Consider the following 231,042-nt stretch of genomic DNA (forward strand, 5'->3'; position numbering starts at 1 on the left):
TCGCAAGGTAGGCCACGGTCCACTAGGGGGGGAAGGAGGATGTCGGACACCGAGGGAAGCTCCACTGCCACAGCCACTGCCAGCGCAACCGCTGCAGCAGTCATGCCATTCACCATGCCCTATATCCCGGGGTCAACCTGGCTACCCCAGTACTCAGGAGAGTCACATACCCTGAGTGACTTTGGGGAAAGACTTGATAGCCTCTTCCAGGTATACCCCCTCACAGAAGAGCAAAAAGTGAGCATCCTGGTGGCCCAGTTAATCGGGGCAGCCAAAAGGGAGGTAAAGTCCTGGTCACCTGGGAAGAAGAGGACTGTCAGAGAGATACTAGCCCAGCTGAAAGACACGTTTGACACCCGCACCTCAGCCGAGATAAAACTAAGATTTTATGGGTGCAAACAACGGGCACATGAAAGTATAAGAGACTATGCTCTAAACCTACAAGAGGCCCTGAGAGCCATTAAGCAGGCAGACCCTGACAGCGTGGGAAATGAAGACAAGCTGTTGACTGAACAATTTATAGAGGGTCTACTATGCAATGCCCACCGAACCCAGTTGCGGGCAATGGCCTTACAGGACCCTGACCTGGACTTTGCACAGTTCAAGGACAGAGCCATCCGGGCGCTCCGAGAACCGGCACCAGGTGGCGCTGTGACCCACAGGCGCCCTGCTATCACTTACCACCAGGAGACGGCGTCCTTGTCTGCAGGGCTTGTGGGAGCTGATGCGCAGGCTTTAAACAGTGACCCGGCTACAGACCTGCACTATCAGGTCCAAGAGCTGACTAAGAGAGTTGCCGCGCTAACCAGAACTGTGCAGTCTTTACAGGTCTCTTCTCCAGGAAAGATCCAGCTGGCATCTGGACCGGAGGACGTCCCGTGGCGCTGACTGAGGAGGACCCCACCGGCCAGAGGAAGACCCAGCGACAGATACAACGAGGACGGACGACCCATCTGCCGCCGCTGCAATCAACCCGGACATGTGGCAAGGTACTGTCATTTAAACGGGCACAACCTGGGGTAGAGGGCCAACCCCCAGGCACAAGACCATCAGGCCCATCAAACTGGCGTGATAAATACGTAGGGGGACGTCCAATCTTGCCTGTGGTACTGGATGGCATTCCTATGAGTGCCCTACTAGAGACTGGGTCACAGGTGACCACCATCCCGTACGTGCTCTTTAAGCAGTACTGGAATGACTCGGACATAACCCGCTACCCAGATGACGACCTGAGTATCATCGCCAGCAATGGTCAGCCCGTGCCGCAGGTGGGATTCAAAGAGGTGACCATTAAGATGGGTAAAGTCGAACTGGCGGCACAAGGACTGATTATAGTGGACATAGACCGTCATGAGAGTCACCCTAGAATAACCTTGGGAACTAATGTGATTGAAAATTGTCTTGCAGAGGTGATTCTCATTTTACAGCAGGTTGCCAAGAACGCCAGTTCCGGCCAGCAGCGTGTGCTCCAAAAAGAGATCCGGGCACTGATGAAGCGGCAACAGGTGGAACTATCTGGTGGTGAGATAGGTAGCGTGAGAATGTGTGACCCGTTCCCTATTGCCATGCCCCCAAAAAGTGAGATGATGATTTGGTGCCGGGCAGCTATTGGTCTAAGAAGTAGAGACTACCAAGCAATGGTAGAACCCGTCTACTCAGACAGTAGGCCCACCATTCTGACAGCACGGGGGGTGGTCGATGTACGCCATGGGAGGGTGCCCATTCGCATCATAAATATCGGGGAGAGAGAAGTATACCTGCCCCGGTATGCCACGCTAGCCAAATTGTTCACCATAAACCAGAATTCTGTACAGGCCGTGGAACCCTTGCCTCCATCTCAACCAGAGGAAGGTAACGGCTCTAAGAAACCAATGGAGGACTGGTGTCAGCAACTGCATTTGGGTACTGACTCCACTCCCTCACACCAGAAACAGGGAGTCTATCGGGTGGTTAGAGAGTACGAGAGATTGTTTAGTAAACACCCGCTAGACTTCGGGCGAGTAAAGGGGGTAGAACACCACATCCCCACGGGAGACCATCCTCCCATAAAGGAGAGATACCGACCCGTACCCCCTGCACACTATCAACACGCCAAGGGGATGCTAAAAGACATGAAGGAGGCTGGGGTAATTAGGGACAGCTGTAGCCCTGGGCAGCTCCACTAGTCTTAGTGAAAAAGAAAGACAACACCATGAGGATGTGTGCAGACTACAGGAAGGTCAACCATATCACACACAAAGATGCGTACCCGTTACCAAGGATAGAAGCGTCCTTAGCTGCATTAAAATCTGCTAACTTCTTCTCTACTTTGGATCTCACTAGCGGGTACTGGCAGGTTCCTGTAGCAGAGGAGGACCGGGAGAAGACCGCATTCACCACCCCGATGGGTTTCAGCGAATTTAACTGTATGCCGTTCGGGCTCTGCAACGCACCAGGAACCTTCCAACGGTTGATGGAATGCTGTCTGGGACACCGGAACTTCGAGACGGTCCTGTTGTACCTGGACGATGTCATTGTCTATTCCAAGACCTACGAGGACCACCTGAAACACCTGGCAGAAGTGTTTGAAGCTCTGGCAAACTACGGCCTAAAAGTGAAACCCTCCAAGTGTCACCTCCTGAAACCAAAGGTGCAGTACCTGGGACACGTGGTGAGTGCTGACGGAGTGGCTCCCGACCCTGATAAGATCACCGTGATTAAGGACTGGCCAAGACCCTCCAGCATAAAGGAAGTGCGGCAGTTCCTCGGGTTGGTAGGCTACTACCGAAGATTCATTCCTGGTTTCACCAAAATGGCAGCCCCTATGCAGGACCTCCTGATAGGTCAATCTCGGAAAGCCAAAAACCAGAAGCCGCCCTTCAGGTGGGAAAAGCTGGAAGAGGAGTCCTTTTGCCAGCTGAAGATGGCCCTCACGGGGGATGAAATCCTGGCATATACAGACTACATCCAGCCCTTTATCCTCCACACGGACGCAAGTAACATTGGGCTAGGAGCCGTACTCTCCCAGATCCAGCAAGGGAAATAACGGGTAATCGCTTACGCCAGCCGAAAGCTACGGCCCACGGAGAGGAACCCTGAGAATTATAGCTCATTCAAGCTGGAGTTCCTGGCAGTAGTGTGGGCAGTGACCGAACGTTTCAAGCATTACCTTGCCTCCTCCAAATTCACCGTGTACACGGATAACAACCCATTGACACACCTGGACACTGCAAGGCTGGGTGCCCTGGAACAGAGATGGATGGCCCGCCTGTCCAACTTTGAATTCACCATCAAATACCGGGCAGGACGCTCAAATGCCAACGCGGATGCCCTGTCTAGAATGCCGAACTTACCGGACGTAGGGGAAGATCCAGAAGATCTGGAAGAAGTTGAGCTCCCTGCGTTCCACCGTCATGGGATTACCCTGTATTCCCACCGTGTGAAGGACAGGTGCTCCGTGACGTTCAATCCCTTGCCCCACTACAACTGAGCGGAGACGCAAGACAGTGATCCCGCAGTCTATTTGGTGAAGGAAATGCTGACCCAGGCCGATGCTAGTCTTGACCCAGACGCTCCGGAGGAGACCAAGCAACTGTGGAAGGAGAAAAGTAAGCTGTTCCTCTACAGGGAGAAGCTGTGCCGGAGAATGGTTAACTCTCGAACACATGAGTTGACCTGGCAGGTAGTGGTCCCAAGACGAGACGCGGCTATGGTTCTGGAGGCATACCACAACGGAGCAGGGCATTTCGGATGGAAGAAGCTGGAGTTCTTGTTGCGTGAACGGTTCTACTGGGTTGGCATGAGAGGAGCCATCGAGAGGTGGTGCAGAGACTGTGGCCCGTGCAACCTAAGAAGAAAGGACCGTGCCAGCCAGAAGACTCCCCTGCAGCCCATCATCACCAGACAGCCACTGGAACTGGTAGCCCTGGACCATGTGAAACTGGCTCCAAGCAGATCTGGGTATGTCTACGCCCTCACAATCGTAGATCATTACTCCCGGTTCCTGGTGGTGGTCCCGGTCAAGGACTTAACGGCTCAAACAGCAGCTAAAGCCTTCCTGCAGCACTTCTGCCATCCACACGGGTACCCGGACCAAGTGTTGACAGACCAAGGACCAGCCTTCGAATCGGAGGTCTTCCAGGAGTTCTGCAACCTGTATGGCTGCAAGAAGATAAGAACAACGCCCTATCACCCTCAAACCAATGGACTCTGCGAGAAGATGAACCAGGTGGTGATAGATCTGCTAAAAACATTGCCCCTGGAAGAACGCAGTCTGTGGCCTGAGAAACTGCCCGATCTGGTGGACCTGTATAACCACATCCCTGTAGGTTCCACCAACTGTACCCCGGCTTACCTAATGAGAGCAAGACCTGGTAAGCTGCCTATTGACCTGGATATGGGAGTCCTGACGCCTGAGGACACCTCGCCAGAGGCAGACTGGGATACAGAACGGCAGCAGCAGTATCGGAAAGTACAGGAGAGCGTCGAGTGAAGTCTGTCTCAAGCTAGAGAGAGGCAAGAGAAGGCATATAACCAGTATTATCCCGCTGTTCCCCTGGTACCTGGAGAGCAGGTCTTGAAGAGGAAGAGGCGGCTCCACAAGTTGGACGACCAGTGGGAAAAGGACCCGTACACCGTACTGCCATCAAGCCATGAGAACCCAAAAATCTGCGTAATCAGTAAGGATGGAGGAGAAACCACAGCCATTGTCTCCAGAGACCACCTGAAGAAGTGTCCCGAGCAGCTGCAAAGCCCTGAAGAAGATCAAGAAAACCCTCAACCCGTAGAGGAAAGGGAAGAAATGATCAGTACCGTACTCGGAGACTTCCCCCGGTCTTGGACACAAGTAAACAGCGCTGTCGTGGTACCCGTCCTCACCTTTCTCCAGCCAGCCCCGCAAGTGCCTACAGAGGAACCGGTAGAGCTGGAAGAGCAGCCGGCCCAAGAGGCAGAAGAGTCCATACCAGCAGTACAGGAGGATCAACGCTCTGCTAGTAGTGAGCCTGCCGTGCCCCTAGTGAGCCAAAGAGTGTGCAGACAGCTGCCCAGCTTACCTACAACCTCCCCTACACCCTGTAGTGCAGGACCAGTTAGTGAGCTCCGTAGGTCCACTGGGGTTACTAGAGGTCAGATGCCCGCTCGCTGGAGAATCTAAACTAATGCACTGTGAATTTATCTGTTAACTGTTTATGGTTTATGTTTGTTGCCTGTTACTAATTATGTTTCTCAGTTACCCTGCAGATTTATTTGGACTAACAGGTTATGGACACTGGATAACCGGAACAGTTTTGTAGATAGTTGCACCTTGGTGCCTCTTGCGAAGACGGCCACGGAAGAGAAAACCTGTCTGGCGTGGCCTCCTTGCGGCCCAAAGTAGTTAGTCTACCCTTGCAGCCACGCCCAAGGCCAACGCAAGGGGTTTGCTTTGGACAGGTCCCCTACTTCACTTAAAATTTCACCTTGGGTGACATGGACACCCCCTTGTTTTACAAACTTCACCTTGGGTGATATGGACACCCGGTTACGGACACGCCGTGACCTCTACAGACTAAAGTTTCTTGTAAATATGTTGTCTTGTTATTGTTATACCTTGCATTTATGTTTCTTTAAAAATTGTGTTTAGTCCCGGAGTACTAAAATTTACTAGGGGGGAATGTGGCACCCCAGGGGTCTGGTTGCCACAGTAATAGAGATATTATGTCTGAGAGCAAGTGGGAGGTTTCTCTGGTCAGTAGCCCTAAACATGCAACACGGCCCACCCAGACCTGGGAGGGGAGGAATCTGCCCTTATAAACTGGGTCTGGGGCGGGATTAGGTCAGTCAGAGCCTGGAGTGAAGTTCCAGACACAGGGCAAGATACATCAGGAGCTCTGTAGGAGCAGCAGCTGAAGACCAGGGGCTGGAGCTGAGCAGAGATATAGCTCGCCCTGGCTGAAGTTACTAAAACCGGACACAGGAGTCCGAGGCTGTGGGGACTGATATATACCCAGCAGCAGAAACCAGCCGGCAGGGGATTCCAGGTCCTCTGGCCATAGAAGCCCGAAGGCTCAGTCACAAAGAAGGGACCAGCGCCGCCATCCAGGAGCGGAGGCTAACAGAAGGCCCCAAGTCACCAGCCATACGGGTGAGCACCACACGGTATACTCAGGGACGTGGGCTACTTGTAACCGCTGACAGCAAGGTAGCCAGGAAGAGTGCAGATAAACGGGGAGGCCTACAACTCCACCTGGCCAGGGGAACTCCTGCTTGCTCGCAGACTGACCAGGCCCCTTATACTAGCCAGTACTCCCGGGAGGGTCTGCCTTGTACCATCAGTAAAGACCCTGAACTGCACCTCACGTCTCTGTGATTCCTTGCCGCACCAGCACCATTAGCACTGGGACCCTCACACCATCACTCCCATCATCTCTCACATTAGCTGCCCTGAGGCAATACTTCTCCCGTGGGGAGTTATCCCATACTCGGCTGCGCAAACAACATCAGCCTCAGCGGTCGGCAGCGCAGCGGCTGTCCCCACTGACCGCAATCCACGGGTGGCGTAGTCGGACATTTGCTATACGTTAAGACTGCCACTGGTTTGACCACCCTGGGCACGGACCGGGTCACCACCACACGGAGACTACAACCCCCAGCATCCTACAACAGGCCCAGTTCCGGGTTCCCAGCACAGGCCCAGGGGGCGAGTCAGCATCAACGTCTTCAGCAGCATATGATATTACAAACTTTCCTGACAATTCATCTTACAGTTCAGCTGATAATATTAAGAGTTCACAAGAGCAGTTGTCAACTTTGGCAGAGAGCTCACAATCTAAGACTCTTGCAAGAGGTAGGAAAGATTTTGTTACTCTGAAATTAGTAGCAGCTTTAGATAGGTGTCAGTTAAGTAAAAGACACTCTGTTTTCATTCTTCAAGCTACAGTCGATGCACTTGGACATAATGTTGAAGATTTTTCCAGTTAGCAAGTCATCCATCCAACGAATCCGGACAGAAAAACAAAAGGAACACGCAGAAGCCATAAATATTGATTTTCCGAAATTTCCAAGATCTCAGGGTGTCGATGGGGTTAAAGAGGGAGTCCTCACATTCTGTTACCATCTAGATGCTGTAGTCACTATTGGCAGCAGCATTTAAGGGGTTAAATGGCCATGGTGGGTGCCAACACTGACCGTGGCTGATGCAGCTGGGTGTCAGCTTTAGTGTACAACTGATGGCTGCTGGATTTTCACCTGTCAGAGGATGCTAGTACCTTACATCGCAGGTCAGTTTTAAGTCAAGTTGGCGGTCATTAAGATGATCAAGATAATACTAGCGGTTTCAGAGGACCATATAAATGGACTGAAATAAGTATACAGTGCTAGATAATATGTACTGTACATACCAAAAGTTTGGACATACCTTCTCATTTAAAGATTTTTCTGTATTTTCATGACTATGAAAATTGTACATTCACTCTGAAGGCATCAAAACTATGAATTAACACATGTGGAATTATATACTTAACAAAAAAGTGTGAAACAACTGAAAATATGTCTTATATTCTAGGTTCTTCAAAGTAGCCACCTTTTGCTTTGATGACTGCTTTGCACACTCTTTGCATTCTCTTGATGAGCTTCAACAGGTAGTCACCCGAAATGGTCTTCCAACAATCTTGAAGGAGTTTCCAGAGATACTTTGCACTTGTTGGCCCTTTTGCCTTCACTCTGCAGTCCAGCTCACCCCAAACCATCTCGATTGGGTTCAGGTCTGGTGACTGTGGAGGCCAGGTCATCTGGAGTAGCACCCCATCACTCTCCTTCTTGGTCAAATAGCCCTTACACGGTCTGGAGGTGTGTTTGGGGTCATTGTCCTGTTGAAAAATAAATGATGGTCCAACTAAACGCAAACCGGATGGAATAGCATGCCTTTGCAAGATGCTATGGTAGCCATGCTGGTTCAGTATGCCTTCAATTTGAATAAATCCCCAACAGTGTCACCAGCAAAGCACCTCCACACCATCACACCTCCTCCTCCATACTTCACGGTGGGAACCAGGCATGTAGAGTCCATCCGTTCAACTTTTCTGCGTCGCACAAAGACACGGTGGTTGGAACCAAAGATCTCAAATTTGGACTCATCAGACCAAAGCACAGATTTCCTCTGGTCTTTAATATTCATTCCTTGTGTTCTTTATCCCAAACAAGTCTCTTCTGCTTGTTGCCTGTCCTTAGCAGTGGTTTCCTAGCAGCTATTTTACTATGAAGGCCTGCTGCACAAAGTCTCATCTTAACAGTTGTCGTAGAGATGTGTCTGCTGCTAGAACTCTGTGTGGCATTGCCCTGGTCTCTAATCTGAGCTTCTGTTAACCTGCGATTTCTGAGGCTGGTGACTCAGATAAACTTATCCTCAGAAGCAGAGGTGACTCTTGGTCTTCCTTTCCTGGGGCGGTCCTCATGTGAGCCAGTTTCTTTGTAGCGCTTGATGGTTTTTGCAACTGCACTTGGGGACACTTTCAAAGTTTGCCCAATTTTTCGGACTGACTGCCCTTCATTTCTTAAAGTAATGATGGCCACTCGTTTTTCTTTACTTAGTTGCTTTTTTCATGCCATAATACAAATTCTAACAGTCTATTCAGTAGGACTATCAGCTGTGTATCCACCAGACTTCTGCACAGCACAACTGATGGTCCCAACCCCATTTATAAGGCAAGAAATCCCACTTATTAAACCTGACAGGGCACACCTGTGAAGTGAAAACCATTTCCGGTGACTACCTCTTGAAGCTCATCAAGAGAATGCCAAGAGTGTGCAAAGCAGTCATCAAATCAAAAGGTGGCTACTTTGAAGAACCTAGAATATAAGACATAGTTTCAGTTGTTTCACACTTTTTTGTTAATTATATAATTCCACATGTGTTAATTCATAGTTTTGATGCCTTCAGTGTGAATGTACAATTTTCAAAATCATGAAAATACAGAAAAATCTTTAAATGAGAAGGTGTGTCCAAACTTTTGGTCTGTACTGTATGTATAATTGTTCAAATGGATATGGAGATAACTTAGAATAATAAAGTTCCTGTGCTAAATAAATCTTTCATATATAGAAGAAAGACAATTATATCATATACTGTATATGACATGTCCACAAACCACATTTAAATTGCAGCCATAAGCGTCTATACACATGTCAATACATATAAATGTATATATGATGACCATACAATCATACCATAAGATTATAAACCAGTTGTCACCCACCATCTTTTCTATGTATTTCTTCTTACTCCCAAATATGCAAATTATGGAAAAAAAGTTCTTCTGGTACTATCCTGGTTGAGTGTCTGTAGTGGTGCATCCCTCTATTCTTTACCATGCACGGCTCTGTATATTTGGTTGTAGCTGCGCCTGATGCTGCAACTCAAATCCAAATCTGAATAGTCCATTATCTGCATATTAACATTCATTCAATGTGAGAGACACTATAAACCACAATGCTCAAAATAATTGGTTTATTGTGTAATGGTGTTATCACATGGTAAGATTTCTCTGCAATTTGTATTGATATTTATTATTTTTTATTAATCAATGGTACACAAACAAATTTGAACCTTTGCAATGTATCTTACTACATAATTCTGCTTCTTTCTCCCCCTGACCTGAACTTTCATTCTCAAAATTTTCAATTCACAGGTAAAATCCATATTCAGTGATTACAGATTTTTCCAATTACTGAAATAGATGATGACAGTTGGTGCTCATAAGGTTTATGGAGAACTGTAACTGTCATTTCAGGGGAACTTGCAGCAGAATATTAGTATCTGCTTCTAGCTTCTTCTTCCTCCTCCCCTCTCAGTAGAATTTTAAAAGCCCCAACTGTCATCTGATCTCCTATTGACGCACCCCTGGGCCTGTGTCGCGCAGCGTTGCGCACGCGGGAGCTTACCCGGAGCCGGATCTGTTGAGGGTTGTAGTCTCGTGGCGGTGACCCGTCCGTGCCCAGGGAGTCAGACTAAGTGGCGCTGTATTAGCGGTAGATGTTGTACGACTACGCCACCCGTTGAATGCAGCGAAGGAGCTGCCGCTGCAGGGCAGACCGCTGAGGCCGGTGGTAGGATTGTGCAGCGTGATAGTATCACCCCCAACGGGAGGGGTATGGCCTCAGGGCAGCCGACGTGGATGATGGGGGTAGCAGGAACCACTCGGAGACGGTACGGTGTAGTTCAGGGTCTTTACTGGTGACAAAGATAGACCCTCCCGGAGTACTGGCTAGCAATTGGGGCCTGGTCAGTCCTTGAGCAAATGGGATCTCCCCTGGCCAGGCGGAGTTGTAGGCCTCCCAAACTAACTGTACTCTTCTGGCTACCTTGCTAGAGGCGGATATAAGTAGCCCACGTCCCTGAGTGTACCGTGTGGTGCTCACCCGTATGGCCGGTGACTCGGGGCCTTCTAGTAGCTTCCGCTCCACGACAGCGGTGCTGGTCCCACGCGTGTGACCGTGCCTTCGGGTTTCTTGGCCAGAGGACCTGAAATCCCCTGCCGGTCGGTTTCTGCTGCTGGATAGGAGTTAGTCCCCACAGCCTCGGACTCCGGGTCCGGTGATAGCTTCTCAGTCAGGGCGAGCTCTGCAGCTGCCAGCCCCTGACTCCTTGTAGTACTGCTCCCACAGAGCTCCTGTTGTTTCTTCCTATGCTGCTTCTCTTCTCTGTCTCTACTTCTTCTCTACTCACTAACCCTGCCTCAGCCCTAGGTTTATATAGGGGAAGTTCTTCCCCTCCCAGGACTGGGCAGGAGGTGTGGCATGCATAGGATCCCTGACCAAGAGACCTCCCACCTGCTCTCAGACATAACATTGCTGTTACTGTGGAAACCAGACCCCTGGGGTGCCACATTACCCCCTAGTGAAATTTAGTACTCCGGGACTAAACATATTTTTAGAAAAATATAACAAGGTATAAACAATAATAATACAATAAGAAAAACACATAAGGATGGTCACGGCATGTCCGCAACCGGGTGCAGTTTTTGAAGAAAAGCAAGGTGTCCATTTCACCAAAACAGGGAGACGTAACCAGGTAGGGGTCTGTCCTGCCCCGAGTCCTTAACAGTCTTTAGTCCATTCCTAGGTTACGCTCCAACCATGTACAAGGATTCCCGGTAAATCCACCAAGGACTCCTATAAATAACTAGAAACACATAATTATACACAAGCAACAAGAAAAACAGGTAACCACAAATAAAACAGTTTATACACTTCAAATCCTCCAACGTGCGGGTAACTGGCCTCTAGTGGCCCTAGTGGACCTACGGAGCTGACTGTCTAGCCCTGAACTACAGGGTGTAGGAGCTGTCAAGGGTAAACTGGGCAGCTGTCTACCGGCTCTTTGGCTCACTAGGGGTACGGCAGGCTCACTATAAGCAGAGGGTTGATCCTCCTGTTCTGCTTGTGTGGAGTCTTCTGCCTCCTGGACCGGCTGCTCTTCCAGCTCTACCTGTTGCTCCGTAGGCACTTGGGATGCTGGTTGGAGGAACGTGAGGACGGGTACCACAACTGCACCATTGACTTGAGTCCAGGACCGAGGGAAGTCTCCGAGCACAGTACTAACCATATCTTCCCTTTCCTCTACGGGTCGATGGTCTTCTTGTTCCTCTTCAGGGTTCCGTAGCTGTTCAGGACACTTCTTCAGGTGATCCCGGGATACAATGGCTATGGTCTCCCCTCCGTCTTTACTGATGGTACAGACTTTCGGGTTCTCATGGCTTGAGGGCAGTATGGTGTACGGGTCCTTCTCCCACTGGTCGTCCAACTTGTGGAGCCGTCTTTTCCGCTTCAAGACCTGCTCTCCGGGTACCAGGGGAACAGCGGGAGCATACTGGTTGTAAGTTTTCTCTTGTCTTTCCCTAGCCTGACAGAGACTTCGCTCCACGCTCTCCTGTACTTTCCGGTACTGCTGCTGCCTCTCTGTGTCCCAGTCTGCTTCTGGTGAAGTGTCCTCGGGTGTCAGGACTCCCATTTCCAGGTCAACAGGTAACTTACCAGGTCTCGCCCTCATTAGGTAAGCCGGGGTACAGTTGGTGGAACCTACCGGGATGTGGTTGTATAGGTCCACCAGATCGGGCAGCTTCTCAGGCCACAGACTGCGTTCTTCCAGGGGCAACGTTTTCAGGAGATCCATTACCACCTGGTTCATTTTCTCACAAAGTCCATTAGTTTGCAGATGATAGGGTGTCGTCCTTATCTTCCGGCAGCCATACAGATTGCAGAATTCCTGGAAGACCTCCGCTTCAAAGGCAGGTCCTTGGTCCGTCAGCACTTGGTCCGGGTACCCGTGTGGGCGGCAGAAGTGCTGCTGGAAGGCTCTAGCTGCTGTTTGAGCCATTAAGTCCTTAACGGGGACGACAACCAAGAACCAGGAGTAATGATCCACAATGGTTAACGCGTAGACGTAGCCACTTCTGCTTGGGGTCAGTTTTACATGATCCAAGGCTACCAGTTCCAACGGCTGCCGGGTGACGATGGACTGCAGGGGAGTCTTCTGGCTGGCACGGTCCTTCCTTCTTAGGTTGCACGGGCCACAGTCTCTGCACCACCTCTCGATGGTTCCCCTCATGCCTACCCAGTGGAACCGCCCACGCAGCAGGAACTCCAGCTTCTTCCATCCGAAGTGTCCAGCCCCGTCGTGGTATGCTTCCATCACCATGGCTGCGTCTCTCCGTGGCACCACTACTTGCCAGATTAGTTCATGCGTCCGGGAGTTAACCATTCTGCGGCACAACTTCCCCTTGTAAAGGAACAGTCGACTCTTCTCAGCCCACAGTTGCTTGGCTTCCTCCGGAGCGTCTGGGTCAAGGCGAGCCTCTGGCCGAGTCAGCATCTCCTTCACCAGCCGGACGGCAGGGTCACTGTCTTGCGTTTCCTCCCAGTTGTAGTGAGGCAAGGGGTTAAACGTAGCGGCTTGCTTACTCCTTACCCGATGGGAATACTGGATAGTCCCATGACGGTGGAACGCGGGGAGTTCGACTTCTTCCAGTCCCTCTGGATCTTCTCCTACGTCCGGTAGGTTTGGCATCCTGGACAGGGCGTCCGCGTTGGTATTGGAGCGTCCTGCCCGGTATTTGATTGTGAACTCGTAGTTGGACAGACGGGCCATCCATCTCTGCTCTAGGGCACCGAGTCTTGCCGTGTCCAGGTGTGTCAACGGGTTGTTATCCGTGTACATGGTGAACCGGGAAGAAGCGAGGTAGTGCTTAAAGCGTTCGGTGACTGCCCACACCACTGCCAGGAACTCTAGCTTAAATGAGCTGTAATTCTCAGGGTTTCTTTCAGTGGGTCGCAGTTTTCGGCTAGCGTAACCGATTACTCGTTCTTTCCCCTGCTGGATCTGGGACAGTACGGCTCCTAGCCCGATGTTACTTGCGTCGGTGTAGAGGATAAAGGGCTGGCTGTAATCAGGGTACGCCAGGATTTCATCCCCCGTGAGGGCCATCTTCAGCTGGCGGAAGGACTCTTCTTCTAACTTCTCCCATTTGAAGGGCGGCTTCTGGTTCTTGGCCTTCCGGGACTGGCCTATCAGGAGGTCCTGCATAGGAACTGCCTTTTTGGTGAAACCGGGGATGAATCTGCGGTAATAGCCTACCAACCCGAGGAACTGCCGCACTTCCTTTACACTGGAGGGACTTGGCCATTCCTTAATTGCGGTGATCTTATCAGGGTCGGGAGCCACTCCGTCAGCGCTCACCACGTGTCCCAGGTACTGCACCTTTGGTTTCAAGAGGTGACACTTGGAGGGTTTTACCTTTAAGCCGTAGCTTGCCAGAGCTTCGAACACTTCCGCCAGGTGTTTCAGGTGGTCCTCATAAGTCTTGGAATATACGATGACATCGTCCAGGTACAACAGGACCGTCTCGAAGTTTCTGTGGCCCAGACAGCACTCCATTAATCGTTGGAAGGTTCCCGGTGCGTTGCAGAGTCCGAACGGCATACAGGTAAACTCGCTAAGTCCCATCGGGGTGGTGAATGCGGTCTTCTCCCGGTCCGCCTCTGCTACAGGAACCTGCCAGTACCCGCTAGTGAGATCCAAGGTAGAGAAGAAGTTAGCAGATCTTAAAGCAGCCAAAGACTCCTCTATCCTTGGTAAGGGGTACGCATCCTTGTGTGTGATATGGTTAATTTTTCGGTAATCTACACACATCCTCATGGTGTTGTCTTTCTTTTTGACTAAGACTAGTGGAGCTGCCCAGGGGCTACAGCTATCCCTGATCACCCCAGACTCCTTCATGTCCCTAAGCATCCCCTTGGCGTATTGGTAGTGTGCAGGGGGTACGGGTCGATACCTCTCTTTTATGGGAAGATGGTCTCCCGTGGGGATGTGGTGTTCTACCCCCTTGACTCGCCCGAAGTCTAACGGGTGTTTACTAAACACTCTCTCGTACTCTTGAACCACCCGATAGACTCCCTGTTTCTGGTGTGAGGGAGTGGAGTCAGTACCCAAATGTAGTTGCTGACACCAGTCCTCCATTGTTTCTTTAGAGCCGTTACCTTCCTCCGGGGAAGATGGAGGCAAGGGTTCTACGGACTGTATGGAATTTTGATTGATGGTATACAATTTGGCTAGCGTGGCATACCGGGGCAGGTACACTTCCCTCTTCCCGATATTTATTATGCGAACGGGCACCCTCCCATGGCGTACATTGACCACCCCCCGTGCTGTCAAAATGGTGGGCCTACTGTCTGAGTAAACTGGTTCTACCATTGCCTGGTAATCTCTACCTCTCAGACCAATAGCTGCCCGGCACCAAATCATCATTTCACTTTTTGGGGGCATGGCAATAGGGAAAGGGTCACACATTCTTACGCTACCAATCTCACCACCGGAGAGTTCTATCTGTTGCCGTCGCATCAGTGCCCGGATCTCTTTCTGGAGCACTCGCTGCTGGCCGGAACTGGCGTTCTTGGCAACCTGTTGTAAAAGGAAAATCACCTCTGCAAGACAATTTTCAATTACATTAGTTCCTAGAGTTATCTTTGGGTGACTCTCGTGTTTGTCAATGTCTACAATGATCAGTCCCTGTGCTGCCAGTTCGACTCTACCGATTTTAATGGTCACCTCTTTAAATCCAATCTGTGGCACGGGCTGACCATTGCTGGCGATGATACTCAAGTCATCGTCAGGGTAGCGGGTGATATCTGAGTCATTCCAGTACTGCTTGAAGAGCACGTACGGGATAGTGGTGACCTGTGACCCGGTGTCCAATAGGGCACTCATAGGGATGCCATCCAGTACCACAGGCAAGACTGGACATCCTCCCACATATCTGTCGCGCCAGTTCGATGGGCCTGATGATCTTTTTCCTGGGGTTTGGCCCTCTACCCCAGGTTGTGCCAGTTTAAAGGACAGTACCTTGCCATATGTCCGGGTTGATTGCAGCGGCGGCAGATGGGTTGTCCGTCCTCGTTGTATCGGTCGCTGGGTCTTCCTCTGGCCGGTGGGGTCCTCCTTGGTCGACGCCACGGGATGTCCTCCGGTCCGGATGCCAGCTGGATCTTCCCTGGAGTGGAAACCTGTAAAGACTGCACAGTTCGGGTTAGCGTGGCAACGCTTTTAGCTAGCTCTTGGACCTGATGGTGCAGGTCTGGAGCCGGGTCATTGTTCAAAGCCTGCGCATCAGCTCCCACAGGCCCTGCCGACAAGGGTGCCGTCTCCTGGTGGTAAGTGGTAGTGGGGCGTCTGTGGGTCACAACGCCACCTGGTGCCGGTTCTCGGAGCACCCGGATGGCTCTGTCCTTGAACTGTGCAAATCCCAGATGAGGGTCCTGTAAGGCCATTGCCCGCAACTGGGTTCGGTGGGCATTGCAATATAAACCCTCTATAAATTGTTCAGTCAACAGCCTGTCCTCGTCTCCCACACCGTCAGGGTCGGTCTGCTTAATGGCTCTCAGGGCCTCTTGTAGGTTCAGGGCATAGTCCCTTATACTCTCATGTGCCCGCTGTTTGCACCCGTAGAATCTAAGCTTGATCTCGGCTGAGGTGCGGGTATCAAAGGTGTCCCTCAGCCGGGTTAGTATCTCTGCGACAGTCCTCCTACCAGGTGGCCAGGACTTTACCTCCCTTTGGGCTGCCCCGGTTAATTGGGCCACCAGGATGCTCACTTTTTGCTCCTCTGTGAGGGGATACACCTGGAAGAGGCTATCCAGCTTTTCTCTAAAGTCATGCAGGGTATGTGACTCCCCTGAGTACTGGGGTAGCCAGGCTGCCCCCGGGATATAGGGCATGGTGAAAGGCATGACCGCAACGGCGGTGGCGCTGGCGGGGGTTGAAGCGGTGAAGCTCTCCTCCGTATCCGACATCCTTCTCCCCCCTAGTGGACCGTGGCCTACCTTGCGATGATCCTCTTCCGTAGGCCGCGGCTCCGCAGTGGATCGTCAGGGTTGAGGACCTTCCGTCGCGCTCCTGTGACGTCAGCGTCTGCTGGGCTCCTTCCAGGACCTTACGCGACGTCTGGACGTGAGGCGGGGCTTCAGTTCTCGCGCGCTTTTGGAGTCCACGCCCCTCTTCTTCCCGCGCGGCGTCTTCAAGATGGCGTCCAACGGCGGGAAAACTCCACGGAAGGCGGGAAGAAGGCTGAAAATGGCGCCGGATGGCGGGAATCTTCACCGATGGCGGGAAGAAGGCTGAAGATGGCGCCGGATGGCGGGAATCTTCACCACTGGTAAGTTTGAACAGTCTTTTTCAGGCACGCAGTACCCGGTGGTTGCGGGCATGAAATCCTGCCGACTACGCCAAAAGTTGACGCACCCCTGGGCCTGTGTCGCGCAGCGTTGCGCACGCGGGAGCTTACCCGGAGCCGGATCTGTTGAGGGTTGTAGTCTCGTGGCGGTGACCCGGTCCGTGCCCAGGGAGTCAGACTAAGTGGCGCTGTATTAGCGGTAGATGTTGTACGACTACGCCACCCGTTGAATGCAGCGAAGGAGCTGCCGCTGCAGGGCAGACCGCTGAGGCCGGTGGTAGGATTGTGCAGCGTGATAGTATCACCCCCAACGGGAGGGGTATGGCCTCAGGGCAGCCGACGTGGATGATGGGGGTAGCAGGAACCACTCGGAGACGGTACGGTGTAGTTCAGGGTCTTTACTGGTGACAAAGATAGACCCTCCCGGAGTACTGGCTAGCAATTGGGGCCTGGTCAGTCCTTGAGCAAATGGGATCTCCCCTGGCCAGGCGGAGTTGTAGGCCTCCCAAACTAACTGTACTCTTCTGGCTACCTTGCTAGAGGCGGGTATAAGTAGCCCACGTCCCTGAGTGTACCGTGTGGTGCTCACCCGTATGGCCGGTGACTCGGGGCCTTCTAGTAGCTTCCGCTCCACGACAGCGGTGCTGGTCCCACGCGTGTGACCGTGCCTTCGGGTTTCTTGGCCAGAGGACCTGAAATCCCCTGCTGGTCGGTTTCTGCTGCTGGATAGGAGTTAGTCCCCACAGCCTCGGACTCCGGGTCCGGTGATAGCTTCTCAGTCAGGGCGAGCTCTGCAGCTGCCAGCCCCTGACTCCTTGTAGTACTGCTCCCACAGAGCTCCTGTTGTTTCTTCCTATGCTGCTTCTCTTCTATGTCTCTACTTCTTCTCTACTCACTAACCCTGCCTCAGCCCTAGGTTTATATAGGGGAAGTTCTTCCCCTCCCAGGACTGGGCAGGAGGTGTGGCATGCATAGGATCCCTGACCAAGAGACCTCCCACCTGCTCTCAGACATAACATTGCTGTTACTGTGGAAACCAGACCCCTGGGGTGCCACACTATCACAGTAATGGGATCATCTGTGTTCACTGAATACAGATTGTACAGATTTTACCCATGACTTGAGAGTGAAATATCAAGCCAGGAGGAGAAAGAAGCGGATTTCTCTGATAAAATATATTACAAATTTGCTTATTTTCAAGTGTACTATTGATTTGGGAAATGGATTACTCTGGGGTGGTGCGGTGTCTTCTGAATGGAGTATATTTCTTAATACAAGCATTTAAGTTACTGTGAATATTTATTTTTTAAAAACACGCTTAAAGATTTCTTTCCAAGTTAATAACCCCTTTAATTTGATGTATATTATTGCTGTGACCAGATCCTCTCCCATGTTGTCTTGCAGCGTGCATAACTTGTCACAATTAAAGGGGGCACCACTGACCCCAACAGCCTTGGAAACCAAAGCTTGCACCCTAATCGTATACTTTGTTTTTTTAAGAAATACAACTTCATTCTTTAACTTGTTACTTTTGCACTTTAACCATATATATTTTTTTGGATACTATGTATTACAACATAATGGACTAAGAGCATCAAAAAAAGACACATGACATCATCCACCCTAAAGCCAGCCTTAGCTGTGACTGATCGCAACAGCCAACGTTGAGAATCTTAGGTCCCATTTTTTTATTTTTACCATAATCAAAGATAATATCCAATAAGGCACTCTGCCTTTTATCCAGTTAAAGGGGTTTTCCAGTTTCGGAAATTTCTGTTCCCCAAGTGCAGTTTGTTTTAAAATGTACATTTTTCTTTACTCACCGTTCACGGGTCCAGCGCTGAGTCTTTGCTGCTGTTCCCATTGTCTATTATTGTCTGCAGCGCTGATGTCACAAAACTGAAAAACTTTTTTAAGTTTCTTTTCTAAAGAGGAGAAAAAGGGGTGGCGATGGGCAACACGATGCAATCTATCCTGTCCTTGGTTTGTTGGATCTGAAAATAGGGGAGTCCAATTCAGACTAGACTTACTCCTCACGGCTCAACTGAAGTTACACAGGGTGCCCCACTCCAAAATCCCACCTGTGTTAGCCTGATTTTTGCTAGAAAGTTCTATCTGTTCCCCCTTAAAATATATATATATATATATATATATATATATATATATATATATAAAACAACTACTGGATTGCAGCATAGATAATTACTTAAATGATAACAAATGCTTATTCTATCTCGCCTATAGCAATTTCAGGGTTGTAAATGCTGCAAGATATGGAAGCTGTAGCTTCTGTGACTAAGCTATCCTGTTTCCTCTAAAATCACATTTTTCCTGTTCTTTAAGTATATCATTTCCTTATTACAATTGCAAACTGCTGACTTTCATTAATAAGTTACAAATCACTGTATCACCTACACTAATAGGAAAGGTGAGATAATCTACAGTAACAAGGTCCATAAAGAGTCGCTGATAAAGAAAAAGGAGTATAAAAAGGTTTCTTAAGGCAACTTGGCCTAAGGATTGAGTGTAAAAGAAGGAAGATGGAAAGCAGCATCATTTTATATTTATCTTTACTATTCCGCGTGTTTTCCGTAGGCAGCAGTTCTCTAGTGCAGCTAAACAATGGAGGTTACCAGGATATTGTCCTTGCGATCCATCCAGGAATACCTGAAAATCCCAAAATTATTGAAAATTTACAGGTAAGAATCTAAGACATCTGTCAATCTAAGGGCTCATGCAGATGACCGTATTTTCGGTCGATTTGTCAAACATTGGATCGGATTCTGACCAATGTTAATCGATGGGGCTGTGCACATGAATCGCACTTGACCATGCTAGTCAATGAGTCTGTTGGAAAAACAGACGGACACAATGGAGAAGATGGAGAAATTTTTGTTCTCCTCATCTGAGAAAATCGGACCACACTCTGATCAAACTCTGATCAAACTCTGATCAGAGTGTGATTAGTAAAATCGGACCAATTCTCTATGTTGAGAAAATATACAGTCATGTGACCATAGCCTAGGAAACAGTAGTTAATCTCCTGCTGATTTCATCTTTACTTTCCAATTATAAGTGAACCTTCACGCCAATTTTTTGTCTGCCGCTTTAATGCAAAATAGCATTTTTTGATGTTGTTTTTTTATAAAAAAAAATGTTTTAATACATTTTCTAACCTACCTAATACTTGTGTATTTTTGTGGTTTGTTTCAAAATGATGCATTTTTGTTGCATTTTTAGAAGTCACGTGAATTTTTAATCACGTGATTTCATTTCTATTTTTCAAAGAATGACATGAGTTGTAATTTGTAATGTCAAAATTGTAACGTAAAAGTTCAAGAAAATTGAATTTACATTAACACTTGCATTTAAAAAAAAGCAAACAATGGCTGTCTATGGGAGCGAAACGGACAGAAAAATATATTTGGGGGAATTTTCAAGCAGAATTCAGAAGAAAAAAAAATAAAGTAAAAAACAAATATCAATGTGTGTAGTGAGCCTCATATTTTCCTAATAACTCTAATGGCTAACATTGCTATGGTCTGATGTTACATGAAAGTCTATAGCAAAATAATAAATGCAGTACAATCAATGCAGCTCTGTTTCAGCCACTTTCTCAGTGTTTAGCTTCCTTTTTTGGAGGATTAATGGTATTTCTTTTCAGAATGTAGCACACTCTAGATTTGACATTTTTTTCTTCCATAAGTGTTTCAATAGGGCTTGAAAAATACCAAAAAAAGACACAAGTTATAAATGTATCAAAAGAAAAAACTAACAACGCCAAAAACAATTTCAAAGAAAAACTCTAATAAAAGCACTTGGAATTCATGGCATTTTTAGGAGCCAGAAAGCAAAAAACACTGAAAAATGTGTGTAAAAGAAGCCTACCACTTTTTCTTTTGGTGATTTACATATATTTTTATTTTTTTGCTGATTTTTCACGAACAAAATATCCATACACTAAGTGACAGATCAGATGTACATACATTTCTTATTGTAGATGAAGACTGGAAATGGTGTGACTCTGCAGTCACCATAACACAACTCATGAAAAAAATATTAAGGAAAAAACACACAATGTCTGACTTCTGAAAAAAAAGGTTAAAAAAACTCTGTAAAAATCTTTGAAAATCTCAAGGGCAAATTTGTTAAAATATTCTGATACGAAGGTGAATATCCTAAGGGATAAGATGGGATGATTAACTTATTCTAGTCTTCAAAGTCAATAATTGGTTAAAGATTTTGTATTGGGCGATATAATTTTATGATTTGTTTCGGGCTTGACTGTGAAATGATACCTAATCTTATTTTATATAGATTCCATGCTATAACTGATTACAGAAACTTAGCAATTTCCAAGTTCTTCCCACTAAAGCAATCTGGCCTTATTTGACTTAACATTTTACTGCCACTACAAGAAAAGACTTTGGAACAAAATAACATAGTAATAAAAACAGACAAACAGATAATTAAGCCAATATAACCAAAAGGTAGTTTATGACACAATCTGTATACCTGGAAGTTTTTTGTTGTTTTAGTAAGTAAAAAAAAAGAATTTGAAAGATTCTTCCTAATGAAAAATATTCCACTTGCAAAAATATAACTGATAGATTACTGAAAAAAGTAAAAGTAACTTCAGAAGACATAATATTTTGTAGGTAGAGTTGAACTAAATGATATGCATGACCCAGGTTCAGCCGCCACGCCAGTATTCCATGGCAGCAGGACCGGCGCCCTATGAACTTCTTCATGCCTGTTATCATCCCTGGGGCATCTTGTAATTAGTAGACCTCATGTGATGTCATGCTTGTGTTACGCTGCACTTATGACGATGCGCCGGACTTTCTAATCAGAAGATGCCTCAGGTGATCATTTGGTGCAGATTCTTTTGGTTGTAGCCAAGCAGCCACCAAGTACCAACATTTTTTTCTCTACTTGTATCTTTTTGCTCACATTGTATAATTTTTTGGTTGTATGAATTGTAACTCTTCTTCTTACAATTTGTCCTAACAAGAACATGATAAAAGAGGCCACAAATTATATGTTCTCTGCCACGAGAAACAGGCTTTTCATACAAAGTGCCAAAATTTTAATCCCACTTACTTGGAGAAAAAACGATGCATATCTCAAAACAAGAACTGAAACATATGATAAGGTAGGAAACTTAAAATTGTTTAATTAACATTATAAATATATATTTTTACTAAATATGAATACATGTAATGGGGTAACTGAACTTTTACAATTTCTGTGAGACATTTCAATGTTTTATTTGGTGGCTTCCTAGTGCTGAAACCCCCACCGATCATGGAAAGGAAGGGGCAGAAGTGAAATGAACTTAAAGGCATTTAGTAGAGCATTGCTTGGCTTAACACTTCTGCATTTTCATTTTAACAACTGATGAGGGTCTCCGCACCCAAATCCCACCAATCAAAACTTCTGACATGTCTCTATGTCATGTTGAAAGTTTTGTTAAAGTGCAAATAACTCTTTAAAAGTTTTTGAAGACCAAAAGTCTTTTTTAGCTTTTATTTGAAGAATAAAACTTTCAACGTTTGGAATAAAATATTCTCAATTATACATTTTTATAAATTCCTTCTTAGTTTATTATTTTTTATATTTTACTATTGGTATGATCTTGGAGGGGTTTTCCAAAGCAAACAACAATGTTAACAGAAAGATATTATTTTTACCCACTGTTTTGTGTTAAAAAAAACTTAATTATGGAATAATATGTACATTTAAGTTTTCACTTATTTTTATATTTTGCAAAATTAGGCAGACATCATTGTTGCCACACCACATTTGAAAAATGGAGACGACCCATACACTTTACAGTATGGCCAATGTGGGGAAAAAGGCATATATATTCATGTTACCCCAGATTTTCTGGTAGATGATAAACTACTTTCAGTATATGGACCCAGAGGTAAAAAGAAAACTTTTCAAACATATTTCTAGAAAGTAGGACTAATGAGATTCATAAACTCATTGCAATTATAGTAAAAAAAAAATTATGGTAGACAATACTGTAATGTCAGATGTGTGATCCTTTTTGAGTAGTGTGCCTTTTACTCGCACTATTCCCACACCAGCAAGTGAATCAAAAAGTTGTTCAACAGTTGCAGTTAATCTCGAAGTTGTATGTCCCATTATTGTGCAACAAAAAAATATATCACAAAACTGGTCTACATTAAAAATTACCATATTTATTCATAAATATCCAGGAGTAATAACAGAGGAACAGCACAGAGGAGCATTCTAACAAATGTTTCTCCAATATAAGTAATTTATAAGGAATAAAGGTATTAACTAACATATAGACATCAAGAAAGCTTACAAGTCCTCTTTAAAGTGGATCTGTCACCAATTTAAAAGCAGCAAGGTCTTGCTCTTATTTTATTCCTGCTGCTCTCTTGAGTATTCTGTATCTTGTTTCTTGTAAATCCACCATACAGTTCCAGAGATATGTGTCGCAGAGTGCATCTTCTTAAAGTCACCACTGTACTTACGAGAGCTTCAATCAGCAAGATATCTTGAGTAAACAGTATTTACTTCATACTGGTTAAACATGAGATACAATTCAGTGTCACACAGTCCGTGTGCTGCTGACATAACACATTCAGGAAAGAAAGAAAAACACAGGAAGCAAGAACAACCAACAATTGAGAGCTTTCCTCCCCCACATTACAGCAAGCATATAACTTTACACACTATCGCCATCTGCTGTCTGGTTAGTATAAAGTCCTCCTTTCACTTATAATAAGTTCTATTCTGTTGCATATGCCAACACCCTTTCTCAACAGTAAGGACTTATTCAATCAAACCCAACTTTTTTATTAGTCTCTGGTGTTTATCAGCATTCAATGCCTTCGTGAAGATCTCTGCTGTCATTTCTTCAGTAGGACAATACTCTAACTTCAAGACTCCTTGTTCCTGATGATCTCTCAAGAAATTATATTTCACATCAATATGCTTGGTTCTTGGATTGACTCTTTCCATCTGAGCAAGAACAAGACATCCTTGATTGTCCTTTTTCAGTTTTGTTGGTTCCAACTGTGGTTGTCCTAATTCTGTCAACAATTGTCTTAACCACAGTACTTCTTGACTCGCATGTGCTGTGGCAACATATTTTGCTTCTGTTGAAGACAGTGTCACAATTGACTGTTTCTTACTTGTCCAACTTTTTGGTCCACCTGAGAGAAAAAAAATATGTCCACTGGTAGATCTTCTGTCAGTTGGATCTGCATCAACATATCCTGTTAAAATGCAATTATCACTTGTGGGTAATTTCAGCTTAACATTGCTAGTTCCTTTCAAATAACGCATTACTCTCTTCACGGCATTCCAATCAGCTTTATTTGGTTTTGATACCTTTCTACTCAGGATTCCTACTGCTGCTGCGATGTCTGGTCTTGTAATGGTCGCTAGATACAGTAGTTTTCCTATTGCTGTTCTGTATTCTTCATTATTTGGTAGCATATTTTTTTCACTGTTCATCTCTTTGAGATAATTAGGTTCCATTGGAGACTTTACTGTTTTTGCATCCTTTAATCCAAATTTTTCTGTTATGTCTTGAATCATGTGATTTTGATTCAGTAGGAAACTTCCGTCTTCTTCTCTTTCTACCTGTATTCCTAGGTACTGTTTAACATTTCCAAAGTCTTTGATTTCGAAATGTTGCTTTAGGATTTTTAGAATGTTTTCTTTATCCCTTTCTTGCTTAAAACAAATCAAAATGTCGTCTACATATATGAGTACATAAATCCATCTATTAATCAGCCTTTTTGTGTACATGGATCAGCTTTGCTTCTTTGAAATTTTTCATTTGTAAGTACTTCCGTGATTTTGTCATTCCATGCTTTAGCTGCTTGCTTTAAACCATATATGCTTTTCTGTAGTTTGCAAACTTTGTTTGGATTTCTTTCATCTTTGAATCCTGGAGGTTGTTCCATGTAAATGTCTTCTGTTAAATCTCCATTCAGAAAAGCTGATTTTACATCCAGATGTCTCAGTTCCATCTGTTTCACTGCTGCAACTGTAAGTAAAGTTCTTATTGTAGTCTGTTTGACAACTGGAGCAAATGTCTCATCATAGTCTTCTCCATATTTTTGAGAATACCCTTTAGCTACGAGTCTTGCTCAGTATCTTTCAGCTGTGCCATCTGTTTGGTATTTTACTTTAAAAATCCATTTACATCCTATGACTTTTCTTCCTTCTGGCAAATCTGTTAGTGTCCATGTATTTGAATCATGCATGGATTTAATTTCTGTTTCTGTTGCTTCTATCCATTTATTAGCTTCTTCTTCAGGAAGTTTAGACATGTCTTCCCAAGAGGTAGGCTCATAGAGTTTTCTTATGCTTGTCTTGTATGAGAGATGTTTTGGTGGTTTTCCTTTGCTCTCTCTCATTGAAAGTCTTGGTTCTGTGTCTGTTTGTAGTTGTGATTCTTCACTTTCAGTATTTTGCTCTTCATTGATTTCTACTTCTTTCTCATCCGATATTTCTTCAGTTATGTCACTATTGTTTTTCTCATTTTTTGTTTCAACTGAAATCATAATGTCTTCATTTAAATCTTCAATGAATGTCACACTGTTACTCACCGTAACTCTGTCTGTTTTGGGATCTAGGATTCTATATCCTTTGCAATTTTCACCATATCCAACGAAAATATTCCTTCCATGGATCTGTTTTGAAGTTTGGAACGTTTTTCTGTTGGAATGAATATAAAAACTTTACATCCAAAAACTTTTAAATGATTGACACTTGGCTTCATACCTTGCCACAGTTCATATGGAGTTTTTGTCAGTTTTCTGGAAAAAAGTCAGTTCTGTAGATATGTAGCTGTCATTGCTGCCTCACCCCAATATTTCTCTGGTAGTTTGGAATCCGTCAGCATACATCTTATCATTTCTGTTAGAGTTCTGTTTTTCCTTTGTGCTGCTCCATTTTGTTCAGGTGTGTATGGAACAGTTTTCTGGTGTTCTATTCCAATTTGTCCTAAGTAGTCTTCTATTCTGTGACCTGTAAATTCACCTCTATTATCACTTCTGATGACAATTGGCTTCCTTTGAAATTTGTTACTTGATCTTGTTACATAGTCTACAAGTTTATCAAAAACTTCACTTTTGTTCTTAATTAAGTATGTGACTGTGTATCTTGAGTAGTCGTCTATAAAAGTCAACATGTATCTATTGCCTCCTGATGTAGTCACTTTCATTGGTCCACATACGTCAGTATGTACCAAATCAAGTGGTCTTTCGCTTTTCATCTCACTTTCTTTTGGAATAGATATCCTTGTGGCTTTGGATTTTATACAACATTCACATCTTATGGTAATTGAGAAATCTGATATCTTTAAATCTTTTGTCAATTCTTTTCTATGTAGTTCCCTTATACTGTCAGGGTGTCTATGTCCTAGACGTCTATGCCAAATGTGAATACAGTTTTTGTGATCATGTGTACATACCTTCATCTGTTCCTTTGGTGTGTCAAAATGATATAATTGTTCATCTGCCTTGACTTTGGTTATCACCTTGTTTCCTGCAATAATTGCACACTCATTGTCTTTGAATTTTACTGTAAGTCCTTTTGCTGTTAAACGTTTCACAGATAATAATCCACCTTCCAATTTTGGAACATACAACACATCCTGTACAAGTATCTTTGAATCTTGTCCGAACTTGTTTGAACAATTTAGCATACCTTGTCCGAAACCTTCTGCAGTTATTTTGCTTCCATCTGCAAGATAAATGGCTTCTTTCTTATCTAAATCAAGATCAGTAAAGAAATTTTTGTCACTTGTCATATGACTCGTTGCTCCTGAATCAATAAACCAACCAAGTGATGATTTTTTGTCTGTTACTTTAAATGTGCCATTCCAATTTTTCTCACATGAATCGGAAATTGTGTTTTTTACTTTCTGTGTATGCTTTTTATGTTGTAATTTTTGTTGTTCTCCCTTCCATATGGTACAGTCTTTCTTTAAATGACCTTTTTTCTTACATCTGAAGCATTCTCTTGTCTCTTTATTATAGGATTTTTTAAATTCTGTAGCTTTAAGAGCGTTTTCACTGCCCTTTTCAGTAGAAGAATAATTTCTTTGTTCTTTTCTTCTCTGATATTCATCTATTAGTCTTGTTTTCACAAAATCTAATGTAATATCATTTTCTGGTCTCGTCTCAAGCTTTAGTGTCTGGGTTCCGGCTTGGGCCCATAACCTGTCGCAGAGTGCATCTTCTTACAGTCACCACTGTACTTACGAGAGTTTCAATAAGCAAGATATCTTGAGTAAACAGTATTTACTTCATACTGGTTAAACATGAGATACAATTCAGTGTCACACAGTCCGTGTGCTGCTGACATAACACATTCAGGAAAGAAAGAAAAACACAGGAAGTAAGAACAGCCAACAATTGAGAGCTTTCCTCCCCCACATTACAGCAAGCATATAACTTTACACACTATCGCCATCTGCTGTCTGGTTAGTATAAAGTCCTCCTTTCACTTATAATAAGTTCTAATCTGTTGTATATGCCAACAATATGGGCTTTTTATTTTGTGCTAATTTTTATGGTCTCTACCAAGAGGGGGTGTTGCTCACAGGGTAATTATGCAGAACAGCCTAAAGACACACCCACAGAGGATCTTGGGATCAATGCCCCCTTAGTAGACCAGGAAATCAGCACTAATAAAAAGGCCCTTATCTCTGGAACCATGTGACAGATTTACAAAAAATAAACAATGGAATACTCAAGGGAACAAGCAGGAATAAAATGAAAGCATAACCGTGCCACTTTTGACTTGATGACAGTTCCTCTTTAAACGTACTTAGTGCAGCATAATATATAGCATTGTACAATCACTTTATTTCTGAATAGATTTATGATTTGTTAATGTTTGCTAATCATGTTGGCATAAACATTTTCAGATCGGTATATAATATTCACAAGTTGAAATATCATTTTTCTACATGTGTTCAGCTTTTATGAATCTTGCTTCTGTTATAGGACGAGTCTTTGTGCATGAATGGGCTCACCTCAAATGGGGGGTCTTTGACGAATACAATTCACTATCCCCATTCTACATTTCTAATAGTGGTCAGATAGAAGCTACAAGGTATGGAAAAAAATGTAATTTATTAATTACTAGTCAGTTTAATATTGAAAATGAGCAACAGATAATCCAATTTCACATTATCATTTTCAGATTTATGTTTCTAATATATTTAGAAATCCATATATAATTTCCCTTACACTTTACAACTACTGGCTACTTTGTCTTTGTATATCACATAAAGTCCAAATAAAAAACATTTAAGTTTGTGGATGTATCATAAAAAAATGTGGAAAAGTTCACGGGGTAGGAATACTTTTTCAGGGCACTGTATATGGCATGGATAAATATTTATAGATAGATTATGTGTGATACAATTTTGTATCTTTTATTTTTCAGGTGTCCTGTGGGACTTAAAGGTCTTTATATTAAAGAACATTGTACAGGAAACACTTGTGAGTGCAAAAGAGACCAAGACACAGGACTGTATGAAGACGGGTGTGTGTTTGTTCCTGACAAAAATGTTGCTACCAAACAATCGATAATGTATCTGCAGGCTGTACCTACAGTAAGTTACAACTCCTTTTTGGTGACAGGTTTTGGAAGAGTTTCTCTGTTCCTGAAATGATTTTGAAGAGATTTGGAAACGTTTTTTTTTCTCCTCCTTAAGCTTTTTTTTTTGCTGCCTTTTAGTTTGACAGCACCTAGATCCACTTCAAAGAGATTACATACTTTTATTCCACCAGGAAATTTTCAAAACCCATTCAGAAAAAAGTTGTCAAAAATCTTCTCATATAAACGTCAAAGTGGATTTCCCATAGAAGTGTTTTCCATACATTTTTTAAGCTCTGTTTGAGCAAAATTTTGAAGAGGATTATTTCCAAAACCTCCTAAAAAATGTTAGACAGCAATAGTAAGTTTTCCCCAATAAATATAACATTTGCAATCACATTCTGCATGTGGAACAGTTAAAACAGCTAGGGTAAAGTAATCAATGACAATTGATAGGCAAGCAATGGGCATCTGGAATTGTCCTTGCCTCCATGCAGCCATGCATCACTATGGATTTTAGAGGTTAGTGGATCGATCCATGGAGGATCAAGTTTGAGTCAAATTTTCTGAAATTTGTAGTTTCATGTAAACTTGAATATTTTGAGACTCGATTGGCAGTTTGCAAAAAACAAACTTGCCCAGCTCCGTTTTCCACACGCTTGAGGCGTTGGAGAGTGGCTAACATCATTTTGCATTGCCGCTCAATACATTTCATAATGCCCTACAGCTATGACATTTACGTAGCAGATTACATAACTTGTACAGTGGTGGTCAGTACCGAAGCCATCACAGATCAGCGGTTCCCAGCGGAGCACAATTTGTACGCCAGAGTCTTTTTCCTTCTTCAAAGTCAATGGGAAGACTCTCTTATGTAGAGTGTAAGCTCTAATAGTCGGCAAGGTTCTCTCTCTCTCTTCTATAAACTGTAAGCTCTTAGGCTACGTGCCCACGATGCAGAAATTATGCAGAAATTTTCCTGAGCGTTTCTGCATCTGCTTGGCAGAAAAAACGCATGTGGATTTCACATGCCAGGGAGAAGCGTTTTTCAAGTGTTTTTGCATGCATTTCCACATGCGTTTTTTCAAGTGCTTTTCCAAGTGATTTTGAGCATCACTTGGAAAAGTGATTGACAAGTTGGTCACACAATATAAATCCATGTAACTGGCATTGATTTATATTGTATGACCAACTTATGCTTCTTTAAATGCAACATCAATGGTAAAAAAAAACTATTAAAACATAACAAATGAATAAAAACATTATACTTACCTCTCCGGTGGCCTCCGGTCTCCTTCTCCGGTTGCGTCCTTGGTAATCGGCGTCCCGCGGTGTTCTGAAAGGACCAGCGCTGACATCATTTAGTCAGCTGACAGGTCACGTGACCGATGACATCAGCAGTCGCGTGACCATCACATGACTAAATGACGTCAGCACAGGTCCATTCAGAACACCGCGGGACGCCGAGGACAGAGGACGCAAGCGGAGAAAAGACTGGGGGGCACCGGAGAGGTAAGTATAATTTATTTTTTCTTTACGTTTTCATTTTTTTTTTACTAATGGTACCCGGGTCTGGAGGAGAATCTCCTCTTCTCCAGACCCGCGTACCATCCGCGCATTGAATCGCATAACATCCGCATGCATACATGTATGCATGCGGATGTTATGCGGTACAATGCAAGTCAATGGCGGCGATTTTGCCGCGATTCCACAAAATTAATGGTAGTGCTGCGGATTTTTCCGCAATGATAATCCACAGTGGAAATTTCCGCAGCATGTGCACAGCACATGCGGATTATCATTGGGAAACATGGCAGACAACTTACCATGCATTTTTAATGCGTTTTCATAGCAGAAATGCACCTGCGGAAACGCATTAAATCCACATCATGGGCACACAGCCTTATAGTCAGCAGGGTCCTCTCTCTCTCATCTGTAAAATGTAAGCTCTTATGGTCAGCAGGGTACTTTCTCTTTCTCTCTCTCCTGTAGAGTGTAATCTGTTATGGTCAGCAGGTTCATCTCTCTCATCTGTAAAATGTAGGCTCATTTGGTCAGCAATGTTCTTTCTCTTTCTCTCCTGTAAAGTGGAAGCTCTTATGGTCAGCAGGATCCTCTCTCCCACCTGTAAAGAGTAAGTTCTTATGGTCAGCAGGGACTTCTCTCCCACCTGTAAAGAGTAATCTTTTATGGTCAGCAGGGTCCTCTCTCCCACCTGTAAAGAGTAAGCTTTTATGGTCATCAGGGTCCTCTCTCCCACCTGTAAAGAGTAAGCTTTTATGGTCAGCAGGGCCCTCTCTCTCTCGACTGTAAAGTGTAAGCTCTTATGGTAATCAGGGTCCTCTCACTCTTTGTCTCTCCTCTCCCCCACTTGTATTTTCTGGACAAGCTTATCAGTATTGAGATTCAGGCAAATTTATTTGTCGCAAATTGAATTTTTGGGGAAAATTTGGCAACGTTGACAAATTTCACTTTCAAAACAATCACATAATTGCAATACCCTAGCATATGAATCTCAGATACAGCAAATTTTAACCTGAACAAATGTCATTGATTACAGGTATCGGAATTTTGTGATGCTGAGAATCACAACACAGAAGCTCCAAATTTACAAAACAGAATGTGCAACTATCGTAGTACATGGGAAGTCATCATGAACTCAACTGATATTCAGACTACTCCTGAAGCATCTAATACAGATATTCCTGAACCCACCATCACTCTTCATCGGGTATCAGACAGAGTGGTCACCTTAGTGTCTGATGTGTCCGGAAGTATGAGTGCAGTAAGTGTTTAGATCATCCATGATTTCTTTTATATATTTCCATGCTATATATGAACCTTCCTGCTCTTCTTTGTTCCTGCTCTTCTTGCCATGATCAGTGTATGTTCAGACTTGTGTTGAGCGAAGTGACGTGGCCGCCTAGTGGGTGTGGCCTCTCTCAGTACAAGTGTATGGAGAGAGGTCACGCGCACTAGATAGCTACTGCCCGGAGTATGTACAGTTATATGAAAAAGTTTGGGCACCCCTATTAATCTTAAGCTTCATGTTTTATAAAAATTGGTGTTTTTGCAACAGCTATTTCATTTTGATATATGTAATAACTGTTGGACACAGTAATGTTTCTGCCTTGAAATTAGGTTTATTGTACTAACAGAAAATGTGCAATCTGCATTCAAACAAAATTTGACAGGTGCATAAGTATGGGCACCCTTATCATTTTCTTGTTTTAAATACTCCTACCTACTTTTTACTGACTTACTAAAGCACTTTTTTGGGTTTTGTAACCTCATTGAGCTTTGAACTTCATAGCCAGGTGTATGCAATCATGAGAAAAGCTACTTAAAGTGGCCACTTGCAAGTTGTTCTCCTGTTTGAATCTCCTCTGAAGAGTGGCATCATGGGGTCCTCAAAACAATTGTCAAATGATCTGAAAACCAAGATTATTCAACATAGTTGTTCAGGGGAAGGATACAAAAACCGGTCTCAGAGATTTAACCTGTCAGTTTCCATTGTGAGGAACATAGTAAGGAAATGGAAGAACACAGGGACAGTTCTTGTTAAGGCCAGAAGTGGCAGGCCAAGAAAAACATCAGAAAGGCAGAGAAGAAGAATGGTGAGATCAGTCAAGGACAATCCTCAGACCACCTCCAGAGAGCTGCAGCATCAACTTGCTGCAGATGGTGTCACTGTGCATTGGTCAACTATACAACGCACTTTGCACAAGGAGAAGCTGTATGGGAAAGTGATGCGAAAGAAGCCGTTTCTGCAAGCACGCCACAAACAGAGTCGGCTGAGGTATGCAAAAGCACATTTGGAGAAGCCAATTTCTTTTTGGAAGAAGGTCCTGTGGACTGATGAAACCAAGATTGAGTTGTTTGGTCATACAAAAAGGCGTTATGCATGGCGGCAAAAAAACACAGCATTCCAAGAAAAACACTTGCTACCCACAGTAAAATTTGGTGGAGGTTCCATCGTGCTTTGGGGCTGTGTGGCCAATGCCGGCACCAGGAATCTTGTTAAAGTTGAGGGACGCATGGATTCCACTCAGTATCAGCAAATTCTTGACAATAATGTTCAAGAATCAGTGATAAAGTTGAAGTTACGCAGGGGATGGATCTTTCAGCAAGACAATGATCCAAAACACCGCTCCAAATCTACTCAGGCATTCATGCAGAGGAACAATTACAATGTTCTGGAATGGCCATCCCAGTCCCCAGACCTGAATATCATTGAACATCTATGGGATCATTTGAAGAGGGCTGTCCATGCTCGGCGACCATCAAACTTAACTGAACTGGAATTGTTTTGTAAAGAGGAATGGTCAAAAATACCTTCATCCAGGATCCAGGAACTCATTACAAGCTACAGGAAGCGACTAGAGGCTGTTATTTTTGCAAAAGGAGGATCTACTAAATATTAATGTCACTTTTCTGGTGAGGTGCCCATACTTATGCACCTGTCAAATTTTGTTGGAATGGAGATTGCACATTTTCTGTTAGTACAATAAACCTCATTTCAAGGCAGAAACATTACTGTGTCCAACAGTTATTACATATATCAAACAGAAATAGCTGTTGCAAAAACACCAATTTTTATAAAACATTAAGCTTAAGATTAATAGGGGTGCCCAAACTTTTTCATATAACTGTATAATGTATACATCACCGCCGTTCCCTGCTAAGAATCTGGCGAATCCTCGTGACGCATAGTGCGTGCACTGCAAGGACTCAGAAGTCTGCAGTCACACAGAGTGACTGCAGACTTATCATTTTAGACCGGACAACCCCTTTAACATATCTTTAGATCTCTAACACCATGGTGCAAGTTCATTAAAGTCACCTAATTTCAATATAAAGTTGCCAACGCTCGACATGTAGTGAGAATATGTATTATTTTATCTTCAAAAATGGCTATTGAAAAGATACATTATATTAATGCATAATAAAGCCTATAACATTTATCTAGTCTAAAGAAAAAATATAAAAAATAATAAGTTTCAAAAAGTAAAAACATATAAAAAAAAATATGACTAAAGCAGGGTCCTCGCAAAAAATCCAAAAATGTGTATGCACACCAGTAAACTAGATATATAAATTGTTGTGAGTACTACATAGCATGAATAAAAGATGATGAATGTATCCTCCGTATGGCTGGCTCACAGGTCGTGATATAGTTGAAAAACATTGGTGTTTCAGAGCAGTAAAATGTCGCATCTCCGTAGTGAACGATTTCTGGAGTCAATGGCTTTGATTATGACTCGCCGCAGGCTATAAGGCTGCTTTGGTTTAAACCATCTCAATATATGGACTCCATTCAAAGTTGTCACTAAATGTGGTGTATCCAGAAGCATTAACATACATCTTTCCACGATGTTATATAAAATAGTTGGATACGATGGTAGCCCACTCAAAAGTACTGCCACTTGTAGTGCTCCTAATGAAAGAGTTGGCGGGGTACAATATTCAGCAGACACATTTCGGAGTAGTGTCTCACTCCTTCTTGAATTGTAAATCTAGAAGTGGGAAACAGAGCGCACATTAGGGTGACACCCTATGGAGGAAGAGTAGGAGAGTTAACGCTCACCTGGTAGAGATGTGGCTGGCACAACTCCCTTATAGTCAAAAACAGCTGCTGTTGCCCCATGACTGGTGGATAAATCCTCCAGGAGATATTGGATCCAGTTGGATGAACACATAAGAAGGACTGCGCTGCTGGAGTAAATCAATGCTTCAGAAATGATGATGAGAAAAAGTTTTTTTATTCACAACGCGTTTCCGGCATCTTTATCAAGTGAAAAAAAAAACAAATGTCACCACACTTGTTTTTTTCTGAGCTATTGTAACCTTTCCAGTATTGAGATCCGTGCAAATTTATATACCGCAAATCACATTTTGGGGGAAAATTTAGAGAAGTTGGCAAATTTGAATTTGAAAAGACCGCTCAATTCTACTCCTTATATATCCCGAAATTGCATTGGACTGGATCTGAAAACACACCTTGGACTGGATTTAGGTTATAATATGGACACACTGTTCGAGATTGTACCCGCTATATAGTGCAATACTCATAAGATATGATATGTGCTAAAAGCATAATTACAGCATACTTATTATTTCATTTTTTTACAATATTGATCCTCCTCAATTGCAAACTATATGTTAATATGCATTTATGAAATTATATAATATATATTAATAGTGTTAATTCATGTGAGGAACTACATGCTATTAGATCGCACACCTTACAACACCAGGAGATACCAAGGGAGAAATACTAATTGAATTAAAGTCGCAATATAAACCCAGGTTTAGTAATTCTCAATCATAAACCATCTCAGAATACTTATCTAGCATTCCTATATTAATTCATAGAGTACTATTAAACAGCTTGTGAATCATATTAATTCATGTAGAAAAGTTAAAAATACTATTGTACTAAATACATTTAAAAAGCATTGATTAATAGGGAAATAACTCATAAAATACAAAATATGAACCGCACTGTAAACACAATAAAAAGTAAAATTTTTACTTACTCGGATTGTATAACCAGCATTATATGTAATTACGGGGAACTAACCTGATGACATATAGGTTACCTGAACATATGTCGCAATGTTGGAAAATTCCCACAAATGTGACTAGCTGTGATTCATGTCTCCCACTTTAGGTCATCTTTGGTATTTTGCTTGCAATTGTGTATTTGCTTTCTTTGCCATCGAGCCCTCAGCGTTCTTGAGATATTACATTGTTCATTGCAGGAGTGCTCATTATTCCTAGTTATGCCTAATTTCAATATAACTTTTGTTAAAACTTTCCAACAATTGATGCATTTACAGAGTGAACGAGATTTAAGACTGGTCCAGGCTGCAGAAGTATTTATCATGCAGATAGTAGAACAAGGGTCATTTGTGGGACTTGTGGAGTTTCATAGTTTTGCTACGATCATTTCAAACCTGGAACAAATAACCAGTGATGCTAAACGTGAACAACTAAAAAGTCTCCTGAAAAGGAAAGCAAGTGGAGGAACAAACATATGTGATGGCATTCGGAAAGGTTTTGAGGTAATTAAACACATGCTTAAAGTCTATTTCCACTTTTTTAGGTATTTTTCAATGAAGTTTAATATTGTGTACTGCTATTAGAATATTTGCCAACAAAATATTAGAAGTAGTGATGAGCGAGCATGCTCGAGCATTACTCGAGATTTACGAGCATGCTCAGGTGTTTTCCGAGTATCTTCGGCAGTGCTCAAATGTTATGTTTGAGTCACTCCATTTACATGATTTGCAACTGTTTGACAGCTTTAATACATGTGAGGGATGCCTGTTTGTTTGTACAGGTGCTTACTAAGAGTAGCCATCTCCATGTAAAACTAACAAATAAAGTAGCACTCTGTAGCGGTAAGTATGCAAACATGAAATATATGAAATTTGAATAGCATTACTGCCCAGTAAAATATAAATAATTGAGAAATTTTAGCGCATTAATTGGCCAATTCATGTGTATTTGGTAGCCATTGTAAGGCGTTTCTCGATACCAGAACCTACAGTCGAAAGTAGTTCAGTCGACAGTGCTGCAGTCAATCATGGAGCTCAGCAACTCTAAGCAGCTGGTACCATACTGTATATTCGGACAGAGTAACTGCGCTCAGTGACTTGTTGCAGTGCTGTCAATGTGAAATCAGTGCTACGGACAATAACAGACAATGGGAGCTGTGGAGGAGACTCAATTCTGGACTCAGGGAGGGTGAGTAAAGAGTTTTTAAAAACAAACTGCAGCTGCAGTACAGGGGTTTTTAAGTCTGTCAGTAAATTAACACATCTTACATTTAGATGATTGTACAGGACAACTAGTTTATTTTTGATAAGACCAGACTTAAGTTAGATGGCACCCGGATGCATGTATGGATGGATGGATGGATGGATGGATGGATGGATGGATGGATGGAGTGAATGGATGGGGTTGATTGATGGATGAATGGGATGGATGAATGGCATGGGTGGATGGGTGAATTCATGGGATGGATAGATTAATGAGATGGATGGGTGGATAGGATGGATGAATAGGATGGACGTGATGGGTGGATGAATGGTATGGATGGATGGATGGATGGATGGATGGATGGATGGATGGATGGATGGATGGATGGATGGATGGATGGGTGAATAGATGGGATGGATGAATGGGATAGATGAATGGGATGGATGGATGGGATTGAGGGATAGATGAAAAGAGAAATATTAATGTATTCATATTATACAGGGAATACAGTAGGGTGTATGTTAATTACACAGGTTATATAGCAGTATATGTCCATATATACTGTATATAAATATATATATACACTGCTCAAAAAAATAAAGGGAACACTCAAATAACACATCCTAGATGTGAATGAATGAAATATTCCCATTGAATACTTTGTTCTGTATAAAGTTGAATGTGCTGACAACAAAATCACACAAAAATCATCAATGGAAATCAAATTTATCAACCAATGGAGGCCTGGATTTTTAGTCACTCCCAAAATTAAACGGGAAAAACACACTACAGGCTCATCCAACTTTGATGTAATGTCCTTAAAACAAGTCAAAATGAGGCTCAGTATTGTGTGTGGCCTCCACGTGCCTGTATGACCTCCCTACAATGCCTGGGCATGCTCCTGATGACGTTGCGGATGGTCTCCTGTGGGATATCCTCCCAGACCTGGACTAAAGCATCCGCTAACTCCTGGACAGTCTGTGGTGCAACGTGACGTTGGTGGATGGAGCGAGACATGATGTCCCAGATGTGCTCAATCAGATTCAGGTCTGGGGAAAGGCCGGGCCAGTCCATAGCTTCAATGCCTTCATCTTGCAGGAACAGCTGACACACTCCAGCCACATGACCAGATGAGGTCTGGCATTGTCCTGCATTAGGAGGAACCAAGGGCCAACCGCACAAGCATTTGGTCTCACAAAGGGTCGGAGGATCTCATCTCGGTACCTAATGGCAGTCAGGCTACCTCTGGCGAGCACATGGAGGGCTGTGCGGACCTCCAAAGAAATGCCACCCCACATCATTACTGACCCACTGCCAAACCGGTCATGCTGAAAGATGTTGCAGGCAGCAGATCACTCTCCGTGGCGTCTCCAGACTCTGTCACGTCTGTCACATGTGCTCAGTGTGAACCTGCTTTCATCTGTGAAGAGCACAGGGCGCCAGTGGCGACTTTGCCAATCCTGGTGTTCTGTGGCAAATGCCAAGCGTCCTGCACGGTGTTGGGCTATGAGCACAACCCCCATCTGTGGACGTCGGGCCCTCATACCACCCTCATGGAGTTGGTTTCTAACCGTTTGTGCAGACACATGCACATTTGTGGCCTGCTGGAGGTCATTTTGCAGGGCTCTGGCAGTGCTCCTCCTGTTCCTCCTTGCCCAAAGGCGGAGGTAGCGGTCCTGCTGCTGGGTTGTTGCCCTCCTACGGCCTCCTCCACGTCTCCTGGTGTACTGGCCTGTCTCCTGGTAGCGCCTCCAGCCTCTGGACAGTACGCTGACAGACACAGCAAACCTTCTTGCCACAGCTCGCATTGATGTGCCATCCTGGATGAGCTGCACTACCTGAGCAACTTCTGTGGGTTGTAGAGTCCATCTCATGCTACCACGAGTGTGAAAACACAGCCAACATTCAAAAGTGACCAAAACATCAGCCAGAAAGCATTGGTACTGAGATGTGGTCTGTGGTCCCCACCTGCAGAACCACTCCTTTATTGAGGGTGTCTTGATAATTGCCAATAATTTCCATCTATTGTCTATTCCATTTGCACAACAGCATGTGAAATTGATTGTCAATCCGTGTTGCTTCCTAAGTGGACAGTTTGATTTCACAGAAGTTTAATTTACTTGGAGTTATATTCTGTTGTTTAAGTGTTCCTTTTATTTTTTTGAGCAGTGTATATATATGCACCATGCTGTATACATACAAAGGAGAGCTGTGTATGGGTGAATCCCTGCCCCGCCTACCCAAGTGACAAGCCATGCCCATCCATCAGTTTCCAGACCCCTGACGCGACATCTCAGGAAGCCTGGGAATATTCAGCCAGAAATCATGTGACCAATGTATTTAGTTGCGTATTTACGTGCTTATCTATGGCAGTGAGTTCACATGAGTGGCCAACCCCTTTAAATATGTAACATTGCCTTACACTGTGTCCAAAATATGTTAGCGTCATGTGAGTAAAATCCTTGACACATTGTAATTTACATCACAAATAAATACTTATATAATAAGCAAATTGTAGTAGCATATCACAATATCATGTTTTAGATTTTTTTTTTTCAAAACTGTGTCATCTTATCTCAGGATATAATAAGCAGAGTTGTCAAACATCTATAGTATGGTGGCTCTGTGGTTAGCCATGTTGTTTTGCAACGCTGGGGTCCTGAGTTCAAAGGTCAGCATCTCCAAGGATATTTAATTTTTTTTCCTGTGTTTGGGTGCGTTTTCCTCCAAGTACTCCAGTTTCCTCCCACACTCTAAAAACATACGGCTATGGAATTTAAATTGCCAATGGGGACAGTGGTCATGATATCTGTAAAACACTTTGGAATTTATTGTTCTATATACTGTAAGTTAGTACACATACTCCTAGACTGAAGTATATGCAGTACTACATGAGCATGCATCTAAAACTTCATCTAGTGAAGCCAATGCCAACCTGTCTATTAATACTGCCCTCTACATATGGAACTAAACTGGGCCTCTTAGAGTCCTTCTGCCTCCTGTTCATGTTTGCAGATTGAAGAATCTAGTGACTAAGGCCAGCTACATACTGTGTTTTAGCCTACTGTCAGTGGCTCCTTCAGGGCTTTCTTCTGATGCCCTGGAAAATGGTATTCAGACATTTCCGCTGACGAGGCCATTGATGCAAATGTAGTCACCATGTGTCCTGTCAGTCATCATTTTTTAAAGTATTTACCTAATTGAAATGGCATTGAAGACGAAGTTGATTATCTGTTGCCTAGATATGTGGGAACAGGAGCGGGCAACCTACTGTGGGTTAAAGAACTGTGGCCCAACAGGAATCTGCCCAGTGAGGCAGATGGTCAGTCCGAGTCTGGCTACATACAATGTGTAGCGGTAAACACTATTTTATTGAATAAGAACTGTTAAGAAGTAGCCTGCTTATTGCAGCTCTATTCAATGTGTTTACATGTTTAACTTATAACAGATAATCGATGGGGGCAACGGGTCTCAGACCCACATCAATCTCATATCAATGACAACCTTTTTAGCCCCTTAACGAAGAGCACCATACATACATCAGCTGAGTGTGTATGGAGCGGTCTCAGGATCCATCATCTGCCCCTAACAGCAGCGGGTAGAGCCAAGCTCCATGATGACGTGGTGCTCATAGGACGTCATGATGGTCAAAGGCTGAGACACCACACCTATTTCGCAATGGCAGTCTGTGGCTGTCATTCATATGACACCATAATTTGTACTATGTACAACAGTACTGAATTATTGTTGCATATAATCCAAGCAACTGGACGATCGCAGGCTCCGGTCCCCTAAGGAAAATAAAAATTTTAAAAAAAGTTTTTAAAAATATTTATTTTAAAAAAAAAGCATAAAAATTGGAATTACATCCTTTCTTTCCCATTAAAAATAAATATCTAAGTTTATTGAGCACTTTCTCAGATGGATTCTGGGCAGAATCTGCCTGAAAAAGAGACCGTGCACACACCCTGAGATGCTATATTCCAATAAGTATTGATTACTTTCACAGGTTGTTCTCCCAATAAGATCATGTTCTCACATGGCATCTCCCAGGTGGACATCCCAAAGTGGAGATGCCGCAGCGCTATCCACATTGACATTTACCACTGTAGACATAGTGAAGAAGGTGCAAGGGAGACGGAACATTTTATCCTTTGCATTTTCATTCATATTAACATCCACTGTATAAATTTATATGCTCGGATCTCAAACCCGAAGTTCTAGTCAACTTAGGATGCAGATATTTTTGCAACATGTGTGTGAGAGTTGTTAAAATCTCAAGCACTTAGCTGACACGGTAAAACGCTGAAAAATGCTGGAATTTCACTATGTGGGAACATAGCCTTTTATTTTCATTATTTGTATCCAGCATGCTTCAAATCTGGGCATTCAGCGATGGATACCCAAGACTAGCTTTCTAAGGATCAAATGGCTCAAAATCATGGCAGTTGCATTAATAACTCTGTTCTCTGTAATCGCCCACATCGCAGATGGGTGCAGGAGCTGCCTTCTATTGCATGTACTATTCTGGTCTGTAAAATGGGCCAAAATAGTGCATGGTACAGTTGATGTGCACTAACACTTTGGCTACAATTGGTTCGGGTGTGATCCATCCATGTATTTTTCTTTCTGTAGTTTTTTATTTAGTTGTACTGGTATGTCAGAGCATATTTTCATTGAGAAATTCTGCACCAAAAAATTCACAATTCAACCTAATGCCTAAGGCTATGTGCCCACGATGCAGAAATGCTCTGGATTTTTACTGAGCGTTTCTGCATCTCCCTGGCAGAAAAAACGCATGTGGATTTTACATGTGTTTTTCAGCCAGGGACAAGCGTTTGTCACGCGTTTTTCACATGCGATTTCCCATGCGGGTTGTCAAGCGCTTTCCAAGCGATTTTAGCATCACTTGGAAAGTGCTTGACAACTTGGTCGCACTATATAAATCCATGCAACCGGCATGGATTTTATATAATGTGACCAAGTTAGTTAAAAAAAAGAATAAAAATAGTAAAAAATAAAAAAAAACATTATACTCACCTTCTGATGGCCCCCGGTCTCCTTCTCCGATGTGTCCGTTCTCCCCGGTGTCTCGAGGTGATGTAAAAGTACCTTCCATGACGTGATTTAGTCATGTGACAGGTCACGCGACCGCCGACGTCAGCGGTCGCGTGACCCGTCACATGACTAAATGACGTCATGGAAGGTCCTTTTAGACCATCGCGAGCCGCCGGGCAGCCAGGACGCATCATACAGGAGACCGGGGGCCATCAGAAGGTGAGTATAAGGTTTTTTTTTTTTTATTTTAAATTTTTTTTTTTTTACAGGTACTTTGTTACCCGCGTCTGGAGGAGAGTCTTCTCTTCTCCAGACCCGGGTACCATCCGCACATTTAATCGCTTAATATCCACATGTGCACATGCAGTCATGCGGATAGTAAGCGATTCAATGCAAGTCAGTGGCGGGAAAAACGCCACACTTACGCAAAATAATTGGTAGTTCTGCGGATTTTTCCGCAATGATAATCCGCAGCGGAAATTTCCGCAGCATGTGCACAGCACATGCGGATTATCATTGGGGAGCATGGCAGACCTTATACCAAGCGTTTTTTAAGCATTTCTGCGGCGGAATTTCCGATATGGAAACGCTTAAAAAATGCATAGTGAGCACACCGCCTTAGAAGTCTGTACTTACACATTGACCATAAAATGTTAATTTAAATGATCTATTCTAGGTAAATATGGGATCAAAGGATAAATCCACATATGGTACTGAAATAGTCGTACTATCAGATGGGGAAGATAACAATTTTCCAAGAGCTTGCCAAAAAGAAATACTAGACAGTGGAGCAATAATTCATGTGATCGCTCTTGGACCCGATGCTGCAGCATCCCTTGAGGGAATTGCAACAGAAACAGGTAAGTCCCATTAGGAAGGAAAGTTTTGCATTTGTCTAATTTCTTTATATATTTTATACATCATCTAATATATGTCAGTAATTTTGCTTTTGCAGAACTCACATGATGTGTCTTAAATTGTACCTTCAATGCCACAAATCATTCCAATATCATTCCACTTTTAGATCCAAACTCCATGCTAATTAATTATAAAGTATCTGTATACCATACTTGCATTGTCAATCAGCTTCAGTGCACTGTTTCGCCCCTTGTCGAACATCTCTCCTTGTGGAGAATGACATGCCTGACATGCCAGTGTAAGGAGACTTATAGGCCATGCAATGCTCCTCTGAGAAATTAAATATGCAATTGTCTCGTGGACTTGAACTCTTGTGCCACCTATTGGAAGTACCAATCCTAAAAGTGAATATCAACTTTTGACTTTTAGGATTACTACATCAAAGTTGCATACCAAATAATAAGACACACTTGTAAAAAATATTATGTGAACAGTGGGATGGACCTCTTGAAAATTTTTTGTTTGGGTTCTGAAGCTTCAAGTTACTACTGATATAGATAGATTATAGACAGATCAGAATGAATATCAGTTCTGGAAACATCAGTCTAAGGGCGCATTCAGACGTCCGTACAAATCGGTCCAAGATCGGACCATAATGCACGGACTGGCTGCGAGTCTCCCCACCTGAGCGTGACAGCTGCATATATTTATATTTTAAATCTCAGACTGATTTGTACGGATGTCTGAATGTTGCCCTAACAGTTTAAAAGATCACTTTTTTCATTGCAATATTATGGACAGGCTTTAAAAAATTAAACTTTTTTTTCAGGTGGCTTAAAGTTTTTTGCTACAGACAGTTTTAATGCAAATGGCTTGATTGATGCTTTTGCTTCAATCGCATCCGGAAGTGGGGACATGAGTAAACAGACTATTCAGGTATTGTATGTTGTTTCTTTGATATGGTATGCATTAATTGGATGCTGCAAATGACTGAAGCTTTTCCATTTGCTATTCATGTATTATGTATATATTGGCTTAAGAGAGGCTTTAGGCGACCCTATTTCGGTGTGGGTGGGCTTTGATGATGACTAGTGTTGATCGAGCACTAAAATGCTTGGGTGCTCGAAGCTCGGGCCGAGCTCGCCGTGATACTCGGGTGCTCGACCCGAGCAATGAGCCCAATGTTAGTCTATGGGAGACCCGAGCATTTTTGCGGTGGCACCCCCGGAAGTCTTTTAAAAGCCTAACAAGTGCCCAAAACGATAGTGACAGTGCTCAAATGACATGGGGGCAGCATGGGGATCGCCCCAGGAAGCATTTCTGACCCCCAGGTCACTGCTGTCAACAACGTGGTCAGAGGTATTAAGCCACTTTTACGGGCTCACAATAAAACGTTCAAAAACAAAACTGAAACTTTTTTCCTGTGAAATATGTTAAGGAATTTCTTTTCCAGGGTAAAGACTTGTGTATAAGGTAAAATAAATAACCAAAAACAAAAATACTCCTCCACACCTTGGGCTATGTTCACAAGTAGCATTTTTTATGCGTTTTTGCACTTTTATATTGCTTTCAACTGTGACAAATGCATTCACCGGGAAATGTCATTTTAACATTTTACAACCTTATCTGGCCATGTGCTGTGTGACACATGCATAAAGTGCTGAAAAGACATGGGAACAGCATGGGGAAGACCCCTGGAAGCATCTCTGACACCCAGGTCACTGTCTAAAAGTGTGCCCATCATAAGTGATCCTTGCCGCATCAGAAGATGCAGACTTGCAACTATCCCCGTGCAAGTTCTAGTCCCATGGCAGTGTTCAATTGTACCTCCCCCATTCCTTGCAATACAAGCGCAAGTATGCAGCCTGCCACCCACCCACCCCCAGGCTGCAATACCATACTGCTTGCTTGCTTGCACTTGAAATTGGGCCTTTTAGGCATGTGGAGGCGGAATCTGGCCACCACGTCATGGTTGCGTTGGCGGCCTGAAATCCATACTCAGTCTCCAGCCGCCCGGCGGCCGGGTGTCCATAAACGGTCCCCAGCCGCCCCTATTTCTCCTTGGAACATTCCCCCACACACTTTTATTAGCCCGGCCTGCTTTAGGCAGCATTGGACGAGCCCACCAGAGAACCAGACTCCTCCGGTGGGCCCTGGCTTCTCCATCAGGGAAGTTGAGAGTGCTAAGGTGAGGAGCATGATGATGATGACAGAAGTTATCATCTGAGTTGTTTTCTTTTAATGCAAGTGTAAGTGTGCAGACTGCCACCCACCCACCCCCAGACTGCAATGCCATACTGCTAGCTTGCACTTGAAATGGGGCTTTTTAGTTTGGAGGAGGCCGAAGCTGGCCACTACCTCATGGCTGCTTCGGCAGCGAGGTATCCATACTCAGTCCCCAGCCGCCCCTATTTGTCCTGGTGTGCCTTATACATAAGATTAAGCGCGTATACCAAAACATTACCTATGCCCTCCCCAGTGCGCTTAGTGGGAAGGAGAGCCTATTCCGCTGTAGTGTGTGCATGCCAAACCCCTGTTCATGGTACATACGAAGATGCCTCCCACCCAGCACCTGTCGTTGCAGACTTGCAACTATCCCCGTTCAAGTCCTTGTCCCAGGGCAGTGTTCAATTGTACCTCTCCCATTCCTTGCAATGCAAGCGCAAGTATGCAGCCTGCCACCCACCCACCCCCAGGCTGCAATACCATACTGCTTGCTTGCTTGCACTTTAAATTGGGCCTTTTAGGCATGTGAAGGCGGAATCTGGCCACCACGCCATGGCTGCGTCGGCGGCCTGGTATCCATACTCAGTCCCCAGCCGCCCGGTGGCCGGATGTCCCCGCTTGCTCCCCAGCCTCCAGGGGGCGGCCGGGTGTCCATACTCGGTCCCCAGCCACCCCTATTTGACCCGGTAACCTTTCCCACACTTTTCTTAGCCTGGCCTGCTTTAGGGCAGCATTGGCCGAGCCCACCAGACAACCAGACTCCTCCGGTGGGCCCTGGCTTCTCCATCAGGGGAGTTGAGAGTGCCAAGGTGAGGAGCATGATGAGGATGATAGAAGTTAGCATCTGCTTTGTTTTGTTGGAATGCAAGAGCATGTATGTAGTAGCGGCTAGGCCTGAGGTGGTCAGCGTTTTAGCTCATATCCTACCTCCTCCAAGGATTGCTGGATGTTTTCCTGCTACTATCCAAGTTCTATGACTCCAGTTAAAACAAAGCTTCAGGTGATAAATGATGGATGAGGTAGTGGCAAAGGAGAAAGAGCAGGAGGAACAGGGACCATTCACATCAATATCAGGCCAGTCAACCAGATATGTCTTGTAGGATATGTTTCTGTAACAAAAGGAGCGGTTCGGCTACACAGTTATATGGCATACAGTGAGTGCAATGCCTACCAAAAATTTCGAGGCACTCCAATGCCCCTTGAAAATGACATGGAGGTCAGAGGGCGTTAACTAAACCTTTTTTTCCATTTATAGCAACTGGGTCTCCTGTGCACTGTTGGCCTAAGCAGTGAATGGAAGGCTTTCCAAAAATTATGAGGAACTGCAATGCCCCTTACAAGAGCCATGCAGTACAGCATATTACAAACATAAGTCCCATTATTGGGGAGTGGGTCTCCCATAGGATTTGCTTATGCCTTCCAAGCAAAAGCTTCCCAAAATTAGGACAGAGCAACTTGCAATGCCCCTTACAACAGCCATGCAGTACAGCATATTACAAACATAAGTCCCATTATTGGGGAGTGGGTCTCCCATAGGATTTACTTATGCCTTCCACGCAAAAGCTTCCAAAAATTGGGACGGAGCAACTTGCAATGCCCCTTACAAGAGCCATGCAGTACAGCATATTATAAACATAAGTCCCATTATTGGGGAGTGGGTCTCCCATAGGATTTGCTTATGCCTTCCAAGCAAAAGCTTCCAAAAATTAGGACGGAGCAACTTGCAATGCCCCTTACAAGAGCCATGCAGTACAGCATATTACAAACATAAGTCCCATTATTGGGGAGTGGGTCTCCCATAGTATTTGTAAAAGCCTTCCAAGCAAAAGCTTCCAAAAATTAGGATGGAGCAACTTGCAATGCCCCTAACAAGAACCATGCAGTACAACATATTACTAACATAAGTCCGATTATTGGGGAGTGGGTCTCCCATAGGATTTGCTTATGCCTTCCAAGCAAAAGCTTCCGAAAATTAGGACGGAGCAACTTGCAATGCCCTTTACAAGAGCCATGCAGTACAGCATTTTACAAACATAAGTCCCATTATTGGGGAGTGGGTCTCCCATAGGATTTGCTTATGCCTGCCAAGCAAAAGCTTCCAAAAATTAGGACGGAGCAACTTGCAATGCCCCTTACAAGAGCCATGCAGTACAGAATATTACAAACATAAGTCCCATTATTGGCGAGTGGGTCTCCCATAGGATTTGCTTATGCCTTCCAAGCAAAAGCTTCCAAAAATTAGGACGGAGCAACTTGCAATTCCCCTTACAAGAGCCATGCAGTACGGCATATTACAAACATAAGTCCCATTATTGGGGAGTGGGTCTCCCATAGTATTTGCTTATGCCTTCCAAGCAAAAGCTTCCGAAAATTAGGACAGAGGAACTTGCAATGCCCCTTACAAGAGCCATGCAGTACAGCATATTACAAACATAAGTCCCAATATTGGGGAGTAGGTCTCCCATAGGATTTGCTTATGCCTTCCAAGCAAAAGCTTCCAAAAATTGGGACGGAGCAACTTGCAATGCCCCTTACAAGAGCCATGCAGTAGAGAATATTACAAACATAAGTCCCATTATTGGGGAGTGGGTCTCCCATAGTATTTTCTTATGCCTTCCAAGGAAAAGCTTCCAAAAATTAGGACGGAGCAACTTGCAATGCCCCTTACAAGACCCATGCAGTACAGCACATTACAAACATAAGTCCAATTATTGAGGAGTGGGTCTCCCATAATATTTGCTTATGCCTTTCAAGCAAAAGCTTCCGAAAATTAGGACGGAGCAACTTCCAATGCCCATTACAAGAATCATGCAGTACAGCATATTACAAACATAAGTCCCATTATTGGGGAGTGGGTCTCCCATCGGATTTGCTTATGCCTTCCAAGCAAAAGCTTCCAAAAATTAGGTCGGAGCAACTTGCAATGCCCCTTACAAGAGCCATTCAGTACAGCATATTACAAACATAAGTCCCATTATTGGGGAGTGGGTCTCCCATAGGATTTGCTTATGCCTTCCAAGCAAAAGCTTCCGAAAATTAGGACGGAGCAACTTGCAATGCCCCTTACAAGAGCCATGCAGTACAGCATATTACAAACATAAGTCCTATTATTGGGGAGTGGGTCTCCCATAGTATTTGCTTATGCCTTCCAAGCAAAAGCTTAAAAAAATTAGGATGGAGCAACTTGCAATGCCCCTTACAAGAACCATGCAGCACAGCATATTACTAACATAAGTCCCATTATTTGGGAGTGGGTCTCCCATAGGATTTGCTTATGCCATCCAAGCAAAAGCTTCCGAAAATTAGGATGGAGCAACTTGCAATGCCCCTTATAAGAGCCATGCAGTACAGCATATTACAAACATAAGTCCCATTATTGGGGAGTGGGTCTCCCATAGTATTTGCTTATACCTTCCAAGCAAACGCTTCCAAAAATTAGGATGGAGCAACTTGCAATGCCCCTTACAAGAACCATGCAGTACAGCATATTACAAACATAAGTCCCATTATTGGGGAGTGGGTCTCCCATAGGATTTGCTTATGCCTTCCAAGCAAAAGCTTCCAAAAATTAGGACGGAGCAACTTGCAATGCCCCTTACAAGAACCATGAAGTACAGCATATTACAAACATAAGTCCCATAATTGGGGAGTGGGTGTCCCATAGGATTTGCTTATGCCTGCCAAGCAAAAGCTTCCAAAAATTAGGACGGAGCAACTTGCAATGCCCCTTACAAGAGCCATGCAGTACAGAATATTACAAACATAAGTCCTATTATTGGGGAGAGGGTCTCCCATAGTATTTGCTTATGCCTTCCAAGCAAAAGCTTCCAAAAATTAGGATGGAGCAACTTGCAATGCCCCTTACAAGAACCATGCAGCACAGCATATTACTAACATAAGTCCCATTATTGGGGAGTGAGTCTCCCATAGTATTTGCTTATGCCTTCCAAGCAAAAGCTTCCAAAAATTAGGACGGAGCAACTTGCAATGCCCCTTACAAGAGCCATGCAGTACAGCATATTACAGACATAAGTCCCATTATTGGGGAGTGGGTCTCTCATAGGATTTGCTTATGCCTTCCAAGCAAAAGCTTCCAAAAATTAGGACGGAGCAACTTGCAATGCCCCTTACAAGAGCCATGCAGTACAGCATATTACAAACATAAGTCCCATTATTGGGGAGTGGGTCTCCCCTAGGATTTGCTTATGCCTTCCAAGCAAAAGCTTCCAAAAATTAGGACAGAGCGACTTGCAATGCCCCTTACAAGAGCCATGCAGTACAGCATATTACAAACATAAGTCCCATTATTGGGGAGTGGGTCTCCCATAGTATTTGCTTATGCCTTCTAAGCAAAACCTTCCAAAAATTAGGACGGAGCAACTTGCAATGCCCCTTACAAGAACCATGCAGTACAGCATATTACAAATATAAGTCCCATTATTGGGGAGTGGGTCTCCCATAGTATTTGCTTATGCCTTCCAAGCAAAAGCTTCCAAAAATTAGGACGGAGCAACTTGCAATGCCCCTTACAAGAACCATGCAGTACAGCATATTACAAACATAAGACCCATTATTGGGGAGTGGGTCTCCCATAGAATTTTCTTATGCCTTCCAAGCAAAACCTTCCAAAAATTAGGACGGAGCAACTTGCAATGCCCCTTACAAGAACCATGCAGTACAGCATATTACAAATATAAGTCCCATTATTGGGGAGTGGGTCTCCCATAGGATTTGCTTATGCCTTCCAAGCAAAAGCTTCCGAAAATTAGGACGGAGCAACTTGCAGTGCCCTTTACAAGAGCCATGCAGTACAGCATATTACAAACATAAGTCCCATTATTGGGGAGTGGGTCTCCCATAGGATTTGCTTTTGCCTTCCAAGCAAAAGCTTCCGATAATTAGGACGGAGCAACTTGCAATGCCCCTTACAAGAGCCATGCAGTACAGCATATTACAAGCATAAGTCCCATTATTGGGGAGTGGGTCTCCCGTAGGATTTGCTTATGCCTTCCAAGTAAAAGCTTCCAAAAATTAGGACGGAGCAACTTGAAATGCCCCTTACAAGAGCCATGCAGTACAGCATATTACAAACATAAGTCCCATTATTGGGGAGTGGGTCTCCCATAGGATTTGCTTATGCCTTCCAAGCAAAAGCTTCCAAAAATTAGGACGGAGCAACTTGCAATGCCCCTTACAAGAGTCATGCAGTACAGCATATTACAAACATAAGTCCCATTATTGGCGAGTGGGTCTCCCATAGGATTTGCTTATGCCTTCCAAGCAAAAGCTTCCAAAAATTAGGACGGAGCAACTTGCAATGCCCCTTACAAGAACCATGCAGTACAGCATATTACAAACATAAGTCCCATTATTGGGGAGTGGGTCTCCCCTAGGATTTACTTATGCCTTCCAATCAAAAGCTTCCGATAATTAGGACGGAGCAACTTGCAATGCCCCTTACAAGAGCCATGCAGTACAGCATATTACAAACATAAGTCCCATTATTGGGGAGTGTGTCTCCCGTGGGATTTGCTTATGCCTTCCAAGTAAAAGCTTCCAAAAATTAGGACGGAGCAACTTGAAATGCCCCTTACAAGAGCCATGCAGTACAGCATATTACAAACATAAGTCCCATTATTGGGGAGTGGGTCTCCCATAGGATTTGCTTATGTCTTCCAAGCAAAAGCTTTCAAAAATTAGGACGGAGCAACTTGCAATGCCCCTTACAAGAGTCATGCAGTACAGCATATTACAAACATAAGTCCCATTATTGGCGAGAGGGTCTCCCATAGGATTTGCTTATGCCTTCCAAGCAAAAGCTTCCCAAAATTAGGACGGAGCAACTTGCAATGCCCCTTACAAAACCATGCAGTACAGCATATTACAAACATAAGTCCCATTATTGGGGAGTGGGTCTCCCATAGTATTTGCTTATGCCTTCCAAGCTAAAGCTTCCAAAAATTAGGACGGAGCAACTTGCAATGCCCCTTACAAGAGCCATGCAGTACAGCATATTACAAACATAAGTCCCATTATTGGGGAGTGGGTCTCCCATAGGATTTGCTTATGCCTTCCAAGCAAAAGCTTCCAAAAATTAGGACAGAGCGACTTGCAATGCTCCTTACAAGAGCCATGCAGTACAGCATATTACAAACATAAGTCCCATTATTGGGGAGTGGGTCTCCCATAGTATTTGCTTATGCCTTCCAAGCAAAAGCTTCCAAAAATTAGGATGGAGCAACTTGCAATGCCCCTTACAAGAACCATGCAGTACAGCATATTACAAACATAAGTCCCATTATTGGGGAGTGGGTCTCCCATAGGATTTGCTTATGCCTTCCAAGCAAAAGCTTCCGAAAATTAGGACGGAGCAACTTGCAATGCCCCTTACAAGAGCCATGCAGTACAGCATATTACAAACATAAGTCCCATTATTGGGGAGTGGGTCTCCCATAGGATTTGCTTATGCCTTCTAAGCAAAAGCTGCCAAAAATTAGGACAGAGCAACTTGCAATGCCCCTTACAAGAGCCATGCAGTACAGCATATTACAAACATAAGTCCCATTATTGGGGAGTGGGTCTCCCATAGGATTTGCTTATGCCTTCCAAGCAAAAGCTTCCAAAAATAGGATGGAGCAACTTGCAATGCCCCTTACAAGAGCCATGCAGTACAGCATATTACAAACATAAGTCCCATTATTGGGGAGTGGGTCTCCCATAGTATTTCCTTATGCCTTCCAAGCAAAACTTCCAAAAATTAGGACAGAGCAACTTGCAATGCCCCTTACAAGAACCATGCAGTACAGCATATTACAAACATAAGTCCCATTATTGGGGAGTGGGTCTCCCCTAGGATTTGCTTATGCCTTCCAAGCAAAAGCTTCCGATAATTAGGACGGAGCAACTTGCAATGCCCCTTACAAGAGCCATGCAGTACAGCATATTACAAACATAAGTCCCATTATTGGGGAGTGGGTCTCCCGTAGGATTTGCTTATGCCTTCCAAGTAAAAGCTTCCAAAAATTAGGACGGAGCAACTTGAAATGCCCCTTACAAAAGCCATGCAGTACAGCATATTACAAACATAAGTCCCATTATTGGGGAGTGGGTCTCCCATAGGATTTGCTTATGTCTTCCAAGCAAAAGCTTCCAAAAATTAGGACGGAGCAGCTTGCAATGCCCCTTACAAGAGTCATGCAGTACAGCATATTACAAACATAAGTCCCATTATTGGCGAGTGGGTCTCCCATAGGATTTGCTTATGCCTTCCAAGCAAAAGCTCCCAAAAATTAGGACGGAGCAACTTGCAATGCCCCTTACAAGAACCATGCAGTACAGCATATTACAAACATAAGTCCCATTATTGGGGAGTGGGTCTCCCATAGTATTTGCTTATGCCTTCCAAGCAAAAGCTTCCGAAAATTAGGACAGAGCAACTTTCAACGCCCCTTACAAGAACCATGCAGTACAGCATATTACAAACATAAGTCCCATTATCGGGAAGTGGGTCTCCCATAGGATTTGCTTATGCCTTCCAAGCAAAAGCTTCCGAAAATTAGGACGGAGCAACTTGCAATGCCCCTTACAAGAGCCATGCAGTACAGCATATTACAAACATAAGTCCCATTATTGTGGAGTGGGTCTCCCACAGTCTTTGCTAATGCCTTCCAAGCAAAAGCTGGCAAAAATAAGGACAGAGGAACTTGCAATGCTGGCACCCTGGTGGTATAGTGGTGGTGGAGGCTGAGGATAAGGAGAAGAACATAAAACAGCCGAAATGAGGAAGCGTATACCCATGTGTGGGTGTGAAGCGGTGCATGTGAATACACCTCCCGAAATAACACAGTGGATTTGACTTTATGTTACTCTGCTGTCATTGGGTGGTGATGAGAAGTCTGGCCCAATCCAGCCCTTGTTCATTTTCATAAGGGTCAGCTTGTCAGCATTGTCAGCTAACAGGCGAGTGCGCTTATCAGTTATAATTCCCCCAGCGGCACTAAAAACACGCTCTGATAACACGCTAGTGGCAGGGCAGGCCAGGACCTCCAAGGCGTACAGAGCGAGTTCATTCCAAGTGTGCAGCTTGGATACCCAATAATTAAAAGGCACAGAGGAATCACGGAGGACGCTAGTACGGTCGCCAAGGTACTCCCTCACCATCATTTGAAACTTTCCACTCCTTGTGAGAGTACCCCGCACCTCAGGACCTGTAAGCTGGGCGGGTGTCAGAAATCTGTCCAAGAACGTTGACAGTGTTCCCCTGCCTCTGCTGGATTGGAGTTGCATTTCTCTCGCCTGTACGCCTTGGTTGGGCAATGAACTGTGACCTCTGCCGCTTGCGTGTTCAGATGGAAAATTTTTTAAGAGTTCTGCAGCAAGGGCCTTCTGGTACTGCCCCATTTTTGTAGACCTCTCCACCTCAGGAAAAAGAGAGTGAAAGTTCTCCTTGTAGCGGGGGCCTAAAAGTGTCACCAACCAGCAATGACTGTCACCCAACATTTTGACAAAGCGAGGGTCACAGTTAAGGCAGCGTAACATAAAGTCAGCCAAGCGTGCCAGACTGGTAACGGGCAAGATTTCCGTGTCCTCACCAAGATGACGACTGACCATGCTCTCCTCCTCCTCCTCCTCCCCCCTGTCCTCAGGCCACCCACGCTGAACCGACGGTATGACACTTGTACAGGTACTACCGTCTACAGCGCATGATAGCAGCTCCTGTTCTTCCTCCTCCTCCTCTCCCTCATTGTCCCCCAATGCACGTTGGGATGAGATGAGGCTGGGCTGTGTGTAATCGCCCACTACGGTTTCTTGATCCATCTCATCATACTCTGGCTGCAATGCCTCCTCTTTAATTCTCTGCAGAGAGCGTTGCAAAAGACAGACAAGTGGGATGCTGACACTAATGATGGCGTCATCGCCACTCACCATCTTGATGGCCTCCTCAAAGTTTGTCAGGATGGTACATGTGTCAGACATCCAGGTCCACTCCTGAGGTCTTATGTGTGGAGTCTGACCTGAATATCGACGGCCTTGTTGCATCTGGTGCTCCACAACTGCTCTCTTCTGCTCACAAATCCTTTGCAATATATGGAGGGTAGAGTTCCAACGTGTGGGGACATCACACACCAGTCGGTGTGCTGGAAGCTGCAAACGCTGCTGCAACACAGCAAGGGCTGCGGAAGCTGTAGCCGACTTGCGAAAATGAGCTGACAGGCGGCATACTTTCACGAGCAGATCTGGGAACTCGGGGTACGATTTAAGAAAGAGCTGAACCACGAGGTTAAGCACATGAGCCAGGCATGGTACGTGTGTGATCTCACCTCGTCTCAGTGCCGCCACCAGGTTACGGCCATTGTCACACACGACCATGCTGGGATGTAGGTTCAGCGGTCTCAGCCACAGATCTGCCTGCTCTTTCACAGATGTCCACAACTCACAAGCAGTGTGAGGTTTATCACCTAAGCTTATGAGTTTCAGCACAGCCTGTTGCCGCTTGGCGGAGGCAGTACTGCAGTGCTTCAAGCTTGTAACTGATGTGGTGATATCTGAGATGGAGGCTGAACATGAGGAGGAGGAGGAGGATGGTTTGCAGGAGCTATACACTGTGGGGGCAACTATGACTGACATAGGGCCCGTAATCCTCGGTGTGGGGAGGACGTGTTCCGTCCCAAGGTCCGACTGGGTCCCGGCTTCCACTATGTTTACCCAGTGTGCCGTCAGAGAGATGTACCGTCCCTGGCCACAAGCACTTGTCCGTTGTCAGGTGGACTCTCCCAGTAACTGCATTGTTGAGGGCACGGCAGATGCTTTGGGACACGTGCTTGTGTAGTGCGGGGATTGCAAACCGGGCAAAATAGTGTCGGCTGGGGACCGAGTACCGAGGGACAGCCACGCCATAAGATTGCGGAAGGATTCCGTCACCACCAGCCTAAAAGGCAGCATTTCCAACGCAAGCAGTCATGAAATGTGCGAATTTAGGACTGTGGCCTTTGGGGCGTTAGCTGTGAATTTCCACTTTCGTTCAAAGGTCTGGGATATGGACAATTGAACGCTGCGGTGGGACGTGGACGTGGACGTTGATGCTGTTTCTTGAGAAACTGCCATAACAAGTGAAGACTGAGAGGAGGGGGCATCTTTGCATGCAGTATGGACAGGGGATTGCCTTGCACACACAACATGGGTTTCTGTTGCACGCACAACAGTGGAAGAAGCAGTAGTGACACCCGCTGACACTGGTCGTGGACCCTGGGTTTCGCCCCACAAAGTCGGGTGCTTTGCTGCCATGTGCCTGATCATGCTGGTGGTGGTCAGGCTGGTAGTTTTGTCACCCCTGCTGATGCTGGCATGGCAAGTGGAACATATGGCCTTTTTGGGGTTATCAGCAGTCTTTAAAAAAATTCCAGACTCTGGAAGACCTACCGCTTGTATTGGCAACGTCCCTCGTGTTGGTGTTACGGGGAATGGTTGGCGCTCCTTCTGCGGCCACCACACTGCTTCTTCCTGCCTGTTGGGGTACTCTGCCTCCCTCCCCCTGTGTGCTGCTGGCCTCACTCTGCATGTCCTCCTGCCACGTTGGGTCAGTTACTAAATCATCCACCACCTCCTCCTCTTCCACTTGCGCACCACGATGCTCCTCCTTACTTCCTGGCAATTGTGTCTCGTCATCATCCACTTCTTGTGACAAATTGCCAGCGTCGACTTCCTGTGGCCATGGCTGTTCAAATATTTGGGCATCGCTACATGGGATCTCCTCTTCCACCACTTCAAGCGTATCAGGCGAGGGGCACAAATATGGAAATGCACCAGTGAACAGCTCTTCAGAGTGTCCAAGTGTGGGATCAATTGCTGTCTGATGACACTCGGCATGGTGGGAGGAAGGAGCATCAGGGTGAGAAGGAGTATGCGGTCGATACTCACGGCTACTAAGAGTTGACCGTGTGGAAGACAGATGGGAGGTGGTGGTGCCCAGGTAACTGGAAGTATTATCTGCTATCCAATTAATAACCTGTTCACACTGATCAGTTCTCAATACTGGTGTTGTTCTGTGCTTCCCTAGTAATTCGGTCAAGAAGTGGGAGTGAGAAGATGTGGCTGTCGGTTGTGGCACATTTTCACCTTGGCCACGGCCCCGTCCTCTGCACGAACCATCACCAGAACGTCCAACATCACCAACGTCTTGCCACGCACCTTGCCCATTGTAAAGGAAGTAAAATAGCTTACACTTGCACTATCAATGGAAAAAGGGTAACAAAAAGTAGATTAGAACCGTGGAAGAGGAAAACCACAGTTCTATTTCTCTGGCCTACACCCGACCCTTTTAAACAATCTGAACAATCAGGGAGAAACTATTACTGTTTTTCTTTACGGAAAATATACCAAAACCTGAATAATAGAGATTTTTTACCGTGGGATGGCAAAACCACAGTTATTGTTTACTGGGGTATACCAGACTTTTTTAAATATATAGATTTGCGGCTGAACAGTGAGCGACACACTCAAACTGTGTTTTTTTAGATACCAAAGGCCCAAAACTGGATAGTACAGAGATTTGACCCGTGGAACTTCAAAACCACACTGGGATTTGTCGAGCCTACACCAGACTATTATCAACAGATATATTTTTGTGTCACAACAGTCAGGAGACACTACTGTTTTTCTTTACGGAAAATATACCAAAACCTGAATAATAGAGATTTTTTACCGTGGGATGGCAAAACCACAGTTATTGTTTACTGGGGTATACCACACTTTTTTAAATAGATATATTTGCGGCTGAACAGTGAGCGACACACTCAAACTGTTTTTTTTTAGATACAAATGGCCCAAAAGTGGATAATACAGAGGTTTGAATCGTGGAAGTGCAAAACAACACTTCTGCTTCTCTAGCCTACACCTGACTATTTTCAACAGATATATTTGTGTCTGAAAAATCAGAGACACGCTTTTTTTTGTGGGGGGAGGGACACCAAAAGGTTAATAAGACGGGTATTTGTACAGTGTGAAGGAGGAAAAAAAGAAGAGGATTTAGATGAAAAAAAAAGGATTTTTCCTGTCCCCTGAGACCTGGAGCTAAGTCCAGCAATTTCAGCAACAGGAGCAGCGCACAGGACTGTAATGCAGCGTTTGCTGGTATAACCACTGCGTCTCCTATACAGCCTGCCTGCCTGATATCTGGGATGGATATTAGTCCTGAGAAAGACTGTTTGTTTGATCTGGCAGCCTTTACAGACCCTACACTAACTATTTTGCAGTTTATATCTCTCCCTAAATCAGCAGCGCTGTCCCTACACTGTCTGATCCGGAGCGACTGTGTCCAAGATGGCGGCACCCGGTTTTAAATACTCGAGGTGACGCTGTGCGGCCAGCCAATCACTGTAATGCCCACAACCAACATGGCTGCGTCATTACAGTGACTGGCTGGCAATCCCTGCATGTTCATTGGCTCTGTAAAGAGGGCCAAACATGCAGGGCGGAGACCCGAGCTCCCGCCCGAGTAACCCGGAAATGCTCGGTGCTCGCCGAACATCCCGAGTAGCGTGATGCTCGGGCGAGTACTGAGCAGTGTCGAGCATGTTCGCTCAACACTAATGATGACCTGATCACAGGATTCCCATGTTGGACCTAAAGAGGACCTTTCATAAAATTTTTCATGTTGAACTGGATTTTCTATGTAAATAGTGACTACAGAGCAGAATAAAACTTTGTCTTTCAAAGTATTTGGCACCTGATGAGTAAAGTCCAAGTGGGTGTTATCAGATACAAACTCATACAGGGAGAAGAAGTGCACACCCCCAGTGAATACACCAATTTGGACATAGTTAAGGTTAACTCAATAGGTGTCAAATATTTTGATTGCAAATATCTCAGCAACAGAGAGGCAACATTTTTAAAAAATGCTTTTTATTCCACTCTTCAGCTCAAGATGAAAAATATGGTTAAAACCCAATAAATAATGTACCATGCTTCAAAAAGGTAAAGTGTCTATCATTTTTATTAGGAACATTAAAAAACATATCATATCACATTTAAATATATGTATATCGGGAAAATATAGAACACATAGGCGGATATAAATGAGTAAAGTTATAGTAAAATATCAAATCAAGAATTAATGCTTAATAACTCATGCAGATTTGTACTAACATTTTGTATATAATAAAAGTGTTTGTATCCATCTATTTGTAATACATGTGCAATAATGTACAGCTATGCATGATAGTATGACAGACAGAACATGATCATAGATATAATTAATAGTTATTAGTTACCCATAGACCGTAGAGATTGGCCGCACCTCGATGCACGTTTCGCACACGGATTTCTCAAGGGGATCAAAAATGAAACATTTGGTGAAAGGTCCTCTATAAACAAACAACTGCAATATGTGCCCAATGAAATTAGCACACTATCAAATGTTCTGGGTCTACCAATGACAGAGACTTCAGAGCTGTAGCTGCTGCTCCTCTTATCCAATACATGGACAGGATAACTATTATGAATGTAAAATCTTATTTATTAAGTTTGATATTAGGCACCATTGTGATGTATTTGTGCAAATAAAGCCAATGCAATAACTTTTTCATTAATGTTTTAATATACATTTATAATTGTTTTCATACAGCTGGAGAGCACAGCATCAACACTTACGAGTAAGAATTGCCTAAATGGCACAGTTTTCATTGATAAAACTGTGGGGAATGAAACATTCTTCCTCATCACTTGGCAATCGCAAGTGCCTCTCATTAACTTACAGGATCCAAAAGGGAAACTCTACACATCAGCAGATTTTGTTAGCGACACAACTACCAAATCTTCCAGACTTCAAATTCCAGGAACAGCTGAGGTAAGCCATTTCAGACTGCCACAGAATTATCTGCAACGTGGTGCAGGGCAGTAGCTGTGGGTGAGCTACTCGTCTCTTACACCCTGGCACGTTACATGAAAGTGGGGGTCCTGGCTGGATGTGTGGACTTGGGCTGGGAGGGAGCCACCATTTAAAAATAAACTTTTTACTGAACAGGAACTTGGCAGGGAATATATAAGAGAAAGTGGGTACACAGGGAACATTTCCTTTACAACTCGAAGCATTTTCCAAACAGTTTCCTTCCTTTGTTTTTCTATTGTTCTCCTTTCCTTTTTATTCTCTCTACGTATCCTCTGTTTCCACTGTTTCTCACTACTTCACCGCAACCAAGCTCAACTTTACATTCCTGCTTAGCAAGAGTCCTTTACTCGCTCCGTGGTTCCGGGTCTTCTCTCCCCATTAGGGTGCCAGTATAGCCGGTACTTATCTTCTTTAGTGCTGATGCTCTGGAACTACCGCACTAATTAATATATTTGTCTCATGTACTCAGTCCTGTCAAGGCCCATTACCTCTTAGTGTTATAAACTCTGGGGCTTACTGCTAGGCATCCTCTTCCAGGACCCATGTCCGATTGATCACGCTGTCTCTCAGTCACTTCTGCTCCGGATCTCGCTATCTCATTCTTTCAGTCTCCTCTCACTTGAGGGCAACCCAAAATGTGGCACACTGTTCACAATGGACCTTAGGTCCTCTTTCTATGCACTCCAGACCCTATATTACTTTCAAACAGGAAATTGTTACTTTGCCTTCAACTTATCCCCTCCCACCCTGGGCAAGTCCCAAATATTAACTCTCACTATCCCTACTTTCAAACTACACACACTATCAATATTACTAACACCTTTAACGCACATCACAATTCACATTATACATCACATTTCACATTACACCACATAACATTACACGTGTTTCTTCAAGGGGGAACGTGGGCAACATCTCCATCTCCTTACATATCCAAATTATATATATTTTTTAAACTATTAATACTGCATTACCAAAAAGAAAGCAAATATGGCTGGTCATGAATGGGTAAGAGTGGTCTAGCCTTGAAATGATTAAAGTAAGTCAATTTAAAAGCCGTTTATTATTGTCCCAATGTAACTAAAATGAGACTTCATGGAACATTGAAATAGCTCTTGACAAAAACATCCTAATATTTTATTTGCGGCTCCAATGCAGTCCAATATGTTCTATGGTAAGATACAAACAATAAACTCTGTGTTGTCTGATCCTAAACTCCTTTCAACTATCCGCTAATTACCTGCAGGTAAATACATTGTGACAATAAAAAAATATGTGGTTAGGAATCTGGACATAACCTAGAAATTATATAACCTAGAATTACTCATTATATAATTATATAGCCTAGAATTATAGAAATTATATGGTTATCGGGATCAAGGTGTAGAGACATAAATATATTTTATGAGAAATTCAGAACTGTTGTCTTCTATGAGGATGACTTATTTTGGCAACATCAACTTCGACTGAGGTCACGTTCCCACGATGAGTATTAGGGCTCATTCAGACATCGCTGTTTTTCACGTACGATAAAAATGAACCAAGTTTCATCAGTGATTTTCATCAGAGTTTGGTCTGAGCTTCATCAGTTTTTTTCACTGATGAGACAAAAAAAAGTTTCTCCACCTTCTCCTAACAATCAGTCAGTCAGTTTTTTAGTGCATGTGACGCGCCCCCTGGGCCTGTGCTGCTGCTGTGCAGGGGGAATACCCGGAGCCGGATCTGATAGGGGTAGTAGTCCTCGTGGCGGTGACCCGGTCCGTGCCCAGGGTGTCAAACCAAGTGGCAGAATTTAGAATAAGATGTTATAGAGTTCGACTACGCCACCCGTTGAATGCGGTTATGAAACCGCCGCTGCAGGGCAGACCGCTGAGGCCGGTGGTACGGTTGTGCAGCGTGGATAGTATAACCCCCAACGGGAGGGGTATGGCCTCAGGGCAGCGGACGTGGATGATGGGGATAGCAGAATTGCACGCAGGCACTAGGAAGCACTCAGAGACGGTGCGGTGTAGTTCAGGGTCTTTACTGGTGGCAAAGGTAGACCCTCCCGGGAGTACTGGCTAGCGATCGGGGCCTGGTCAGTCTGTGAGCAGATAGGATCTCCCCTGGCCAGGCGGAGTTGTAGGCCTCCCCAACTATTGTACTCTTCCTGGCTACCTTGCTAGAAGCGGGTAGAAGTAGCCCACGTCCCTGAGTGTACCGTGTGGTGCTCACCCGTATGGCCGGTGACTCGGGGCCTTCTGGTAGCCTCCGCTCCACGCCGGCGGTGCTGGTCCCTTGCGTGTGACCGTGCCTTCGGGTTTCTTGGCCAGAGGACCTGAAATCCCCTGCCGGTCGGTTTCTGCTGCTGGGTATGGATCAGTCCCCACAGCCTCGGACTCCGTGTCCGGTGAGATCTCTTCAGTCAGGACGAGCTCTACAGCTTCCAGTCTCTGACCCCTTCTATCACTGCTCCCACAGAGCTCCTGATCTTGCTCTCCCTGTATCTGCTCCACTCCAGACCAGACTGTGTCTCTGTCTGGGACTCCTCTTCTTTCTTCTCTAACCCTGCCTCAGCCCCCAGTTTTTATAGGGGAAGTTCTTCCCCTCCCAGGACTGGGCAGGAGGTGTGGCATGCTTAGGGCACCTGACCAGGAGACCTCCCACCTGCTCTCAGACGTAATATTGCTATTACTGTGGTAACCAGACCCCTGGGGTTCCACATTCCCCCCTAGTAAAATTTAGTACTCCGGGACTAAACATATTTTTGAAAACATAACAGGGTATCAACAGGAACAATACAATAAGGAAAAACACGTTAGGGTGGTCACGGCGTGTCCGCAACCGGGTGCAGTTTTTGAAGCAATAAGGGTGTTCATTTCACCAAAGAACAGGGAGCCGTAACCAGGTGGGGGTCTGTCCTACCCCGAGTCTTTAGCAGTCTTAGTCCATTCCTGGGTTACGCTCCAAACATATATACAAAGAATTCCGGTTAATCCACAAAAGATACCTATAAAATAACTGGAAAAACATAATTATTTACAAGCAACAGTAAACAGGTAAATACCAATAAAACAGTCTGAACACTTTAGATCCTCCAACGTACTGGCAACTGGCCTCTAGTGGCCCTAGTAGACCTACGGAGCTTACTGACCGGTCCTAAGCTACAGGGTGTAGGAGCTGTCAAAGGTAAGCTGGGCAGCTGTCTACGGGTTCTTTGGCTCACTAGGGGCACGGCAGGCTCACTATAAGCAGAGGGTCGATTCTCCTGGTCTGCTTGTGTGGGGTCTTCTGCCTCCTGGACCGGCTGCTCTTCCAGCTCTACCTGTATTTCCGTAGGCACTTGGGATGCTGGCTGGAGGAAGGTGAGGACGGGTACCACAACAGCGCCATTTACTTGTGTCCAAGACCGAGGGAAGTCTCCGAGTACAGTACTGACCATTTCTTCCCTTCCCTCTGCGGGTCGAGGGTTTTCTTGATCTTCTTTAGGGTTTCGTAGCTGCTCGGGACACTTCTTCAGGTGATCTCGGGAGACAATGGCTGTGGTTTCTCCTCCATCCTTACTGATTGTGCAGATTTTTGGGTTTTCATGGCTTGATGGCAGTACGGTGTACGGGTCCTTCTCCCACTGGTCGTCCAACTTGTGGAGCCGTCTCTTCCTTTTCAAGACCTGCTCTCCAGGTACCAGGGGAACAGCGGGAGCATACTGGTTGTAAGTCTTCTCCTGTCTTTCTCTTGCTTGACAGAGACTTCGCTCAACGCTCTCCTGTACTTTCCGGTACTGCTGCTGCCTCTCTGTGTCCCAGTCTGCTTCTGGTGAAGTGTCCTCGGGTGTCAGGACTCCCATATCCAGATCAACAGGCAGCTTACCAGGTCTTGCTCTCATTAGGTAAGCCGGGGTACAGTTGGTAGAACCTACAGGGATGTGGTTGTATAGGTCCACCAGATCAGGCAGTTTCTCAGGCCACAGACTGCGTTCTTCCAGGGGCAATGTTTTCAGAAGGTCTATCACCACCTGGTTCATCTTCTCGCAGAGTCCATTGGTTTGCGGATGATATGGTGTTGTTCTTATCTTCCGGCAGCCATACAGAGTGCAGAACTCCTGGAAGACTTCCGCTTCAAAGGCAGGTCCCTGGTCCGTCAGCACCTGCTCTGGGTATCCGTGTGGACGGCAGAAGTGCTGCTGAAAGGCTCTAGCTGCTGTTTGAGCCGTTAAGTCCTTGACGGGGACTACAACCAAGAACCGGGAGTAGTGATCCACGATGGTTAACGCATAGACGTAGCCACTTCTGCTGGGGGTCAGTTTTACATGATCCAAGGCTACCAGTTCCAACGGCTGCCTGGTGACGATGGACTGCAGGGGAGTCTTCTGACTGGCACGGTCCTTCCTTCTTAGGTTGCATGGGCCACAGTCTCTGCACCACCTCTCGATGGTTCCTCTCATGCCTACCCAGTGGAACCGCCCGCGCAGCAGGAACTCCAGCTTCTTCCATCCGAAGTGCCCAGCTCCGTTGTGGTATGCCTCCAGTACCATAGCCGCGTCTCTTCTTGGCACCACTACTTGCCAGATCAGTTCATGCGTCCGGGAGTTAACCATTCTACGGCACAACTTCCCCTTGTAAAGGAACAGTCGACTCTTCTCAGCCCACAGTTGCTTGGTTTCCTCCGGAGCGTCTGGGTCAAGGCGAGCATCTGGCTGAGTCAGCATCTCCTTCACCAGTCGGACGGCGGGGTCACTGTCTTGCATTTCCGCCCAGTTGTAATGAGGTAAGGGGTTGAACGTAGCGGATTGCTTACCCCTTACACGGTGGGAATACTGGGTAGTCCCATGACGGTGGAACGCGGGGAGTTCAACTTCTTCCAGTTCCTCTGGATCTTCCCCTACGTCCGGTAGGTTTGGCATTCTGGACAAGGCATCCGCGTTGGTATTGGAGCGTCCTGCCCGGTATTTGATCGTGAATTCATAGTTGGACAGGCGGGCCATCCATCTCTGCTCCAGGGCACCGAGTCTTGCAGTGTCCAGGTGTGTCAACGGGTTGTAATCCGTGTACACGGTGAACCGGGAAGAGGCGAGGTAGTGCTTAAAGCGTTCGGTGACTGCCCACACCACTGCCAGGAACTCTAGCTTGAATGAGCTGTAATTCTCAGGGTTTCTTTCGGTGGGTCGCAGTTTTCGGCTGGCGTAAGCAATTACCCGTTCTCTCCCCTGCTGGATCTGGGACAGTACGGCTCCTAGCCCGATGTTACTTGCGTCGGTGTAGAGGATAAAGGGCTGGCTGTAATCAGAGTATGCCAGGATTTCATCCCCCGTGAGGGCCATCTTCAGCTGGCGGAAGGACTCTTCTTCCAGCTTCTCCCATCTGAAGGGCGGCTTCTGGTTCTTGGCCTTCCCGGACTGGCCTATCAGGAGGTCCTGCATAGGAGCTGCCTTTTTGGTGAAACCGGGAATGAATCTTCGGTAGTAGCCTACCAACCCGAGGAACTGCCGCACTTCCTTTACGCTGGAGGGTCTTGGCCATTCCTTAATCGCGGTGATCTTATCAGGGTCGGGAGCCACTCCGTCAGCACTCACCACGTGTCCCAGGTACTGCACTTTTGGTTTTAGCAGGTGACACTTCGACGGTTTCACCTTCAGACCGTAGTTTGCCAGGGCTTCAAACACTTCCGCCAGGTGTTTCAGGTGGTCCTCGTAGGTTTTGGAATAAACTATAACATCATCCAGGTACAGCAGGACCGTCTCAAAGTTCCGGTGTCCCAGACAGCATTCCATCAATCGTTGGAAGGTTCCTGGTGCGTTGCAGAGTCCGAACGGCATGCAGGTAAACTCACTAAGTCCCATCGGGGTGGTGAATGCGGTCTTCTCCCGGTCCGCCTCTGCTACAGGAACCTGCCAGTACCCGCTAGTGAGATCCAAAGTGGAGAAGATGTTAGCAGATTTTAAAGCAGCCAAAGACTCCTCTATCCTTGGTAAGGGGTACGCATCTTTGTGTGTGATACATTTGATTTTCCGGTAGTCTACACACATTCTCATGGTGTTGTGTTTTTTTTTTAACCAAGACTAGTGGAGCTGCCCAGGGACTACAGCTATCCCTGATTACCCCAGCCTCCTTCATGTCTCTAAGCATCCCCTTAGCGTGCTGGTAGTGTGCAGGGGGTACGGGACGATACCTCTCCTTTATGGGAGGATGGTCTCCCGTGGGGATGTGGTGTTCTACCCCCTTTACTCGCCCGAAGTCTAACGGGTGTTTACTAAACACTCTCTCGTACTCTTGAACCACCCGATAGACTCCCTGTTTCTGGTGTGAGGGAGTGGAGTCAGTACCCAAATGTAGTTGCTGACACCAGTCCTCCATTTGTTGCTTAGAGCCGTTACCTTCCTCTGGTTGAGATGGAGGAAAGGGTTCCACGGCCTGTACAGAATTCTGGTTTATGGTGAACAATTTGGCTAGCGTGGCATACCGGGGCAGGTGTACTTCTCTCTCCCCGATATTTATGATGCGAACGGGCACCCTCCCATGGCGTACATCGACCACCCCCCGTGCTGTCAAAATGGTGGGCCTACTGTCTGAGTAGACTGGTTCTACCATTGCCTGGTAATCTCTACCTCTCAGACCAATAGCTGCCCGGCACCAAATCATCATTTCACTTTTCGGGGGCATGGCAATAGGGAAACGGTCACACATTCTCACGCTACCAATCTCACCACCGGAGAGTTCCACCTGTTGCCGTCGCATCAGTGCCCGGATCTCTTTTTGGAGCACTCGCTGCTGACCGGAGCTGGCGTTCTTGGCAACCTGCTGTAAAATGAGAATCACCTCTGCAAGACAATTTTCAATTACATTAGTTCCTAGAGTTATCTTTGGGTGACTCTCGCGCTTGTCAATGTCCACAATGATCAGTCCCTGTGCTGCCAGTTCGACTTTACCGATCTTAATGGTCACCTCTTTAAATCCGATCTGTGGCACGGGCTGACCATTGCTGGCGATGATACTCAAGTCGTCGTCAGGGTAGCGAGTTATATCCGAGTCATTCCAGTACTGCTTGAAGAGCACGTACGGGATGGTGGTGACCTGTGACCCGGTGTCCAGTAGGGCACTCATAGGAATGCCATCCAGTACCACAGGCAAGACTGGACGTCCTCCCACATATTTGTCACGCCAGTTCGATGGGCCTGGTGATCTTATTCCTAGGGGTTGGCCCTCTACCCCAGGTTGTGCCAGTTTAAAGGACAGTACCTTGCCATATGTCCGGGTTGATTGCAGCGGCGGCAGATGGGTTGTCCGTCCTCGTTGTATCGGTCGCTGGGTTTTCCTCTGGCCGGTGGGGTCCTCCTTGGTCGGCGCCACGGGATGTCCTCCGGTCCGAATGCCAGCTGGATCTTCCCTGGAGTAGAAACCTGTAAAGACTGCACAGTTCGGGTTAGCGCAGCAACGCTTTTAGTTAGCTCTTGGACCTGATGGTGCAGGTCTGTAGCCGGGTCATTGTTTAAAGCCTGCGCATCAGCTCCCACAGGTCCTGCCGACAAGGGCGCCGTCTCCTGGTGGTAAGTGGTAGTAGGGCGTCTGTGGGTCACAGCGCCACCTGGTGCCGGTTCTCGGAGCACCCGGATGGCTCTGTCCTTGAACTGTGCAAAGTCCAGATGAGGGTCCTGTAAGGCCATTGCCCGCAACTGGGTTCGGTGGGCATTGCAATGTAGACCCTCTATAAATTGTTCAGTCAACAGCTTGTCTTCGTTTCCCACGCCGTCAGGGTCGGCCTGCTTAATGGCTCTCAGGGCCTCTTGTAGGTTTAGTGCATAGTCGCTTATATTCTCATGTGCTCGCTGCTTGCACCCGTAGAATCTAAGCTTGATCTCGGCTGAGGTACGGGTATCAAAGGTGTCCTTCAGCCGGGCTAGTATCTCTGCGACCGTCCTCCTCCTCCCGAGTGGCCAGGACTTTACCTCCCTTTGGGCTGCCCCTGTTAATTGAGCCACCAGGATGCTCACTTTTTGCTCTTCTGTGAGGGGGTACACCTGGAAGAGGCTATCCAGCTTTTCTCTGAAGTCAGTTAGGGTATGTGACTCCCCTGAGTACTGGGGTAGCCAGGCTGCCCCCGGGATATAGGGCATAGTGAAAGGCATGACCGCAGCAGCGGTGGCGCTGGCGGTGGCTGTGGCAGTGAAGCTCTCCTCTGTATCCGACATCCTCCTCCCCCCTAGTGGACCGTGGCCTACCTTGCGATGATCCTCTTCCGTAGGCCGCGGCTCCGCAGTGGATCGTCAGGGTTGAGGACCTTCCGTCGCGCTCCTGTGACGTCGGCGTCTGCTGGGCTCCTTCCAGGACCTTACGCAACGTCCGGACGTGAGGCGGAGCTTCAGTTCTCGCGCGCTTTCGGAGTCCACGCCCCTCTTCTTCCCGCGCAGCGTCCTCAAGATGGCGCCCAATGGCGGGAAAACTCCACGGATGGCGGGAAGAAGGCAGAAAATGGCGTCGGATGGCGGGAAAACTCCACGGATGGCGGGAATCCGCTCCGGACGGCGGGAAACTTCACCACAGGTAAGTATAAAAGTCTCTTTTTCAGGCACGCAGTACCCGGTGGTTGCGGGCACGAGATCCTGCCGACTACGCCAAAGTTGACGCGCCCCCTGGGCCTGTGCTGCTGCTGCTGTGCAGGGGGAATACCCGGAGCCGGATCTGATAGGGGTAGTAGTCCTCGTGGCGGTGACCCGGTCCGTGCCTAGGGTGTCAAACCAAGTGGCAGAATTTAGAATAAGATGTTATAGAGTTCGACTACGCCACCCGTTGAATGCGGTTATGAAACCGCCGCTGCAGGGCAGACCACTGAGGCCGGTGGTACGGTTGTGCAGCGTGGATAGTATAACCCCCAACGGGAGGGGTATGGCCTCAGGGCAGCGGACGTGGATGATGGGGATAGCAGAATTGCACGCAGGCACTAGGAACCACTCAGAGACGGTGCGGTGTAGTTCAGGGTCTTTACTGGTGACAAAGGTAGACCCTCCCGGGAGTACTGGCTAGCGATCGGGGCCTGGTCAGTCTGTGAGCAGATAGGATCTCCCCTGGCCAGGCGGAGTTGTAGGCCTCGTCAACTATTGTACTCTTCCTGGCTACCTTGCTAGAAGCGGGTAGAAGTAGCCCACGTCCCTGAGTGTACCGTGTGGTGCTCACCCGTATGGCCGGTGACTCGGGGCCTTCTGGTAGCCTCCGCTCCACGCCGGCGGTGCTGGTCCCTTGCGTGTGACCGTGCCTTCGGGTTTCTTGGCCAGAGGACCTGAAATCCCCTGCCGGTCGGTTTCTGCTGCTGGGTATGGATCAGTCCCCACAGCCTCGGACTCCGTGTCCGGTGAGATCTCTTCAGTCAGGACGAGCTCTACAGCTTCCAGTCTCTGACCCCTTCTATCACTGCTCCCACAGAGCTCCTGATCTTGCTCTCCCTGTATCTGCTCCACTCCAGACCAGACTGTGTCTCTGTCTGGGACTCCTCTTCTTTCTTCTCTAACCCTGCCTCAGCCCCCAGTTTTTATAGGGGAAGTTCTTCCCCTCCCAGGACTGGGCAGGAGGTGTGGCATGCTTAGGGCACCTGACCAGGAGACCTCCCACCTGCTCTCAGACGTAATATTGCTATTACTGTGGTAACCAGACCCCTGGGGTTCCACACATGCTTTTACATGTTTTTTTGCGTTTTTTGATGCAACATTTTTTGTCTCTTTTTGGTATGTCATGTTTTAAATTAAGCTGCTTTGTTTTTGATACTTCCTGATTTTTGGCTTTGACAAAACTTTATTGATAGTCATGTGGCTGAAATGTATTTTAGTGCATTTCCACAGTGAAAATGCACTAAAATGCATTTTTTACCTGTTGATTTTCTACATTTTATGCAATTCTATGGGGAGACATATTGACATGTTGCTGATTTCAAAAACACATCACAGGTCAGTTTATGCAGCATTAAAAAAAGCTCAGTGGGCAGGAGATTTCTATAAATCCCATTCACTTTGCTGGAACTGTAAGACACTGCATTTTTTTGCACAGCAAAAGTATGCGGAATCATAAACTAACCAAAAACTCATAGTGGAAGCTTAATTCAAAGGTATTTTATGGTGTTAACATCTGCTTATTTTTACTTTTTAGATGGGAGCCTGGCATTACAGTCTTTGCAATGGTTTTTCATCATCACAAGCTATTGGAATAACTGTAACCTCCAAAGCTGTGGATGCAAATGTTCCTCCTGTTGTTGTAAATGCCCATATGAATCAAGACACCATTAATTTTCCTAATCCAATAGTTATCTATGCCTCTGTCAGTCAAGGTCTACTGCCTGTGATTAATGTAAAAGTTACCGCCATCATTGAAGAAAATAATGGAAATTCACAAACCTTAGAACTTCTGGATAATGGAGCAGGTAATATTACATTTATAAAAAGTGTTTAGAAGAAATCTATTAAATGTCAATGTGAAAGCAGATCCCCACAAAATGATCTGTATCAGGATCTGCTTTCCTAACCAAAGCAGGACAGCATGTATTTTTATGCAGCTGTCACGCTCAGGTCAGGAGAGCTGACGGCCAGTCCGAGGATTGCAATGTGATCCTCGCTCGACTAATACGGACATCTTTCTGTGCTCAAAACCTGTGCCTTTTTTTAGTGTCCATAAAACTGTTGTATACCCCTTTCAGCTCCATGACATACAGTTAGATCCATACATATTTGGACAGAGACAACATTTTTCTAATTTTGGTTCTAGACATTACCACAATGAATTTTAAACAAAACAATTCAGATGCAGTTGAAGTTCTGACTTTCAGCTTTCATTTGAGGGTATCCACATTAAAATTGAATAAAGGGTTTAGGAGTTTCAGCTCCTTAACATGTGCCACCCTGTTTTTAAAGGGACCAAAAGTAATTGGACAATTGACTCCAAGGCTATTTCATGGACAGGTGTGGGCAATATCATCGTTATGTCATCCTCAATTAAGCAGATAAAAGGCCTGGAGTTGATTTGAGGTGTGGTGCTTGCATTTGGAAGGTTTTGCTGTGAAGCAAACATGCGGTCAAAGGAGCTCTCCATGCAGGTGAAACAAGCCATCCTTAAGCTGCAAAAACAGAAAAAAAAAATCTGAGAAATTGCTACAATATTAGGAGTGGCAAAATCTACAGTTTGGTACATCCTGAGAAAGAAAGAAAGCACTGGTGAACTCATCAATGCAAAAAGACCTGTGTGCCCACGGAAGACAACAGTGGTGGATGATCGGAGAATAATCTCCATGGTGAAGAGAAACCCCTTCACAACAGCCAACCAAGTGAACAACACTCTCCAGGAGGTAGGCGTATCAATATCCAAATCTACCATAAAGAGAAGACTGCATGAAAGTAAATACAAAGGGTTCACTGCACGGTGCAAGCTAGTCATAAGCATCAAGAATAAAAAGGCTAGACTGGACTTTGCTAAAAAAACATCTAAAAAAGCCAGCACAGTTCTGGAAGAACAATCTTTGGACAGATGAAACCAAGATAAACCTCTACCAGAATGATGGAAAGAGAAAAGTATGGTGAAGGCATGGTACAGCTCATGATCCAAAGCATACCACATCATCTGTAAAACACGGCGGAGACAGTGTGATGGCTTGGGCATGCATGGCTGCCAGTGGCACTGGGTCACTAGTGTTTATTGATGATGTGACACAGTACAGAAGCAGCCGAATGAATTCTGATGTTTTCAGAGCCATACTGTGTGCTCAGATCCAGCCAAATGCAGCCAAACTGATTGGTCATCGTTTCATACTACAGATGGACAATGACCCAAAACATAAAGCCAAAGCAACCCAGGAGTTTATTAAAGCAAAGAAGTGGAATATTCTTGAATGGCAAAGTCAGTCACCTGATCTCAACCCAACTGAGCATGCATTTCACTTGTTAAAGACTAAACTTCAGACAGAAAGGCCCACAAACAAACAGCAACTGAAAACCACCACAGTGAAGGCCTGGCAGAGCATCAAAAAGGAGGAAACACAGCGTCTGGTGATGTCCATGAGTTCAAGACTTCAGGCAGTCATTGCCAACAAAGGGTTTTCAACCAAGTACTAGAAGTGAACATTTTATTTACAATTATTTAATCTGTCCAATTACTTTTGGTCCCTTTAAAAACAGGGTGGCACATGTTAAGGAGTGAAACTCCTAAACCCTTCATCCAATTTTAATGTGGATACCCGCAAATGAAAGCTGAAAGTCTGAACTTCAACTGCATCTGAATTGTTTTGTTTAAAATTCATTGTGGTAATGTCTAGAACCAAAATTAGAAAAATGTTGTCTCTGTCCAAATATATATGGACCTAACTGTATATATTCAACATGGAGCGGGTACCAGTGTATAGATCAGACTCAAAGGGACAGGACTGGCTGTGTAAAACAATCGACACCTTCCTCCAGTAGCAGCGATTGGAGCTAGCTCCGACCTCTGCTGTTTAAATACTTTATTGTCACTGTCAATCTTTAACAGCAGACTTTTGAGTGGCGCAATCCTGGTGGGGATTCAGTTTGGGCAATCAGGAGGTGCCGATGGATTGCCAAGCCTTTACGGAAATGGAGATTTTTACTATATACTGCAGTGCTGAAGTATTGGAGCATATTTTGAAAGTGATCAAACAATCGCAGGTTGAAAGTTTAAAAAAAAATCTGAAATTTTAAAAAATGCTTTCTACAATATAAAAAATATATAAAAGTTTGAATCACCCCTTTTCCCTATCCAAAAATAATAATAAAAAAAAAAATTGGCATATTTAATATCTTTAAGTAAGTTTGACTTATGAAAAGGTAAAATTATTTAAACCATAAAGGGTTTTTTTTAGTCGGGTAGATGCACCTTCACCCAAATATACAATAAAAAGCTATCAAAATGTTTGTATTCTCATATGGTATCAATACAAACTACAGCTGCAAAAAAAGAAGCCCTTATAAAGGTTCATGGACAGAAGAGTAAAAAAGTTATAGGTATCAGGAAATGGCAACACAAACAAAATATTTTAAGTCACTAACAAAATATAAGTTTGATATTGACATAATCGTACCGACCTGAGAATCACATTGCTAGGTCATTTTTACTACGCAATGAATACCATAAAACTCAAACAAAATAAAATATCTCACCTTAATTAAAACTTTTTTTCCAATTTATTCGTACATTATACGAGGGGCGTTCATTAAAGTTTTCTCCTGACCCACTTCCTGTGGACTGAGAGCAATGAAACTTGTCACAATTATTTGTCCTTCTCTACATAGGTGCCACCTAGGGACACTCACTTTTCCCATCTCTTTAAGCAACTGTAAATACCTTGCTTGTAGAAGTCGACAGGTTACTCCAAAAGTCATGTTGTGACTTCGGAAATCAGAGTTTCATCATCTGGAAAATGCCTGCCCATCAAAAATAAGTTCATTGTTGGAAAGAGGTGGAAGTCCGATGGTGCGAGGTCAGGTGAAAAAGGGGGATGCGGTAGAATTTCAAAGCCACAGGAGCATGCTTCCATTTGGGCAACATGTGAGTTGTGAACTGGTGTATTGTCTTGCTGAAGGCGGACACCTTTGGTGAACATGCCACGTCTCTTGGTTTTGATGGCCTCCCGCAATTTCTGCAGCAGTGAAGCATAGTATTCCCCAGTGATCATGGTACCCTTTGCTAGGAAATCCATAAATACTATTCTGTGCTGGTCCCAAAATACTGTGAGCATGACCTTGCCTGCCGAGGGTTGGGCACATGCCTTCTTTGGAGGCGGTGAGTCATGATGCTTCCATTGCATCGACCGGACTTTAGTCTCAGGATCATAGTTGTTAGGGGGACGGTTGCAAACACTTTATTAAATAGGAACGCAACCGACCCCGGGGTCCACGATGCAGCCTGGTGGACTGCTGCCGAACTCTTCCCGGGTGAGAAGGGAAGACAACCAACTAAAAGATATCCCTTCCGTGTTAACTTCACACCGGACAGGGTATAGTGGTACGCTCTATCTCCGATAGGTGCTCGGGAGAAGAGCGTCCGCCAACGCATCTAAAACCTGCCTAACCTCTCCGTGTTACAGCACACGGGAGGAGACTAACGGTTCACACAATCTCCAAGAACCGCAGGGAGACATGTGACCGGGGAGAAGCAGTAGCCCTGCCTTTGATACAGGTGCTACGCTATGGGGAATGGCGCTAAAGTGATTCACACAATCTCCATGAACCGCAGGGAGACGTGTGACCGAACTAGGAGCGGTAGCCCTGTCTTCGATACAGGCGCTACGCTAAAGAGAAGGCGCTAGTGTGCGGGAGTGATTTCCGCCAGGTACTCGTGCACTCAGCCGGCGTGCTACCGGACAGAGCTGACCCGCTCAATATGGCTCTTAGAGGAGCTCTGGAGATATGCGTGCACAACCAAACAACTAGCTCAAATGATCTGAGTGCGCCCCCATGTTTGTGGGCGGGACTTTTAAAAACTAAGCCCTGCCCCACTGTCGCACCATTGGTGACGTCACCTGTGACCAATCAGGCGGTGCCAGGTCACCGGGTCAGCTGGTTCCTGAACCACCAATCACGGTGCGCCATGTCACGGGCATGCTCAGTGCGATGCATTCTAGACTTAGGCTGCAGTGGCCTAGTCTCTCTCCGCAACCTGTGCTTCATGTTGCTAGGCACAAATACACGAGATACCACTTGTACCTCTCGTGCATTGGCTAGGCATTGGGACCGACGGCAATGCTGTGCAGCATCAGCCCTGGCTGAACCAGAATGGGAGACCACAGCATCCACTGATGACTCAGAACCCATTTCTGATCCAGCAAGCGCCTGGCGCCTAACATTATCCCCCCTTCTAACCTCCCCCTCCACTTGACGCTCATATTCCTCAATGAGCAGGGGGGCATGAATTTGGTCCACAGGCTCCCAAGAGCGATCCTCAGATCCATGACCTCTCCAGTGAACAAGGTAAAAAAATTTCCTCTGAACCATCTTAGACCCCACAATCGCCTGTACCTTGAAATCATCACCCCTGGTGTCTGGAGCAGATTGGGGTTCCAAAAACTTGGTCATACGAACCGGCTTGAGAAGCGAAACATGAAAGGTGTCGTGAATCCTCATGTGTTGAGGTAATTGTAACTGGTACACTACGGGGTTTATTTGGGCCAGGATTCTGAAAGGACCAATAAAGCGGGGAGCAAACTTAGTGGATTCCCCGCGTACTCTGATGTTGCGAGCCACACTCTGTCGCCCGGGGAGAATAAGGGGGCAGGACGACAATGAGCGTCAGCCGACTCTTTCATCCGATTTTTGGAATCCAAAATAGCCTCCTTGGTATTATCCCAAACCTTCCGCGCCTCCTGAGCCCAATCTCTGACCCCAGGTTCCACAGAGGAAACCGGCATAGGAACTGAGACTCGCGGATGTTGACCATAGTTTAGGAGAAACGGAGTCTGACCCATGGAATCCGCCACTGCATTGTTTAAGGCAAACTCTGCCCAGGGAAGCAATATCGGCCAGTCATTCTGGTTGGCCGAAACGATATGGCGCAAGTATGTCACCAGCGTTGATTAGTGCGTTCCACCAGACCATTGGTCTCTGGGTGATCAGCAGTGGAAAGATTCAGTTCAATGTCGAGCAAATTACACAATTCTCTCCAAAACCGGGAGGAAAACTGTGGTCCCCGATCACAGACAATCATATCAGGCATCCCGTGGAGACAGAAAATGTGACGAATGAACAATGATGCCAGAACCCGGAAGGAAGGGACCCTAGGCAGATGGACCAGGTGAACCATCTTAGAGAAATGGTCAGACACCACCCATATAGTCGTGCTTCCCCGGGACTTAGGCAACTCCACAATAAAATCCATCCCAACCAGCTCCCAAGGTCTATCCGCCACGGGTAACGGATGAAGAAGACCAGCCGGCCTCTGACGGGACGGTTTATTTCTCGCACAGGAGACACATGCTTGGACATACTCCTTAACGTCCTGGGATAACTGAGGCCACCAAAACGAGCGTTGTAGAAGCTCTGTGGTACGCTTGACCCCAAAATGACCTCTGATCTTAGAGGCATGTGCCCAGGACAGTACCTCGTTCTGTAAATTTGGAGGAACAAACGTCCTCCCGGGAGGAACCTGGTTTAGAGACACTGGAGCCAGTGTCTGCATACACTCTGGCGGAACAATGAGCCTTGGCTCGTCCTCATCATCAGCCATATCCATGGACCGGGACAAAGCATCCACCCGAGGGTTCTTTTCTCCTTTTAAGAAATGAATGGAGAAATTGAACCGAGAAAAGAAAAGAGACCACCTGGCCTGCCTCGGGTTAAGACGCTGCACCGTCTGTAGGTATAAGAGGTTTTTGTGATCGGAATATACCACGAACGAATGCTTAGCTCCCTCCAAAAGGTACCTCCATTCTGAAAAAGCCATTTTAATGGCCAGCAATTCTTTGTCACCAATAGTATAATTCCTCTCTGCTGGAGAGAAGGTCTTGGAGAAGAAAAAACATGGTCTTGTCCGACCCTGTTAATTCTTTTGGGAGAGAACCGCTCCTGCTCCGACAGAAGAGGCATCAACCTCCAGGAAGAATGGCTTGTCCACATCCGGGCGATGGAGAATGGGAGCTCTAGCAAAGTAGGATTTAATCTCCCGGAACGCCTCGGATGTCTCCTGAGGCAAGTCCTTCGTATTGGCACCTTTTCGGGTTAAAGGGGCTAAGGGAGCCACCAGGGTGGAAAAATGTGGTATGAACTGCCGGTAGTAGTTAATAAAGCCCATGAAACGTTGTACCGCTTTAAGAGAATGGGGCTCCTGCCAGTTCTGTACCGCCACCAACTTTTGTGGATCCATAGCCAATCCCTTACTGGATATGATGTAGCCCAGGAACGGTAGCGACTCTCGTTCAAATTGACACTTCTCCAGCTTACAGTACAAAGAATTTGCTCGCAATCGCTTGAAAACCCTGCGAACATCCTCTCGGTGTGTGGAGAGTAGTGTTGAGCCACCTCCGTAGTGTTCGAGTTCGGTTCGGTTCGTCGAACACTCGTGTGTTCGCCGAACTGTTCGTCGAACTGTTCGTCGAACACCTTCGAACACCGTTAAAACCAATGGCAGGCAAACAAAACACATAGAAACACATAGAAAACACCTTCAAAGGTGTCCAAAAGCTGACAAACTGCTCAGAAGACACAACTAACACTTGGAAAAGTGACAAGTACATATAGTCATGCGAAAAGAAAAGAGGTGGAGGAGTAAAAGGAGGGGGAGACACAGATATAGGCATGTCATGCCCTTCTAAAATCCAAAAAGTGGGAAACCGACACGTTCAGTCCGCTCCTGCCCGTGCCACCTCCGTGTCGCCGGGTTTGTGCCAGAGCCGCGGTGAACCCTGACGGCCAGCCCCCCTCTCCCAATACTGGTGCCTGTCCGCTGGTGGGTCGAGCAAGCCCCCCTGTGGTGGAGGCAGCTCTAAGCTTTTTAATTTAAATTGTCTCTCTAATTTGAATGAATACACTTTAAATCCATTTACAAGGATCTATTGGAGGGCAAGTCTCATGCCAGCAGCCACGTAATTCCAGATCCAGTAGCGTCCACTAAAGCTGCTGCAGTTAAAAAGCTTTTATAAGGATCGAGCTCGGCTGTCCACCGCAAGGCATCCTCCTGCCAGTCCCAGCCCCTATGCCTTGGGGTGCCTCCTGATGCTCTTCACTGAGTATCCCGTGGTCCCGAAGCATTTCCTTTGAAAAAATTAAGTGTCCAAACTACAGGTGGTGTAGCTTGCTTAACAGCCGGGATAATCCGCTGACTAGCAAACACTGCTACTAGGCACAAAGTATTTCCTGGGCTAGATGCAGTTAAAAATTTGTAATTAGATACTCTCGTTGGATGCTGAGAAAGCATTCCATAGAGTCTCCTGGCACGCCATATATGATTCTCTTAAAAAGCTTGGGGTAGGGGTCTAGGGGACCCTTTTATAGCCAAAATCACGGCCCTGTATCGCAATACGTCACCTAGGCTGAAGATAAATGGAAATGTAGCACCCTGAGGGCTCGGTTGCTACAGAGGTATTGCACCTCACCCAGAGGTGTGATATCTCACTCTCAGGTAAGGATGGAGTGTGGATCAGGACCCGACACCTGCATGTATTACACCACATTGCCGTGGGGCAGGGCGACCAATATGCCCCTGAGATGGGCACGACAGTCCCTGTCCCTAGCTGGAGTGGGGGGAGGGAACACTGACGAAGGGGAACCCTGTAGTGCAGGAGCAGGGAGGAAGCAGTTCCTGGGTGCATTGAGAAGGGAGTATAAAAGGTGGGCACCATCTTAGTTTAGTGCAGAGAAGTCTGAGCAGAAGTGGCAGGGAGCAGGGGCTCTGCATGAGCTCTGCTCCGGAGGCTGGTCTAGTAACAGAGGCCCAGGCCTGGAAGAAGGAGAAGGAAGGAAGAGGAGCGGAGAAGGCTCCAGGAACGAGGAACGAAGGGATCCCAGGGGTGCGGACGGGCGAGTCGCCACCGCACGCCAGAATCCACCTGCGTGGAGGGGTCAGGCCAAAGGGGGAGACCGGTCCCCGGAACTAGTGGAGGCAGGAAACGACCCTCAGCTAGAAACCGGAGGCTGTGACATTTTATGTGGCGCAGCCCCTCGCTACACCCGCTAGGAAGGCACCACATAGGGTCAGGGAAACTGGCGCCAAGTTTACCAAGAGGAGGCCCGAGGCAGCCGGACAGAAGGGTTGGTAAGAAAGGCCAGACAAAGGACACACAAAGGGGGTCCTGTGAAGCACTCCAAAGTTATCTGGGAGTTGTCTGAGCCCCTCACCTGGTGAGCACAGTACGACGTGGGCAGCCGTTACCTGCAGACGTGGTCTGGATAATAAGAACTGTGAGTAAAGGCCCTGGACTGCATCACTGACTCCGTGTCGTTACTGCTGCTGCCCTGCACCATCACCCCCATCCTCCGCTTACACTGCCCTGAGGCTACACTCCTCCCGTGGGGAGTTATGCTACGCTCTGCTGCACCCACAACACCAGCCTCAGCGGTCTGCCCTGCAGCGGCGGTTCACTCTGACCGCAATCCACGGATGGTGTAGTCGGACATTTAAACATCAAAACCACATAAATAGTTCCGCCACTGGTTTGACCGCCCTGAGCCACGGAACCGGGTCGCCGCCACGGAGACTACAACCACCAGCATCCACCAAAAAGGGTCCGGCTCCGGGTGTCCCAAGGCCCAGGGGGTGCATCAGAACATTTTCATCACCTTTCACAATCACCAATGGGACAAGGCAGGGATGTCCTCTGTCCCCTCTTTTATACATCCTAGTGACGGAGCACCTGCTCTCATCAATTCGCCATAACCCCAATATTAGGTGGATTGAGGTGGGAGGCACCGAGTACAAGTGCTCTCTATTTACTGATGATGTCCTAGTATATATCACTCAATCACATATATCCATCCATGCTGTTATGGCTGAAATAGATCACTTTGTTACATGATCAAATTTGAAAATCAATGCAGCGAAGTCTGAGGCCCTCGATGTCTCCCTCCCCAAATCCATACAGGATTCCATCCAGTCCAACTTTCCCTTTGCCTGGCCCTCACAGGGTATCAAATACTTAGAAATTCCTATTCATAGAGACCTCTCCCATCTATGTTATCTTAATTTTGGGCCCTTTATTGAACAACTCCATACAGACCACGGTTGGCAAGTTAGAACTGTAAGATTCACTACGTGAACCACTGGTGTTTTGTGGAAAAGCACATGTACACTGTGTTCCAAATTATTATGCAAAAAGTGTTTAGGAGTGATAAGGGAAGAATTTGTTTGTTTGTCAGTTAAACTCATTGATGGTGATGTGTGTCAGGGCTCTTTATATCACTGTAAGCAATTGCAGACACCTGTGCTAATTAGTTTGGCAGGTGTGTCCAATGAAAGGCAAGACTACTTAAGAAGGCTGTCTCACATTATTAAGCAGCCTACATTTTCTGCCAAAATGGGAAAGAAAAAGGATGTGTCGGCTGCTGAGAAGCAACAAATTGTGGAGTGTTTAGGTCAAGGCATGACTAGAATCAACATTGTGCGATGATCAGGATGAAGTGTCTTGGCAATCAAGAAGTATGTAGCTGATTCACAGTACACACGTGTGCAAATTGAGGACTCTTTCCTACAGGTAATTACGTCAGGTTAAAAGAGCAGCGGCAAAAAAGCCTTGTCATAGCAGCAGACAAGTTTTTGAAGCTGCTGGTGCCTCCAACGTCCCCCGAACAACAAGATGCAGGGTCCTTCAGAGCTTTGCAGCTGTGCATACGCCATCCTGTCGACCTCCTCTATCCACTTCACACAAGCAGAAACAGCTCCAGTGGGCCAAACATTACATGAAGACTGATTTCAAAACTGTTTTATTCACGGATGAGTGCCGTGCACCACTCGATGGTCCAGATGGATGGAGTGGAGGATGGCTGGTTGATGGATGGACACCCCACGCAAACACGGCTACAGCGCCAACAAGGAGGAGGTGGAGTAATGTTTTGGGCTGGAATCATGGGGAGAGAGATTGTCGGCCCCTTTAGGATCCCTGAAGGGGTAAAGATGAACTCCATAATGTATGTGGATTTTCTCAAACAGCACTTCCTGCCATGGTTCAAGAAGAAGAACCGTGTATTCCACAGCAAGATCATTTTTATGCATGATAATGCACCATCTCATGCTTCACATAAAACATCTGCATCTCTGGCTGATATGGGCATAAAAGGGAACAAACTTATGGTGTGACCCCCATGCTCCCCTGACCTCTACCCCATTCAGAACCTCTGGAGCATCATCAAAAGGAGTGTCTATGATGGCGGGAGGCAGTTCACATCTAAGCAACAGCTCTGGGAGGGTATTCTGTCCTCATGCAAAACAAGTGTAGCAGAAAGCATCCAAAACCTGACAAATTCAATGGACGAGAGAGCTCAGAAGCTCCTTTCGAACAAGGGGTCCTATGTGAAAATGTAACATCACCTAGAATAAAGTTTTGAGTTGAAAACTGTTTGATTTCAGTTTCTAATAACCTGCTAATGCTTATAATTTCAAAAATGACCATTTTTTTGGTCTTTATTAAAATGAAAAGGTTGATCGAAAAGTTTGGGGGATCTAAGAGTGTGGCAACCCAGTAGTCATGATTACTTCGAATTCTGACAATCTGAGGGTCATGTTGCAGGTAGTGCAGCAAGAAGGCACTTATGTGTCTTGCGCATCTCGGAGCCCCAAAATTATTTTCCGGGCTAGATGCACCTAAAAATTATTATTAATTTGAAATCTGGTGGAGCTTAGTATAGATGGCCTAATAGGATCAGTGCTGCACACTGCTACAAAGCCCAAATTATTTTCCAGCCAAGATACAGATAAACATGATTAGTAATTTTAAATCTGGTGGAGCTTATTATAGATGGCCTAATAGAATCAGTGCTGCACACTGCTACAAAGCCCAAATTATTTTCCAGCCAAGATACAGATAAACATGATTAGTAATTTGAAAGCTTAAAACCGTTGGTGAGGTGATTTTAACCAATCATCAAGCTTTTACTCTCCCCAGGATGACACAGGGGTAGAAAAGTCGTTTATCAGCACACCACCAGCAGCGCTGAACACACGTTTAGACAGAACGCTGGCTGCGGGGCATGACAAGATCTCCAAGGCGTAAGTGGCTAGCTCCGGCCATTTATCCAGATTGGAAGCCCATAAAGAGCAAGGGTCCAGTGACACAGTCATGGCTTCAATGCTTACTTGGAGATACTCCTGTACCATCGTCTCTAGGCGTTGACTATGTGTCAGACTTCTTGTCTCCTGTGCCCTTGCAAAGGATGGGCTAAAAAAGTGGTGAAATGATTCCGCAAAATTGATGTTACCAGCAGATACTGTGGTTCTGTTACGGTTTGAGTGCTGAACATTCGACGGTCCCACGGTTGGCAAGTTGGAACTGTGAGATTCACCACGTGCACCACTGGTGTTTTGTGGAAAAGCACATGTAAGATTCTGCAACAGTCTCTGCTGATACTCCTGCATGCGTGCATCCCTTTCTATGGCAGGAATAATTTCTGCAAATTTACTTTTGTACCGGGGATCTAACAGTGTGGCAACCCAGTAGTCAGGATTATTTCTAATTCTCACAATTCGAGGGTCATGTTGCAGGTAGTGCAGCAAGAAGGCACTCATGTGTGTTGCGCATCCAGGAGCACCAAGTCCCTTTTGTGTTGGTGGCGAGGTAACAATCATGCTTCCTTCCTCTGTCCTCTCCCCCCAACCTCGCACAACAGAAATGTGATCAAGGTCTCCCTCATCTGATGAGTCTTCCATCAGTTCGTCCTCCACTTCTTCCTGGGCTCCTGCACCTTCCTCACTAGTTTGGCTGCTACCATGCGCCCTGATAAAACCATCTCCCCCACCCTCACATGCCTGCTGCCTTGGTGCTGCCGACCGTCTGGACCTTGCAGATGTTAGCCCTTCCGCATACAACTCCTCCTCCTCTACTTCCTCCACCGCCTCTTGTGCCACCACCTGACTCCGAATTCTGTTTAACATGTGCTCCAGCATGTAAATCACCAGAATAGTCATGCTGATAATGGCATCGTCAGCACTAAACATCTTCGTCGCCATTTCAAAACTGTGCAGAAGGGTGCATAGGTCCCTGATCTGAGACCACCACTCCAGCGTGATTTGCCCCACCTCTGGATCTCGCTGGCCCAGGCTATATGTCAGAACATATTGCACCAGGGCTTGTCGGTGCTGCCACAGTCGCTGCAACATGTGCAGAGTTGAATTCCACCGGGTAGGCACATCGCATTTTAGCCGGTGAAGTGGCAGGCCCGACGACTTCTGTAGAGATGTAAGTCGCTGAGCTGCGGGATGCGAACGGCGGAAGTGAGCACACAGCGACCGTGCCCTCTGCAGAAGGCCATCTAGTCCGGGATAGTGGGCTAAAAATTGCTGGACAACCAGGTTCAACACGTGAGCCATACAAGGCACGTGTGTGACATTGCCCCGGCGAAGGGCTGCACCCAGGTTTGCAGCATTGTCGCACACGGCCTTCCCTGGTTTCAGGTCCAGTGGAGACAATCATTCATGAAATTGGTTCTCCAGAGCTGACCACAACTCCTCAGCTGTGTGACTCACATTTCCCAGACATTTCAAAGTAAAAACCGCTTGATGACGTTGAGCCCTACTGCCAACATAGTAAGGAGGTGTGCAGGATCCCTTCTGCGCAGTTAGAAAGCTTGTGGCATCAGGCTTTGGGTGCAGGTGGAGGACCGAGAGGAGGTTGAGGAGGCAGAAGCAGTGGAGGAACTTTGACATAAAGAGAATTGACGCACAACGCTTGGGGATGGCAAGACTTGGACAGCACCCCCTTGTCCTGCTGTCACCATAGTTACCCAGTGCCCAGTCAGCAACATGTAACGCCCCTGTCCATGCCTACTCGTTCAAGTGTCTGTGGAGAAATGCACCCTGTCACACACAGAGTTTCTCAAAGAAGCGGTGATGTTGTGTGCGACATGCTGGTGGAGCGCAGGCACACCTTTCTTTGAGAAGTAGTGCCAACTGGGCATCTGGTACTGGGGCACTGCGACGGACATAAGGTCTCGAAAATCCTCTGTGTCCACCAGGCGGAAAGGCAGCATTTCTGTAGCCAAGAGCTTGCAGATGGTGAAATTCAACCTCTTGGCTTTCTCATGGCTAGGAGGAAATGGTCTTTTACTTGTCCACATCTGAGGGCCCGAGGGCTGGCTATTGTGCTTAGACGGGGTTGATAAGGGTGTCCCCGGCAAACTGCCGGTCTGTGAGGAAGATGCAGGCGGACATGTTAGGTTGCCTTGATCCAAAGGTGGTGCTATCGATGTCGGACAGCGCTCAACACCAGCTGGTGTTACCACCTCCAAAGAAAATGATGACCTGCCAATCACGCTGGCTATTGCGGGTAAAGAGGTGGCAGGTCTGCGCCCCAAAACAGGTGTGACTGCTGTCCCCACAGTCACAGAGGATGAAGAGGCCGCGGATGCACAAGATATGGCAGACGGTGGTTGGCCCGGCCGGCTAGGCCGCATTGTAGCACACTGAGCTTCCGACTGCAACTTATGCTTCATGTCCATGTGCCGGTTCATGCATGAAGTACTCAAACTATGTATTTTTTGGCCTCTACTTAGCTTTTGCTGACAAATGTTACAGATAACACGAGTTGGGTCATCTTTATCGATCTGAAAAAATGCCCAGGCTATGCAAGGCTTAGCACCCATGCGACCTGAAGAGCCACCACGACTTGTGGTGAGAGGCAGAGTTGTGTTTGAGGATGCAGTTGTTGACGTGCTTCCAGTACTACGTCTCTGTCCAGGAAGGCGCAACCTGACCTCGTCGTCACTAGCATCTTCCTCCACCTCCTCTGCTGACCTCATCTCTTGGCTGACTGTGGGTTGACAGTAAGTGGGATCTCCAACCTCATCATCATCACCCTGTGCGTTATCACACCCGTCGTCCTCAGAGCCAACCTGTTCCTGCCCTGACAAAAAACTAAAGTTGTCGCTCCAATCAGGTATTTGAGTCTCATCATCGTCTTCCTCATTGTCTCCACCAACAGGAGTTACAGTTTGGGAATGAGGGTCTACATTATGGTCAGAACCTTCTGCGTCTGGTCCTGGATCCGACTCATAAAGATTCTGGGCATCAGTGCAGATCATTTCCTCGTCTGGATTCACAGAAGCGCTGGAGTCGACCTCTGATTCCCAGGCTATAGTATGAGTAAACAGCTCTGCAGACTCAACCATCTGTTCTACCTCATACTCAGACGGGCAGCTGGAGATTTGGGAGCTGTGAGGAAGCAAGTGCGATTGGGGTGACACCTTTGAGGACTGGAGTATTTGTGATGTTGAAGTTGATGTGGAGGAGAGCCCACTTAAAGGAGCACTTGATATCCGTTGAAGCACCTGCTGTTTTTGTGCCTCATCTGGAATTTGTAGCGATTGGCGTGGCAGTAAGAAAGGGATCTTATCAAATTGTCCTCTAAAAGAAGTAGACATTTCAGTTTGGCTGGAAGATGGTCTTTCTTCTGCAGATGTTACTGTTGCTTTAACACCTACCCCACGGACACAACCTTTTCTCCCCTTCCCAACATGCCTATTCCCCTTTCCACCAGCAGCAGGCCTTTTTCCACTCATTTTGGTGGTTAACTAATTCACAACTCTGGAGTTGTTTGCACAAAAAAACAATGGATGGGAACCGAGCAGAGCTGAGTGGCCAAACTGTGGTATTAGGCCAAAACTATTGGCTGGGTTAGATGCAGAAAAAAATTATATTCAATTTGCAACCTGATGGAGGTCAGTATAGATGGACTAATAGAACAAGTCCCACACACAGCTAGAAGCCCAAATATTTTTTCAGAGGTAGATGCAAAAAAAAATTGTATTCAGTTTGCCACCTGATGGAGGTCAGTATAGATGGACTAATAGAACAAGTTCCACACACAGCTAGAAGCCCAAATATTTTTTCAGAGGTAGATGCAGAAAAAATATATATTCAGTTTGCAACCTGATGGAGGTCAGTATAGATGGACTAATAGAGAAAGTCCCACACACTGCTAGAAGGCCAAATATTTTTTCAGAGCTAGATGCAGACAAAAAATTATTTTGAATTTGCAACCTGAGGGAGGTCAGTATAGGTGGACTAATAGAACAAGTCCCACACACTGCTAGAAGGCCAAATATTTTTTCAGAGCTAGATGCAGAAAAAAATTATATTCAGTTTGCAACCTGATGGAGGTCAGTATAGATGGTCTAATAGAACAAGTCCCACACACAGCTAGAAGCCCAAATATATTTTCAGAGGTAGATGCAGAAAAAAATTATATTCAGTTTACAACCTGATGGAGGTCTGTATAGATGGACTAATAGAACAAGTCCCACACACAGCTAGAAGCCCAATATTTTTTCAGAGGTAGATGCAGAAAAAAAATATATTCAGTTTGCAACCTGATGGAGGTCAGTATAGATGGACTAATAGAGAAAGTCCCACACACTGCTAGAAGGCCAAATATTTTTTCAGAGCTAGATGCAGACAAAAAAATATTTTTAATTTGCAACCTGACGGAGGTCAGTATAGATGGACTAATAGAGAAAGTCCCACACACTGCTAGAAGGCCAAATATTTTTTCAGAGCTAGATGCAGATATAAATTATTTTAAATTTGCAATCTGATGGAGGTCAGTATAGATGGACTAATAGAGAAAGTCCCACACACTGCTAGAAGGCCAAATATTTTTTCAGAGCTAGATGCAGAAAAAAATTATATTCAGTTTGCAACCTGATGGAGGTCAGTATAGATGGACTAATAGAACAAGTCCCACACACAGCTAGAAGGCCAAATATTTTTTCAGAGGTAGATGCAGATAAAAATTATTTTTAATTTGCAACCTGATGGAGGTCAGTATAGATGGACTAATAGAGAAAGTCCCACACACTGCTAGAAGGCCAAATATTTTTTCAGAGCTAGATGTGTGGCACCCAGGGGATGGGGACTACTCGGCGCCCGGGCCTTAATGCCTGGCCTTGGGGGATGTCGCGGTGGTCGGCTCCCGGGCCCGTACCCTGGGGTCTCTCTTAAAAAAGGGGAAGATAAAATGTCAAAGTTCGTGATGCCACCTGTGGTGTCTGGTGAGGATCGCCAGCGCTGCGGCAGTCCACTGAGGCCGGTGTTACGGCAGCTTTGATGGTTTAGCTCCCCACAGGTGGAGCTAGGCCTTAGGGCAGCGATGCTTGACGAGGTGCACTATATGGCGGTGACCCAGCCAAGTCCAAGGAAGAACAGGGGGCACACACACACGGTTTGCTTCTGTACCTTTTACTGGTGGAAATGCAGGTACCCTCCGGAGCACTGTAGGGTGAGGGGTGCACTGCAGGACTCTCCCCAGTGAGCAGGTGTAGGGCCTCCTGTTTCTTCACCGCTTAGTGTTAGTCTCTGGCCTGCCTGGAGCTAGGTATAACTTAGTCGCTATTCTGCACCAGCTGATCCTGTGGTAGGGCCTTCTGTTGGAGTACACACTCCCTGGTATATGGGGCCTCGGTAACTCCTGACCCTGGTATAACAGTCAGCGTTTGGTATTCCTGGGACCTGTAGTTCGCCAGGGGTTCTGGTTGTCTTCTGCTGGGTATAAAGAATCCCTGCAGACTCGGACACAGTGTCCGGGATATGGTTTCTGGGGTGAGCTGGTAAGGCTCATCTGCCCCCAATGCTACTCACTCCTCTAGCCTTCGGCCTACTAGGGCCCTCACTAGGCTATACACACTGGTAGTTAGGTGGCTGCCTCTTCTGCTGCTCTCTGAGCGTCAGCAACGCTCCTAGCTCACTAACCTGAGCTGCTTGAGTCTGACTAAGCTCCACTGCAGACTGACCTGTTCCTCTGTGTCTCAGTCTGCAGGAACTGGCTGTGGGCTCCAGACTGTTCTGTCTCCACTCTCTTCCTGAGGAGAACTCACTCCCAGACTCTCTCCTTCTGTGTCTGAGCAGAAACACTAAACTGCTGAATCACTCCACCTTCCTTATTTATATCACTATCAGGCTCCCTCTGGTGGTCTGAGGTGGAAGGTGGAGGTGTGTGTATGCTCTGAGGGCCTCTTGTGGAGAAAACTTGAAATGCACCCCCCTTTGGTCTGTGACTCCATGCACAGCAGGGCGTCACAGATGCAGACAAAAAATTAATTTTAATTTGCAACCTGATGGAGGTCAGTATAGATGGACTAATAGAGAAAGTCCCACACACTGCTAGAAGGCCAAATATTTTTTCAGAGCTAGATGAAGATAAAAATTATTTTTAATTTGCAACCTGATGCAGGTCAGTATAGATGGACTAATAGAACAAGTCCCACACACTGCTAGAAGGCCAAATATTTTTTCAGAGGCAGATGCAGAAAAAAATTATATTCAGTTTGCAACCTGATGGAGGTCAGTATAGATGGACGAATAGAACAAGTCCCACACACAGCTAGAAGCCCAAATATTTTTTCAGAGGTAGATGCAGACAAAAAAATATTTTTAATTTGCAACCTGATGGAGGTCAGTATAGATGGACTAATAGAGAAAGTCCCACACACTGCTAGAAGGCCAAATATTTTTTCAGAGCTAGATGCAGATAAAAATTATTTTTAATTTGCAACCTGATGGAGGTCAGTATAGATGGACTAATAGAGAAAGTCCCACACACTGCTAGAAGGCCAAATATTTTTTCAGACCTAAATGCAGATAAAAATTATTTTTAATTTGCAACCTGATGGAGGTCAGTATAGATGGACTAATAGAGAAAGTCCAACACACAGCTAGAAGGCCAAATATTTTTTCAGAGGTAGATGCAGAAAAAAATTATATTCAGTTTGCAACCTGATGGAGGTCAGTATAGATGGACTAATAGAACAAGTCCCACACACAGCTAGAAGCCCAAATATTTTTTCAGAGGTAGATGCAGAAAAAAAATATATTCAGTTTGCAACCTGATGGAGGTCAGTATAGATGGACTAATAGAGAAAGTCCCACACACTGCTAGAAGGCCAAATATTTTTTCAGAGCTAGATGCAGATAAAAATAATTTTTAATTTGCAACCTGATGCAGGTCAGTATAGATCGACTAATAGAGAAAGTCCCACACACAGCTAGAAGGCCAAATATTTTTTCAGAGGTAGATGCAGATAAAAATTATTTTTAATTTGCAACCTGATGGAGGTCAGTATAGATGGACTAATAGAGAAAGTCCCACACACTGCTAGAAGGCCAAATATTTTTTCAGAGCTAGATGCAGATATAAATTATTTTTAATTTGCAACCTGATGCAGGTCAGTATAGATGGACTAATAGAACAAGTCCCACACACTGCTAGAAGGCCAAATATTTTTTCAGAGGTAGATGCAGAAAAAAATTATATTCAGTTTGCAACCTGATGGAGGTCAGTATAGATGGACTAATAGAACAAGTCCCACACACAGCTAGAAGCCCAAATATTTTTTCAGAGGTAGATGCAGAAAAAAAATATATTCAGTTTGCAACCTGATGGAGGTCAGTATAGATGGACTAATAGAGAAAGTCCCACACACTGCTAGAAGGCCAAATATTTTTTCAGAGCTAGATGCAGATAAAAATTATTTTTAATTTGCAACCTGATGGAGGTCAGTATAGATGGACTAATAGAGAAAGACCCACACACTGCTAGAAGGCCAAATATTTTTTCAGAGGTAGATGCAGAAAAAAATTATATTCAGTTTGCAACCTGATGGAGGTCAGTATAGATGGACTAATAGAACAAGTCCCACACACAGCTAGAAGCCCAAATATTTTTTCAGAGGTAGATGCAGATAAAAATTATTTTTAATTTGCAACCTGATGGAGGTCAGTATAGATGGACTAATAGAGAAAGTCCCACACACAGCTAGAAGGCCAAATATTTTTTCAGAGGTAGATGCAGATAAAAATTATTTTTAATTTGCAACCTGATGGAGGTCAGTATAGATGGACTAATAGAGAAAGTCCCACACACTGCTAGAAGGCCAAATAATTTTTCAGTGCTAAATGCAGACAAAAAAATTTTTTTAATTTGCAACCTGATGGAGGTCAGTATAGATGGACTAATAGAGAAAGTCCCACACACAGCTAGAAGACCAAATATTTTTTCAGAGCTAGATGCAGATATAAATTATTTTTAATTTGCAACCTGAAGGAGGTCAGTATAGATGGACTAATAGAGAAAGTCCCACACACTGCTAGAAGGCCAAATATTTTTTCAGAGCTAGATGCAGATAAAAATTATTTTTAATTTGCAACCTGATGGAGGTCAGTATAGATGGACTAATAGAGAAAGTCCCACACACTGCTAGAAGGCCAAATATTTTTTCAGAGGTAGATGCAGAAAAAAATTATATTCAGTTTGCAACCTGATGGAGGTCAGTATAGATGGACTAATAGAACAAGTCCCACACAGAGCTAGAAGCACAAATATTTTTTCAGAGGTAGATGCAGATAAAAATTATTTTTAATTTGCAACCTGATGGAGGTCAGTATAGATGGACTAATAGAGAAAGTCCCACACACAGCTAGAAGGCCAAATATTTTTTCAGAGGTAGATGCAGATAAAAATTATTTTTAATTTGCAACCTGATGGAGGTCAGTATAGATGGACTAATAGAGAAAGTCCCACACACTGCTAGAAGGCCAAATAATTTTTCAGTGCTAGATGCAGACAAAAAAATTTTTTTAATTTGCAACCTGATGGAGGTCAGTATAGATGGACTAATAGAGAAAGTCCCACACACTGCTAGAAGGCCAAATATTTTTTCAGAGGTAGATGCAGAAAAAAATTATATTCAGTTTGCAACCTGATGGAGGTCAGTATAGATGGACTAATAGAACAAGTCCCACACACAGCTAGAAGCCCAAATATTTTTTCAGAGGTAGATGCAGATAAAAATTATTTTTAATTTGCAACTTGATGGAGGTCAGTATAGATGGACTAATAGAGAAAGTCCCACACACTGCTAGAAGGCCAAATATTTTTTCAGAGCTAGATGCAGGCAAAAAATTATTTTTAATTTGCAACCTGATGCAGGTCAGTATAGATGGACTAATAGAACAAGTCCCACACACTGCTAGAAGGCCAAATATTTTTTCAGAGGTAGATGCAGAAAAAAATTATATTCAGTTTGCAACCTGATGGAGGTCAGTATAGATGGACTAATAGAACAAGTCCCACACACAGCTAGAAGCCCAAATGTTTTTTTAGAGGTAGATGCAGAAAAAAATATATTCAGTTTGCAACCTGATGGAGGTCAGTATAGATGGACTAATGGAGAAAGTCCCACACACTGTTAGAAGGCCAAATATTTTTTCAGAGCTAGATGCAGATAAAAATTATTTTTAATTTGCAACCTGATGGAGGTCAGTATAGATGGACTAATAGAGAAAGTTCCACACACAGCTAGAAGGCCAAATATTTTTTCAGAGGTAGATGCAGATAAAAATTATTTTTAATTTGCAACCTGATGGAGGTCAGTATAGATGGACTAATAGAGAAAGTCTCACACACTGCTAGAAGGCCAAATATTTTTTCAGAGCTGGATGCAGACAAAAAATTATTTTTAATTTGCAACCTGATGGAGGTCAGTATAGATGGACTAATAGAGAAAGTCCCACACACTGCTAGAAGGCCAAATATTTTTTCAGAGCTAGATGCAGATATAAATTATTTTTAATTTGCAACCTGATGCAGGTCAGTATAGATGGACTAATAGAACAAGTCCCACACACTGCTAGAAGGCCAAATATTTTTTCAGAGGTAGATGCAGAAAAAAATTATATTCAGTTTGCAACCTGATGGAGGTCAGTATAGATGGACTAATAGAACAAGTCCCACACACAGCTAGAAGTCCAAATATTTTTTCAGAGGTAAATGCAGAAAAAAAATATATTCAGTTTGCAACCTGATGGAGGTCAGTATAGATGGACTAATAGAACAAGTCCCACACACAGCTAGAAGGCCAAATATTTTTTCAGAGGTAGATGCAGATAAAAATTATTTTTAATTTGCAACCTGATGGAGGTCAGTATAGATGGACTAATAGAGAAAGTCCCACACACTGCTAGAAGGCCAAATATTTTTTCAGAGCTAGATGCAGACAAAAAAATATTTTTAATTTGCAACCTGATGGAGGTCAGTATAGATGGACTAATAGAGAAAGTCCCACACACTGCTAGAAGGCCAAATATTTTTTCAGAGCTAGATGCAGATAAAAATTATTTTTAATTTGCAACCTGATGGAAGTCAGTATAGATGGACTAATAGAGAAAGTCCCACACACTGCTAGAAGGCCAAATATTTTTTCAGAGCTAGATGCAGATAAAATTATTTTTAATTTGCAACCTGATGGAGGTCAGTATAGATGGACTAATAGAGAAAGTCCCACACACTGCTAGAAGGCCAAATATTTTTTCAGAGCTAGATGCAGAAAAAAATTAGATTCAGTTTGCAACCTGATGGAGGTCAGTATAGATGGACTAATAGAACAAGTCCCACACACAGCTAGAAGCCCAAATATTTTTTCAGAGGTAGATGCAGATAAAAATTATTTTTAATTTGCAACCTGATGGAGGTCAGTATAGATGGACTAATAGAGAAAGTCCCACACACTGCTAGAAGGCCAAATATTTTTTCAGAGCTAGATGCAGATAAAAATTATTTTTAATTTGCAACCTGATGGAGGTCAGTATAGATGGGCTGATAGAGAAAGTCCCACACACTGCTAGAAGGCCAAATATTTTTTCAGAGCTAGATGCAGAAAAAAATTAGATTCAGTTTGCAACCTGATGGAGGTCAGTATAGATGGACTAATAGAACAAGTCCCACACACAGCTAGAAGCCCAAATATTTTTTCAGAGGTAGATGCAGATAAAAATTATTTTTAATTTGCAACCTGATGGAGGTCAGTATAGATGGACTAATAGAGAAAGTCCCACACACTGCTAGAAGGCCAAATATTTTTTCAGAGCTAGATGCAGAAAAAAATTATTTTGAATTTGCAACGTGATGGAGGTCAGTATAGATGGACTAATAGAACAAGTCCCACACACTGCTAGAAGGCCAAATATTTTTTCAGAACTAGATGCAGAAAAAAATTATATTCAATTTGCAACCTGATGGAGGTCAGTAGAGATGGACTAATAGAATGATGCTATACCCAAAAGATTTTACTTCACTAGGTGCAGTAAAAAAATTGGTATTCTATACACAGGTGGTATATCTTGCAACACAGATAGGCTACTCCACTGACTAACACACTCTGCAATAGGCCAAAAAGGATTAGCTTTGCTAGATTCAGCCAAATGCTGTGAAAAAAACTTGCACAGCACTGGCACAGACCTGCCTGGCAAAAACTGATAGGAACTGATGTAACCTAGTCCTGAAAAGGACTGCAATTACATTTAGTCTTTACTCCCACAATCTATCTATTTAAGAGCACAGACCTGCCTGATAAAAGTCGTAGGAAATGCTGTAACCTAGTCCTTAAAAGGACTGCAATCACAACTATTCCCTACTCCCAAGCTATCTGTAGATTTGTGCGAAAATTGGCTTGAAATTAACAAGGTATAGCGCACACAGCAACAGCGGTGCCATCTAACACGCAGCTGCAGCAGTGAGAAAATGGTGGCGACGGGGAAAATGGCTGGGTCTTATAGGGCAAGGACATGTGACATACACTGCCAATGACACATGCCCTTGCTTGTGTGAAAAAAAGCACTTCGCTCCGTGTGTGCGCTGCTGATAGGCTGACAGATTGCACCTCCCCACTGTAAATGCGGGTAAGAGAAAAAAAATGGAGATCTTCATTATTCCTGCAGAGATCCATCCCCTGCCCCTCCCCCCACCCCGCTGTACACTCAAACTGCATATTAACATTAATTTTCATCATTACTGAGAAAAAATCCAGTTATGATTTTGGTGCACGAACAGTTATCGAACATAACCTCGAACAGCCGAATTTTTCTCAAATCGTTCGTGTTCGCCGAACGGCTCGAACACCGCCCAAAACAGCTCGAATTTGTGATTGGCGAACAGTTCGAGTCGAACAACGCTCATCTCTAGTGGAGAGGTCCGGGGGAAAAATAAGAATATCATCAAGATAGACTACTACGGAAGATAGCAGCAAATCCCGAAAGATATCGTTGACAAAATCTTGAAAAACCGCAGGGGCATTGCATAATCCGAAAGGCATGATGAGATACTCGTAATGGCCATCACGAGTGTTAAAGGCTTTTTTCCACTCGTCGCCCTCACGGATTCGCACCAGATTATATGCCCCTCGCAGGTCGAGTTTAGTGAACATACGAGCCCCTCGCAACCTGTCAAATAGCTCAGAAATAAGGGGCAGAGTGTAGCGTTGGCGTCCCTGCCTCCTGCAAGGCAGGGACGCTGTTCCCCTCAACTCTCCGCTCCATGCCCGGTGTCTTCCTCCCACTCTGCTGGCAGCGCGCGCTGCATCCTGGCCACGGTGCTTAGGGCGCGCGCGCGCTCCCCCTCTCTTAAAGGGGACGCGCGCGACGTCCTAAGGAGTCCCCGGCCAATGGCCGGAGGACTTCACCATATATAAGGCACCTCCTCCAAAATGGAGGTGCCCGAGCAATGTTGTTGCAAAGCCTTCACTCTGCTTCAGCCCTCAGGTCCCGTTACCAGTTACCTGCCAGTCACCTGCCAGATTCCTGCTTGTTACCTGCCAGTCACCTGCCAAATTCCTGCCTGTTACCTGCCAGTCACCTGCCAGATTCCTGCTTGATACCTGCCTGATATCCGCTTACCTGCTTGCAAGCCTAAGGTCCGACAGTCTGCCTTCCGACACCTGTCAGTCTGTCTATGGACCTGCTTGCCCGCTCACCTGGGAGCGCTCACCTGCTACCTGCCTGCTAGCCTACCTGGAGGCTCTGCCGTCACTTGCCGTGACCACCTGCCTGTCCAGAGACTCTTGCCCGCTCACCTGGGAGAGCTCACCTGCTACCTGCCTGCTAGCCTACCTGGAGGCTCCGCCGTCACTTGCCGTGACCACCTGCCTGTCCAGAGACTCTTGCCCGCTCACCTGGGAGCGCTCACCTGCTACCTGCCTGCTAGCCTACCTGGAGGCTCCGCCGTCACTTGCCGTGACCACCTGCCTGTCCAGAGACTCTTGCCCGCTCACCTGGGAGCGCTCACCTGCTACCTGCCTGCTAGCCTACCTGGAGGCTCTGCCGTCACTTGCCGTGACCACCTGCCTGTCCAGAGACTCTTGCCCGCTCACCTGGGAGCGCTCACCTGCTACCTGCCTGCTAGCCTACCTGGAGACTCTGCCGTCACTTGCCGTGACCACCTGCCTGTCCAGAGACTCTCGCCCGCTCACCTGGGAGCGCTCACCAGCCACCTGCCTGCTATCCTTCTACCCAGAGACTGTCCCTGTCACTTGCCGTGACTACCTGCCCTTCTACCCAGAGACTGTCCCTGTCACTTGCCGTGACTACCTGCCCGTCTTCCCTGGGCGCCACCCGCTTCCTTACAAGGACCGCCCCCTTGTATAGTTGCTCAGAGGTTCCACCTCCCAGACCCTTTACAGTTTGCTCGGGCCATGGAACCCGGTGGCACCCAAGCTCCCTCGCTCTCGGACCTATGTCATGAACTGTCCCGTCAGAGGTCCCAACAGGAGTCCATCCTGAGTCATCAGCGGAATGTCAACTCTCGCCTGGACACTCTGACTGCTCCACCAGCTACCACCGCTAGTGTCATGACTCGTAACCCGGCAGCGCCTCTGTCCACCAATACCATGGTATCCTGCCCTGGACCCCGGCTTTCTGCACCTCCTCGCTTTGGAGGTGACTCCGCTCAAGCTCGGGGCTTCATAAACCAGTGCACCCTGCACTTTGAACTCTTGTCCCACCAGTTTATCTCCGACCGGTCCAAAGTAGCCTTTATCATGTCCCACCTCACGGGGGAGGCTCTGGCTTGGCTAAATCCTCTATGGGAGAGAGGAGACCCCCTGGTGTCCGACCTGCCAGCCTTTCTCACGGCTTTCCGGAAAGTCTTCTACGAACCCGGACGGAAGACCTCATCCGCATCATCTCTGCTACACCTCCATCAAAGAAATCTCACCGTGGGCCAATATGCCATACGGTTCCGTACCCTTGCTTCGGAGCTGGCCTGGGATAACGACGCCCTGGTGTCTGTCTTCTGGGAGGGACTCTCCGGCCGTATTAAAGATGAACTCGCCGGTCGGGACATTCCTACCACTCTCGACGACTTAATAACACTTGCCACCCGGATTGACATCCGGTTCCAGGAGCGCGCCAAAGAGGTCACCCGTGAGAGGAGGTTTCCACGTCTAGCCCCTACCTTTCAGAAACCCGTCAATCCCTCCGTTACTCCACAGGCACACTCACCTGAGCCTATGCAGGTCGACCAGACCAAGATGGTCAAAACCCGTCAAGACTTACGCCGTGCCGAGGGGAGCTGCTTCTACTGTGGCAGTAAGGAGCACCGGATCCGTTCCTGCCCAGAGAGGTCGGGAGACGCCTGTGTCAAGGATCGCTCAGAGAGGTCGCCCTAGACAAAAGTAAACCCTCTCCATCCCTGATGCTGTCAGTCTCTATCATCTGCGGAGAGAACCGCTATTTCGAACTGGCTCAACTTGACTCAGGAGCTGCTGGAAATCTCATCTCTCAATCCCTGGTAGAGAAATACCGCATTCCCACCAAACCTCTGGCCGTACCTTTATCTGTCGCCGCCGTGGATGGGGGCCTCTTACCACATCCCATCCAACTCATCTCCGAATCTCTAACTCTACAGGTGGGAATGCTGCATTCTGAGAGCATCTCCTTTCATGTTCTGCCTGGACTCTCTCACGCACTCTTGCTAGGCCTACCTTGGCTCCAGAAACATGCACCCGTGCTTGACTGGCAGACCGGAGAAGTCCTTCACTGGGGACAGGACTGCCATAAGACTTGTCTAGTTCCCGTTCATCCTGCTCGTCCTTCTCCTACCCCAGTCAATCTACCCAGTCTACCGGTTCCCTATTGGTCTTATGCGGATGTCTTCAATAAAAAAGAAGCAGAGACATTACCCCCTCATAGACCATACGACTGCCCAATCGACCTGATACCCGGCTCTACTCCTCCCCGTGGGCGTATCTACCCTTTGTCCGCTGCAGAGACCCGGTCCATGTCAGAATATATTGAGGAGAATCTGGCCCGGGGATTTATCCGGAAATCTACCTCCCCGGCGGGAGCAGGCTTCTTCTTCGTCAAAAAGAAGGACGGCTCACTCCGTCCATGTATAGATTATAGAGGCCTTAACCAGATTACAGTGAAGAATAAATACCCCCTCCCACTCATTCCTGAATTATTTGACCGTCTGAGGGGGGCTAGAATCTTCACCAAACTGGATCTCCGTGGGGCGTATAACCTGGTCCGTATCCGTCAGGGGGATGAGTGGAAGACGGCATTCAACACCCGGGACAGCCACTATGAATACCTTGTAATGCCCTTCGGTCTCTGTAACGCTCCTGCCGTCTTTCAAGAGTTGGTCAATGACATCTTCCATGACCTTCTCTACTCCTGCGTGGTGGTGTACCTGGACGACATCTTGGTCTTCTCTCCGGACCTTCCTACTCACCGGAGGGATGTTCGTCAGGTCCTGCTCAGGCTCAGGCAGAACCACCTCTACGCTAAATATGAGAAGTGCATCTTTGAGCAGACCTCTCTTCCATTTCTGGGCTACATAATCTCTCAGACCGGCCTACAAATGGATCCTGAGAAACTGTCTGCCATCCAGAAGTGGCCCCGACCAGAGGGGTTGAAGGCTATTCAGCGGTTCCTGGGCTTCGCCAACTATTACCGCCTCTTCATACCGCACTTCCCTTCCCGGACTGCCCCTATCTCTGCGCTCACCCGTAAGGGCACTAATCCCAGAAGATGGCCGCCCGAAGCTGAGGAGGCCTTTCTTTCCTTAAAACAGGCTTTCTCCTCCGCCCCGGTGCTGCATCGTCTGGACGGCAACAAACAATTCTTCCTAGAAGTTGACGCTTCCTCCTCCGGAGCCGGGGCGGTACTTACCCAAAAGTCATCTTCCGGAAGAATGGTAACCTGCGTTTTTTTCTCCAAACTCTTCTCCTCTTCTGAGCGCAATTATTCTATTGGAGACCGAGAATTGTTAGCCATTAAGCTGGCACTGGAGGAGTGGCGTTACCTGCTTGAGGGGGCTCTTCACCCGGTAATAATTTACACGGACCACAAGAACTTGGCTTACCTTCAGAGCGCCCAGAGACTTAACCCGTGCGAAGCCCGGTGGTCCTTGTTTTTTGCCCGCTTTGATTTTGTTCTTCATTTTCGCTCGGCAGACAAAAACATCAAAGCTGACGCCTTGTCCCGATCCTTCCTGGTATCTGATCTAGAGGAGGAACCTAAGCATATCATTGATCCCGCCAGAGTAATGCAAGTGGCCCCCGTGAATCTAAATCGTCTCCCTCCCGGTAAGACGTTTGTAACAGTACCTGATCGGAAGAAGGTCCTACACTGGGGTCACTCATCTAAGCTAGCTGGCCACGCCGGTCAGAAAAAGACCTTCCAGCTCATTACCCGGCATTACTGGTGGCCTACCCTGCACAAGGATGTAATAGACTTTGTTTCAGCCTGTGTGTCCTGCACCCGCAACAAAGTTCCTAGACACCTGCCAGCCGGTTGCCTCCTTCCTTTTCCAGTACCTGCTGCCCCGTGGCAGCATATAACTATGGACTTTATAACGGATCTCCCTGTCTCTGCCGGTTGTACGGTCATTTGGGTGGTCGCTGATCGCTTTTCCAAGATGGTGCACTTCATTCCCCTGCCGGGCCTCCCGTCTGCATCCGAACTGGCTAAAGACTTTATCCGCCACATCTTCCGTCTCCATGGCCTGTCCCTCCACATCGTGTCAGATCGTGGGGTTCAGTTCACCTCACGCTTCTGGAGAGCCACATGTAAGTTGCTTGACGTCACTCTGGACTTCTCCACTTACCATCCACAGTCCAATGGTCAAGTGGAGCGGATCAATCAGAACCTGACCAGTTACCTCCGGCACTGCGTTAATGCCCACCATTTGGACTGGGTGGATCTCCTACCATGGGCCGAGTTCTCTTACAATAATCACGAGAGCGAATCTTCCTCCAAATCCCCGTTTTTTGTAGTCTTCGGTCAGCATCCTCGGATCCCATTTCCCGTCTCCACCTCGGTGGACAATCCGGCTGCGGAATCTCTCGTTAGCGAATTCTCCTCCATTTGGGAGAGTACCCGATCCGCACTCCTTCAGTCGTCCGAGCGGATGAAAAAACACGCTGACAAAAAACGCCTGGATCCTCCACAATTCCGTCCTGGAGATAAAGTCTGGCTCTCGTCCAAGTATGTCCGGCTCAAGATTCCCTCCTACAAGTTAGGGCCTCGGTTCATCGGCCCACTGGAAGTTATCAAACAAATCAATCCGGTGGCCTATAAATTGAAACTCCTGGCCAACTTACGGATCCCTAACTCCTTCCATGTATCTCTCCTCAAACCCGTGGTACTTAACTCTTTTTCGAAGTCTACAGGTACGTCCCCTGCTCTGGTTTCCGCTGAGAACGAGTTTGAGGTAGAGAACATTCTGGCCACCAAAATGGTAAGAGGAAAAACCTTTTTTCTGGTAGATTGGAAGGGGTTTGGTCCTGAGGAGAGAACGTGGGAGCCTCGGGAGAACATCCATGCCCCTCTCATCCTTGATAAATTTCTCTCTGGCCTAAAAAAGGGGGGGCCTAAAGGGGGGGGTACTGTAGCGTCGGCGTCCCTGCCTCCTGCTAGGCAGGGACGCTGTTCCCCTCACCTCTCCGCTCTGTGCCCGGCGTCTTCCTCCCGCTCTTCACCATATATAAGGCACCTCCTCCAAAATGGAGGTGCCCGAGCAATGTTGTTGCAAAGCCTTCACTCTGCTTCAGCCCTCAGGTCCCGTTACCAGTTACCTGCCAGTCACCTGCCAGATTCCTGCTTGTTACCTGCCAGTCACCTGCCAGATTCCTGCCTGTTACCTGCCAGTCACCTGCCAGATTCCTGCTTGATACCTGCCTGATATCCGCTTACCTGCTTGCAAGCCTGCGGTCCGACGGTCTGCCTTCCGACACCTGTCAGTCTGTCTATGGACCTGCTTGCCCGCTCACCTGGGAGCGCTCACCTGCTACCTGCCTGTTAGCCTACCTGGAGGCTCCGCCGTCACTTGCCGTGACCACCTGCCTGTCCAGAGACTCTAGCCCGCTCACCTGGGAGCGCTCACCTGCTACCTGCCTGTTAGCCTACCTGGAGGCTCTGCCGTCACTTGCCGTGACCACCTGCCTGTCCAGAGACTCTTGCCCGCTCACCTGGGAGCGCTCACCTGCTACCTGCCTGCTAGCCTACCTGGAGGCTCTGCCGTCACTTGCCGTGACCACCTGCCTGTCCAGAGACTCTTGCCCGCTCACCTGGGAGCGCTCACCTGCTACCTGCCTGCTAGCCTACCTGGAGACTCTGCCGTCACTTGCCATGACCACCTGCCTGTCCAGAGACTCTTGCCCGCTCACCTGGGAGCGCTCACCAGCAACCTGCCTGCTGTCCTTCTACCCAGAGACTGTCCCTGTCACTTGCCGTGACTACCTGCCCTTCTACCCAGAAACTGTCCCTGTCACTTGCCGTGACTACCTGCCCGTCTTCCCTGGGCGCCACCCGCTTCCTTACAAGGACCGCCCCCTTGTATAGTTGCTCAGAGGTTCCGCCTCCCAGACCCGTTACACAGAGGATATTTATTCTTGATGGTGATGGCATTTAATCCTCTGTAGTCAATGCAGGGACGCAAATCACCCCCTTTTTTCTGAAAGAAAAAAAACCCCGCTCCCGCAGGAGAGACCGATTTCCTGATAAACCCCCGAGTCAGATTCTCTTTGATATAATCAGACATGACCTGGGTTTCGGGTACAGACAGAGGGTAGACCCTACTGCGAGGAGGCTCAGTACCGGGAACCAGGTCAATAGGACAGTCATACGGTCAGTGGGGAGGTAAAGTCTCAGCAGCCTTTTTAGAAAAGACATCCGCAAAGCTCCGGTATTGCACAGGCAGAGCGGACAAGTCAGGAGAAGGCTCAGAGACTGCTCCTCGGGCAGCTGTAACCATACACTGGGGCACACAATCTTTACCCCAGGAAGAAATTCTCCCTGTACTCCAGTCAATGTGTGGAGAGTGACGGCGTAGCCAAGGAAGACCCAATAACACCTGATCTAATCCCCCGGGGATAATAAGGACGGAGATAACCTCCCGGTGACCCTGAGGAAACGACATGGTGGGGGGAACAGACTGGTGGGTAATTTGTGTATCCAGCAGAGAACCATTGACCACCCTGATGTTCATTGACCTAGGCAGTAAGTCCATAGGAATGGCATGCTTCTGGGCAAATGCTGCAGACAAAAAGTTGCCATCAGCGCCAGAATCCACCCACGCCTTGGCTGTGACCACGGTTGTTCTGAAGGACAACGTCACCTCATAAAGTAATTTGGAGGACGAGACCCCAGAATCTAACACACACCCTCCAACGGTGGTTAGACACTCTCGTTTCCGGACTTCTTGGAGACCTTATTAACGGGGTACTCCAGAGAATGTGTGAGTCGGGAACGAGGGGGCTTAGACTTAGTCCAGGATATGTCCATAGCCTCAGGCTCCGGGTTGGGAACCGCGGGTTTGGAGATAGGCCTAGAGAAAGCGGGTGCCAACCGAAACCGAGGTCTGGAAACCTCCATCTCTAACTTGCATTCTGCATGACACAGATCAATTCGGTTAGCAAGTGTAATTAACTCTTCCAGAGAGGTTGGAATCTCCCTGGTGGCTAGAGCATCTTTAATATGCCCAGCCAGCCCCCTCCAAAACACCGGGATCAGTGACCGCTCCGGCCAATCCAGTTCAGCAGCGAAGGTTCTGAACTGAATGGCATAGTGGCTGGTGGTGACCGAACCCTGGGTCAACGCAAGCAGCTTAAGAGCCGTATCATGCGTGACCTGAGGCCCCAGAAAGACGCTTTTTAAGGTCCTAAGAAAGAGACCTGCATTAGCCACAACCGGGTCATTCCGCTCCCACAGTGGAGTGGCCCACTCCAGAGCCCTGTGGGAGAGCAACGAGATAACATAACCCACTTTGGCTCTCTCGGAGGGAAATCGTGCCTCCATCATCTCCAAGTGAATGGAGCATAAATTTATAAAACCCCTGCAAAATTTACTGTCCCCAGAAAATTTCTCCAGGAGAGCAAAGCGGGGTAATGGAGCACTTGCAGCGGTGGCAGCCGAGTTTATCATGTTGGCTGCTAGAGAAGCCGCCTGGGTAGCTACTGCAGTGGTATCAGCAACAGGTATCATTTGTTCCAGAGACCTGAGTCTGGTCTCCAGTTGCTGTATATAACGCTGCAGCTGCTGGTTGTCGGCCATGTTCGGCAAGACCCTGGCGCTCAGATACTGTTAGGGGGACGGTTGCAAACACTTTATTAAATAGGAACGCAACCGACCCCAGGGTCCGCGATGCAGCCTGGTGGTCTGCTGCCGAACTCTTCCCGAGTGAGAAGGGAAGAAAACCAACTAAAAGATAACCCTTCCATGTTAACTTCACACCGGACATGGTATAGCGGTACGCTCTATCTCCGATAGGTGCTCGGGAGAAGAGCGTCCGCCGCCGCACCTAAAACCTGCCTAACCTCTCCGTGTTACAGCACACGGGAGGAGACTAACGGTTCACACAATCTCCAAGAACCGCAGGGAGACGTGTGACTGGGGAGACGCAGTAGCCCTGTCTTCGATACAGGCGCTACGCTATGGGGAATGGCACTAAAGCGGTTCACACAATCTCCAAGAACCGCGGGGAGACGTGTGACCGAACTAGGAGCAGTAGCCCTGTCTTCGATACAGGCACTACGCTAAAGAGAAGGCGCTAGTGTGCGGGAGTGATTTCCGCCAGGTACTCGTGCACTCAGCCGGCGTGCTATCGGACAGAGCCGACCCGCTCAATATGGCTCTTAGAGGAGCTCTGAAGATATGCGTGCACAACCAAACAACTAGCTCAAATGATCTGAGTGCGCCCCCATGTTTGTGGGCGGGCCTTTTAAAAACTAAGCCCTGCCCCACTGTCGCACCATTGGTGACGTCACCTGTGACCAATCAGGCGGTGCCAGGTCACCGGGTCAGCTGGTTCCTGAACCACCAATCACGGTGTGCCATGTCATGGGCATGCTCAGTGCGATGCATTCTAGACTTAGGCTGCAGTGGCCTAGTCTCTCTCCGCAACCTGTGCTTCATGTTGCTAGGCACAAATACACAAGATAACACTTGTACCTCTTGTGCATTGGCTAGGTGTTGGGACTGACAGTGATGTTGTGCAGCATCAGCCCTGGCTGAACCAGAATGGGAGACCACAGAATCCACTGATGACTCAGAACCCATTTCTGATTCAGCAAGCACCCAGCGCCTAACAATAGTGATGGACCCAGCTTTCATCCTGTGTGATCAGTCTGTTGAAAAAGTCCTCCTGGTTTTCATGGCACATTGTCAATAGAGCCTGAGAGCATTTGACTCTTTCTGGCTTCTGGAAAGGTGTGAGCAGCTGGGGAACCCAACAAGTGGATACCTTATGCATGTGAAGATGGTCTTCGATGATTTTTTCCACGGACCCCACACTAATCTTGACATTTTGGGCGAGATCGCAAAAGGTTACGCGGCAATTTTCCAAAATAGCGACCTCCACTCATCAATAGCAGAGTAGAGTCGTCCTGGAATTGGAGCTGTTTGCACCGAAGACCAACCACATTTCAATTGACAAGGCCAGTTATTAACTACATCATATGATGGGCAATCATCACCATAAACCTCTTTCATCTCATTGAACGTCTCTTTTGGTGTGCGGCCTTTCAAGTAAAGGAACTTGATGACTGCTCTGTATTCCACTGGGTCCATTATCAAACCTCACACCACTTCAGCACCTGCAAAATCAAGATGTTTATCAGTTCTGAGTTGCAAATTGGCACGTAACCTATAGAGACTTATATCATTACACTTGTGAAGTTTCAATGTCCTGTGATAAATAGAAGTGGTTCAGGGGAAATATTTAATGAGCGTCCCTCGTATGTGTAAAATGAGTGTCATTCAAAACTACAAATCGTCCCCAAAAGCACAAGATAACATGTGGCTGTGTCAGTGGAAATATAGAAAAGTTATACCTCTTAAAAGAAGAGGAGGAAAAAAGAAAAGAGCAAAAGTTAATATTGGAGTCTATATTAGATCCTGTGCCAGAGTAGAAATACATTATTGTAATCCTTATTATAAATTCTGGTTTTCCAATATGTCCATAAAATGTTGACTTAATTTCTTGATACATTCACAAAAAAAAAAAAAAAAAGAAAAATCAGGTTGGCAACATTTATGTTGTTCAAGAATAGGTATTTTAGAAGCAAATGTCATTTAGTACAGATAGGTCTCTATTAGCTTTGCTGATGTAGACAGGCATTCCACTTCTTGACAAAGCATGAACAGCTCAGCAAAGCATAAGACTGGAGATAGTGAGTGAACAGATACTAAAAGTCTATCTAAAAATTCTTCTTTCGATTAAGGTCTGGACTGACTTGGCAGCCTCAGACAAAACCATATTTTTCACTAGTCACAAGAGGCTAAAAAGATAAAAAAAAATGGCAGGTATTTCTCAAGACCAATGGTGTATTATAGATGCAGTAAAAGTTGGTTTAATAGTCTGTATTAAATTTATGTTATATACTGCTGACAATTCTTGCTTAGCTCTGAGTCAATAATATAAATATATCTACAATTTAATTTGCTATTATGCAATATGACTCATTTTATTGGGAGTTTACGATGAAGATGGTAGGCAGTAAGATGGCAGGCTAAGTCTACACAGGGTTTGTCTGTATAGTAGTCTATTATATAGGTCTAAATGACAGCTGTATACCCTAAATATTAGGATATTATAATTAAAGAAGAACTCCTCCTCCTATCAACGTTTTTATCCTCTTAATACATTGTAATCATCATACTATATAGCACTGTGTACTTACAATTGCTCATTTTGCCTTTCTACCCAGTAAATTCTCATCTTTTCCATTAGGTCTATGATCTCACGTGATTAAAAACTGGCTAGTTGAATCCTTCTATGCTCTATGTTGAAACAGGAGGTCAATATTTCTTGTATGAGTCATGAGTCGTGCAAAAGTTCCTGGCAAGAAAGGAGGGAATAGCTGGGCTAGGAGGTGAAGATGGGAATGATTCATCCAGGAAAAAAAAACTTCTTGTGTCTACATAAAGCAGAGAAAAGAGAAGAATTAGCTGGGTGGAAAGGCAAAATGAGCAATTGTAAGTACACAATGCTATATAATATGATTGCAAAATATTAACTTGATAAAAACTTTGATAGGAGTGTTTCTTTAAATTATTTTCAAAGTTGCATTTTTTAAATTTATTTAGAAGTTTTTAAACATTTACTTGCTTAAAATCACAATATTTATACAATCCTAATTCAAAAAAAGTTGGGTCGCTGTGTAAAATATAAAGAAAGTGCAATGATTTGGACATCTCTTCTAGCCATATTTTATTCACAACAAAACAGTTCACAAATCAGAAGTTGAATGTTATACATCTCTCCATTTTTATTTACGTTGAGGAACCTTTTTCTGAAATTGTTCCACAATTTTTAGACATAGTTGTTCACAAATTGGTGAACCTCTAACCATCTTTGCTTCTGAGAGACTCGTGCTCTTTTTATACACAGTCTTGTGACTTCTTTGAAAATTGACCCTCAAGCTGTTTTCATTAGTGCCTCTTATTTTTCTAGCCATTTGTTAACCCTGTCCCAATATTTTTGAGATCTGTTGCTGCCAACTGTTTAACTTCTGATCTGTGTTCTATGTTCTATTGTGTATAAAATTCGGCTATAAGAGATTACCAAATTATTGCATTTTTCTTTCTTATTCATTTCACACGGCGTCACAACTTTTTTTGAACTGGGATTGTAGATAAAAACATGAGAATTCCAAAATTAGTTAAAACATGACCTTTCTTCACAAGCAACCTAGTTGGGCAATTAATTGCAGTAATTACAATCTCTACTGGAAAGATTTTGTAAGCATTACACTCTTTGCCTAGGAGACTGGCCACCACTGTAGACAGCAGTGGAGGCCAGTAACCTGGGCAACAAGCAGTAAACTGTAAGACTTAGAAATCTTCTACATTCTTGAGAACAGAGTAACAAGTAAATTGCAAAGTAGGTTCTTTTTACAAGCGGTTTGCAATTTTAATGATTTAATATAATGAGAAATACCCTTTAATCAGTAAATAAAACTATGCAAACTTGGTATTGCCATGAATAAAGTTAACACCCACAGAATACAGTTAGCACTTTAATTGCTAAACAAATAAAAAGCATCAAATTTATAATGCCAAAAATAGCAAAATGTCTGTCTTTCTATTTCTTCTCTTGAAGAGTTAATAAAAGTTAAATATTTTTTGTATGTACCCCAAAATGGTGCCACTGGCAAACACAACTTATTCTACAAAAAAGCAAGCTCTCAAACAGCTAAGTTGACAAAAAAATACAAAAAATTATGGCTTCCGGAATGCAATGATGTAAAATAATAAAACGATGTTTAGACATTAAGGCTAAGTTAGGCCAGGTCATTAAGGGGTTACTAAAAATATTGTATTTTCCCCCCAAGGTCCTGATATTGCTAAGAATGATGGCGTCTACTCAAGGTATTTCACATCTTTCTCAATTAATGGAAGATACAACTTAAAAGTGCGTGTTGAAAGCAGAAAAAAAAAAGCTCGTTTGGTTCTTCCTCGAAACCGTGCTCTTTATATACCAGGCTATGTGGAGAATGGTATGACAACATATTAATATTGCTATATTTAAGATATTGTAATATGAATGAATTTTTCTTATACATCAAATATTCTTATTGTTTGCAATCCAACAGTCATAATGACAATAGAGGCTGGAGAATAAATCAAATAACAGAATGAAATAACAAATTTGCAACTTCAAGTATTCTTCCTTCTGCACGATGCAGTTTCATCTTGGCTCAAATATTCTTTGTCTAACCCTAACTTTTATACCTCCCTAGCTTCTCCTGATATACTGTATATGGCCAGAATACTAAGATAGGCTTAGCCCTTTCCAGAATCAAACAAGGTTGTCCCTAGTACATACAGTAGGTCCTAAGATAACTAGTTAGAAAAGTTTTAATACCTGTTAGTCCTTCTTGATTCCCTTCCCAAGGGCTAAATAAAAGATGAAACTAAGGATAGAAGCCCCTTAATGACTGCCGTAACGCATTTTCACGATGGCAGTTAAGGGTACTTATTCCTCAGCGCCATGAAAATGCGTCACTGAGGAATAAGGCTGTAGAGTTGGAAATTCTCTGGGGTCTTAGCTACCAGGGGTAGCTGAGACCCTCGAGAATGTCATCAGGGCCGGTTTTTCTTGTCCCCAGTCACGTGATCGCCGTTATTCACCGAATAACGGAGATCACAAAAAAAAAGTGTGCCCGCGATTTACAATCATTTCTCTCTCCTCTGACATGGTATACATGTCAGAGGAGAGAGAAATGAAGCCCCCTGATCTCCCCAGCACCTTTGCCATCCTCCAATCTCCTGCATCTTCCTGTAAAAAAAAAATGGCGGGCGCCTGTGGAGATCTGCCCAGCAATAACAGAGAATTTTCTCTATTGGTTCATTTTGAGCACTATGATAAATCATATCACAGTGATCAAAATAAATAAATAAATAAAACCCCCTCTTGTACCCCCCTTAGATAAATAAAAATGATAAAATAAAAAATAAATATTTTTGATTAGGGTTAGGGTTGGCCCAGGGCTAGGGTTAAGGTTAGCCCATGGTCAGGGCTAGGGTTAGCCCAGGGTTAGGGTTAGTGTTAGCCCAGGGTTAGCCCAGGGTTAGGGCTATGGTTAGCCCAAGGTTAAGGTTAGCCCAGGGTCAGGGTTAGCCCAGGATTAGGGTTACGGTTTGCCCATTGTTAGGGTTAGGGTTAGCCCAGGGTTAGGGTTAGGGTTAGCCCAGGGTTAGGGTTAGGATTAGCCAAGGGTTATGGTTAGTGCAGGGTTAGGGTAAGGGTTAGCCCTTTGTTATGGTTAGGGTTAGCCCAGGGTTGGGGTTAGCACAGGGTTAGGGATAGCCCAGGGTTAAGGTTAGGGTTAGCCCAGGGTTAGGGTTAGCTCAGGGTTATGGCTATGAATAGCACAAGGCTAAAGTTAGCCCAGGGTTAGGGTTAGTCCAGGGTTAGGGTTATGGTTTGTCCAGAATTAGGGTTAGGGTTAGCCCAGGGTTAGGGTTAGGGTTAGCCAAGGGTTATGGTTAGCGGAGGGTTAGGGTAAGGATTAGCCCATTGTTAGGGTTACGTTAGCCCAGGGTTAGGGTTAGGGTTAGCCCTGGGTTAGGGTTACAGTTTCTCCAGAATTAGGGTTAGCCCAGGGTTAGGGTTAGGCCATGGTCAGGGCTAGGGTTAGCCCAGGGCTAGGGTTAGCCAAGGGTTAGGGATAGCACAGGGTTAGGGATAGCCCAGGGTTATGGTTAGCCCAGGGTTAGGGTTAAGGTTAGCCCAGGATTAGGGTTAGCCCAGGGTTAGGGTTAGCCCACGGTTAGGATTAGGGTTAGCCCAGGGACAGGGTTAGTTCAGGGTTAGGGTTAGCACAGAGTTAGGGTTAGCCCAGGGTTAGTGTTAGGGTTAGCCCAGGGTTAGGGTTAGCCCAGGGTTATGGTTAGGGTTAGCCCAGGGTTAGGGATAGCACAGGGTTAGGGATATCCCAGGGTTAGGGATAGCCCAGGGTTAGGGTTAAGGTTAGCCCAGGATTAAGGTTAGCCCAGGGTTAGGGTTAGTTCAGGGTTAGGGTTAGCACAGGGTTAGGGTTAGCCCAGGGTTAGTGTTAGGGTTAGCCCAGGGTTAGGGTTAGCCCAGGATTAGGGTTAGTCCAGGGTTATGGTTAGTGTTAGCCCATGGTTAGGGTTAGCCCAGGGTTAGGGCTATGGTTAGCCCAAGGTTAAGGTTAGCCCAGGGCTAGGGTTAGCCCAGATAACCCTAACCTTAACCCTGGGTTTGCCCATTGTTAGGGTTTGCCCATTGTTAGGGTCAGGGTTAGCCCAGGGTTAGGGTTAGCACAAGGTTAGGGATAGCCCAGGGTTAGGGTTAGCCCAGGGTTAGGGTTAGGGTTATCCCAGGATTAGGGTTAGCACAGGGTTAGGGTTAGCCCAGGGTTAGGGTTAGCCCAGGGTTGAGGTTAGCCCAGGATTAGGGTTAGCACAGGGTTAGAGTTAGCCCAGGGTTAGTGTTAGGATTAGACCAGGGTTAGGGTTAGCCCAGGATTAGAGTTAACCCAGGATTAGGGTTAGCCCAGGATTAGGGTTAGGGTTACAGTTAGGATTAGGGCTAGGGTTGTGCTAGGGTTGGGATTTTTTCAAAAGTAAAGGAAAATAATGATGACGATATGGCGACTAGTGTTGATCGCAAGTGCTCGCTACTTGAGTTTTCATTGGAAGCTGGGGTATGCACCGAGTATCGTGGATGCTCAAGTGCCTTGCTCGAGTCCTCGCCCCGCATTTTTTGCGGTTGTTACACAGCCAAAATAAAACACACGAGGATTGCCTGCCATACACGAGCGATCTCCGTATGTTTTTTTGGGTGTCTAACAACCTTGAAACATGCAGGACAGGGACTCAAGCATGTCACTCAAGCACCCACGAGACATGGTGCATAGTACCCGAGTACCCGATGCAAACTCAAGTTGCGAGCACTTGCGCTCAAGCCTAGTGACAACTTATTCAATATGATGACCTAATGTTATCAAATTCTATGCGTACTTCTGGTTTCAAAATGTACACTTTGATAAAATCCTTGAGAGGTGTAGTTTCCAAAATGGGGTCACTTGTGGAGGGTTTCCACTGTTTAGGCACATCAGGAGCTCTTCCAAACACAACATGACATCCGCTAATTATTCAAGCAAATTTTACATTCAAAAAGCCAAATGGCGCTCCTTCCCTTCCGAACCCTGCGGTGCGCCCAAACAGTGGTTTTCCCCCACATATGGGGTTTCGGCTTACTCAGGAAAAATTGCACAACAAATTTTATGTTGCAATTTCTCCTGTTACCCTTATGAAGATGCAAAATTCGGGGCTGAAAAACATTTTTGTTGCAAAAATGTGAAAATTTTATTTTTACGGCTCAATGTTATAAACTTCTGTGAAGCACCTTGGAGTTCAAGGTGCTTACCACACATCTAGATAAGTTCCCTGAGAGGTCTAGTTTCCAAAATGGTGTCACTTTTGGGGGGTTTCCACTGTTTAGGCACATCAGTGCTTCCCCAAACGCAACATGGCGTCCGCTAATTATTGCAGCAAATTCTACATTCAAAAAGTCAAATGGCGCTCCTTCCCTTCCAAACCCTGCCGTGCGCCCAAACAGTGGTTTTCCCCACATACTCAGGAGAAATTGCACAACAAATTTTTTGGCCCATTTTCTCCTGTTAAACTTGAGAAAATTAAAAATTTGCGGCCTGAAGTAAAATTTGTGTGAAAAAAAGTTAAATGTTCATTTTTTCCTTCCATGTTGCTTCAGTTCCTGTGAAGCACGTGAAGAGGTTTATAAACTTCTCGAATGTGGTTTTGAGCACCTTGAGGGGTGCAGTTTTTAGAATGGTGTCAGTTTTGGGTATATTCTGTTGTGTAGACCCCTCAAAGTCACTTCAAATGTGATGTGGTCCCTAAAAAAAGTGGTTTTGTAAATTTTGTTGGAGAAATGAGAAATCGCTGGTCAACTTTTAACCCTTATAACTTCCTAACAAAAAACATTTTGGTTCCCTCATTGTGCTGATGTAAAGTAGACATGTAGGAAATGTTATTTATTAACTTTTGTGTGACATATGTCTCTGATTTAAGGGCATAAAATTCAAAGTTTGAAAATTGCAACATTTTCTAAATTTTCATCAAATTTCCATTTTTTTCACAAATAAACACAAGTCTTATCGAAGAAATTTTACCACAATCATGAAGTACAATATGTCACGAAAAAACTTTCTCGGAATCAGTGGGATCTGTTGAAGCATTCCAGAGTTATTACCTCATAAATTGACAGTGGTCAGAATTGTAAAATTTGGCTTGGTCATTAAGTACATAATTGGCTCCGATCTTAAGGGGTTAGAGTGGTGAAATCAAACTAAACCATTACATTGACCCTTTCCAATATACCTCGAGTTTTCTGTATTTATATAAAAAATAACAAAAAATGCCAATGGTTTTTGAATTTTGTTTCAGAATTACTGATTTGCTATCATATAACATCTGGTCACAGTGTTTTCCGTTTCACAAAAATATGCAAAAATATGTAGAAAAATTGAAGGCACCTTATAGGTGGCTTTAATTTAAACTAACACCTCATTCAGACGTCTGTACAACATGGTCTGTGTACCATCCGTGGCTATGGGTGTGACGGTGAGTCACTATTAGCTGACAAGCTGAGAGACAGGGTAGTCAACGTGTCCGAGGTCAAAAGCCAGGAGGATACATTATACACAGAGGGAAGAGATAAAGGCGTAGTCAGGTAACGGTCCGATGTTAGAATACAAGGAGAAAAGTGGATCAGAGCAAAGGGAACAGGAAAAACGGATGGGCAGAACAAGGTCCAAGGTCAGACAGCAAAAAGATCCACAAGCAGAACACAAGGCACAGAGAGACAAACCACACAGAGCTGAATGTACGTCTTGCAGAGATCTGGGACTGAAAGCCCATCTAAGTAGCAGAGCAATCTCCTGGGAAAGGGAACCCCTGAAGGCAGCCCAGAATCTCACAGTCTCAGATTGGCCAGCCGAGCTGTCAATGAAAATACCAACAGCTCAGCACACCCCTGCACCAGGCTGGATGACTGAGCTGTCAATCAAAGTACTGACAGCTTCAGCACGCCCCTGCACCAGATTGGACACCTGGGCTGTCAGTAACTGCATCCCAGACACATTGAGGGGTGGAATCATAACAATGGTTCTTTTGACCCAAACTTGCCAGCCTCATATATTCCTATAAGGCTGTGAAGTTCGAGTCAGGAGACCTTCTGCCAGTCCATGCATCACAGCTCAATGTTGCACAGATGTCTGTATGAGGCTAAAAGTTCATATAAACAAAAAAAAAACTAAAAAAAAAAAAAACTTTAACACATATGTGTACTTTTGGATTTATTTAGGCGTGGTGTCTATGAATCCACCAAGACCAGTAATAGATGAAGAACAACTTGAAGTCGATACATTTAGCAGAACTGCATCAGGTGGATCTTTTGTAATATCTAACATACCACCTGGACTTCCGACAGACATTTTTAAACCAGAGAAAATAACTGATTTAGAGGCAAAGATAGTGGATGAAAGTGTTTCTTTATCCTGGACAGCCACTGGTGATGAACTGGATCAAGGAACTGGTGAGACATTTTTATACAAGAAATCTTTAATTTTTCAGGGATAATAATTTAGCAAATAGAAAATGACTAGTCAGTGTATTGACATTATAAGTCATCTGCATTCATACATTGGTTTATCTAGGTAAATAAATAATATATTTGCCTTTGAAGTGCATGAAACTTTATTAAGACGAGCAAGTTAGCTATAGTCAACCACAGCAACTCTAGGAAACTGTTTTCACCACCAGCCTTAAAAGGAGTCTGTCACCACATTTGACCTATCTAAACTATTAATATGGGCAGACAGGTGATAGACCGCTGAGGAGAGTGATCCCTGTATGCCTCATATCAGATACCTTGTTGTTAATAAATCGACTTTTATCACTTTATATAAATGAGCAAATCCAGGCTATGGGGAGGACATTGCCTGGAAGATAACTCCGCCTCCAGAGCTTATTTTACATGACCCCCATCTCCTCTATACATAGTATGATGTTCTTACTGCTCCCCCAAAACACAGTATAATAACCCCCACAGAAACCCTTACACTGTATAATGGTCACCACAGTAGAACAAACTCTGTATAATGGCCCCCACACTGTATAATGGCCCTCACACTGTATAATAGCCTCCACAGTAGTTCCCACACTATCCCTCAAACTGTATAATTGCCCCCGCACTTGCCCCCATATTATATAATGGCCCCTGCAGCCCTCACATTAGCCCCAAAACTGTATAATTGTTCCCGCATTAGAACCCAACTGTATAATAGCCACTGCATGTGCTCCCATACTGTATAATTGCCCCCACATTAGATTTTATGCTATATAATGACCCCCACATTAGCCCCCAAACTGTATAATTTCCCCTGAATTAGCTCCCACACTGCAGAATGGCCCCCACATTAGCTCCTATATTGTACAATGGGTTTCACATTAGCTCCTTTACTGTATAATGGGCCCCACCTTCATTTCTATAAGTTATACTGGGCCCCACATTAGCTCCTACAATGTATAATTTCCCCACATTAGCTCCTCAACTGTATAATGGGCCCCACATTAGCTCCTATACTATATAATGGGCCCCACATTAGCTCCAATACTGTATGATGGACCTCACATTAGCTTCTGTACTGTATAATGGACCTCACTTTAGCTCCAATACTGTATAATGGACCTCACACTAGCTCCTATACTGTATAAAAGATCCCACATTAGCTTTTACACTGTATAATGGACTCTATATTAGACCCCAAACTGTATAATGCCCCCCCACTTTAGCTCCTAAGATGTATAATGGCCCCCAATTAAGCTCCTACATTGTCTCATGGACTTCACAATATCCTCCAAACTGTATAATGGGCCCACACTTTATAAGGGCCCCCACAGTACAGTAGTCCCTACAATATATGAGGGAGGATGTATGAGGCAGGGCAGGGCACCCCCAGTGTTTCAGGTTCACCCTTTGTTTATGATGCCCCCATAAAATAAAAAAATGTCATATACTCACCTAATTCAGGATCCTGACGACTCCACTGGCAAGGCTTGGGCGGACAACGCGCTGTCATAGCCCTGACGCATGCACCAGACGTCAGAGTCTCTGCATGGTGAGATGATGTCACCATGCCAAGAATATAATGTCCTGCACAGCCATTCTATAGACCGCAAATAAACCTACAGAACAGAGAGTGGTAGTACAGGGAGACACCGTCTCCCTGCTCTACCTCGGGGCTTAATTGTATCAGCGTGTTGTGCTCGCTGATACAGTTAAGGGTAGAGCAGCTCCGGGTGTGCCCCTCCGGGTGGGCGCCCAGGTCTATCACACCCTCTGTTCCCCACTGCTGGGGATGTATAGGAGCATTGGTGATGACATAGGTCGCAAGGTCAAATATCACTCAATGCCACTTGAGGAGGATTTTAGAGATGATCTGCTCCAAAAAAACCTCCTCAAAATGTTGTGTAAACATAGCCTAATGGTTAAACATATGTGAATCTTTTTTTCACAATTCAGTTATTTCATACTTAAAAGAATACAATGTGTGGTTCCTCCAGGAGAACGTGGGAGACATCTACTGGCCAAACTATTATAACATATTCATGTATGAATATAGAATTAAGCAAAATATGCCAAACAAAGTCCTATTGTAAATCTATACTGAGAGCAGGCAGAGTATAAGTACAAAGTGCGTGTGAAAGATGCGATAAAAAGTTGTAAATATACACAACTTATTAAACAAGCTAAGCCATGATTTCCAGAGTGAACAATCCTGATGGGGCCCTCCCCTATGTGAGTTTTAACTTAAGAAAGACTTTGGTAGAAAAAATTCTACTATCAGAAAATAAAAGAGAATATAAAAAAATATGTTTCACTATAAATATTAAGAAATAATATAGGTGATACATCCCTAAAAAGCATGATGGGGACCTCCTTTAGGGAACTAGTACAATATGAGTCATTAAGTATTGCCCTGTATTTAGCTCTGTCCATTTTACCATCAGCTCTGACCAGCTTCCCTGTCCCTGCTGAAGAAAAGCATCCCCAAAGCATGATGATACCATCACCATGTTTAACTGTGGTGCTGGTGTTTTTTTCAGGGTGATGTGCAGTGTTAGTTTTCTGCCACACATAACATTTTGCATTTATCCCAAAAAGTTCTACTTTGGTCTCATCTGAGCAGAAAACCTTCATCCACATGCTATCTGTGTCTTCTACATGGCATTTTACAAACTGCAAACTTGACTTCCTATATCTTGCCTTCAAAAATGGCTTTCTTTTTGCCATTCTTCCATAAAGGCCAGATTTGTGGAGTATATGACTAATAGTTGTCCTGTGGACAGATTCTCCCATCTCTGCAGCTCCTACAGAGTGACTATGGGCCCCTTGGTTGCTTCTCTAATTAGTGCTCTCCTTTTTTTAAATGTTAGTTTAAGTAGACGGTAAGGTCTCAGTAGGTTTGCAGTTATACCACACTCCTTCCATTTTTGGATGATGGATTGAACAGTGCTTCATGAGATGTTCAGAGCTTGGGCTATTTTTTATAACCTAACTTTGCTTTACTCTTTTCCACAACTTTATCCCTGACCTGTCTGGTGTGTTCCTTGCTTTTAATGATGCGAATTGATCCCTAATGTTCTCAAACAAACATCTGAGGCCTTCACAGAACAGCTGTAATTATACTTAGAATAAATTACACACGGGTGGACTCAACTTACTATTTTTGTGACTTCTTGAGGCAATTTGTCACCCAGGATTTAATTTAAGGGTATCAGACTACATAAAATAAATAGAAAACCATGTATCATTTCCTTTACGCTTCACAAATACTTGCTACTTTATGTTGGTACATCAACCAAAAAAAAGACTAAAATACATTTAACTTTGTGTGTAACGTAAAAAAATGTAGAAAAGTTCACGGATTATGAATAGTTTTTCAATGCATTGTAATGGGGAATTTAGAGAATATAGAAGTGCTCGGGATTTGTCTTTCGTGTCGATATGGACAAGTTACACCAAGATGCTCTCAAGCAAGAAAATAAAGTGCTGGTGGCACCTGATTTGTCCATCACATAGATTAAGGCCGATTGCTTAGCATTGTGCGGTATGCTAATCATCTGAACTGGTAGGGTAGGTGAAGATGCTATCCTTTTACATAAATGCTCAGACAAGGAGGTATTTTCTATAATTTCTTTCAAAGGCAGAAAGTCATGTCCTTGTGTCTGGCCACATGATTGAAATGGAAAATGGATGGGTCTTTCAAGTATTTTACAAAAATTCTGGCAAAATATAAACTGTTACTGCAACGTTTTTGGAATAATGAACCTAATATATTTTTCTATTTCTATCACCAGCTACAAACTATGATTTAAGAATGAGCGTCAACCCTAAAGACCTTAGAGACAACTTTGAAGGATCAACTCAAGTAAACATTTCCAGCTACTCCCCACAAGAAGCTGGAAACAGAGAAACCTTCTCATTTGTGCCAGAAAATGTCGTGATAGCAAATGGAACCATACTTTTCTTTGCTTTAGTAGCTATTGATAAAGTTGATAAAAGATCAGATGTTTCTAACATAGCGCAGGCGGCACTTGTCATCCCACCAACACCAGCTCCTACAACTGCATCTTCAACTGCACCTACAGCTGCTTCTTCAACTGCACCTACAGCTGCACCTACAACTGACAGTTCAGATGGACTGGATATAACCATAATTACACTGATTGTATGTTCCACAGTCATCCTTATCTGCATCATTATAAGTATTACTACCTGTATTGTAAGCTGTCAGAGGAAGAAAAAAATTCCAGAAATGAGACTATAATAACATCAGCATTGTCTGTGCTAATATGGAGTAAACATTAAAAACGTTATACCAATTTATGGCAAATCCTCAGTGTATATGCAATAAATGTCTTATAGATATTGGTCTCAATTCTGGGACTCGCGTCTAACTATAGAACGAAGGTCCCCAACATCCATCCTGCCTGGTGCTGCAGCCACTGAGAATGTAGAGCTGGACATGTACAGTATGTCTAAAGGGGTATTCCTATCTCATACATTTATAACACATCCACTAGATATGCCATAAATGTATCGTAGATTCAGGTTCCACCAATGGGACCTGCATTAATCTTGAGAACGGGGCTGTGACGGGTGCCAGTGTCAGTAGAAATGTGTTCAGAATTCTCTTTTCCATTGCAGTGTACCTCTCCACCTCTGCATTGAAAGCCTGCATTGGGGCCCCATTCTTTAGATAGATGAGGGTCCCATTGGTGGTCATCCTGTGGGTGTGAGATGGGAATATGCCTATAACTTTCTTTTCACTTTAACTGGACTTCCAAGCACAGATGCTTGATTTTCTGAAACCATTATACTCCTTTAAATTAATGCTAAGCTAAAATATGCATATTAAAGGAGCAAATTAAAAATATTTGGACTCTGAGGAGTACAGAATTATGGCTCCCAACTCTACATATAGATTATCAATGATCACCAGCAATATTTTACCAATGTTAGGCCACGGCCCCATTATCAGTATTTGGTCAGTTTTCGGTTAGTATTTTTTCTCAGGAGTGGGATCCAAAACCAGGTGAGGGACAATCAGAGAAAAGGTATAATGGAATTCTGCATTTATCACCCACTCCTGGTTTTGGCTCCCACTCTTGAGAAAAAATACTAACCGAAAACTGACCAAATACTGATAGTGGGGCTGTGGCCTTAAAGAAAAAAGCTTTGAGCAACAATTTCTATGTGTTGTTCCTTGTTTTAGAGTCCTTGTGTCAAGCGGTGAGGTCAACACATGACAATTTCAGTGTTGCATTATTGCACTGGCAGCACAGGGCAGTATTGACATGTTGCAACGTTTTCTGATGCCAAAATTCCAAAAAGCTTTTCTTTCTTTTTTGCTGACAAATGTCTATATCTAGCAAATAATTTAAAAGATATTTAGATAGGTGAATAAAAATATAAAATGTAACCATAAGTTAAGCGTGGTTGTTGGTCTATTGCCTTAAAGGGAACCTGTCAGCAGGTTTTTGCTACCTCATCTGAGAGCAGCCTGACGTAGGCAAAGAGAAGCTGAATCTAACGATGTATCACTTAGATTACTGGGAGCAGCCGTGCTCACACAATCAGAGATTTTAGATTTAGCATGAAGCAGAGCTGAAAAAGTAACCCCACCCACATCAGGCTCTCAGTGTACAAAGGTCATAGACAGTGAGGTGCCTGTCGTGGGAGGGGGCATGTCAGACCAGGAGGCACAGACCAGCTAGTCACAGCAATCATAAACTACTGGTGCTAAAATAATCATTGTAAGAAAACAAAACCTGGGAGCTTGATAAGAGAAGCATCGCTGAAATCTGTGTTTTAACCCCTACAGCATGGTGTCTTCAGCTTGCATAACAACAATCTGCTGACACATTCCCTTTAAGTGTGTATACATCCAAACTCGGAAGACAAATATCACTTTTAAATAACCGCATTTCTTGGTCCCTGTGTTGCAATGCTTTCAAACTGTCATTCATCTGTCCAAACTACAGGATATGGCTTTGCTTCATTCCCTATTGGCTGGCCAGCTCCTTGTGCAGCAGTGTGCACCTCGGAAGTCACATGTAGAGATGAACGAACTTGTTCTGAAAATGTTAACCAATCTCAAATTCTGCATGAACATTGCACATTTGTTCGTACCCCCGAGCGTTTTTACTCAAAATTGCCAAAATTTGGCCAAAGTTGGGTAAATGATCACGTTTCCGCTAGTGTTTTTGTTAGGACTTTGGCTAAGATAGTGGTGCTGTATGATGAACAGGGATGACGTATTTGATAAGGAGGGGGGGGAGAGGTCAGAGGAGCGGCGGACTGTTATTCTTAATTTCTTTTTTTTAACCTTATGTGTGGAGATTCGGGCAGTCAATCAGGCGCAGGAACCATCCACAACGTCCAGACACAAGGGCTTGTGTCACTCTGCGCCTGCTGTTGCTACTGCTGCTGACGTTATCAATTATTTTTTTAAATGTGGAGCCTCCTATTTGGGTCTCCATCTGGTGTGTTTCCTGTGGTGAAAGGGGTGTCAGTGGCCCATTATACTACTTCTACTCTGGTGAAATTAATTCAACTTTAGTGGTGTGTGGCAATCATTTTTTGAAATGTCGAGACTCCTGGTTGGGTCGCCATCTGGTGTGTTTTCTGTAGTCAAAGGGGTGTCAGTGCCCTATTCTACTATTTCTACTCTAGTGAAACTGATGTCTCATCAGTGGTGTATGGCAATCATTTTTTGAAATATCGACTGTGGGTCAATTGATGCCACATATCTTGGTGCCTGCCTGCCATTAATTTGAGCTGTTTTGACTGCTTTTGGGCCCCTTTGAAGGTATTGTCTGTGCGTTTGGTTTTGCCTCCCATTGAATTCAATGGGATTTGGATATGATCAAAGAACTGTTCGGTGTACGTAGGGAAATTCGTTGATTGGAACCGAATCAAACCTTAAAAGGCTCGCTCATTTCTAGTCACATGCATTACCTTATAGGCCTTCTCCAGCCTTGATGTGTTGCCTTAGTATTCAAGTGGTTCAGAGTCTAACTTCGTTCCTGGATTCTATTACTGTGTGCCAGAAGACTAACTCAGCTCTTTGTTCCTGGATTCTAATACTGTGTGCCACAAGACTAACTCAGCTCTGCTCAATCTCTGGGCTTTGCTACACATCTCCTAAGTGTGTTTGCAGACAGTCCACACACTTGGCTATGCTGTTACAATGTGTCTGTCCGCATAGGTAATGGAAAACAAATGGGTTGATTCTGCACTGCCGCAGGAAGAAGAACGATGGATGCCAATCTACAGTACAGACCAAAAGTTTGGACACACCTTTTCGTTTAAAGATTTTTCTGTATTTTCATGACTATGAAAATTGTACATTCACACTGAAGGCATCAAAACTATGAATTAACACATGTGGAATTATATACTTAACAAAAAAGTGTGAAACAACTGAAAATATGTCTTATATTCTACAGTCATGGCCAAAAGTATTGAGAATGAGACAAATAGTAATTTTTCCAAAGTTTACTGCTTCATTTTTTGTAATGGCAATTTGCATATACTCCTGAATGTCCAAGAGTGATCAGCTTAACAGCAATTACTGTACTTGCAAAGTCAATATTTGCCAGAAAATGAACTTTAAACCCCAAAACACATTTCAACATCATTGCAGTCCTGCCTTAAAAGGAGCAGCTAACATCGTTTTAGTGATTAATCCATTAACACAGGTGTGGGTGTTGATGAGGACAGGGCTGGCGATCAATCAGTCATGATTAAGTAAGAATGACATCACTGGACACTTTAAAAGGAGGCTGGTTCTTGGTATCATTGTTTCTCTTCAGTTAACCATGGTTATGTCTAAAGAAACACGTGCAGCCACCATTGCACTGCACAAAAATGGCCTAACAGGGAAGAGTATCGCAGTTACAAAGATTGCACCTCAGTCAACAATCTATCGCATCATCAAGAACTTCAAGGAGAGAGCTTCCATTGTTGTCAAAAAGGCTCCAGGGCGCCCAAGAAAGACCAGCAAGCGCCAGGACCGTATCTTAAAACTGTTTCAGCTGCGGGATCGGACTACCAGCAGTGCCGAGCTTGCTCAGGAATGGCAGCAGGCTGGTGTGAGTGCTTCTGCATGTACTGTGAGGCGGAGACTCTTTGAGCAAGGGCTGGTTTAAAGGAGGGCAGCAAAGAAGCCACTTCTCTCCAGAAAAAACATCAGGGACCGACTGATATTCTGCAAAAGGTACAGGGAGTGGACTGCTGAGGACTGGGGCAAAGTCATTTTCTCTGATGAATCCCCTTTTCGATTGTTTGGGACATCTGGAAAACAGCTTATTCGAAGAAGAAGAGGTGAGCGCTACCACCAGTCTTGTCTCATGCCAACTGTAAAGCATCCTGAAACCATTCATGTGTGGGGTTGCTTCTCAGCCAAGGGAATCGGCTCACTCACAGTCTTGCCTAAAAACACAGCCATGAATAAAGAATGGTACCAGAATGTCCTCCAAGAGCAACTTCTCCCAACCGTCCAAGAGCAGTTTGGTGCCCAACAATGCCTTTTCCAGCATGATGGAGCACCTTGCCATAAAGCAAAGGTGATAACTAAATGGCTCATGGAACAAAACATAGAGATTTTGGGTCCATGGCCTGGAAACTCCCCAGATCTTAATCCCATTGAGAACTTGTGGTCAATCATCAATAGACGGGTGGACAAACAAAAACCAACACATTCTGGCAAAATGCAAGCATTGATTATGCAAGAATAGACTGCTATCAGTCAGGATTTGGTCCAAACATTGATTGAGAGCATGCCAGGGAGAATTACAGAGGTCTTGAAGAAGAAGGGGCAACACTGCAAATATTGACTTGCTGCATTAACTCATTCTAACTGTCAATATAACCTATTGGTACTCATAATATGATTGCAATTATATTTCTGTATGTGATATAAACATCAGACAAACACTAATAAAAACCAGAGGCCAGCAGATCATGTGAAATTATAATTTTGGTGTCATTCTCAAAACTTTTGGCCATGACTGTAGGTTCTTCAAAGTAGCCACCTTTTGCTTTGATGACTGCTTTGCACACTCTTGGCATTCTCTTGATGAGCTTCAAGAGGTAGTCACCGGAAATTATCTTCCAACAATCTTGAAGGAGTTCCCAGGGATGCTTAGCACTTGTTGGCCCTTTTGCATTCACTCTGCGGTCCAGCTCACCCCAAACCATCTCAATTGGGTTCAGGTCTGGTGACTGTGGAGTCCAGGTCATCTGGCGTAGCTCCCCATCAGTCTCGTTCTTGGTCAAATAGCCCTTACACAGTTTGGAGGTGTGTTTGGGGTCATTGTACTGTTGAAAAATAAATGATGGTCCAACTAAACGAAAACCGGATGGAATAGCATGCCGCTGCAAGATGCTGTGGTAGCCATGCTGGTTCAGTATGCCTTCAATTTTGAATAAATCCCCAATAGTGTCACCAGCAAAGCACCCCCACACCATCACACCTCCTCCTACATGCTTCACGGTGGGAAGCAGGCATGTAGAGTCCATCCGTTCACCTTTTCTGCGTCGCACAAAGACACGGTGGTTGGAACCAAAGATCTCAAATTTGGACTCATCAGACCAAAGCACAGATTTCCACTGGTCTAATGTCCATTCCTTGTGTGCTATAGCCCAAAGAAGTCTCTTCTGCTTGTTGCCTGTCCTTAGCAGTGGTTTCCTAGCAGCTATTTTACCATGAAGGCCTGCTGCACAAAGTTTCCTCTTACCAGTTGTTGAAGAGATGTGTCTGCTGCTAGAACTCTGTGTGGCATTGACCTGGTCTCTAATCTGAGCTGCTGTTAACCTGCGATTTCTGAGGCTGGTGACTTGGATAAACTTATCCTCAGAAGCAGAGGTGACTCTTGGTCTTCCTTTACTGGGGTGGTCCTCAAGTGAGCCAGTTTCTTTGTAGCGCTTGATGGTTTTTGCAACTGCACTTGGGGACACTTTCAAAGTTTGCCCAATTTTTCGCACTGACTGACCTTCATTTCTTAAAGTAATGATGACCACTCGTTTTTCTTTACTTAGCTGCTTTTTTCTTGCCATAATACAAATTCTAACAGTCTATTCAGTAGGACTATCAGCTGTGTATCCACCAGACTTCTGCACAACACAAATGATGGTCCCAAAGCCGTTTATAAGGCAAGAAATCCAACTTATTAAACCTGACAAGGCACACCTGTGAAGTGAAAAACATTTCCGGTGACTACCTCTTGAAGCTCATCAAGAGAATGCCAAGAGTGTGCAAAGCAGTCATCAAAGCAAAAGGTGGCTACTTTGAAGAACCTAGAATATAAGACATATTTTCAGTTGTTTCACACTTTTTTGTTAAGTATATAATTTCACATGTGTTAATTCATAGTTTTGATGCCTTCAGTGTGAATGTACAATTGTCATAGTCATGAAAATACAGAAAAATCTTTAAATGAGAAGGTGTGTCCAAACTTTTGGTCTGTAATGTATATATACAGTGGGTATGGAAAGTATTCAGACCCCTTTAAATTTTTCACTCTTTGTTTCATTGCAGCCATTTGATGAATTCTAAAAAGTTCATTTTTTTTCTCATTAATGTACACTCTACACCCCATCTTGACTGAAAAAAAACAGAAATGTAGAAATTTTTGCAAATTTATTAAAAAATAAAAACTGAAATATCACATGGTCATAAGTATTCAGACCCTTTGCTCAGACTCATATTTAAGTCACATGCTGTCCATTTCCTTGTGATCCGCCTTGAGATGGTTCTACTCCTTCTTTGGAGTCCAGCTGTGTTTAGTTAAACTGATAGGACTTGATTTGGGAAGGCACACACCTGTCTATATAATAGCTAGTAAAGGCTAGGTATTCAGCTGGGGGCTGATATTAGTAGCCTGGGAAGCTCCGTGGGTATTACCCCCTTCCCAGGCTTCAAACATCTGTCCCAGCCGTCTGCTTAACCTCCGCTAGAGACTAAAATTAAGGGGAACCCCACGCCAATTTTTTTTTAAATAAATCCTTTATTTTAACACTAAATGACAAGTACAGTAATCAACACTGTCACTGTACTTCATATATATGTGACTGACATATTTCTATCTATCTAATCTATGTGTGATTCTCTATTCCTTCTATTCTAAATTGTCGGGTACAGATGCTGAATTGCCGGCCGGCTTTTTTACAGAGACGGTGCATGAAAACACTATTATTTTTTTAAATAAATCCTTTACACTAAATGACAAGTATAGTAAGCAACACTGTCACTGTACTTCATATATATGTGAATGACATGTTTCTATCTATCTAATCTATGTGTGAAGCTCTATTCTGTCTGTTATAAATTGTCGGGTACCGGTGTATGCCGCTGCTGAATTGCCGGCTTTTCATGTTTCACTGTGAGCACTGTTCCCATCGATTTGGGAAACCACTGTAATACCACAACCACCTTGGCTGTGGCATTACAGTGAGTGGCAGACAATCCCTGCATGATTGGTGCTCTAAATAGCGCCAGACATGCAGGACACGCTTTTGGTGCACGAACAGTTATCGAACATAACCTCGAACAGCCGAATTTTTTGCAAATCGTTCGGGTTCGTCGAACAACTCGAACAACGCCCAAAACAGCTCGAATTTGAGATTGGCGAACAGTTCTAGTCGAACACCGCTCATCTCTAGTCCCTATGCATGCAATTTTACTGCAAATATTAGAATTAATCCTTAGATCAACATCCTATTTCCATGATAACTCACCCCAGCATACAATTCAATAGTTTTAATGTTCTTCCACTAAGAAAATCATCATCTTTGTTGTAAAAACGTACTTTCCTCTAGACATATTGAATGCCTCATTGTTTTACTTACAGTTCTTTATATATCACCCCTATTTTTGATAACTTCTTATTCTTGTAGCGGTGAATGAATGACACCGCCGGGCGCGACTCAAATACGATACAGTAGATGAGGAGGCAGAAACAAAACACAGGCTTTATTAAAAGACAGAGGATTATATGCCAGAAAGTGAGAATAACAGTTATTGTAATGGTAACAGCAATAATACATACAAGGAGAGATAGCTGGAGCGCGTCACACAAGCTGCACTCCAGCTATGGCAATGCAAAGTTCAATACAAACAGTATAAACAATTTCTTCAAACTACTCTCTGCTAAATTTCTATCTGGCTTCCAATAATCGGGCTGCGCTGCTACAGCTCCCTAACTAAAGAAGCCTGCTCTACACCCTAACCCAGTTGGACACTGGTGTCACACTCACAGTTCTGTAGTGCAGGAGAATATGTGTTAGCTTCTGATTGGTCCTGATGTAGTTGAGCCGAATTTATTGTGTTGAGCTCTTCCTTCATGTTAATGGGTCTGTCTTCTTCCGGATCTGGGCAAATCTCGTTCCCACTTTCATTGTTAAAGAATTACTGGTACCACTGAATTGTTTCCTCCCTCAGGTTACAGGTGCTCTGGAAGAACTACCCTGACTGTGCAATGCGCCTCTTCCCTTCTGGCACAGTCCTGGAGATCAATCCTCTGGTAATGTAGCGCCCCGAGGGCTTGGTTGCTACAGGCGTATTGCACCCCTTCTAGAGGTGTGATATTTCACTCCCAGGTAAGGATGGAGTGTGGACCAGGGCTCAGTTAGCTGCATACACACACTCACCCCATTTCCGGGGGACAGCTCGACGGTGCTCCCATTTCTATATATGCAGGCACAACTGACCATGTCCCTGGCTGGAGTGGGGAGGGGGGAGAGAACCCAGTGATGTAGGAGCAGAGGGGACTGTTTCTGGAGCATGGGAAGGAGCTCATTGGGTGCAGGTCACCTGAGCTCACAGACACAGAAGGAGATAAAAGGTGGGAGCCATCTTAGAAGTGGGGTCAGTTCAGTGGAGAAGTGACAGGGAGCAGAGGCTCTGTAGGAGCTCTGCTCAGAGGCAGGCCTAGAGAAGAGGCCGGGGCCAGAAAGGAGAAGTAGGCCTAGAGAAGAGGCCGAGGGAAGGGGGAGAAGAAGGAACAGGAAAGAAGGAGAAGAGACAGAGAAGTAGAAAGGCTCCAGAAACAAGAAGGCAGAAGGGACCCTAAGAACCCACGAGATATCGGGTGAAGGGTCAGGCAGAATAAGGGTACCGGATTCCCAAGTTGGTGGAGGTAAATCATCCCTCAGCCAAAGACCGAAGGTCGTGTTCATCTATTGGTGCGACCCCCCGCCAAACCTGCTAGGAAGGCACCATATAGGATAGCGGGAAACGGGGCCCACGTTTACCCGCATAGATCCGCAGCAGCTGGACAGAAGTTTGGTCACTGGTGGGGCACGAGAGGCCAGAGAAAGGACAGAAGGGGGTCCTGTGCCATACTCCTGAATTGCCTGGGGGTTGACCGAGCCCCTCACCTGATGGACGCAGCATGGCTTGGGCAGTGACATGGATAACATCTGTGAGTAAAAACCCTGGACTGCATCATTGGACTCTGTGTTATTTATTGCTGCGCCTGCACCATCACCCCCAGCATTCTATTACACTGCCCTGAGGCTACACTCTTCCCGTGGGGAGTTATCCTATCCCTGTGCTGCATACCAACATCAGCCTCAGCGGTCTGTCTTGCAGCGGCGGTCGTCCCTGACCGCAATCCACGGGTGGAAGAAGTCGGACATTCATAACTCTACAAATAGACTGCCACACAATTTGGTCTGACCACCCTGAGCCACGGGATCGGGTTGCCACTACTACCCCCAGCATTGCACTGAAGCCCGGTTCCGGGTGCCCCACGGCCCAGGGGGCGAGTCAGCTTTTTGGCGTAGTCGGCAGGATCGTGACCAACCCGCCACAAACGGGTATTGCGTGTCTGAAAAGAGACTGTTTCACTGTATTGAAAATGGCGCCCACCCCAGCAGAACGGACGCCATAATATGCGCGCCAGAAGACAACAGGAGGCCACCTCCCATCGTGGGCCAGGTCCCATAATGGCGCCAGAGAATGAGCCTACCCCCAACAGCCATGAATGCGGCTGTAGAGATGTCCATCAACATGGGAGGGCTGCTCCTGAGAGTGATTGTCAGCAGATTGCCCCAAGACCACCCCCAATGGGGACGGAAAGAGAAGAAAACTGTGGGGCAGGGTGTGGTTTGGATGAGTCTCACCAGACCACACCCAGAGATGGAGAGAGGAACCAGCTCCAGCACCCTGGCGAGGGGCCTGCTGCAGGCCGAATCCCCATGCAGACTCACGGAGCTGATAGCACAGCTCCCCAAGGAGGACCTGGAGTTCATGCGGACTGCGCTGGAGGAGCTGGACCGGAGGATGGTCCGAGCGCAGCAGGACGTCATCGCCGGGTGGAAGGAGGAGATGGCCCGGCGGGTCGTGACCCGGCCGCAGGAGATGCTGCCAACATCTAGCAGTGCGCCTGTCCCCGAGGACAGGGAGAGTGGACTGGTGGCCGAGGACAACACCGCATGTGAGGCAAGTAGAGGGGATGTACCTACCCCGAGTCCGGATGCCACGAACCTGCCCCAGGATCCGGCCACGGAGCCAGAACCCCCGGGAGCCGTCGCCGCCACCACGCTCCCACCGCCTCCACCCAGGCCCCAAGCCGCGGGCGCCGTTACCAAGCCATGTCCCACGCCATGCCCTCTGACCCCGGGCGCGACCGGAAGCAGTTCGCCTCGGGCCTGGTCGCAAGGCTCGAGGCCCCCGTGCGCCGCTCGCCCGATAGCGTCCCCAGCCCCAGTACCACCACCTCTGAGCGCAGACCTGTACGCCCAACATACGGGTCCGGATGGACAGCCCTTTATCTGGCCGCCCGGGTGGGTTAATCCTCGGCAAAGGGGAGGCCCGTCCGCGGAGGCCGGAGCCCCACTTCACCCACTCATACTTGCTCCGGAGCCTGTGGAAGTTCCCCAGCCCCCGATTCAAGACGCCTAGTATGAGTGGGACCCGACCGGAGAGGACCTGATCGGGTTCGCTCAAGAGACGTGGGCGGACGCAGCCCGCAGGCGGGAGACCTGCAGCCAACAGGTGGCGCTGTTTGAAAGGGAGCAGCGAGAGCGGCGTCAGAGGCAGGAGCAGCTGCAGGCCCAGAGCGCCGAGCAAAAGATGCGTACCCGGTGAGACCCCCATGCCGCCCGCGGTCCCCGAGCCACCGGGACCGTGGTGAAATTCCAGCAAGAGCATGGCTGGGGTTTCATAAGAGACCCAAACACGATTAGCGACGTGTTCGTGACCCGAAGGGATGTGGAGAGCCACCTGCCGGAAGGTCATCGTGGGCGGGATCTGTATCCTGGAGACGTGGTGTCCTACACCCGACACCGAGGTGTGAAGGGGTGGTACGCCCTCCACGTTCACAGAGTAGTAGAAGAGGAGGAGCAGTACTACTCAGCACGCGGATACCAAGAGGGCCCGGACGGGTCTGTAGATCACCACCATGAGGAGCAAGGCGCATACGGAGGATACCGTTACCAGTAAACGGAAGAGTATAACTGTACATAGTTACCAGTCTGGGTACAAAGAACTGTTTAGTTGCCCCCGTTGGAACTGTTATTTGACTGTTGCCCGTTTAAAGTGCTCCCCTAAGTTACCTGGCTGAGGACTGAGAGCAGCCATCCCTCTTCCCCACCTGGCCGAGGACTGAGAGCGGACAACCCTGTAAATAGTTGCGCTTCTTAAAGCGACCCCTACTGGCTTTATAAGAAACTGCAACGTCTACCTCAGGACAAAAACTCGTTTGGCGTGGCCGAAGACGTGGTCCAACTACCGGATCGCCTATGCCCTGCAGCCACGCCCAGGGCCTACTTTGAGGGTTTACGAATGAGTCCCTCGTGTTTAAAAGTTTGCTAAAGTTTGCACCTTATTGAAAGAATGGACACCTGGTCGTAAGTTGCACCGTGGCCAGTGAATCAGAGTTTACTTGAAAATGTTTTACCTGAAAAAGTTTGATATACTGAATAGTTTTATATGCTGCTAGAAACTGTTTTCTGATAAAAGAGTTCCGGTAGTGTTAAAAATATTTTATAATGTCTAGTAAAAGAAAAGTGTTGGAAAAGAGAAAGAGGTTTCCCATAAAGGGAATTGAACAATGTCGTCCGTTTTCTAATGTAAAAAGTTATTGAAAAAGTTTTGCATGTCTTGTAATCAAATGTTTTTGCTCTTTTCCAGCCCGAGGACGTGCTGTGGTTTACCAGGGGGGAATGTAGTGCCCCGAGGGCTCGGTTGCTACAGGGGTATTGCACCCCTCCCAGAGGTGTGATATTTCACTCCCAGGTAAGGATGGAGTGTGGACCAGGGCTCAGTTAGCTGCATACACACACTCACCCCATTTCCGGGGGACAGCTCGACGGTGCTCCCATTTATATATATGCAAGCACAACTGACCATGTCCCTGGCTGGAGTGGGGAGGGGGGAGAGAACCCAGTGATGTAGGAGCAGAGGGGACGGTTTCTGGAGCATGGTAAGGAGCTCATTGGGTGCAGGTCACCTGAGCTCACAGACACAGAAGGAGATAAAAGGTGGGAGCCATCTTAGAAGTGGGGTCAGTTCAGTGGAGAAGTGACAGGGAGCAGAGGCTCTGTAGGAGCTCTGCTCAGAGGCAGGCCTAGGGAAGATGCCGGGGCCAGAAAGGAGAAGTAGGCCTAGAGAAGAGGCCAAGGGAAGGGGGAGAAGAAGGAACAGGAAAGAAGGAGAAGAGACAGAGAAGTAGAAAGGCTCCAGAAACAAGAAGGCAGAAGGGACCCTAAGAACCCACGAGATATCGGGTGAAGGGTCAGGCAGAATAAGGGTACCGGATTCCCAAGTTGGTGGAGGTAAATCATCCCTCAGCCAAAGACCGGAGGTCGTGATCATCTATTGGTGCGACCCCCCGCCAAACCTGCTAGGAAGGCACCATATAGGATAGCGGGAAACGGGGCCCACGTTTACCCGCATAGATCCGCAGCAGCTGGACAGAAGTTTTGTCACTGGTGGGGCACGAGAGGCCAGAGAAAGGACAGAAGGGGGTCCTGTGCCATACTCCTGAATTGCCTGGAAGTTGACCGAGCCCCTCACCTGGTGGATGCAGCACGGCTTGGGCAGTGACATGGATAACATCTGTGAGTAAAAACCCTGGACTGCATCATTGGACTCTGTGTTATTTATTGCTGCACCTGCACCATCACCCCCAGCATTCTATTACACTGCCCTGATGCTACACTCTTCCCGTGGGGAGTTATCCTATCCCTGTGCTGCATACCAACATCAGCCTCAGCGGTCTGCCTTGCAGCGGCGGTCGTCCCTGACCGCAATCCACGGGTGGCGTAGTCGGACATTCATAACTCTACAAATAGACTGCCACACAATTTGGTCTGACCACCCTGAGCCACGGGATCGGGTTGCCACTACTACCCCCAACATTGCACTGAAGCCTGGTTCCGGGTGCCCCACGGCCCAGGGGGCGAGTCAGTAACTATCTTCTCCCTTGTTAGGACACACTTATTGTTCTGTCTGTCTCTTACAGGCATCAGTCTCTCACAGGCACCAGTCTCTCACAGGGCAGCAGGAGTCTCTGACAGACACTTTGCGAACTCTCACTTTCTGCTTTTGTCCAAACCAACAGACAGGAAGCTGCAGAGGAGAAAGGACTAGTCCAAGTGCACACAAATCAGAGGGGAGCATTGTCTCTTAAAGTCAGTGTAGTTCAGTCATTAGCAGGGGCTGACCCCCTACACTATACTCCACCTGGCCCAGTTATTACTTTGGTTGCTCACCATTGAAGCCACTAAGCTATTACAGCTGGGCAAGCTATAGCTGCATACATTTACTATACAGCAGCCACCGCAGGTAAAATGTTGTGTGAGGGTGGATTTTTTATGTGGATTTGCTGCATATTTTACATATAAATTCTGCTGGTGAAATGCACAGATGAGTAGAGTCGAAGGCAAGTAAGGACTCATTCAGGCGTCCGTTTTTCATGTACAAGTTCTATCTATGTTTTTTACACAAAGAACTCGTACCTAGTAAAGTCTATGAGGTTGTTAACATGTGAAAATTTCATTGCAGACCTAGTGGTTCTCATAAAATTGCGGAGAAATGTCCAATATTGATCCGAGTGTTAGATCAAAATTGGCAATTCCAGTGTCACGATTCATTCGCTCAGTGTGTCTTGGACGCAGTGAGTGACTGCTCAGTCATCCAATCTAGTGCAGGGGCCTGCTGAGCTGTTGGAATTTTGATTGACAGCTGTGCTGTCTAATCTGAGACTTGGAGGTGCTGACTGCTGAGCTAACTTCAGGTGTTATTAGTGATTACTCAGCTATTTTACTAAGCTTTAAGTCCCAGATAGCTGCCAGTCATAGCTTTCAGCTAAGTGTGGTGTGTTCCAAGTGCTTTGTGCTCTGAATTCAGACATTCTGATCTTCTGTTGCCAGACCCTGGATTTTCCTATTGACTACCCATTTGTATTACCCATTTTGCCTTGATGCACTCTGACCTTGGAATTCTGACTCTGAACTGTTACCTGACAATGACTTTGTCTCTTCCCTCTGTTTATGACGTACCCTCTTGGCTCTTGACCTCAGACTCCTTGACTACCCTGATTCACGGATTGTCCATGATAAGTCACTCAGCGTCACAGCAAGTCTATAGGTCCAAGAGAAAATTGGACTGAACTCGGATTAAACGCTGGCAAAACTTTGATGAAGTTCCGAAAATTTTCATTGATGACACTAGAACTGTTTTCCTCATATGTGAAAAATAACAAATATCTGAATGAGCCCTAAATGAGATTTTACAAATCTCATCCTCATGGATTTTCTTGTAAATTTGCAGCAGAATATTTCTGGATATACCATAACATAGATCTTCAGATTCCTCCTATTTCCTGTGCATTTCTTTTCTAGTTTCCAGATTCTGGCTGAGTGCAGAACCCAACCAGGACTGATAGGGACATAACACAAAGTTGTATCTACCTGTATACTCATGTTCATGTAATTATAATGTCACCTGAACTCCTTCACCTTTCATAAACTTGGAAACCGCACGGTCAGTGCAAAACTAGCATTATCAGAGCAGTGTGTGCTCGAGAACTGCTACAATAAATAAAGCCCCACATCACCCTACCTAAAATCTGCTCATTGCAACCAGCCCATTGATTAACTTAAGGGCTGACAATTGGGGCAAATTACTCCACTGACCCAGATGAGTCCAGCTCATTCCTGTATATTGTATGCAGATGAAAAGTAAGTGCCACATAGTATGCCCAAAAAAAAGAAACTCACACAATTCCATTGATAAATAATAGTCGCCTTATATACTGTCCCTGAAATGTAAAGCCCTATCCAATAAAAATAAATATTGACTTACGCAGCTCCTGCACTTTTATCCCAGCATGTAAGTGGGGCAATAACGTAATTGCTTTTTTTGTGGTTTTACATGCTAGACATTATAGTCATTATTTAAATCGATTTATTAAATATGGACATATAAGATCCATACTATTTTTGTGTTACTGACAACAAATACATATGAAAGTTCATATATAAACAAATCATCTCTTGAAAGGTGCAAGGAAATGTTAAAATTATGCACCCTGGTTAAAAAAAATATGTAAATTAACAGGTGTATTATTTTATTTGTTATAATTCATGTATTGGTTCTCTTTTTAAGAAATAAGATATTTGTTAATTGAATCTGTAAAATTGAATTTACAAGGTTTCAAAATGAAAGATTTCTTTTGCTTTCAGGCAGAGTGTTTGTCCATGAATGGGCTCATCTCCGATGGGGTGTTTTTGATGAGTACAGTTTGGATGATCCTTTCTACCTTGCAGCGAATATGAAAGTGGAGGCTACAAGGTGAGACCTTTATGGTACACAGGACACACTATACAATAAGATACAAATCCCAGGGTGAAAGAAGTGTAAGACATGAACCCAATCTTGTGATGACTTTAATATATACTGTACAAAAGAGCATATAGACTCCAATTCATGAAGGTGATTATGCCAGTTTTCTGTTGTAGAACAACATCAAATTTCACAAAATATTTGTGCAACTCAGAAGTTTTGTGGCTTTTGGTGCTTTCACGCAAATCCCAGCCAGCTTTGCTAAAATGGGCAGAGCATGGGCGGGATAGGGCATGACGAATTAAGCCCGTCCTTCATGAAAATTTACGACACTTTAGTCCCTGACTGGAGCATATTTCTGGTGGAGGCACACACCAATTATAAAATATTCTCAATTCATTAAGTACCTCATAGGGCGCAGTCAGACGGCTGTATAACACAGACGATGATCCATCGCAATGCTAGGACTGGCCAGCGGCTCTACTGACCCATGTGTGACAGCATGTATTTCTATGCAGCTGTCACGCTCGGGTCAGGAGAGCCGCCGACCAGTCCGTGCACTGAAATGTGATCATCATCTGTGTTATACACCCATCTGACTGCGCCCTTAAAGAATTAGGCGCATCTTACTCCAGCAGTCCAGATCATTAAAACTGACATCCATAACGCCATCCTTAAAGGGGTTTTCCCACCAACAAAAGTTCAGTTTAAGCAATAGATCTTGGAATAATAATAACTTCTTCAATTGAATGTGTTTAAAAATAATATTCCTGTGCTGAGATAATCTTATAAATGTGCCCCTGCTGTGTACTGTGTAATGGCTGTGTCTGACAGTACAGGAACATGGTCTGATCATACCACATCTCCAGGGCAGGGGAGGAACCAAGAGAGTATACAGACATTACAGCATGGGATCGCAAATAATTATTTTTTTGAAGTAAAATATTGTTTAAAAACAGGCAGTGAAATGTTTTACCTCACAAAAAGAATCAGCTGTGATCCCATACTGTCTTGTCTGTATACTCTTTTGCTTCCTCCCCTGCCCAGGAGATGTGGTATGATCAGACCATGTTCCTGTACTGTCACACACGGCCATTACACAGTACACAGCAGGGGCACATTTATAAGATTATCTCAGCACAGGAACATTTTTTTTAAACATATCCAAATGTGGAAATTATTATTATTCTAAGATCTATTGAATAAAATGAACTTTTGCTCATGCGAAAACCCCTGGCCCTAACTGTTCATCTCTTCTTAAACCCCACTCACTGCTTAACTGAGGTTTTTTTTTATTATTTCAAAAAGAACCTGTCGCCTTGAAAACTTTGTCCAACCTAACAGCACAGAGCACAAAGAGAAGATTGATATATAGTTTTATGTAAAAAGTTTTGCATAACTTAAAAAGTTATTGATTGAAATCCCTGGTTATTTTGGTCTTAGAAGTTCAATGGCAGTCTCAATCAATAATAAGGACCACCTACTGGACTCCCAAGCATAGAAAAAGTATAGATCTGAATATTGATAGATGTCATTTCCCACAACAGTATATATCAATTTGCTTTGTAGATGTTCCGTCAGATAATGTTGGCAAATTAAACTGCTTTCTTTAAACTGACAGGTTCCCTTTAACACAAGGAAAGTTATCTATATTAATTTCAGTCAAATTTATTACTTGACACCAGTCCATACAAACAATGTTACTTTTCCAATGCCTCTACATATTTTTTGTCTCGATTGTGTCCTGGATTCCCCTGTTAAGGTTTTGTGATGAATACAATACTTGAATGGTATTTAGTTGGGGGCAAAAAATTAAATGCCAGACAGTATTTTGCAAAGCAATTGCCTGCCTTATTATGTATTGGGGGAAGTAAATCAGAACTGATATGGACATAACACACAGTTATATTCAATCATACCTTTTCTTGAATTTGCTACAATTTGTCAGTAAAAATTGGTATACGTTAATATGTTTTTTAAAAACAGAAATCTATGGAAATGACAAATGCACTTTAAAGGGTTATTTCCCACTCTTAGATGGGCAAAATCTGGAAATGTTTGTAAAAACAAGCAAGTTTGCAATTTACTTACTATCAAAAATTTTCTGTGTTCTCAAAATTTGAATCATATTTTATTTATTTTTTATGGCTTGTATATTTTATATATTGTATATTTTTGTATATTTTTTATAGACATGATGCAAATTGAGTTGCAGGACCCAGTTCATCAGCAATGTCAGTAATCTTCGGATGGGAGCCCTGAGAACTGACTCCTACCTTCCGGCATCCACAGCTTTTCTTTTGACTAGCCAGCCTTGTGCAAAATCACATTTTCGTCAGACTGGAATAATGATTAGAGATGAGCGTTGTTCTACTCGAACTGTTCGCCAATCTCAAATTCGAGCTGTTTTGGGCGGTGTTCGAGCCGTTCGGCGAACACGAACAATTTGAGAAAAATTCGGCTGTTCGAGGTTATGTTCGATAACTGTTCGTGCACCAAAATCATAACTGGATTTTTTCTCAGTAATGATGAAAATTAATGTTAATACGCAATTTGAGTGTACAGCGGGGCGGGGGGAGGGGCAGGGGATGGATCTCTGCAGGAACAATGAAGATCTCCATTTTTTTTTCTCTTTCCCGCATTTACAGTGGGGAGGTGCAATCTGTCAGCCTATCAGCAGCGCACACACGGAGCGAAGTGCTTTTTTTCACACAAGCAAGGGCATGTGTCATTGGCAGTGTATGTCACATGTCCTTGCCCTATAAGACCAAGCCATTTTCCCCGTCGCCACCATTTTCTCACTGCTGCAGCTGCGTGTTAGACGGCACCGCTGTTGCTGTGTGCGCTATACCTTGTTAATTTCAAGCCAATTTTCGCACAAATATACAGATAGCTTGGGAGTAGGGAATAGTTGTGATTGCAGTCCTTTTAAGGACTAGGTTACAGCATTTCCTACGACTTTTATCAGGGAGGTCTGTGCTCTTAAATAGATAGGTTGTGGGAGTAAAGACTAATTGTAATTGGAGTCCTTTTCAGGACTAGGTTACATCAGTTCCTATCAGTTTTTGCCAGGCAGGTCTGTGCCAGTGCTGTGCAAGTTTTTTTCACAGCATTTGGCTGAATCTAGCAAAGCTAATCCTTTTTGGCCTATTGCAGAGTGTGTTAGTCAGTGGAGTAGCCTATCTGTGTTGCAAGATATACCACCTGTGTATAGAATACCAATTTTTTTACTGCACCTAGTGAAGTAAAATCTTTTGGGCATAGCATCATTCTATTAGTCCATCTATACTGACCTCCATCAGGTTGCAAATTAAAACTAATTTTTATCTGCATCTACAGTACCTCTGAAAAAATATTTGGGCTTCTAGCAGTGTGTGGGACTTGTTGTATTAGTCCATCTATACTGACCTCCATCAGGTTGCAAACTGAATATATTTTTTTCTGCATCTACCTCTGAAAAAATATTGGGCTTCTAGCTGTGTGTGGGACTTGTTGTATTAGTCCATCTATACTGACCTCCATCAGGTTGCAAACTGAATATATTTTTTTCTGCATCTACCTCTGAAAAAATATTGGGCTTCTAGCTGTGTGTGGGTCTTGTTCTATTAATCCATCTATACTGACCTCCATCAGGTTGCAAACTGAATATAATTTTTTTCTGCATCTAGCTCTGAAAAAATATTTGGCCTTCTAGTAGTGTGTCGGACTTCCTCTATTAGTCCATCTATACTGACCTCCATCAGGTTGCAAATTAAAACTAATTTTTATCTGCATCTACAGTACCTCTGAAAAAATATTTGGGCTTCTAGCTGTGTGTGGGACTTGTTGTATTAGTCCATCTATACTGACCTCCATCAGGTTGCAAACTGAATATATTTTTTTCTGCATCTACCTCTGAAAAAATATTGGGCTTCTAGCTGTGTGTGGGACTTGTTGTATTAGTCCATCTATACTGACCTCCATCAGGTTGCAAACTGAATATATTTTTTTCTGCATCTACCTCTGAAAAAATATTGGGCTTCTAGCTGTGTGTGGGTCTTGTTCTATTAATCCATCTATACTGACCTCCATCAGGTTGCAAACTGAATATAATTTTTTTCTGCATCTAGCTCTGAAAAAATATTTGGCCTTCTAGTAGTGTGTCGGACTTTCTCTATTAGTCCATCTATACTGACCTCCATCAGGTTGCAAACTGAATATAATTTTTTTCTGCATCTAGCTCTGAAAAAATATTTGGCCTTCTAGTAGTGTGTCGGACTTTCTCTATTAGTCCATCTATACTGACCTCCATCAGGTTGCAAATTAAAACTAATTTTTATCTGCATCTACAGTACCTCTGAAAAAATATTTGGGCTTCTAGCTGTGTGTGGGACTTGTTGTATTAGTCCATCTATACTGACCTCCATCAGGTTGCAAACTGAATATATTTTTTTCCTGCATCTACCTCTGAAAAAATATTGGGCTTCTAGCTGTGTGTGGGTCTTGTTCTATTAATCCATCTATACTGACCTCCATCAGGTTGCAAATTCAAAATAATTTTTTTCTGCATCTAACCCAGCCAATAGTTTTGGCCTAATACCACAGTTTGGCCACTCAGCTCTGCTCGGTTACCATCCATTGTTTTTTTGTGCAAACAACTCCAGAGTTGTGAATTAGTTAACCACCAAAATGAGTGGAAAAAGGCCTGCTGCTGGTGGAAAGGGGAATAGGCGTGTTGGGAAGGGGAAAAAAGGTTGTGTCCGTGGGGTAGGTGTTAAAGCAACAGTAACATCTGCAGAAGAAAGACCATCTTCCAGCCAAACTAAAATGTCTACTTCTTTTAGCGGACAATGTGATAAGATCCCTTTCTTACGGCCACGCCAATCGCTACAAATTCCAGATGAGGCACAAAAACAGCAGGTGCTTCAACGGATATCAAGTGCTCCTTTAAGTGGGCTCTCCTCCACATCAACTTCAACATCACAAATACTCCAGTCCTCAAAGGTGTCACCCAAATCGCACTTGCTTCCTCACAGCTCCCAAATCTCCAGCTGCCCGTCTGAGTATGAGGTAGAACAGATGGTTGAGTCTGCAGAGCTGTTTACTCATACTATAGCCTGGGAATCAGAGGTCGACTCCAGCGCTTCTGTGAATCCAGACGAGGAAATGATCTGCACTGATGCCCAGAATCTTTATGAGTCGGATCCAGGACCAGACGCAGAAGGTTCTGACCATAATGTAGACCCTCATTCCCAAACTGTAACTCCTGTTGGTGGAGACAATGAGGAAGACGATGATAAGACTCAAATACCTGATTGGAGCGACAACTTTAGTTTTTTGTCAGGGCAGGAACAGGTTGGCTCTGAGGACGACGGGTGTGATAACGCACAGGGTGATGATGATGAGGTCGGAGATCCCACTTACTGTCAACCCACAGTCAGCCAAGAGATGAGGTCAGCAGAGGAGGTGGAGGAAGATGCTAGTGACGACGAGGTCAGGTTGCGCCTTCCTGGACAGAGACGTAGTACTGGAAGCACGTCAACAACTGCATCCTCAAACACAACTCTGCCTCTCACCACAAGTCGTGGTGGCTCTTCAGGTCGCATGGGTGCTAAGCCTTGCATAGCCTGGGCATTTTTTCAGATCGATAAAGATGACCCAACTCGTGTTATCTGTAACATTTGGATCAAGGCAACCTAACATGTCCGCCTGCATCTTCCTCACAGACCGGCAGTTTGCCGGGGACACCCTTATCAACCCCGTCTAAGCACAATAGCCAGCCCTCGGTCCCTCAGATGTGGACAAGTAAAAGACCATTTCCACCTAGCCATGAGAAAGCTAAGAGGTTGAATTTCACCATCTGCAAGCTCTTGGCTACAGAAATGCTGCCTTTCCGCCTGGTGGACACAGAGGATTTTCGAGACCTTATGTCCGTCGCAGTGCCCCAGTACCAGATGCCCAGTCGGCACTACTTCTCAAAGAAAGGTGTGCCTGCGCTCCACCAGCATGTCGCACATAACATCACCGCTTCTTTGAGAAACTCTGTGTGTGACAGGGTGCATTTCACCACAGACACTTGGACGAGTAGGCATGGACAGGGGCGTTACATGTCGCTGACTGGGCACTGGGTAACTATGGTGACAGCAGGACAAGGGGCTGCTGTCCAAGTCTTGCCGTCCCCACGAGTTGTGCGTCAATCCTCTTTATGTCAAAGTTCCTGTAGTGCCGGCGTCCCTGCCCTCTGCTAGGCAGGGACGCTGTTCCCCTCACCGCTCTGCTCCAAGCCCGGCGTCCCTCTCCCGCTCTGCTGGCAGCGCGCGCTCCTTCCCGGCCACTGTGCTTAGGGTGCGCGCGCGCGCCCTCCCTCTCTCTTAAAGGGGCCGCGCGCGCCATCCTAAGGAGTCCCCGGCCAATGGCCGGAGGACTTTACCGTATATTAGGCACCTCCTCCAAAATGGAGGTGCCCGAGCAATGTTGTTTGCACCTGTGTCTCACCTGTGCTTCAGCCCTCAGGTCCCGTTGCCAGTTACCTGCCAGTTACCTGCCAGATTCCTGCCTGATTACTTGCTACCTGCCTGCTAGTCTGAGGTCCGATGGTCTGCCTTACTAATCCTGTCAGTCTGTCTAAGGACCAGCCTGCCCGCTCACCTGGGAGCGCACATCAGCTACCTGCCTGCCTGCCTGAGGTCCGACGGTCTGCCTTACTAATCCTGTCAGTCTGTCTAAGGACCAGCCTGCCCGCTCACCTGGGAGCGCACATCAGCTACCTGCCTGCCTGCCTGAGGGCCGACGGTCTGCCTTCCAACTCCTGTCAGTCTGTCTATGGACCAGCTTGCCCGCTCACCTGGGAGCGCACATCTGCTATCTGCCTGCTAGCCTACCTGGAGGCTCCGCCGTCACGTGCTGTGACCACCTGCCTGTCCTGTGACTCCTGCCCGCACACCTGGGAGCGCTCCTCTGCTACCTGTCTGTTTGCCTACCCGGAGGCTCTGCCGTCACGTGCTGTGACCACCCGCCTGTCCAGAGACTTCTGCCCGCTCACTTGGGAGCGCTCATCTGTCGCCTGTCCGCTGGTCTTCCTGGAGGCTCCGCCGTCACATGCTGTGACCACCCGTTCATCCAGAGACTCTCGCCTGCTCACCTGGGAGCTCACGTCTATCTTCAGCCGCCACAGGTCGTACCAACCCTATACCTAGAGACTGCCCCGGTCACTTGCCGTGATCTCCAGCCCGTTCACTCAGAGACTGTCCCGTTCACTCAGAGACTGTCCCGTTCACTCAGAGACTGTCCCGTTCACTCAGAGACTGTCCCGTTCACCTGCTGAGACTTCCAGCCCGTCTTCCCTGGTCGCCACCCGCTCCCTTACAAGGACCACCTCCTTGTATAGTAGCTCTGAGGTTCCGCCTCCCAGTCCCGTTACAGTTTGCTCGGGCCATGGAACCCGGTGGCACCCAAGCTCCCTCGCTCTCGGACCTGTGTCATGAACTGTCCCGTCAAAGGTCCCAACAGGAGTCCATCCTGGGTCACCTGCGGAATGTCAATACTCGCCTGGACACTCTGACTGCTCCACCAGCAACCTCCTCCAGTGCCATGTCTCGCAATCCGGCAGCTCCGCTGCCCACTAATACCATGGTATCCTACCCTGGACCCCGGCTTTCTGCACCTCCTCGCTTCGGAGGCGACTCCGCCCAGGCTCGGGGCTTCATAAATCAGTGCACCCTGCACTTTGAACTTTTGTCCCACCAGTTTAACTCCGACCGAGCCAAAATTGCATTCATCATGTCCCATCTCACCGGGGAGGCCCTGGCCTGGCTAAATCCTCTATGGGAGAGAGGAGACCCCCTGGTGTCCAACTTGCCTGCTTTTCTCACGGCTTTCCGGAAAGTCTTCGACGAACCCGGACGGAAGACCTCATCCGCATCATCGTTGCTACGCCTCCGTCAGGAGAGTCTCACCGTGGGCCAATATGCCATACGGTTCCGTACCCTTGCCTCGGAGCTGGCCTGGGATAACGACGCTCTGGTTTCCGTCTTCTGGGAGGGTCTGTCCGGCCGTATTAAAGATGAACTTGCCGGTCGGGACATTCCTACCACTCTCGATGACTTAATAACTCTTGCCACCCGGATTGACCTACGGTTCCAGGAGCGTGCCAGAGAGGTCACCCGTGAGAGGAGGTTACTACGTCTAGCTCCTACTTTTCAGAAACCCGTCACTCCTTCTGTCTCTAACCAGGTACACCCTCCTGAGCCTATGCAGGTCGACCAGACCAAGATGGTCAAGACCCGTCAGGACTTACGTCGTGCCGAGGGGACCTGTTTCTACTGTGGCAGTAAGGAGCACCGGATCCGTGCCTGCCCGGAGAAATCGGGAAACGCCTGTGTATAGGTTCGCTCAGAGAGGTCCACCTAGACAAGAATAAATCCTCTCCATCCCTGCTGTTGTCAGTTTCAATCGTCTACGGGGAGAACCGTTATTTCGAACTAGCCCAACTGGACTCTGGAGCAGCCGGGAATCTTATTTCACAGTCCCTGGTAGAGAAATACCGCATCCCCACCAAACCTCTGGCTGTACCCTTGTCTGTTGCTGCCGTGGATGGGGGGCTCTTACCACGCCCCATCCAACTCATCACCGAATCCATTACTCTGCAGGTGGGAATGCTGCATTCTGAAAGTATCTCCTTCCATGTTCTGCCTGGACTCTCTCACGCCCTCTTGCTAGGCCTACCTTGGCTCCAGAGACATGCACCCGTTCTTGACTGGCAGACCGGAGAAGTCCTTCGCTGGGGACAGGGCTGCCATAAGACCTGTCTGGTTTCCGTTCATCCTGTCCGTCCTTCTCCTACCCCAGCTAATCTACCTGGACTTCCGATTCCTTATTGGTCTTATGCTGATGTCTTTAATAAAAAGGAGGCAGAGACACTACCCCCTCATAGACCATACGACTGTCCTATCGACCTGTTACCTGGTACTTCTCCTCCCCGTGGGCGTATTTATCCATTATCCGCTGCTGAGACCCGGTCGATGTCCGAATATATTGAGGAAAATCTGGCCAGGGGATTCATTCGGAAATCTACCTCCCCGGCGGGAGCAGGCTTCTTTTTCGTCAAAAAGAAGGACGGCTCTCTCCGTCCCTGTATAGACTATAGAGGCCTTAACCAGATCACGGTGAAGAATAAGTACCCCCTTCCGCTCATTCCGGAGTTATTTGATCATCTGAGGGGGGCTAGAATCTTCACCAAACTGGACCTCCGTGGGGCGTACAACCTGGTTCGTATCCGTCAGGGGGATGAATGGAAGACGGCATTCAACACCCGGGACGGCCACTATGAATATCTGGTAATGCCCTTTGGTCTCTGTAACGCTCCTGCCGTCTTTCAAGAGTTGGTCAATGACATCTTCCGGGACCTTCTCTACTCCTGCGTAGTGGTGTACCTGGATGACATCTTGGTCTTCTCTCCGGATCTCCAGACTCACCGGAGGGACGTTCGTCAGGTCCTGCTCAGGCTCAGGCAGAACCATCTCTACGCTAAATATGAGAAGTGCCTCTTTGAGCAGACCTCGCTTCCGTTTCTGGGCTACATTATCTCTCAGACCGGCCTACAAATGGATCCTGAGAAACTGTCTGCCATCGAGAAATGGCCCCGACCAGAGGGGTTGAAGGCTATTCAACGGTTCCTGTGCTTCGCCAACTATTACCGCCTCTTCATCCCGCACTTCTCTTCCCGGACTGCCCCAATTTCCGCACTCACCCGTAAGGGTACTAATCCCAAAGAGTGGCCGCCCGAAGCAGAGGAGGCCTTTCTTTCCCTAAAACAGGCCTTCTCTTCCGCCCCGGTGCTGCATCGCCCGGACGGCAACAAGCAGTTCTTCCTGGAAGTTGACGCCTCCTCCTCTGGAGCCGGAGCGGTACTTACTCAAAAATCATCTTCCGGGAGAATGGTAACTTGTGGCTTCTTCTCCAAACTCTTCTCCTCTTCTGAGCGCAACTATTCCATAGGAGACCGGGAGTTATTGGCCATCAAACTGGCGTTGGAGGAGTGGCGTTACCTACTCGAGGGGGCTCTTCATCCGGTAATAATTTACACTGACCACAAGAACTTGGCTTACCTCCAGCATGCCCAGAGACTTAACCCGCGCCAAGCCCGGTGGTCCTTGTTTTTTGCTCGTTTTGATTTTGCTCTTCATTTTCGCCCGGCTGACAAAAACGTCAAAGCAGACGCCTTGTCCCGATCCTTTCTGGTGTCCGATCTCGAGGAAGAACCTAAACATATCATCGATCCCACCAGAGTAATGCAGGTGGCTCCCGTGAGTCTAAATCGTCTCCCTCCCGGTAACACGTTTGTTTCAGTACCTGATCGGGAGAAGATCCTACACTGGGGCCATTCGTCTAAACTAGCTGGCCACGCCGGTCAGAAAAAGACCCTCCAGCTTATTGCCCGGCACTATTGGTGGCCTACCCTGCACAAGGACATAATAGACTTTGTTTCTGCCTGTGTGTCCTGCGCTCGCAACAAAGTCCCGAGACATCTGCCAGCCGGACGCCTCCTTCCGCTTCCTGTACCTGCTGCCCCCTGGCAGCATATAGCAATGGACTTTATAACTGATCTCCCCGTCTCTGCCGGTTGTACGGTCATTTGGGTGGTCGCTGACCGCTTTTCCAAGATGGCTCACTTTATTCCCCTGCCAAGCCTTCCGTCTGCACCCGAGCTGGCTAAAGACTTTATCCGCCACATCTTCCGTCTTCATGGCCTGCCCCTCCACATCGTGTCGGATCGTGGGGTACAGTTCACCTCACGTTTCTGGAGAGCCACTTGTAAACTACTAGACGTCACCCTGGACTTCTCTTCCGCTTACCACCCACAGTCCAATGGTCAAGTGGAGCGGATCAATCAGAACCTGACCAGTTACCTCCGGCACTTCGTTAATGCCCACCATTCTGACTGGGTGGATCTCCTACCATGGGCCGAGTTCTCTTATAATAATCACGAGAGCGAATCCTCCTCCAAATCCCCGTTTTTTGTAGTCTTTGGTCAGCATCCTCGGATTCCTTTTCCTGTCTCCACCTCTGTGGACAACCCGGCTGCGGAATCTCTCGTTAGCAAATTTTCCTCCATATGGGAGAGTACCCGGTCCGCACTCCTTCTGTCATCCGAGCGTATGAAAAGACACGCTGACAAAAAACGCCTGGATCCTCCACAATTTCGTCCAGGAGATAAAGTCTGGCTCTCATCTAAATATGTTCGACTCAAGATACCTTCTTACAAGTTAGGGCCTCGGTTCATCGGCCCTCTGGAGGTCATCAGTCAGATCAACCCGGTGGCCTATAAATTGAAACTCCCGGCCAACTTACGGATCCCCAACTCCTTCCATGTATCTCTCCTCAAACCCGTGGTGCTTAACTCTTTTTCCAAGTCTACAGGTACGCCTCCTGCTCCGGTTTCTGCTGAGGACGAGTTTGAGGTAGAGAACATTCTTGCCACCAAAAGGGTAAGAGGAAAGACCTTTTTTCTAGTAGATTGGAAGGGGTTTGGTCCTGAGGAGAGAACGTGGGAGCCCCGGGAGAACATCCATGCCCCTCTCATCCTAGCTAAATTTCTATCTGGCCTAAAAAAGGGGGGGCCTAAAGGGGGGGGTACTGTAGTGCCGGCGTCCCTGCCCTCTGCTAGGCAGGGACGCTGTTCCCCTCACCGCTCTGCTCCAAGCCCGGCGTCCCTCTCCCGCTCTGCTGGCAGCGCGCGCTCCTTCCCGGCCATTGTGCTTAGGGCGCGCGCGCGCGCCCTCCCTCCCTCTTAAAGGGGCCGCGCGCGCCGTCCTAAGGAGTCCCCGGCCAATGGCCGGAGGACTTTACCGTATATTAGGCACCTCCTCCAAAATGGAGGTGCCCGAGCAATGTTGTTTGCACCTGTGTCTCACCTGTGCTTCAGCCCTCAGGTCCCGTTGCCAGTTACCTGCCAGTTACCTGCCAGATTCCTGCCTGATTACTTGCTACCTGCCTGCTAGTCTGAGGTCCGACGGTCTGCCTTACTAATCCTGTCAGTCTGTCTAAGGACCAGCCTGCCCGCTCACCTGGGAGCGCACATCAGCTACCTGCCTGCCTGCCTGAGGTCCGACGGTCTGCCTTACTAATCCTGTCAGTCTGTCTAAGGACCAGCCTGCCCGCTCACCTGGGAGCGCACATCAGCTACCTGCCTGCCTGCCTGAGGGCCGACGGTCTGCCTTCCAACTCCTGTCAGTCTGTCTATGGACCAGCTTGCCCGCTCACCTGGGAGCGCACATCTGCTATCTGCCTGCTAGCCTACCTGGAGGCTCCGCCGTCACGTGCTGTGACCACCTGCCTGTCCTGTGACTCCTGCCCGCTCACCTGGGAGCGCTCTTCTGCTACCTGTCTGTTTGCCTACCCGGAGGCTCTGCCGTCACGTGCTGTGACCACCCGCCTGTCCAGAGACTTTTGCCCGCTCACCTGGGAGCGCTCATCTGTCGCCTGTCCGCTGGTCTTCCTGGAGGCTCCGCCGTCACATGCTGTGACCACCCGTTCATCCAGAGACTCTCGCCTGCTCACCTGGGAGCTCACGTCTATCTTCAGCCGCCACAGGTCGTACCAACCCTATACCTAGAGACTGCCCTGGTCACTTGCCGTGATCTCCAGCCCGTTCACTCAGAGACTGTCCCGTTCACTCAGAGACTGTCCCGTTCACTCAGAGACTGTCCCGTTCACCTGCTGAGACTTCCAGCCCGTCTTCCCTGGTCGCCACCCGCTCCCTTACAAGGACCACCTCCTTGTATAGTAGCTCTGAGGTTCCGCCTCCCAGTCCCGTTACAGTTCCTCCACTGCTTCTGCCTCCTCAACCTCCTCTCGGTCTTCCACCTGCACCCAAAGCCTGTCTGGTCATGCCACAAGCTTTCTAACTGCGCAGAAGGGATCCTGCACACCTCCTTACTATGCTGGCAGTAGGGCTCAACGTCATCAGGCGGTTTTTACATTGAAATGTCTGGGAAATGTGAGTCACACAGCTGAGGAGTTGTGGTCAGCTCTGGAGAACCAATTTCATGAATGGTTGTCTCCACTGGACCTGAAACCAGGGAAGGCCGTGTGTGACAATGCTGCAAACCTGGGTGCGGCCCTTCGCCGGGGCAATGTCACACACGTGCCTTGTATGGCTCACGTGTTGAACCTGGTTGTCCAGCAATTTTTAGCCCACTATCCCAGACTAGATGGCCTTCTGCAGAGGGCACGGTCGCTGTGTGCTCACTTCCGCCGTTCGCATCCCGCAGCTCAGCGACTTACATCTCTACAGAAGTCGTTGGGCCTGCCACTTCACCGGCTAAAATGCGATGTGCCTACCCGGTGGAATTCAACTCTGCACATGTTGCAGCGACTGTGGCAGCACCGACAAGCCCTGGTGCAATACGTTCTGACGTATAGCCTGGGCCAACGAGATTCAGAGGTGGGGCAAATCACGCTGGAGGAGTGGTCTCAGATCAGGGACCTATGCACCCTTCTGCACAGTTTTGAAATGGCGACGAAGATGTTTAGTGCTGACGATGCCATTATCAGCATGACTATTCCGGTGATTTACATGCTGGAGCACATGTTAAACAGAATTCGGAGTCAGGTGGTGGCACAAGAGGAGGTGGAGGAAGTAGAGGAGGAGGAGTTGTATGCGGAAGGGCTAACATCTGCAAGATCCAGACGGTCGGCAGCACCAAGGCGGCAGGCATGTGAGGGTGGGGGAGATGGTTTTACCAGGGCGCATGGTAGCAGCCAAACTAGTGAGGAAGGTGCAGGAGCCCAGGAAGAAGTGGAGGACGAACTGATGGAAGACTCATCAGATGAGGGAGACCTTGATCACATTTCTGTTGTGCGAGGTTGGGGGGAGAGGACAGAGGAAGGAAGCATGATTGTTACCTCGCCACCAACACAACAGGGACTTGGTGCTCCTGGATGCGCAACACACATGAGTGCCTTCTTGCTGCACTACCTGCAACATGACCCTCGAATTGTGAGAATTAGAAATAATCCTGACTACTGGGTTGCCACACTGTTAGATCCCCGGTACAAAAGTAAATTTGCAGAAATTATTCCTGCCATAGAAAGGGATGCACGCATGCAGGAGTATCAGCAGAGACTGTTGCAGAATCTTACATGTGCTTTTCCACAAAATACCAGTGGTGCACGTAGTGAATCTCACAGTTCCAACTTGCCAACCGTGGGACCGTCAAGTGTTCAGCACTCAAACCGTAACAGAACCACAGTATCTGCTGGTAACATCAATTTTGCGGAATCATTTCACCACTTTTTTAGCCCATCCTTTGCAAGGCCACAGGAGACAAGAAGTCTGACACATAGTCAACGCCTAGAGACGATGGTACAGGAGTATCTCCAAGTAAACATTGAAGCCACGACTGTGTCACTGGACCCTTGCTCTTTTTGGGCTTCCAATCTGGATAAATGGCCGGAGCTAGCCACTTACGCCTTGGAGATCTTGTCATGCCCCGCAGCCAGCGTTCTGTCTGAACGTGTGTTCAGCGCTGCTGGTGGTGTGCTGACAGATAAGCGCACGCGGCTCTCCACTGATAATGTAGACAGACTCACGTTCATAAAGATGAACAAATCATGGATCCGAAACGACTTTTCTACCCCTGTGTCATCCTGGGGAGAGTAAAAGCTTGATGATTGGTTAAAATCACGCTACCAACCGTTTTAAGCTTTCAAATTACTAATCATGTTTATCTGTATCTTGACTGGAAAATAATTTGGGCTTTGTAGCAGTGTGCAGCACTGATCCTATTAGGCCATCTATACTAAAGCTTCACCAGATTTAAAATTAAAAATAATTTTTAGCTGCATCTAGCCCGGAAAATAATTTTGGGGCTCCGAGATGCGCAAGGCACATAAGTGCCTTCTTGCTGCACTACCTGCAGCATGACCCTCATATTGTCAGAATTCGAAGTAATCATGACTACTGGGTTGCCACACTCTTAGATCCCCCAAACTTTTCGATCAACCTTTTCATTTTAATAAAGACCAAAAAAATGGTCATTTTTGAAATTATAAGCATTAGCAGGTTGTTAGAAACTGAAATCAAACAGTTTTCAACTCAAAACTTTATTCTAGGTGATGTTACATTTTCACATAGGACCCCTTGTTCGAAAGGAGCTTCTGAACTCTCTCGTCCATTGAATTTGTCAGGTTTTGGATGGTTTCTGCTTCAATTGTTTTGCATGAGGACAGAATACCCTCCCAGAGCTGTTGCTTAGATGTGAACTGCCTCCCGCCATCATAGACACTCCTTTTAATGATGCTCCAAAGGTTCTGAATGGGGTAGAGGTCAGGGGAGCATGGGGGTCACACCATAAGTTTGTCCCCTTTTATGCCCATATCAGCCAGAGATGCAGATGTTTTATGTGCAGCATGAGATGGTGCATTATCATGCAGAAAAATGATCTTGCTGTGAAATACATGGTTCTTCTTCTTGAACCATGGCAGGAAGTGCTGTTTGAGAAAATCCACATACATTATGGAGTTCATCTTTAGCGCCTTCAGGGATCCTAAAGGGGCCGACAATCTCTCTCCCCATGATTCCAGCCCAAAACATTACTCCACCTCCTCCTTGTTGGCGCTGTAGCCGTGTTTGCGTGGGGTGTCCATCAACCAGCCATCCTCCACTCCATCCATCTGGACCATCGAGCGCTGCACGGCACTCATCCGTGAACAAAACAGTTTTGAAATCAGTCTTCATGTAATGTTTGGCCCACTGGAGCCGTTTCTGCTTGTGTGAAGTGGATAGAGGAGGTCGACAGGATGGCGTATGCACAGCTGCAAACCTCTGAAGGACCCTGCATCTTGTTGTTCGGGGGACGTTGGAGGCACAAGCAGCTTCAAAAACTTGTCTGCTGCTATGACAAGGCTTTTTTGCCGCTGCTCTTTCAACCTGACGTAATTGCCTGTAGGAAAGAGTCCTCAATTTGCCCTTATCAGCACGCACACGTGTGTACTGTGAATCAGCTACATACTTCTTGATTGCCAAGACACTTCATCCTGATCATCGCACAATGTTGATTGTAGTCATGCCTTGACCTAAACACTCCACAATTTGTTGCTTCTCAGCAGCCGACACATCCTTTTTCTTTCCCATTTTGGCAGAAAATGTAGGCTGCTTAATAATGTGAGAGAGCCTTCTTAAGTAGTCTTGCCTTTCATTGGACACACCTGCCAAACTAATTAGCACAGGTGTCTGCAATTGCTTACAGTGATATCAAGAGCCCTGACACACATCACCATCAATGAGTTTAACTGACAAACAAACAAATTCTTCCCTTATCACTCCTAAACACTTTTTGCATAATAATTTGGAACGCAGTGTACATGTGCTTTTCCACAAAACACCAGTGGTTCACGTAGTGAATCTTACAGTTCTAACTTGCCAACCGTGGTCTGTATGGAGTTGTTCAATAAAGGGCCCAAAATTAAGATAACATAGATGGGAGAGGTCTCTATGAATAGGAATTCCTAAGTATTTGATACCCTGTGAGGGCCAGGCAAAGGGAAAGTTGGACTGGATGGAATCCTATATGGATTTGGGGAGGGAGACATCGAGGGCCTCAGACTTCGCTGCATTGATTTTAAAATTTTACCATGTAACAAAGTGATCTATTTCAGCCATAACAGCATGGATGGATATATGTGATTGAGTGATATATACTAGGACATCATCAGCAAATAGAGAGCACTTGTACTCGGTGCCTCCCACCTCAATCCACCTAATATTGGGGTTATGGCGAATTGATGAGAGCAGGTGCTCCTTCACTAGGATGTATAAGAGAGGGGACAGAGGACATCACTGCCTTGTCCCATTGGTGATTGTGAAAGGTGATGAAAATGTTCTGATGCACCCCCTGGGCCTTGGGACACCTGGAGCCGGACCCTTTTTGGTGGATGCTGGTGGTTGTAGTCTTCGTGGCGGCGACCCGGTTCCGTGGCTCAGGGCGGTCAAACCAGTGGCGGAACTATTTATGTGGTTTTGATGTTTAAATGTCCGACTACGCCACCCGTGGATTGCGGTCAGAGTGAACCGCCGCTACAGGGCAGACCGCTGAGGCTGGTGTTGTGGGTGCAGCAGAGCGTAGCATAACTCCCCACGGGAGGAGTATAGCCTCAGGGCAGTGTATGCGGAGGATGGGGCTGATGGTGCAGGGCAGCAGCAGTAACGACACGGAGTCAGTGATGCAGTTCAGGGCCTTTACTCACAGTTCTTATTATCCAGACCACGTCTGCAGGTAACGGCTGCCCACGTCGTACTGTGCTCACCAGGTGAGGGGCTCAGACAACTCCCAGATAACTTTGGAGCACTTCACAGGACCCCCTTTGTGTGTCCTTTGTCTGGCCTTTCTTACCAACACTTCTGTCCGGCTGCCTCGGGCCTCCTCTTGGTAAACTTGGCGCCAGTTTCCCTGACCCTATGTGGTGCCTTCCTAGCGGGTGTAGCGAGGGGCTGCGCCACATAAAATGTCAGAGCCTCTGGTTTCTAGCTGAGGGTCGTTTCCTGCCTCCACTAGTTCGGGGACCGGTCTCCCCCTTTGGCCTGACCCCTCCACGCAGGTGGATTCGGGCGTGCGGTGGCGACTCGCCCGTCCGCACCCCTGGGATCCCTTCATTCCTCGTTCCTGGAGCCTTCTCCGCTCCTCTTCCTTCCTTCTCCCTCTTCCAGGCCTGGGCCTCTGTTACTAGGCCCGCCTCCGGAGCAGAGCTCATGCAGAGCCCCTGCTCCCTGCCACTTCTGCTCAGACTTCTCTGCACTGAACTAAAATGGTGCCCACCTTTTATACTCCCTTCTCAATGCACCCAGGAACTGCTTCCTCCCTGCTCCTGCACTACAGGGTTCCCCTTCCTCAGTGTTCCCTCCCCCCACTCCAGCCAGGGACAGGGACTGTCGTGCCCATCTCAGGGGCATATTGGTCGCCCTGCCCCACGGCAATGTGGTGTAATGCATGCAGGTGTCGGGTCCTGATCCACACTCCATCCTTACCTGAGAGTGAGATATCACACCTCTGGGTGAGGTGCAATACGTCTGTAGCAACCGAGCCCTCAGGGTGCTACAGTTCCATTTATCTTCAGCCTAGGTGACGTATTGCGATACAGGGCCGTGATTTTGGCTATAAAAGGGTCCCCTAGACCCCTACCCCAAGCTTTTTAAGAGAATCATATATGGCGTGCCAGGAGACTCTATGGAATGCTTTCTCAGCATCCAACGAGAGTATCTAATTACAAATTTTTAACTGCATCTAGCCCAGGAAATACTTTGTGCCTAGTAGCAGTGTCTGCTAGTGAGCGGATTATCCCGGCTGTTAAGCAAGCTGCACCACCTGTAGTTTAGACACTTAATTTTTTCAAAGGAAATGCTTCGGGACCATGGGATACTTAGTGAAGAGCATCAGGAGGCACCCCAAGGCATAGGGGCTGGGACTGGCAGTAGGATGCCTTGCGGTGGACAGCCGAGCTCGATCCTTATAAAAGCTTTTTAACTGCAGCAGCTTTAGTGGACGCTACTGGAGCTGGAATTACCGCGGCTGCTGGCATGAGACTTGCCCTCCAATAGATCCTTGTAAATGGATTTAAAGTGTATTCATTCAAATTAGAGAGACAATTTAAATTAAAAAGCTTAGAGCTGCCTCCACCACAGGGGGGCTCGCTCGACCCACCAGCGGACAGGCACCAGTATTGGGAGAGGGGGGCTGGCCGTCAGGGTTCACCGCGGCTCTGGCACAAACCCGGCGACACGGAGGTGGCACGGGCAGGAGCGGACTGGCCGTGTCGGCTTCTCACTTTTTGGATTTTAGAAGGGCATGACATGCCTATATCTGTGTCTCCCCCTCCTTTTACTCCTCCACCTCTTTTATTTTCGCATGACTATATGTACTTGTCACTTTTCCATGTGTTAGTTATGTCTTCTGAGCAGTTTGTCAGCTTTTGGACACCTTTGAAGGTGTTTTCTATGTGTTTCTATGTGTTTTTGTTTGCCTGCCATTGGTTTTAACAGTGTTCGAAGGTGTTCGACGAACAGTTCGACGAACAGTTCGGCGAACACACGGGTGTTCGACGAACCGAACCGAACTCGAACACTACGGGGGTGGCTCAACACTAATAATGATGTCGTTCCAGGCCAGCTAATCAAAAGAGGAGCCAGGGATGCCATCGGGTAAGAAGTAGTTCGCAGGTCTCCTGTCCAGTAGCAACAGATTGCTAAACTAACCACTGCATGGGCTCCTGTGAATCAATTTGCACCGTATTTACTTGTTGCTAGGGAACCAGTGACCACATTGTTGCAGTGGTCGCCGAACATGCACAGTGCTTACAATATCTTTCCAATAGAGCTTGTAAGCACTGCCCTTAATATGGTCGGCAATGTTGGAGGACACTCTTGGCTCCCAATCCCCGCCAGCTACATTTCCACTGCTCCTCCGATGTTGCATCATGTAGCAGCATCAGGAAAGTACGGTTCAAACATGCTGCTGGTTCAAACTTTCAATCTAGTCAGAGCATTCTACCACCCAGCAAGCAGGAAGCTGGGAGGTTTGGAGGTCATGTGCTTCTGACAAGACACTTCAACATGTTTCTTCTTTTCAGGCACTTAGAGGTGCACTTGCTTTACTTCCACTGAAACATTGGTCTGCATGATCTAATCACTGCTGTTTAACTGGTTAAATGCCACTATCAATCTCCCTTGAATAACACACATTATTTATGGTTTGATTCCAGTGGAGCGCCTATTGCCACCTCCCCCCTGCGACATGATCATGGGGAGCCAATGGGTATCCTGAACACTGCTATTTAGCCCAACGTGCAGTGTATGGTGTAGTACTGTATAGCATTGTTATTTAGGTACCACATTGTATGACGCTAATAATGAGGCACTGTAGGACAGTACAATATATAGGGGGAGCAGCATCAGCAGGTACCACACAGGGTATAACCAACGTATGGCTACTTCTGCTAGGAGCTATCCAAATGTTTAAGTGTGAATATTAACTCTCTCAATATAACTGATTTTTAGGTGCTCTGTTGATATTTTTGGACAAAACCTAATTCAGAAATGTCTAGGAAATTCCTGTTCTGTTTCCACATGTCATTTTGACCCTATCACTATGCTCTAGTTTTTGTGCCTGAGCAGAGTCAGTTTGTCTCAGAATCTTTGATGTACATACAGGCTCTTCCAGATGTGAGTATAAGAGAAGCCTGTGAAACATTGTAGCGGCATGTGCATGCCTTTCATTTTGGAAGAAATTAATGCTGTGATGTCTGTTCTAGGTCACTGAGTTCTGTGATGCAAGTAACCATAACATCGAAGCTCCAAACCTGCAAAATCGGCAGTGCAATTCTCGCAGCACGTAGGATGTGATCGAGAGCTCCGTTGATATAAACTCAACACGTCCAACTCCTGATCTCACTATTCCAATTCCGACCTTCACACTTTTGCAGTATTCAGAACGAGTGCTGACTTTAGTGCTGGATGTGTCTGCAAGCATGGGTTCGGTAAGTGATCTTTACATCAGCTCATTTTCAATGTACTTACAGACTTGTCCGGTACTTTATTTTATATTGCAAAGGGATATTAAAAAAAAACACCCCCCAACCATGACTGACAATGTTTTGCCCCACTGCTGCCTGTGCCCACCAGTGGTCTTTTGGCTTTTTCTTCTGGCAGGGGATGTCATGTGACATGGGGTTTATCTATAGTGGGTGCAGGGATTACAGTCAAATCCAGCCCCCGGAGCCCCTAAATGTCCCTTTTGCCCATATGAGAGAACAATTCTATTAAAAACCCATCACAGTTGGGGTCATGTTGGAGATTTTGAATTTGAGCCCATGAGCTTCAAATTACTCCATTGCATGTGACAGCTGCATTCTCAGGCAGTAGTGGAATGGTCCAGTGTGGGTGTATATGTGTTAAATATACTTATTTTGTATATTTATTTATACAGGACTTCTTACCAGATGCGATACTCCAAAGAACATGTCAAGATAAATCTTATAAAAAATGTAGCAGTTTATTAAATTGTCCACCAAAAAAAATCATTGTAGCAAAACATAAAATGGTATAAGTAGTTACAAAGAGATTGTCCATTTGGGTTACAGTAGGCTGTAGTAGCACGCCTCAGCTGATTACCCAGGATATCGTAAACTTCAGGAGCACCTGTCTCTGTGTGTGTTTAAGCACATGTCAAGCTTTTATCCATCTTTCCAGGGATCCTGAATGGTAGTTTTTCGTCTGTGTTGAGCAAGTGTGTCCAGGCCTATATGTCAGATGCTCAGTGTGCAGACCATCCATTTGGTGTCAGTGTGAAGTGGAAAAGTGACCCCCCTTTGTCTCACATGGGTTAGATATGTCCAACATAGCATCTGTTTTCTTCTGTATATATGGCCTTAACCATCTACCATGAACTAAGTGTACAAGAATAACACATGTAATGTCAGCTAAACCTTCCATGAGGCTGATGCAATGTACGCGTACAGAATTGAGATTAATATTTGATTATTTAACAATATGTTTTCACTTTTTTCAGCCCCGCTGACATAGGCCATTTTAAGTAATGTGCCACCCCTTTAACTCAGACTAAAAGTAAAATTGACCACCTGTCAGCAGAAAATTTTTACATGCTCTCATACAGTATAAAGAATAAATACTTACATCCGGTGACTGCTGACGTCTCGTCTGATCAGAGCCATTTTCTGTTTCTTCTCGATCTGGTTAGACCTTCATGTCAACATCTCCATGCCATAACTCTTCTTGCCACTCTTATCACTGCAGTCCTGAAAATAGGAAGGTGACATATATTGTATATAGACATTTGTCTCCCTCACACTGCGCCCCTGACTAGAGATGAGCGTTGTTCTACTCGAACTGTTCGCCAATCTCAAATTCGAGCTGTTTTGGGCGGTGTTCGAGCCGTTCGGCGAACACGAACAATTTGAGAAAAATTCGGCTGTTCGAGGTTATGTTCGATAACTGTTCGTGCACCAAAATCATAACTGGATTTTTTCTCAGTAATGATGAAAATTAATGTTAATACGCAGTTTGAGTGTACAGCGGGGTGGGGGGAGGGGCAGGGGATGGATCTCTGAAGGAACAATGAAGATCTCCATTTTTTTTTCTCTTTCCCGCATTTGCAGTGGGGAGGTGCAATCTGTCAGCCTATCAGCAGCGCACACACGGAGCGAAGTGCTTTTTTTCACACAAGCAAGGGCATGTGTCATTGGCAGTGTATGTCACATGTCCTTGCCCTATAAGACCAAGCCATTTTCCCCGTCGCCACCATTTTCTCACTGCTGCAGCTGCGTGTTAGACGGCACCGCTGTTGCTGTGTGCGCTATACCTTGTTAATTTCAAGCCAATTTTCGCACAAATATACAGATAGCTTGGGAGTAGGGAATAGTTGTGATTGCAGTCCTTTTAAGGACTAGGTTACAGCATTTCCTACGACTTTTATCAGGGAGGTCTGTGCTCTTAAATAGATAGGTTGTGGGAGTAAAGACTAATTGTAATTGGAGTCCTTTTCAGGACTAGGTTACATGAGTTCCTATCAGTTTTTGCCAGGCAGGTCTGTGCCAGTGCTGTGCAAGTTTTTTTCACAGCATTTGGCTGAATCTAGCAAAGCTAATCCTTTTTGGCCTATTGCAGAGTGTGTTAGTCAGTGGAGTAGCCTATCTGTGTTGCAAGATATAACACCTGTGTATAGAATACCAATTTTTTTACTGCACCTAGTGAAGTAAAATCTTTTGGGCATAGCATCATTCTATTAGTCCATCTATACTGACCTCCATCAGGTTGCAAACTGAATATAATTTTTTTCTGCATCTAGCTCTGAAAAAATATTTGGGCTTCTAGCAGTGTGTGGGACTTGGTCTATTAGTCCATCTATACTGACCTCCATCAGGTTGCAAATTAAAAATAATTTTTTTCTTCATTTAGCTCTGAAAAAATATTTGGGCTTCTAGCAGTGTATGGGACTTGTTCTATTAGTCCTTCTATACTGACCTCCAGCAGGTTGCAAATTGAATATAATTTTTTTCTGCATCTAGCTCTGAAAAAATAGTTGGGCTTCTAGCGGTGTGTGGGACTTGGTCTATTAGTCCATCTATACTGACCTCCATCAGGTTGCAAATTAAAACTAATTTTTATCTGCATCTAGCTCTGAAAAAATATTTGGGCTTCTAGCAGTGTGTGGGACTTGGTCTATTAGTCCATCTATACTGACCTCCATCAGGTTGCAAATTAAAAATAATTTTTTTCTGCATCTAGCTCTGAAAAAATATTTGGGCTTCTAGCAGTGTGTGGGACTTGGTCTATTAGTCCATCTATACTGACCTCCATCAGGTTGCAAATTAAAAATAATTTTTTTCTTCATTTAGCTCTGAAAAAATATTTGGGCTTCTAGCAGTGTGTGGGACTTGTTCTATTAGTCCTTCTATACTGACCTCCAGCAGGTTGCAAATTGAATATAATTTTTTTCTGCATCTAGCTCTGAAAAAATAGTTGGGCTTCTAGCGGTGTGTGGGACTTGGTCTATTAGTCCATCTATACTGACCTCCATCAGGTTGCAAATTAAAAATAATTTTTTTCTGCATCTAGCTCTGAAAAAATATTTGGGCTTCTAGCAGTGTGTGGGACTTGGTCTATTAGTCCATCTATACTGACCTCCATCAGGTTGCAAATTAAAAATAATTTTTTTCTGCATCTAGCTCTAAAAAATATTTGGGCTTCTAGCGGTGTGTGGGACTTGGTCTATTAGTCCATCTATACTGACCTCCATCAGGTTGCAAATTAAAAATAATTTTTTTCTGCATCTAGCTCTGAAAAAATAGTTGGGCTTCTAGCAGTGTGTGGGACTTGGTCTATTAGTCCATCTATACTGACCTCCATCAGGTTGCAAATTAAAAATAATTTTTTTCTGCATCTAGCTCTGAAAAAATATTTGGGCTTCTAGCGGTGTGTGGGACTTGGTCTATTAGTCCATCTATACTGACCTCCATCAGGTTGCAAATTAAAAATAATTTTTTTCTGCATCTAGCTCTGAAAAAATATTTGGGCTTCTAGCAGTGTGTGGGACTTGGTCTATTAGTCCATCTATACTGACCTCCATCAGGTTGCAAATTAAAAATAATTTTTTTCTTCATTTAGCTCTGAAAAAATATTTGGGCTTCTAGCAGTGTGTGGGACTTGTTCTATTAGTCCTTCTATACTGACCTCCAGCAGGTTGCAAATTGAATATAATTTTTTTCTGCATCTAGCTCTGAAAAAATAGTTGGGCTTCTAGCGGTGTGTGGGACTTGGTCTATTAGTCCATCTATACTGACCTCCATCAGGTTGCAAATTAAAAATTATTTTTTTCTGCATCTAGCTCTGAAAAAATATTTGGGCTTCTAGCAGTGTGTGGGACTATTTGTATTAGTCCATCTATACTGACCTCCATCAGGTTGCAAATTCAAAATAATTTTTTTCTGCATCTAACCCAGCCAATAGTTTTGGCCTAATACCACAGTTTGGCCACTCAGCTCTGCTCGGTTACCATCCATTGTTTTTTTGTGCAAACAACTCCAGAGTTGTGAATTAGTTAACCACCAAAATGAGTGGAAAAAGGCCTGCTGCTGGTGGAAAGGGGAATAGGCGTGTTGGGAAGGGGAAAAAAGGTTGTGTCCGTGGGGTAGGTGTTAAAGCAACAGTAACATCTGCAGAAGAAAGACCATCTTCCAGCCAAACTAAAATGTCTACTTCTTTTAGCGGACAATGTGATAAGATCCCTTTCTTACGGCCACGCCAATCGCTACAAATTCCAGATGAGGCACAAAAACAGCAGGTGCTTCAACGGATATCAAGTGCTCCTTTAAGTGGGCTCTCCTCCACATCAACTTCAACATCACAAATATTCCAGTCCTCAAAGGTGTCACCCAAATCGCACTTGCTTCCTCACAGCTCCCAAATCTCCAGCTGCCCGTCTGAGTATGAGGTAGAACAGATGGTTGAGTCTGCAGAGCTGTTTACTCATACTATAGCCTGGGAATCAGAGGTCGACTCCAGCGCTTCTGTGAATCCAGACGAGGAAATGATCTGCACTGATGCCCAGAATCTTTATGAGTCGGATCCAGGACCAGACGCAGAAGGTTCTGACCATAATGTAGACCCTCATTCCCAAACTGTAACTCCTGTTGGTGGAGACAATGAGGAAGACGATGATAAGACTCAAATACCTGATTGGAGCGACAACTTTAGTTTTTTGTCAGGGCAGGAACAGGTTGGCTCTGAGGACGACGGGTGTGATAACGCACAGGGTGATGATGATGAGGTCGGAGATCCCACTTACTGTCAACCCACAGTCAGCCAAGAGATGAGGTCAGCAGAGGAGGTGGAGGAAGATGCTAGTGACGACGAGGTCAGGTTGCGCCTTCCTGGACAGAGACGTAGTACTGGAAGCACGTCAACAACTGCATCCTCAAACACAACTCTGCCTCTCACCACAAGTCGTGGTGGCTCTTCAGGTCGCATGGGTGCTAAGCCTTGCATAGCCTGGGCATTTTTTCAGATCGATAAAGATGACCCAACTCGTGTTATCTGTAACATTTGTCAGCAAAAGCTAAGTAGAGGCCAAAAAATACATAGTTTGAGTACTTCATGCATGAACCGGCACATGGACATGAAGCATAAGTTGCAGTGGGAAGCTCAGTGTGCTACAATGCGGCCTAGCCGGCCGGGCCAATCACCGTCTGCCATATCTTGTGCATCCGCGGCCTCTTCATCCTCTGTGACTGGGGGGACAGCAGTCACACCTGTTTTGGGGCGCAGACCTGCCATCTCTTTACCCGCAACAGCCAGCGTGATTGGCAGGTCATCATTTTCTTTGGAGGTGGTAACACCAGCTGGTGTTGAGCGCTGTCCGACATCGATAGCACCACCTTTGGATCAAGGCAACCTAACATGTCCGCCTGCATCTTCCTCACAGACCGGCAGTTTGCCGGGGACACCCTTATCAACCCCGTCTAAGCACAATAGCCAGCCCTCGGTCCCTCAGATGTGGACAAGTAAAAGACCATTTCCTCCTAGCCATGAGAAAGCTAAGAGGTTGAATTTCACCATCTGCAAGCTCTTGGCTACAGAAATGCTGCCTTTCCGCCTGGTGGACACAGAGGATTTTCGAGACCTTATGTCCGTCGCAGTGCCCCAGTACCAGATGCCCAGTCGGCACTACTTCTCAAAGAAAGGTGTGCCTGCGCTCCACCAGCATGTCGCACATAACATCACCGCTTCTTTGAGAAACTCTGTGTGTGACAGGGTGCATTTCACCACAGACACTTGGACGAGTAGGCATGAACAGGGGCGTTACATGTCTCTGACTGGGCACTGGGTAACTATGGTGACAGCAGGACAAGGGGCTGCTGTCCAAGTCTTGCCGTCCCCACGAGTTGTGCGTCAATCCTCTTTATGTCAAAGTTCCTCCACTGCTTCTGCCTCCTCAACCTCCTCTCGGTCTTCCACCTGCACCCAAAGCCTGTCTGGTCATGCCACAAGCTTTCTAACTGCGCAGAAGGGATCCTGCACACCTCCTTACTATGCTGGCAGTAGGGCTCAACGTCATCAGGCGGTTTTTACATTGAAATGTCTGGGAAATGTGAGTCACACAGCTGAGGAGTTGTGGTCAGCTCTGGAGAACCAATTTCATGAATGGTTGTCTCCACTGGACCTGAAACCAGGGAAGGCCGTGTGCGACAATGCTGCAAACCTGGGTGCGGCCCTTCGCCGGGGCAATGTCACACACGTGCCTTGTATGGCTCACGTGTTGAACCTGGTTGTCCAGCAATTTTTAGCCCACTATCCCAGACTAGATGGCCTTCTGCAGAGGGCACGGTCGCTGTGTGCTCACTTCCGCCGTTCGCATCCCGCAGCTCAGCGACTTACATCTCTACAGAAGTCGTTGGGCCTGCCACTTCACCGGCTAAAATGCGATGTGCCTACCCGGTGGAATTCAACTCTGCACATGTTGCAGCGACTGTGGCAGCACCGACAAGCCCTGGTGCAATACGTTCTGACGTATAGCCTGGGCCAACGAGATTCAAAGGTGGGGCAAATCACGCTGGAGGAGTGGTCTCAGATCAGGGACCTATGCACCCTTCTGCACAGTTTTGAAATGGCGACGAAGATGTTTAGTGCTGACGATGCCATTATCAGCATGACTATTCCGGTGATTTACATGCTGGAGCACATGTTAAACAGAATTCGGAGTCAGGTGGTGGCACAAGAGGAGGTGGAGGAAGTAGAGGAGGAGGAGTTGTATGCGGAAGGGCTAACATCTGCAAGGTCCAGACGGTCGGCAGCACCAAGGCGGCAGGCATGTGAGGGTGGGGGAGATGGTTTTACCAGGGCGCATGGTAGCAGCCAAACTAGTGAGGAAGGTGCAGGAGCCCAGGAAGAAGTGGAGGACGAACTGATGGAAGACTCATCAGATGAGGGAGACCTTGATCACATTTCTGTTGTGCGAGGTTGGGGGGAGAGGACAGAGGAAGGAAGCATGATTGTTACCTCGCCACCAACACAACAGGGACTTGGTGCTCCTGGATGCGCAACACACATGAGTGCCTTCTTGCTGCACTACCTGCAACATGACCCTCGAATTGTGAGAATTAGAAATAATCCTGACTACTGGGTTGCCACACTGTTAGATCCCCGGTACAAAAGTAAATTTGCAGAAATTATTCCTGCCATAGAAAGGGATGCACGCATGCAGGAGTATCAGCAGAGACTGTTGCAGAATCTTACATGTGCTTTTCCACAAAATACCAGTGGTGCACGTAATGAATCTCACAGTTCCAACTTGCCAACCGTGGGACCGTCAAGTGTTCAGCACTCAAACCGTAACAGAACCGCAGTATCTGCTGGTAACATCAATTTTGCGGAATCATTTCACCACTTTTTTAGCCCATCCTTTGCAAGGCCACAGGAGACAAGAAGTCTGACACATAGTCAACGCCTAGAGACGATGGTACAGGAGTATCTCCAAGTAAACATTGAAGCCACGACTGTGTCACTGGACCCTTGCTCTTTTTGGGCTTCCAATCTGGATAAATGGCCGGAGCTAGCCACTTACGCCTTGGAGATCTTGTCATGCCCCGCAGCCAGCGTTCTGTCTGAACGTGTGTTCAGCGCTGCTGGTGGTGTGCTGACAGATAAGCGCACGCGGCTCTCCACTGATAATGTAGACAGACTCACGTTCATAAAGATGAACAAATCATGGATCCGAAATGACTTTTCTACCCCTGTGTCATCCTGGGGAGAGTAAAAGCTTGATGATTGGTTAAAATCACCCTACCAACCGTTTTAAGCTTTCAAATTACTAATCATGTTTATCTGTATCTTGACTGGAAAATAATTTGGGCTTTGTAGCAGTGTGCAGCACTGATCCTATTAGGCCATCTATACTAAAGCTTCACCAGATTTAAAATTAAAAATAATTTTTAGCTGCATCTAGCCCGGAAAATAATTTTGGGGCTCCGAGATGCGCAAGGCACATAAGTGCCTTCTTGCTGCACTACCTGCAGCATGACCCTCATATTGTCAGAATTCGAAGTAATCATGACTACTGGGTTGCCACACTCTTAGATCCCCCAAACTTTTCGATCAACCTTTTCATTTTAATAAAGACCAAAAAAATGGTCATTTTTGAAATTATAAGCATTAGCAGGTTGTTAGAAACTGAAATCAAACAGTTTTCAACTCAAAACTTTATTCTAGGTGATGTTACATTTTCACATAGGACCCCTTGTTCGAAAGGAGCTTCTGAACTCTCTCGTCCATTGAATTTGTCAGGTTTTGGATGGTTTCTGCTTCAATTGTTTTGCATGAGGACAGAATACCCTCCCAGAGCTGTTGCTTAGATGTGAACTGCCTCCCGCCATCATAGACACTCCTTTTAATGATGCTCCAAAGGTTCTGAATGGGGTAGAGGTCAGGGGAGCATGGGGGTCACACCATAAGTTTGTCCCCTTTTATGCCCATATCAGCCAGAGATGCAGATGTTTTATGTGCAGCATGAGATGGTGCATTATCATGCAGAAAAATGATCTTGCTGTGAAATACACGGTTCTTCTTCTTGAACCATGGCAGGAAGTGCTGTTTGAGAAAATCCACATACATTATGGAGTTCATCTTTAGCGCCTTCAGGGATCCTAAAGGGGCCGACAATCTCTCTCCCCATGATTCCAGCCCAAAACATTACTCCACCTCCTCCTTGTTGGCGCTGTAGCCGTGTTTGCGTGGGGTGTCCATCAACCAGCCATCCTCCACTCCATCCATCTGGACCATCGAGCGCTGCACGGCACTCATCCGTGAACAAAACAGTTTTGAAATCAGTCTTCATGTAATGTTTGGCCCACTGGAGCCGTTTCTGCTTGTGTGAAGTGGATAGAGGAGGTCGACAGGATGGCGCATGCACAGCTGCAAACCTCTGAAGGACCCTGCATCTTGTTGTTCGGGGGACGTTGGAGGCACAAGCAGCTTCAAAAACTTGTCTGCTGCTATGACAAGGCTTTTTTGCCGCTGCTCTTTCAACCTGACGTAATTGCCTGTAGGAAAGAGTCCTCAATTTGCCCTTATCAGCACGCACACGTGTGAACTGTGAATCAGCTACATACTTCTTGATTGCCAAGACACTTCATCCTGATCATCGCACAATGTTGATTGTAGTCATGCCTTGACCTAAACACTCCACAATTTGTTGCTTCTCAGCAGCCGACACATCCTTTTTCTTTCCCATTTTGGCAGAAAATGTAGGCTGCTTAATAATGTGAGAGAGCCTTCTTAAGTAGTCTTGCCTTTCATTGGACACACCTGCCAAACTAATTAGCACAGGTGTCTGCAATTGCTTACAGTGATATAAAGAGCCCTGACACACATCACCATCAATGAGTTTAACTGACAAACAAACAAATTCTTCCCTTATCACTCCTAAACACTTTTTGTATAATAATTTGGAACGCAGTGTACATGTGCTTTTCCACAAAACACCAGTGGTTCACGTAGTGAATCTTACAGTTCTAACTTGCCAACCGTGGTCTGTATGGAGTTGTTCAATAAAGGGCCCAAAATTAAGATAACATAGATGGGAGAGGTCTCTATGAATAGGAATTCCTAAGTATTTGATACCCTGTGAGGGCCAGGCAAAGGGAAAGTTGGACTGGATGGAATCCTATATGGATTTGGGGAGGGAGACATCGAGGGCCTCAGACTTCGCTGCATTGATTTTAAAATTTTACCATGTAACAAAGTGATCTATTTCAGCCATAACAGCATGGATGGATATATGTGATTGAGTGATATATACTAGGACATCATCAGCAAATAGAGAGCACTTGTACTCGGTGCCTCCCACCTCAATCCACCTAATATTGGGGTTATGGCGAATTGATGAGAGCAGGTGCTCCGTCACTAGGATGTATAAGAGAGGGGACAGAGGACATCACTGCCTTGTCCCATTGGTGATTGTGAAAGGTGATGAAAATGTTCTGACGCACCCCCTGGGCCTTGGGACACCCGGAGCCGGACCCTTTTTGGTGGATGCTGGTGGTTGTAGTCTTCGTGGCGGCGACCCAGTTCCGTGGCTCAGGGCGGTCAAACCAGTGGCGGAACTATTTATGTGGTTTTCATGTTTAAATGTCCGACTACGCCACCCGTGGATTGCGGTCAGAGTGAACCGCCGCTACAGGGCAGACCACTGAGGCTGGTGTTGTGGGTGCAGCAGAGCGTAGCATAACTCCCCACGGGAGGAGTATAGCCTCAGGGCAGTGTATGCGGAGGATGGGGGTGATGGTGCAGGGCAGCAGCAGTAACGACACGGAGTCAGTGATGCAGTTCAGGGCCTTTACTCACAGTTCTTATTATCCAGACCACGTCTGCAGGTAACGGCTGCCCACGTCGTACTGTGCTCACCAGGTGAGGGGCTCAGACAACTCCCAGATAACTTTGGAGCACTTCACAGGACCCCCTTTGTGTGTCCTTTGTCTGGCCTTTCTTACCAACACTTCTGTCCGGCTGCCTCGGGCCTCCTCTTGGTAAACTTGGCGCCAGTTTCCCTGACCCTATGTGGTGCCTTCCTAGCGGGTGTAGCGAGGGGCTGCGCCACATAAAATGTCAGAGCCTCGGGTTTCTAGCTGAGGGTCGTTTCCTGCCTCCACTAGTTCGGGGACCGGTCTCCCCCTTTGGCCTGACCCCTTCACGCAGGTGGATTCGGGCGTGCGGTGGCGACTCGCCCGTCCGCACCCCTGGGATCCCTTCATTCCTCGTTCCTGGAGCCTTCTCCGCTCCTCTTCCTTCCTTCTCCCTCTTCCAGGCCTGGGCCTCTGTTACTAGGCCCGCCTCCGGAGCAGAGCTCATGCAGAGCCCCTGCTCCCTGCCACTTCTGCTCAGACTTCTCTGCACTGAACTAAGATGGTGCCCACCTTTTATACTCCCTTCTCAATGCACCCAGGAACTGCTTCCTCCCTGCTCCTGCACTACAGGGTTCCCCTTCCTCAGTGTTCCCTCCCCCCACTCCAGCCAGGGACAGGGACTGTCGTGCCCATCTCAGGGGCATATTGGTCGCCCTGCCCCACGGCAATGTGGTGTAATGCATGCAGGTGTCGGGTCCTGATCCACACTCCATCCTTACCTGAGAGTGAGATATCACACCTCTGGGTGAGGTGCAATACGTCTGTAGCAACCGAGCCCTCAGGGTGCTACAGTTCCATTTATCTTCAGCCTAGGTGACGTATTGCGATACAGGGCCGTGATTTTGGCTATAAAAGGGTCCCCTAGACCCCTACCCCAAGCTTTTTAAGAGAATCATATATGGCGTGCCAGGAGACTCTATGGAATGCTTTCTCAGCATCCAACGAGAGTATCTAATTACAAATTTTTAACTGCATCTAGCCCAGGAAATACTTTGTGCCTAGTAGCAGTGTCTGCTAGTGAGCGGATTATCCCGGCTGTTAAGCAAGCTGCACCACCTGTAGTTTAGACACTTAATTTTTTCAAAGGAAATGCTTCGGGACCATGGGATACTTAGTGAAGAGCATCAGGAGGCACCCCATGGCATAGGGGCTGGGACTGGCAGTAGGATGCCTTGCGGTGGACAGCCGAGCTCGATCCTTATAAAAGCTTTTTAACTGCAGCAGCTTTAGTGGACGCTACTGGAGCTGGAATTACCGCGGCTGCTGGCATGAGACTTGCCCTCCAATAGATCCTTGTAAATGGATTTAAAGTGTATTCATTCAAATTAGAGAGACAATTTAAATTAAAAAGCTTAGAGCTGCCTCCACCACAGGGGGGCTCGCTCGACCCACCAGCGGACAGGCACCAGTATTGGGAGAGGGGGGCTGGCCGTCAGGGTTCACCGCGGCTCTGGCACAAACCCGGCGACACGGAGGTGGCACGGGCAGGAGCGGACTGGCCGTGTCGGCTTCTCACTTTTTGGATTTTAGAAGGGCATGACATGCCTATATCTGTGTCTCCCCCTCCTTTTACTCCTCCACCTCTTTTATTTTCGCATGACTATATGTACTTGTCACTTTTCCATGTGTTAGTTATGTCTTCTGAGCAGTTTGTCAGCTTTTGGACACCTTTGAAGGTGTTTTCTATGTGTTTCTATGTGTTTTTGTTTGCCTGCCATTGGTTTTAACGGTGTTCGAAGGTGTTCGACGAACAGTTCGACGAACAGTTCGGCGAACACACGGGTGTTCGACGAACCGAACCGAACTCGAACACTACGGGGGTGGCTCAACACTACCCCTGACTACAAATATGTACCCCACTATTACTATACTGTTAGCCACACACCATTCAGAATATAAATGGTCAGAAATGTATTAAATTAACTATAATCTCCGCCGCCCAATAAATATAAATTAATCAATCACTGTGGCCTTCCCCCAATTAATTTCAAGGCTATGTGCACACGTTGCATTTTTATTCAAATCTAAGAAAAATAGCAATAATGGTTCTTTCGAAACCAAAAAACAGGACAAAAAATACCCCAAAAAATGTATACAAGCTGTAGCAAAAATTGGAAACTAAAACTTAACCTTTATTTGTATATTTAAAAATATTAAAATCACAATACCATAAATATTACAACATTAAAGACACACAAACAATCTGAATGAGCCACCAACCCAGATTCTAGAATGATTATGTCACCAAAATAGCACGTAATATAAAATTCCTCAACTATGATATCCACTGCCTCAGATTGGTGTACATTGCAATAAATTGTGGTTTTTATCAAACTCCACCTCCGGGCCCGATGCAGCTGCACCAGTATGTACTGTCCCGTTTTGCTAACCACTGGGCCCTCACCAGTCCTGAGAACATCTCTGAAGTGCTATCTTCAGCAGTCCTAAGGACAATGAACAGAGTAATGGTGTGCATGCACAGTTATCGCTGAATGTAAATGGAACATTGCTAAGCCACACTCTTAATTCACTGGGGGTCCAAGGTAAATATGACTGAATCTTCTAAAATTAGTTTCTGGCAGATTTGTTTGTACCTGCTTCGAAAAGATGTTTATTATGCTCGGAGGTCTCTCCAGAATTCAAAGTGTATTAGACAAAGGGCCAGGAAGGGGTTAAAATTTTAAAAAGATTAGCTCTCACATATCTAGTCGTCTCAGCTATCCGACCGGACCTCCGAGCTAGGCACAACACATGGACTATGTGGGGTAATGCATGTTGTTGACACACATCATGGCCAGCTGAGGACTTGTCCGTGGTAGAAGATTCAAAACGAAGAGAAGACCAGAGATGATCCAAAGCGAGCAGAGAATTAGATGGGGAGCTGTGGCAGGCCTAGGAAAACAATTTTTTTTTATGTTAACCCCCTTCCCAACTGGCCTTCATTTTGCAGTATTTGTGCGAATTGAATCTCCAAAAATTTGGATTCATTACAAATTGGTTCTCTCATCTCTTGTAAGATCCCCAGAAGTCAGGAAGTCATCACCAATCCCATGGTGGGTGATTGCTCTGCTAACTTAACACAACTACTTGAACAGTCAGGAAGCATCTCCCGGGAACTAGCTTCTTTTTCTTTGACATGTTAGAAGATTTTGGTGCACAATCACTTTCTTGGCTCTTACAGAAAAAGGGTTTTCACTTACCTGTAAATAATTGTTATTCATTGAATGCTAAAAAATGTATGTTATGTTTTACTATTTGAAGATATTTGCATAATGTCAGAAACATTCCTATTTACACCCAGAAGTTGGAAATCTGTCTTGAAGGTGTAAAAGTGACATGCTCTGCTCACATAAATTCAGAAAACCCTTTAATGTTTAATAAGAATATTGAATATTATATGTGATCTCTAATTTCAGTATAATTGCATTGGGCGTCTGTACCAGGCTGCAGAGGTTTCCCTTATAAAAGTCATTGAGACTGGTTCTCATGTTGGGATGGTGACATTTTCATCCTCTTCCACTATAAGATCATCATTAATCCAAATAAATAGTGATGCAGAACGCGAGCAGCTGAAACAACTTCTGCCAACAATAGCAAGCGGAGGAACAAATATATGTTCTGGACTTTTGACCGGCATCCAGGTAATGTACAACCAGACATATATCCACTGAATATAAGTATTGCTATAATATGGAAATAATATTGAAAAAGGTCAATATAAAGATGTGAGCAGTAAAGAAGAAAAATATCCTATTTTTACTAAATTGAGCTGTCCAATCTGCATAGTCTTAGCCGATACGGACAGTAGCGGACACAAACAGGAGAGGACCCTGTGCAAGAACAATATATGAGCCATTTGTAGTCTAATAGCTCATCATAATGCCCAATTCCACCTTTTTTGGAAGTGGTAGTGGGCCTTTTACCTCATAGACCCCTGTACGACTGCACAGGTTGTACCAATGGTATGTCCGCCCCTGCATATGGAGCATTTAGGGGCCAATCCATTAAGACTGAAGTTGTGTAAACCAGTCTTAATGAAGGGCATGCTGGATTATCATCCACCTAATTCATTAATATGAGGTGCATGCCATTTAATGAATTAGGAATATCTCTTAACTGGTGTGTGCCATTTCTTAACTGGAGGTATAAATGTACTCCAGTCAAGGACTGGAGTACATTTCTGGAGTATGTCACACCAATAAAGTGCTATAACTTTTCATGACTTTAACGGGAAGGCATAGCCACTCCCTGTCTCACCCATTCTATGCACATATTGGAGTAGGTGGCTAGGAGTGGTGTGAAAACACCGAAAGTCGCTATATTTGAAAGATGTGCAAAAATATTACGACTTATTAAGGTCTTTTTGTTCCAGAAATTTGGAGTAAATACCTTAATGAATTGACCCCTTAGTGTCTCACATTCTGGACTTTTTCCTGTGCCCTACCTTGGACCAATCTCCTCAAATAAACCATGGTGGCTGTCTACTGTTGGGCCGATCAAGCTGACATTGGCAGTTTTTGGCCGGCGTTAGTCTAATGTCTATGCTGGACTTAAGAAAAATTTGATTGCACTGTCAGAGAAAGAAGTATTCATCTCTCTCTCCCATGAAAGTAGGTAGGAAGGCTAGTTTTGTAACCTGGGGAGCTGCTACTAGTTTATTATATGCATTGTGGACACCATATAAATCAATTAAATAATATATAAATCAAATGAAAAAAATCTCTAGCACAGAACGATGATTAGTATTTGTTCCGTTTGTCTGTTGTAAGTGTAACAGACACGCAGAAAATATATACGTCCATCTAAGCAAGCTGTACTTCTCGCACAACTAGGTCTTGACTGAGGTTTCAAAATGTTTTACCTAGCTCCACCAACATGGTGACCTTCTCCACCACCCTAAGGCTAGGTTCACACGGCCCTATAAAAAAATCAGCTGATTTCATCCCCAAAAAACTGACGATTTTTATTTGTTTTGTCATCCATATGCCATCAATATACAATCCGTACGGCATCTGTATGATGATGGTTTTTATATATCAACAGTGAATAAAATTTGCAAGATCAAAAACATGCTAAATATTGGCAATATATCTGTAAAAAATGGTTGATCGGTATGGCATCCAATTTTATTTTTTTTTTGCACACCCATACACGTCAATAGACGAATTTCATCAGAAATATAGAATAGACTAGTGCATGCTGCAATTGTTTTCAAGCGGACATTTGGCCCATGTAAAGAATGATTCTCTGAACAGCCCAATTGAATAACATTGGTCCGACCACTGACCCGAATTACACTAGCGAAAACATAGCCTAAGATGTCTTTATTTCACTATTTCACTTTTATTTACTATTTGTTAGGCCACGTTCACACTGCAGTATTTGGTCAGTATTTTACATCAGTATCTGTAAGCCAAAACCAGGAGTGGGTGAAAAATACAGAAGTGATGACGTGTTTCTATTTTACTTTTCCTCTGATTGTTCCTCAGCTGGATTTGACTTACAAATACTGATGTAAAATACTGATCAAATAATGAACGTGTGAACGTGGCCTTAGGCCATGGCCCCACTGTCAGTATTTGGTCAGTAGTTTTTCTAAAGGAGTGGGAGCCAAAACCAGGAGTGGGTGATAAATGCAGAATTGGTGACGTGTTTCTATTATACCTTTTCTCTGATTGTTCCTCACCTGGTTTTGGCTCCCACTCCTGAGAAAAAATACTGACCAAATACTGACCAAATATTGATACTGAGGCCATGGCCTAAGCCACGTAATAGGAGTAATTTTTTAATACAACATGTCTTGTTATACTATAGGTCAGTTTTGTCTATTTGACTTGCTGCATATGCATATATATATATATATATATATATATATATATATATATATATATATAGTATATGCTGCAAATACTGCATTTAAAGTTTGTAACCACTTTACATAGAGCGTCAATGCTCGCGATTCTTTACGTTGTGCAAAATTCAAAAATAAAGAATAAATAAAAACTCTGTGCTCAAAAAGTTCTGAAGCTTTGCATTAATGGACTAAAATAATCAGCTTTGTGGAGTAACATGCTGAAATATATACCTTAACTCCAACATCAGTTCATTGGAATCTGGAATTGGAGGGGGAAATAACAGAGAAGAGAATTTTTTTTTGTCGGTATTGTTCTTCATGTATTATTTATATCCATTTATCATGATACTGCACAGGTAAATAGAGAAAAATCTGGTTCATCTCATGGAACAGAAGTCATATTGCTATCAGATGGGGAAGATAATTATGATACCAGCCTTTGCTTCCCACAAATTATAGAGAGTGGTGCCATAATTCATGTTATATTTCTCGGATTTAACGAAGAAGAAAAGCTGAGATATATTGCAGAAACCACAGGTGAGCGCGCAAAGTGAACAAGTGTTACTGGACATATCGTTTGGTCAATCACCCAATTTATACTAAATTATTATGCCCAATGAGCTGTAAGTGATCAAATCTGAACAAATATCAGCCTGTCTAAATGGGCCTTTATACAGTGTGACTTGCAGTGCGCAGATAATACATGTACCTGTACACACAGCACAATAAGGCCTCCTTCACATGTCCGTATTTACAGTACGTGTGGCATCCGTTTTTTTGAGGGATGCCACACATGCCCATTATAACCTATGCTGCTGTACACATGTCCATTTTTTACCGGCAGCACAGATGACAAGTCTAAAACACGCAAGGCATCCGTGTACCACATGTGTGCCATACATGTTTAACATTGCAAAGTATAGGAGAAACTTAGTCATTTCTTTTGCCATACCAGAAAAACACTGATGGCACACAGATCCAAAACACTGATGACAATGGTACTGTATTTCTCCAGGACCGGTTTTATACGGTCGTGTGAAGGGTCCTAAATGTGTGCAATTACTGCTCTACAAGGTTTTAGGTGCGGGTGAGGGCACTTTGACTGACAATATCAGGAACACTGTGGCTGACATTGTGGTGGGAAACAGTTTTATGCATTGTGGTGGAGCACCATGGCTAGCAGTATGATGGAACAATGTGGTTGACAATGTAGTGGGACAGTGTGGTCGATGTTGTAGTGGGGAACTATGGCTGCATTATGGTGGAGCAATGTAGCTTGGATTTCTGCCAGAAAATGTGATGGGTTATGGAGCACTGGCTGGCAGTATGGTGGGGCAATGTGGCTGGCATTGTTGTGGGGCACTATGGCTGCCATTGAGGTTTGGCTTAGTGGCTGGCATTATGGTGGGGTACTGCGGCTTGCATTTTAGTTGGGTACTGGGTTGCTATATTGGTTGGACATGTGAATTGCATTGTGGTAGGGCACTGTGGCTGGCAAGTGATATGGCACTGTGGCTGATATTGTGGTGGGGCACTGTGGTTGGCATTGTGAGGCACAGTGGACATCATTGTGGTGGGGCACTAAGGCTGACAATTTAGCAGAACACTGTGGCTGGCATTGTGGAAGATCAGAGAATTGTGGCAGGTATTGTGGTGAGGCACTGTGCATTGTGGTGGGGCACTATGGTTGGCACTGTGGAGAGGCACTGCCATGCATTGTGGTGGAACACTGAGGCTCACAATCTTGTGGAGAACTGTGGCTGGTATTGCGATTGGGCACTCTGACTAGCATTATGGTGGGGCACTGTAGCTTTGCACTCTGGCATGCATTGTGGTGAGGCAGTGTGGTTGATCCTGTGATGGAGCACTGTGTTTGTCAGTGTGATACAGCATTATAGCTGGTATTGTGATAGGACATTGTGGCCAGCATTATGGTGTGGTACTGTGGCTGGCATTGCGGTGGGGCAATGTGGCTGGCATTGTGTTTGGACACTGATTGTCATTGTGGTAGGACACTGTGACCAACATTATGGTGGGATACTGTGTCTGGCATTGTCTTGGGGAAATGTGGCTGGTTTTGTGGTGAGAAACTGTGGTTGTCATTGTGGTAAGGCACTGTGGTGGGGTCTGAGGCTGGCATTATGGTGGGGCACCATGGTTGGCAGTATTATGGGGCACTATTGCTGGCATTGTGGTGAAAGTTTGGCTTGTATTGATTGTGGATAGGATAGGGCATCAATGTATGATCGGCCATGGTCCCGCTCCTGGCACCCCCGCCGATCAGCTGTTATCGGTGATAACCTGGCTAGAAGTCATTACCTGCGGTGCTTGGCCGTCAAGTTGTAGTGGCTGGCGCTTTTTACTGCACATCCGCCTCCTATTCAATTCAATGGGAAGCGGATGTGCAGTACCCCACGGTGGCCACTACAGATGGACGGCCAAGCACCGCAGGTAAGGACTTCCAGCCGGCGGCCACTGCCGCTGGCACCGATAGCAGCTGATCGGCGGGGGTGCGGGTGCGGGACCCCAGCCGATCATACACTGATGCCCTATCCTACGGAAAGTAGTGGACAACTCCTTTAACTGCAAATGATCTGTTGACTACAGCTTCTTTGGACAACATATAACTTATCCATTGTTATCGTCATGATGTTTCTTATTTTACTAAATTTAATAATTGATGTTTTTCTCTTCTGCCTTAGAGAGGACCTTGGCATTACAGTCTCTGGAATACACGCAGTTCAGTTGAAGCTTTAGGTTTAGTTGTAAATTCTAAGGCTTCAGATGAAAATGTTTCCCCGATTTCTGTAAATGCCCATATGAACCAAGACGCAAGCCAGTATCCCAACCCTATGGTTGTCTACGCCTCAGTAAGTCAAGGACTGATGCCTATCACAGGAGCAAAAGTCACTGCAATCATTGAACCTGTCAAAGGGCCAATAATCACCCTAGAACTTCAGGACAATGGAGCAGGTAATTGTTATAACTGACCCATGTTATTATTATTTGTTGTGAGTACATCCGTCATAATGATTCTGGCATAATGGTAAAATTTTGCTGTTTTTTAGCTGTGTTCCATATTTGCAGAGAAATTACTGCATACTTATGTATATAGTATGATATTACTGGATAATAAAACTATACAGAATTGTATATGGAAAGATGGTCATCTGTGTTTTGAAAGCCAAAATAATCACTTGAAACTCTTTATATTTACCTTACACTACGTCCTCATACCAAAACTAACTCTGATTGTAAGCTTAAAGAGGTTGTTCACTATTTTTACACTGATGGACAATCTTTAGGATAAGTCATCAATGTCTGATCGGTGGGGGTGCGACACCTGGCGCCTCCGCTGATCAGCAGTTCCCAGTGTCAGTAGCAGCCGGAACTGCTCAGTTACAGAGCTGCACAGCTCTGTCAACTGTATAGTGGCCACGGCCGGGTACTGCACATCCCCCCCTAATCAAATCAATAGTGGACGGATGTACAGTACCTGGCTACAGCCAATATTCTGTTAACGGAGCTGCGCTGTGCAACTTCGTAACTGAGCATTTCCAGCTGCCTCCGACACCAGGAGCAGCTGATTGGCAAAGCGCCGGGTGTCGCACCCCCACCGATTAGACATTTATGACCTATCGTATGGATAGGTTTAAGTAGTGGACTATCTCTTTAAGGTTAGGGCAACACAGCAACATTTGTCACCCGACAGCAATTCTAATAAAAGTGTGTCTCTTTTAGAGCTCTGATTTTGCTGTAAAATAAATCAGCCAGGTTGCAACTTGCATTGAGGTCTATGGCAGGTGAAACATTTGTGACTTGCGACTTCTAACAAAAAATCCAACTCATTTGGAAATATTTACGAAAGCCGCACCATCTCGCAGGGCGCAGTGTGGCAAAAATAACATAGCAGAGAAGGTAATAATTTTTACCCGCCCAGGTCACAGAAACTAATGCACTATCAGGATGAAGCAGACCCCCTTAATAAAGGCGGATTAAACACAGGTGCAAAATACTGATGAGACTACCACTCACAACCTAACAATTCATGGAGGGGGTGATTACTCAGTATTGAAATTGCACATAAAAAAGGCTTGTATAGGGTGCTGGTCACACACATATAGTGCACAGTGCCTGGCTTACAGCCTATTAGTGACACCCAACTATTAGATTAGGCGGGCTGCCCAGTACTATATAAGTGCACCCCACCAGGACAGACACCCTAGTTTATAAGGCCAACATTGATGGGCCTGGCTGCACCCTGAATAAAAATACACCGTGCAAAAAATATTTATATAATATAAGATATTGGTCAATGTTTTGGCCAAAATACGCAAGCTCGCAAAGCTTATGACTGTGCTCCCCATGACACTGTGCCCTTCTAGGAAGCAAGAATAAAGAAACGACGATCTGAGAAGAGGAGGCAGCGGGAAACAAATATGGGGCACTAGGTTGGGTGACTAGACATAAGAAATGTATGGTCACTTTTCAGTCGCAGAGTGGAGGGTCGCTTTAAGAGAAAAAAGATAATTTTCTGTAACGGGTCTGGGAGGCGGAACCTCTCAGCTACTATACAAGGGGGCGGTCCTTGTAAGGGAGCGGGTGGCGACCAGGCAGGCAGTCACAGCAGGTGACCGGGACAGTCTCTGGGTGAACGGGCAGATGGTCACGGCAAGTGACCGGGACAGTCTCTGGAAGAACGGGCAGGAGATCACGGCAAGTGACTGGGGCAGTCTCTGGGTGAACGGGCAGATGGTCACGGCAAGTGACCGGGGCAGTCTCTGGGTAAAGGGTTGGTACGACCTGTGGCGGCTGATGGTAGACTTGAGCTCCCAGGTGAGCAGGCGAGAGTCTCTGGATAAATGGGTGGTCACAGCATGTGACGGCGGAGCCTCCAGGAAGACCAACAGACAGGCGGCAGATGAGCGCTCCCAGATGAGCGGGTGAGAGTCTCTGGATAAGCGGGTGGTCACAGCACGTGACGGCAGAGCCTCCAGGTAGGCTAACGGACAGGCAGCAGATGAGCGCTCCCAGGTGAGCGGACAGGAGTCACTGGACAGGCAGGTGGTCACAGCACGTGACGGCGGAGCCTCCAGGTAGGCTAGCAGGCAGGTAGCAGATGTGCGCTCCCAGGTGAGCGGGCAAGCTGGTCCATAGACAGACTGACAGGAGTTGGAAGGCAGACCGTCGGACCTCAGGCAAGCAGGCAGGTAGCTGAAGTGCGCTCCCAGGTGAGCGGGCAAGCAGGTCCTTAGACAGACTGACAGGAGTTGTAAGGCAGACCGTCGGACCTCAGGCTAGCAGGCAGGTAGCGGAATATCAGGCAGGAAAAGACAGCAGGCTGGCAGGAATCTGGCAGGTATCTGGCAGGTAACTGGCAACGGGACCTGAGGGCTGAAGCAGAGTAGTGAACAGTGCAACAACATTGCTCGGGCACCTCCATTTTGGAGGAGGTGCCTTATATATGGTGAAGTCCTCCGGCCATTGGCCGGGGACTCCTTAGGACGGCGCGTGCGGCCCCTTTAAGAGGGAGGGAGAGCGCGCGCGCCCTAAGCACAGTGGCCGGGAAGGAGCGCGCGCTGCCAGCAGAGCGGGAGGAGGACGCCGGGCACGGAGCAGGGAGGTGAGGGGAACAGCGTCCCTGCCTAGCAGAGGGCAGGGACGCCGGCGCTACAGTACCCCCCCCTTTAGGCCCCCCCTTTTTTAGGCCAGACAGAAATTTAGCAAGGATAAGAGGGGCATGGATGTTCTCCCGGGGCTCCCACGTTCTTTCCTCAGGACCAAACCCCTTCCAATCTACTAGAAAAAAGGTCTTTCCTCTTACCCTTTTGGTGGCAAGAATGTTCTCTACCTCAAACTCGTCCTCAGCAGAAACCGGAGCAGGAGGCGTACCTGTAGACTTGGAAAAAGAGTTAAGTACCACAGGTTTGAGGAGAGATACATGGAAGGAGTTAGGGATCCGTAAATTGGCCGGGAGTTTCAATTTATAGGCCACCGGGTTGATCTGACTGATGACCTCCAGGGGGCCGATGAACCGAGGACCTAACTTGTAAGAAGGTATCTTGAGTCGGACATATTTAGATGAGAGCCAGACTTTATCTCCGGGGCGAAATTGTGGAGGATCCAGGCGTTTTTTGTCAGCGTGTCTTTTCATCCGTTCGGACGACTGAAGGAGTGCGGATCGGGTACTCTCCCAAATGGAGGAAAATTTGCTAACGAGAGATTCCACAGCCGGGTTGTCCACAGAGGTGGAGACAGGAAAAGGAATCCGAGGATGCTGACCGAAGACTACAAAAAACGGGGATTTGGAGGAGGATTCGCTCTCGTGATTATTATAAGAGAACTCGGCCCATGGTAGGAGATCCACCCAGTCAGAATGATGGGCATTAACGAAGTGTCGGAGGTAACTGGTCAGGTTCTGATTGATCCGCTCCACTTGACCATTGGACTGTGGGTGGTAAGCGGAAGAGAAGTCCAGGGTGACATCTAGCAGTTTACAAGTGGCTCTCCAGAAGCGTGAGGTGAACTGTACCCCACGATCCGACACGATGTGGAGGGGCAGGCCATGAAGACGAAAGATGTGATGAATAAAGTCTTTAGCTAGCTCGGGTGCAGACGGGAGGCCTGGCAGGGGAACGAAATGAGCCATCTTGGAGAAGCGGTCAGCGACCACCCAAATGACCGTACAACCGGCAGAAACTGGGAGGTCTGTTATAAAGTCCATTGCTATATGCTGCCAGGGGGCAGCAGGTACTGGGAGCGGAAGGAGGCGACTGGCTGGCAGATGTCTCGGAACCTTGTTGCGGGCGCAGGACACACAGGCAGAAACAAAGTCTATTACGTCCTTGTGCAGGGTAGGCCACCAGTAGTGCCGGGTAATAAGCTGGAGGGTCTTTTTCTGACCGGCATGGCCAGCTAGTTTAGACGAGTGACCCCAGTGAAGGATCTTCTCCCGATCAGGTACTGATACGAACGTCTTTCCGGGAGGGAGACGATTTAGACTCACGGGAGCCACCTGCATTATTCTGGCGGGATCGATGATGTGTTTCGGATCTTCCTCGAGATCAGACACCAGAAAGGATCGAGACAAGGGGTCCGCCTTGACGTTTTTGTCAGCCGGGCGAAAATGAAGAACAAAATCAAAGCGAGCAAAAAACAAGGACCACCGGGCTTGGCGCGGGTTAAGTCTCTGGGCATGCTGGAGGTAAGCCAAGTTCTTGTGGTCAGTGTAAATTATTACCGGGTGAAGAGCCCCCTCGAGCAGGTAACGCCACTCCTCCAATGCCAGTTTGATGGCCAATAACTCTAGGTCTCCTATGGAATAATTGCGTTCAGAGGAGGAGAAGAGTTTAGAGAAGAAGCCGCAAGTTACCATCCTCCCGGAAGATGATTTTTGAGTAAGTACCGCTCTGGCTCCAGAGGAGGAGGCGTCAACTTCCAGGAAGAACTGCTTGTTGCCGTCCGGGCGATGCAGCACCGGGGCGGAAGAGAAGGCCTGTTTTAAGGAAAGAAAGGCCTCCTCTGCTTCGGGCGGCCACTCTTTGGGATTAGTACCCTTGCGGGTGAGCGCGGAAATTGGGGCAGTCCGGGAAGAGAAGTGAGGTATGAAGAGGCGGTAGTAGTTGGCGAAGCCCAGGAACCGCTGAATGGCCTTCAACCCCTCCGGTCGAGGCCATTTCTCAATGGCAGACAGTTTCTCTGGATCCATTCGTAGGCCGGTCTGAGAAATAATGTAGCCCAAAAACGGAAGCGAGGTCTGCTCAAAGAGGCACTTCTCGTATTTAGCGAAGAGGTGATTCTGCCTGAGCCTGAGCAGGACCTGACGAACGTCCCTCCGGTGAGTCTGGAGATCCGGAGAGAAGACCAAGATGTCGTCCAGGTACACCACTACGCAGGAGTAGAGAAGGTCCCGGAAGATGTCATTGACCAACTCTTGAAAGACGGCAGGAGCCTTACAGAGACCAAAGGGCATTACCAGATATTCATAGTGGCCGTCCCGGGTGTTGAATGCCGTCTTCCATTCATCCCCCTGACGGATACGAACCAGGTTGTACGCCCCACGGAGGTCCAGTTTGGTGAAGATTCTAGCCCCTCTCAGACGATCAAATAACTCCGGAATGAGCGGAAGGGGGTACTTATTCTTCACCGTGATCTGGTTAAGGCCTCTATAGTCTATACAGGGACGGAGAGAGCCGTCCTTCTTTTTTACGAAGAAGAAGCCTGCTCCCGCCGGGGAGGTAGATTTCCGGATGAATCCCCTGGCCAGATTCTCCTCAATATATTCGGACATCGACCGGGTCTCAGCAGCGGATAATGGATAAATACGCCCACGGGGAGGAGTAGTACCGGGTAACAAGTCGATAGGGCAGTCGTATGGTCTATGAGGGGGTAGTGTCTCTGCTTCCTTTTTATTAAAGACATCAGCATAAGACCAATAAGGAATTGGAAGTCCAGGTAGATTAGCTGGGGTAGGAGAAGGACGGACGGGATGGACGGGAACCAGACAGGTCTTATGGCAGTCCTGTCCCCAGCGAAGGACTTCTAAGGTCTGCCAGTCAAGCACGGGTGCATGTCTCTGGAGCCAAGGTAGACCTAGCAGGAGGGCGTGAGAGAGTCCAGGCAGAACATGAAAGGAGATACTCTCAGAATGCAGCATTCCCACCTGCAGAGTAATGGATTCGGTGATGAGTTGGATGGGGCGTGGTAAGAGACCCCCATCCACGGCAGCAACAGACAAGGGTACAGCCAGAGGTTTAGTGGGGATGCGGTATTTCTCTACCAGGGACTGTGAAATAAGATTCCCGGCTGCTCCAGAGTCCAGTTGGGCTAGTTCGAAATAACGGTTCTCCCCGCAGACGATTGAAACTGACAGCAGCAGAGATGGAGAGGATTTATTCTTGTCTAGGTCGACCTCTCTGAGCGAACCTAGACACAGGCGTTTCCCGACCTCTCTGGGCAGGTACGGATCCGGTGCTCCTTACTGCCACAGTAGAAGCAGCTCCCCTCGGCACGGCGTAAGTCCTGACGGGTTTTGACCATCTTGGTCTGGTCGACCTGCATAGGCTCAGGAGAGTGTACCTGGGGAGAGACGGAGGGAGTGACGGGTTTCTGAAAAGTAGGAGCTAGACGTGGAAACCTCCTCTCATTGGTAACCTCTTTGGCACGCTCCTGGAACCGTAGGTCAATCCGGGTGGCAAGAGTTATTAGGTCATCGAGAGTGGTAGGAACGTCCCGACCGGCAAGTTCATCTTTAATACGGCCGGACAGACCCTCCCAGAAGACGGATACCAGAGCGTCGTTATCCCAGGCCAGCTCCGAGGCAAGGGTACGGAACCGTATGGCATATTGGCCCACGGTGAGACTTCCCTGACGGAGGCGTAGCAGAGATGATGCGGATGAGGTCTTCCGTCTGGGTTCGTCGAAGACTTTCCGGAAAGCCGTGAGGAAGGCAGGCAAGTCGGACACCAGGGGGTCTCCTCTCTCCCATAGAGGATTTAGCCAGGCCAGGGCCTCCCCGGTGAGATGGGACATGATGAAGGCAATTTTGGCCCGGTCGGAGTTAAACTGATGGGACAATAGTTCAAAGTGCAGGGTGCACTGATTAATGAAGCCCCGAGCCTGGGCGGAGTCGCCTCCGAAGCGAGGAGGTGCAGAAAGCCGGGGTCCGGGGTAGGATACCATGATATTGGTGGGCAGAGGAGCTGCCGGGTTGCGAGTCATGGCACTGGCGGTGGTTGCTGGTGGAGCAGTCAGAGTGTCCAGGCGAGAATTGACATTCCGCAGGTGACCCAGGATGGACTCCTGTTGGGACCTCTGACGGGACAGTTCATGACAGAGGTCCGAGAGCGAGGGAGCTTGGGTGCCACCGGGTTCCATGGCCCGAGCAAACTGTAACGGGTCTGGGAGGCGGAACCTCTGAGCTACTATACAAGGGGGCGGTCCTTGTAAGGGAGCGGGTGGCGACCAGGCAGGCAGTCACAGCAGGTGACCGGGACAGTCTCTGGGTGAACGGGCAGATGGTCACGGCAAGTGACCGGGACAGTCTCTGGAAGAATGGGCAGGAGATCACGGCAAGTGACTGGGGCAGTCTCTGGGTGAACGGGCAGATGGTCACGGCAAGTGACCGGGGCAGTCTCTGGGTAAAGGGTTGGTACGACCTGTGGCGGCTGATGGTAGACTTGAGCTCCCAGGTGAGCAGGCGAGAGTCTCTGGATAAACGGGTGGTCACAGCATGTGACGGCGGAGCCTCCAGGAAGACCAACAGACAGGCGGCAGATGAGCGCTCCCAGATGAGCGGGTGAGAGTCTCTGGATAAGCGGGTGGTCACAGCACGTGACGGCAGAGCCTCCAGGTAGGCTAACGGACAGGCAGCAGATGAGCGCTCCCAGGTGAGCGGACAGGAGTCACTGGACAGGCAGGTGGTCACAGCACGTGACGGCGGAGCCTCCAGGTAGGCTAGCAGGCAGGTAGCAGATGTGCGCTCCCAGGTGAGCGGGCAAGCTGGTCCATAGACAGACTGACAGGAGTTGGAAGGCAGACCGTCGGACCTCAGGCAAGCAGGCAGGTAGCTGAAGTGCGCTCCCAGGTGAGCGGGCAAGCAGGTCCTTAGACAGACTGACAGGAGTTGTAAGGCAGACCGTCGGACCTCAGGCTAGCAGGCAGGTAGCGGAATATCAGGCAGGAAAAGACAGCAGGCTGGCAGGAATCTGGCAGGTATCTGGCAGGTAACTGGCAACGGGACCTGAGGGCTGAAGCAGAGTAGTGAACAGTGCAACAACATTGCTCGGGCACCTCCATTTTGGAGGAGGTGCCTTATATATGGTGAAGTCCTCCGGCCATTGGCCGGGGACTCCTTAGGACGGCGCGCGCGGCCCCTTTAAGAGGGAGGGAGAGCGCGCGCGCCCTAAGCACAGTGGCCGGGAAGGAGCGCGCGCTGCCAGCAGAGCGGGAGGAGGACGCCGGGCACGGAGCAGGGAGGTGAGGGGAACAGCGTCCCTGCCTAGCAGAGGGCAGGGACGCCGGCGCTACATTTTCTAGCAGCAAATTCACTTAAAATTTCCAATTCTGTAATTTGTATTTATAAACATTCATCTCTAATGAATGGGAAACACAAAATGTGACATAATTAGTACATATGAATATATTGGCTAGCCTCTCTGAAAGTGTGCTTGGCCCTTTATCTACAACCGTGCAATATTTGTAAGACATATAATAATAATAATAATAATAATAATAATAAATAAGAATATTGTTATTGATATTATTATATTTTTTTTATCTCTGTACTAATGGGAATAAAAAAAAATGTATTAAACAATGATGCAAACAGATGTAAGTAAATGTCTTAATGAAATGCTGTTTTCAGGCGCTGATATTCTGAAGAATGATGGAATATATTCCAAATACTTCATGCAGTTTTCAGAAAATGGAAGATATGGTCTAAAAGTAAGAGTTGAAAACAATAAGAAGGGTAAAAGTCGTCTGATCCTTCCCAAGAACCGTGCTCTCTATGTCCCAGGCTTTATCATAGATGGTAAGAGACTTCTCAGGCACTTTATTAAACTAGAGATTCATTTATAGCAAACATGTCACAGCAAATCAGCTATACTTAAAGCAGACCTGTCTCCAGGTGAAAAACGGCCAGTTTGTACCCTCATTTTACTCCACTGCTCCCCAGAGTATTTCACTTATTTTTTTTAAATCCTCCATACATTTATTTGGTGGACATTTTTCAATGTCTTTACAATGAGGGATGGCTCCCAAGGTAATAATGCAGAGCAGCCTACATACACGCCCATAGAGACTCCTTCGAGCCATGCCTCCTTGGTAAAGATCATAAAAAACTAACTAAAAAGCCCCTCTCTCTGCAGCCGTATGGCTAATTTAAAAAAATCTGATTACTCACGAAAGAAGCAGGAATAAATTAAGAGCAACAAAATGGCCACTTTCGACCTGGCAATGTGTCCTCTTTACTTTCTCATTAACCAACCAATAAAGTCAAAACTAAGGGCTTATTGGTTTCTCTTAGCTTCAACTGGACAAGAGTTGCTGTAAAAAGGTAAATAGATGCAGCACACACAGAGAATGAGGACTCAGTAGTAACTTAACCAACAGATATTTATTTGATTAACACGGATATATGTGATGCCTACAGCACAATATCAAAGGGTAAAGCCAAGAATGGAAATACAGTAAATTATTATACAATGAGAATACAGCAATTCTGCTATACTGAGTATTGACAGAATTTTGTTTAGAATCATAGAATGGTAGAGTTAGAAGGGACCTCCTGGGTCATCTGGTCCAACCCCCTGCTCAAAGCAGGATTCACTAGATCATCTCAGACAGATGTCTGTCCAGCCTCTGTTTGAAGACGTCCATTGAAGGGGAACTCACCACCTCTCGTGGCAGCCTGTTCCACTCATTGATCACCCTAACTGTCAAAAAGTTTTTTCTAATATCTATAGAATCATAGAATAAAAAGTCACTGTGTGGATTTGAACTCATGACCTCCTGTCTACAAGACAGGTGCTTTAACCCAGCAAGCCACTGAGCATAATGGGTAATTAGCAGTGTATCAAATACTTATTTTGCCCACTGTACAAACTCCTTGCAGATGTTGTTCTATGTGGAAATTGAACCCAGGATCCCAGTACTGCAAAGCAACAGTTCTAACCACTGAGCCACCGTGCTGCCCATGTTTGCACACTATTGTTCTGTTGTTACAAGTGAACAATCGTCAAGGGGTGTCTTGGACCTAATACCTCTACCAAAAGTGCATCACAGTACTTGGGCCCGTCACCGTCATCACTCTCTCTCTCTTTCTTAGGCAATATGAATTGTTGTACAGGCCCTAACGGAAGACTATGATGTAATGCCATTAGGCCGCAAGTCCCATATGAAACAGTCACTTTGCACACCCGTTGTACTGGCCGCCGTAGTCCCCTGAAACACGACCATAGTCTCTTTTGTACCATACGTCTACACCGGAAGTTAGAGCTCACACGAATGTCCCTCTCCTGCAGCCTAATCGTCTCCTTCTGCCCTGGCTCTGCGCAATCGGCTCAGGTCTCCCTACTCTGGTCTCTCGTCTCCGGTTCTGGTCATTCAGCTCTGGATCTGGTTACTCGGTTCTGGTCACTCGGTTCCTCACTCAAATCTGGTTACTTGGTTCTTCACCCGGATCTGGTTACTCGGTTCTGGTCACTCGGTTCAACATTCGGATCTGGTTACTTGTAATGGCGGCTATAAGACAACTCCGCTGCACCACACATCACAATTTGACCCGCATATGGAGGTGCCTCCTTGCCGACACTTTATTAGGCCTCAAACTGTGGAAATCTCTCATTTGTTCATCTCCTTACATAGCCATTATAAGCCATAGTGGCATCTTGCTCTGCCCTTTGATGTTGCTGCAGTATTAGATGGGACTTAATGTCTGGACATCCAGTGACGACAACATCTGACAAGTCAGAAGTTCTCTAAAATTAAAGATAAACTTTCATTCCAATGCTATTCTGCTATAACCCAGCATTACCCATTAAACGCTTAGCGCCATGGAATATAGCTTGTTGACAAGCAATTGTAGAGACTGTGTCAGAATGATTGAAATGTAGCAATAGAGTCATTATGGCACTTTATAAATGAGTCTTAGGCCCATTGCACATAGCAGAACAGAGGTCCCTCTGGCTTTATACCACTGTATGGTGGATCTTGCAGCATCACATGTCAGATATACAGTATTTTTTCCTAGAAGAAATGCTCTATTTTCAGTGTGTCAGTCCACACTACCACCAAAGGCAGCACATAAAAAGACTATTATCACAACCCATGTGTTGTTAGCCCAATCATATAGATGGCACAAGCAGGAAGGGGTAATCTGACAATTCATCCAATCAATACAATGATCCTTTCACTTATTTCTCTTTGTAGGTGCTATCACCATGAACCCGCCACGCCCCAAAACAGCAGAAGAAGATCTTATTGTTGGAGAATTCAGCAGAACGTCTTCAGGAGGTTCTTTCGTGGTATCTAATGTGCCCTTAGGCCCTCAACCCGATATCTATAAACCTGAGAGAATAACTGATTTGGCAGCAAACATTGTTAATGATATGATTATGCTATCTTGGACTGCCACCGGTGATGATCTGGACCAGGGAAATGGTGAATAATTGTCACGGGTGTGTTGCCACGAAGATCGTCACGAGTACACAGCCTGACTTCTCGCAGCTGACTTGTTGGTGCTTTGTGTTTCTCGGCAGTGAGGGAGTTAATTCTCTCTCTCTCTCTGGGCTAGATGAGGTCCAGCCTCGCCCAGCTGCAATCAATACTTCTGTAGTGAGACTCCTTCATATACCTGCTGGTCTGTTTGGGAGGTGTCGGTGAAAGCATTTCATTCAGACTGACAGAGCGGATCGTGGTGTTTGGAGTTGCTGAGATAAGTGTATTTGGAAGTGTTTTTTCCCTTTCCTCGCTTTATCATTTATCTCCTTTCCCGTTGGTTTTCCCTTTGTTGTAGTTGAGAAGTTGTTTGTATGCAAGGTGGTTTTGGTTTTTCCCTTGTACTGTCTCGTTCGTCTAAATACTGTGTTTGGGCATATTATTTCTTGTTCCCTTTGGTTGTGATCGGGGTCCTTCTCAGGACTAGATTACTGAGGTGCAGGGATCTTCAGGAGGTAGGGGTTACGCTGGCGGCCTGGACCTCTGTACCTTTAACAGTACCTCCAGGTTGAGGGATTAGTCAGGGCCCCAGCTTAGGGTCAGCTTAGGCCCCCTACCTCCAGTATACAGAGACAGCGTGACATTTTCACCGACCCACTTAGTTTTTCTCCAGCTACTATGGATCCAGTAGCCGGTCTAGCTCGGCAATTGCAGAGTTTGTCCATGGAGCTGGCGGACGTTAGGTCCAAGGTTTGGCATCCTCAGGAGCAAGCCGGACCAGAACCTAAAGTAGCTCTCCCTGATAGGTTCACTGGGGGGCGGGACAAGTTTTTTGTTTTCCGGGAGGCATGTAAATTGTACTTTCGGCTGCGGCCTCGGTCATCGGGGAGTGAAGAACAAAGGGTGGGAATTGTCATCTCGCTCCTACAAGGGGACCCACAATCTTGGGCGTTCTCTCTTCCCCCGGGTTCCCCGGCTCTCCAGTCAGTGGATAGGTTTTTCGCTGCCCTGGGACTCGTATATGATGACCCAGATCGGATCTCCCTTGCTGAGTCTAAGTTACGTAGGATCCAGCAGGGAGATCGTCCGGCGGAGGAATTCTGTTCGGAGTTCCGTAGGTGGGCCACGGACACCCAGTGGAATGACCCGGCTCTTAGGAGCCAGTTTTGTCATGGTTTATCCGACAAATTACAGGATGTGTTGGCACAGTATGACTCTCCCGTGTCTCTGGAAGCCGCTATGGCCCTCGCTATTCGCGTGGACAGACGGCTTCGGGAGAGGTGCGGGATAACTCTACCCCCTGTGATGACTCCACCTCCTACAAGGTCCCCTCATATGGTGGTTCCCCTGGTCAGTCCTGAGGAGCCTATGCAATTAGAAGGGACATCATTTTGGGGGAGGGGACCGGTGGTGCGCCATAAGGCAGGAAGGTGTTTCTTCTGCGGGAGAAAGGGACATTTTATTGGGGGGTGTCCATCCCGTCCCTTGCAGAGTGAAGAGTCGTCGGAAAACTGTTGATCCCAGGTTGTGTGGTGGACGGCAATCTGGGAGTAGGTATTTCGTCCCTAGGTTCGTCTCAGTTTCTCGTACCGGCGGAGGTGGTGGTGGGTACGAGAACTGAGAGGATATCTGTTCTTCTGGATAGTGGGGCCGGGGCTAATCTGGTTGATGCTCGGTTTGCCCGGGTTCAAGGTATGCGGTTGAGTGAGTTGGCTAAACCCATCCCCATATTCTCGATTGATGCCAGGCCTCTCGGGCAGGGAAGTTTTTTGCAAGTTGTGCATGACGTAAAACTTCAAGTGGGGGCAATACATAAAGAACTGTTGTCTTGCTACGTGTTGGAGGGTCTTCCCACTCCTATTGTGTTGGGCCTTCCTTGGTTAGCTAAGCATAACCCGGTTATTAATTGGCAAACCAGGGAGATAAGCCAATGGAGTAAATTCTGTAATAAAAACTGCATGAACACGGTCATTGGTGCGGTTACTCCTTGGGTCTTACCTCCATTTCTGGCGGACTTTGAGGATGTATTCTCGGAGAAAGGGTGTCAGGAACTACCTCCTCATCGCGTGTATGACTGTTCTGTAAAACTGCTCCCTGAGGTCAAGTTACCTAAAGCTAGGTTGTATAACCTTTCTGGTCCTGAGAGGCAGGCCATGAAGGATTATATCTCAGAAAGTCTGGCTAAGGGGCATATTAGACCTTCATCTTCACCGGTGGCTGCGGGGTTCTTCTTTGTTAAGAAGAAAGATGGAGGCCTACGCCCTTGCCTGGATTTCCGTGAACTTAATCGGATTACGGTCCGAGATCCGTATCCGCTCCCACTTATTCCCGATCTCTTTAATCAGATCGTGGGCGCCAAATGGTTTTCTAAGTTGGATCTCAGGGGGGCGTACAATCTGATTAGGATGAAGGAGGGGGATGAGTGGAAGACGGCGTTTAACACTCCGGAGGGGCATTATGAGAACCTTGTCATGCCATTCGGTCTGACTAATGCCCCGGCGGTGTTCCAACACTTTGTTAATGACATTTTTCGCCGCTTGGTGGGACAGTTTGTTGTCATATATCTGGATGATATCCTAATTTACTCGCCGGATCTGGTGTCTCATCAGGAGCACGTTAGGCAGGTGTTACAGATCTTGCGGGATAATAAACTGTATGCCAAGTGGGAAAAGTGTGTGTTCGCCGTACAGGAACTCCAGTTTTTAGGCTTCCTGGTTTCAGCGTCCGGTTTTCGTATGGACCCTGGGAAAGTGCGGGCAGTTCTTGAGTGGGATCGGCCAGAGAATCTTAAGGCACTACAACGTTTCCTGGGGTTTGCTAATTATTACCGGAAGTTCATTCGTAATTTCTCGTCCATGGTTAAGCCTCTCACTGACATGACTAAAAAGGGGACGGATTTTTCTAGGTGGTCTGACAAGGCTTGTCAAGCATTCTCCTCTTTGAAAAAATGTTTTGCCTCGGCGCCCATACTCATTCAACCTGATGCGTCTCAGCCATTCATTGTAGAGGTAGACGCTTCCGAGGTAGGGGTGGGAGCAGTATTGTCACAGGGTTCGTCCCCTGGTAAGTGGCATCCGTGCGCCTTTTTCTCTAAAAAATTGTCGTCCGCTGAGAGGAATTACGATGTCGGCAATAGGGAACTCTTGGCCATTAAGTTAGCTTTTGAGGAGTGGCGCCATTTTCTGGAGGGGGCTGTTCATCCGGTCACCGTCATCACCGATCACAAGAACCTGCTATATCTGGAGTCCGCGAAACGTTTGAATCCCAGACAAGCTAGGTGGTCATTGTTTTTTACCAGGTTTAATTTTGTCGTTACATATCGTCCTGGGTCAAAAAATGTAAAGTCGGATGCCTTATCTCGTAGTTTCCCGGGGGCCGGGAATACGGACGACCCGATTCCTATCCTTCAGGAGGGGGTGGTGGTTTCGGCAGTATGCTCTGAGCTGGAGGAGGAGGTATTGGAGGCTCAGGGGGACGCCCCTGTTGGACCTCCAGGGAGATTGTTTGTTCCAGATCAGTTGCGACAAAAGGTGATCGAGGCACACCATAACTCAGTTTTTGCAGGACACCCGGGGAGTAAAGCTACTGTGGATCTCCTCTCGCGTCGGTTTTGGTGGCCTAATTTACATAAGGAGGTGGTAACTTTTGTCGCGTCCTGTGGGGTTTGTGCGCGCTCTAAGACCTCACATACCCGTCCGTCTGGGGCCCTCTTACCTTTGAAGATCCCGGAGCGTCCTTGGACTCATCTGTCTATGGACTTTATTACGGACCTCCCTCCGTCTTCGGGTAAAACGGTCATACTCGTTGTAGTGGACAGGTTCAGCAAGATGGCACATTTTATCGCTCTTCCGGCTCTCCCTAATGCTAAAACTCTTGCGCAGGTGTTCATTGGGGAGATTGTGAGGCTTCACGGGGTACCCTCCGAGGTGGTGTCTGATCGGGGGTCTCAGTTTGTGTCTAAGTTCTGGAAGGCGTTTTGTGCTCGGCGGGGGATGCAGTTGTCATTCTCATCGGCTTTTCATCCTCAGACCAATGGTCAGACGGAACGTATGAACCAGAGCTTGGAGACATATCTCCGGTGTTTTGTGTCAGAGAACCAGGAGGACTGGGCTTCTTTCTTACCTCTGGCAGAGTTTGCTCTTAATAATAGGCGGAGCGAGTCCACTGGTAAGTCCCCGTTTTTTGGGGCATATGGTTTTCACCCCCAGTTTTGTACTTTCAGTGGGGGGGGCTCTTCGGGGGTTCCTGAGGAGGAACGATTTTCCTCATCACTCGCTTCAGTATGGAGAGGGGTGCTGAAGAATCTGAATACTATGGGGAACCGATACAAACGTATGGCTGATAGGAGGAGAGTGTCTGGTCCGGACCTAAGTGTGAACGATCGGGTATGGTTGTCTACCAGGAATATAAAACTTAAGGTTCCCTCCTGGAAACTGGGTCCCAGGTTCATCGGGCCGTACAGAATCAGTTCTATTATTAATCCTGTGGCATTCCGTCTTGACCTCCCCCCTACGTTTAAAATTCACAACGTGTTTCACAGATCATTGCTTAAGAGGTATGTGGCGCCGGTGGTACCGTCACTTTTACCTCCCCCTCCAGTGGTTGTCAATGGTAACTTGGAGTTCCAGGTATCGAGGGTCATTGATTCACGCTTTAATCGCCGGTCCCTTCAGTACCTGGTTCATTGGAAGGGGTATGGTCCTGAGGAGAGGATGTGGGTTCCTGCGTCGGATATTAACGCAGACCGATTAGTTCGGGCCTTCCACACGACTCACCCGGATAAACCTGGCCCTGAGGGTCCGGAGGCCCCTCGTAGAAGGGGGGGTACTGTCACGGGTGTGTTGCCACGAAGATCGTCACGAGTACACAGCCTGACTTCTCGCAGCTGACTTGTTGGTGCTTTGTGTTTCTCGGCAGTGAGGGAGTTAATTCTCTCTCTCTCTCTGGGCTAGATGAGGTCCAGCCTCGCCCAGCTGCAATCAATACTTCTGTAGTGAGACTCCTTCATATACCTGCTGGTCTGTTTGGGAGGTGTCGGTGAAAGCATTTCATTCAGACTGACAGAGCGGATCGTGGTGTTTGGAGTTGCTGAGATAAGTGTATTTGGAAGTGTTTTTTCCCTTTCCTCGCTTTATCATTTATCTCCTTTCCCGTTGGTTTTCCCTCTGTTGTAGTTGAGAAGTTGTTTGTATGCAAGGTGGTTTTGGTTTTTCCCTTGTACTGTCTCGTTCGTCTAAATACTGTGTTTGGGCATATTATTTCTTGTTCCCTTTGGTTGTGATCGGGGTCCTTCTCAGGACTAGATTACTGAGGTGCAGGGATCTTCAGGAGGTAGGGGTTACGCTGGCGGCCTGGACCTCTGTACCTTTAACAGTACCTCCAGGTTGAGGGATTAGTCAGGGCCCCAGCTTAGGGTCAGCTTAGGCCCCCTACCTCCAGTATACAGAGACAGCGTGACAATAATATGTTCTTTGTTTGTTTTAGATCCTGTAATAGAATAAATCATATGCTATCTGTCTGCCTGTCTATCTATCTATCTATCTATCTATCTATCTATCTATCTGTCTGTCTGTCTGTCTGTCTGTCTGTCTGTCTGTCTGTCTATATCTTTGTGTCTCCTTTATGGGTGACTGGTCTGTTACATCTGGGGCAGTCACAGAGGCAACCTAATAAGCTGGTGCAACACACAATTCAAAATATTTCCTACTCATCTGCTAACTATTGCAAGGCAACATGGCTCTGGCTTCCTACAGAGAACCGCTGCAACTGACACTGACTGGAGGCAAGACAGCCCTTAAAGGGGTTATCCAGGTTTGGGATGAAAGCCTGCAGTCATAAAAGAGGACAAACTTATGGTGTGGCACCCATGCTCCCCTGACCTCAACCCCATTGAGAACCTCTGGAGCATCATCAAAAGGAGTGTCTATGATGGCGGGAGGCAGTTCACATCTAAGCAACAGCTCTGGGAGGGTATTCTGTCCTCATGCAAAACAATTGAAGCAGAAACCATCCAAAACCTGACAAATTCAATGGACGAGAGAGTTCAGAAGCTCCTTTCGAACAAGGGGTCCTATGTGCAAATGTAACATCACCTAGAATCAAGTTTTGAGTTGAAAACTGTTTGATTTCAGTTTGTAATAACCTGCTAATGCTTATAATTTCAAAAATGACAATTTTTTTGTTCTTTATTAAAATGAAAAGGTTGAAAACTCTGCTGTGCATAATAATTTGGAACATGCATTTTGAGTGCAGTTTGAGTTTTTTATTTTTTTTAAAAATATACTGTTATCATAGGCAGTTTGTACAAAAACCTTTCAATTGTACTCTAATAGTTATTTGACTGGAAAATTACAATGACTGCAAATCATATAGGTAATTTGGGAAAATCTGAGAAAATATTATTTACATAGTAATTTGGAACACAGTGTACTTGTGGTCACATGACAGCATGCTCTTATCGCCAGCACCAGAGAATCCTGACAGTGCGCGGTATGCACACTGTGAAGACTCAGGCATCTGCAGTCAGATAAAGTGACTGCGGACTTTCATCACTAACCTGGACAACGCCTTTAAATAACCTCTGTCATCTCCCCCTCCAGAGACTCCTGGCCAGTACACTTAACTCTTCACTCGCTGTAATGTTCAGTGTGAGTCAGCACTCCAGTCAGACATAAAGCATACCCTTACCTTTAGTATTCCACAAGGTTTAGGTATGTGTTCAGCTCAGCTAAATATTAAGGTGAAAATATGGTCACAGTCTGATATCACAAGCTTCACACATGTATCAAGCATGCTAAAGGCTTCACCTGAAAAGCTGAAATATTGCATCTGTGTCTGGGTGAAAAAAACTGCACTTTTCACCTACATCCTTGCAGTTCTGCTTCCAACTTGTGGCTGGATAGACAGACACGGATTGATGGATGGATGGATGGATGGATGGATTGATGGATGGATGGATGGATGGATAATGAGATGTTAAATTAAATACAGTATTTTACTTCTTGTCCTCCAGCTTCAGGCTATGACTTAAGAATGAACATCAACCACAACGATCTCAGAACCAACTTTGCTGGATCGACATCGATCAACATTGCTTCTATGACTCCCTCACCGGCTGGATCCAGAGAAACCTTCTCATTTGCGCCAGAAAATGTTGAAATAAAAAATGGCACCGTTCTGTACTTTGCTTTAGTTGCTATTGATAAAGTCTCCCAACAATCAGATGTGTCAAACATAGCCCAGGCCGCTCTCGTCATTCAACCAACCCCAGCTCCCACAACTGTGAGGGCTACTGAACCAAGAAAAGATCCTCCAGCTAAGGACAGCTCTGATGGACTGAACATAACAGAGATTGCATTGATCGTGTGTTCAGCTGTTATTGTTATCTGTATCATTATAAGCATTACTATCAGTATTGTCAACTGTAATAAGAAGAAACGTAATCCGCAAGTGAGAGTGTAAAATTAGAAACGTATATTGGTGTCGATATTTTATGTACAGAATATTGTTTCCACATAAATAATTATTACATGTGGATATATTAAATATTAATATATTTTTTGTATTCTTTTTCTAATTGGCATCTTCTGTGCCTCTAAGGCTGTCTATAAATGCCTGCTTTAACCAGTTCATTACCGGGCTATCTCCTCCTTTCTTGACCAAGCATATTTTCGGGTTTTATCGTACATGCGCTTTTAATGATTTAAAAAAATATTCTCTTTCAGATATTAAAGTCATTGTTGCCTTTTTTTCACAATGCATGGGGCTTCATATTTACTTCATTTGTATATTCCTTTTTTTGTTTTTGTTGCCGATATCAGAGGAAAATATAAAGAAAAAATACATGTCTATTTTTTCACATTTTTTATGACTACAAAGGACTGCTAAACAGATTTTAAAATGTGTTCCCCTTTCCTTAGAAATTATTTTTGTATATTGAATTTTTTTTTTCAATGGAGGAGGGATTAGAAACAGGGCTTTTTTTTGTTTTGTTATAACTTTTTTCATTTTATCATGCTTTTAATTTATTTTTTAATGGTTTTTTTTACACACTGTACCACCCATAAGGTCCTAAAAGAGGGAGGGCATATGAACACAATAAAGAGGTTGTCCAGGCTTGAGGCTAAAGTCTGCATTCACTCTATGTGACTGGTGACTTTTGAATCCTCATAATATGCACATGCACACTGTTAGGAGCGGGCGGTCATGTGCAGCCTTACTCAATACAAGTGAATTGAGCAAGGATAGAAACCTCGAGTCGGAATGAGGTCAGAAGTATGCAAATCTCAAACTTGCAGTCATATGACCGCCTGGTCCCAGCGGTGAAACCCGAGAAAATCCTGACTGCGCACAATGCGCACACTGTCAGGATTCAAAAGTGACTGCAGACATTAACCTCAAGCCTGGACAACCTATTTAATACATTTGTTTTCTTGCTGATTTCCACTGTAACTTTGACTAGTACATTAGCCCCAGTTACAGGAGAAAATCATTGTTTCACATGCACAGCAGATCTTTCTGGGTCTCCTAGGACCCAGATGCAACTGTTCCCCTCCCCCACCCAGAAATCACATTATCTCTGGGTCCAGAGAACAGTAAGTGCTGTATACTCAGTGCTTGGTCAGTGCTGTTAATACAGTGATCAAGAAGGTAAACATGATAATAATTCATATCTGCCTTCTCTGCAGGGAGTTTAGCTGTGTCTGACAGCTGGCTCCCTGCCCCCACAGCTGCACAATGATGTGCACATGCTCCACAATGGAGTGACATTTTAGAACAACACTGCACAATTCACTGAGAGATTGCCCAGACGATTAAAATTTAAAGGCAGTCCTGAATTAGTTAAAGGGGATGTATCAAGTATATAAGTTGCCCACTATTGATAAAATCATACGATAGGGAATAATGCATTGATTGCCATTGTCTGATTGTAATTACCCCCACCAATCTTGAGAACGGGGCTCTGGGGGTGGAGGTTTAGCATGCACATTTCTGCTCCATTTATTCTGCCTGAGATAGTTGAGTATGTAATGCAGGTGCCGGAATGCAACGCACAGAGACACAAGGCGAGAACAGTCAGAGATGTTTGTAAACAGTTTTATACAACAGGTATACTGAAACAAGGGATTAGCAACAAGGGTAATGAACAGTGGTTTGAAATATCAGAAAAATACGAAATTTCTCAAAGTAAGGCGCAGTCTCTTAAAATAAGGCGCAGTCTCTTAAAGTAAGGTGATCCCCTCAAGCATGAGAAGCACCACACAAGTTCTTTAACCGTGAATTTGGCCCTAGCGGGGGTCACCGGTTATTCCCGCTAGGCCGTGAGTCTCTTTCCGGATGAATTCAATTAAATCACGTTGTGCTACTTTAGCCCCAACCGTCCCCCTCCCAACCTGAGTACTTAAACCCAATTGTCCCCGGTACCGTGGGTGAGCAGTGGAAGTGACGGCCCTGCTCACGTATGCAGCTCCTCTCTGCTTGGCTGTTAGGGGCAGTCTCTCGAGCCTTGGATAGGGGGGTCCAGGCCTCGTCTGTCGGCGGCCGACGTCGGGTTCCGCGAACTCACTCAGCACCGCGATCAGGTTCCTAGTATCCTCAGCAGGCACAGCACTCGAGTCACAACTGTGAGGGATCCGGAGCTCTTTTACCGATGCCCGGCTGGAGCACCTCTCAGGCCTCTGGATTTGGCCTGTCACGCGGGGTTTCTCAGGACGCAGGGAGCACGTCTGCTCCTCTCTGCTGCTTGGCGCCAAAGACCCCTCAGGTTTGGCGCGCTGGCCTCTTATCTCTCTGAACTCCTTCCTGGAAGTCACCTGATCGGGTCCAGCCTCTGAATCTGCCCTCCCTGCAACTTCCTTTGTATATTTTGGTTCCGCTTGACTGTCTCTGGCCAGTAGATGGCAGTCTCGCTCCATCCTTGAAACGTCATGTTGAAGTTCTTTTACAAGCTTTTTAGCTCGTTCTACATTCCTCCCTCCTTTTTGCTCGCCAGTCCTCGGGCGAGTGGACTCCTCGCAGAATTGATGTCTCCTTCCAGGCAGTGCAAGCTCAGACAGGAGTTGGGCACACTCCTGCGTTTTCTGTTGGATTCGAGACCAGATAAACTCTTCCTGAGCATACCGGTTAGGAGGAATTCCGGCATTAGCCCGCTCAGTTCTGCGGGGCTCTTCTTGCGGAGGAGACTCCGGGAGATCCGAGGAATCAACTACTGGGGATTGCAAATCATTTCCTGACTCATTCTGACTTCCACTCGGGAGTGGCACCAACGGTTCTGACGGGCCCAACTGTATTGTGGCCCACCCTTCTTCATCCCCCAAGGTTCCTGTATGTGGCACTTCAGCCAACACGTCTGAGGGCCCAGCCCTGTTACAGACTTCTGCTTCAGAGGAGCAAGGTCGCAACATATTACGGTGCAACACCCTGGATGTCGCGGCGTCATCCCCTTCGGGCCTAACCTCGTAGACGGGGTTGTCTGGGTGAACCTTCTTCACCACCCGATATGGTATTGCCTCCCAACGATGGTCCAGCTTACTCCCAAATCGTTTAGCCCTCACCAGCACTCGGTCTCCTGGCTGAAGCGATCCACCTGTGGTCGGGGGCCGAACTGCATGCTCTACTTCCTGAAACTTCTGAGCAACCAGTCTTCTCACGGTATGGAGTCGACGCTGGTGTTCTCGAATCCAGGTACTTGGGCTACTGCCCGGACCGGGGTCTTCTGAGTCTAGCTCCAGTTCGGTGATTTCTCTGCCACTTCTTCCAAACAGCAACATGTAGGGGGTGTAGCCGGTGGTTGCATGAACTCGATTATTATACACCCACACCAGCTCGGACACGAATTCGGGCCACTTCATCTTTTTGTCCGCTTCCAGTGTTCGCAACATTTGCAACAGGGTTCGGTTAAAGCGCTCGCAAGCACCGTTCCCTTGCGGGTGGTAGGGCGTTGTCCAGGAACGGTCGATCCCATAGATGCGGTATAGCTCATCCATCACTCGTCCTTGGAAGCAAGCCCCCTGGTCAGAATGTATTCGCTTCGGGCACCCATAAATCCGGATGAAATCTTGACAGATGGCCTTGGCTGCGGCTTCTGCCGTCTGATCTTTAATGGGCGTCACTACTGCAAACTTGGTGAAGTGATCAGTCATGACTAAACAGTGTCCATAACCGTTGTATGAAGTTCCTACCATCAAGTAGTCAATCATCAAGACTTCCAAGGGGGCAGAAGTTCGGATGGTCTGAATGGGAGCTCTTTGCTCCGGGGGCTTGTTCAACTCACACTGGCGACATGTTCGGCAGACCCCCTCGACTTCTTGTTCCAGTTGAGGCCAATACACCAGCCGTTGCAACCACCGGAAGGTCTTTTCTACTCCGAAGTGAGCACCTCTTCTATGAGCTTCTTGGGCTAGCTGTGTTACTAGCGCTCCTGGAACTACCACTTGCCAGGTAACATCAAACTCTCGAGGCAGCTGGATTCTTCGGCATAGCAAGCCGTCCTTCAGGATGAGCCTCTCCCACTGGCCTAGGATTTGTAGGGTAGTTGGAAGTGAAGCGGCTCTGGTTTCCTGGTCGGGTCTCTGATTAAGGGCGACCCATTCTCTCAACTTTGCTAGCTCCGGGTCGGATTGCTGCAGATGTATCCATTCGTCTCTTGAACGTCCCACAATCTGAGTGGGCCTCGGCTCCCCTCTGGTCTCTTGGGCGTCGACCACAGCAGCGGCGAACTGGCTGAAATCCGGGATCTCGTCGCCTTCGAGCTCCTCATCTCTGTCCTTCTTCGGCCCCGCCTGAGTGACCCGGGACAGGGCATCTGCATGTGTGTTCAGGGCCTTGGACCGATAGGCGATTTTATACTGGAATTTGGACATCCTTGCGACCCACCGCTGTTCTAACGCGCCCAGTTTGGCGTTCTCCAAGTGGGCCAAAGGGTTGTTATCTGTCCGCACTTGCACTTCTGACCCTGACAGGTGCTCAGCAAACTTCTGGGTCATGGCCTACACCAGTGCCAGTAGCTCCAGCTTAAACGAACTGTAGTTGTCCGGATTCTTCTCCGTATCTCGGAGTGACCTGCTGGCATACGCGATCACTCGCTCTTTCCCTCCTTGTACTTGAGCCAGCACTGCTCCCAGCCCATGCAAGCTTCCATCAGTGTACAACATGAACGGCTGCGAAAAGTCAGCGTAGGCCAGAATCGGGGCATCTGTTAGCGCCATTTTTAATGCTCGGAATGCCTCTTCTTGTCATGGGCCCCACTGAATGGGCTGCCGCTTGGCTCCCCCGGCTGTTCCTCTCAGCAATTCATTGAGCGGGTTCGCGATCTTAGCGAAGTCTTTAATGAATCTGTGGTAGTATCCAGCGAGCCCCAGGAATGCCCTTAGTTCCCTTAGATTGGCGGGCGTGGGCCACTTCTGCACGGCAGCTACTTTCTCCGCAGTGGGGTGCACCCCTGCACTGGACACAGTGTGCCCCAGATATTCAATTTCTCGTTTGAAGAGACGACACTTACGAGGCTTAATTTTCAGGCCGTGCCTTTGTAGCCGTTCTAAAACTTGTTCCAATCGGCGGAGATGATCCTCAAACGTTGCGGAATAGATAATTATATCGTCCAGATATATTAAAGTGGCTTCAAAGTTGAGGTCCCCCAAGCATCTCTTCATCAGCCGTTGGAAGGTTCCTGGCGCATTTGCTAGTCCGAACGGCATTCGATTGAACTCAAACAGGCCCATAGGGAGAACAAAAGCTGTCTTCGGACGATCCTTCTCAGCTACTGGGACCTGCCAATAGCCACTGGCCAGGTCGAGGGAGGAGAAGAATTTGGCGCTCCCTAGTGCAGATAGAGACTCTTCGATTCGGGGGAGTGGATAGGAGTCCCGTACTGTACAGGCATTCAGCTTCCGATAGTCTACGCAGAATCTCAGGGTACCGTCCTTCTTTCGGACCAGCACGATCGGAGCCGCCCAGGGGCTCTGGCTTTCACGGATCACACCGTTCCGCAACATGTGGGCCAATAGCTCTTTCACCTCCTGGTACATTTGAGGCGGGATCTGCCGATATCTCTCTCGGATGGGAGCAGTATTTCCGGTGGGTATTTCGTGCTGAATGTCCCGAGTGCACCTGAAATCATCTTCATGCTGTGCAAACACTCCCTGATATCGCTGTAGAAGTTGTTCGATCTGCCTTACTTGTCCAGCAGAAAACTCAGTCAGGTTAGCTTCCATTTCTTCCAGGAGGTGGCTTCCAGCCAACGGTTCTCTGCCATGTTCCTGGCTATTGAGGGACACCTCTAAGTTCCATGGTTTTCCTTCCACAGGTGCCAGCCCTATAGCGTCAGCTCTAGTAAGGGCCTCCGGCATTACGCACACTCGCGCCACCTCTTGTCGGGGCAACAACTGTAAACTGGTGCCACTTAAATTGATGCAGCGCACGGGTACTCGACCGTGCCGCACGGTGGCCAGAGTTCGAGCAATCAGGAGTCCAGAGGGCGCTTCTTCTCCCTCCATTGGTTCAACTTGAATGTCCACGCCCTCTAAGGACACATGTGCCAGCACCGGCAAAGTGAGTACAGTCTGTCCCACCGGCAGTGTCATTGTGGCTTCAGGCGGTATCGATACCTTACCAAGGTACTGGGAGGTAGTGGGCAACTTTTGAATCTGACTGACCCGCACGAGGTGCTGGAACACTCTCTTGTTAGCTGGGTCTCGAGTGGCGCGGGTCCAATTGTTTTTGCTACAGCCCTCAGCCAGGAAGTGTCCGACTTCTTTCAGCACATTCATGCCCAGGGTTACAATGGGCCCATCGCCTCCGGGCCCGGTGGTCAGTACAATCCCTTTTCGACCGAGGTCCTTTCCACATGCCCGCACGGACATCCATACTACTCCAGCTACTGGGATAGGTAGTTGATTAGCCGCCACCAGTTTGACAGTGGTTTCCCGGCAGGAACGAGCGACTTCAGGAAAGTGACTTTGGAAGTACGTCTCAGGCATAGTGGTCACTTGAGATCCGGTGTCCATCAAACAGCGGATCCGCTGCCCATTGAATTCAGCCCAGATAATGGGCCTCTCGGAGACAATGTCTTCAGAGCTCCCTCTTCTACTCTCTGAAGCTCGAGACCCCACGGTATGCTCCACAACCGTGGGGCATTTTAGTTTAACGGCTGTCCCCTCCTCCTCCTTTCTCGGTTGGGACAGTCTTCGGAGATATGCCCCCTACCTCCGCAGGTCCAGCACTCCGGTCCTCGTTCTGCCGATAGGTCGGGTACATGTCGTGCTGGGGCCGGATAGGAACGTCTTTCTCGTTCTGGTCTCCGTCCGCGTTGAGCAGTACGGTCCGTCGGCAAGGTGGCAGTAGGAGTCTTCCTAATAGAATTCAGCTCACCCCGAATGTCTCGAATTTCCTGACGTATTTCCCGTACCCAATCAGGCTCTTGGTTGGTGAATCCAGGAGCAATTGCCTCATGACTTCTAACTGTGGCTTTGAGAACAGGAACTTCTCTCTCCAGGACTCTAGCTTCAGCCCCTACCTCCAGGAAGCCCATATCAGGGCTCAATCGCAGCCGCTCCTTCAGGATCTGCCTCAGGGAAGGGTCTTTCAAGCCAGCAATCAGTTGGTCACGCAACACCTCATCCAATGGTCCCAGTCCTCGGTTCGAATCTCGAGTTTTCTTAGTGACATGGGCCGTCACTTCCTGTAATGCATTAACATACTGATTTACTGTCTCATTTTCCCCTTGGACCCGCTGAAACAACCGTAAGTGCAAGTGTCCCAAATCTGTAGTGTCACCGTGCATGTCCTCTAGAATTTTTATCACTTTATCCACGGTGTCACGGTCCCCAGGTGGGCGGTACATCACAGTCTGTCGGACCTCTCCATCAAGGGTTAGGAGGGCCAGCTCCGCCTGGGCTAGAGGGTCAAGGGGATACATACGTAGCATACTTCTCAGTCTTTCTGCCCAGTCCCAAAGTGACATGCCATCCCCTGTAAACTTGGGAAGATGGCTGAGCATAGCCCCCAGGGGTATATGGCTCCGGCCGGACCCAGCCATAGACTGATCCGCCATCTCTGCGTCTGAATGTTGCATCCTGCCGACTACGCCAAATGTAATGCAGGTGCCGGAATGCAACGCACAGAGACACAAGGCGAGAACAGTCAGAGATGTTTGTAAACAGTTTTATACAACAGGTATACTGAAACAAGGGATTAGCAACAAGGGTAATGAACAGTGGTTTGAAATATCAGAAAAATACGAAATTTCTCAAAGTAAGGCGCAGTCTCTTAAAATAAGGCGCAGTCTCTTAAAGTAAGGTGATGCCCTCAAGCATGAGAAGCACCACACAAGTTCTTTAACCGTGAATTTGGCCCTAGCGGGGGTCACCAGTTATTCCCGCTAGGCCGTGAGTCTCTTTCCGGATGAATTCAATTAAATCACGCTATGCTACTTTAGCCCCAACAGTCCCCCTCCCAACCTGAGTACTTAAACCCAATTGTCCCTGGTACCATGGGTGAGCAGTGGAAGTTACGGCCCTGCTCACGTATGCAGCTCCTCTCTGCTTGGCTGTTGGGGGCAGTCTCTCGAGCCTTGGATAGGGGGGTCCAGGCCTCGTCTGTCGGCGGCCGACATCGGGTTCCGCGAACTCACTCAGCACCGCGATCAGGTTCCTAGTATCCTCAGCAGGCACAGCACTCGAGTCACAACTGTGAGGGATCCGGAGCTCTTTTACCGATGCCCGGCTGGAGCACCTCTCAGGCCTCTGGATTTGGCCTGTCACGCGGGGTTTCTCAGGACGCAGGGAGCACGTCTGCTCCTCTCTGCTGCTTGGCGCCAAAGACCCCTCAGGTTTGGCGCGCTGGCCTCTTATCTCTCTGAACTCCTTCCTGGAAGTCACCTGATCGGGTCCAGCCTCTGAATCTGCCCTCCCTGCAACTTCCTTTGTATATTTTGGTTCCGCTTGACTGTCTCTGGCCAGTAGATGGCAGTCTCGCTCCATCCTTGAAACGTCATGTTGAAGTTCTTTTACAAGCTTTTTAGCTCGTTCTACATTCCTCCCTCCTTTTTGCTCGCCAGTCCTCGGGCGAGTGGACTCCTCGCAGAATTGATGTCTCCTTCCAGGCAGTGCAAGCTCAGACAGGAGTTGGGCACACTCCTGCGTTTTCTGTTGGATTCGAGACCAGATAAACTCTTCCTGAGCATACCGGTTAGGAGGAATTCCGGCATTAGCCCGCTCAGTTCTGCGGGGCTCTTCTTGCGGAGGAGACTCCGGGAGATCCGAGGAATCAACTACTGGGGATTGCAAATCATTTCCTGACTCATTCTGACTTCCACTCGGGAGTGGCACCAACGGTTCTGACGGGCCCAACTGTATTGTGGCCCACCCTTCTTCATCCCCCAAGGTTCCTGTATGTGGCACTTCAGCCAACACGTCTGAGGGCCCAGCCCTGTTACAGACTTCTGCTTCAGAGGAGCAAGGTCGCAACATATTACGGTGCAACACCCTGGATGTCGCGGCGTCATCCCCTTCGGGCCTAACCTCGTAGACGGGGTTGTCTGGGTGAACCTTCTTCACCACCCGATATGGTATTGCCTCCCAACGATGGTCCAGCTTACTCCCAAATCGTTTAGCCCTCACCAGCACTTGGTCTCCTGGCTGAAGCGATCCACCTGTGGTCGGGGGCCGAACTGCATGCTCTACTTCCTGAAACTTCTGAGCAACCAGTCTTCTCACGGTATGGAGTCGACGCTGGTGTTCTCGAATCCAGCTACTTGGGCTACTGCCCGGACCGGGGTCTTCTGAGTCTAGCTCCAGTTCGGTGATTTCTCTGCCACTTCTTCCAAACAGCAACATGTAGGGGGTGTAGCCGGTGGTTGCATGAACTCGATTATTATACACCCACACCAGCTCGGACACGAATTCGGGCCACTTCATCTTTTTGTCCGCTTCCAGTGTTCGCAACATTTGCAACAGGGTTCGGTTAAAGCGCTCGCAAGCACCGTTCCCTTGCGGGTGGTAGGGCGTTGTCCGGGAACGGTCGATCCCATAGATGCGGTATAGCTCATCCATCACTCGTCCTTGGAAGCAGGCCCCCTGGTCAGAATGTATTCGCTTCGGGCACCCATAAATCCAGATGAAATCTTGACAGATGGCCTTGGCTGTGGCTTCTGCCGTCTGATCTTTAATGGGCGTCACTACTGCAAACTTGGTGAAGTGATCAGTCATGACTAAACAGTGTCCATAACCGTTGTATGAAGTTCCTACCATCAAGTAGTCAATCATCAAGACTTCCAAGGGGGCAGAAGTTCGGATGGTCTGAATGGGAGCTCTTTGCTCCGGGGGCTTGTTCAACTCACACTGGCGACATGTTCGGCAGACCCCCTCGACTTCTTGTTCCAGTTGAGGCCAATACACTAGCCGTTGCAACCACCGGAAGGTCTTTTCTACTCCGAAGTGAGCACCTCTTCTATGAGCTTCTTGGGCTAGCTGTGTTACTAGCGCTCCTGGAACTACCACTTGCCAGGTAACATCAAACTCTCGAGGCAGCTGGATTCTTCGGCATAGCAAGCCGTCCTTCAGGATGAGCCTCTCCCACTGGCCTAGGATTTGTAGGGTAGTTGGAAGTGAAGCGGCTCTGGTTTCCTGGTCGGGTCTCTGATTAAGGGCGACCCATTCTCTCAACTTTGCTAGCTCCGGGTCGGATTGCTGCAGATGTATCCATTCGTCTCTTGAACGTCCCACAATCTGAGTGGGCCTCGGCTCCCCTCTGGTCTCTTGGGCGTCGACCACAGCAGCGGCGAACTGGCTGAAATCCGGGATCTCGTCGCCTTCGAGCTCCTCATCTCTGTCCTTCTTCGGCCCCGCCTGAGTGACCCGGGACAGGGCATCTGCATGTGTGTTCAGGGCCTTGGACCGATAGGCGATTTTATACTGGAATTTGGACATCCTTGCGACCCACCGCTGTTCTAACGCGCCCAGTTTGGCGTTCTCCAAGTGGGCCAAAGGGTTGTTATCTGTCCGCACTTGCACTTCTGACCCTGACAGGTGCTCAGCAAACTTCTGGGTCATGGCCCACACCAGTGCCAGTAGCTCCAGCTTAAACGAACTGTAGTTGTCCGGATTCTTCTTCGTATCTCGGAGTGACCTGCTGGCATACGCGATCACTCGCTCTTTCCCTCCTTGTACTTGAGCCAGCACTGCTCCCAGCCCATGCAAGCTTCCATCAGTGTACAACATGAACGGCTGCGAAAAGTCAGCGTAGGCCAGAATCGGGGCATATGTTAGCGCCATTTTTAATGCTCGGAATGCCTCTTCTTGTCATGGGCCCCACTGAATGGGCTGCCGCTTGGCTCCCCCGGCTGTTCCTCTCAGCAATTCATTGAGCGGGTTCGCAATCTTAGCGAAGTCTTTAATGAATCTGCGGTAGTATCCAGCGAGCCCCAGGAATGCCCTTAGTTCCCTTAGATTGGCGGGCGTGGGCCACTTCTGCACGGCAGCTACTTTCTCCACAGTGGGGTGCACCCCTGCACTGGACACAGTGTGCCCCAGATATTCAATTTCTCGTTTGAAGAGACGACACTTACGAGGCTTAATTTTCAGGCCGTGCCTTTGTAGCCGTTCTAAAACTTGTTCCAATCGGCGGAGATGATCCTCAAACGTTGCGGAATAGATAATTATATCGTCCAGATATATTAAAGTGGCTTCAAAGTTGAGGTCCCCCAAGCATCTCTTCATCAGCCGTTGGAAGGTTCCTGGCGCATTTGCTAGTCCGAACGGCATTCGATTGAACTCAAACAGGCCCATAGGGAGAACAAAAGCTGTCTTCGGACGATCCTTCTCAGCTACTGGGACCTGCCAATAGCCACTGGCCAGGTCGAGGGAGGAGAAGAATTTGGCGCTCCCTAGTGCAGATAGAGACTCTTCGATTCGGGGGAGTGGATAGGAGTCCCGTACTGTACAGGCATTCAGCTTCCGATAGTCTACGCAGAATCTCAGGGTACCGTCCTTCTTTCGGACCAGCACGATCGGAGCCGCCCAGGGGCTCTGGCTTTCACGGATCACACCGTTCCGCAACATGTGGGCCAATAGCTCTTTCACCTCCTGGTACATTTGAGGCGGGATCTGCCGATATCTCTCTCGGATGGGAGCAGTATTTCCGGTGGGTATTTCGTGCTGAATGTCCCGAGTGCACCTGAAATCATCTTCATGCTGTGCAAACACTCCCTGATATCGCTGTAGAAGTTGTTCGATCTGCCTTACTTGTCCAGCAGAAAACTCAGTCAGGTTAGCTTCCATTTCTTCCAGTAGGTGGCTTCCAGCCAACGGTTCTCTTCCATGTTCCTGGCTATTGAGGGACACCTCTAAGTTCCATGGTTTTCCTTCCACAGGTGCCAGCCCTATAGCGTCAGCTCTAGTAAGGGCCTCCGGCATTACGCACACTCGCGCCACCTCTTGTCGGGGCAACAACTGTAAACTGGTGCCACTTAAATTGATGCAGCGCACGGGTACTCGACCGTGCCGCACGGTGGCCAGAGTTCGAGCAATCAGGAGTCCAGAGGGCGCTTCTTCTCCCTCCATTGGTTCAACTTGAATGTCCACGCCCTCTAAGGACACATGTGCCAGCACCGGCAAAGTGAGTACAGTCTGTCCCACCGGCAGTGTCATTGTGGCTTCAGGCGGTATCGATACCTTACCAAGGTACTGGGAGGTAGTGGGCAACTTTTGAATCTGACTGACCCGCACGAGGTGCTGGAACACTCTCTTGTTAGCTGGGTCTCGAGTGGCGCGGGTCCAATTGTTTTTGCTACAGCCCTCAGCCAGGAAGTGTCCGACTTCTTTCAGCACATTCATGCCCAGGGTTACAATGGGCCCATCGCCTCCGGGCCCGGTGGTCAGTACAATCCCTTTTCGACCGAGGTCCTTTCCACATGCCCGCACGGACATCCATACTACTCCAGCTACTGGGATAGGTAGTTGATTAGCCGCCACCAGTTTGACAGTGGTTTCCCGGCAGGAACGAGCGACTTCAGGAAAGTGACTTTGGAAGTACGTCTCAGGCATAGTGGTCACTTGAGATCCGGTGTCCATCAAACAGCGGATCCGCTGCCCATTGAATTCAGCCCAGATAATGGGCCTCTCGGAGACAATGTCTTCAGAGCTCCCTCTTCTACTCTCTGAAGCTCGAGACCCCACGGTATGCTCCACAACCGTGGGGCATTTTAGTTTAACGGCTGTCCCCTCCTCCTCCTTTCTCAGTTGGGACAGTCTTTGGAGATATGCCCCCTACCTCCGCAGGTCCAGCACTCCGGTCCTCGTTCTGCCGATAGGTCGGGTACATGTCGTGCTGGGGCCGGATAGGAACGTCTTTCTCGTTCTGGTCTCCGTCCGCGTTGAGCAGTACGGTCCGTCGGCAAGGTGGCAGTAGGAGTCTTCCTAATAGAATTCAGCTCACCCCGAATGTCTCGAATTTCCTGACGTATTTCCCGTACCCAATCAGGCTCTTGGTTGGTGAATCCAGGAGCAATTGCCTCATGACTTCTAACTGTGGCTTTGAGAACAGGAACTTCTCTCTCCAGGACTCTAGCTTCAGCCCCTACCTCCAGGAAGCCCATATCAGGGCTCAATCGCAGCCGCTCCTTCAGGATCTGCCTCAGGGAAGGGTCTTTCAAGCCAGCAATCAGTTGGTCACGCAACACCTCATCCAATGGTCCCAGTCCTCGGTTCGAATCTCGAGTTTTCTTAGTGACATGGGCCGTCACTTCCTGTAATGCATTAACATACTGATTTACTGTCTCATTTTCCCCTTGGACCCGCTGAAACAACCGTAAGTGCAAGTGTCCCAAATCTGTAGTGTCACCGTGCATGTCCTCTAGAATTTTTATCACTTTATCCACGGTGTCACGGTCCCCAGGTGGGCGGTACATCACAGTCTGTCGGGCCTCTCCATCAAGGGTTAGGAGGGCCAGCTCCGCCTGGGCTAGAGGGTCAAGGGGATACATACGTAGCATACTTCTCAGTCTTTCTGCCCAGTCCCAAAGTGACATGCCATCCCCTGTAAACTTGGGAAGATGGCTGAGCATAGCCCCCAGGGGTATATGGCTCCGGCCGGACCCAGCCATAGACTGATCCGCCATCTCTGCGTCTGAATGTTGCATCCTGCCGACTATGCCAAATGTAATGCAGGTGCCGGAATGCAACGCACAGAGACACAAGGCGAGAACAGTCAGAGATGTTTGTAAACAGTTTTATACAACAGGTATACTGAAACAAGGGATTAGCAACAAGGGTAATGAACAGTGGTTTGAAATATCAGAAAAATACGAAATTTCTCAAAGTAAGGCGCAGTCTCTTAAAATAAGGCGCAGTCTCTTAAAGTAAGGTGATGCCCTCAAGCATGAGAAGCACCACACAAGTTCTTTAACCGTGAATTTGGCCCTAGCGGGGGTCACTAGTTATTCCCGCTAGGCCGTGAGTCTCTTTCCGGATGAATTCAATTAAATCACGCTGTGCTACTTTAGCCCCAACAGTCCCCCTCCCAACCTGAGTACTTAAACCCAATTGTCCCCGGTACCATGGGTGAGCAGTGGAAGTGACGGCCCTGCTCACGTATGCAGCTTCTCTCTGCTTGGCTGTTGGGGGCAGTCTCTCGAGCCTTGGATAGGGGGGTCCAGGCCTCGTCTGTCGGCGGCCGACATCGGGTTCCGCGAACTCACTCAGCACCGCGATCAGGTTCCTAGTATCCTCAGCAGGCACAGCACTCGAGTCACAACTGTGAGGGATCCGGAGCTCTTTTACCGATGCCCGGCTGGAGCACCTCTCAGGCCTCTGGATTTGGCCTGTCACGCGGGGTTTCTCAGGACGCAGGGAGCACGTCTGCTCCTCTCTGCTGCTTGGCGCCAAAGACCCCTCAGGTTTGGCGCGCTGGCCTCTTATCTCTCTGAACTCCTTCCTGGAAGTCACCTGATCGGGTCCAGCCTCTGAATCTGCACTCCCTGCAACTTCCTTTGTATATTTTGGTTCCACTTGACTGTCTCTGGCCAGTAGATGGCAGTCTCGCTACATCCTTGAAACGTCATGTTGAAGTTCTTTTACAAGCTTTTTAGCTCGTTCTACAAATATAGCACTCAGTATTTTACAGCAGTCCCATACAGTATGGATAGAGAAGAATTATCCATGCTTGACTTCCACTGCAGCTAGATGGGGCTTTGCAGATTGGTGGAGATCCTATCAGGAACCTATCATATTGAGGATAACCATTCATAAGAGACAACTTATATAGCTGGTACAAGCCCTTTAAGTTACACTTTACTTGACTCTGTAAGTCTGTTTCGATCAGTGGCGGCCAACCCATTATACTGTGTGGTCCTTAAAAGGCAGCACATCACATACAATCAGGTCAAGTCAACAGGTAAGTAAAAACATATGACCTTTTTAGCCAACTGCATTCATGACCAATGTTTTTTCCAGTATTTAATTTACCTAACAGATTTGATCTCAGGACAAAACAAGATGAAAACATTTCAATCTCCCAGGACCTGTGACCAATTTTTGGCAAAATAAATACAATGAAAACACCAATCACAACCAAGTCAATTTATAGTCAATTTATGATTTTCTATAAGCAGCAAAATCATACACATGGACATGGCAAGACACCACTGTGTCCCCATAAAAAAAAGACAGGAGAGCCCCTATGGGAATAGAGGAGTGCTCCTGACTGATCAATATTATTATTTATTATTATAGCGCCATTTATTCCATGACGCTTTACATGTGAAAAGGATATACATAGCACAAACAATGACAATAAATTTTGAACAATACAAGTCGGCGACTGGTACAGGAGGAGCGAGGACCCTGCCCGCAAGGGCTCACAATCTACAGGGGATGGGTGAGGATACAGTAGGTGAGGGAAAGGGCTGGTCATGGAGCCGTATGGTGGAGCGAGGGTTACTGCAGGTTGTAGCCTTGTCGGAAGAGGTGGGTCTTCAGGTTCCTTTTGAAGGTTTCCACGGTAGACGAGAGTCTGATGTGTTGGGGTAGACAGTTCCAGAGTACGTGGGATGCACGGAAGAAATCTTCTATACGATTGTGGGAAGAGGAGATAAGAGTGGAGTAGAGAAGGAAATCTTGTGAGGATCGGAGGTTGTGTGTAGGTAAGTATCGGGGGACTAGGTCACAGATATATGGAGGAAACAGGTTGTGGATGGCTTTGTATGCCATGGTTAGGGTTTTGAACTGGAGTCTCTGGGCAATGGGGAGCCAGTGAAGAGATTGACAGAATGGAGAGGACAGGGAATAGCGAGGGGACAGGTGGATTAGTCGGGTAACAGAGTTTAGGATAGATTGGAGGGATGCGAGAGTGTTAGAAGGGAGGTCACAGAGCAGGAGGTTGCAGTAGTCAAGGCGGGAGTTGATGAGGGCGTGCACTAGTGTTTTTGCAGATTCATGGTTGAGGAATGTGCGGATCCGGGAGATATTTTTGAGTTGGAGTCGGCAGGAAGTGGAAAGGGCTTGGATATGAGGTTTGAAGGAGAGATTAGAGTCCAGGGTTACCTCAAGGCAGCAAGCTGGCGGGACTGGGGAGAGTGGGCAGCCATTGACTTTGATGGATAGGTCAGTTGGGGGGGTTGAGTGAGACGGTGGAAAGATGGTGAATTCAGTTTTATCTATGTTAAGCTTTAGAAATCTGTCAGAGAAGAAGGATGAAATAGCAGACAGACATTGTGGGATTATGGTTAGTAGGGAGGAGATATTTTGTCCAGAGAGGTAGATCTGTGAGTCATTAGCATATAGGTGATACTGAAAACAGTAGCGTAGCTACTGGGGGGCACAGTGGGCGGTCGCCCCAGGCCCAGAGCTCTGAGGAGGCCCACCCGGAGCTACGCTACTGTAACTGTGTTGGCGTGCACAGCACGCCTTTACAGTTACATTCCGAGCAGAGCAGGGAGACTGGATGTCCCTGCACTGCCCGGTGGCCGATATGCGGCCCTTGAGCAGGAGGGAGGGCCCCAGGTGCCAGCATCAGGCTCCCCCGCCCGTCACTGCCGCAAGTTAACTGATGACAGAAGGAGCACAACACTCCCTCTCCCATCAGTCCCCCCTCTGCGTCTGACGTCAATGACGTCATCACCTGGCGCCTGGCCCGCTGTGCTGAAGATGTGTGTGGGCCGGGCGCCCCCGAAGCAACGAGGGAACAAGGAGGAGAGGTGAGTAGTGTATTTATTTATTTATTTTTCCTATTGGGGGGATATTATGCTACATACTTTGCTTATTGGGGGGGAGATTATACTACAGACTGCCTATGGGGGGAGATTATACTACAGACTTCCTATGGGGGGGGGGATTATACTACAGACTGCCTATGGGGGGAGATTATACTACAAACTGCCTATGGGGGGAGATTATGCTACAGACTGCCTGTGGGGGGGAGATTATACTACAGACTGCCTATGGGGGGGAGATTATGCTACAGACTGCCTATGGGGGTAGATTATGCTACAGACTGCCTATGGGGGGGAGAAGATTATACTACAGACTGCCTATGGGGGGGATATTATACTACAGACTGCCTATGGGGGGCAGATTATGCTACAGACTGCCTATTGGGGGGAAATTATGCTACAGACTGCCTATGGGGCAGGATTATGCTACAGACTGCCTATGGGGGGTTATGCTACAGACTGTCTATGGGGGGATTATGCTACAGACTGCTTATGGGGGGGATTATGCTACAGACTGCTTATGGGGGGATTATGCTACAGACTGCCTATAAGGGGATTATACTATATGAAGGACTATCTGGTGCATTATACTATATGTAGGCTATTTACAGTGTGGGGATTACAGTTAGGGTCATACAATGTGGTAGATAATATGGGGTCTTTGCACAGTGTGGGGGCCATCATACAGTGTGGGAGATAATGTGGGGTCTTGGCACAGTGTGGGGGTTATCATACAGTGTGGGAGATAATGTGGGGTCTTTGTATAGTGTGGGGGGCCATCATACAATTGGGGAGATAATGTGGAGTCTTGGCACAGTGTGGGGGCCATCATACAGTGTGGGAGATAATGTGGGGTCTTTGTGCAGTGTGGGGGCCATCATACAGTGTTAGAGCCATCAGTTTGGAGGCTACTAAGGGTCAGTATAATGTGTGGGGTATTATATTGTGTATAGGAGAGCATCATACTGTGTAGAGGGGAGCTGTACATGGGGCGAGACTCAAGACATTTTTTAATGTTAAGTGGACAGTTATCGTTATAGGGGAACTCAGGTTATTATGACTGTCAAAGGGGCACACAGAGGGCATTATTACTTTATAGGGGACAAAATGTGGGCACTGTTTTCTAGGGCACTTGCACATGGCATTACTATATTCTAGAGGTTTGTTTAACCATCTACAGGGCGCACAGCAGGTGCAGTAATAGGAACACCTATGGCAGCAGCTCAGTATTGGGGTATCAGTAGGGTGAGGAGTTTGTGCAGGTTGGGAATAGATGGGGACAGTGTCTGAAATGTAAGGAGTCAAATGTGTCTTTGTTGTGATCTCTGCAGACCTGAGACTGAGTCCTGGATGGAGAAGTTGTCGTGTCGTTCTGGGCCAGATGGAAAAGACGTGAAAAATGAATAATTTAATCAGAAAGAACATCAGCTGTAAGTTACAATATATAACCGTGCTGTGATCTCTTATATGTTTTGCAGGACTGGCATATATCAATATATGTCACCATATGGTAGGATCAGTGCTGGTCTTTGTCTAGAGATTATTTTTAGTAACAGCGCCATCATCTGCTGAGGTTTTCCTACATCCACTATCTGAGTGCGCCACCAAAGCTGTAATCAGGGTTACCTGGTAAGGGACTCACTCACTTTTGCCCCCCCTGAACGAAAACCCTAGCTACGCCTCTGACTGAAAGCCATGGGACTCTATGAGCTGTCCCAGTCCAAAGGTGTAGATGGAGAAGAGCAGGGGTCCTAGGACTGAACCTTGGGGGACCCCCCACAGATAGGGGGTGAGATGAGGAGGTGGTGTGTGAGTGGGAGACACTGAATGTCCTGTCTGTTAAATATGAGGAGATCCAAAATAGGGCCAAGTCTTTGATGCCAAGAGATGAGAGAGTCTGTAGTAAGAGGGAATGGTCCACTGTGTCAAAGACAAATGACAGGTCCAAGAGGAGGAGGACAGAGTAGTGTCGCTTGGATTTGGCAGTTAGTAGGTCGTTGGTGACTTTAGTCATGGCAGTTTCAGTGGAGTGGTGCAGTCAGAAGCCAGATTGTAAGCGGTCAAAGAGGGAGCAGGAGGAGAGGTGGGAGGACAGTTCAGAATGGACCTGTTGTTCCAGTAGTTTTGAGGCGTAAGGGAGAAGTGATATGGGGCGATAGCTAGACAGAGGATGGGTCAAGGGATGGCTTTTTGAGGATGGGTGTGATCGAGGCATGTTTGTGGCATGAGGGGAAGACACCAGTTGTTCGTGACAGGTTGAAAAGGTGGATTAGGGTTGGGATGAAGACCAGGAGTGGGTGATAAATGCAGAATTGGTGCACGTGTTTCTTTTCTACCTTTTCCTCACCTGGTTTTGGCTCCCATTCCAGAGAAAAAATACTGACCAAATACTGACCAAATATTGATAGTGGGGCTGTGGCCTAAAGTGTAAATACACATAAAGCAAAGTCAACCGACCACCCTACGTGTATGCGAGACTCCTGGGTCTACCAGATTTTAATGCCTGATCTTGTTGTTCTCAGAGAAGGCGGTTGCCTACTCCCCATCCTCTTTTAGAATATATGCATACTCGTTTGAACCAAGGGTTGACAGCTATTAAAGGTGTATGGACTTATCCTTTAGGATAAATTATGATTGCGAAAACATAGGTATGTGATGCCCAGCTGCGCTTGGTATCACAGATCCTGGAAGAGTGCATTGATGGATTCCTCCACAAGAGGCCCCCATAACCATTCACACATCTCCACCTTCCACCTCAGACCAGCAGAGGGAGCCCGTTAGGGATTTAAATAGGGAAGGTGGAGCTAGGTAGCTCAGTCTAGTCTGGAGTCGACAGAGAGCCAATTCTGTTGAGAGAGTTGCTGCAGTAGAGAAGCCTAAGAGAGGTAAGTCTGCAGTGGAGTACAGTCCAGACTCAGTTGTAGCTCAGGATAGTGAGCTTTAGGTGTGCCGGCGCCATAAGATCGGTGAAGCACGGCAAGAAGGAGCAATTGCCTCATGACTTCTAACTGTGGCTTTGAGAACAGGAACTTCTCTCTCCAGGACTCTAGCTTCAGCCCCTACCTCCAGGAAGCCCATATCAGGGCTCAATCGCAGCCGCTCCTTCAGGATCTGCCTCAGGGAAGGGTCTTTCAAGCCAGCAATCAGTTGGTCACGCAACACCTCATCCAATGGTCCCAGTCCTCGGTTCGAATCTCGAGTTTTCTTAGTGACATGGGCCGTCACTTCCTGTAATGCATTAACATACTGATTTACTGTCTCATTTTCCCCTTGGACCTGCTGAAACAACCGTAAGTGCAAGTGTCCCAAATCTGTAGTGTCACCGTGCATGTCCTCTAGAATTTTTATCACTTTATCCACGGTGTCACGGTCCCCAGGTGGGCGGTACATCACAGTCTGTCGGGCCTCTCCATCAAGGGTTAGGAGGGCCAGCTCCGCCTGGGCTAGAGGGTCAAGGGGATACATACGTAGCATACTTCTCAGTCTTTCTGCCCAGTCCCAAAGTGACATGCCATCCCCTGTAAACTTGGGAAGATGGCTGAGCATAGCCCCCAGGGGTATATGGCTCCGGCCGGACCCAGCCATAGACTGATCCGCCATCTCTGCGTCTGAATGTTGCATCCTGCCGACTATGCCAAATGTAATGCAGGTGCCGGAATGCAACGCACAGAGACACAAGGCGAGAACAGTCAGAGATGTTTGTAAACAGTTTTATACAACAGGTATTCTGAAACAAGGGATTAGCAACAAGGGTAATGAACAGTGGTTTGAAATATCAGAAAAATACGAAATTTCTCAAAGTAAGGCGCAGTCTCTTAAAATAAGGCGCAGTCTCTTAAAGTAAGGTGATGCCCTCAAGCATGAGAAGCACCACACAAGTTCTTTAACCGTGAATTTGGCCCTGGCGGGGGTCACCAGTTATTCCCGCTAGGCCGTGAGTCTCTTTCCGGATGAATTCAATTAAATCACGCTGTGCTACTTTAGCCCCAACAGTCCCCCTCCCAACCTGAGTACTTAAACCCAATTGTCCCCGGTACCATGGGTGAGCAGTGGAAGTGACGGCCCTGCTCACGTATGCAGCTCCTCTCTGCTTGGCTGTTGGGGGCAGTCTCTCGAGCCTTGGATAGGGGGGTCCAGGCCTCGTCTGTCGGCGGCCGACATCGGGTTCCGCGAACTCACTCAGCACCGCGATCAGGTTCCTAGTATCCTCAGCAGGCACAGCACTCGAGTCACAACTGTGAGGGATCCGGAGCTCTTTTACCGATGCCCGGCTGGAGCACCTCTCAGGCCTCTGGATTTGGCCTGTCACGCGGGGTTTCTCAGGACGCAGGGAGCACGTCTGCTCCTCTCTGCTGCTTGGCGCCAAAGACCCCTCAGGTTTGGCGCGCTGGCCTCTTATCTCTCTGAACTCCTTCCTGGAAGTCACCTGATCGGGTCCAGCCTCTGAATTTGCACTCCCTGCAACTTCCTTTGTATATTTTGGTTCCACTTGACTGTCTCTGGCCAGTAGATGGCAGTCTCGCTACATCCTTGAAACGTCATGTTGAAGTTCTTTTACAAGCTTTTTAGCTCGTTCTACAAATATAGCACTCAGTATTTTACAGCAGTCCCATACAGTATGGATAGAGAAGAATTATCCATGCTTGACTTCCACTGCAGCTAGATGGGGCTTTGCAGATTGGTGGAGATCCTATCAGGAACCTATCATATTGAGGATAACCATTCATAAGAGACAACTTATATAGCTGGTACAAGCCCTTTAAGTTACACTTTACTTGACTCTGTAAGTCTGTTTCGATCAGTGGCGGCCAACCCATTATACTGTGTGGTCCTTAAAAGGCAGCACATCACATACAATCAGGTCAAGTCAACAGGTAAGTAAAAACATATGACCTTTTTAGCCAACTGCATTCATGACCAATGTTTTTTCCAGTATTTAATTTACCTAACAGATTTGATCTCAGGACAAAACAAGATGAAAACATTTCAATCTCCCAGGACCTGTGACCAATTTTTGGCAAAATAAATACAATGAAAACACCAATCACAACCAAGTCAATTTATAGTCAATTTATGATTTTCTATAAGCAGCAAAATCATACACATGGACATGGCAAGACACCACTGTGTCCCCATAAAAAAAAGACAGGAGAGCCCCTATGGGAATAGAGGAGTGCTCCTGACTGATCAATATTATTATTTATTATTATAGCGCCATTTATTCCATGACGCTTTACATGTGAAAAGGATATACATAGCACAAACAATGACAATAAATTTTGAACAATACAAGTCGGCGACTGGTACAGGAGGAGCGAGGACCCTGCCCGCAAGGGCTCACAATCTACAGGGGATGGGTGAGGATACAGTAGGTGAGGGAAAGGGCTGGTCATGGAGCCGTATGGTGGAGCGAGGGTTACTGCAGGTTGTAGCCTTGTCGGAAGAGGTGGGTCTTCAGGTTCCTTTTGAAGGTTTCCACGGTAGACGAGAGTCTGATGTGTTGGGGTAGACAGTTCCAGAGTACGTGGGATGCACGGAAGAAATCTTCTATACGATTGTGGGAAGAGGAGATAAGAGTGGAGTAGAGAAGGAAATCTTGTGAGGATCGGAGGTTGTGTGTAGGTAAGTATCGGGGGACTAGGTCACAGATATATGGAGGAAACAGGTTGTGGATGGCTTTGTATGCCATGGTTAGGGTTTTGAACTGGAGTCTCTGGGCAATGGGGAGCCAGTGAAGAGATTGACAGAATGGAGAGGACAGGGAATAGCGAGGGGACAGGTGGATTAGTCGGGTAACAGAGTTTAGGATAGATTGGAGGGATGCGAGAGTGTTAGAAGGGAGGTCACAGAGCAGGAAGTTGCAGTAGTCAAGGCGGGAGTTGATGAGGGCGTGCACTAGTGTTTTTGCAGATTCATGGTTGAGGAATGTGCGGATCCGGGAGATATTTTTGAGTTGGAGTCGGCAGGAAGTGGAAAGGGCTTGGATATGAGGTTTGAAGGAGAGATTAGAGTCCAGGGTTACCTCAAGGCAGCAAGCTGGCGGGACTGGGGAGAGTGGGCAGCCATTGACTTTGATGGATAGGTCAGTTGGGGGGGTTGAGTGAGACGGTGGAAAGATGGTGAATTCAGTTTTATCTATGTTAAGCTTTAGAAATCTGTCAGAGAAGAAGGATGAAATAGCAGACAGACATTGTGGGATTATGGTTAGTAGGGAGGAGATATTTTGTCCAGAGAGGTAGATCTGTGAGTCATTAGCATATAGGTGATACTGAAAACAGTAGCGTAGCTACTGGGGGGCACAGTGGGCGGTCGCCCCAGGCCCAGAGCTCTGAGGAGGCCCACCCGGAGCTACGCTACTGTAACTGTGTTGGCGTGCACAGCACGCCTTTACAGTTACATTCCGGGCAGAGCAGGGAGACTGGATGTCCCTGCACTGCCCGGTGGCCGATATGCGGCCCTTGAGCAGGAGGGAGGGCCCCAGGTGCCAGCATCAGGCTCCCCCGCCCGTCACTGCCGCAAGTTAACTGATGACAGAAGGAGCACAACACTCCCTCTCCCATCAGTCCCCCCTCTGCGTCTGACGTCAATGACGTCATCACCTGGCGCCTGGCCCGCTGTGCTGAAGATGTGTGTGGGCCGGGCGCCCCCGAAGCAACGAGGGAACAAGGAGGAGAGGTGAGTAGTGTATTTATTTATTTATTTTTCCTATTGGGGGGATATTATGCTACATACTTTGCTTATTGGGGGGGAGATTATACTACAGACTGCCTATGGGGGGAGATTATACTACAGACTTCCTATGGGGGGGGGGATTATACTACAGACTGCCTATGGGGGGAGATTATACTACAAACTGCCTATGGGGGGAGATTATGCTACAGACTGCCTGTGGGGGGGAGATTATACTACAGACTGCCTATGGGGGGGGAGATTATGCTACAGACTGCCTATGGGGGTAGATTATGCTACAGACTGCCTATGGGGGGGGGAAGATTATACTACAGACTGCCTATGGGGGGGATATTATACTACAGACTGCCTATGGGGGGCAGATTATGCTACAGACTGCCTATTGGGGGGAAATTATGCTACAGACTGCCTATGGGGCAGGATTATGCTACAGACTGCCTATGGGGGGTTATGCTACAGACTGTCTATGGGGGGATTATGCTACAGACTGCTTATGGGGGGGGATTATGCTACAGACTGCTTATGGGGGGATTATGCTACAGACTGCCTATAAGGGGATTATACTATATGAAGGACTATCTGGTGCATTATACTATATGTAGGCTATTTACAGTGTGGGGATTACAGTTAGGGTCATACAATGTGGTAGATAATATGGGGTCTTTGCACAGTGTGGGGGCCATCATACAGTGTGGGAGATAATGTGGGGTCTTGGCACAGTGTGGGGGTTATCATACAGTGTGGGAGATAATGTGGGGTCTTTGTATAGTGTGGGGGGCCATCATACAATTGGGGAGATAATGTGGAGTCTTGGCACAGTGTGGGGGCCATCATACAGTGTGGGAGATAATGTGGGGTCTTTGTGCAGTGTGGGGGCCATCATACAGTGTTAGAGCCATCAGTTTGGAGGCTACTAAGGGTCAGTATAATGTGTGGGGTATTATATTGTGTATAGGAGAGCATCATACTGTGTAGAGGGGAGCTGTACATGGGGCGAGACTCAAGACATTTTTTAATGTTAAGTGGACAGTTATCGTTATAGGGGAACTCAGGTTATTATGACTGTCAAAGGGGCACACAGAGGGCATTATTACTTTATAGGGGACAAAATGTGGGCACTGTTTTCTAGGGCACTTGCACATGGCATTACTATATTCTAGAGGTTTGTTTAACCATCTACAGGGCGCACAGCAGGTGCAGTAATAGGAACACCTATGGCAGCAGCTCAGTATTGGGGTATCAGTAGGGTGAGGAGTTTGTGCAGGTTGGGAATAGATGGGGACAGTGTCTGAAATGTAAGGAGTCAAATGTGTCTTTGTTGTGATCTCTGCAGACCTGAGACTGAGTCCTGGATGGAGAAGTTGTCGTGTCGTTCTGGGCCAGATGGAAAAGACGTGAAAAATGAATAATTTAATCAGAAAGAACATCAGCTGTAAGTTACAATATATAACCGTGCTGTGATCTCTTATATGTTTTGCAGGACTGGCATATATCAATATATGTCACCATATGGTAGGATCAGTGCTGGTCTTTGTCTAGAGATTATTTTTAGTAACAGCGCCATCATCTGCTGAGGTTTTCCTACATCCACTATCTGAGTGCGCCACCAAAGCTGTAATCAGGGTTACCTGGTAAGGGACTCACTCACTTTTGCCCCCCCTGAACGAAAACCCTAGCTACGCCTCTGACTGAAAGCCATGGGACTCTATGAGCTGTCCCAGTCCAAAGGTGTAGATGGAGAAGAGCAGGGGTCCTAGGACTGAACCTTGGGGGACCCCCCACAGATAGGGGGTGAGATGAGGAGGTGGTGTGTGAGTGGGAGACACTGAATGTCCTGTCTGTTAAATATGAGGAGATCCAAAATAGGGCCAAGTCTTTGATGCCAAGAGATGAGAGAGTCTGTAGTAAGAGGGAATGGTCCACTGTGTCAAAGACAAATGACAGGTCCAAGAGGAGGAGGACAGAGTAGTGTCGCTTGGATTTGGCAGTTAGTAGGTCGTTGGTGACTTTAGTCATGGCAGTTTCAGTGGAGTGGTGCAGTCAGAAGCCAGATTGTAAGCGGTCAAAGAGGGAGCAGGAGGAGAGGTGGGAGGACAGTTCAGAATGGACCTGTTGTTCCAGTAGTTTTGAGGCGTAAGGGAGAAGTGATATGGGGCGATAGCTAGACAGAGGATGGGTCAAGGGATGGCTTTTTGAGGATGGGTGTGATCGAGGCATGTTTGTGGCATGAGGGGAAGACACCAGTTGTTCGTGACAGGTTGAAAAGGTGGATTAGGGTTGGGATGAAGACCAGGAGTGGGTGATAAATGCAGAATTGGTGCACGTGTTTCTTTTCTACCTTTTCCTCACCTGGTTTTGGCTCCCATTCCAGAGAAAAAATACTGACCAAATACTGACCAAATATTGATAGTGGGGCTGTGGCCTAAAGTGTAAATACATATAAAGCAAAGTCAACCGACCACCCTACGTGTATGCGAGACTCCTGGGTCTACCAGATTTTAATGCCTGATCTTGTTGTTCTCAGAGAAGGCGGTTGCCTACTCCCCATCCTCTTTTAGAATATATGCATACTCGTTTGAACCAAGGGTTGACAGCTATTAAAGGTGTATGGACTTATCCTTTAGGATAAATTATGATTGCGAAAACATAGGTATGTGATGCCCAGCTGCGCTTGGTATCACAGATCCTGGAAGAGTGCATTGATGGATTCCTCCACAAGAGGCCCCCATAACCATTCACACATCTCCACCTTCCACCTCAGACCAGCAGAGGGAGCCCGTTAGGGATTTAAATAGGGAAGGTGGAGCTAGGTAGCTCAGTCTAGTCTGGAGTCGACAGAGAGCCAATTCTGTTGAGAGAGTTGCTGCAGTAGAGAAGCCTAAGAGAGGTAAGTCTGCAGTGGAGTACAGTCCAGACTCAGTTGTAGCTCAGGATAGTGAGCTTTAGGTGTGCCGGCGCCATAAGATCGGTGAAGCGCGGCAAGCTGCAGTTAGTGTGAGTAGCCTTGTGAGGGCCCGAGTAGGCCGAAGGCGAGTGGAGAGTTAGTACATAGGTGGCAGAGGAGCTTAACTAGCTCACCCCGAAGAATTTACCGGACACCGGGTCCGAAGCTTACCGGGATCTCTATGACCCAGTAAGGTATAACCGGAATCCCTGGAGAACTACAAGTCCCAGGATCGCTAAAGTGCTGATACGTAACAGAGTCGGGAGACACATAGGCCCCGCAAGCTGAGGAGCGTGTACTCCAAGAAAAGGCCCTACCACCATGTCAGCCAGCGCAGGACAGAGACAAAGTTAGGCCTAGCTCCAGGCAGGTCAGAAACTTACTACGCAGAGGCAAGTAACAGGAGGCCCTACACCCGCTCATTGGAGAGGATCCTGACATGTACCCTTCACCCTACAGTGCTCCGGGAAGTGCCTGAATTTCCATCAGTAAAAGGTACTGAAGTGACTATCGTGTCTGTCCCTGTTCTTGCTCTGACCCGGCTGGGTCTCGCCTGTCCTGCATTCCCCTTTCCGTACGCTGCCCTGAGGCCCAGCTCCACCTGTGGGGAGCTATAACATCGAGCTGCCTTATCATCGGCCTCTGTGGACTGCGTAGCGCTGGTGATTCTCACCAGAAGCCACAGGTGGCGTCACGAACTTTTATAAAATTAATAAACTTAGACCCTTTTAAAAAGTGACCCCAGGGTACGGGCCCGGAAGCCGACCATCGCGACATCCCCAAGGCCAGGCAAAGGCCCGGGTACCGAGTCATCCCCATCCCCTGGGCTGGTCATCTTATCTGGCGTCACGAATAGGATAGCGTGCCTGCTGCAACGATGTAGTGTCATGCCCGTTGCCACCGGGTACTGTGCGCCTTTATTCTGAACTGTGTACGTTAAGTTGTGGTGAAGATTGCCGCCATTTTTGGGCCGCCGAGCGAGAAGAAGGGCGTAACCGCGGGAAAATTAGGGGCGCACCTGCAAAAGAGCGCGAAGCTCCGGACACGCCCCACGCCTCGACGTCAAACCAAGAAGCGCCAGGTCCTGTAAGGGGTGTCGCTGAACGCTCTGACGTAGGACGCAAGCGACGCAAGGTCCTGAAGACAACCGTCACCTGCGGAGCTGCGGCCTACCGGAAGAAAAACTAGAAGGTAGGCCACGGTACGCTAGGGGGGCGCCAGAATGTCCGATGAACAGCAGAACGCCGACATGCCGGTCAACGTCCCTGAGGTTCAACCCACGCCCGATGATGAGCAGGCCGAAGCAGCTGCTCCACCAGCAGCGCCTGTAACACCTGTCATTCCCATGACTCTGCCATACATTCCTGGAGCTCCCCCAGTACAACGGCAAACCAGATACCCTGTCTGGATTCAAATGGAAGATATGCGGTATCTTAGACATGTACTCTATGACAGGCAAGCAAAGAGCCGCCGTTGTATTAGGACAACTGACTGGTGCTGAGGAACGGGAAGTGGAAACATGGTCGGCCGCAGACCAGGAGTCAGTGTCCGCAATATTTCAAAAGCTACAGACTGTCTTTGAGGATCTTACTGAGGCGGACCACCGGATGACGTTCTACAACTGTTCCCAACAGCCGGAGGACAATGTTCGGGACTACGCCTGGCGTCTACAGGGGGCCCTGCGGGCTCTGAAGCAGGTTAGTCCAACCAGCATAGAAAATGAGAATAAAATGCTGAAGGACCAGTTTGTCCGGGGACTGAGGTCTCCAGAGGAAAGCAGGACAGTGCGTTGGTGGTCCCTGGATCATCCAGATGCTACCTTTGATAATCTTGAGGACATGGCTATAAAAGGACTGCAGCCCCTGGAAACAAATGCCATCCAATGTTACCAGGGTGGGGCTACCCCAGTGCCTGCTACACCCACCTTTTCCCCAGTGGCTGCTGAAGCTAAGGTTCCAGCAACGTCCCCTAGAGAACTGGACAGTCTGCGCTCTGAAGTGCGCCAGTTGAGCAAAACCCTGACCACTGTGCTGAGTGCTCTGCAGCTGCGGACGGAGCCCGAGGAAGGAGGGAAAATCCTGTTAGCCGATAGCCCTGAGGATGTCCCCTGGATGCGAAGGAGGAGGAGGCCAACATCACCCTCTTCGAGGACCAGTGACCAGCGCCGTCCACAGAAGGACCCTACCTGCTACCGCTGCTGCAAGACCGGACACATCGCCCAGAATTGTCCTTTAAACGAGAAAGCCCTGGGTCCGAGGGCCGACACCCAGGAGTAAATTCACCAGGCCCATCAGACTGGTACAACAGGTTCATCGGAGGAAGACCTTTCCTGTCCATTGTACTGGACGGGATCCCGACGCACGCCCTTCTGGACACAGGATCTCAGGTAACCATCATGCCTGACGTCCTCTACAAGAGGTTCTGGTCCATGGACGACCTACGTCCGCCAGCTCCAAATCTTTCGGTATATGCCTCAAATGGACTCCCCCTTAACCTAATCGGGGTTAAGAATGTGACTGTAAAGGTGGGGAGAGTGGAGCTGAAGGACCAGGGGCTAATTGTAGTAGAGACTAATCCTGATGACACCAATCCGTATATGGTACTAGGCACTAACATTGTTGGTAACTGTTTGGGAGAAGTTGTGTTCTTGCTCCAACAGATAGCCGACACTGCCAGACCAAGACAGAGGAGGGCATTGCAGAAGGAGATCTGAGTCCTGATGTATCAACAGCAAGTAAGGTTAACAGACGGTGAAATCGGTAATGTGCGAGTAACGGACCCGATACCCATTGTTGTTCCCCCAATGAGTGAAATGCTCATCTGGTGTAGAGCTGCTATAGGTCTTAGAGGACAGAACTATCAGGCGGTAGTAGAACCTCTTTGCTCCGAGCATAGACCCACGCTCTTAACCGCCAGAGGAGTGGTAGATGTACGCAATGGGAGGGTGCCCGTCCGTCTTCTCAATTGTGAGGAAGATGAGGTCAGACTGCCACATTATGCCACTGTTGCCAAATTACATGCTGTCAATAACAACTGCATTCACAAGGCGGAGTCCTTAACCTCACCAGATGAAGAGGAGGATAATGACCCTGCAACACAGGTGGAGGATTGGTGTCAACAGCTCCATGTTGGGACAGACACCACTCCTGCCCATCAAAAACAGGGTGTACACCGGGTGGTTCAAGAATACTCGCAGGTGTTCAGTAAACATCCACTTGACTTCGGGAGGGTTAAGGGGGTTCAACACCATATCCCCACAGGTGACCATCCCCCAATCAAAGAACGTTACAGGCCTATACCACCAGCTCACTACCAGAAGGCTAAGGAAATGCTGCAGGACATGAGAAAGGCGGGAGTAATAAGGGATAGTTGTAGTCCCTGGGCAGCTCCCCTAGTGCTAGTTAGGAAAAAGGATGGGAGCATGAGAATGTGTGTAGATTACCGTCAAGTAAATCGCATTACACATAAAGATGCATACCCTTTACCACGCATAGATGAGTCCCTAGCTGCCTTAAAGTCCGCAAATTATTTTTCCACCCTTGACCTCACTAGTGGGTACTGGCAAGTAGCTGTAGCTGAGGAGGATCGGGAGAAGACGGCCTTCACCACCCCGATGGGACTCTGCGAGTTCAACAGTATGCCGTTTGGACTCTGCAATGCCCCCGGAATGTTCCAGAGATTGATGGAGTGCTGCCTGGGACATCGCAACTTCGAGACTGTGTTACTTTACCTGGACGATGTAATAGTGTACTCCAGAACGTACGAGGACCACTTGAAACACCTAGCAGATGTATTTGAGTCACTGTCCCGGTACGGGATGAAGTTGAAGCCCTCAAAGTGCCACCTGCTCAAGAAAAAGGTACAGTACCTGGGGCACATTGTCAGTCCGGAAGGGGTAGCACCAGACCCGGAGAAGGTGACAGCCATCCAGAAGTGGCCGGAGCCGAAAAACCTCAAAGAGGTGCGGCAGTTTTTGGGACTAGTAGGATACTACCGGAGGTTTGTAAAAGACTACACTAAGAAAGCAGCTCCTCTGCAAGACCTCCTGGTAGGGCAGTCCCCCAAAGGCAAAAACCCCCCATTCCACTGGGGTAAGGAGCAAGCCGAGTTGTTTCAGGAGATGAAGGAGATCCTGACAGACGATGAGATCCTAGCCTACCCTGACTACAGCCAACCGTTCCTGCTGTATACAGATGCCAGCAACGAAGGACTGGGCGCTGTTCTAAGTCAGAAGCAGAATGGCCAGGAGTAAGTGATCGCATACGCAAGCAGGAAGCTCTGCCCAACTGAGAGGAACCCAGAGAACTATAGCAGTTTTAAGTTGGAGTTCCTGGCCTTGGTCTGGGCCATCACTGAAAGGTTCAAGCACTATCTGGCCTCCAGTAAGTTCACTGCCTTTACTGATAACAACCCCTTGACCCATCTTGAAACAGCTAAGTTGGGGGCAGTAGAACAACGATGGATGGCTCGGCTGTCAAACTACCAATTTACAATTAAATACCGGGCGGGCCACAAGAACGCCAACGCCGATACCCTGTCTAGGATGCCTCACCAGTCAGACATGGAAGAAGAAGTGGATGACCTGGAAGAGATTGAGCTACCTGCCTTTCACCGGAATGGGATGATCCACGAGCAACAAGCCTCCAGGAGGCAGCGTGGAAAGACGTTAAACCCCCTGCCTCACCACAGCTGGAAAGAGACCCAGGACAGTGACCCGGTTGTCAGCCGCATCAAACAGCTGATAACCCAAGAAGGTGCCTCCCTGGAGAAGGAAGCGTCTCTCCAAGCAAAGTTGCTGTGGAACGAGAGAAGCCGGCTGTTTATCTACCGTGAGAAGCTGTGTCGGAGGTACGTCAATCCAAAAACCCATGAGATGGTATGGCAGATAGTAGTGCCGAAGACAGACATCCAGATGGTATTAGAAGCTTACCACGATCAGGCGGGGCACTTTGGCTGGAAAAAGCTAGAGACCCTGCTGAAGTGTCGATTCTACTGGGTAGGAATGCGCAGCTCCATTGAGAGGTGGTGCCGAGACTGTGGACCCTGTGGCCTTAGAAGAAAAGACTACAGCAGCCAGAAGGCACCCCTGCAACACATCAAGACGACTCGACCCCTGGAGGTCGTGGCCCTGGACCATGTCAAGCTGTCCCCCAGCAGGTCAGGGTACTCCTATGCTCTGACCATGATGGATCACTACTCGCATTTCCTGGTGGTCGCCCCCCGTCAAAGACCTGACGGCAGAGACAGCAGCAAAGACGTTCCAAGCATATTTCTGTAGACCCCATGGTTATCCTGAGCAGGTGCTGACGGACCAAGGCCCGGCCTTTGAGGCTGAGTTGTTCAAGGAGTTCTGCCATTTCTACGGGTGTAAGAAGATAAGAACTACACCGTACCACCCACAAACCAACGGTCTCTGCGAAAAGATGAACAACATCATCATCGACCTGCTAAAGACCATACCACTTGAGGAGAGAAACCAGTGGCCAGACCTACTACCTGACCTAGTAGATCTGTATAATCATATACCAGTAAGTTCCACCAATTGCACTCCGGCATATCTCATGCGGGCAAGGCCAGGAAAGCTGCCCATGGATCTGGAGCTTGGTGTTGTTGAGCCTGAAGCTGATATGACCACTGAGGACTGGGACACGACCAGACAAGAGCAGTACAGGAGGGTACAAGCCTGTGTCGAGGACAGTCTCACTCGGGTGAGAGAAAAGCAGGAGGCTCACTAGAACAAAAACGCGCCCGCAGAACCCTTCACACCTGGTGAAACAGTATTGAAAAGAAAAAGACGAAACCACAAACTTGATGACCAGTGGGAAAAAGAACCCTACACTGTGTTACCGTCAAGGTTTGATAACAAGAAGACTTGCATAATCATTTGAGATGGAGGAAGAACGTCTGCTACAGTGTCCAGGGACCCCAAGAAGAAGTGCTTCTCACCAAACCAGAAGAGCCTAAGGAAGCGGTGATTCACACTGACTTAGGAGATTTCCCAGCAGATTGGCCTCAAATAGGAGGAGCAGTAGTCGTCCCTGTAATCACCTTCTACCCACAGCAAGAAGAACCTATAAGTGCTGCAGAAGAGCCTGCTCTAGCAGAATCCCCGGAAGAAGGATCCCCGGTTGGAACAGAGCAAGAAGGCCCAGCCAATGGTATGCTTGCTAGTCCAGTAGAGAGGTCAATGCAGCCTTGTAGCCCCTCCACATCTAGTACTGACACATTGGGAGGTAGTGTACCTGCTAGTACTACACGCATCCCGGTACTATGCAGATCAACACGTAGCACGAGAGGTAAAACCCCTGATAGGTACACTCAGTAAATAGTCAAATTTCTGGAAATGTATAGTTACCCCTGGGGTATTAAATTGTAAAGTACTGTATTAAATGTGTATTATTTTGTGCTTTACCTTGTTAATTTCTTTATTGTTTATTTAAGAACTTTGTGGCTGAGGACTATGTGCAGCCCAAAAACTGCTTTTGTATATAATTGCACTCCCAGGAGTGCCCCTTTAGGTGACCTCAGAAGGAAAACCTGTCAGGAGTGGCTCTAATGGAGGTCCAACTCGGCATCTTCATGCCCTGCAGCCACCCCAGGGCCTACGTTGAGGGTTTGGGACAGGTCCCTCAAAACCACCGAGTACTCTACCCTGTGAGATGGACATCCAGTCTGGGAACCTCACCACAAGAGACTTGAGCTCTGAGGACACTTTGTATTTGTTATTGTTATGCAACGTTTAAGCTTGGTGCCTCCCATAAAAGGGAAGATTGTTATTGCATTGTTCATGTTTTCCTGTTGTTATAAAATGTACTTCAGCCCGGGAGTGCTGAGCTTTGCTAGGGGGGAATGTGACGCCCAACTGCGCTTGGTATCACAGATCCTGTGATCCACAGATCACAGTGCATTGATGGATTCCTCCACAAGAGGCCCCATAACCATTCACACATCTCCACCTTCCACATCAGACCAGCAGAGGGAGCCCGTTAGGGATTTAAATAGGGAAGGTGGAGCTAGGTAGCTCAGTCTAATCTGGAGTCGACAGAGAGCCAAGTCTGTTGAGAGAGTTCCTGCAGTAGAGAAGCCTAAGAGAGGTAAGCCTGAAGTAGAGTACAGTCCAGACTCAGTTGTAGCTCAGGATAGTGAGCTTTAGGTGTGCCGGCGCCATAAGATCGGTGAAGCGCGGCAAGCTGCCGTTAGTGTGAGTAGCCTAGTGAGGGCCCGAGTAGGCCGAAGGCGAGTGGAGAGTTAGTACATAGGGGGCAGAGGAGCTTAACTAGCTCACCCCGAAGAATTTACCGGACACCGGGTCCAAAGCTTACCGGGATCTCTATGACCCAGTAAGGTATAACCGGAATCCCTGGAGAACTACAAGTCCCAGGATCGCTAAAGTGCTGATACGTAACAGAGTCGGGAGACACATAGGCCCCGCAAGCTGAGGAGCGTGTACTCCAAGAAAAGGCCCTACCACAAGGTCAGCCAGCGCAGGACAGAGACAAAGTTAGGCCTAGCTCCAGGCAGGTCAGAAACTTACTACGCAGAGGCAAGTAACAGGAGGCCCTACACCTGCTCATTGGGGAGGATCCTGACATGCACCCTTCACCCTACAGTGCTCCGGGACATGCCTGAATTTCCATCAGTAAAAGGTACTGAAGTGACTATCGTGTCTGTCCCTGTTCTTGCTCTGACCCGGCTGGGTCTCGCCTGTCCTGCATTCCCCTTTCCGTACGCTGCCCTGAGGCCCAGCTCCACCTGTGGGGAGCCATACCATCGAGCTGCCTTATCATCAGCCTCAGTGGACTGCGCAGCGCTGGTGGTTCTCACAAGAAACAACACGTGGCGTCACGCACTTTTATAAAATTAATAAACATCCACCCTTTTAAAGAGAGACCCCAGGGTACGGGCCCGGGAGCCGACCACCGCGACATCCCCAAGGCCAGGCAAAGGCCCGGGTACCGAGTCATCCCCATCCCCTGGGCTGGTCAGGTACACTTCAACAATTTTAGTGACCCAAGATTAATATGATGAAATAGTAAGATGAAATATATGTATGTGACATGGCTATGTTTAATGACATTACAATAGTGATTTTGTTTATCTTTTGTTAACTGCTAAATATCACCACGTTGTACAGACTCCGCTAAACTCTGTATGTGAAGGGATATCCCCCCCTTTGTTGTTGTGTTTTTAATGAAGTTGTATTACTCAAAGTGTTGTCTTTAGTCATGGAGTCATTTGTTTTTTACTTACCGGGGTTATCCAATTTCAAGAAAGTGTGTCGCAAACTGATTAAAATACCTAAAATAACAAACTCAGAAGGTACTCAACCTCTCTGGGTCCAGCATCAGCTCCCCGCCACTTCTCCAGTCCTGGTGGCATGGCTGCAGCGGTGATGTTACGTCAATATCAGGTATCACCTCTCTCGCCAGTGACTGAGTTCAATGTTCATGCTCAGTGGCACGTGCCATCAATCTTGGCCACTGAGCTCAGTGACTGGCTAAAGATTATTGTTGTTGATGCGACTGCAGCCCAAATACTGAGACTGGAGCAGCAGCTGGACAGAAAGAGGTTACGTACCTGCTGAATTTGTTATTTTTGGGTATTTTACATAGTTGAGGCCCACTTTCTTGAAACTGGATAACATCTTTAAATCAATGCATTTTTTAGTGAATAATCATTTGTTGCAATTGCAACATTTTGACTTTCACAGCCTTACTATATATCTCTGTACATAGTTGGCTGTAGAATGAGTTAAATAATAATCTAACAATGAGCTTGTATTTATGAAAGGGGTTTGAAAATTTTATTTTTTTCTCCTGAATTTCTTTAAAGCGAACCTGTCATCAGGATTTTGCTAAGTAAACTACAGGGAGTGTCAAGTTGGTGCCGTTACACTGATTAAAATGATACCTGGGTTGATGAAATCTGTCTTGTGGTTGTTGCTTAATCTTTGACTGCAGTTTGGAGATAATCATATGTTCGTGCTTCTGGGCAGGTCTGTGAGCTGGTCTTTATTTGGTGCTCTGTTATTTCCAAACTGCAATCAAATATTAAACGACAACCGCAAGATGGATTTGATCAACCCAGGTATCATTTTAATCAGTTTAACAGCGCCAACCGGACAGTGCCTGTAGTTTACTTAGAAAAATCCTGATGACAGGTTCACTTTAAGATGATCTATGACCATTTTGAATTTAATTGTTTAATTAGAAAGACATATAAGGAGCCCAAACTCTTTACTTGTAACTTTTTTTTGGAGACTTAAAGAGGTTGTCCAGCGAACAAAAGTGAATTTTAATCAATAGATTTTGGAATAATAATAAGTTCCACAATTGGATGTGTTTAAATAAAATGTTCCTGTGCGGAGATAATCTTATATATGTGCCCCTGCTGTGTACTGTGTAATGGCTGTGTCTAACCATTCAGGGACATGGTCTGATCATACCACCTCTCCTGGGCAGGGGAGGACACAAAAGAATATACAGAAAATACAGCAGGGTAATCGCTATTCTCCTGCAGATATGAGGTTAATTTGAAGGTTAATAGCATTATTAACCTGCCCGACGTCCAGGATTCCCCTGACGAAGCTGTGTGGGTCACGGCGATACGCGTGAGGCTCTTCCCTGTCCTCTGCTGATGCTATCTAGGCCCCCTTTCCCTTCACATGAGCTGGTGCTCTAGGTAATAATTCAGTGTCCTGACAGGACGCTTATTGCACACACCCTTTTGGGAGACAAATGATTATTGCCTTTGGATCTTCCAGTCCAATGATTGGGTATTTTGTATTTTCTAGTGGTTTGGGTTATTTCCCACTCCGTGACCGCATTGGATTCATGGTCTTACATTACCTTTTATTATGAAGGTCATCTTATTGGGGTTGGCACTTATTGTGATATGTGTCTTTATTTATTTATATTGATGTTACCCCTTATTATGACATGTGTCTATTTATTTATATTGATGTTACCCCTTATTTCTGTGCATGTGGTACTTTACAAGCTACCTACCTATTAATACATACCTTATTTCTCTAAGCGTATTATTGGGGAGTTTCTAAATTATACATTGTTTCATTTTCTGAGTGTTACTCCCTACTCATCATTACACTTGAATATATTTTGGGGTGTCCATCGATGTTGGTTTATTGATATTCGTCATGCGGGGGACAGCTTGCATGCCAATTTATGGCTTTTTTAAAATGTTTTTATCATGTGTGGTCCAATAAACTTTTTTCTATATTGTTTTCTATTGGAGGTGTGCTCATTTACTATGTAGTGTCTTTTTTCCTATAGTCCAGGTTTAGCAGAATGCTGCAGGGGATAAATTAACTTTATTCCCCTTCCGGCAGCGTTCCAGTTTCAGTCACGAGGGCAGTACCGCACTGGTTGAGTCACAATTCTGAGTATAGAGAGTGCCAGCTGTAACTGTGCCCCCAGCCCTGACTGACCCTGGCTCTGCATTGGGGCCGGCTGTGAATCAATACCAGGGGCTCAGTTACAGCAGCCACACTGTATATTTAGAGAGGTGACTGAACCCACGTTGGAGCTGCCCTCCTTGACTGAAACCTGAACACTGCAGGGGGGAATAAAGTTCATTTTCTCCCTGCAATGTTTGGCTAAGTGCGGGCGCTGGGCAGGTTAATAATGCTATTAACCTGCAGATTAAGCCCATATCTGCAGGTTAATAGCGTTTTTCTGGTGACAGATTCCTTTTAAGCCATATTATTGTCATTGTGCGATATTTGTTTCAATGCACAGTGACAGTGCACTCCCTCGCAGGCTCTAATAAAAAGTGATGAGCCGGGGAGAAAGCGCACTGTCAGTGCACATTGTAAGAAGAGAATGCATCAAGCAGGGAAACCAGAGACCAGACCAGCCCCGCCCCGCCCATGAAACAAACATTACTTTGTGGAGCGGGGCTGGTCTCAGCTTTCTCAGTAGAGTGGGAACTAGACAAGCCCACTGATGCCACTGATCAAGGTGATGAAACAGATGCCACTGATCAAGATGAGTACAGAGGCTATAGCAGTGACCGCAGCTTCTGCCCCCTGATGATGTCCCATTTGAGAATCCCAGCATGCGTTGGGGATTCTCAAATAAAATGTCATCAAAACAGAAGAAGGTAAGAAAAAAATAAGCTGAGTAGAGAGGGAACGGTAGGGAATTTTTAATTAAGGTATATTAGAAAAGCGACTATATTATTACATTAAATAAATGGACATTTAGGATTAAAATCAATGTTAGTTTCGGACGACCACTTTAATTGACTATGACTACCCATGCAACTGACACTAACATTTGTGAGGGGCTTTAGCTTGTGTGCCCCATTAGGAAACAGGGATTGCTAGAAATTATTACAATTTGTGTACAGTGCTGTAGAATATATAACTGCTATATATGAAATTTGAGATAAAAAATAGTGAGGATTTTATTGGAAGCCAAATCAAAATCATTTAAGTCATCAATATCTTTTTTAATAGATTGCAAAACAAAAAGACAATGCAAAAAAAGCCAAACAAAAAAAGATGAAAAAATGTTTTTACTTACATCCACCAGGTGTCAGTATTAGCTTACAAATTTTGTACTGAATGTCATTTTCCTAAAACAGAAGTTATTTGAATGTTCGTAGGATTAAAAATAGTAAAAAAAAAAGGGTAGCAGCACTAAATAGCTAAAAATATAAATATTTATTTATCTTGAAATAATGCATTTTGAGGGACTGTCCCTCTTCTTCAGTTAAAAAAGGCAGAGCATAATAAACCTATAGATAAGTATGATTTAGATAGCCTCAATAGGGAAAAAAATCGAGCTAAGTGCGCACATTCAGGATTTGAAGCCAAGATTTCCTGAGCGTTTCTGCATCTCCTTGGTAGGAAATACACTGCCGAAAAACGGTGCGATTTTGCCGAGTTTTTGATACGTTTTTGATGCGGTTTTTGAAGCGTCTTTTTTAAACTTTTTTTTAAATCAATGAATGTTTTTTGGAGCTAAATAAAGTTATTTGGTGGGACATTACTTAAATCCTTGGATTACCGTAAGAACTGGAGTGAGTATATTGGTTAATTTAAATGATTAAAGAATGTGTCTGTTGTATTTCAAATAAAGTGTTTGCTCTGTGTCTGTGTGTTTATTTAACTCTTTACTTTACTTTAGGTTTGGTGATGAAAGGGTCTGATTGACACCTTGTCATCACCAAACAAAAGAGCTAGGTGTCAGCTAGTCCAATTCACACAATCTTCATTAGCATTTCCATTCATGTAATTTATGCGGCAGCTGTGAGCTGCTATTTTTAGCCTAGGAAGGTGCCATTTGCAAACATGGTCCCTGGCCATTATTAACAGCTCACTGCTGTTTCGTTAGCCACTACGTCCCCCCAATCAGCACTCAGCAGCGCTTTGGACGCAGCGTATTTTTGCTGCAGCCAAAAGGCAGTGTTCTAATGCCGCACTTTTGTTGTCGGTACATGTGAATCCACTGCATATAATGACACTTCAATCAGTGAAAATCTGCAGCGGAGACTAGCGTGTCCGGTACAGAAATTGACATGCTGCGGGTGAGTTTGGGTACGTCGCCACGATCAGGAGCCGCTGCAGGTTTGACGCTGCGTGTTTATACAGCGTCAAACCCGCAGCGTCCAGATGTTACAGTATAGTGGATGGGATCTCTAGAAATCCCATGTCCACTATGCGTGCATCTGAGGCTGCGTATCACCCGTGGATCCTGACATGGGGCGCGTTTTTCAGGACCACAGCATGTCAATTTCACATCCACAAGATGCGCCAAATCTAGCGCTTAGCCTCCGCTTTTCCTACTGCCCTGTAGCGGTGGTGAGTGGGGTAATGGGGTTGGGGTTCACGTCAGCCTTGTATTGGCGGCTGACGTGAAGTCCAGGTTAGTAATGGAGGGCATCTATAAGATGCCCCCATTACTAACTGCATAAAAAAGCTATTGCCGCCTTTTCAATAAAAGACAAGGCCAGAATAAAGTATTTTAGTGAAATAAAAAACACATGGTTTTAAAAAAAAATTTTTATTGTACTCTGTCCACGAAGCGCTCGATCTTCTGATTTAAAAGTAAAAAAAACAAACAACCATATGCCTCACCTGTCTGCCGTCACGACGCAATCCACGATTACCGCCAACAATTGTCCCTCAGTGATCCAGGTCACTTCTACAGCAGTGATATCAGCAATTACTGATGTCACTGCTGTAGAAGTCAGCAATGTACACTGACAGGGGTGTATACATACTGCTGCAGGAGGTTACTGGGGTTCATCAGCTGAAGATCAGCTGATCAGCCCCGGTGAGCTCACCACCATGGGAACATTCTTCAGAATGTTCCCACGATGAGGTCACGTGAGCAATCAGCTGATCGCTCACGTGACCGCAGGTCTTGGCAGAGCAGTACACTGCTGGGAGCGAGCGCGCTCCCTGCAGTGTACCCCCGGCTGCCGGGAGGAGAACATCGCCGGGATCAAGGATCAGGAGGATACTGGGGGCACCAAACAGGTGAGTATAGTGGGTTTTTTTTTTACTTTTTTTTTAAAAAATTTACCACCACGGGCATGCCAGCTTGGCTGAGGAGACTACTGCTCCCCCCAGCCGCGCCGCTCTCGCTGTTATCAGCGGAAGCAGCGGTCGGATGAGAGGAGTAGTAGTCCTCCTCTCCCGACTTGGGTACCACCCGCACCATGTTTTCCTATTGGCTTTAATTGAAGCGCAGCAAATCCGCAGGTAAATATTATGCCTGCGGATTTGCTGCGGTTCAATTCAAGTCAATGGGTGCAAATTCGCGGCGTAAACGCCTGAACAATGCTGCGTTTTTTTCCGCAATGGTAATCCTGAGTGGAAATTTCCGCATCATGTGCACAGCACATCAGGATTACCGTTGCAATAGCTGGCAGGGCGTTATTGATGCGTTTTTGCGAGCGTTTCCGTCGCGAAAACAGATCAAAAATGCTACGTGTGCACTTAACCTTAAAGCATTCTTACCTATATGTGTACCATGCTCTGACTTTTTTTAACAATCACATCCATCTCCAAAATCTTTGAATCAATTGATATTATGTACTGTAGATGGTGGAATATTCAAAGTCTTTGCAAATTTACTCTCAGGAACATTTCTCTGAAATTGTTCCACATTTTTTAGACGCAGTTAATCACTCATTGATGAACCTCTGACCATCTTTGCTTCTGAGAGACTTTGCCTATCTAACATTCTACTTTTGTACAGTCATTTGACTTAGTTAAAAATGGACCCTTCATCTGTTTTAGATTAGTACTACCTACTTTTCCAGCTTTTTGTTAACCCTTTCCCAACTTTTTTTTAGATGTGCTGCTGCCATCAATTTTTATATGTTATTTTTTCAAATGAAATGGGAGAATGTTTAACTTTCAGCTTCTAATCTGTGTTCGGTTGTGAATAAAATATGTCTATAAGAGATTTCCAAATCCTTGAATTCTTGTTTTCTTCACATTTTAACCACAGCAGCCCAACGTTTTTGGAATTGGGTTGTAGAATGGGTTGTCATAAAAACTCCTGCAGTTATATTATGTAGGGGTCCGAATACTTTTGTCCATATAGGGTAATATGTATGATACAGTGGCCCTTAGTGGTATAGGGACGGCAGAAGGAATGCAGAAATACACAAGTTACAGAGCAAGAACAGTTTTACCCACAAAGAGGTTACAAGTTTTGTGGTTACAAAACGTCCCAAGAGGCAATGTTGCAACAACCTTACATGAGGCAATGGCTTGACTGAAACAGTGGTAGAAAGTTGGTGTTTATAACTCAGCACATTAACTCTTTAAGGAAACATCTCGGCCATTTCTTCTTATGAGTAGCATCTCAGCCATCCTAACCACTGCTGTTCCCTCTAAACCACGTGCTCCTGATATGATGAGTTAAACCTGCAGACATGACTTTGATTGGAGTCATTAACCTCAGCAGAATTTAATTTTAACTCTTTCCTTTCCAGAAAACAAAGATAAGACAGGACACCTACTAGTGGCGTGGCATCTTGTTAGGGAATAATTGACGTATTTCACAATGAACATTCACCCACTCACGGGTCATACCTACATTTGTCAGCTTCACACATCTGAATAGCAGCAATAAGAATTATTATACTGGCATAATATAATTAGACATTGAAGAGCGTTTATAACTGTAGCACTGGGATCTTAGGAGTAAGTTTCCCCTTGTGGTGAGTGATAAACGAGGCCTGGTATGTCAGAGTGAGAAGACTTATATAGGCAATGCATGCTCCTCTGGGAAATGAAATATGCAAATTTCCTCTTGAGAGAGGAAAAGGACTAGAACTCTAGTGCCACCTATTGGAAGCACCGATCCTAAAAGTCAATATCGAAACTGTAGCAGACACATAGCTAGTGGTTATTAAACAGCTAAGGCAACAGGGAGGTATCTCCACTGTAACATAGTCAATGCTAATCCATAGAAACACTAAAGTATATATCAGTTCTTAGACAGTTCAGAACTAACAAATAAAGTAGCACTCTGAATCTCTATAGCATGCAAACATGAAATATGACATTTGAATTGCACTACTGCTCTAGAAAATAGGAAAAAAATTGAGAATGCTTAGCGCATAAATTGTTAAATTCATGTGTACCCGGCAGCCACGATAAGGAGACTCTAGTTGCTGAGAACATTTGTAGTGTGAATTCTTTCTTAGGCTGAAGCCTATACTTATATGGGGATATAGGATCCTGCTGTAATTAAAACCGTCTGAAGCTGAGGGGTGGAGGCTTCAACCTAAGAGAGGATTCACATTAGATAGGTTCCCAGCAATGAGAATTGGCCAGGTGAATTGGCCAATTTATGCGCTAAGCATTCTCAATTTTTTCCTGTTTTCTAGAGCAGTAATGCAATTCAAATGCCATATTTCATGTTTGCATGCTATAGCGCTACAGAGTGCTACTTTATTTGTTAGTTATACATGGAGATGGCTACTCTTGGTAAGCACCTGTTCACACCTATTTTCTGTTTGGAAGTTATGGTTAGTCTTTTGATGTTCTTAGACAGTTCAGGACACAACAATAGACTTCAGGTGGCATACATTTTTAATTCTTGCAAGAGGCTATTAGATCTGTTTTCAACCCTCTCACAAATACGTACCATGTGTGTGTGGATCCTGGAAAAATATATATATTGTGTTGTGTTAGCCAGTAGATAGAAGAATATTTAAATTTGAGAGTCCTCAGTGGTTGATGTCTTTTAATGGCTAACTAAAAAGATGGTAATAAATAGCAGCTTTACAGACTACTCCGGTCTCTTCATCAGATACAGAATAACACAAAATCACATATTTATATA

At 46.6% G+C, this 231,042-nt stretch overlaps 1 protein-coding gene and 1 pseudogene across 1 annotated transcript; both read left to right on the forward strand.

Moving 5' to 3' along the window:
* The first annotated feature begins 19,151 nt into the window (after nt 1-19,151).
* Nucleotides 19,152-114,481, forward strand: LOC141156778 (calcium-activated chloride channel regulator 1-like). The gene is made up of 14 exons (XM_073643155.1): nt 19,152-19,378; nt 21,694-21,834; nt 22,458-22,608; nt 27,689-27,797; nt 28,134-28,302; nt 30,844-31,068; nt 35,126-35,350; nt 41,785-41,968; nt 42,796-42,902; nt 57,814-58,035; nt 68,187-68,457; nt 104,330-104,494; nt 109,855-110,085; nt 113,913-114,481. The coding sequence occupies exons 1-14, from the start codon at nt 19,220-19,222 to the stop codon at nt 114,380-114,382; spliced, it is 2,829 nt and encodes a 942-aa protein (XP_073499256.1). The 5' UTR covers nt 19,152-19,219; the 3' UTR covers nt 114,383-114,481.
* A 9,969-nt stretch (nt 114,482-124,450) lies between these two features.
* LOC141157693 (calcium-activated chloride channel regulator 4A-like) lies at nt 124,451-188,333 on the forward strand (annotated as a pseudogene).
* The last annotated feature ends 42,709 nt before the right edge of the window (nt 188,334-231,042 follow it).

The sequence above is a fragment of the Phyllobates terribilis genome, unplaced genomic scaffold (genome assembly GCF_046119375.1).
Source record: "Phyllobates terribilis strain yellow unplaced genomic scaffold, ASM4611937v1 Scaffold_8__6_contigs__length_399053987, whole genome shotgun sequence".
In the NCBI taxonomy this organism is placed as follows: Eukaryota; Metazoa; Chordata; class Amphibia; order Anura; family Dendrobatidae; genus Phyllobates; species Phyllobates terribilis.

Bases quoted from the DNA above. Each gene is read 5' to 3' on its own strand.
- LOC141156778 (XM_073643155.1), top strand. From the start codon at position 19,220: ATGGAAAGCAGCATCATTTTATATTTATCTTTACTATTCCGCGTGTTT. The intron at 21,835-22,457 runs GTAGGAAACTTA...TTGCAAAATTAG, and splicing joins GAACTGAAACATATGATAAG to GCAGACATCATTGTTGCCAC. The intron at 27,798-28,133 runs GTATGGAAAAAA...TTTATTTTTCAG, and splicing joins GGTCAGATAGAAGCTACAAG to GTGTCCTGTGGGACTTAAAG.